This window comes from Heptranchias perlo, chromosome 5 (assembly GCF_035084215.1).
Source record: "Heptranchias perlo isolate sHepPer1 chromosome 5, sHepPer1.hap1, whole genome shotgun sequence".
In the NCBI taxonomy this organism is placed as follows: domain Eukaryota; kingdom Metazoa; phylum Chordata; class Chondrichthyes; order Hexanchiformes; family Hexanchidae; genus Heptranchias; species Heptranchias perlo.
This window is the reverse complement of record NC_090329.1, coordinates 56,719,104-57,007,461: the sequence shown is the minus strand read 5'-3', so window position 1 is coordinate 57,007,461 and position 288,358 is coordinate 56,719,104. Positions and strand designations below refer to the sequence as shown.

Sequence of the window (288,358 nt, the reverse complement as noted above, 5' to 3'; positions counted from 1 at the left end):
TATCTGACTTGGTAAAGATCTCTGAACTTACAGCACTGATGGCATCATTTGACCCACTTGCCTGTAACATTACCAGATTGTAAGAGCTTCTACAAGAATGTAAAAAGGAAGAGAGTAGCAAAAGTAAATGTGGGTCCATTAGAGGCAGAGACAGGAGAAATTATAATGGGGAATAAGGAAATGGCAGAGACATTAAACAGTGGAATACACAAAAACCATACCGGAAATAGTGGGGAACTAAGAGTCTAGTGGGAATGAGGAACTTAAAGTAATTAAGATTGGTAAAGAAAAAGTACTGGAGAAATTAATGGGACATAAAGCCGACAAATCCCCCGGACCTGATGGCCTACATCCTAGGGTTTTAAAAAGAGGTAGCTGCAGAGATAGTGGATGCATTGGTTTTGATCTTCCAGAATTCCCAAGATTCTAGAACGGTCCCCATGGATTGGAAGGAAGCAAATGTAACCCCGCTATTCAAGAAAGGAGGGAGAGAGAAAACAGAAAACTATTGGCCAGTTAGCTTTCCATCAGTCGTAGGGAAAAGAAGAACATAAGAAATACGAGTAGGAGTAGGCCATATGGCCCCTTGAGCCTGCTCCGCCATTCAACAAGATCATGGCTGATCTCTGACCTCGCCTTCACTTTCCCGCCTGAACCCCCTTGATTCCCTAACAGTCCCAAAATCTAGCGTTCTCAGCCTTGAATATATTCAATGACTGAGCATCCACAGCCCTCTGGGGTAGAGAATTCCAAAGATTCAAAACCCTCAGTGAAGAAATTCCTCCTCATCTCAGTCCCAATTGGCCGACCCCTTATCCTTAGACTATGCCCCCTAGTTCTAGATTCTCCAGTCAGGGGAAACAGCCTTTCAGCATCTACCCTGTCAAGCCCTCTCAGAATCTTACATGTTTCAATGAGAGCACCTCTCATTCTTCTAAACTCCAGAGAGTATAGGCCTGTTCTACTAAATCTCTCCTCATAGGACAACCCTCCCATCCCAGGAATCAATCTAGTGAAACTTCGTTGCACCGCCTCTGAGGCGAGTATGTCCTTCCTTAGATAAGGAGACCAAAACTGTACAGTACTCCAGGTGTGGTCTCACCAAAGCCCTGTACAATTGCAGCAAGACTTCCTTATTCTTGTACTTCAACCCTCTTGCAATAAAGGCCAACATTCCATTTGCCTTCCTTATTGCTTGCTGTACCTGCATGTTAACTTTGTGTTTCGTGTACGAAGACACCCAAATCTCTCTGACCATCAACATTTAATAGTTTCTCACCATTTAAAAAATATTCTGTTTTTCTATTCTTCCTACCAAAGTGAATAACCTTGCATTTCCCAACACTATACTCTATCTGCCACCTTCTTGCCCACTCACTTAATCTGTCCATATCCCTTTGCAGACTTTGTGTCCTCCTCACAGCTTACTTTCGCACCTATCTTTGTATCATCAGCAAACTTGGATACATTACACTCGGTCCCTTCATCTAAGTAATTAATATAGATTGTAAATAGCTGAGGCCCAAGCACTGATCCTTGCAGCACCCCACTAGTTACAGCTATAGCCAACCTTAAAATGACCCGTTTATTCCTATTCTCGGTTTTCTGTCCGTTAACCAATCCTCTATCCATGCTAATACATTACTCCCAACCCCATGAGTCCTTATCTTGTATAACAACCTTGTGTGGCACCTTATTGAATGCCTTTTGAAAATCCAAATATACGACATCCACTGGTTCCCCTTTATCTACCCTCCTAGTTACATCCTCAAAAAAATTCCAGTAGATTTGTCAAACACGATTTCCCTTGCTTAAAGCCATGTTGACTCTGCCTAATCATATTATGATTTTCTAAGTGCAGTTACCACTTCCTAAATAATGGATTCCAGCAATTTCCCGACGACTGATAGGCTAACTGGCCTATGGTTCCCTGTTTTCTCTCTCCCTTCTTGAATGGCGGTGTTACATTTGCTACCTTCGAATCCACTGGGACCGTTCTAGAATCTAGGGAATTTGGGAAGATCATAATCAATGCATCCACTATCTCTGCAGCCACCTCTTTTAGAACCCTAGGATGGAGGCCATCAAGTCCAGGGGATTTGTTGGCTTTTAGTCCCATTAATTTCTCCAGGTCTTTTTCTTTACTAATATTAATTACTTTAAGATCCTCACTCTTGTTAGACCCTTGGTTCCCCACTATTTCTGGTATGTTTTTTGTGTCCTCTACTGTGAGGACAGATACAAAATATTTGTTTAACGTCTCTGCCGTTTCCTTATTCCCCATTATAATTTCTCCTGTCTCAGCCTCTAAGGGGCCCATGTTTACTTTCGCTACTTTCTTCCTTTTTACATACTTGTAGAAGCTCTTACAATCTGTTCTTATATTTCTTGCTTGTTTACTCTCATTCTATTTCCTCCCTCTTTATAAATTTTTTGCTAATCCTTTGCAGGTTTCTGAAACTCTCCCAATCCTCAGGCTTACTACTTTTCTTGGCAACATTACATGCCTCTTCTTTTAATTTAATACTATCCTTAGTTTCTTTAGTTAGGCACGATGGATCACTTTTCCCATGGAGTTTTCATTCCTCAATGGAATGTACATTTCTTTGTTGAGAATTCTGAAATATCTCTTTAAATATTTGCCAAAATGCTAGAATCTATTATTAAGGACGTAGTAACAGGGCATTTAGAAAATCATAATATGATTAGGCAGAGTCAACATGATTTTATGAAAGGGAAATCATGTTTGACAAATCTATTAGAGTTTTTTTTTTGAGGGTGTAACTAACAGGGTAGATAAAAGGGAAATCAGTGGTTGATTTGGATTTTCAAAAGGCATTCGATAAGGTGCCACACAAGAGGATGATACACAAGATTCGGGCTCATGGGATTGGGGTAATATATTAGCATGGATTGAGGTTTGGTTAATGGACAGAAAACAGAGAGCAGGAATCAGTCATTTCGGATTGGCAGGTTGTAACTCGTGGGGTGCTGCAAGGATCAGTGCTTGAGCCTCAGCTGTTTACAATATATATCAATGACTTAGATGAAGAGACCGAGTGCATCCAAGTTTATTGACGATACAAAACGAGGTCAGAAAGTCAGCTGTAAGGAAGACGCATAGAGGCTGCAAAGTGATATAGACAGGTTAAGTGAGTGGGAGAGAAGGTGGCAGATGGAGTATAATATGGGGAAATGTGAAATTATCCACTTTGGTAGGAAGAACAGAAAAGCAGAATATTTTTTAAAAGGTGAGAGACTAAGAAATGTTAGCATTCAGAGGGATTTGGGTGTCCTTGTACACAAAAAGTTAACATGCAGGTACAGCAAGCAATTACGAAGGCAAATAGCCTTTATTGCAAGGGGGTTACAGTATAAGAGTAAGGAGGTCTTGGTGCAATTACATCAGGCTCTGGTAAGACCACACCTGGAGTACTGTGTACAGTTTTGGTCTCCTTACCTAAGGAAGGATATACTTGCCTTAGAAGGGGTGCAACAAAGGTTCAGTAGATTGATTCCTGGAATGAGAGGGTTGTCCTATGAGGAGAGTTTGTGTAGAATGGGCCTATATTCTCTGGAGTTTAGAAGAATGAGAGGTGATCTCATTGAAAGGTATAAAATTGTTAGGGGACTTGACAGGATAGACGCTGAGAGGCTGCTTCCCGTCGCTGGAGAATCTAGAACTCGGGGTCATAGTCTCAATATAGGGGGTTGGCCATTTAGGACAGAGATGAGGAAAATTTCTTCACTCGGTGTTGTGAATCTTTAGAATTGTCTACCCCAGAGGGCTGTGGATATTCAGTCGTTGAGTATATTGAAGAGTGAAATCGATAGATTTTTGGACACTAAAGGAATCAAGGAATATGGGGATAAGGCGGGAAAGTGGAGTTGAGATAGAAGATCAGCTATGATCTTAATGAATGGCGGAGCAGGGTCAGGGGACTGGATGGCCAGGTGGTGAAGGTTAGAATACTGGAGCCTTGTGTTCAATTGCTTCCAAGCCTTTATTCACAGAGCGCCACATTACCCCCACACCACACCCGAGCTCAGCTCCCTTCTAAATGGATACAAAAGAGTTCCCAATTGATATGCACCACTTGAATACAATTAACACTAATTGATATAAATTGCATGGACACAAGTAACAGATTCCCTTCTTTCTCTTTAAATAAAATTAAACTTTATATTGTACAATACAAACAAAAATTTCAAAAATCAAAAATTCCATACTCTGTACAACTTGTACTATTCAAAGCATATCATTGTGAGGTGACCCTTCTCCAGGACCCCTAATAATTTCTTCGTACATGTACTTCTTTTGGTAAAACAATCCGACAGTTGATGGCTTGGATCCACCCATTTAATTTGCTCTCTCTCCAGCATTTGTTTCAAGCCAGTAAGGTCAATCCGTAATCTTTTCTCACTCATATTTTTCGTAGAGTGTACATTATCTCTTAATGAAAGATTGTCTACATAACATTCAATGGGTATACTATCTTCAGTACTCCCATTATACAGGATGTCATTCAAAATATTTGCCAAATAGAATCCCACATCCACTGCGTCAACAAGAGTCAGTGTTTCAGCAGCCAGAGTACTTTTAACGACCCTTTTTATTTTCTTAGCTTCCCAAGCTAAAGGACAGCATTTCCCATTCTCACCCATAAGAAACACTATGAAACCAGCTGCACTAGAATACCGATCAGCAAGATTAGCATGTGAAGCATCACCAAAGATAACTAGCTTCATTTTCTTTGGCTCACCTAAGGATGAGAACTTAAGTATGCATTTATCTATATTTAATTTTTTTGTAATGTTTTATTTGCCCATAAAACATTCTCTACTATAGGGTGTTTCATTGAAGTACTTAACTCCAACACAACAAAACTGACCAGCATCTGGTCTAGTCTGAACGCACTACCAGTTTAACTGACCCATCAAGCTTCATAATTGCTTTGTCTCTTCTTTAACTTCCGTTCCTTCATCGTCGCTGGGTCAAAATCCTGGAACTCCCCACCTAACAGCACTGTGGGAAAACCTTCACCACACAGACTGCAGCGGTTCAAGGTGGCGGCTCACCACCACTTCTCAAGGGCAATTAGGGATGGGCAATTAATGCTGGTCTTGCCAGTGATGCCCACACCCGATGAACGAATTAAAAAAAACTGTAACATCACCTTTGAGATGACCTAGTACGATTCACCGGGACGGGAGTAACACTCTCATGAATATGTTGCCAAAACAGCCAAAAAGACTTTTAAGATTACCTTTCCAGCAGTGGGAGAATTCACTTGAACATCTGCATCGCCCAGTTTCTCTGCAAAACCCCGAGCTACCAACCTTGCCTTGTAAGACCCATCTGCAAGGACTTTTTCAGTACAAACCCATTTATGCGACAAAGCTGATTGACCCTTATCTGTTACTTCAGAATAAACTCCAAATTCTTTCCAACTATCTAACTCCCTTCGTTTTGCCTCTCTTACTCATTTATCCTCAAGTTTATTGGCAGCCACCAAAACTTCACGATCATAAGGACTTCTGCTTCTAGTTCTGTTACGTGACTGTTCTGTGGTCTTTGTTTCATTATCTAACCTAGTCAAGCTACGTCTTCTATTTCCACTTCTATGTCTGTAGGGACTACTACTGCGAGATCTCTCTTTCAGCTCTAGTTCGTGATCGTTTTCTGATATGAGATTCAGTTCCGGACTCCCTATCACTATTTATACTCTGCATTCATACTCTCCACACTTCTACCCCATTCTGCCAGTCCATGGACCTCGCTGCATAGCCATCATCCTGAACATTCAACCAAAATTTAAACCTACCAGTAGCTTTGCCTGCACATCCCAAAAATGTCACATCCCTCCATTCATTAATCCCCTCTGGAACATATGTCCCCCATGCACCCACTTTGGGCAATTGTTCTGAGGATGTGATAGCTGTCATGTGTTTCTTGATCACTGACATTACCACTGTCCGGCCCTTGATCTACCTCAGTCTGTACCTCACGAACCTCATCAAAAGAATCATGAACATCAGAGGCACAAGGTGCCTCGTTTACTTCTACCAACTGCTCAGAGTCCGAGATTTTATAATTAATTCCAATTAATCGTGAGGAATGAACCTTAACAGTTTGACTGCCATGTTGGACAATTACTTTCTTCCCATCATGACCTATTACCTTACCAGGGCCTTTCCATTTCCCATGACCCTCTCCTTTACAGTATACCAAATCTCCTGAATTGAAGCTGAGAGGAGCCGAGCCGAGCGGAGGGAGCGTCCGAAAAAGGCGGGATTTCAGAGCGCTGAGAACAGCCGAGAGGAGCTGAGCCGAGCGGAGGGAGCGTCCGATAAAAGGCGGGATTTCAGAGCGCTGAGAACAGCTGAGAGGAGCCGAGCCGAGCGGAGGGAGCGTCCGATAAAAGGCGGGATTTCAGAGCGCTGAGAACAGCTGAGAGGAGCCGAGCTGAGCGGAGGGAGCGTCCGATAAAAGGCGGGATTTCAGAGGGAGCTGCGACCGAGTTCGAAGTGACGTCAGGAATCAGATCGGGACGCGACACAGGGGAGGCACCTGATTGGTGAGTAGGTTCAGGTGAGTATTTCTACTTATCTACAGTAACTAAAGTAAAAAGAAAGGGAAGGTCTGCAGGTCTTATAGGAAGTAGCGTTTTTTTTTAGTAAATCAAGGTCCCTAGTGCAGTTAACATTCTCTAAATTAAGAACAATTTAAAGGAGTAAACTCCTTAAAGGGAGTGGTAAGTAGTTTTTCTTTCCTTTTTTTTCTCTTGACATTGTAGTTGTTGTTAAGCTAACTTAAGGGTTAAGTCATGGCAGGAGATCCCACAGCTGTGTCATGTTCCTCTTGTGGGATGTGGGAATTCAGGGATCCTTCCTGTATCCCTGATTCCTTCACCTGCAGGAAGTGTGTCCAGCTGCAGCTACTGTTTGACGGCTCTGGAGCTGCGGATGGACTCACTTTGGAGCATCCGCGATGCTGAGAAAGTCGTGGATAGCACGTTCAGTGAGTTGGTCACACCGCAGATAAAAATTACTGAGGGAGATAGTGAATGGGTGACCAGACAGAGGAAGAGTAGGAAGGCAGTGCAGGGGTCCCCTGCGGTCATCTCCCTCCAAAACAGGTATACCGTTTTGGATACTGTTGGGGGAGATGGCTCACCAGGGGAAGGTGGCAGTGGCCAGGTTCATGGCACCGTGGCTGGCTCTGCTGCACAGGAGGGCAGGAAAAAGAGTGGCAGAGCTATAGTGATAGGGGACTCGATTGTAAGGGGAATAGACAGGCGTTTCTGCGGACGCAACCGACACTCCAGGGTGGTATGTTGCCTCCCTGCTGCAAGGGTCAAGGATGTCTCGGAGCGGCTGCAGGACATTCTGGAGGGGGAGGGTGAACAGCCAGTTGTCGTGGTGCATATAGGCACCAACGATATAGGTAAAAAACAGGATGAGGTCCTACAAGCTGAATTTAGGGAGTTAGGAGTTAAACTAAAGAGTTGGACCTCAAAGGTAGTAATCTCAGGATTGCTACCAGTGCCACGGGCTAGTCAGAGTAGGAATGACAGGATAGCTAGGATGAATACGTGGCTTGAGAGATGGTGCAAGAGGGAGGGATTCAAATTCCTGGGCCATTGGAACCGGTTCTGGGGGAGGTGGGACCAGTACAAATTGGACGGTCTGCATCTGGGCAGGACTGGAACCAATGTCCTAGGGGGAGTGTTTGCTAGTGCTGTTGGGGAGGGTTTAAACTAATGTGGCAGGGGGATGGGAACCGATGCAGGAAGTCAGTGGGAAATAAAGTGGTGACAGAAACAAAAGGCAGTATGGGAGAGTGTACAGAACATGACCGGACAGATGGTCTGAGAAAGCAGGGCAAAGACCAAGGGAAGTCTAGATTAAACTGCATTTATTTCAATGCAAGAAGTCTGATGGGCAAGGCAGATGAACTCAGGGCATGGATGGGTACATGGGACTGGGATGTTATAGCTATTACTGAAACATGGCTAAGGGAGGGGCAGGACTGGCAGCTCAATGTTCCAGGGTACAGATGCTATAGGAAAGATAGAGCAGGAGGTAAGAGAGGAGGGGGAGTTGCGTTCTTGATTAGGGAGAACATCACGGCAGTAGTGAGAGGGGATATATCCGAGGGTTCGCCCACTGAGTTGATATGGGTAGAACTGAAAAATAAGAAGGGAGAGATCACTTTGATAGGATTGTACTACAGACCCCCAAATAGTCAACGGGAAATTGAGGAGCAAATATGTAAGGAGATTACAGACAGCTGCAAGAAAAATAGGGTGGTAATAGTAGGGTACTTTAACTTTCCCAACATTGACTGGGACAGCCATAGCATTAGGGGCTTGGATGGAGAGAAATTTGTTGAGTGTATTCAGGAGGAATTTCTCATTCAGTATGTGGATGGCCCGACTAGAGAGGGGGCAAAACTTGACCTCCTCTTGGGAAATAAGGAAGGGCAGGTGACAGAAATGTTAGTGAGGGATCACTTTGGGACCAGTGATCATAATTCCATTAGTTTTAAGATAGCTATGGAGAATGGTAGGTCTGGCCCAAAAGTTAAAATTCTAAATTGGGGAAAGGCCAATTTTGATGGTTTTAGACAGGAACTTTCAGAAGTTGATTGGGAGAGTCTGTTGGCAGGCAAAGGGACGTCTGGTAAGTGGGAGGCTTTCAAAAGTATGTTAACCAGGGTTCAGGGTAAGCACATTCCTTATAAAGTGAAGGGCAAGGCTGGTAGAAGTAGGGAACCTTGGATGACTCGGGAGATTGAGGCCCTAGTCAAAAATAAGAAGGAGGCATATGACATGCATAGGCAGCTGGGATCAAGTGGATCCCTTGAAGAGTATAGAGATTGCCGGAGTAGAGTTAAGAGAGAAATCAGGAGGGCAAAAAGGGGACATGAGATTGCTTTGGCAGATAAGGCAAAGGAGAATCCAAAGAGCTTCTACAAGTACATAAAGGGCAAAAGAGTAACTAGGGAGAGAGTAGGGCCTCTTAAGGATCAACAAGGTCATCTATGTGCGGAACCACAAGAGATGGGTGAGATCCTGAATGAATATTTCACTTCGGTATTTACGGTTGAGAAAGGCATGGATGTTAGGGAACTTGGGGAAATAAATAGTGATGTCTTGAGGAGTGTACATATTACAGAGAGGGAGGTGCTGGAAGTCTTAACGCGCATCAAGGTAGATAAATCTCCGGGACCTGATGAAATGTATCCCAGGACGTTATGGGAGGTTAGGGAGGAAATTGCGGGTCCCCTAGCAGAGATATTTGAATCATCCACCGCTACAGGTGAGGTGCCTGAAGATTGGAGGGTAGCAAATGTGCCTTTGTTTAAGAAGGGCGGCAGGGAAAAGCCTGGGAACTACAGACCGGTGAGCCTGACATCTGTAGTGGGTAAGTTGGTAGAGGGTATTCTGAGGGACAGGATCGACAGGCATTTGGAGAGGCAGGGACTAATTAGGAACAGTCAGCATGGTTTTGTGAGAGGAAAATCATGTCTCACGAATTTGATTGAGTTTTTTGAAGGGGTAACCAAGAAGATAGATGAGGGCTGTGCAGTAGACGTGGTCTACATGGACTTCAGCAAAGCCTTTGACAAGGTACCGCATGGTAGGTTGTTACATAAGGTGAGGTAGCCAATTGGATACAAAATTGGCTTGACGACAGAAGGTGGTTGTAGAGGGTTGTTTTTCAAACTGGAGGCCTGTGTCCAGCGGTGTGCCTCAGGGATCGGTGCTGGGTCCGCTGTTATTTGTTATTTATATTAATGATTTGGATGAGAATTTAGGAGGCATGGTTAGTAAGTTTGCAGATGACACCAAGATTGGTGGCATTGTGGACAGTGAAGAAGGTTATCTAGGATTGCAACGGGATCTTGATAAATTTGGCCAGTGGGCCGATGAATGGCAGATGGAGTTTAATTTAGATAAATGTGAGGTGATGCATTTTGGTAGATCGAATCGGGCCAGGACCTACTCCGTTAATGGTAGGGCGTTGGGGAGAGTTATAGAACAAAGAGATCTAGGAGTACAGGTTCATAGCTCCTTGAAAGTGGAGTCACAGGTGGATAGGGTGGTGAAGAAGGCATTCGGCATGCTTGGTTTCATTGGTCAGAACATTGAATGCAGGAGTTGGGATGTCTTGTTGAAGTTGTACAGGGCATTGGTGAGGCCACACTTGGAATACTATGTACAGTTCTGGTCACCCTATTATAGAAAGGATATTATTGAACTAGAAAGAGTGCAAAAAAGATTTACTAGGATGCTACCGGGACTTGATGGTTTGATTTATAGGGAGAGGTTAGACAGACTGGGACTTTTTTCCCTGGAGAGTAGGAGGTTAAGGGGTGATCTTATAGAAGTCTATAAAATAATGAGGGGCATAGATAAGGTCGATAGTCAAAATCTTTTCCCAAAGGTAGGGGAGTCTATAACGAGGGGGCATAGATTTAAGGTGAGAGGGGAGAGATACAAAAGGGTCCAGAGTGGCAATTTTTTCACTCAAAGGGTGGTGAGTGTCTGGAACGAGCTGCCAGAGGCAGTAGTAGAGGCGGGTACAATTTTGTCTTTTAAAAAGCATTTGGACAGTTACATGGGTAAGATGGGTATAGAGGGATATGGGCCAAGTGCAGGCAATTGGGACTAGCTTAGTGGTATAAACTGGGCGACATGGACATGTTGGGCCAAAGGGCCTGTTTCCATGTTGTAACTTCTATGATTCTATGAACTCGGTCTCAGATGGTCTAACATGATGCCTCAGTGCTCTACGAATTTTCTCCGATACCTCAGCCCTGATAAAAGCCTGTCTCCCTGCATACATAGCATTTAATTGCTCAGACAAAATGGCACTAATTGTAGTACCTTCGAGAGCACAAAGAACAGAAGGCAATTTGGGATTGCGCCCATAGATTAGTTGGTAAGGACTATATCCTCCAACCATCTGAAGAGAATTCTTTGTATGAACTGCCCATGCAAGAGCAGTTGACAATTTACACTCTGTGCGATCAGCCAAAATTTTATGTACCATGCTATCAATCACAGCGTGATTCCTTTCACAAAGACCACTGCGAAAAGGGCTCACAGCTGCTGTATTCATGACAATTATATTCATATTCTCATACCTATCTCTGAACTCCGTGTTAGCGAATTCACCTCCATTATCTGTCAAAAACTTTGCTGGTGTCCCAAGTCCAGTCCCGATCCATTTGTCCATAATTTTATCTAGAATTACCTCCTTCTCCTTACTATATATTAGTGTCAAAACACTAAATCTTGTAGTCAGGTCAATAAGATGTAAAATGAAAACATTTCTGTCTTTGTCCCATACCTTTAAATCCATGGCAACTACCTTGTTAAAGTCACGTGCTAATGGAACACTTACAATAGGACGTGGAGGCATCCGTCTATACTTCTTACAGATTTCACAGTTCTCACTAATCTCTATGAGCCTCCTATATTCCTCATCAACTACACCAGCACCTTTTAGCAGGATCTTTAAACGTTGATAAACAGGGTGGGCAAATTGTCTATGTAACTAAGACAATTTTTTTTTCTCTCTTATCCTTATCCCTGATGCCATTAATACTTGCCTAACACGCTGATAAGAAACATCAGGTTTTATTAAGGGGATACAATAATACCCTGACTGGGTAAACTGTAGATCAACCGATTTCCCAAAAATGATTGCCTCTTCGTGTTCCATGTCAACTTTCATTTTTACCTTTTTCATGGAAGGTTTACCCAAAAGCAAAGGTTTTTTTTATTTGTTCATGGGATGTGGGCGTCGCTGGCGAGGCCGGCATTTATTGCCCATCCCTAATTGCCCTTGAGAAGGTGGTGGTGAGCCGCCTTCTTGAACCGCTGCAGTCCGTGTGGTGACGGTTCTCCCACAGTGACTTTTCGTAGCGAGATTTTACAACTGAGTGGCTTGCTAGGCCATTTCAGAGAGCAATTAAGAATCAATCACATTGCTGTGGGTCTGGAGTCGCATATCGGCCAGACCAGGTAAGGACGGCAGGTTTCCTTCCCTAAAGGACATTAGTGAAACAGATGGGTTTTTACGACAATCCGGTAGTTTCATGGCCACCATTACTGATACTAGTATTTTAATTCCAGATTTTATTTTAATTAATTTAATTTAATTAATTAATTGAATTTTAAATTCGCCAGCTGCCGTGGCGGGATTTGAACTCATGACTCCAGATTTTCGTCCGGGCCTCTGGATTACTAGTCCAGTAGCATAACCACTATGCTACCGTATCTCACTAGAGACTACATCCTGACTTATAAAATGGCATACTCCAGCTATCTTACATGGAGTGACCTCAAGGTGTTGCCATCTCCAAACCTAAAATACGTGGAGCTTTTATATTCCTTAACCTTGCTTTGATCCTCACTACTTAGCGAATCAAGATAACATTTCAACCAATCTACCCTGCATGCAGTTGAAGTACATGCACTAACACCGCACAATTAAAGGAATCCGCGACGAACACATTCATCACAGGATTAAAATTCCTAGTGACCAGTATAATCTGTTCATATTCATCATTATCTTCAACCTCTTCCTCATTATCTTTATCCTCTTCCTAGAACTACTTTCTTCATGCGTCATTTCAAAGACCCTGCATCTTCGCTCTGGGCAATTCGCCTCATAATGATACTTACAGTCACGTCTAAAGCATCCTGATTTTTCCTTGGACATTCCTGGGATTCATTTGCCCATCATTACTGTCTCAATTTTGCCTACTGTTGATATAACTGGATTTGCTGTACCTGCTTCCATCACCAATCTGGCTGTCTTTAATCCTCCTGGTATATCGACACCTGGTCTCTTGAAAATTTTGAAACCTGGACTGGCGCCTGCGTTTAGTACCTGGAACATTTTGAAACTTGATAACCATTGAATCTTCCATTCTTTCTGTCACAGCGGAAGACCCCATTTGTTCCACAAAGGCTGAAGGCAATGATTGTTTCCCCAGGAATTTTTTTAAGGCAGCAGACATTTGATTTAACAGAGTTTCCTTTTCCGAGAACTGGATGCCAGTTAAGACAGTTGCCTGTCCATATGAGAAACCATAGCACAATCTAGTAATTTAAATGCTAGTACCGATCCAGTGATTCCCAAATGGAACTTTGTCAATCTTTTGTGCAATTTGTTAAAGTCCATGGTATATCTTCTGGAATGACCGTCCATTTTTCAAATCTATCAAATGCTGACCAGGCCTCATAGGCATTTAAAAGGTCATCTTTCTTGTGGATTTTATCCAGAAATTCTATTAAAAAGGTAAAACCTTCGTCATTATCCAAAAGATCTGCATCCATCTCCGAAAATACCTGACTTCTGATTTTACTTTGTTCAGGAAGCAACAAGGCCATGACCACGCCTTGTTTTCTCTTTGGCAGAGTAGTAACCCGTGTCCACATATCAACCTCATTCATCCACTGGTCATACGGTTCAAACTCCAAGAACATCGGAGGGAAATCGGACTGTGACAATTTAAACTTGCTTTCTGCCATTTTCCACAATGGCCACTAACCTTTCAAGTTTTGTTTTAAGTCCAAAAAAAACATGGTTTCCAACCTCCACCTTTAGGTGTGGAGGAAGTGAGGGACCTTGGAGTACATGTCCACAGATCCCTGAAGGTGGCAGGACATGTAGATAAGGTGGTTAAGAAGGCATATGGAATGCTTTCCTTTATTAGCCAAGGCATAGAATATAAAAGCAGGGATGTTATGCTGGAACTGTATAAAACACTAATTAGGCCACAGCTTGAGTACTGCGCACAGTTCTGTTCACCACATTACAGGAAGAATGTAATTGCACTAGAGAGGGTGCAGAGGAGATTTACGAGTATGTTGCCAGGACTGGAGAATTTTAGCTATGACGACAGATTGGACAGGCTGGGGTTGTTTTCCTGGGAACAGAGGGGTGATTTGATTGAGGTGCACAAAATTATGAGGGGGCTAGAAAGAGTGGATCGGAAGGACCTATTTCCCTTAGCGGAGGGGTCAATAATCAGGGGGCTTAGATTTAAAGCAATTGGTAGAAGGATTAGAGCAGAAATGAGGAAAAGATTTTTCACCCAGAGGGTGGTGGGGGTCTGGAACTCACTGCCTGAGAGGGCAGTAGAGGCAGAAACCCTCAACTCATTTAAAAAAAATACCTGGATGTGCACCTTCAGAGCTGTGACCTGCAGGGCTACGGATCAAACGCGGGAAAGTGGGATTAGGCTGGGTGGCTCGTTTCTCAGCCAGTGCAGACACGATGGGCTGAATGGCCTCCTTCTGTACCGTAAATTTTCTATGATTCTCTGCTCCTCTGTCATAAACTGGATAGCCAGGTGGTAAAGGATAGAATACTACAGCCTAGTCTTCAGTTATTTCCAAACCTTTATCCACATTACCCCCACACCACACCCTAGATCAGCTCTCTTATAATAAATGGAAACAAGAGTTCCCAATTGATATGCACCACCTGAATACAATTAACACTAATTGATATAAATCACATGGCCACAATTAACATGGCCTGTTCCTTTTTCTATTTCTTATGAAATTCAACTGGAGCTGTTTACTCTAATCTTATTTCCTTGTCTTTTCCTGTATCCCTTCATGTTCTTCCTTTTCAAATACTAATCTAATTCGTTTTTAAATAATATTATAGTCTCTGCATTCCATGTTCTACAAACCCTGTGAAAACATTTCTTCTAACTTACCCTTCAGTCTTTTCGTGATAATCCTAAATCTGTGTTCTCTCATTACCGATTCACCAACCAATGGAAACAAACTTTTACCATCTGCTCATCACAATTTTCAAAACCTCTACTAGATCCCCCGTAGCCTTCCTTGTTCTAATGAACAAAGTTCCAATTTTTCAAGCCATTCTTTGTAATTATAATCTCTCATTCTTGGTGTCATTCCAGTGAATCTTAGCTGTACCTTTTCCACAGGTCTCATATCCTTCCTTCCTGTAATAGATGGCCCAAAACTGCATGCACCAATTTCAGCCTAACCAATCAAAAGCAAAATACTGCACATGCTGGAAATCTGAAATAAAAACAGAAAATGTTGGAAATACTCAGCAAGTCAGGTAGCATCTGTGGAGAAAGGAACTGAGTTAACGTTTCAGGTCAATGACCTTTCGTCAGAACTGATGAATTCACATGCCCTGTTCTGATGAAAGGTCATCGACCTGAAATGTTAACTCTGTTTGTTTCTCCACAGATGTTGCCTGACTTGCTAAGTAATTCCAACATATTCTGTTTTTATTTCAGCCTAACCAGTGTCTTATAAAAGTGCAACACACCATTCTTGCTTTTATATTCAATAGCCCCATGTATAAAAACCCAGAACCCCTTCTTTTTTACGGCCTTTTCTATACCAGCACTTCCATCTTTAAAGATTTATGTATTTGCACCACAATCTTTCAGTTCCTCTATTCTTGTAGCTGTATGGTTCTTTTTTTCCCAAATTGTACCACTTCAAATTTTACTGTATTGAACTGCACTTGCTACTTATCACCCAACATCACTAACCCCTCTATATCCTCCTGCAGTCTCTTGTATTCTTCCTCACAGTTTTTTGTGCCCCTTTATTTGGTATCATCAGCACGCTTTGTTAGCACTCCTCTTGTGCCTATGTCCAAATCATATGCATAAACAGAAAACAATAAAAGCATTCAGGCACAAATCTCAGGGCACACCACTACCCACATCCCACCAATCTGAAAATCTTCAATTTATTATGACACTTTGCTTTCTGTTTCCCAGTCACCCTTCAACCATGCAACGATATTCTCTTTAATATAACATCTTAATTTTCATAACAAATCTCTTATGCAGCCTCTTATCAAATTTCTTCTGAAAATCCATTCATACAACATTTCATAATTTTCTTAAAATGTTCAATTAAATTAGTTAAGCCTTTATAAATTCACTGCTACTGTTCCTCCTTAGGCCAAGCCTTTTTAAGTGTTCAATAATTTCCATTCTATGGACTGTAGAATAATCATTTTCCAATTCTGTGCTGCTGGTGGAAAGTCTCACCAATTGAGAACATATATAGAAAATTCCAGCACATGCTGTGCACGACTTTCTGATCATTATTTTAGATAGTTGAAAAATCACACTCAGTCAGAATTTCTATTATGTGCTCTTTGTCGGCGAGGCTTCCCACTAGCAGCAACAAAAAATGTCCTTCGAAGTACACCCACAAAACAGGCAAGACTAATTAACCTATAATTTTCTGATTATCCTTATGCACAAAAATGGAAAAACACTCCATTCCCTAATACTTCCTCATCTTCAGCAGTGATTTCAGCGAAGTTTTCTTTTCTAATATTGGGGAAAATTGAAAGCTGCATAGCTGACCTGTTGAGGCTGACCAAGTGCTCAGCTCACTTGCAGAAATATAAAAAAAAGTGGCCACTGCTGCAGTTTACATTTGGCATCGGCAACATTGTTGCCTCGGGAGGAACAGATGAGCAACATTCCTGGCCTCACTGTTCAAAAACAGATTTTTGCCTGTGTTGAATTCTGCAACTTGTATCCTTGTAATGCTTAGAAAACAAAAAAAAGCATCGAGGCACAGATCCCAGCGCATACTATTACCCACATCCCACCAATCTGAAAAACATAAATTTATCACGACTCTTTGCTTTCTGTCTCCCAAATTTTTTGTTAAAAATCTAGGGGTTAACTCCCAAAACTACACACAGTATTCTTTTCAACAGAAAGCCATCAGTTTGAACTAAGATCTAAGTTTGTTTTGGCCTACTACCATTCATGACTACTCTTCATGCGGTAGTAGTCATCGATGTGTGAAATAAGGGTTCTCTGTCATGATCAGTGAGTCATGCTATCATTTAACTAGATATTGGGCAGAAAGAGGTACCCTCTGGATTGTTGGGGATGTGAGGTCCACTTACAGGAGTGACTGGTGACACTGAACCAGAGAAAATATCTAGCAGAAAAACTGTGATAGCAATCTTTGTACATTACAATGCTGTCAACAGCACAACTGTAGAAAGATATCCTGTACCATGAGCAAAGAAATAAAAACAAAATCAACAACAATCTTAAACTGTAGTATTCCCACATACCTCTCTAGCAACATTACTTGTTTTGACCTCCTGAATAACAGTACCATACACGATGTAGTCAACTTCTGCTTTTGGAATACTGGTCCTTATAAGTAGCCCCCTATATGAATAAAAATTTTGTCAGTCTCCATAATGAGATTTCAATATTCTGTATTATGTATATACAAGAATTGCAAAGTTTGATCTCACTTACTGTAGTGCTGCTCTGGCCAAATCATGCGGCATCAAATCTGCATATCTACAAGAGTACAGTCTCAATACATTATCAACACATAATTAGGTTTTTAAAACAGTCAGATAAAACATTTATTCAAGTATTAAGCAGAATTATACATGGCACAGAACCATTCATGACTTGAAAATTCCACTTGCCTACTAGCCAGAAGCAGACTTTTTTTTAAAGCTCTGGTGAGTTGAAAATGATACCAGTCCAACAATTTGTAGTTTTTCTGCACTACATTTAATACTTTTCTACTTCACTGGTTAACTAGTCATCTGTACTCAAGCACTGAAAACTGGAGAACTATTAAGACAGCAGGATCAGTACCTGCACTTTAGACTTAAAACAAAATTAAATGACTGGTTAAAAATGCTTGCTGCCTTCTCTAATACATGCTTGTTAGAGGCAGTATGTAAAACTTCCACAGAAGTCGTGGCTGTTTGCAAATGGAAGCATAATGCAGTGCGCATCTGCTTGCACTGGAAGCCATTTAATGGTCCATCAGAAGCAGTCACATCCCCACCATTTGCTACTAAATGCAATGATCTTGGTCTCACAGAATTGTGTTAAACTTCAGGACTTGCCGAAGATAAATCTCATTCCTTTTTCGGATTACTTTCTTTTTACTAACACTTCCTTGCCAGTATTCCCACTCTTCATTGCAGGTGCAGAATAAGGATATTGCTGGACTCAGCTGCATTGGTTACCATGGTTAAACACACATATACAAATACACGCAAACAACGGGCACTCAGGCTAGGCGTTGAAGAGTCACAGCTGCAAGTAGAATGTACACCAGCATAAATTACCATTTTCGGGAAAGAAGAGGCAAGGAGGGGAAAAAAAACAAAGAAAAATGTTGGAGATTCCACTAAAGATAAATTCCTTGTTTCAACAAAAGACATGACCTGATGACCCCACAAACAACCTTCAGATATCATGTGCAGTGTACTGATTCAAACCACATAACCATCAATACTTACGTGGTACCGGACAACAAGAATGGAGTTCGGACACCTTCAACCAGGACAACATTTCTCAACCCTGGTTTTGCTAGAGTTTTCTTACTGTTCGTTTGTACTGTTGGACAGAATTTTAAGACAGATGTAAACTTATATGACCCTAATAATCGTTTAATGAGTCAAAGTCAAGCATTATGCTAACCAGTAAGTAAATGCATGCTGGCACTATAAAGCGATTAGAAAAATGGATATAAAAGTACTGTACCTTGGGACTGAATGGGAGATACTGAGCTCAACAAACGTGCATCTAGTTTCAAAACAAAGATGTTTTCAGTAAACAGATACATCTCTTGTCTCATTACAGATATCAAAAACTTAAATTCTTTGTATAAAACATTTTTGCAGTTTTAAACTAGTGAAGAAATTGGTAATTCCACCAGGCACCTTAAGTTATATACTTTATGTACTTATAAATCTCTGGATTCTGATAATTTTCAGCTTCTCAGACCAAAAAAATTGAATATTAATTTCAAAGAAGCAGTATTAAGATTAGCAAGTTAGAAATGACCACACAATTTTGCAATGGTGTGGTAAGAGATAAACACAAATACATGAAAACTTTGTACGGAAAGTAAAATAAGGAGAAACAGAATACACAATATTTCATGGTATTACATGTCTCCATTTTCTCCCTAGACCACATGATTGCAACCATCATGAGCCGGTGGGAGGGTAAGGGTGTATCTGCTCTCATATCTCAATCACGTCACTCTGAACCATTTACTTATATGTTTACAAGATGACAAGTGGGATTGTTTTCCCTCTTCATGCTCTACCTCCAATAGCAAGGCACCTACTGCCTCCCCAAACCATACAGATAAAATTGGGAACTCAGCAGAGTGAAAGTGAACCTGCACTCTCCGACTCTATGACTTCATACATTCGTGCTCCGGCATATGCCACCAACAATGACATCAGATATTAAAACAGATTATTGAATGAGATGCAATACTGGTATTGAAGATACACCATAGGCCCAGGTAGAAAATGCTTCTACAATCCATGTGATACTGGTAGAGATCACAGGTCCAACTGTAATGTATTTAAACATAACAAACCAAATCGACTTAAGTAGCCTTTTTTCTCCCAAGATATGTGTCAATTATTTGCGCATTTTGATTAAGCATCCTTATTTTGGTGGAATAAGATTAGGTTGTGGTTTATATGCGTATTTTCCTTTCTCACTTAAAATGGGAGAGCAAACAAGCATGTCAAAACCCCTTCTGCCCCACCATAGCATGTAATTTTGGCAGCAGGTATGCCCACCTGGATGGGTCATAAAAAGTAACAGTGGGATCTCAATACCCCAAAAAATTCCTAGCAGGAAATCTCATAGTTCAAGTACCATTTTGTGGAAATGAAGAATATTCCAAAATAGTATTATACACATACTTACTTAACTTTGCAGCCCACGACAAATTGATTGGGGCATTTTTGAATGTGTGCACCAACATGGAAGCCATGTTTAAAAGGTTAATTTCTATAGAAAGAAAGCAAGTTTTAATTATAGGACAGCTGCTCACCAACAAACTATAGAATGTCTATTTTTTCCCCCCACCAGCAGTAATTTGAACAAACAACACACAAGCAAACTTCTGGATACACTATGACTGGCTAACATCACTGATAGTTAAAAAAAACTCACTAGTTTCATCTTCACTGGAACGCCATTACAAAGTATATATTTTTTTGTGATATACAGAATATGTCATGGTCACTTATGAGATTGGCCAAGTCATCCATTTAACTTTACTTGTGTAAATGCTTTTATCACACTGCCGACTATGATGTATTCCCTATATACAATACAATGAATGTTTTAAGAAAAGCTACATGTGGAATATACATCAACATAAATTAACATCTGTATTGAAAGGGTATTTCAGTTTATTGTTCATCTTGCCATTCTTACTTTGGCCAAGGCACAATCACACAAAATCCTAGAGATTTGAAAGGCCATCAACACCTATTATAAAGCTAGTTAACCACCAACACAGTTAAAATTACCTAGTGAATTTAAAGCCGTTCTATGCATTCAGCTCTTTACCCGGATAGAAAACAAAATATATAATGGCAAAATAGTCAATGAAAGACCTACCAAGCACCTTAAAAATTGTAATGTCACAACTGTGTTATGGTCACGTCATGAGTGAAAACATTTATATCACTATCAGTCATGATATAGCCTATTTTATTATATAGACAAAATATGCATCATTACACTCACATCAGATGAAAAACAGGAAGAAAAGGACCAGGAAGTTTTAGCTATTGTGGAGAAATTGTATGTGTGCTAGAGAGCTGCATCATGGGTTTTGAAGTTCTCACCTGCTCCAGTGGAACTACAATACCCAGAGAGTATTGTGACAGTCGGACAGAAAATTTACAATTTACAAACAACTATGAGGCAGGAAACCTCCACACCCACAAAATTCAAACAGCACAAACTAGGGAATAATAAATACAACCACAAATAGGACAGTTGCCTGGACTTTTAGATCAAGGTTGCAAGGTTACAGTTTGGACACCCTTGGTGACATCACTGTAACAAATTAAATTATGGAACAATGTAATTTACACAAACATACTTACCGTTGCCCTATTTATGATCAGATCATTTTAAATCAACGTTGGGGAAAATATTACAACATATAATCGATTAAAAAAAATCACTTTCAAAAGGCTTCCCTGCTGATCACAACACTATATTTAATAGACTATCAAAAGAAAAATACTGCGGATGCTGGAAATCTGAAATAAAAACAGAAAATTCTGGAAATACTCAGCAAGTCAGGCAGCATCTGCAGAGAAAGAAACAGAGCTAACGTTTCAGGTAATCTAAAACATTTGGCCAGAAATCGCTCGGAGTGGTGAGTCAACAGTCACCACTGCTCCTGCGAATTGATTTATCAAAATTACTTACTGCGGAATCTGTGGTATTGAATTGCTTGAATTTGAATCTTTAAAAAATTGTACGTTATCAACCCAGCCTCTGAGCAGCGTGAATTGCTGCGACTGGAAAACTCAGAGAGGAGAAGACACGCCCACAAACAACAACAACTTGCATTTATATAGGGTCTTTAACGTAGTAAAACGTCCCAAGGCGCTTCACAGAAGCATCATTGAACAAAATTTGACACCGAGCCACATTAGGAGGTATTAGGTCAGGTGACTAAAAGTTTGGTCAAAGAGATAGGTTTTAAGCAGCATCTTAAAGGAGGAGCGAGAGATAGAGAGGCAGAGAGGTTTAGGGAGGGAATTGCAGAGCTTAGGGCCTAGGCAGCTGAAGGCACAGCCGCCAATGGTAGAGTGATTAAAAATCGCAAGAATTGGAGGAGCACAGAGATCTCGGAGGGTTGTCGGGCTAGAGCAGGTTACAGAGATGGGGGGGGCGAGCCCATGAAGGGATTTGAAAACAAGGATGAGAATTTTAAAATCGAGGCGTTCCCGGTCCAAAAGCCAATGTAGGTCAGCGAGCACAGGGGTGATGGGAGAACGGGACTTGGTGCGAGTTAGGATACAGTCAGCAGAGTTTTGGATGAGCTCAGTTTATGGAGGGTGGAAGTTGGGAGGCCAGCCAGGAGAGCATTGGAATAGTCCAGTCTGGAAACAAAGAATGAGGGTTTCAGCAGCAAATGAGCTGAGGCAGGGGCGGAGATGAGCGATATTATGGAAGTGGAAATAGGCGGTCTTGGTGATGGAGCAGATATGTGGTCGGAAGCTCATCTCAGGGTCAAACAGGATGCCAAGATTGCGAAAGGTTTGGTTCAGCCTCAGACAGTGGCCAGGGCGAGGGATGGAGTCGGTGACTAGGACCAAAGGCAATGGCTTTGGTGATTCATTGCAGGTGATTCTCTGGCTACGACTGGATAAATAAGAATGGAACTAGGCGAGCGCAGTCCCATCCAGTTGGATGAAGGAGGAGAGGCGTTGGACGAGGATGGTGTGGTCAACCGCGTCAAAGGCTGCAGACAGGTCGAGAAGAATGAGGAGGGATAGTTTACCCTCATCACAGTCACATAGGATGTTATTTGTGACTTTGATCAGGGCCGTTTCAGTACTGTGGGAGGGGTGGAAACCTGATTGGAGAGATTCAAACATGGAGTTGAAGGAAAGATGGGCGCGGATTTGGGAGGCGACAACACGTTCATGGACTTTGGAGAGGAAAGGGAGGTTGGAGATTGGATGGTAGTTTGTAAGGACAGAGGGGTCAAGGGTGGTTTTTTTGAGGAGGGGTGTGATGACAGCAGATTTGAAGGGGGGGGCAGTATCTGAGAAGAGGGAACTGTTAACAATATCAGCTAACATGGGGGCCAGGAAGGGAAGTTGGGTGGTCCGCAGTTTAATGGGAATAGGGTCGAGGGAGCAGGAGGCGGGTCTCATGGTCAAGGTGAGCTCGGAGAGGGCATATGGGGTGATAGGAGAGAAACTAAAGAAAGATGCAAGTTCAGAGCTAGGGCAGAGGGGAACCGTAAGGAAAATTTGGCTAGGGGAACGGAGGGAAGCGGCAGAGGTAGCTGAACGGGTGGTCTCAATCTTAGTGACAAAGAAGTCCATGAGCTCCTCACACTTTTTGTTGGAGGTGAGGGTGGAGGGAGCAGAGGAAATCTGTCAGGAAGAGAAATCACGCCCACAGATTCAGCCTGCATTGCTCAAACAGGCAAGCAGACTTCATTCATTGGAAGTTAATATTCTGTATGTAATTGTAAATAAAAAATTATTTTTTTAAAATAAAAAGCCAAAGAAATAACGGAATTAAATAAAAAAGGGAAAAGTAAACCATTTTTTTTAAATGACCAAGAACTACTAAAAAAGGAGTAATATGAGACTCCACATTTTTAAAAATTAATTTTTAGTTGTTTGGTAGTCATTAAGTCATTAAAACTTAGTTTGGACATGTATTTTTAGGCATACCTGTTTGGTGGTGCAATTAGTTACTTTCCAGTTGGGCAGATAAGCAAGTTTGCACTTTTTCAACGATTTCCCTGATTGCAGCGTGCGATATCCCTTTAATTCGAAGCTGTCTTTTAACCGGAGAACCACTAGGAACAAGTTCCGGATTTCCACGTTTCACTGCGCGTGTGCAAACGCTGGAACTTGCTTCTCCATTTCGCCACTAACAACGGAGAGCGCTGTTGAGCTGCTCCATTATTTCCCGTGCGATTTCTGCCCTTTTAACTGCTACTTTCTCCACAAATGCTGCCATACTTGGAGTATTTGCAGCATTTTCTGTTTTCATTTAATAGAATAGTTTCTTCTAATGACAAAATGAGGACATATAAATAAAGAGAAACTGTTCCCATTGGTGTAAGGGTTGAAAACCAGAGGACACAGATTTAAGGTGATTGGCAAAAGAATCAAAGATGATATGAGCAAAAACTTTTTTACACAGCGAGTAGTTGTGATCTGGAATGTGCTGCCTGAAAGCGTGGTGGAAGCAGGTTCAATCGTGGTTTTCAAAAAGGAATTGGATAAATACTTGAAGGGAAACATTTGCAGGGCTACGGGGAAAAAGCGGGGGAATGGGACTAAGTGCATTGCTCACACAGAAGCCGGCACGGGCTCGACGGGCCGAATGGCCTCCTTCTGTGTTGTAACATGTATACCCGGGTCCAATACAGAAAAAAAAAATCAAGGGCTTCAACAGGTACAGAGCGCGTACGGTGAATCCATACCGTTCACTCACCGACTAAACCATCAGGCGATGTAAATAAACACTGCCGCCCACGGGCATCTCTGCAGCCAAGTGCGACACTGACACTGATAAACACTGACACTGATAAAAGACCGGGCCACGTCCACGACGCATCTTACTGACCCCAGACAATTGAGCGGGAGCTCAACATCTCCCGTGACATACCGCAAGGCCGGCCGGCCAGCCAGCGACCTCCAAACACACACCACACACCACACCACACACACCGCGACCCGGGGCACAGAGGGAGCAGAGCCGGGGCCATGGGCCCCCGACACCCAGCGCCTCTCATTCACCCAACTCCGCCGGCCCCGCCTTCGGCTCAGATCATACGGTCCCGAAACTCCGGTTCTATAACTATCATAACCCCCGCCGCCGCCGGGCCCGGGTTTTGCCCGGGTTTTACCTGGGTTTCCTCACAGCCGATGCTCGGTCCCACCGCCCGCCGTCTCCCCGACCCGACAAACGCTCACCCCTAACAACAAGCACCAGCACAATCGGAGGACCCCTCCCAGCCCAACCCAACCCAAACCCCGCCTGATGACAGCCTCGCTTACATTACGACCGTCCCCACCCACCCCAACCTACGCCGCATAATATCATCGTCTCCGGTAGCGGAGAAGATTAATATGATCTAAATATTGCGGAGTTACTCGTTATTAAAGTCAGTTGCGTTTTGTTCGATGCAACCGATATTTCGCACAGGCAATAAGTAAGGCTTCCCGAGCCCTGAGTAAGACCCTCGGGGTTGGTCGGTTTGACCCAGAAGATGGCGGCTGTGCGAGCGGTGGGGATCCTGTCCCGGCTCTCGGGCATCAGGCATCTGCGCTTCTCAGGTACGCGACATATAAGTGGGCGTGAGGTTTAAAATGTCCCTTAATTTTATTGAATGAAGAGTTTCGATGGCGGGACGTAAGTAATTTGTTTTGTCTCTTAGATCTCCGCCACCCCCCCCCTACGGTTCCGACCAAGTCTCTGATAACTTAGTTGCTTAAACTGAGTGGTTTATGGAAACGGGCCGTTTATCGCTGGCAACGACTTGTTAATATAGTCTGTGCGGCTGCGCTGTTGACGTGGATTTTGGAATAAAAGTGTTGCAACAGTTTTTCAGTTTAATAACTTGTGCAACTAACTTACTCTATCGGTGCAGGCCCTGAGATATAAAAATTATCACCAGGAGAACACAGACTACTCGCCGCCTTAAAACACTTATGGTTCCTTGCTCCCAAGGGATGAAATGTCAAGATCAAATGTCTGATATTTTGGCTTTTTCTGTTTTTATTTCTGATATTTTGGCTTTGATCGAGGCGTGCTTGGTGCGGAGCAGACCGACCTCAAGAAACAGAAGAGGAATATTTCCTTGTACTTTATATTCTCACTGGCCATGTCTGTGCAGAACGCAAATATATTCCAACGTTAGAATATAAGTATAATTTTCAATACTACCTAAATACTAGTTTAATTGGCTCAGTTGGTAACATTAATGTTTCAGTCAGCAAGTTGTGGGTTCAAACCTTACTCCTTAAATGACTGTACAGTAAGGACAGCATATTGGTTAACATGCAATGTCTATGAATGATTTGGGGAAGAGAAGACCTGTCTGCCTATTTCTATAGTTCATGTGGATGGTAAAGATCCCTTAGCATTATTTAAAAAAGAATAGTGGCCTCTCTCAGCCAACATCACTTTAAAAAAATGTAACTAGTCATTCATCTCATTGATGTTGAGATTTTAAAAAGTTGTATTTAATGCAATTACAGAGCAGCCAATAAAAAAATACTCAGACTACTTGTTGGAAGTAATATTGAAAGAGTTTCTGAAGTTAAGGTCAATTTGGCAATTTATACTACAGACGTGGTGGCATTTTGCAGGACAAAAGGCATTCACAGCAGGACTTGTAAGACCTTGCTAGTAACCTCTAACTCGAAATGTTGAATGTAACCTATAAATTCATCATATTTGGATATTTAAATGAAACTCGAGCATTTTGACACTGAAATCTAAATTGAGTCCAGAGAAAATTCTGTGATTGTAGTAGGAATGTTTGCAAATCTTGTTTTAAAAAAAAATGAAGAGTAGATTACTGAAATCTATAATTAGAACAGAAAATGCTGGAAATACTCAGCAAGTCAGGCAGCACCTGTGGAGAAAGAAACAGAGTTAACGTTCCAGGTCGATGATCGTTCGTCAGAACTGGAAGAAGTTAAAAATCTATCGTGGCCAAGCCTGTCCTTTTGAAATGACACTAAAGAGCTAGGTTTTGCCATCATATATTTAGCATAATACTACAGTAGATGTCATTTTTCCTGGTAATTTAAAAAAAAATTATGTTGTTAGAAAATGGTAAGTATTCCATTGATGATTTCAGTTTAAAAAGCCTCAGGTTCAAATCAAGCATGTGGCTGTTATAATATTTAGATTTAATGTAAGTGCACATAAGACCATAAGAGATAGGAGCAGGAGTAGGCCATTTGGCCCCTCGAGCCTGCTCTGCCATTCAATGAGATCATGGCTGATCTGATTTTTACCTCAACAGCACTTTCCTGCCTTTTCCCCATATCCTTTGACTCCCTTGCTGATTAAAAAATTGTCTAAATCAGCCTTGAACGTATTCAGTGACTCAGCCTCCACAGCTTTTTGGGGTGAAGAGTTCCAAAGATTCACGACCCTCTGGGAGAAGAAATTCCTCTTCATTTCCGTCTTAAACGGGTGACCCCTTATTCTGAGATTATGCCCCCTATTATTGAAATTAATGATCTGGTTCCCTTTATTGTAGGGCATATAAAGTTCTGAGAAATTGTGTATCAAAATGTTTTTGAAGAGGGAGAAACTCCTGAAAAGTTTCACCAGGAGCAAATGATTTACACATTTGAAAGTTTCCTCAGCCATCAGCAAAAACTGAGTAAAATGTTGCACAGATTACAATGAAAATTGTACGGGAGAAAAAGTATTCCAATATTTAATGGCTTTTGAATACTTGGCAAATCATTGCAAAATCTTAAATGTCTACAGCAAAGGCTATGGGCCCCGACAACATCCCAGCTGTAGTGCTGAAGACTTGTGCTCCAGAACTAGCTGCGCCTCTAGCCAAGCTGTTCCAGTACAGCTACAACACTGGCATCCACCCGACAATGAGGAAAATTGCCCAGGTACGTCCTGTCCACAAAAAGCAGGACAAATCCAATCCGGCCAATTACCGCCCCATCAGTCTACTCTCAATCATCAGCAAAGTGATGGAAGGTGTCGTCGACAGTGCTATCAAGCGGCACTTACTCACCAATAACCTGCTCACCGATGCTCAGTTTGGGTTCCGCCAGGACCACTTGGCTCCAGACCTCATTACAGCCTTGGTCCAAACATGGACAAAAGAGCTGAATTCCAGAGGTGAGGTGAGAGTGACTGCCCTTGACATCAAGGCAGCATTTGACCGAGTGTGGCACCAAGGAGCCCTAGTAAAATTGAAGTCAATGGGAATCAGGGGGAAAACTCTCCAGTGGCTGGAGTCATACCTGGCACAAAGGAAGATGGTAGTGGTTGTTGGAGGCCAATCATCTCAGCCCCAGGGCATTGCTGCAGGAGTTCCTCAGGGCCAACCATCTTCAGCTGCTTCATCAATGACCTTCCCTCCATCATAAGGTCAGAAATGGGGATGTTCGCTGATGACTGCACAGTGTTCAGTTCCATTCGCAACCCCTCAGATAATGAAGCAGTCCGAGCCTGCATGCAGCAAGACCTGGACAACATCCAGGCTTGGGCTCATAAGTGGCAAGTAATATTCGCGCCAGATAAGTGCCAGGCAATGACCATCTCCAACAAGAGAGAGTCTAACCACCTCCCCTTGACATTCAACGGCATTACCATCGCCGAATCCCCCACCATCAACATCCTGGGGGTCACCATTGACCAGAAACTTAACTGGACCAGCCACATAAATACTGTGGCTACAAGAGCAGGTCAGAGGCTGGGTATTCTGCGGCGAGTGACTCACCTCCTGACTCCCCAAAGCCTTTCCACCATCTACAAGGCACAAGTCAGGAGTGTGATGGAATACTCTCCACTTGCCTGGATGAGTGCAGCTCCAACAACACTCAAGAAGCTCGACACCATCCAAGATAAAGCAGCCCGCTTGATTGGCACCCCATCCACCACCCTAAACATTCACTCCCTTCACCACCGGCGCACTGTGGCTGCAGTGTGCACCATCCACAGGATGCACTGCAGCAACTCGCCAAGGCTTCTTCGACAGCACCTCCCAAACCCGCGACCTCTACCACCTGGAAGGACAAGGACGAGGGCAGCAGGCGCATGGGAACAACACCACCTGCACGTTCCCCTCCAAGTCACACACCATCCCGACTTGGAAATATATCGCCGTTCCTTCATTGTCGCTGGGTCAAAATCCTGGAACTCCCTTCCTAACAGCACTGTGGGAGAACAGTCACCACACGGACTGCAGCGGTTCAAGAAGGCGGCTCACCACCACCTTCTCGAGGGCAATTAGGGATGGGCAATAAATGCCGGCCTTGCCAGCGACGCCCACATCCCGTGAACGAATTTAAAAAAAACAAATGGGATTTGATAAATGGCAGGAGTGGCCAACTGAAGTCTGGTGATCTGCATGCTGTTCTTCTGTCATTGGAGTGCAGTTCTCCACACTTGCCCATGGATTGTCATGATGTGTGGGCTGCACCATGATATTGAAGCAGACAATACTTCAGTTCTCGCTCAGTTAATCAATGTGGTTGTGGGTTCAAAGCCCACTCCAGCATTTGAGCAGCTATTCTAGGCTGATACTTGAATGCAATATTGCAGAACTGCTGAATTGTCGGAGGTACCATCTTTCAGATGAGATGTTAAATGGAGGTCCTGTCTGCCTGTTTAGGTGAACGTGAACAATCCTATGGCACTATTTGAAGAGGAGCAGGGAGTTCTCCTGGTGTCCTTGCCAACATTAGTCCGTCTACCAGCACCACCAAAATAGATTAAAACATAGAAAATGGGAGCTGGAGTCGGTCATTTGGCCCTTAGAGCCTGCTTTGCCATTCAGTATGATCATGGCTGATCCTCTATCTCAATACCATATTCCTGCTCTCTCCCCATACCCCTTGATGCCTTCTGTGTCTAGAAATCTATCTAGCTCCTTCTTAAATATATTCAGTGACTTGGCCTCCACAGCCTTCTGTGGTAGAGAATTCCACAGGTTCACCACCCTCTGAGTGAAGAAATTTCTCCTCATCTCAGTCCTAAATGTTCTACCCTGTATCCTGAAACCGTGACCCCTCATTCTGGATCACAGTTAATTGTTTGTTTATTAATTTGCTGGTCAAGAAGGTACGAGCCCATGGAATCCAAGGTGCCTTGGCACTTTGGATACAAAACTGGCTTAGTGGCAGAAGGCAGAGGGTGATGGTCGAAGGTTGTTTTTGTGACTGGAAGCCTGTGGCCAGTGGGGTACCACAGGGATCGGTGCTGGGTCCCTTGCTGTTTGTGGTCTACATTAATGACTTGGATATGAATGTAAAAGGTATGATCAGTAAGTTCGCTGATGATACAAAGATTGGTAGGGTGGTAAATAGCGAGGAGGATAGCCTCAGTCTGCAGGACGATACAGATGGGTTGGTCAGATGGGCGGAACAGTGGCAAATGGAATTTAACCCAGAAAAGTGCGAGGTGATGCACTTTGGAGGGACTAACAAGGCAAGGGAATACACAATGAATGGGAGGACCCTAGGCAAGACAGAGGGTCAGAGGGATCTTGGTGTGCAAGTTCACAGATCCCTGAAGGCGGCGGAACAGGTAGATAAGGTGGTAAAGAAGGCATATGGGATACTTGCCTTTATTAGCCGAGGCATAGAATATAAGAGCAAGGAGGTTATGATGGAGCTGTATAAAACACTGGTTAGGCCACAGCTGGAGTACTGTATGCAGTTCTGGTCGCCACACTACAGGAAGGATGTGATCGCTTTGGAGAGGGTGCAGAGGAGATTCACCAGGATGTTACCAGGGCTGGAGCGCTTCAGCTATGAAGAGAGACTGGGAAGATTGGGTTTGTTTTCCTTGGAGCAGAGGAGGCTGAGGGGGGACATGATTGAGGTGTACAAAATTATGAGGGGCACAGATAGGATGGATACTAAGGAGCTTTTTCCCTTCGTTGAGGGTTCTATAACAAGGGGACATAGATTCAAGGTAGAAGGCGGGAGGTTTAGAGGGGATTTGAGAAAGAACTTTTTCACCCAGAGGGTGGTTGGAGTCTGGAACTCACTGCCTGAAAGGGTTGTGGAGGCAGGAACCCTCACAACATTCAAGAAGCATTTGGATGAGCACTTGAAATGCCATAGCATACAAGGCTACGGACCAAATGCTGGAATATGGGATTAGAGTAGACAGGGCTGATGGCCGGCGCGGACACGATGGGCCGAAGGGCCTCTATCCGTGCTGTATGACTCTATGACTTTAGTGTGTGCAAAGTGGCTGCTCTGTTTGCCTAAATAACAAAAGTGACTATACATTTTTTTAAAATGGCTGTGAAGTGCTTTGGGCATCTTGAGAACATGAAGGCACTGTTCTCTCTCTCCATTCCTTTCTTATCCAGCTCTTTGTTTCTATGGTTGGCAGTGGAGAATGGCCTGCCTCATCAGTTTGAGCACTGGATCAGCCTGGAGACAGCAGATACGTCGGCTGGGCAATTATGTGAAGGAGAATGTTGTCACCAAGGAATGGGTGGGAAAGGGGAAAAAATGGTTGTACCAATTTGCTGTAGCTAGTGGCATGTAAGAGATCTTCAACCAATATCTCATCAGACGTTGAGAAAAAGATGTGAGTAGCCAGGAAATAGAAAATTGCCTTAAAAATGAAAGAAATGTTTGTACAGAAAATAGTAGGAAAAAATCACAGCAAATTAAACCAAAGTATCAGTATTTGAAAGGAGTCTACATGAAGGGATTAAAAAAGAATGACATGAATAAATTAAGAAAACAATGGAATGGAAAAACAGTTAATGCAAATAAAACTTAGGGGGGCAAAAAGGAAAACTGGCATGGTTGGGAAAGGTGCAGTATGACCTCTGGTTACTGACCCACTTGCCAGAGGAAACAGTTTCTCCCTACTTGCTCTATCAAAACCCCATATAATTTTGAATACCTCGATTCGGTCTCCCTTTAACCTTCTCTGCTCGAAGGAGATCAATCCCAGCTTCTCCAATCTTTCCACATAACTGAAGTCCCTCATCCCTGGTAATATTCTGGTAAATCTCCTCTGTACCCTCTCCAAGGTCTTGACATCCTTCCTAAAGTATGTGCCCAGAATTGTACACAGTACTCCAGCTGAGGCCTAACCAGTGATTTGTAAAGGTTTAGCATGACTTCCTTGTTTTCGTATTCAATGCCCCTATTTACAAAGCCATGCATCCCATAAACTTTCTTAACTACCTTACCAACTTGCCCTGCCACCTTTAAAGATTTGTGAATATGCACCCTCTTCAAAATGGTACCATTTAGATTATATTGTCTCTCCATGTTGTCCCTCTCAAATTGCATCACTTCACACGTATCCGCATTAAATTGCATCTGCCACGTGTCTGCCCTTTTCACCAGTCTGTCGATGGTCTTCTTGATGTCTGCTACTATCCTGCGCATTTTTTACTATGTTGCCAAGTTTTGTATCATTTGCAGACTTCGAAGTTGTACTCCTGTGCCCAAGTCCAGGTCACTTTTATATATAACACTAGAAGCTTGGATGAGATATTTCACCAAGATCCTGTCTATCTGTTTCGATAGTTCAGCCAGTTGTTAAAGATCCTATGATACTATTTATAGAAGAACAGGGTAGGTGTTGATACCCTGGTCCACATTTCTCCGTCAACTGATACCTTCTAAAAACAGACCGTTGGTAGTGCACCTCTGTGCTGTTTGTGGGATGTAACTTGTGCAGAATGGCTGCTGCTATTGCCTACTTTAGATGCTACATTCCCAACGCAGTTTCACTGTTTGAAGCTCTTTATGAATTTTAATGTTATAAATACATTAATCCCTTCAAATACGAACCAGAATTCAAAAGGATTCATTGGAACAACAGAATTTCCCTGCCTCCCATTGCCAATAGGTAGCAACTCAAATGCATTATGAATTAAATAGCTCCAAATTTGAGGTAACTGTATCTTGCATATGATATTTCATAATATATATCCTATAACTTTTCTCCAGTTTAATGTTTCAAAACTTAAATGAAGTGTACAATTAATGTGGTTTTCTTTTTGAAACACACAGCCAGAAAGTAATGCAAGGATAGTCCAATGATTGTAGAACTAAACTTTTTTCTGAAGGAAAAAAAATCAAGACTAATTGGAAGATATAAGTTAGTTTACTATCAACGAGTACACACAGTCACTTATAAACAACCTGTAGTGGATCACCTTGTCTTGTTTATACTTAGTGCCTCCATATGTTCTTTGGAAGATGTATTTATACTACATATTTAGTGTCAGTATGAAGCCATTTTGGCTTTACGTCAATGCGACAGTATTAAGGCCTGAGCTGACTGCTTCACACTAATGCTATAAGTTGTAATTTAAATGCAGTCATAAAGAGCACTTTTCATTTTGAAAGTTTTGTGCATTATGCTGTTCTTGCCCAGTTCATCCTCCTGGACATTAACTCAACTACTGGATATTATTTACTGTAATTGCAAAATATTTTAATCAAGCTGAGCAATACAAGTTTTTTTTTTAGGAGTGTCAGGCTAACAAAATGGCTGATGACCTAATCTGCAAACAAGCATTCATGTTGGAAGTAGGATAAAGGTCATCCCTGCTCTGTTTTATAACCTTGTATAGGAAACGTGTAAAGAATCTGTGCCAAAGTTCAGTGATTAAATAGCAGGCAGGATCTAGCAGACTTGCATGATTCAGGGGGTGGGCGAGTTCAGTATTCCTTGCCGCCTATACTTCTCATTGTGTGTTAAGGCTACTTGATATATTTGGACCACCACCAAAGTTTAGAATCAAGATAAAATTTGAGGTTAATTTGTCAGGACAAAACTGTGGTTTTAAGCAGTTAAGTAACAGATCCAATATATAAATCCTGTTTTGCATTAATTAGAAGTAGTCATGCATGGAAGTGAGGTTATAAAAGATCTGCAGTAGGTTAGATTATAGACTGTACAATTATCAAAGGATGAAAATATAGAAGTCTTCTGAAAAATCAAAAGGAAGTTGAAACACTGGTCATTTTTATAGTGGTTTTTGGTGCAACATATGTTCTGGTACCAATTTTAAAAGCGCATTGAAAGAGCAGTAAATGTTGATTCTAGTCAAAAACACATGAGGTAAAGAATCTGTGATCTGGATAATGAATCATTACAATACTCTTGCCCATTGGGCCTGACTTCCAGTTAACCTGCTGTGGTTCTGGCTGTTTTATAGTCTGCAATGCTATAATTTTTATATTTTTTGAAAAAGAAGTGGCCCAAAATAAGTTTCCACCTGTAGCTTAATGTACTGTAATAATTGGTTGCAAGGCCAAATTCTATAATTGAACAGAACAAATGTGGTCCATTTCTAAAAATGCCATAGGTGATCTAAAACTTGTGTGGAGAAATTAAGTAAATCTTTTTCCTACAGATAGGACTACAAAATAGTTGCTTGCAATTGACCTTCCATTGAAAAGCTACTACAGGTTAAACTAGAATGCTAAGATTACCATAGAATATCTGATGTTTGTGTGGCCTGCTGTTTTCATGTCTCCTACCTTTTCTAGTTATTCTTCTCCATCAGTATACATGGCCTTCAGGCAAAAGGCCAAAGGGTGGCTTAATCTTTATTTTGCTTAGTATTGGCCCAAGATACTATTCTTGCACAATATATCCATGTGATTGATGCAATTTGCTTTGCTAACTGAACATAGCATGGTTGTTTAGTAAGATCATTAAATAGGGAAAAGGTTAATCAACACAAAAATTTGAATTGTGGCAGTATCCTTTTACTTTATCCTTCCCCAAATAAAGGAGAATATGACATTATGCCTTAGACTTCTAAAAGTAATTGGTTGTTTCAATAGCTTTATAGATTTTAACTGGCTTCCTTTTGAAAGTCAGCACAGTTGGAACAGTTCTGTATCAATTATAGGAGCAAATGAATTAAATTCAGATGTAATTTGTATTTTAAACAATGGTGTTCCAAAACGCTGTGATCAGATTTGATGAACCTAATGCTTACCAACAATTGGAGAAAGAACTTTACCACTGCAGACTGACTGTGGGGCCAGTAAAATCTGCAGTAACCGAAGGACATTGGTATGATCTAATTGCCATTACGGAGACCTGGCTACAGGGTGACCAAGGCTGGGAACTGAATATTGGAGGATATTCAACATTTAGGAAGGACAGGCGAAAAGGAAGTGGGGTAGTGCTGTTAATAAAGGATGAGATCAGTACAATAGTGAGAAAGGACCTTGGCTCAGAATGTCAAGATGTAGAACCAGTTTGGGTGAAGCTGAGAAACAACGAGGGGCAGAAAACATTGGTGGGAGTTATTTATAGGCCACCAAACAGTAGTGATATTGTAAGGCACGTTATAAAGCATGAAATTAGAAGTGCATGTAACAAGGGTAATACAGTAATCATGGGGGGCTTTAATCAACATATAGATTGGGCAAACCAAATTAGCACTAATACTGTGGAGGACGAATTCCTGGAATGTATATGAGATGGTTTTCCAGATCAGTATGTTGAGAAACCAACTAGGTAACAGGCTATTTTAGATCTAGTATTGTGCAATGAGAAAGGGTTAATTAATAATCTTGTTGTAAAGGAGCCCTTAGGGAAAAGTGACCATAATATGATAGAATTCTTCATTAAGTTTGAAAGTGATGTAGTTCAATCAGAAACTAGGGTCTTAAATCTAAACAAAGGAAATTACAAAGGTATGAGGCGCAAGTTGGCTGTGATTGATTGGGGAACTGCATTAAAAGGTATGACGGTAGACAGGTAATGGCTCGCATTAAAAAAATTAATACATAATTTGCAACATATATATTCCTTTTTAAGGCACAAAATCCCAACAGGAAAAGTGGTCCAACTGTGGCTAACAAGACAAATTAAAGACAGTATTAAATCAAAGGAAGAGGCATATAAAGTTGCCAGAAAAAGCTGTAAGCCTGAGGATTGGGAGCATTTTAGAATTCAGCAAAGGAGGACCAAGAAATTGATAAAGAAAGGGAAAATAGAATATGAAAGTAAACTAGCGAGAAACATAAAAACAGACTGTAAAATCTTCTACAGGTATGTAAAAAGGAAAAGACTGGCGAAGGGAAATGTGGGTCCCTTACAGACAGAGACGGGAGAATTTATAATGGAGAGTAAGGAAATGGCAGAGAAATTAAACAAATACGTTGTGTCAGTCTTCACAAAAGAAGACACAAAAAACCTCCCAGAAATGCTAGAGAACCAAGGGTCTGGCAAGAATGAGGAACTGAAAGAAATTAGTATTAGTAAAAAAAGTACTAGAGAAATTAATGGGACTGAAAGTCGATAAATCCCAAGGACCTGATGATTGACATCCCAGGGTTTTGAAAGAGGTGGCTATGGAGATGGTGGATTCATTGGATGTCATCTTCCAAAATTCTATAGATTCTGGAATGGTTCCTGCAGATTGGAGGGTAGCAAATGTAGCCCCACTATTTAAGAAAGGCGGGAGAGAGAAAACAGGGAACTACAGACCTGTTAGCCTGACATCAGTAGTAGGCAAAATGCTAGAATCTATTATAAAGGATGTGATAACAGGACAACTTAGAAAATAATAATAGGATTTGGCAAAGTCAACATGGATTTATGAAAGGGAAATCATGTTTGACAAACCTATTGGAGTTCTTTGAGGATGTAACTAGTAGAATAGATAAGGGGGAACCAGTGGGTGTGGTGTATTTGGATTTTCAGAAGGCTTTCGATAAGGTCCCACACACGAGGTTGGTGAACAAAGTTAGAGCGCATGGAATTGGGGGTAATATACTGGCATGGATTGAGGATTGGTTAACAGACAGAAAACAGAGAGTAGGAATAAACGGGTCTTTTTCAGGTTGACAGACTGTGACGAGTAGAGTACCACATGGGATCGGTGCTTGGGCCCCAGCTAGTCACAATACATATCAATGATTTGGATGAGGGGACCAAATGTAATATTTCCAAGTTTGCTGATGACACAAAACTAGATGGGAATGTGAGTTGTGAGGAGGATGCAAAGAGGCTTCAAGGGGATATAGACAGGCTAAGTGAGTGGGCAAGAACATGGCAGATGGAATATGATGTGGAAAAATGTGAAGTTATCCACTTTGGTAGTAGAAACAGAAATGCAGAGTATTTTTTTAAATGTTGAGAGATTGGGAAATATTGATGTTCAAAGGGACCTGGGTGTCCTTGTACATGAGTCACTAACATGCAGGTGCAGCAAGCAATTAGGAAGGCAAATGGTATGTTGGCCTTTATTACAAGAGGATTTGAGTACAGGAGTAAAGGTGCCTTACTGCAATTATATAGGGCCTTGGTGAGATCACACCTGGAGTATTGTGTACAATTTTGGTCTCCTTACCTAAAAAAGGATATATTTGCCATAGAGGGAGTGCAACGATGGTTCACCAGACTGATTCCTGAGATGGCGGGATTGTTGTATGAAGAGAGATTGAGTAGACTAGGCCTGTATTCTCTAGAGTTTTTAGAAGAATGAGAGGAGATATAATTGAAACATACAAAATTCTTACAGGGCTCGACAGGGAGGATGTTTCCCCTGGCTGGGGAGTCTAGAACAGGGGTCACAGTCTCAGAATAAGGGGTATGCCATTTAGGACTGAGATGAGGAGAAATGTCTTCACTCAGGGTGGTGAATCTTTGGAACTCTCTACCCCAGAAGGCTCAGTCATTGAGTGCATTGAAAACAGAGATCGATAGATTTCTCGATTATTAAAGGCGTCAAGGGATATGGGGATAGTGCAGGAAAATGGCGTTGAGGTGGAAGATCAGCCATGATCTTGTTGAATGGCGGAGCAGGCTCGAGGGACCGGATGGCCTACTTCTGCTCCTATTTCTTATGTTCAATCTTGATGGCAAGCCTATTATGAAGCACTTTATCAAACGCCTGTTTGAAAGTCCATATACACCACATCAACGGCATTGCTCTCATCTACTCTCTGTTACCTCATCAAAAAACTCTATCCGGTTAGTTAAACACGATCTGCCTTTAACAAATCTGTGCTGGCTTTCCCTAATTGCTCCACACTTGTCCAAGTGACTACTAATTATTTTTTGAACAAGGGTGTAACATTTGCAATTCTCCAGTCCTCTGGCACCACCCCTATATCTGAGGATGTTTGGAAGATTATGGGCAGTACCTCCGCAATTTCCACCCTTATTTCCCTCAGCAACCTAGGATGCATCCCATCCGGACCAGATGACTTATCTGCTTTAAATACAGCTAGCCTTTTCAGTACCTCTTTATTAATTCTTAGCCCATCCAATATCTCAACTACATATTCCTTTACTGAGACTCTAGCAGCATCTTCCTTGATAAAGACAGATGCAAATTACTCATTTAGTACCTCGGCCATGCCCTCTACCTCCATGAGTAGATCTTTTTGGTCCCTAATCGGCCCCACTCCTCCTCTTACTACCCGTTCACTGTTTACATGCCTATAGAAGATTTTTGGATTCCCTTTTATGTTGGTCACCGGTATATTCTCGTACTTTCTCTTTGCCTCTCTTATTTCCTTTTTCACTTCCCCTCTGAACTCCTTTTGAAGTCCTTTGGTTGAGAATTAACTTACTGCTTCTACATTTGAAGAGTTGGTTTTACAAAATTTTTGACTGACTTGTTCTGTTCTCTTGGACTCCCACTCCTTCCCCACCTCCAACCTATTGGGTGACTAAAAACTATATTTGTATACTCTCCAAAATATTGATTCATGAAATTAAGATTTTCACTGACTGACAAATGACTTCCTTTCATCAGACTGGATTGCAAGATAATTATTTTTGGATGTGGTCTTAAATTGCTGACATGGCACAAATGACCAAATGTAATTGTTTTAGTATCACAAATAATATGAATGCTACAGTTACACTTGTGTTTTTATTAAACTAGCAAATCTCTTGTGTTGCTCATGTTGAGTTTAAGTTGTTGCAAGTGGTTAACATGTCCACCAACAGATTTGTAAAGAAATTTGTAAGAGAGCAGCTCAAAATATTGCCTTTTGATTGGTTATTGTAAAATGGTGCGTTCTACTTTGCTCATCTAAGGTCCCAACATCCACACAAATCGTTGTGCAATCCGCAAACTTGCAGACTTTCCCCCCCCCCCCCCCCCAATCCCCCAACGCCTTTGTCCCAATCATTAATGAAGATTGTGAAGATCGACGAACCTAACATCAATCCCTGTGGAATTCCACGAGTAACTGGTCTCCATGCAGAACCACTGACATTAATATCAGCCTTGTGCCTACAAGAATGCAATCAATTCCTTGTCCAACCCAAAATCTACCTGCTAATCTCTCAGGACTCTAAGGTGTGAAACCTTGTCAAAATATTTTTGAAAATTCAGGTATACAAGCTACTCCCTCCATCAATCTAGTAACTTCCTCAAAAAATTTTAACCAGGTTGGTAAGGCATAACCTTTTCCAGAAGCCATGTTGAGATTCTGTAATAACCCTTTCTCTGTCCAGGTGGTCATAGAGAGTATCTTTAATGATCCCTTCTAGCAAATTGCCTGTAACCGAAGCCTGTAATGTCCCAATTCTGATTTGGTGCCCTTTTTGAATATTGGCACAACAGAGGCCTCCCTCCAGTGCATGGAAACAATCCCAGACCCGAATGAACTGTTAAGTACATGAGTACATTTCTGTGAACACCCTTGAGTGAATACTGCTGGGACCAGCAGCCCGATCTGTTTAGAAAGCCATGAAGTTAATAATTTCAGGGCTAAGTGACAAACTTTTATTCACACACAATTTACAAAATGAATTTGAACTTTTGGAGTTAATACTGAAATTTGTAGTGCAAACTTTTATTTTGTTTGGCCTTGGCTGCGATGGGGATGGATGGGGAAATCCCTGTATCTGTAATATGTCTATTATATAGGTTTTGAGTCAGAGTGCATAAATAGTATAGTGAATATCATTTTTTTTAAAATTGCCACTGCATAACATTTTAAAGTAGCCAGTAATGGGTTATCTCTGTTTAGCATAAATTTGAAGAGCGAGCAGAAATGCACTGTACTAAATTTGAAGGGGGAAATGGACTTTTTTAGGTAGACTTCAGTCGAATCTTTCACATCACTCTTCTAGTGATCACTTTATAGCGTAGTATCTTAATAGAATAGCATCTTCATCAGTTGGGTTTGTGAAAAGTGAATTCTTAACATACCGGGGAACCTACTCTAATATAATACATAAAGTTCAGTTTTGATAAATCATTGTGGGTTATCTTGTCAAGAATGAACTTGTAAAGAAAAATCTAGACTCCTGAAACATTGAATAAAGGCTGTGACTATTAAAAACTTTTTAGCTTATTTGGAATTAACTTTTTTGTCTTTTTTAAGAAAATGTATTTGGTTTAAAAGAAGCCTGATTCTGACATCCTCTGAGATTGGCTAATCTTTAATGTGCCATATCTAAATGCTATAATCTTTTTATTTTAGGTTATACCTGTCGTAGTTTCACAGTTTCTTCAATTATGATGGGTAAGTATTTTCAACAAGAGGATCAGAAGCAAGCTGTATGCAAACTGCCCTTTTCCTTTTTTTGATGTTCATATTGGGCACACTTGGGCTGTACATCCAGTGTAAAATACTGCATGCTACAAACAAAAATCACTCCAGGACAGTGTTTCATATAATGTGCATCAGGCTTTCGGGTCTATTTTTCAATGTAAAAATGTGTGAGGAAAATATATAAACTATGCTAAAATCTAAAAACCTGGATATTTTCTGTTCTGATAATGACAAATAAAATGCTGAAAAGGCCTGATTACTTTGTACTTAGAACATGTTTTTGACACTGGTGATAAATAAGTGTATCGATAGAAATGCAGTACAGATTTAAAGATAGGCAATTAGTATTTTGACATGGGCTTTTTAGACATTTTTTCTTATTGCTTGTACAAAACTTCTTCCCACAAAAGAAGCTTTGCCCCTCATCACATAGTGTACATCTTGGACTGCATAGTCCAGCGCTAAAAATTGCCTGCTTTAGCAGTAACATTCTGCAATGGAATTTCGCTAGTATTTTCATTACACCTCCTGTCTATTGGACCAATTTCACACAGACAATTAGATTGATGATTTATAGAAGCAAAAAAATCATGTAAATACTATGCAGCAGAATAATAAACAGAAGATCTAGAAACAGTCAATGAGCAGTTAATTCTACCCTTTTCAAGCTTCAGGTTTTCTCCAAGTAAAAATAAACAGGCCAGCAAACTTTTTTTTTCCAGATTTCTTCTTAGTTGCACAGAATGAAACAGTTTGTTAGTATGAAACAGGAGTATTTTCTTTTTATAAACAGAATGCAGTCTTATGGATGCTCCTGATAAAGGTGATACAAATGGGATAGGAATCATGGAGGTCCATGCATCCAAATGAATGAGCAGCTCACCCAGAATTGAAGAACTAGCAGACAGGCCCGAGACATTTATACATTTGGTTTCTTTCAATGTACCAGAAATCCTTTTGAAGTAAAGCAACCATCACATTAATAAATGTAAGGAATCTTACAACACCAGGTTATAGTCCAACAATTTTATTTTAAAATCACAAGCTTTCGGATATTATCTCCTTCGTCAGGTGAGTAGTGAATGAGAGGTTCTCAAATCGCATATCTTATATTAGGCTGGGACACCGTCACACCAATCAAAGGTGTCGTTGGTGTTCAGACAGGTTAGCCACGGAAAACAGTAGGTCCCAGTATGCTGAATACACATTGTGTCAAATTACACAGACAGAGAGAAAGAGACCCGAAAGGCAGAGAGAGAGAGAATTTCCAGTTGTATTAAAAACAGATAACTTTTTTTTTCCGCTGGTGGGGTTACGTGTAGCGTGACATGAACCCAAGATCCCGGTTGAGGCCGTCCTCATGGGTGCGGAACTTGGCTATCAATTTCTGCTCGACGATTTTGCGTTGTCGTGTGTCTCTCTCTCTGTGTAAGTCAGGTGCCCGTTGCCTCAACATCTGCAAGAGTACGATGTTTCTTCCGATTAGGAATTTATTACGATTTTTTCAATCTACGTGGGTATTAGATTGATGTATATATGGTGAGCTGAAGTTGTATCAGGTGTCGGAATAATTAGATTGCAGACAATGCAAGTTAGCTTTCTCATTAGCCTTCCATGTTGAGGCAACGGGCACCTTTCTGTTGTTTGGAAACCCAGGAAGGCATCCATTTTGACTGAGCCCATACAGAAATATATAGCCATGACTGGATCGAATTTTGTATTTGCCGCAATTGGCTGGAAGTTACAGTCCACAATTGTTTCTTCCAACCCCCTCCAAAAAAAATCTCTACTTACACCAGAGACAATGACTCTTGCTGGGATTGGCATGGTTCCAATTTTCATGCAATTTGTTCCTAAATATCTGCCAATGCTGCTCTTGATTTGGTTGTAAGAGAGTCTACGGTGAATTGCCTGCTTGTTATCTACCTGCATCCTGGCTGTGGGAAAACATTTGTACCCTCACCTCCCAAAACTTGGCACCATTCCTTTTAATATTCTGAGAGGTTGGGTACACACCATATACAGAATTATTATTGTTTTTTTAAAAAGTAACATTCCAGCGTTTTGTAAACTTTACTGTCTGTCTTATAGAGAGGACCCATGTTAACTGTGAAATTAAAGGCGATGTTGCAGTTGTGCGATTTAACACACCAGATTCTAAGGTAATATCTTGTATTTGCTGCTGCTAATATTGAATGAGTCTAATCATTTTGCCTTTTGTAACAAAGAATAACGGTAAGCTGTATTTCATTTAGCCACTAACAAATTGCTGACTTACACAGAGGGTAATTATCGTGTTCTTCGGTAGCCTTTGGGCCACATCTTCCTGGAAAAATAACAGCGAGTTTACGACGCACGCTGTTATTAATGTGCTAATCGGCCAGCAAGTTTAGGAGAAGAAGAGATACGCCGTGAATTGTGAATCTCCATAACTTGCTTGTTGATTTATGCCGCTTCACCGTTTGCCTCGCATGAACGGCATCTCATCCTTAGCCATCCCGTTATTTTTAAGAATTTGCTGGATTTGCACATTGCCCATTAAACTCGCCACAGAAAGTTAGGGCTCGTCATTAACAGCGTAAGTATCCTTTTAACAACATGATAATTGTTCATGCAATGCTAATCAGTCTCCGGCCCAGAAAGGAAACAATTTAAAACTGTTGAGTCTCATTCCTGCATGTAGTAAATTCTTCTTGGAGATTTAAAATTTAATTTTTTTTTAACTTCCTTTCTGTCCCTTTTTTTTTCTCTCTCAATGCAATCTTTATTTCTCTCTCTTTCTCTTTCTGTACCTTATTTGACTCTAATTCACCAACCTCCATTGTTCCTCTTTTTTTTCTTATTCCTCAAATCTCATTCCTTAAATCTCATTGATTAAGGAAATACACTCTTGGTTCCATCGTTCACTAAGGTCCCAGCTGCCCCATTGCCCTTATCAGCTCTCAATCCCAGCAAGTTATGGCGCAAATTATATTCGTAATGAAGGGTGCAGGAAAAAGTCTTAACTACATGTGCATGCAAGATTTAGCCCATTCTGTTGCATGTTTATTCTGATCAAAAAGGCAAGCCTCCAAATTGCAAGGATTTGACTGGGGCTTTTGAAGGGCAAGTGTCGTTTTTTCTTATGATCTGGCTGCTTTCATAAACTCTCCCTTTGTTAGAGGCTAAAGTGCCCTCTACCATTAGATGTTACCTATTTGCAGATGGATCTATCTTGAAAGTGAATAATGTGTACTAATTTTGAAGAAGAATGATGAGTTAGGGACTAGCTTTTCACTTCTAGGGCCAAGTTTCAAATCCAGCATAGACTGATGTGATGAAAATTTCCTCCATCTCCAGGATGTATGGATCCCAAGTGAAATGCATTTTGTAGTCTCAGTACAGTTCCCATTAGCCTCTCCCAAATTTGGCACTAACTGGCAATGTTAATCAGAAAGGCAATAGAAAGGATGGTGGGAAATGGAAAAAGTCACACTGGGGCACTGGTGGGTAGTCTTCTGAGTTGAGGCCAAGTAGAGGTAGCTTTGCTCTATATCTAATTGTGCTATCACCTGGGAATGTTTGCTGATTTGTGAGTTTCTGAAGTGGACATTGTTCCATTCTCCAGCATTAATCACTCTCACTTTGATGAGCACAACATTGACTTTTTTTAAAGCTGGGGAAAAGCATTTTAGTTTTGCCAGTTATATTTTCAAGAATTCTGTACATGAAAATATGGGTTTGTACACATTTAATAATTTAATACTAAAAATTAGTAAAGCATTTTAAATAATCTATTATCTGTTGAACCATCCATCCCCTGACCTGGTCCAAACACATCAAGCACTATTGGACTTTGCTGTCCTCTGCCATAACAGCTTACTGCTCCAGAAAGATCCTGGGACGCAAAGATAACCACCCTACCCACCACCACCCCCCCCTCCCCCCCCCCCCCCCCCCAAACTCCTTTTTGCCACTATCAGCCATCTCCTTAGACTCCTCTGGCCCCCCTCCACCTCCACCTCCAAGTGCAAGGAGCTCATGGACATCTTTTGTCACTAAGATTGAGACCATCCATTCAGCTGCCTCTGCTGCAATGCCTCCTCCTTGCCTACCAAGCCAAATCTCCTCCAAGGTTCCCCCTGCCCTAGCCCTGACCCATGTAATTTTCTAATTTCTCTCCTGTTTTCCCTCTTGTCCTCTCCAAGCTCTTTTTGTCCATGAGACCTGCCTCTGCTCTTTTGACCCTATTCCCACTAAACTGCTGACCACTCAACCTCCTTTCCTAGGCCCCATGCTAGCTGGTAAACAGTTCCTTCTCGAGGAACTGTCTCTTTCTGCCTTGCTTTCATCTTTTTAAAAAAAAAGTCCACTCAACCCTTCTGTCCTTGCAAGCTACCACCCCATCTCCAATCTCCCTTTCCTCTCAAGTCATTGAATATGTTATCACCTCCTGACTCCATGCTCATCTTTCCTGCAACTCCAGGTTTGAATCTCTCCAATCAGTTTTCTGTCCCTCCCACAGCACTGAAACAGCCCTAATCAAAGTCACAAATGACATCCTATGTGACCGTGACCATGGTGCATAGTCATCCTTCTCGACTTCTCTGTAGCCTTGATATGGTCCGATAGACCAGCTTCCTCTAACACCTCTTCTCTGTTGTTCACATTACTGCGACTGCCCTCGATTGGCTCCACTCTTACCTATCCAACAGTATCCACTCTCCCAGTCCCCTCACTGTTACCTCTGGAGTCCACCAATGATCTATCCTTGGCCGGATCTTCTTCGGCATCGACGCGCTGCCCTTTAATGGTATCAACTGAAGACCTGGTGTCAGGTTTCACATGTATTCTGGAACGCCCAGCTCGACATCTCCAGTACCTTTATCAATCCTTCCACTGCCTCTGTGTTTTCGGTTTGCTCGTCCAACATCTAGACCTGGATGAGCTGCAATTTTCTCCAGTTAAACATTGGGAAGACCGACGGAATCTTTGGATCCCACCACAAACTTCGTACCCATGCCCAGCCATTTTTAGGCTGAACTAGACTGATCACAACCTCGCCATCCTGTTTAATCCCAAGCTGAGATTCCAACCTGTATCCCCTCCATCACAAAGACTGGGTACTTCCACCTCTAACATGACTCATCTCCACCCCTGCCTCAGTCCATCTGATGATGAAACCCTCTCCTATTCCTTTATCATCTCCACACTTAACTATTTCAATGCTCTTTTGGCTGGCCTCCCATCCTCCACCCACTGGAAACTTCAGATCACCCAAAACACTCCATATCCTATCCCGTACCAAGCCCCACTCACCCATCACCCCGCTCACTAACAAACATTGGCTCCTAGTCCCTCGTGTTCAAGTCCCTTCATGGCCTCCCTCCTCCCCATCTCTGTAACCTTCTCCAGCCCTAGAACCTAGCGTTCCTCCAACTCTGGCCTCTTGTCCATCTGACATTTTCACTCCCCTTGTCCCACCATTGGCGGCCATGCCTTCAGCCATCTTGGCCCCAAGTTCTGGAATTGCCTCCCTACAGCTCTCCTCTCCCCCCTCTTAAGAACCCACTTAAAAACCCATCTCTTTGTATAAGCTTTTAGTTACCCCTCCTAATATCTCCATTGGCTTGGTGTTGATTTTTGTCTGATTACACTTCTGTGAAGCACCTTGGGAGATTTTTCTACGTTAAAGGTGCTATATAAATGCAAGTTGTTAGTGTACATCTGTTTCTGATAAGTTTTGTAAAGGAGAATTTTGGCATTCTAAAATTATTTTCAAAAATGCTGGTAAAAAACCTACTTGTGTGACAGTTGATGTTTCCACATTGTGTGACTCTGTATTGAAGCTCATGGGATAAATCTGCTAACTACATACGCCTTGGCTCTTTGGGATGCACTATTGGTAAAGGAACAACTGACATTGTTCACACCCATGGCAAATGTGCCTCCTTCAAGATGAATACAGGAAATAATGTTCGAGGAGATATGTGATTCCTTCACTGCCTTTGAACGAGAACTGGTGAAGTGCATATTGGAACTAAGGATTGAGATTTTCAGAAAAAACGGTATTTTGAAATTGGTTTCCTTTTGATCCTGTACAGGTTAACACCCTATCTCAACAGCTACAGTCAGAGTTTACTGAGGTGATGAATGAAGTCTGGGCAAATGATGCTGTTAAAAGTGCTGTCCTTATCTCATCGAAACCAGGCTGCTTCATTGCTGGTGCTGACATCAAGTAGGTTGCATTTTTAAATATAGTTCCAGACATCAGTTTCTGTATAAAATCTACTTCAGCGATTTTTTTTTTTAAGATGAGAATTAATTGTATCTGATTCTCTCATTTCAAAGGGGATGCAGGAACAGAGACACCTGGGGGTTCACATACATAAGTCTTTGAAGGTGACAGGACAAGCTCATAAGGCTGTTTTTTTTTTTAAAAAGCAAATGGGACCCTGGGCTTTATAAATAGAGGCATAACAGTACAAAAGCAAAGAAGTTATGCTAAACCTTTATAAATTTGGAATGCGCTGCCTGAAAGGGTGGTGGATGCAGATTCAGTCGTAGCTTTCAAAAAGGAATTGGATGAATATTTGGAGAGAAAGTTTGCAGAGCTACAGGGAAAGGGCGGGGGAGTGGGACTAACTGGATTACTCTCACAAAGAGCCGGCACAGGCTCGATGAGTCGAACGGCCTCCTTCTATGCTAGAATCATAGAATGGTTACATCACTGGTTAGGCTGCATCTGGAATATTGTGTCCAATTCTGGGCATCATACTATAGGAAGGATGTGAAGGCCTTGGCGAGGGTGCAGAGGAGATTTTCTAGAATGGTGCCAAGGATGAGGGGCGTCAGTTATGTGGAGAGATTGGAGAAGCTGTGATTGTTTTTTTTAGAGCAGAGAAGGTTACGTGGCGATTTAAAAGAAGTGTTTGAAATTATGAAGGGTTTTGATAGAGTAGATAGGGATAAATTGTTTTAACTGGCAGGCGTGTCGATAGCCAGAGGGGACAGATTTAAGATAATTGGCAAAAGAACCAAGGAGGAGATAAGGAGAAATGTATTTACATAGCTAGTTGTTAAGATCTGGAATGCACTGCCTGAAAGGGTGGTGGAAGCAGATTCAATAGTAACTTTCAAAAGGAATTGGATATATACTTGAAAAGGAAAAATTTGAAGGGCTATTGGGAAAGAGCAGTTGAGTGGGACTAACTGGATTGCTCTTAAAAAGAGCTGGATAGTGTTTTGCTCTTTTTAACCTACTGACAATTATTAACTCTATCCCCACTTTTCCATCAGTCATAACTTCAAAGAGTGTGTGTAACTCTGAGTTACACACTCAAGCTTAACCAGTAAGGCAATATTCAAGGGAAAGATAGCTTTGCTTGATGCTCAATTTTCAGAATTAGATTTCTGAGCAAAATCCAAGCAGTAGCACACATACTCCAAATCAGAGATTTCCCTATCTAATCAGGAGGGCAACATGAATCTAGATTAAACTGTTAAGTGCTCACACGTTGACAGAGACTGCATAGTTCCTTACTTGATCAGAATAAGAGTATTGTAATTTTGTAAATGTTTGTTCGGTTATCTTGCAGTCCTCTTTTTCCAATGAGAAGCTCAACTTATTTAGCGCCTTTTCCTTGTGCATCTGTATAACCCCTTGAGGTCTTTTTCTATGTAAAAGATGCTATATAAATACAAGTTATTGCTGATGACTCAGAATCTTGAGATCTGGTATCATCTTTGTTATCCAGATAGGCCAGCTTAGTGCAAGTTTAGTCTATGCTGTGCACTCTCAAGGACAATAGCATTCTTATGGTTTACTGACCAATATTAGGCACAATGTTCTAAATAGAGTGCAGTAGTACAACATGACTGTCTTCCTTACTGGCATTTTATCTCTTAGTTCCTTATTTGCATCTTTCGTTACAGCCATAGAGAAGGCTGATTTGTTTCTGCCATTGTTAGTTTAGGTCTCTTGAATATTTAGGTGCTTTAAACTCATTGTAATTTTTTTAAATTGGAAGGGGCAGTATAGAGAAAGGTGCACCCCCTGGTGCTAAACTGATGTCCCCAGTGCTATCCTATGTCATTTCATTGTAGGAGTACCATCCAGCAATGTGACCCATTCTGGACCTTGTGCTGTTGTGTAAATTCATTTGCGAGAACAAGTAGAATGTCACTACTGCATGTCATAAAGCAATATGAATGGGTGATGTGCACTTAGATTTCAAAGATATATACTTTCCTATATTCCAGATCCTTTCGTTATAACCACTTAAATAAGTTAAACATTGCTACTAGTACTATACCTAAATGGTGTGAGTGAAATGAAACACATGACATTTGTCTGGCTGATCAATGCAAGATCATCCACAGGAATGGATGGGTACAATAGTTACACATCAACCTCAGCATTTTTCCCAGTGATTGTGTTCATTCCAGTATTATACTTTGTAAATTCTGTACCTGCAGCTGCTTACTAATTACTTTTGATTTTGGATTTTGAATCAAATCAGTTTTAAAAGACAAACTGCCAACCCAATTTTGTGCATCAGCATTAAAGATATTAATTCTTGATGCTTTGTGTTTTGTATCAAATCTGCTTAAATGTGGAACAGTTTCTGTATTACTGAAATTACTGGAGCTGTTGTGTACAGGGGTAATGCACAAGTTTGAAGGTGCTCCATTGAAGGTGTTTGAGATTCTAATTGTTAAAGTAAATTGTGTTGAGTCCTTCAAACATACTCGATCTTGTTTCGTACACAACTGGAATTTATAAGGATGGTTTATTCTATTTTTTTGGGCAGAGGGCATTAAGCTGGACAATAATGAGTGCCATGCTCCCTTAGTCATACTGCGATTCAAACACAAGTGTTGTTGCACTACGTGATTTAAACCCAGTTATATTGGATTTAATCTCGCTAGTCTCCTGATGTTTGTGATGTGGAGATGCCGGTGATGGACTGGGGTGGACAAATGTAAGGAATCTTACAACACCAGGTTATAGTCCAACAAATTTATTTTAAAATCACAAGCTTTCGGAGATTATCCCCATCGTCAGATGAATGAGTGAAAAGGTTCTCAAATCGCATATCTTATACTAGGCTGGGACAGCATCACACCAATCAAAAGGTGTCGTTGTTATTCAAACAGGCCAGTCACGGAGAACAGCACGTCCCAGTACACTGGATATACATTGTGTCAATTACACAGACAGGCAGAAAGAAACCCAAAATGGCAGAGAGAGAGAGAGAGAGAGAGAGAGAGAATATTAAAAAACATAATTTTTTTCCCCCCTTTTTGCTGGTGGGGTTACGTGTAGCGTGACATGAACCCAAGATCCCGGTTGAGGCCGTCCTCATGCGTGCGGAACTTGGCTATCAACTTCTGCTCGACGATTTTGCGTTGTCGTGTGTCTCGAAGGCCGCCTTGGAGAACGCTTACCCGAAGATCGGTGGCTGAATGTCCTTGACTGCTAAAGTGTTCTTTAAACAGCCACCCAACCTCAAACAGACCATCGTTCGCAGCAAGTTACCCAGTTTTCAGGAGAACAGCGTCCACGACACCACACAACCCTGCCACGGCAACCTCTGCAAGACATGCCAGATCATCGACACGGATACCACCATCACACGAGAGGACACCACCCACCAGGCACATGGTTCATACTCCTGTGACTCGGCCAACGTTGTCTACCTCATACGTTGCAGGAAAGGATGCCCCGGAGCATGGTACATTGGCGAGACCATGCAGACACTGCGACAACGGATGAATGGACACCGCGCAACAATCGCCAGACAGGAGGGTTCCCTCCCAGTCGGGGAACACTTCAGCAGTCAAGGACATTCAGCCACCGATCTTCGGGTAAGCGTTCTCCAAGGCGGCCTTCGAGACACACGACAACGCAAAATCGTCGAGCAGAAGTTGATAGCCAAGTTCCGCACCCATGAGGACGGCCTCAACCGGGATCTTGGGTTCATGTCACGCTACACGTAACCCCACCAGCAAAAAGGGGGGAAAAAATTATGTTTTTTAATATTCTCTCTCTCTCTCTCTCTCTCTCTCTCTCTCTCTGCCATTTTGGGTTTCTTTCTGCCTGTCTGTGTAATTGACACAATGTATATCCAGTGTACTGGGACGTGCTGTTCTCCGTGACTGGCCTGTTTGAATAACAACGACACCTTTTGATTGGTGTGATGCTGTCCCAGCCTAGTATAAGATATGCGATTTGAGAACCTTTTCACTCATTCATCTGACGAAGGGGATAATCTCCGAAAGCTTGTGATTTTAAAATAAATTTGTTGGACTATAACCTGGTGTTGTAAGATTCCTTACACCTGATGTATATAGAATAGTAAGTTTTTTTGTTTATAAAGATCAGTCTACTTAGTGAATGTGTAATATCTAGATACCTTGATCTAGAAATGAACAGGAGAGTTAAATGCACAAGAAGTGGTGCGATAGTTGCCCTTGACATGATTTGAGGATCTCTAGCAAAACGGGGATCAATGGGAAAGCCCTCCAGGAAGATGGTCATGGCTGTTGAAGGCCAATCATCGCAGCCCTTAGGATATCATTGCCACAGTTCCTCAGGGCTGTGTCAGTGGCCAAACCTTTTTCAGCTGCTTCATCAATGACCATGCTTCTGTCATAAGGTCAGGAGTAGGTAGCAACTCTAGTGTTCAGCTCCATTCACGACTTCTCCAATAATCAAGCAGCCCATGGCAGCTAATGGCAAGATCTAGACAAATAGATAATATAAATGCCAGGCAATGACCATCTCCAACAAGAAAAAGCCCAACCATCTCCCAAACGTTGAACAGCACCATCATTGCTGAGTCCTCCATCATCAGCATCCTGGGGGTCACCATTGCCCAGAAGCTTAACTGAACCAGCCATATCAATACAAGAGTAGGGCAGAGGCTGGGTACTCCGTTTTACTCACCAATCACCTGGTTGCGCACTGCTGAAGCAACATTCGAGCTCAACACTGTACAGGACAGAGCAGTCTGCTTGATCATCATTCCTGCCACTGTACTTTTTATTCATCCCTCCAATACCAATATACAGTGGCTGCAGTATGTACTGCAGCAATTTGCCTAGTTTACTTCGACAGCATCTCCCAGACCCAAGATTACTGAGAAGGACAAATAGGAATGCCATCAACTCCAACTTCTGCTCCAAGTTGCATATCAACCTGTTCTTTCACCGCTGCTGAGTCAAAATTCTGGAATTCCCTAACATCATGGGAACACCATCAGCCCAAGGGTTGCAGTGGTTCAAGGAGTAGGCCCACCATCACTTTCTTGGGGCAACTAGGGTTGGGCAATAATTGCGGCCATGCCAGCATTGCCACATCCCGAGAACACAAAAAAAGGTGTTTGGGAAAGGAGCTATGTCAGCATTAAACATAGTCATGTATGAACTTTATTTTTATTTACAGTATGATAGAGGAATGTAAAACTGTTGAAGAAGTGACACGGTTATCTCAGGCGGGGCAGAAAATGTTTGAGAAGATTGAAGCATCCACCAAACCTGTTGTAGCTGCTATCAATGGTTCCTGCCTTGGAGGTGGTCTTGAGGTATGGAATGTGATTCAACTTTGTTACATGTAACCTAATCAATTGCAGAGAAACTTGCAGCAAGAGCTTGAAGCTGATAGCCAGCATATCTCAAATGCTGAACAACTTGTTTTTAATTCTCAGTTTGACCTAGTAGATGTCTCTTAGTCTTAAAAAAAAATCGATGTGATTCCCCTTCTTCCTTCCACATTTTTAATTTGTCTTACATGGTATTTTGAGCCCTTCAACATTGTGAATAATTTGTCTGGATCTACTCCTTTTCAGAATCTTGAAAATATCAGGTAAGTTGCTGTAAGGTCTCTTTTTTTTTTCTGAAGGGAACAAGACCAACTTCCTTGACATTTCCTCATGGATTCCTGCTAGTTGGAATTATCTTGCTTGTTTGCCACAGTGACCTCAAAAGGGCAATTATATCCTTATTAATTAAGTAACACACAGTTTCCAAATTGGAACTGACCAACACTGTAAACTGCAACAATATGTAATTCTCTTTAGAGGAGTTTTACATTGGTGCTTATTTAGTTCAGATCATGGGAGATTGGTGTATGTGATGACTTGATGCATTTACACTACTAAAACTGACTAGTAAATCTCAGCAACAAAATCGTGCTGCTGCTAATCTATCCTGCTGCTAATGCAACCATGTACCTTATATAGAATATCTTTCCTGCAGACAAACATGGAGCTGAGAGATTCATAGATGTACCCACAATAAACCCTTGATCTTCCCTGCTCACTACACTGTATGAGTCTCATTCAACACAGATTTCCTCTTGATTTTTTTTGCTCCCAAATTAATTAGTTCAGTTATTCACAAGGAAGCTGTGTCTTCCAATTCATCTAAGAGTCCCAAATCCTTCTGAATGTCATTGCATTGCTCCTATTTGCTCTGCATAGTACCCCAGATATACCTTGTACATAAGAGAGCAGCCCGTTTTAATTTGTAGTCTATCACTCTGCTAATGCCTTTTCAATACAGCACGCACCTTATTGATGGTTTTATAAATTTATCCAAAAAATTCTAATTCTACTTCCTGTTCATGCCATATACCACTGTTCCATATAAAACTTTCTTTCAATTTGTCCTTAGTGAAGAGCATGTGCCACCTAGGAGGCAGTTAGTAAAAGTTTTGAATCCCTCAGAAGTTAATTGCTTTATTTCTACTTTCCCCTTCCTCCTATTTTGGTATCCTCTGCAAACTTTTTTTAAAAATTGCTTATAACTTTGATCTAGATATTGTATAAAATGACAAAGATTTCACGACTGATCCCTGTTAATTGTAACATCTTTTCAACTTGAAAAATTTCCATTCATTGCTATCTTATATTTTCTGTGTTTAAGCCATAAATTTACAAGTCAGATTTCATTTTTAAAACATGGGATTTTTATTAGTGTTGTGGGGAATCAAATTCTGTGTTCCTGTTCTATTTTTCTATTTTTAAAAACCATCAGTTCAGTGGCATACTTTGCTTGCAATTTTGTGACTCTTTGCCTTGGCCATTAATTGCTGATATGGAATCTTGTTTGCATCTGTAAATCATTTTTTTTTGCTTAGTAATTTGATGGCTCAATAACTTGTGTTATGAAGCACTCTCTCAGAACTTGAGTAACTGAATGCCTTACTCTATACCTCACTATTTTGGAGCAAGACTGCTTCATTTCCAGTTTAGGTACTGAAGACCTACAATTCTTAATTGAAGTCATCTTCTACGCATTTAAAAAAAGAGACTCAAATGGCAGTGGCAGTTTGCATTAATTTTCTTGTGATTTTCTCATCAGAAAGAGAATATGATAAATGTAAGCAGGCTTGATGTGAATTATAGTTTGTGTGCCATCTGTACTGCTGTTTAAAATAGACACAATGGAGTGGACTTTGTTACTTTCACTACTTATCTGTATTCTAACAATTTGTGGAATAGAAAGTTGATTAGATTTACTATTTTATGTGCGATACCATATTAACTGCTAAATCTGAAGTGTTGATGGGTTAAAACCTCACCTTTCACCTTTTGGTACTTGGTTTGAATTAAGCCCAGACTGAAATTATTTAAGCCTGTCTGATGACTAAAGTGAAATGAAATTGGGGGCCTGAAGTCCATAATACAAAGTACCCATAATTTGGTACCTATTCAAAATTGTCAGTCTCACTGTAAGCCACAGGAATAGCTAGTGTGTTGGAAATATCAATGTCAGACTTTGGCACTGGTGGAGGGATTGGTTTCATGGTTAAAACACATAATTTATGGCAGAATACAAGATGCTTTAATTTAACCTGTACTCGACATGGGAAAGCTTGATGTCACCATTCATTTTGGAGGTGAGGAAAGGGATGAATTAGTCTTGGACGCTCATTCCCATGCCTCTAAAAGCTAAACAACTGAAGGTGAGTACTTACGTTCTCCGTTATATCACTGACAGAATTGTGATTGCTTTCAGCTATGTAATTGATTTGGGACAGTTAACTTTCACCGTAGGCAAAAGTTCCATTGTGTAACTTAATCGTAAAAGCTTAATTTTTGTACATCTGTCACAGAAGCTAAATTTTTGAACATGTTTGTAGGTCGCCATTGCCTGCCATTACAGGATAGCAACAAAGGACAGAAAGACAGTACTGGGCACTCCAGAGGTCATGCTTGGTTTACTGCCAGGAGCTGGTGGCACTCAGAGGCTGCCAAAAATGGTAATTCATTTTTAATATGTAAATTCAGTTGCAATATAAACTGAAATGACTTCATCGAGAAGTACTGTTCTTAGTTATCGAATTTATGCCAAAATTCATCCAAGAATTCCAGAGTATAGACAACGTAACTTTGAGAAAAATACTGGCACTGACGTGATGGGTCAAATGGCCTGTTGCTGTGTGGATATTCTCCTATCTATTAGACGCCATTGTGGAGATGCCCTAGAAAATGTGTCATTAACTAGGAGAAACTAATAACTTTTTAAAAAAAACTGCATCTCGTCTGATCAAGTTTCCAAAAACATTATTTACAAATAATGACAGAAGTTGATTTTAGAGATTGTCTAATTGTAAACCCTTTTTAAACGCATGTCCTCATTTTTAAAAACTGGTTTATTATCAGATTGGTCTTCCTAATGCTCTTGATATCATGTTGACTGGGAAAAACATTCGTGCAGATAAAGCCATCAAGATGGGTTTGGTTGACCAGTTAGTTTCTCCCCTTGGTAAGCATCTACTTTTAAAACATCCTAGCAATAGTTATTCATAGGTAGTTGCAGTAAATATGTTGACTTTCTCATTGATTATTTTGATTGCCCTGAATCAGGTTTGGCTCTTTGAAGCTTCCCAAAATACGTATTAGATTTATACGTATCCACAGCTCACAGTTGTCTATGTGCCCTCCTTGCTATTCTAACAATATCATTGTAATGTTTTTTTTTAAAAATCAGAAAAATCTTGCTGTACAATGTTGGCAAAATGTTTACATAGTGTATATTCTATCACTGCAAACATCAATTGATTTACTCATTTCTAGATTTTGTACAACAGTAATTTGACAATGTGATTACATATTACATAATGGTGTTTAAAAAGTCCTTGAAGTGCTTTGTATCTAAAACTAACTTTTTAAATGAAATATGGTCACGCTGTTGCTGCATGAGAAAACCAAACTGGCTTAAAATTGACCGAGTTAACAATGGTGCTTGAAAAAGTTTGAAAGAGAGTTTTTAAAAACAAATGTCATTGTCCCCAAAACATTGTCTTTGTGAGCAATTCATGAAGCTACACTTATTCTGGACATCTCTGGCCCCACATAGGTGGAGGGATCTTCTGCCATGTCCCAATGTTGAAGGAGCATTTGTTAAAATATTTTGGCAGAAAGAATGTCTATGTTCTATAGTAAGTTTAGCTTGTGGTTTCATGCATTGACTAACTAACTACAACATTTTGTAAATTTTTGTAGGGCCTGGCCTGAAGAGTCCGGAAGAGAGGACAATAGAATACTTGGAAGAAGTGGCAATTAATTGTGCCAGAAGAATAGCAAATAAGCAGATCTCCCTTAAAAGGGATAAGAAACTCACTGACAGTAAGTACTTGCAACTGAAGTAATAAAATTTGCATCTGTGTGCCTAATAGAGTTTTGTTAATTTGTGCTGAGATAACCGATATCTACATATCCTCCAATGCTAAGTTTAACAAGTTCCTGTAAACTTTTTCTGGCATGGAAAGTGGTGCTTCACTTCAAGTATACTGGCAATTGTAAGGTTTGTGGTTAGGCATTCAGGATTTTAATGTTGAATATTTGAAGACACTGTCTGTCCATTGGACTTGTCCATGAAAGCTGTTTTTTCTCAAACTAAAAATATGACTTTAAGTAAACTTTAAAAAAAAAAAATTCTTCAAGGCTTTAATCCTGTTTTACGCAAGCTCCCCTGAAGGCTGGCTTTGCGAGTCTTTCCAATGAGCGGCTGAGCTGTAAAGACCTGGAAGGTATGGGTTTTGATTCCTGTTCTGAGTTAGCAAATCTATCATGCTGGTGGTAGGGGTACTACAAATAGGTCTCCGTGCCACTGGGTTAAAAATGAGATGAAATTAGCCAGGGTCCCCATTACTGATTACGATTCAGTGACCATTGTTGGAAATGCTTGCGTGTGGATGTCCGGTCTGACAATTGAACTTTGTTGTCATTTCCTCCCCTTTTTCCTTTCCCTAGTCTAATCGCCTACCCAGGTTGGCAAAATCTCTAGTTAGCACTTAGATAATTTACTATTTGTCCAGTTTCAATTGTTAGTATGTGGTATTAATAGAATATATATTGAATTGAGGGATACTTCATTTTATTCGTTCTCTGGATGTGGGCGTCGCTGGCAAAGCCAGCATTTATTGCTTATCCCTAGGTGCCGTTGAGAAGTTGGTGGTGAGCCGCCGCCTTGAACCTCTGCAGTCCGTGTGGTGAAGGTGCTCCACAATGCTGTAAGGGAGTTCCAAGATTTTGACCCAGTGACAATGAAGGATTGGCGATATTTATCCAAGTCAGGATGGTGGAGATGGAGAATTTCTCTACAACCCCGTTAATCGAAACTAGTACAGGAGATCACATTGTCCCTGATTTACGTTACAGTTCACCTACCTCTTGTAGGAGGTGATCTCCGGTCCAGCTCTGAAGGAATACAGTGAATCAGTATTCACTGCACGAGCTGGCCACCTGTTCCACAGATCCACCGTTCTTCGGGAAAAGAAAAACACGGCCTAACATCCAACTTAGTTCTGCTCTTACATAACTTGTAAGGTTGACCCCTGCTTCTCCCTAACCTATTCAGTTGAAATAATTGGTCCACATGAATACAATCTTATCCCTTCATTATTTTATAAACCTCGATCAAATCATCCCTAAGTCTATGCTTCTATAAAGTATGCAGACCCAGCTCGTTGAGCCTATCTGGGTAACTAAGGTGTTTTAAACAGGGAATTAATCTTGTGGCCCTCCTCTGCACCATTTCCAATATCTGCTGTGCCTGCATGCAGTGTCAGGATTTAGCCACCAGGTGGTGCTGCAGAGCAGTTTTTAAAACCAAGTTCCTTGTTTGGTTTTGGATTGTGTGAGGTAAGCAGCCAAGTAAGTACTGTTTTTCCTTAAATGTGCTTATTTTAACATCTATAATTTGAACTTCTACACCTCGCACCACAACCCCCCCATCCCCGGCTCATATTTTGACACACTTTGGCATCCACCACAGTTATTTCAGGCCTCAAGCGCTCTCCAGCCTATTCAGGCATGAGAGATATATGGAGGTAGCGAGAGAAGGGACTCTATGGGAGAGCAAGGGGAGGGGGCATGGTGACACAGCGAAAAAAGATCGGGGACTGGGAGAGAGGGGCACATAGAGCAGTTATCTAGTTTCCAGTGCCACAGGAGATTCACTTTTTAAAAAATAAAATATCCATTTCAGAAAAAGATTATGCCTAGAGCCAATCGTATCACATTAGTAGCCCAGTAACTTTAAAATGTTTGTTGATTTTCCATTCAACTGATACCCAATACATCTTTCTATGCATTTGTAAATATCAACACTCCAAGTTGAAACACTGTTTACAGAATTTCTGTTTTCAACAATGAAGGCTTGTAATTGGTTAACACTAATCTAGCCACTGAAACAAAAAAAATGAATGCAGGATACTGTAATCAGAATAAATATTTATATATGGCATTACAGAAACTTAATTTGTAAAAGTAATCTTGTGTTGAGGGAGAGGTTTACAGCGGTTGAGCTTGACATTTTATTTTGTCGTTTATCCGTATCATATTTTTGTTTGCTTTCTGAATCATTTCAGATATTACCAGTTCTTCCACTTGTTGCTTCAAGCAACTTTTTCTCTCCCAGCTTTAGTTTTAGGCTCGTCTTTGCTTGGGTTTCCCCTCCCTTTCATAATCGCCATCACTGGTCTTCTCAAAAACCTGGACCTCTTTGTCTATTTCAGCTGTCCTTCCATACCTAAGTTCCCTTTCCTCACCAAGGTCCTTGAAAGTGTGGTGCCACTGAGCTTCAAGCTTTTTTTCTCCCAAAATTCCCTCTTAAATCCTGGCTTCTGCCCTGCCCACAACACTTAGAGTATCTTTGTCAAAGTCACTAATGACTTCTTCTGTTATTACAGCGCATTCTCTTTCCTTGTCTTTCTAAACCTTTACATGCCTTTGACATGCTATGGGGAAAAAGCAGGGGAGTGGGACTAATTGGATAGCTCTTTCAAAGAGTCGACATGGGCACGATGGGCTGAATGGCCTCCTTCTGTGCTGTAAGATTCTATGATTGACTCCATCTCCTCCACAGTCTTTTCTCTGTATGGTTATCTCCAGAGGACTACCCGTACCTGCTTTCACTCCTATTTGTCCCAAGAGTCAGCATACCTCTCCATGATTTTCTCCTCCCACCCCCGCAGGGTTGCTTCTGGAGTATCAAGGTTCCATCTTGTCTCCTAATAAGTCTCAATCATCCATCATAGTTAAACTTTGGTTCACTGCCTCCCAATATACCAAATTCAAAATCCTAGTACTTATCTACAGATCCCTCCAAAGCTTTGCTCCATCCTGCCTTTACAGCCTCCTTCAGCCCTATGCTGTAGCCTGTACCCTTCAGTCTCTGATTCTGGGCTCCTCTGCATTCACCTCCCTCCTTTTTCCCCCACCCCCCTACTCTCCCATCCCTTCCTAAGTATTGCTCATGTCGTGGCAGAGTTTTCAGCATCTTGGTCCAATCTCTCTAAATCTCTTTGCCTTACTACTTTGCTCCCCTTTTTTAAAAGCCTCCTCAAAACCTATCTCTTCAACCATGCTTTCAGTCCACTTTTCAAATTCTACTGCTGCTTGGTCCATTCTTTTGGTTCCTATGTTAAAGGCACTGCACAAATGCAGATTACCGAATGCCATTTAAGTTTATTTATATACTGGGTAGTAAAAGGGAAATTTTTATTTTCTAATATATTTTATAATTATTATTGCAGGGGTACAATCATGGGCTATGAAATTCCCTTTTATCAGGGAGCAGGTTTACAAAATGGTGGAAAAAAAGGTGATGGCCCAGACCAAGGGACTCTATCCTGCCCCACTGAAGATCATTGAGGTAATTATTGGAACCATATTTCTTAAGGTTAGTTACGCTTAGATAAGTAAAATGGTGTGAAATTCAAATTAATGATTTAACATTTGCTCCATTTAAGGTTGTGAAGACTGGATTAGAGAAGGGATCAGATGCTGGTTATCTGATTGAATCACAGGTAAGGTCAAAAATATTCAGTGTTTGTATAAAATCTTTAGATTCTGGGAAAAGTTAACGAAAGAGTAGAACCAAATTATGCCATGAAAGTAGCTGTGGGATACATTGGAAAGGTGCTGCATAAGTGTTATGAAAATTTAATCATAGAATTATTTTGAAAGGAGAAAAAAAATGAGTGCATGCTTACTGAGAGAGCCAATTATCTGTACCCTGGCCAAAACTTGGGTCTCCTGCTTAAGTCTCTAAGGCTTTGTACAGATTCTGGACATCACTGAGAGGGTGCAAAACATTTTGAGGAGGGAAGGGGAACAGCCAGAAGTTGTGGTCCAGTTGGACACCAATGCCATAGGAAGGAAAAGGGTTGAGGTCCTGCAATCAGAGTTTCAGAAGCTAGGGAGGAAGTTAAAAAGCAGGACCTCAAAGGTAGCAATCTTTGGATTACTCCCAGTGTTACATGTCATTGAGTATAGGAATAGTAGGATAAGACAGGTTAATGCGTGGCTGGAGGAATGGTGCAGGAGGGAGGACTTCAGATTCCTGGGGCATTGGGACCAGGTCTGAGGCAGGAGGGATCTGTTCAAGATGGACAGGTTGCACCTCAACAGAGCTGGGACCAATGTCCTCACGGGGAGGTTAACTAGTGCTGGGGGAGGGTTTAAACTAATTTGGCAGGGGGATGGGCACCAGGAGGAAACATTAGAGAAGAGAAACAAAGCGCACAGAGGGCTGGGAGAGACAAATAGCACTAGAGTAAAGAATAGATCAAAAATAAGAGGGATCTGACAGGGGGCAAATGCAAGGCAGTCTAAGATGAGTTTGGAGTGCATGTGCATAAATGCACGTGGTGTGGTAAATAAGGTTGGTGAGCAGCAGGCTCAATACACAACATGGGACTATGTTACAGTGGCAATAACAGACACCTGGCTCAAAGAAGGGGAGGATTGGGTACTTAATATTCCTGGCTACAAGGTAATCAGGAAAGATAGGGAATGAAAGAAAGAAAGGGGCGGTGGCAGTATTGAATCAAAGAAACTATTATAGCACTGGAAAAGGAAGATGTAGTTGAAGGGTTAAAGAATCTATTTGGTTAGAATTAAGAAACAATAGAGGAGCTGTTACGCTACTGGGTGTATACTATAGGCCACCAAATAGTGGGAAAGAGATAGAGGAGCAATTTTGCAGACAAATTGCAGAAAGATGCAAGAACTATAGAGTAGTGACAACGAGGGACTTCATTATCCCAATATAAACTGGGATGGTAATAGTGTAAAGGGCAAAGAGGGGGAGAACTTTCTGGAACAGTGTGTTTCCAGCCCAACGAGGTAGGAAGCAGTGCTGGATCTAGTTCTGGGGAATGAAGTGGGGCAAATGGAGCATGTTTCATTGGTGGAGCATTTGATGAACAGTGATCATAATATTATTAGGTTTAGAATAGTTATAGAAAAGGACAAGGAACAATCAAATGTGAAAATACTTAACCAGAGGAGGACTAATTTCAGTGAGTTAAAAAGGGATCTTGTCCAGGTGGATTGGAATCAAAAATTGGTAGGCAAAACAGTAATTGAACAATGGAAAGCCTTCAAGGAGATGATTCAGGCACAGAGGAGACACATTCCCACGAGGGGGAAAGGAAGGACATCCAAAGCTAGAGCTCCCTGGATGACTAAAGACATGGAGATTAAAATGAAACAGAAAAAGGAGGCTTAAGACCAATGAAAGGTTCATAATACAGTAGGAAGCTGAATACAGAAAGTACAGAGGAGATCTAAAAAAGGAAATAAGAAGGGCAAAGAGAGATCATGAGAATAGATTAGCGGCTAACATAAAGGGGAACCCAAAAGTCTTTTATAAACATAGTACAAATAGTAAAATGGTAGTCAAAGGAAGGGTGGGACCGATTAGGGACAAAAAAGGAGATCTTTTTGTGGAGGCAGAGGGCGTAGTTGAGGTACTAAATGAATACTTCACATCCGTCTTCACTAGAGAAGAGGATGCTGCCAATGTAGCAGTAAAGGATCAAGGTAGTAGCGCTATTGGATAGGATAAAAATAGATGAAGAGGAGGTACTTAAAAGGTTGGCAGTGACCAAAGTAGAAAAGTCACCCAGTCCAGGTGGGATGCATCCTAGGTCACTGAGGGAAGTAAGGGTGGAAATTGCAGAGGCTCTGGCCACAATCTTCCAATCCTCTTTAGATATGGGGACGGTACTAGAGGACTGGAAGTTTGGAAATGTTACACCCTTGTTTAAAAAAGGGGGGGGAGGGAAGAGTGATAAATCTGCCAATTACAGGCTAGTCAGCCTAACATCGGTGGTGGGCAAACTTTTAGAGATAATCAGGACAAAATTAATTGGCACTTGGAAAAGTATAAATGAAAGTCAGCATGGATTTGTTAAAGGACAATCGTGTTTGACTAACTTGATTGAGTTCTTTGATGAAGTAATGGAGAGGGCTGATAAGGGTAGTGCGGTTGATGTTGTGTATATGGACTTTCAAAAATACCACATAATAGACTTGTGAGCAAAATTAAAGCCCATGGGATTAAAAGGACAGTGGAATCATGGATATAAAGTTGGCTAAGGGACAGAAAGCGGAGGTAGTGGTGAACAGTTGTTTTTCAGACTGGAGGGAAGTATACAGTGGTGTTCTCCACGGGTCAGTATTAGGACCGCTGCTCTTTTTGATACATATTAATGACCTGGACTTGGGTATAGAGGGTATAATTTCAAAGTTTGCAGATGACACGGAACTAAGAAATGTAGTAAACAATGTGGAGGATAGTAACAGACTTCAGTAGGACGTAGACAGACTGGTGAAATGGGCAGACGCATGGCAGATGAACTCCAACGCAGAGAAGTGTGAAGTGATACATTTTGGTAGGAAGAATGAGGAGATACAATATAAACTAAATGGTACAATTTTAAAGGGAGCACAGGAACGGAGACCTGAGGGTGTATGCACACAAATCTTTGAAGGTGGTAAGACAAGTTGAGAAGGCTGTTGGAAAAAGCATTTGGGATCCTAAGTGCATTAGAAGTAGGTAATACGGCCCCTCGAGCCTGCTCTGCCTTTCATTAAGATCATGGCTGGTCTTCGACCTCAACTCCACATTCCCGCACGATCCCCATATCCCTTGATTCCCTTAGAGTCCCAAAATCTATTGATCTCAGTTGTGAATATACTCAACGACTGAGCATCAACAGCCCTCTGGGGTAGAGAATTCCAAAGACTTACAACCCTCTGAGTGAAGAAATTTCTTCTCATCTCAGTTTTAAATGGCCGACCCGTTATCCTGAGACTGTGCCCTCTAGTTCTAGACTCTCCAGCCAGGGGAAAAAGCCTCTCAGCATCTACCCTGTCAAGCCCTCTCAGAATCTTAAATGTTTCAATGAGATCACCTCTCATTCTTCTAAACTCCGGAGAGTATAGGCCCATTCTACTCAATCTCTTCTCGTAGGACAACCCTCTCATCCCAGGAATCAATCTAGTGAACCTTCGTTGCACTGTCTCTAAGGCAAATATATCCTTCCTTAAGTAAGGAGACCAAAACTGTACACAATACTCCAGAAATCCTGAGCATAAAGGCATAGCATACAAGAGCAAGGAAGTTATGCTAAACTTTGATAAAACACTGGTTAGACCACAGCTGGAGGATTGTGTTCAATTCTGGGCACCCCATTAAGGGCTTAGATAGGGTGGGGTGGAGATTTACTGGAATGGTGCCAAGGATGAGAGGCTTCAGTTATGTGGAGAGACTGGAGAAGCTGGAATTGTTCTCCTTAGAACAGAGAAGGTTAAGGGGAATTTTGATAGAGCTGTTCAAAATCATGAATGGTTTTATGGAGTAAATGAGGAGAAACTGTTTCCAGTGGCAGAAGGGTTGGTAACCAGAGGACACAGATTTAAGGTGGTCGGCAGAAGAGCCAGATGCGACAAGAGGAAACATTTTATTACACAGCGCGTTGTAATGATCTGGAATGCATTGCCTGAAAGGGTGGTGGAAGCAGATTCATTAGTAACTTTCAAAAGGTAATTGGATAAATACTTGAAGGGAAAAAATTTACTGGGCTATGGGGAAAGAGCAGGGAATAGGACTAATTGGATAGCTCTTTTAAAGAGCCAGCACAGTCACGATGGGCCGAATGACGACCTCCTGTGCTGTACCTACTATGATACCTGCATCTCATCTCATTCCTCCATTGTCATCCTCACTCACATTTTGCCTTGCAGCTCTAACTAGCCATATCCCAGAGTTAGGTCAGATATTACGACGTCAGCTTCAGTGGCAAGCTTTTCTATTAAGTACAATTTAAGGTTTAAATCCCCAAAACAAATTTATTACTTCATTTGTAAATGGTTTCATAGTATAAACAGAATATCTAGCTTTAACTTACTGACTGTAGCAAATGTGCTACAAGTGAACGAAACCTTATAATTGGTGACATGTAGCTATGTAGCTTGCTTGTAACAAAACGTTTTGATTCATCTTGACCCTCTTACTTGTAATGTTATAGAAGTTGGTACCTAGCCATTTGGTCACTTTTTATTCTCCAACTAATTATGCCGCCTTCATATATATTGCTGAAGTGATCAGCAACGTGCAACAGATAATATCGGTAAGAATTTCTGTTCTGGACCCTGGGAAATCTTTTTCATTTTCTTGACTAGAAATTTGGAGAATTGGCAATGACAAATGAATCAAAAGCTCTGACTGGACTTTATCATGGTCAAGTAACATGCAAGAAGAACAAGTTTGGAAAGCCACAGAAGGAAACTGAGTAAGTACACTCCCCAAAGCCTTTCCACCATCTACAAGGCACAAGTCAGGAGTGTGATGGAATACTTTCCACTTGCCTGGATGAGTACCGCTCCAATAACACTCAAGAAGCTCGACACCATCCAGGACAATGCAGCCCGCTTGATTGGCACCCCATCCACCACCCTGAACATTCACTCCCTTCACCACCGGCGCACCGTGGCTGCAGTGTGTACCATCCACAGGATGCACTGCAGCAACTCGCCAAGGCTTCTTCGAAAGCACCTCCCAAGCCCGCGACCTCTACCACCTAGAAGGACAAGGGCAGCAGGCACATGGGAACAACACCACCTGCACGTTCCCCTCCAAGTCACACACCATTCCCGACTTGGAAATATATCGCCGTTCCTTCATCGTCGCTGGGTCAAAATCCTGGTACTCCCTTCCTAACAGCACTGTGGGAGAACCTTCACCACACGGACTTCAGCGGTTCAAGAAGGCGGCTCACCACCACCTTCTCGAGGGCAATTAGGGATGGGCAATAAATGCTGGCCTTGTCACTGACGCCCACATCCCATGAACGAATTTTTAAAAACATTTCTTAAATAAAATGGGTTTCTGGTGCCTTCTCTCTAAATCTGGTCATGGATGTTCAAATGTTTCCTTTCCTATGTGATTTTTGTCTTGTAGTATCACTGTTGAAACACTGCAATGTTGATCAAACCTGAGATCTTGGTTTTTAATTTTAAAGATAGTTGATTTCAGTTGCTACTCCAATTATGGTCTGAAAAATGCAGCAAGGTAACACTGTTTTTGAAAACTTATAGAAGTATTTTTTTAAAAATGGGATTATTAGCTCGATCAAAGTAGTGCCAAATTACACTGCTCTATAAAGAAATATTAGATCATGTCAGCTGCTTGGTGTTCTAGTCAATTCCTATTTGCTTAACCAGGAATGAATCTGCTAGAGAATAGTTTCTTTAGTTGCTTGCTTTTAAAATGGTCCAAAAATTGCTCCGAGCGGCGAACCAACAGTACTTGCCGCTCCATAGATTTATACTAACCCACTAACTAACTTACCGCGGTCTTTAGTGCGGGCACTTCCTCTGATAGGAAGCGGAGAAGAGCCCGGTGTTAGCTTCAGGGAAGCGAGGACCCCTGGGAGAAGCGAGAGGATTACACTCTCCCCTCGAACAATCAGATCGCAGCATTTTTGACACACTGCGAACAGTTACTGCAAGCTGGAACGTGAAATCCAGGAAGTGAAAGGTAGAACATTAAAATCATTTTAAAAACAGTTATAGACAATGAGAAAAGAGGGTTAGAAATAATCGAATTAAATAAGAGATAGAAGGAAAAAGTTTTTTAGAAAGATTTTTTTAAAAAAAACATTTTTAATGACCAAAACCTATTAATACAAGGAGCAATGCGACTCCACATTTTTAGAAGTTAATTTTTAATTGTTTGGCAGTCATTAAGTCTTACTGTTAAAACATTTTTTAGACCTGGTATTTTTAAGCATACCTGTTTCGTGGTGATATTAATTACTTTCCAGCAGGGCAGAAGAGCAAGCTGGCGTTGTTCCGTTGATTCTGTTGATTGCAGCCGGCGATATCCCTTTTAATGTGGAGCTGTGATATCGTTGGCGAACCAGGAGGAGCAAGTTCCGGATTTCCACGTTTCACTGCGTATGTGTGAACGCCAGAACTTGCTCCTTGATTTTGCCACTAACAGTGAGCGCTGTTGAGCTCACAGTTCTTGTCTTTTTTTAAGCAATTTCCAGCCCAATCTTTTCTATATGTAGCTTTTGAAGTGGATTTAATGCAACAATACAATATTACCATACCCCCCCCCCACCCCACCCAACCAAGGTATGACTTAGTTCCAGTCTTACCAGCAATGGTTTACTTTCAGTTGTCTTTAGCAATTGACGGCCTGATGGTTTTATCCTAATTTGTCTGAAAAAATATATTTCTGTATCTCAAATCTCACTGGCCAATATTGGTTTGTACTTGAAGATTCCACTCCTCCTCTTTTGCATTTACACAGCTGAGTCACTAATGACCGAACTGGTCTTGGGGAAAGTACTTCTTCATAGACTGAGGGAGGGAAATACAGGAGATAAGTTGTTAGTAGGCTGTGCTTGCATACGTGCTAGATTTATTTTCCACATTGTGCTATGTCAGAGTTGGTGCATGGCCTGCAAAGATAAGGGAAAAGGGAGGATGAATAGCTTAAGCGATGGGGATTTATTTTTAACTCATTGTGTGGCATATTCTAATTGAGGCTAGGTGCTATTTCCACAGTTGCTATTCATTAGGGTCAAATACTTAACTGGTCTAATTCTCCATAAGTCACCATTCTCACAGCTCCTTACACTGACCAATATGAATTTCTTAATTTTCTATTCATGCTTAGTGCCTCTGTTTCATTGACAGTAAGTGACCTTGATTATCTATGGACCTGATTGTCTGTAAAAAAAAACATTGTAGAATTCAGAGCACTGGTGGTTAGGTTTTGTTTATCCTAAGTGACCCAGTGGCATTTTCTTACATAAGACATAAGAACATAAGAAATTGGAGCAGGAGTAGGCCAATCGGCCCCTCGAGCCTACTCCGCCATTCAATAAGATCATGGCTGATCTGATCCCAACCCCAAATCTAAAGAACACAAGAAGTAGGAGCAGGACCCGGCCACACAGCCCCTGGGCCCTCTCCGCCACCCACAGGGCATTGACCGATCCGAACTCAGCTTCATGTCCAATTTCCTGCCCGCTCCCCATAACCCCTAATTCCCTTTACTTCTAGAAAACTGTCTATTACATCTTTGATTTCTGAAGTGCCATCCAAATTTAAACAAAATATTTTGTCAATATAGGAAAGTTTAGGAAGAGCGTGGATCTTAGTTCTCAGCTGCAGTGTGCATTAAAATAGGCAAACAATTCAAATCGCCTGTGTTTTCAGGGTGTTCCATGTTGATTTATGGGTCACCACCTCGCATAGGAAATTTGAATCACTTTTAATGTTGCACTGATATGAATCGTCACCTGCGCTCCCAGTTTGATCAGAATACTGTTAATAAATAAATATATACTGTAAGTGTGTGTTGCACCCGTATTAGGTTACAGAGTTCATCTTTGTACTGCTGCAATCCATTGCAGTTGAATTCAGTGGAACTATCAATATTCTGCTGATTTCCACTACCCAGCGGAAGCTACCTTGTTTTATTGTAAACAATTTTACAACACCAAGTTATAGTCCAACGATTTTATTTTTAATCCCACAAGCTTTCGGGGGCTTTCCCCTTCCTCAGGCAGTGTGGAAAAGTGTCTTTTCCACACTGCCTGAGGAAGGGGAAAGCCCCCGAAAGCTTGTGGGATTAAAAATAAAATCGTTGGACTATAACTTGGTGTTGTAAAATTGTTTACAATTGTTAACCCCAGTCCATCACCGGCATCTCCACATCTTGTTTTATTGTAGATAATTTACTGAAGATAATGGCTGGTTTGTGATGCAGTCATCTGGTAGTGTTTTTTTTTGCTTGGGTTGGTCTGGAGCATTCGCCACCATTAAATTTGATGAAGTAGCTCCAGTTTACCTACATTAGAGCCATCTAGGAGTGAAAGTAGAGATCTAAACTGGCAACTCTCCACAAGGCCAAAAATATGCAACCAATCAAGGCTGTTTTCTAATGAGTGATGCATAATGCTTGTTTTTAAAAGAGATGAATGGTTACTTTTGTACAGAAAGTGCTCCATTAGTTTATTGTGCATTACACAGACTAGAGAAATATAAGATTATTTTTATACACAATCTCAATATCTTGTGTTGTTAGTACATTATTTGCTGTATTGCAATTTTACATTTTTCAGGAAAGTTGCTGTTTTGGGTGCTGGTCTAATGGGAGCTGGTATTGCACAGGTCACGATAGACAAAGGCATTTTAACTATCTTAAAGGACACTACATTGGAGGGCCTTGAAAAGGGTCAACAACAAATCTATAAAGGGTATGTAAACAATTGAGTATGACCTTTTATTTTGTGCTTTTACTGAATGTCTTCTATATGCAGTTCCTCAAGATAGTGCATGTTAATAAACTAGCTTAGCTATATTTGTGTTATACAGATTTAAATGATCAGTTTACTATAATGGAATGCTATATTGTTAGATGCTTCTCGTATTCTACTTATGCAATCTGCAAGAACTATTTTCTGTAATTCTGTTTGTAACACTGATTTGTTGAATTATTTGGAACCACAGAATATTTTTAACGTTATTTTGAATAACGAGTGTGTTCATGCATTTAGTGGTGCAGAAATGCGGCAATCCTCAAAAGACTGATGTAGCATGGTTTTTAATCATTGTACGCTCTGATGCTTATGGTTTTACTATAATAATGGCAGTCTCTTTGGAATTCTAACAGACTGAATGACAAGGTAAAGAAGAAGACTTTAACATCATTTGAGCGCGATAGAATCCAGTCAAACCTGATTGGTCAGTTAGACTACGAAGGATTTGAAAAGGCAGACATGGTGATTGAAGCAGTATTTGAAGATATGAAAATCAAACACAGTGTCCTGAAGGAAGTTGAAGCTGTAAGTTTAAAAAAATCATAGCATATTAAATCAAATCTTGTAAATTGCACAATTATATAGAGTGGTTAAGTAAGTATTTTCTAGAATTGGGCTCTGCCATTTAAATTTTGACCCAATTAGGGTGGAGTTTAAATCTCTCTGCTCTGCAAAAACCAGGCGGAACAGGAGTTAAAAGTGGTACTTTTTGCTGCTTAGATACCCCTCCACGGCTGTTTTAACTCTGACTCAGGCCGACACTTCATAAATATATGCAAATTGGGGACCTATCGCGCAGAAAGGACCCTGAGACAATTTTAATAGCCAATGCATCTGCCATGGATGCTGTGACCAGTAAAACTGCCAGAGCAGAAGCAGAGCCCCCAAAAAGTAATTATTAAACATATCTCTGTGTGGCCAGGAGGAGCAGGAGTGCTTCTCCAGCCCCAGAAGGAATGTTTAGGCCTCTGCTGGCCTGGGCTTACCCCTCCCTTCCCACCTGCAAAACCCTCTGTGGGGGAGCAGCTGCTTTTTTACACCTGTTTCGGCTGTTAAAATCGACTGGGCCTCCCACGGCAACCAAGTTTGACGCCTCTTCCCTGCTTTCCACTTGGGAGTTAAAATCCCTGCTTTTTTGTTGAGTGTGTAATCATCTTCTAGTAATTTAACTTTATTAAAACTCATGTTGAGAAGTAGACTTGTACAAATAGAGTTACGGAATCTCTTTTAAACTGCTGTCTACAATGCATCTTGCTCATCTGTTGAACATTGACTTGCTCTCTGAAGTTGCCTTGTATTCTCAATATGCTTGCCTATAAACACTTAATCAAATTTAGATGAACATGATTGTATATCATGTATTTTTTTTGAATACCAGTTTTTTGTAGATTATTGATGTCTTAAGTTTTTATAAAAATTATGCAGTACTGTAATATATATTTTTGTTCTGACAGGTTGTAGCTCCTCATTGTATATTTGCTAGTAACACATCAGCTCTTCCAATTTCTGAAATTGCTGCTGTCAGTAAGAGACCAGAGAAGGTAAGTTGTGAATCAGCAAATATTAGTAAACAACACAAACATTTAAATTCAAGACACCAAAAATTGCAAAATATAACTGTAAATTTGAAGATTATGGATTCCCTTTTCACATAAATGGGAATTTAGCAGTGTTTGAGACTAGCTTTATGATAAATTAGCCCATTAAACATTTGAAATCCTGTGGAGTGGTTTTTGAGCAATTGCCTTTGTCATTTTTTTTAAACTAAAAGTATAGTTTTTGGGAGAAAGTTAAACTGCAAATGAAGAGGAGCAAAGCTGTAAGTTCACGGTTTCTGAAAGTGAAACGTGCTGAATTAAAACTTAATTGTACACCTTTAAAGTGTTGGCAAAGCAGCATGTGCATTAGGATTGAATTGTCAATTATATTCTGACGAGATTTATAAGAACAGAATAAAATCCTGAACAAGAAAGCTTATCAAAACTGCTCCATCCGAAGCCCACGGTGATTATTCTATCACTGACTTCACACCTTTTGAGTTTTAGCGTTGACACCAAGTTCCTTTTGCAAACTCACCTTGAGGGGGAAGAACAGGCAGTTCTGGTATCTAGAATGATAGAATGGTTACAGCACAGAAGGAGGCCTTTTGGCCCATTGAGCCCATGCCAGCTCTTTGTAAGAACAATCCAGTTAGTCCCATTCCCCTGCTCTTTCCCCGTAGCCCTGCAAATTTTTTCCCTTTTAGGTATTTATCCAATTCCTTTTCGAAAGCCACAGTTGAATCCGCTTCCACCACCATTTCAGGCAGTGCATTCCAGATCATAACTACTCTCTGCGTTTTTAAAAAAAAAAGATTTTCCTCATGTCGCCTTTGGTTCTTTTGCCAATCACCTTAAATCTGTATCCTCTGGTTCTCGACCCTTCAGCCAATAGGAATAGTTTCTCTTTATTTACTTTATCTAAATCCTTCATGATTTTGAACACGTCTATCAAATTTCCTCTTAACCTTTTCTGCTCTAACGTCCTTCTATCTCTAACCATCATCTTCCTCAACAGAAATTGATCCAGCTCCTTTTAAAAGGTGGCTTGTGAATGTTGTACTTTTCGTTTGGTCCTCATCCATATCTTTTGTTATTTTGAACACCCGTATCATGACTGCCTTCAATATTTCTCCAGCCAAAATAAGTTTAATCACTTGAGCCTTTCTTCAAAGCTTAGTCCCCTACGGCAAACACAGCTTTTTCATTTTGGAAGTAGGGTGACCTAAAGTGCATAGCATACTCCAGAAATGGCCTCACTATCGATCTTTACAATCAGAGTTACTTATTCTGATTTGTAGTCCAGTGCCCTTCAGATACACCCAAGTACCTGATTTGACTTAGTTGCCTTTCACTGACCACATGCTTTCAGTGATAACTCCCAAATCCTTTTCCTTTTCAGCATCTACCAGTGGAGCTTTTCATATTATACTCATTTACTGTTGCCTACATTGAAGTTACAACACAGAAATTGCTCATTTGGCTCAATTAGTCTCCACCTCACAAAAAATCTGACAGATTTTAACTAATATACTATAAGTTCCCGTGGTCTCCTCGTCCTCCTACACAATCTTACCCTCAGTTACTTGACTTTGTATCCATTCTGTCGCCTTTTGACACGAGTCCCCTTCAGGACTAGTCAAAAACGACACTAAATCTGTTACACATAATTTCTCAAACTTCTTAACTTGGGCTCTCTCAACATCAATTGATACTTCTGATACTAAAGTGTTAATGAACCGTCACTATACTACTGGTAGTTCGCAATGTCCTACACTTCCCGAAGGTTCCCTCCCTTAACTGACTAGGTGATATCAGTCCACGTCAGTGCTAGTGCACTTACACCAATTATGCCAATGGCGATTGTGTCAGTCTCCTGGCTGGCTTGCCAATTTGTGTGAAAGCTACATTTCCTTATACTTACTCTTATTTTTGAATGTTGGAACTACATTTGCCAAACCTCTGATACTTCTCCAATATTTATGGACCTCTGGAAAAATATCAACCAATGGTACAATTATTGTATTTTAGGGTTAATGAGTCCTTCAGGTTTAATGTTAAGAGCTGCTGAATATTTCCCCTCTATATTCTGATGTCTAGGTAATTGGAATGCACTATTTCTCACCTGTGGACAGGATGCAGTTACTGGAAATCGTCACCACAGATAAAACCTCCAAAGACACAACTGCGGCTGCTGTAGCAGTTGGTCTTAAACAGGGAAAAGTCATCATTGTAGTAAAGGTAATTTACCCATAACCTTTTTATATTTCACCTGTGCTACATTTGTAACATCAGCTTTCATGACCTTAAACTGTACAGTAATCTTATTCTCAAATGTGTAGAGTATAAAATTATGCCATATATGTGAATAAATCTGTCAATTTGGACTTTATTAGGACAATTTAGTCCCAAAAGGCTCTTTCTATTTAAATGCATCACAAGTATTGGTAATTGTTACTTGGAATGTACCACCAATAGTCATCTTTCCTTACCCCAATGTACCACTGCTTTCCTGGTTTAATATTGCAACACTGTGTCTTGACCGATTTCATGTTTTTTTAAAAGTTATACTCCATTTTGAAAATAAGACAACCTATTATTCCTTAGTCTTGTTTCTTCCCTGTTCCATTATTATGGATAGAGAACTCATTTGGAGATTTACCTTTTCCCCATGGGTTTCATTTTCCTCACTCTGGTTTTGTTCTGCTCAACCATCAAACTATTGCACTTTTTTCTGGTATTCATCTACCATCACTCTTAATTTTAATAGGTGGGTAGCATTTTAAATGTTAGGCTTTAATAAGTTCTGTTCATGATAGTTAAGCAATCACTATGCTTCAGCTTTGTATACAGCTAAGTGAAGCAGTAGTTGTTAGGTAGGGGAGGGAGAGAAGCTGGATTTGTAAGGTTAGGTAAAAAATTATGTACCCTATCCTGTAAACTCCCATGGAGAAAGTAAATTTCACTTTTCTCCATGTTTGGTCTTTTGCTAATACCATGCAAATGTTTTGTGAATTGGCTAACTGCTAGTAAAGTAAAGATGTAAAACTCCACAATCTCAGTTTCATAGAAACATGGACAATAGGAGGAAGAGTAGGCCATTTGGTCCTTCGGGCCTGTTCCGCCATTCAAAATGATCATGGCTGATCATCTAACTCAGTACCCTGTTCCCGCTCTTTCCCCATATCCCTTGATCCCTTTAGCATTAAGAAATATATCTATCTCCTTCTTGAATACATCTAATGACTTGGCCTCCACTGCCTTCTGTGGTAGAGAATTCCACAAGTTCACCACCCTCTGAGTGAAGAAATTTCTCCTCATCTCGGTTCGAAATGGCATACCCCATATCCTGAGACTGTGACCCCTGGTTATGGATTCCCCAGCCATCGGGAACATCCTCCCTGCATCTCGTCTGTCTCATCCTGTTAGAATTTTATATGTTTCGATGAGATCACATCTCATTCTTCTAAACTCGAGTGAATATAGGCCTAGTTGACCCAATCTCTCCTCATTCGTCAGTCCTGCCATCCCAGGAATCAGTCTGGTAAATCTTTGTTGCACTCTCTCCATGGCAAGGACACAATTCCTCAGATAAGGAGACCAAAACTGCACATAATACTCCAGATGTGGTCCCACCAAGGCCCTGTATAACTGCAGTAAGACATCCCTGCTCCTGTACTCAAATCCTCTTGCAATGAAGGCCAACATACCATTCGCCTTCCTAACTGCTTGCTGCACCTGAATGCTCGCTTTCAGCGACTGGTGTACAAGGACACCCAGGCCTCGTTGCACCTCCCCTTTTCCCAATCTATCACCATTCAGACAATCTGCCTTTCTGTTTTTACAACCAAAGTGGATAACCTCACATTTATCCACGTTATACTGCATCTGCCATGTTCTTGCCCACTCACCCAACTTGTCTAAATCACATTGGAGCCTGTTTGCATCCTCCTTACAGCTCACATTCCACCCCAGCTTTGTTTCCATTGACATGATCCTTGCTGAAGGGTTAGGGTAACTTAGTAGTGATGGTTTTAGATCCAATAGGAATCTATAAAAATAACTACTGAATCTTAGAATATATTGAGTTGGAAACAGTTTAATCCATGTCCAAGATGTTGCAGTATTATGTTGTATTGCTAGTCATTCTTTAAGTACAAACAGAGCAGCATGAACCTTTAATGGCTTGTGCTTGTAGCTTGCAATATTAAACTATTTTCTGATGCGTAAATTTATAGTGATATTGAGCATAACTTTTGAGGAGTGCTATTATGGAGCTGATTTCTTTAAAAAAAATGTTACTAGGGCTTTGGATTAAAAAGATTTTTTTTGTAACTCAAAGTGTAGTTAGTACTGAACAGTTTTACTTTTACATTAATTATAAAATGCACTCCAAAAACCTAATGGAGAGGAGAAATTCCCTTAAATTACTAATCTGTAGTGAAGTTTGGTCTATTAATCTACTTTGGGGCTTGTCACTTAATCAATTCAAGCATGTCTAGAATCACAATCTGTGGTTCTGTCAACATATGGTTACCTGATAACTTTATGAAAAGCAAATGAGTATAATATAGTCAAAGGGAATTGGAAATTAAACTATTCTGAAACAATTCTCCAAGTAATCTGGGAAGGGGGTTGTAGTTTTGGTTACTTAAGGGTGAAATGTATGTATGTTTCACACCCTGACTCTTTCAACTTTGTAAAAACTGTGTAGTTTTTTGGACGAAATGAACTATATTATATTATTCTTTGTTGTGTAAACTTAAGGTAGCATTGTGTGAACTTAAAGTAGTTTGCAGAATGATCTGGATAATAGTTGCACTTTACTATATGTAGAAACATAGAAAGTAGGAGCAGGAGTAGGCCATTCAAGCCTGCTCTGCCATTCAATATGATGATGGTTGCTCCTCTATCTCAATACCATATTCCTGCTCTCTCCCCATACCCCTTAATGCCTTTTATGTCTAGAAATCTATCTAGCTCCTTCTTAAATATATTCAGTGACTTGGCCTCCACAGCCTTCTGTGGTAGAGAATTCCACAGGTTCACCACCCTCTGAGTGAAGAAATTTCTCCTCATCTCAGTCCTAAATGTCCTACCCCGTATCCTGAGACTGCGACCCCTCGTTCTGGACCCTTCAGCCAGGGGAAACATCCTCCCTGCATCCAGTCTGTCTAGCCCCGTCAGAATTTTATGTTTCAATGAGATCCCCTCTCATTCTTCTAAACTCGAGTGAATACAGGCCTAGTCAACCCAATCTCTCCCCATACGACAGTCCTGCCATCACAGGAATCAGTCTGGTGAACCTTTGCTGCACACCCTCTATGGCAAATATATCCTTTCTTAGGTAAGGGGTCCAAAACTGCATACAATACTCCAGGTGTAGTCTCACCAAGGCCCTGTATAACTGCAGTATGACATCCTTGCTCCTGTACTCGAATCCTCTTGCAATGAAGGCCAACATACCATTTGCATTCCTAACTGCTTGCTGCACCTGCATGTTTGCTTTCTGTGACTGGTGTACAAGGACACCCAGGTCCCTTTGTACATCAACATTCCCCAATCTATCACCATTTAAATAATACTCTGCCTTTCTGTTTTTCCTTCTGAAGTGGATAACTTCACATTTATCCACATTATACTGCATCTGCCATGTATTTGCCCGCTCACTCAACTTGTCTAAATTGCCTTGAAGCCTCTTTGCATCCTCCTCACAACTCACAATCCCACCTAGTTTTGAGTCGTTAGCAAACTTGGAAATACTACAATTGGTTCCCTCATCCAAATCATTGATATATATTGTGAATAGTTGGGGCCCCCAGCACTGATCCCTGCGGTACCCCACTAGTCACTGCCTGCCACCCTGAAAAAGACCCATTTATTCCTGCTCTCTGTTTCCTGTCTGTTAACCAATTTTCAATCCATGCCAGTATATTACCCCCAATCCCATGTGCTTTAATTTTGCACACCAACCTCTTATGTGGGACTTTATCAAAGGCCTTCTGAAAATCCAAATAAACCACATCCACTGGTTCTCCCTTATCTATTCTACCAGTTACATCCTCAAAAAACGCCAGTGGGTTTGTCAAAAATGATTTCCCTTTCATAAATCCATGTTGACTTTATCTAATCCCATTGATATTTTCTAAGTGTCCTGTTATCACATCCTTTATAATAGACACTAGCATTTTCCCGACTATTGACGTTAGGCTAACCGGTCCATAGTTTCCTGTTTTCTCTCTCCCTTTTTTAAATAGTGGGGTTACGTTTGCCACCCTCCAATCTGCAGGAACTGTTCCATAATCTATAGAATTTTGGAAGATGACAACTAATGCATCCACTATTTCCATGGCTACCTCTTTTAGTACTCTGGGATGCAGATTATCAGGTCCTGGGGATTTATCGGCTTTCTCTAGCACTTTTTTTTACTAATACTAATTTCCTTTAATTCCTCCTTCTCACTGGTCCCTTGGTTCCTTAGCATTTCTGGGAAGTTATTTGTGTCCTCTTCCATGAAGACAGAACCAAAGTATTTGTTTAATTGCTCTGCCATTTCCTTGTCTCCCATTATAAATTCTCCCATTTCTGACTGTAAAGGACCTACATTTGTCTTTACTAATCTTTTTCTTTACTAATATTTTTCTTTTTATATACTTGTAAAAGCTTTTATTGTCTACTTTCATGTTCCTTGCAAGTTTACTCTCATACTCTATTTTGCCCCTCTTAAACAATCTCTTGGTCCTTTTTTGCTGAATTCTAAACTGCTCCCAATCCTCAGGCTTGCTACTTTTTCTGGCAACTTTATATGTCTCCTCTTTGGGTCTAATACCAGCCTTAATTTCTTTTGTTAGCCATGGTTGGGCCGCATTTCCTTTTGTGTTATTGGAACAGAAAGGAATGTATAATTGTTGCAATTCATGCATTCGTTCCTTCAATGTTAGCCATTGCCTATCCACCGTCATGCCTTTTAATGAAGCTTCCCAATCTATCGTAGCCAACTCGCTCCTCATACCTTCATAGTTTCCTTTGTTTAGATTTAGGACCCTAGTTTCGGATTGGACTACTTCACTTTCCATCTTAATGAAGAATTCTATAATGTTATGGTCACTCTTCCCTAGAGGACCCCGCACAACAAGATTATTAATTAACCCCTTCTCATTGCACAATACCCAATCTAGGATAGCCTGTTCCCTGGTTGGCTCCTCAATGTACTGGTCTAAAAAACCATCTCGTACACACTCCAGGAATTCATCCTCCACAGTATTATTGCTAATTTGGTTTGGCCAGTCGATATGCAGATTAATGTCACCCATGATTACTGTAGTACTCTTGTTACGTGCTTCTATAATTTCCTGTTTGATCCCCCTACATTACCACTACTGTTTGGAGGCCTATCGACAACTCCCACCAGAGTTTTCTGCCCCTTGGTGCTTCTTAACTCCACTCAGACTGATTCTCCATCTTGATTTTCAGATCCTTTCTCACTATTGCTCTGATTTCATCCTTTACTAACAACGCCACCCCACCTCCTTTTCCTTTTTGCCTGTCCTTCCTAAATATCGATTACCCTTGGATATTCAGCTCCCAGCCTTGGTCACTCTGCGACCATGTCTCTATAATTGCTATTATATCATATCCGTTTACATCTATTTGCGCTGTTAATTCGTCTACCTTATTACGACTGCTTTGTGCATTCAGATACAGTGCCTTTTGATTTGTCTTTGTAACATTTTTAGACATCTTAACAATTTTTTATACAATGGGCCCTATTTGTCTTATTACCGTTTTTTCTTACCAGGATACTATTTGTTAAGAACATAAGAAATTGGAGCAGGAGTAGGCCAATCGGCCCCTCGAGCCTGCTCCGCCATTCAATAAGATCATGGCTGATCTGATCCCAACCACAAATCTAAAGAACACAAGAAGTCGGAGCAGGACCCGGCCACATAGCCCCTGGGCCCTCTCCGCCACCCACAGGGCATTGACCGATCCGAACTCAGCTTCATGTCCAATTTCCTGCCCGCTCCCCATAACCCCTAATTCCCTTTACTTCTAGGAAACTGTCTATTTCTGTTTTAAATTTATCTAATGATGTAGCTTCCACAGCTTCCTGGGGCAGCAAATTCCACAGACCTACCACCCTCTGAGTGAAGAAGTTTCTCCTCATCTCAGTTTTGAAAGAGCAGCCCCTTATTCTAAGATTATGCCCCCTAGTTCTAGTTTCACCCATCTTTGGGAACATCCTTACTGCATCCACCCGATCAAGACCCTTCACAATCTTATATGTTTCAATAAGATCGCCTCTCATTCTTCTGAACTCCAATGAGTAGAGTCCCAATCTACTCAACCTCTCCTCATATGTCCGCCCCCTCATCCCCGGGATTAACCGAGTGAACCTTCTTTGTACTGCCTCGAGAGCAAGTATGTCTTTTCTTAAGTATGGAGACCAAAACTGTATGCAGTATTCCAGGTGCGGTCTCACCAATACCTTATATAACTGCAGCAATACCTCCTTGTTTTTATATTCTATCCCCCTAGCAATAAAAGCCAACATTCCGTTGGCTTTCTTGATCACCTGCTGCACCTGCATACCAACTTTTTGATTTTCTTGCACTAGGACCCCCAGATCCCTTTGTACTGCAGTACTTTCCAGTCTCTCGCCATTAAGAAAATAACTTGCTCTCTGATTTTTCCTGCCAAAGTGCATAACCTCACATTTTCCAATATTATATTGCATCTGCCAAATCTCCGCCCACTCACCCAGCCTGTCTATATCCCCTTGCAGGTTTTTTATGTCCTCCTCACTCTCTACTTTCCCTCCCATCTTTGTATCATCTGCAAATTTTGATATGTTGCACTCGGTCCCCTCCTCCAAATCGTTAATATAGATTGTAAAGAGTTGGGGACCCAGCACCGACCCCTGTGGAACACCACTGGTTACTGGTTGCCAGTCCGAAAATGAACCATTTATCCCAACTCTCTGCTTCCTGTTCGATAACCAATCCTCCACCCATGCCAGAATATTACCCCCAATCCCGTGATTTTTTATCTTAAGTAATAATCTTTTATGTGGCACCTTGTCGAATGCCTTCTGGAAGTCTAAATACACTATGTCCACTAGTTCCCCTTTATCCACCCTATACGTTATATCCTCGAAGAACTCAAGCAAATTTGTCAGACATGACTTCCCCTTCATAAAGCCATGCTGACTTTGTCCTATTAAATTATGCTTATCTAAATGTTCCGTTACTGTCTCCTTAATAATAGACTCCAAAATTTTACCCACCACAGATGTTAAGCTAACTGGCCTATAATTTCCAGCCTTCTCCCTACTACCCTTTTTAAATAACGGTGTTACATTAGCAGTTTTCCAATCTGCCGGGACCTCTCCTGAGTCCAGGGAATTTGTTTGTACGCTCTCTCCCTTCCTGACACAATCTGGTTCTCCTTACCCCAATCACTTTCCTGCATTGCTTCTTTGTCTTTTCTCTTTAGCATTCTAGATTTCTCTCCACCAGGGCCCTCCCACCTCCCCACCCCCCAATTTAGTTTAAATCCCCATCTACCTCCCCAGTTATTTGATTCACTATAACTCTAGTCCCAGCATGGTTCAGGTGTAGTCCGTCCCAACGGAACAGCGCTCTCTTTCCCCAGTACTGGTGCCAGTGTCCCACGAATCGAAATCTGCTTCTCCCACACCAATCTTTGAGCCACACATTCATCTCCCTGATCCTATTGACCCTATGCCAATTTGCTCGTGGCTCAGTTAACTTAACTTTTGTTGTTCTGCTTTTTAATTTAGTCCCTAGCTGCTCAAACTCTCTCAGCAGAACCTTTTTCTTAGTCCTATCTATGTCAGTGGTACCTACGTGGACCACGACAACTGGATCCTCCCCCTCCCACTCCAAGTTCTTCTCGGAGGAGATGTCCTTAACCCTGGCACCGTGTAGGCAACATAGCCTTCTGGACTCATGCTCCTGGCTGTAAGTGGGCAATGTGTTGCATTCCATGTGTGTTTCTGTTGTAATGTTAATGGTCTTGGATGATTATACCCCTACATGTTTACATTACACAATGAACTACACTTGAACTGCTAATGTACTATGTGCAGTGGTGTGTCAACATGAATACCATGCCTTTTGGTCTGTCAATAAATGTAGCGGTTGTGTAGTCACCTTTGGCACATTAATAGTTTATGCGCTAGGGTGGAAGGTGCTTTTGTTTGCCTTCTAATTCAGTTCAGCAATACTTCATTTGTATTTTTGTCCCCTTACACTACATGGCTATTCTCTGTCAAAAATGGTAGTTGTGTGTGACGTTCCCAGGCTTCACTGAACAACAGTCTGTTTGAGGTGCAAATGTTGCTTGGATTGGCTAGTCAAGCTGCATGTTTTTTAAAAGAACACTATTCAGCTAGCCATGAATGCTATTATTAAAGACTGCTGTTTGCTTTAAGTTGACAACAACCTTTGGACCCAGCCATGACTGCATCAATAATGGCTCAAAATGTCAGATCACGTTATTTTATCTTTGGACATCTTGGGGACAGGCATTAGCTGTCTTTTTTTGCAGGTGTCCTTATTTTCAAAATGGTCATTGTATGTACTCTAAAAATTTTCAGTAGAATGAGGAGTTCTTTATCCAGCATCCATAGCGGCCGAGAAACCGCTCTATCCCTGGGATGGATCCGTGCAAGCATTCAATCCCAGAGGTAGAGTGATTCCTGTGCCGCTTTGGATGCTGGGTAAAGAGCTCCTGATTCCACAAAAGCCGTTTCTTTCACAAAACCTGCTGCCACCTTGCGCTGACCTGCGTGTCCTGTGTTTTAAGTTGTTAAAGGGCTTGGTGCATTGAAGGCTGGCCGTAGTTCGTAATTTGCAAAGCTCTTTATACACAAAGATTTACTTTGAAATGCAGTCATTGTTGTTATTTAGGTGAACATAATTTTTATGTGCCCAGTCAGGTTACTCAAACAGCAAGAAGATCAATGATCAATTAATTTTTTTTGGTAGTGGTGGTTGAGGGAACAATTAGACAGGACATGAGGAGAACTTCTTGCTCCTTTTGGTATAGTATGCTTGGATCTTCAACAAAATGCAGTGTCAACAGACAGATTGGCCTGAGTTTAATATCTCATCTGAAGAATCTGTTTTGGTTAGATGCTGGATAAAGAATTTAGTTCAAGAATATGTTCTTGTATGTGGGGGGAAAAAAGCTGTTTGATTCTGAAACACTTTGATTGAAAGGTTGACTTTTGTATTTTCTTTAGGATCGCCCTGGTTTCTATACCACAAGATGTCTTGCACCTACATTAGCAGAAGCACTCAGAGTCTTGCAGGTTTGTTTAGATTGTATTAAGTTGAATTAAATATGTTGTTCTCCATAAATAAAGCTTTTCCCAACATTTTCATTGAAAAACAGTTTAGTATTTATGTACCTCTGCTCTAGCTTTTCTAAACTCACATACGTTTTGTAGAAGTCTGCATTTCATTTGTGTATTGTAAATGTTACACCCTTGTTCAAAAAAGAGTGCAAGGATAAACCCAGCAACTACAAGCCAGTCGGTTTAACTTTGGTGGTGGGGAAACTTTTTTAGAAACAATAATCCGGGATGGAATTAGCAGTCACTTGGACAAGTGTGGATTGATTAGGGAAAGCAGCACGGATTTGTTGAAGGCAAATCGTGTTTAACTAACTTGATATCGTTTTTTGATGAGATAACAGAGAGGGTAGATGAGGGCAATGCAGTTGATGTGATGTATATGGACTTTCAAAAGGCGTTTGATAAAGTGCCGCGTAATAAGCTTGTCATCAAGATTGAAGCCCGTGGAATAAAAGGGGCAGTAGCAGCATGGATACTGAATTGCTAAGTAACAGGAAAGAGAGAGTAGTGGTGAACGGCTGTTTTTTGGACTGAAGGGAGGTGTACAGTAGTGTTCCCCAGGGGCCGGTACTAGGACCCCACTGCTTTTCTTGATATATATTAATGACTTGGACTTGGATGTACATGGCACAATTTGCAGATGACACAAAACTTGGTAGTGTAGTGAACAGTGAGGAGAATAGTGATAGACTTCAAGAGACTATTAGACAGGCTGGTGGCATGGGCGGACATGTGGCAGATGAAATTTAACACGCAAAAATGCAGAGTGATACATTTCGGTAGGAAGGATGAGGAGAGGCAATATAATCTAAAGGGCACAATTCTAAAAGGGGTACAGGAACAGAGAGATCTGGGGGTATATGTACACAAATCATTGAAGGTGGCAGGGCAAGTTGAGAAAACGGTTAAAAAAGCGGACGGGCTCCTGGGCTTTATAAACAGAGGCATAGAGTACAAAAGCAAGGAAGTTATGATGAACCTTTTTTAAAACACTGGTTTGGCCACAACTGGAGTATTGTGTCCAGTTCTGGGCACTGCACTTTAGGAAAGATATGAAGGCCTTCGAGAGGGTGCAGAAGAGATTTACTGGAATGATTCCAGGGATGAGGAACTAGTTACTAGTTTTTACCCAGGTTCATATTCCTTAGGATTAGTAGTATATGATCTACTACGAGTTGCACTGCTGCGCCATTAACTTCACGAAAACGGCATCTCACTGTCTTCCTCACCATTTGAAATGTATTGAATGGCATGACGTTCCTGTATTTGCGTAGTAAATACGAGCTAAGCTCGTCACAGAAAGTTAAGTCTTGTCATTTCAAGTCTTAACAATGTGACAAGTGTTACTTACTGCCAATCAACCTCTCTAGCTCTGAAAATTAACTATTACAAGTGTGGAGTCTCATGCCTTCAAGTTTTAATTGTTGGAGATTTTAAAAATGTAAAGTTTTACATTTAACATTTTTTATAACTATTCCTTTGTCTTTTTTTTCTCTCTCAATCCAATCTTTCTTTCCCTCTTTTTTATTTCTCTTTCTGTATCTGATTTGACATTGAATTCACCCAATCTAATTTACACTTCCTTCTCAGTCCTTGTGCTGTTTATTTCATAATACTTCAATCTGATTGGTTAAGGATGATACACAGTTGCTTTCCCCATTTTCCTTGCTGCACAGTTATCAGCTCGCCGGCATTGTTAGATGCCCTGCTACAGCAAAATCTGGGCCGTTGTATGCACTAAAATGATATTTCCACTTACAAAATCTTGCAAGGATTTTAGTGTTACGGTTGTGAGGGAAATAGGTTTTTGTTTATTGGAATGTGTATTTAAGGTACTAATGACTTGCATTTCCAGGAACATGGTGACCCAAAGAAACTGGATTCAGTTACAACTGGCTTTGGATTTCCTGTGGGCATTGCCACGCTGATTGATGAAGTTGGTGTTGATGTAGCAGCGCATGTCGCAGAGGATCTGGGGAAAGCCTTTGGCGCTCGAATGTCAGGTGGAAGTATTGATGTATTAAAAGCTATGGTTGCAAAGGGATTTTTGGGTAAGTAAAATCAGCTGTTATATGACATAACTGTGGACATAACATAGTAATATGATTCTTCATCCTCCATACTAATGAATAAGATGTTGTCAAAATGGGTGAAGTCCCTTTAAGAATCATTATCTCACACTAGCTATATGATTTCTGCTATCACCTATCTGTCGCAGTTCTAGAATTTCCATTCAATGTTCTCATTTTGAACTGTTCTGTTTCACACCAGGAATAAATTCAGCCTAATATTTATCAGCTGATTCCTTCATAATCCATTAGCTTGTTTTTTTCCAGTTTTCTTGACTGTTGCTTTTGTAGCTGTTTCAATATTGCTGGTCCTATTTTTAGAAAACAGCCTGTTATGTGTATTAAATTCCTCAGGCAAAACATGTCAATTTGTGTTATTTCAACCGAAGTCACACCCAGCCTCACACCTGAATTGGTTGATACCATCAAGTGAATTTAAGATTTGCACATTCAGCCCTGAGACTGTCTAGTACAACCCTTTGTAGTAGAGAAATTCCTGTGATCCTTAAATTGTCTTCATTGTTCAGTTTGCCACGGTGGTCTGCTCCAAGCTATCCAAGAAAATGTATTGCAGAGTGATACTGGAAGAAAGTGTAATGTTGCTCCATCCTCCACCTTTTTATAAAGGTTGGGTCACTGTAGTTGAATACCTTTTTTCTCGTGATTTACATGATGTTCTAGTGTCTCAATAGCTACTTGTGGTGAAGCATCCCATGATCCCATAGCCTTCCGTTCAAAAACTTTCCTTCTCCCTTCCCCCTAGGTTCTTCCAGTGAGAAGCCGTGGTCTCCATCACCTTGTTTCCCATTATCCCAACAGTGGAAACAATTTTTAACTGTTTATCCACGATAAAGTCCCCAGGCTTCATTCATCCCTTCACTGACTGCTCCTCTCTCGGCGCTGCTCCTGGCTCTGCAGGAAATTCTGGGCACCGCACCCACTCCGTTCCCCAGTCTCCCTCTCCATCCCCGATCCCCATTCCCCCGTGGACTTGTTCTCTTTTTGTGAAGAGTAGATTGTGAAGTGACCTACTGGAAGTTCTCAAGATTATGAAGGGATTGACAAAGTTGATTTAGGCAAATTATTCACCATGGCAAATGATTCAAATACCAAGGAACCCATTTTAAAAATTAATAAAATAGATGTGATAGACTTCTGAAATAAGGCTATTGAAACAATTAGATGCTACAGTAACGATAGTGAGTGTTAAAGGTCTCTAGAAACAAAGTAATCAAAAAGTAATCAAGTTTAGTTTTAATTCTTTCCATTTCAGGCCGTAAGACAGGAAAAGGATACTTCCTTTATCAGGCAGGTGTGAAAGGCAAAAATTTGAATCCAGGAGCCAAGGAAATTTTAGACCGCTTTAAGCTGCCTGTCAACCCTGGGGTGTAAGTAAAATTATAAAGTATTTTGTAAATCCTTCAAATGCAGTATGCTAACTGGAGGATCAATTTCATCTATGCTCACTCAATTCCATGGTTCACTTGGATACCCAACAAATGGTTGCCAGTAAATAGTCCAGTTTTAAAAAAATTGAAAGCTTGCAGTGGAAAAGCACCTTTCATGTCCTCAGAATGTCCCAACAACCTTTTATAGACAATGAATTACTTTTGAAGTGTTGTCACTTGGTCATAATTAGACCAGTACACTGGCCTGCTCTGCCACAGATTGGGAGATCAAAGTTTAAAGAAAGAAAGGGCTTGTATTTATATCGTGCCTTTTATGACCTCAGGACTTCCCAAAACTCTTCAGCCAATAAGAACATAAGAAATAGGAGCAGGAGTAGGCCATGTAGCCCCTCGAGCCTGCTCCGCCATTCAGTAAGATCACGGCTGATCTTCAACCTCAAATCCACTTTCCCCCATATCCCTTGATTCACTTAGCGTCCAAAAATCTATCGATCTCAGTCTTGAATATACTCAACAACTGAGCATCCACAACCCAACAGGGTAGAGAATTCCAAAGATCCACCACTCTCTGAGTGAAAAAATTTCTCCTCATCTCAGTCTTAAATCGCCCACCCCTTATCCTGAGACTATGCCCCCTAGTTCTAGACACTCCAGCTAGGGGAAACAGCCTGTCTGCATCTATCCTGTCAAGCCCTCTAAGAACTTTATATGTTTCAATGAGATCACCTCTCATTCTTCAAACTCGTGAGGCCCATTCTACTCAATCTCTCCTCATAGGACAACCCTCTCATCCCAGGAATCAATCTTTTTTTTATTCGTTCACGGGATGTGGGCGTCGCTGGCAAGGCCAGCATTTATTGCCCATCCCTAATTGCCCTTGAGAAGGTGGTGGTGAGCCGCCTTCTTGAACCGCTGCAGTCGGTGTGGTGACCGTTCTCCCACAGTGCTGTTAGGAAGGGAGTTCCAGGATTTTGACCCAGCGACAATGAAGGAACGGCGATATATTTCCAAGTCGGGATGGTGTGTGACTTGGAGGGGAACGTGCAGGTGGTGTTGTTCCCATGCGCCTGCTGCCCTTGTCCTTCTAGGTGGTAGAGGTCGTGGGTTTGGGAGGTGCTGTCGAAGAAGCCTTGGCGAGTTGCTGCAGTGCATCCTGTGGATGGTACACACTGCAGCCACAGTGCGCCGGTGGTGAAGGGAGTGAATGTTTAGGGTGGTGGATGGGGTGCCAATCAAGCGGGCTGCTTTATCTTGGATGGTGTCGAGCTTCTTGAGTGTTGTTGGAGCTGCACTCATCCAGGCAAGTGGAGAGTATTCCATCACACTCCTGACTTGTGCCTTGTAGATGGTGGAAAGGCTTTGGGGAGTCAGGAGGTGAGTCACTCGCCGCAGAATACCCAGCCTCTGACCTGCTCTCGTAGCCACAGTATTTATATGGCTGGTCCAGTTAAGTTTCTGGTCAATGGTGACCCCCAGGATGTTGATGGTGGGGGATTCGGCGATGGTAATGCCATTGAATGTCAAGGGGAGGTGGTTAGACTCTCTCTTGTTGGAGATGGTCATTGCCTGGCACTTATCTGGCGCGAATGTTACTTGCCACTTATCAGCCCAAGCCTGGATGTTGTCCAGGTCTTGCTGCATGCGGGCTCGGACTGCTTCATTATCTGAGGGGTTGCGAATGGAACTGAACACTGTGCAGTCATCAGCGAACATCCCCATTTCTGACCTTATGATGGAGGGAAGGTCATTGATGAAGCAGCTGAAGATGGTTGGGCCTAGGACACTGCCCTGAGGAACTCCTGCAGCAATGCCCTGGGGCTGAGATGCTTGGCCTCCAACAACCACTACCATCTTCCTTTGTGCCAGGTATGACTCCAGCCACTGGAGAGTTTTCCCCCTGATTCCCATTGACTTCAATTTTACTAGGGCTCCTTGGTGCCACACTCGGTCAAATGCTGCCTTGATGTCAAGGGCAGTCACTCTCACCTCACCTCTGGAATTCAGCTCTTTTGTCCATGTTTGGACCAAGGCTGTAATGAGGTCTGGAGCCGAGTGGTCTTGGCGGAACCCAAACTGAGCATCGGTGAGCAGGTTATTGGTGAGTAAGTGCCGCTTGATAGCACTGTCGACGACACCTTCCATCACTTTGCTGATGATTGAGAGTAGACTGATGGGGCGGTAATTGGACGGATTGGATTTGTCCTGCTTTTTGTGGACAGGACATACCTGGGCAATTTTCCACATTTTCGGGTGGATGCCAGTGTTGTAGCTGTACTGGAACAGCTTGGCTAGAGGCGCAGCTAGTTCTGGAGCACAAGTCTTCAGCACTACAGCTGGGATGTTGTCGGGGCCCATAGCCTTTGCTGTATCCAGTGCACTCAGCCGTTTCTTGATATCACGTGGAGTGAATCGAATTGGCCGAAGACTGGCTTCCGTGATGGTGGGGATATCGGGAGGAGGCTGAGATGGATTATCCACTCGGCACTTCTGGCTGAAGATGGTTGCAAACGCTTCAGCCTTGTCTTTTGCACTCACGTGCTGGACTCCGCCATCATTGAGAATGGGGATGTTTGCAGAGCCTCCTCTTCCCGTTAGTTGTTTAATTGTCCACCACCATTCACGACTGGATGTGGCAGGACTGCAGAGCTTTGATCTTGCGACCATTTGTTACACCGCCTCTAAGGCAAGTATAACTTTCCTTAGGTAAGGAGACCAAAACTGTGCACAGTACTCCAGGTGTAGTCTCACCTGGAGTACTGTACAGTTGCAGCAAGACTTCCTTATTCTTGTACTCCAACCCCCTTGCAATAAAGGCCAACATGCCATTTGTCTTCCTAATTGCTTGCTGTACCTGCAAGTTAACTTTGTGTTTCGTCGACAAGGACACCCAACTCCCTCTAAACGCCAATATTTAATAGTTTCTCACCATTTTAAAAAATATTTTGTTCCTCTATTCTTCCTACCAAAGTGAATAATCTCACTCTTCCTCACATTATACTCCATCTGCCACCTTCTTGCCTACTCACTTAACCCTTTGCAGACTCTCTGTCCTCCTCACGGCTTACTTTCCCACCTAGCTTTGTATTGTCAGCAAACTTGGTCCCTTCATCTAAGTCATTAATATAGATTGTAAACAGCTGCGGCCCAAGCACTGATCTTGCGGCACCCCACTAGTTACAGCCTACCAACCTGAAAATGACTCATTTATTCCTACTCTCTGTTTTCTGTCAGTTAACCAATCCTCAATCCATGCTAATATATTACCCCCAACCTATTTAATAGATTTATTACCCCCGACCTATTTAATAGGTTTATTTAAATGCAACTGGCTGTAAATGCTCATTGGTTTCATGTTCTTTGGATTTTTAAATCAGTTGTAACCAAATGCGTGCTGTACTAGGTTTCTACTGCTCTGGTCTTATTGCAAACTACTTGGAAGTGCTCATGCATGCTGGTTGAGTTTTTATATAGTTCATATGGTCTGTAGACTAGTGTCCTGTATTTCTTGTGTGCAGCAACTGCAATTTGTCAAAATATGCACCGCTGCCAAATGTGTCAAACATAGTTGTTGGACTTGTGATGGCATTTGCATCTAAGTGCTAACTTTGCGCTCACAGCATTTATCTATTAAAAAAAACTGAAGAAAAATGTAATCTCTGCAGTGCCTTATCTCAAATACAGTTAATTACTTTGAAGTGCAGTGAGTATTGTGTACTCAAACTTGGCAGTCATCGTGGGCACCTCAACATCTCACAAGCAACTAGATAAATAATTAGTTAATCTGTTTCTGGTGCTATTCTTGTTAAACCCCTTGTGGGTGGGTAAACAAGCAGGTAGCTGCCATACTGTTTTTCTATCTCTTGGTGAATTTGCCTATGTACAAATGGAGCAGTTTCACTTAACAATGCTTCTAAATGTGCAGGCACTGATGCTAAGCTTTATACTTTGTGTGTGTGTGTATTTATGGAGAATAGGTAAGAGTGGGGACATAGAAATATATTCATCATGATTTGTATATGTTCAGTTTATAAATACATATGAATCCCATATTCAAGTTTGTAAAGAATAAATAAAGTGCACTGATGATCTGCATTGGTCATGTAAAAAAAAATTATCTGGAATTTTTGGACAAATTATTTGAAGCACTCTATTCTGCGCTAACACTGTCCTGTTGCAGTTGAGAATTTACTGACTAGTTTTCTCCCTTTCCAGTTCATCAGATGAAGATATTCAGTTGCGGTTGGTGTCAAGATTTGTGAACGAGGCAGTAATGTGTCTTCAAGAAGGAATATTAAGCAGCCCAGTTGAGGGAGATATTGGTGCTGTTTTTGGCCTAGGGTTCCCACCATGCCTTGGAGGTAAAGCAATTGCTAAATTTGAAAAGACCCACTATTCTGTATGAACTACTAAGTATTTTGTATCTTTAGGATTTGTGTTTTTCTAGAACAGTGAAAGTTTACTTTTTTTTAAATGGCTGCTAAATATAGCCTATGTAGAGCATTTTATGTAAAGTGAGTTGTATATTTACTCTATTTTGCTAGAAATGTCCATGGAATTTTGTCTGAAGAATGCATTTTTTAAAAGCAAAATTTAATATTACTGGATTCCATTTCTACAGAATTGCCAATTCATATTGAACTTTTATAACAAAATTGAACTCAATTCTTTGGTGCTGTTTTTTCTGTTGCAAGCAAAGTTTTTTTTTGTTTGCTTTACTTGGGTAATGATCAAAAGGTTTTTAGGTAGAGCTGTTAAAGTACCAAATACAAGAGACAAAATGTTTCTATTTGTTAGTGCCTTCCAATTGAAATTCAATAGCTGAACAAATGGAAGAGCTTTGTCTACAATGTCCAGTGTTCTAGGAAAGCAGACGGTCTGGTGGTAATGCCAAATTACGTCAAGGTAAATGGAGGGTTGGAGTGAGGAGAGAATCACAATGGGCAAAAGGGAAAATCTACAAAAATGAAGCTTAATTGGGCAAAGTGCACTTACTTTTCTGAATGTGCACTGGCACTGGATCCTCAACTGCCACTAATGCAATGTGCCTAATATTTTCTATCCATCCATTGGGCAGAGACATGGCAGTTGAAATTTAATGCAGAGATGTGTGAAGTGATGCATTTTGGAAGGAACAATGAGGAGAGGCAATATAAACTAAATGGTACAATTTTAAAGGGGGTTGCAGGATTAGGGAGTCCTGGGGGTTTACGTACACAAATCTTTGAAGATGACAGGACAGGTTGATAAAGCTGCTAAAAATGCATATGGGATCCTTGGCTTTATATAGAAGTGAAGAGTACAAAAGCAAGGAAGTTATGCTAAACCCTTATAAAACACTGGTTACGCCTTGGCTGGAGTATTGTGTCCAATACTGGACACCACACTTTAGGAAGGATGTGAAGGTCTTGGAGAGGGTGTAGAGGAGATTTGCTAGGGATGAGGGACTTCAGTTATGTGGAGAGACTAGAAAAGCTGGGATTGAGCTCAAAAGCAGAAAAGGTTAAGGGGAGATTTAATAGAGGTGTTCAAAATTATGAGAGCTTTTGATAGAGTACATAGGGAGAATTTCCAGTGGCAGAAAGGTCGGTAACCAGATGACACAGATTTAAGATATTTGGCAAAAGAACCGAGGGGAGATGAAGAGAATTCTTTTTACGCAGCGAGTTGTTATGATCTAGAATGCACTGCTTGAAAGGGTGGTGGAAGCAGATTCAATTGTATCTTGCAAAAGGGAATTGGATAAATACTTGAAAAGGGAAAAATTTGCAGAGCTATGGGGAAAGAGCAGGGGAATGGGACTAATTGGATAGCTCTTGCAAAGAGCCGGCACAGGCACGATGGGCTGAATGACCTCCTTCTTTGCTGTATGTTTCGGGATGGAAAATGGCTGGTAGTACTCCTGAAAACCTCCAGTGCATATTTGGAAAATTACCCATTAGGTTTTTTTTAAAAAGCATTTCCATTATGTTGTTGACAAAGCAGTAAAGACTATGGCATTTCTAGGTTTGATCTCCAATCTATATTGAGTTACCTAAGGATTCCTGCTCCTGATGGCTATCCAGTAACCTTTGTTGAATGTGTTTGTATGTGGAATGGGTGAGGACAAGATTGAACGTGGCTGTGGTGGCCCTGTGGTTGAATAGGTTGCTGACACTGTGAACTCAAGTGAATCATAGTCACTTGGGTGAGGTACTGGATTAAACCTGGCACGTGTTGAACTGTACACTGCTAAGAGAAAATTGAATGTGAGGGTAGCAAAGGAAAAAAAATGCTTTTTGATTTGCTTTTGGGAAGAGGGGAAAGTATGTCCTCTAAACTGAAATTCTGTGGAAAGTTGTGTAACAGAACATAGGAAGAGGAGTAGGCCATTCAGCCCTTAGAGCCTGTTCTGCCATTCAACCAGATCATGTCTGATCTGTACCTCAAATCTATCAATCTCAATCTTGCAAGTTTCAATTAACCCAAAATCCACAGCCTTTTGGGGGGGAAAAGAGTTCCATTTTTCCACTACTATTTGTGTGAAAAAGTGCCTCCTGATTTCACTCCTGAATGACCTAGTTCTAATTTTAAGATTGTGTCCCTTTTGTTCTGGATCCCCCACCAGAGGAAATAGTTTCTCTGCATCTTCCCTATAGAATCATTTTGGCATTTTAAACATCTCCATTAGATCACCTTCTAAACTCAATAGAGTACATGATAAGTTTATGCAACCTGTCCTCATAATTTAACCTTTTAAGCTCTGGTATAATTCTGGTGAATCTGCACTGTACCCCATTAGATTGTTTGAATGTAGTGTAATAGAGTTGAATTAACATTAAAAATCTTCAATACTGGATGATAAATGTGTAGGTTTCCAATCCAGAGAGTACTCAACAAAATGCTGAAATTCTGAAGTGAGAGCAGGGCAAAATAACTGAATACTTGCTGTCCAAGTTAGTTTTGTGGATTTTTCTCCTGTGGGAAATTTTGTTTTCAACTGCTGGCATCAAATATTCTACTTTTATATGCAACAAGTATATTATAAAATTGATCCACTGGTGATTTTTATTTCAGGATTACTTAATGCATTTTGGTTCTTATGTTTATGTGCAGCAACTTAGACCTGTGCAAATTTTTTCATCTGTCTTCAAAATCACATTGGTAATTGAAGTTTAAAAAATTGTATGCAAGTACTGTTGGGACTGTATATTTTAGCTGATCGTGGTGTTTGTATTTAACTGGATGCTAAATTTTGAATGTACAGTCTGAATTATTGCTCTGTCCTAGTATTGCATTTGAATCGATCATGCAAACAAAATTGTCTACACTCCCACTTGAGTGGAATAAACGTAATCTCAGTGATATAAAAAAGTATTGTCACTACAAAATCCAAATATTTACAATGTATAAAATAGGAGTCAGTGTTGCAGTAATACACAAATAGTCAATAATTCATTTTTTTAAAATGTCATTATTCAGAATGAAATTAATTTTTAATGGATTTTCTTCCACTTTAGGGCCATTCAAATTTTTAGATTCCTATGGTGCAAGCACACTGGTTGACAAGATGAAGAAATATGAAAGTGTTTACAGCAGTGAGTTCACACCTTGCCAGATGTTAGTGGACTACGCTAAGGACACGAGCAAGAAATTCCATCACTAAGATGAAGCTTGTACCTAACTACGTAACAGAATTCAACTAATAAAAATGTACATAATTGCTGAATGTGACCATTTTCAAAAAGTTGAGATCACGTTTCTCTTGTATACATGAGGTAGTTTTTTTATCTGAAGTGTCTGAGTTCTTTAACATTAAATGATATACAGTTTGATTATACCCATTTGTAATGCTGGATATTTTAGTCAGTCAGCTTTGATTAGTGCCTTCAGCTGCAACTTAATTAGGCACCACTTCTGCATAATATACAATTTCAACACTGTTCAATTTTGCACTTATTATTTTTCTTGAAGATTTGTTTCCAGCATTTTTTTGTGGAGCCTGGTAAGTTCGTATCAAATGTGTCTACTCTCAAGGGTAGCAATAAGGCCATTCCAATGCAATGTTATGACACATTAAAAAATAAAATTATTGTGCTCTGTCCCTTATTTCATAACACTAGGCTGGCATGGTGTTTATCATGTTTTAAAGCAACTTTGTGGGTTGGCAACCTGGCACAGAAATCCGTTCCAAGGGGAGGAAAATCCTCTTAAGTTTTTTTACCAGACAATAAATGTTAAAATTTGGCAAATGAGTAAAATACCATTGAATTTAAAATCTAAACATTTGCTTTAAATGCAGCATTTTTATGACTCGATTAGGAAGAAACAGTTCTTGCAGCTCTGTTGTCCTGTGCGTTTCCAAAGCCATTGTGCAGCAGCTGGATTGTCAATCTTGAGATGACACATATATGGATCGAGCCTTATCCAACTCTGCTGATCAACTGAAGATACCCCAGACACCAGTTGGCTAGTATAACCACCATTTAATTGGCTTTTTATTGCTGTCTTAAAAATTAATACCAGCTGTAAAACTGAGTTTATGATTGGCCTAACAAGGAGCTTCCCTAACGGTTCAGTTATTAACACCACTACTTAGTGTGATACCAATCCATACGAACAAGGAGTGACCCCAGGCATGATCTTGTTTGGCACAGTTTAGCCTCTATGCCAGGAAAGGGGGAAAATAGCATTAGTCATGTTCCCACTCCTGTTTGCAATCCAGTGACCCTTGCTGGAAACTGTGTGTGGATATCAGGTCAGGTTGTGATGCTGCCATGTTTAAATAGCCTGTGGACACTGTCTAGGCTTACACATGAAGACTGGCCACTGAGAGGATTTTTTTTTGTAGGGTGGTCAATTGTATGCGATGTCCAAATAGGCATCAATTCCCTCAACTGAAACTTGAACAATAATGTAACACTGTTCTTTAATTGTAGTAGCATTGTGATTAAAAAGACTAGGTTAATTCCTGCCCTTTGGCTAGGTAGTCTAATAACACTGCATTTGAATCTTTTGGGGAATCATTTGCCCTCAATAGAATGCAACTGTGGTAATACCCCTGAACAGCCAAAATACATGTCAAAATGTCAAAAGTATGATGAATCATTTTATTGTAATTTTTCATCTAGTATTATGGAGAGGAATTATGGTTTTGATTAGTCAAACACATTGAAATTAGCATTGCAGCCATAGATTAAAGTATTGACATTTAACTCTTTTCAGATAGCTTAAACATCAAAAGAAAACAAGATGAGGATTCTGGCTAAAATAGATTTATTGCATTCAAAACAGTTTATCGTATTAACTAAGTAAATTAATTTGTTGCCACCAAAGATTTGTAACTGAACTACTATTACATTGAATACCTTTATTACAATGGCCAAAGTCCTGTTTAATAGTGTATAAATTGTGATACGTTCTTGAGATCTCTCAATTGAGTAAAAAGTTGGACCTTTACTTCTTGATAAATTATACATGTAATTGTTGCTAGTTGTAATTTTTCTGTTTGAATTGTTTTGTGTTAGTTGCACTTAACCTTTGACAGCAGCCTGAATCAAATTTTTCTTTACCATGTGCCAAAATTATATTCATTGCTTCAGACCATAATATCAAGCAGCCCAATATTGGCATTGTTTCATAGATGTGGTTTTGATAAAAGGTTTCCTGTAGCATTAACCCCAAAAAAGAAAAAAACTAATCTTAGAAATATTTGTCATGTCCGCTTACCAATGATATAAGTTCAATGTGTAACTTAAGTTAGCTAAAGTGCTAGTCAAAGATGGTCTAAACTCCTTCCAATGTTAAACTCAATCCCAGTGATTCTACCCATCTTGCAAATGGAGAAAGCTGTTATGAATCTGTAGCATTGTTGAGCATCATTTTGCTGAAAAGTCATCTGAAAACATTTGGGTACAAGAAATTCTATTAGAGTTCAGCAACACTACAGTCACCGTCAACGTCAGGTACAAGATAAACATCTTCCAAAACATGGTTTCTAGGTTCTCAGCTATTGGGACTCCATATCTGACTGGATATGTAAATCACAACTTGGTTCCTCTCCTTCAAGCATCTCTCCTTTAAAATCCTCATTGTCTATTGACCCCAAGCCTCATCCTCAGTGATTTCAATTTTCATCTATTTTCCCCTTACCCTTTATGAATTCACTAACCTCCTGCCCTTCCTTAACTACTCCTTCCAACAAAATCTTCTACCCGTATTCATGTCCACTCCCTTGATCCTCCCATCTCCAGTGGCCTCTACTCCCATGATCTCTATCACAAAAAGTCCATTTCTCACCACTTCCTTGTATCCCTCACTGCTCACATTCCCTTACCCTCTTCCAACCTCACTTCCTTCTGTGTACATCTGTTTTGCTATCTATCACTAGATCTGCCTGGCCCTCATCAAGCTGTATTGGGCTTTACTCTCCTCTGGCAAAAATGCCCACACTCTAGGATCATTGTGGATATCTGAGATAACCTCCATAATATTTTTTCTGCTACCAACCATCTCCTTAAACTGCCCTTTCAACAAGTCACAAAGATTGAGATGAACTGTTCAGCTGCCTCTGCTGCTTACCTACTTTTTCCCCCTTGCCCATTTAGGCCCTAGTCCTGAACCCTTGTCATTTTCTAGTTTCTTTCCTATCTGCCCTCATGCCCTCTCCGAACTTGACTTCACCATGAGACCCACCTCATTGATTCCATTGTCACTAAACTGCTGACAATTGTAGGAAAGGGGTTAAAACCCCTTGAACAAAACAATACTGCATAAGTGTATAACAGGCCGAGTAGCGTTGTACGTATTACTTGCTTTGCTTCATGCATGTTTGTATGAATTATTAAATCATTAAGTAATCACTTTTGATTAACAAAACTACCGCATTAAGGGTGACTTTCTTTGGCTGACTATTGTCCAGGTCCACGAACCACTGGAAAGGTCGGTTTGCCCTGCACCACCCAATTTACTGTCCTCAGCTCTTTCAAATGTGTCATCATTATCCCCTTCCTCAAAAAGCCACCTTCTGCCCTTGCAAGCTACCACAAAATCTCCAAACTTCCTTTCCTCTCAAGTGTTGTTGCCTCCCAAATCCAGCTTCACATTAGACAATACCACATGGATGAGTCCAAAAATTGTCAAGAAACCCTAAAATGTTCTTTTTTATTTGTTTAACTTCTGTCACCACTCTGAATATAGATGCTGTCATCCAAGCGTTGCTGTTTTCTCAATATATCACTTGCATTTGCTGCAAATTAACACCGCAAAAGCATATCGATTCTTGCTTTTGGCAGCAGTTTAAAAGGGCCATATTTTTCGGAGCCATCTAAGTTGGTGCACAACATTGTGCTTTTTTTTTTAAACTGACCATTAGGAATTGTGTTTTAAAGGACAAAGTTTGACCTGGAGCTGCTCTGAAAAAGAGACCCAACTCATCACAGTTGTAAACTTCAGGTGGGATATACCTTATATATAACAGTGTGTTTCCAATGCTCTGCTGTTGGCTGATCGGCATCCTTCATTTCTCCATGAGCTCTTTATAAAAACAATGTGTCTAAATTTTGATGCGAAACAACCAGCCATTGTTCGGATTAAAATCGAGCTTACCTGAAGCTTCTGGCGGTTTTTTAGCTTTCAGCTGCATCAGCGGTGCAGTCATTAGGATATCGACGGCACAGGCATTCTCAAAGCAGCACAGCAGAGCAGTTTCAACCGATGTGTCCATCCCTTCCCTCTTCTGTTTTAGGAACATAGGAAGAGGAGTAGGCTATTCAGCCCCTCGAACCTGTTCTGCCATTCCATTCAATTAGATCATGACTGATCTGTATCTTAACTCCATCTACCCACCTTGGTTCTGTAACTCGTAATACCCTTACCTAACAAAAATTGGTCAATCTCAGTTTTGAAATTTTCAATTGACCTAGCCTCAACAGCTTTTTGGGTGAAGAGAATTCCAGATTTCCACTACACTGCAGCTGCTCCTCCAGGCCACACAAGGAAACCTTGGGCCTCCCTTGGCTTGGGCTTCCTCACCGATTGCATCCAGAGCCTCCCTTCACCACTTCAAAAGCAAAATGCTACGGATGCTGGAAAAGCTCAGCAAGTCAGGCAGCATCTGTGGAGCAAGAAACAGAGTTAACATTTCAGATCGAAGACAGAGTTCTGATGAAAGATCTTTGACCTGAAACGTTAACTCTGTTTCTTGCTCGACAGATGCTGCCTGACTTGCTGAACTTTTCCAGCATTTTCTGTTTTTAACCCCTCATCACTTACCTGGCTACCGAGGACCAGGTCCTGGCAGCAACCTCCTCCCGCTCAAACTCCCAATCCCATCCTATGGCCAAGCAGTGATTTCTGCCAGGCTCAGTTGGGATATTAAAATGAGGGCTGGGAGTTAAAATCTGTCATCCAACTCGAGCACCAGCAGCATAAGCCACGTTTTGGTCCGACCACAGAATTGGCTTCAGAAAAGCCAGTGGGCTGGCAGTTGAGAAGAGGATTCAGTGGGATTGTTCAGGAAGATGGACAAATTCTATTCCATTATCAAAGAATCATACAGTACAGAAGGAAGCCAGTCAGCCCATCACGTCTGTGCCGCCTCATGAAAGAGCTATCCAATTAGTTCCACTCCCCTGTTCTGTCCCCATAGCCCTACAATTTTTTTCTTTTCAAGTATATATCCAATTCCCTTTAGTAAGTTATTATTGAATCTGCTTCCACCACCTTTTCAGGGAGTGCATTCCAGATCATAACAACTCGCTGAAATTTTTTTTTTTCTCATCTTCCCTCTGGTTCTTTTGCCAATTACCTTAAATCTGTGTACTCTGGTCACTGACCTTTCTGTCAGTGGAAACAGTTTCTCCCTATATATTCTATCAAAAGCCTTTGTAATTTTGAACACCTGTATTAAATCTCCCCTTAACATCCTCTGCTCTGAGGAGAACAATCACAACTTCTCTTGTCTCACCACATAACTGATGCCAATTCCATTCTGGTGAATCTCCTCTGCATCCTCTCTAAGGCCTTGACACCCTTCCGAAAGTGTGGTGCCCAGAATTGGACACAATACTCCAGCTGAGGCCTAACCAGTGATTAATAAAGATTTAGTAACTTCCTTGCCTTTGTACTCTGTGCCTCTTTTTATAAATCTCAGGATCCCGGCTGTTCCTGCACCCCCTTTAAAACTGTATCATTTAATTTATATTGCCTCTCCTCATTTTCCTTCCAAAATGCATCACTTCACACTTCATAGTATCATAGTTGGTACAGCACAGGAGGAGGCCATTCAGCCCATCGTGCCTATGCCAGCTCTTCGAAAGAGCTATCCAATTAGTCCCATTCCCATGCTCTTTCCCTACAGCCCTGAAACTTTTTTCCCTTCAAGTATTTATCCAATTCCCTTTTAAAAGTTACTGTTGAATCTGCTTCCACCACCCTTTCAGGCAGGGCATTTCAGATCATAACAACTCGCTGTGTAAACAAATGTTTCCTCATGTCGCCTCTGGCTCTTTTGCTGATCACCTTAAATCTGTGTCCTCTGGTTACCGACTCTTCTGCCAGTGGAAACAGTTACTCCTTATTTACTCTATCAAAACCATTCATGATTTTGAACACCTCTATCAAATAATTCCTTAACCTTCTCTATTCTAAGGAGAACAACCCCAGCTTCTCCAGTCTCTCCACATATCAGAAGTCCCTCAACCCTGGTACCATTCTAGTAAATCTCTTCTGCACCCTCAGTTGATGCCTAACCAGTGTTTTATAAAGGATTAGCATAATTTCCTTGCTTTTGTGCTCTATGCCTCTATTAAGAAAGCCCAGGATACCATTTGCTTTTTTAACAGCCTTCTCAACTTGTCCTGCCACTGTCAAAGATTTGTGTATGTGCACCCCCAGGTCTCTCTGTTCCTGCACCCCCTTTAAAATTGTACCATTTAGTTCATATTGCCTCTCCTCATTCTTCCTACCAAAATGCATCACTTCACACTTATCTGCGTTAAATTTCATCTGCCATGTGTCTGTCCATTTCACCAGTCTGTCTATGACCTCCTGGAGTCCGTTACTATCCCTCACATTGTTTACTACATTTCCAAGTTTCGAGTCATCTGCAAACTTTGAAATTATACCCTCTATAAGTCATTAATATATATCAAAAAGAGCAGTGGTCCTAATACTGACATCTGGGGAACATCACTGTATACTTCCCTGCAATCTGAAAAACAACCATTCATCACTATTCTCTGCCCCCAGTCATTTTTGTATCCATGCTGCCACTGTCCCTTTAATCCCATGGGCTTTAATTTTGCTAACATGTCTATTATGTAGTACTTTATCAAATGCCTTTTGAAAGTCCATATACACATCAACCTCACTACCTTCATTAACCCTCTCCGTTACTTCATTAAAGAAATCAACCAAGTTAGTCAAACACAATTTTCCTTTAACAAATCCGTGCTGACTTTCATTTATTAACCCATACTTTTCCAAGTGCCAATTAATTTTGTCCTGGATTTTTGTCTCTAAAAGTTGCCCCACCACCAAAGTTAGGCTGACTGGCCTGTAATTGCCGGGTTTATCCCTCTCCCCTTTTTTGAACAGGGGTGTAACATTTACAATCCTCCAGTCCTCCGGCATCATCCCCATATCAAAGGAGGATTGGAAGATTGTGACCAGAGACTCTGCAATTTCCACCCTTACTTCCCTCAGTGACCTAGGATGCATCCCATCTGGACTGGGTGACTTTTCTACTTTGAGTACTTCCAATTTTTTAAGTACCTCCTCTTCTATTTTTATTCTATCCAATATCGCTACTACCTCGATCCTTCACTGCTCCAATGGCAGCATCCTCTTCTCTAGTGAAAGCTGATGCGAAGTCTTCATTTATTACCTCAGCCATACCCTCTGTCTCCACAAGAAGATCTCCTTTTTTGTCCCTACTCGGTCCCAAGTTTCCTTTGACTACCCTTTTACTATTCATATGTTTATAAAAGACTTTTGGGTTCCCCTTTATGTTAGCCGCTAATCTATTCTCATGATCTCCCTTTGCCCTTCTTATTTCCTTTTTTAGATCTCCTCTGTACTTTCTGTATTCAGCTTCCTACTGTATTATGAACCTTTCATTTGTCATAAGCCTCCTTTTTCTGTTTCATTTTAATCTCTATATCTTTAGTCATCCAGGGAGCTCTAGCTTTGGATGCCCTTCCTTTCCCCCTTGTGGGAATGTGTCTACTCTGTGCTTGAACCAACTCCTCCTTGAAGGCCTCCCATTGTTCAATTACTGTTTTGTTTACCAATTTTTGATTCCAATCCACCTGGACAAGATCCCTTTTTAACTCACTGAAATCAGCCCTCCTCCACTTGAGCATTTTCACATTTGATTGTTCCTTGTCCTTTTCTATAACTATTCTAAACCTAATGATATTACGATCACTGTTCCCCAAGTCCTCCCCCACTAAAACATGCTTCACCTGCCCCACTTCATTCCCCAGAACTAGATCCAGCACTGTTTCCTTCCTCGTTGGGCTAGAAACATACTGTTCCAGAAAGTTCTCAAATATATTTTAGGAATTCCTCCCCTTCTTTGCCCTTTACACTGTTGCCATCCAAGTCTATATTGGGATAATTGAAGTCCCCCATTATCACTACTCTATAGTTCTTACATCTTTCTGTAATTTGCCTACAAATGTTCTCCTCTATCTCCTTCCCACTATTTGGTGTCCTATAGTATACACCCAGTAGCGTAATAGCTCCTCTCCTCTATTGTTTCTTAATTCTAATCAAGTAGATTCTGTCTTTGACCCCTCAACTACATCCACCCTTTCCACTGCTATAATGGTTTCTTTGATCAATTCTGCCACCCCCTTCCTTTCTTTCCTTCCCTATCTTTCCTGAATACCTTGTAGCCATATTAAGTACCCAATCCTCCCCTTCTTTGAGCCAGGTTTCTGTTACTGCCACTATATCATAGTCCCATATGGCACCCTGTGCCTGTAGCTCACCAACCTTATTTACCACACTATTTGCATTTACGCACATGCACTCCAATCTCATCTTAGACTGCCTCGCATTTACCCCCTGTCTAATCCATCCTATTTCTTCTCTGCATTAAATTTAATCTACCATGTATCTGCCCATTTCACCAGTCTATCTATGTCTTCCTGAAGTCTATTACTATCCTCACTGTTTACTACATTTCCGAGTTTTGTGCCATGCAAACTTTGAAACTATACCCTTGATACTCAAGTCCAGGTCATTAATATATATCAAAAAGAGCAGTGGTCCTAATACCGACCCCCGGGGGACACCACTGTATACTTCCCTCCAGTCTGAAAAACAGCCGTTCACCACTACTCTCTGCTTTAAATTAAATGGAAACTCACTTGTAAACTCTTATCAGGTACAAACATTGATCTGGTGACCATGTACGATTGTGCAGAAGTGATGAAGAGTCAAAGATAGATGAAAAAGTGTGTTGAACAGTGGGAGTTCTTGAGAAAACTCGACCCTGTTTGTTATTTTTGACAACTTCAACATTTTCTGGAATTTGAACTCTTTAGCATCAAAATAAACAACATTCAAATTAGTGATCATAAATAAATTCAATTCCTGCTCAGTGTTAAGACCCTTGCTAAAGTAAAGCTATGCTTTCACATAACTGGTCAAAAAACAAGCTATTTGGTGTTACCTTACATGAATAACGCCCATATCATGATGAAATCAGTTTAAACTTGTTAACTGGGAAACTCAAGTTGGAGAAGGGTGTGAATCTGACATTTTTTGAAAAACCTCAGTGTGTGTGAGTATCCAGCAGATGGTGCTAATTTCATGCATTATTCAACAATCCATCCATTCAGTGAAATCGATGTACACATCTGGTGATTTAAAACATTTGGGGATTTTATATGCTTTAGAAACTGTTCATTAATCCTTTGGAATATTGATTGATGGCGATCTTGGTGTAGCCCGATTTCTAAGTATCGTGGCCCCCATGTGAATTTTGTAACCAATCACTGAAACATAACTGTTGATTTTTGAATTTATGGTTGAACAGTAAAGCAATAATAATAAAAGATAATTAAATCAGTGACTTGGTTTTTGAGTCACACCCATTTCCCCTTTTTTATATAACACTCCATTAATCAATCTTACCTGTGGATATTTAAGAGTGGAATTCAATCTGAACATAGAAATGTATTTTCAAACTGTTGAGGATACCTCAATACAGTTAAAGGATACTCTTCTGACACAGGCTCTACTTTCTTCAACTTGACTTTATAGCACTACATTTTAAAAATTTGATGAGTTTATTATGCAACTTTTTGACTTCATAAGAACATAAGAAATAGGAGCAGGAGTGGGCCAATCGGCCCCTCGAGCCTGCTCCGCCATTCAATAAGATCATGGCTGATCTGATCCTAACCTCAAATCTAAATTCATGTCCAATTTCCTGCCCGCTCCCCGTAACCCCTAATTCCCTTTACTTCAAGGAACCTTTCTATTTCTGTTTTAAATTTATTTAATGATCTAGCTTCCACAGCTTCCTGGGGCAGCAAATTCCACAGACCTACCACCCTCTGAGTGAAGAAGTTTCTCCTCATCTCAGTTTTGAAAGAGCAGCCCCTTATTCTAAGATTATGCCCCCTAGTTCTAGTTTCACCCATCCTTGGGAACATCCTTACCGCATCCACGCGATCAAGCCCCTTCACAATCTTATATGTTTCAATAAGATCGCCTCTCATTCTTCTGAACTCCAATGAGTAGAGTCCCAATCTACTCAACCTCTCCTCATATGTCCGCCCCCTCATCCCCGGGATTAACCGAGTGAACCTTCTTTGTACTGCCTCGAGAGCAAGTATGTCTTTTCTTAAGTATGGAGACCAAAACTGTATGCAGTATTCCAGGTGCGGTCTCACCAATACCTTATATAACTGCAGCAATACCTCCCTGTTTTTATATTCTATCCCCCGAGTAATAAAAGCCAACATTCCGTTGGCCTTCATTGTTGCACCTTTTAGTGAATTTTCGTGCATATTAAGGTGCAAAATGTTAGTTATAGGAGATGAAGCATTTTTGCTGAGACAGCCCAAACTCATTTCATTTATGATCCTTGCAACCACCAGATGGAGATTTTCGTTCCAGTCTGGGCCTTCTTCTGTGATGTATCGTTCTATGATTTGAACTTGAGTCCCAGAGATAAAAGGACAGTTTTGCAGGATGTCTTTTTCAAGCAACAATTTGAAAGTATTTCTGCTGTCAATATTGTGCAGTAAGAGCCACGAGTTTTCTACTGACAACGATCCCAAACATTTCCTTTATTCGCGTGAATTTTAGAAAGCTATCCGTCCAAGTGTCTGCATCTACAGCTGCTTTCTTTTCCATATTTCACTTTTTTTTAAATCTGTAGATTTCTTTGGCCTATCCCTGTACAAGGAGCAAAGTATGGTGAAAACATTTCCACACCTACAGAACAGCTAAAGTTGGGGCGGAGGGTGGGGGGCGGAATGGAGGCAGGGATGGTAGTAGCAGCTGGGGATAAGTAGCTATTTTTTAAAGCTGAACAGCAAGCACCTCCTTCTGGCATTTCACCGACTGCACTCCTTTTTAGCTCACTCAGTTAAGTTACATGGAATGGATGTATATGAGCTGGTGCTGGGGAGAGAGAGAGCGACACTGTTTTCTGTGAAGAGGTGGCAAGGCTGGATGTACTGGACCCGGCACACCTAGAGAAAGAAAAATGAAAAAGCAGGCTACAATAGTATCCTAAGGAGCAGCTGTCACACTTTTAGAAGGAGTAAAGTGGTAAAAAGCTTCACTATATGCTTTGCTAACAATTAGTGAATGGATTTAAAGAAAGAACAACCTTGCATTTAAACAGAGTCTTTCACAACCTTAGGACGTCACAAAAAGCTTCACAGCCAATAAAGTACTTTGAAAGGTGGTCACTTGTAATTATTGGGAAACGCAGCAGCGCACGCAAAGTCCCACAAACAACAAGAGAAGTTGGTACCAAACCCTGTGCTGGCAGCTGGTCTCGTTCTTCCCAATCTCGGACACCCTGTATGATCTTTTCTCCAAGAATTATAAAGGTTCTTATATGGGAAATAGGAGTGAAGTTTGGGGGCCTTGCACCTCCCTGCAGTATTCCATTCTTTAATCAAGCTAAAGAACAAGAGACGGCACCATTACCTCTGGAGTCCCCCACGGATCTATCCATGCCCCCTCCTCTTCCTCATCTACTTGCTGCCCCTTGACAAAATCATCTGCAGACTTGGGGTCAACTTCCCCGCTCTACTTCTCCGCCACTTTCTCAATCCCTCCACTGCCTTTATGCTGTCAGACTGTTTGTCCAACAGCCAATCTTGGATGAGCTGCAGTTAAACATTGGGAATCGTCTTCAGCCCCCACCACAAATTCCATAACCTTGGCACTGATTTCATCCCCCTCCCTGGCAAATGTCTCAGGTTGACCCAGACTGTTTACAGCCTCAGCATTCTATTCGTCCCCAAGCTAAGCTTCCAACCCCATCTCTTCTCCATCACAAAGACCTTCATAACATCACCCACCTCCACCCCTGCCTTAGCCCATCTGCTGTTGAAACTCTTCTTCATGCATTTGTCACCTCGAGACTCAATTATTCCAATGCTATCCCGGCTGGCCTTCCTTCCTCCATTTTCTGTTCAGTTCAGCTCATCAAAAGCTCTGTTGCCCATATCCTATTCCACACCAAGTCCCATTCACCCATCACTCTTGTTCTTGTTGACCTGCATTGGGCTCCCGGTCCCCAATGCCTCCAATTTAAAATTCTTATCTTTATAGTTAAATCCATTCATCGCCTCACAACTCCCTATTTCTGTTTCCTACATTACAACAGTGACTACACTTCAAAAATACTTCATTGGCTGTAAAGGGCTTTGGGACGTCCTGAGGTCAAGAAAACACGATATAAATGCAAGTCTGTCTTTCTTTACTTTTTAACCTCCTCCAGCCCTACAGCCCCCACAGAACTCTCCATTCCTCTGACTCTGTCCTCTTATGCATTCCCCTCCCTTTGCCCAACATTGGCCACCATGCTTTCACGTGTTTAGGCCCCAAGCTCTGCAATCTCCCCCTCCCCCTCCCCCCCAAAATCCCTTCATCTCTCCACCTGCCTCTCTTCCTTTCAGAGCCTCCTTAAAACCCACCTCTTTGACCATCCCTCCTAATATCTCCTTCTTTGGCTCAGTATACATTTTGTCTGATTACAACTCTGTGAAGCCCCTTAGCATGTTTTTCTATGTAAAAGGTGTTATATAAATGCAAGTTGTTATTATGGTTGACACTGAAGTCTCCCACCCAGAATACATTCTGTGCCCTTGCTTCCCTCAATGCTTCCTCCAAATGGTGTTCAAATGGAGGTATACTGATTCATCAGTTGAGGGGGGCAGTAGGTGGTAATCAAAAGGAGGTTTACTTGGCCTTGTTTGACTTGAAGGCTAGATGCTGCATGGGGCAAGCAGGTGCCGGTGAAGTACCCGCAGTGGCCTCCTGTCCCATGTAAATTAGATGCCCTTCCACTAACCCCATCCCAAGGACTGTCTGTGCCCTTGTGGAGTCACAATGGACTGGTGTCAGATGTAGGCCAGACCAGTAGATGCGGCAGGCGCCCTTCCCTGAAGGGCATTAGTGAACCAGTTGGGTTTAATGACAATCCAGCTGTTTTTATGGTCACTTTCCAGATGATTGCCCACAAATTTCTAAATTTATTGAATTCAGTTTCGATGTGCGAAACGTTCTTCTAGCCTTATCTGCACCAGCTTTACTTCGAGAGCAGCAGAGAGCGTGACTTATGGTGAGTAAAATATCACCTGCCATCTTAACCTATGTACTCACTCCCTCAAGCTAGGACAATAGCTCCCTATTATTGGTAAACTCTCTGTCCCTTCCTGCCACACTCTGCTTATCATTACCCAAATCACTACACTGCTTTGTTGTCTTGACTTTTCGCATTAGATTTCTAATTTTCGTCTCACCTGACCCTCCCCCCACCTTTTTAGTTTAAAGCCCTATCGGCAGCCCTAGTTATTTGATTCACCAGGACACTGGTCCCAGCCCGCTTTAAGTGGAGCCCATCTCAACGGAACAGCTCCCTCTTTCCCCAGTACTGGTGCCAGTGCCCCATGAATTGAAACCCGTCTCCTTCACCACCCTTTGAGCCACGCATTTAACTCTCTGATCTGTTTGTCCCTATGTAAATTTGCAGGTGGCTCAGGTGGTAATCCAGAGATTATTACCTTTGAGGTTCTGCTTATTAATTTCGACCCTTGCTCCTCAAACTGTCTCAGCACAACCCCATTCTTAGTTCTGCCTATATTGTTGATTCCTGCATGGACCAGGACAATTGGACCCTCCCCCTCATGCTCCAAGTTCTTTTCCAGCCGCGAGGAGATGTCCTTAACCCTGGCATCGGACAGGCAACACAGCCTTCAGGACTCTCAGTCGCAACTGCAGAGAACACTGTCTATCCCCCTGACTATACTATCCCCTATCACTATCACATTCCTTTTTACTCCCCACACTTGAATGGCCCCCTGTGCCACAGTGCAGTGATCAGTTTGCCCATCCTCCCTGCAGTCTTTGCTCTCATCCATACAGGTAGCAAGTATTTCGTACCTGTTGGACAAGGTCAAGGGCTGAGGCTCCTCCATCACTAGATCCCAAGTCCCCATACCTGCCTAACTCACAGTCAAACCCTTCTGTCCCTGACCACTGAACAAATCTAAAATACTACCTGATCCAAGGGTGTGACTGCCTCCTGGATCGAAATGTCCAGGTAACTCTCCTCCTCCCAGATGCATCGTAACGTCTGCAGCTCGGACTCCAGCTCAACAACTCTGAGATGAAGTTCCTCGAGCTGCAGACACTTACAGCAGACGTAGTTACCGGGGAATCAAGCTGGTCTCCACCAACTCCCACATGCTGCAGTTACGACACATCATCTGCCCTGCCATCGCTTGTCGAACCAGAATTTATTTATTTCCTTTTATTAGAGTTTTTAATCTCTCGCAATTCTTAGTTTTAGAAACTAATTAATTTATGTAGTTTAAGTTATTGATTTAAGCTTTTAGTTAAACCTCTGCCCTAAAACAGTAATACTCACCAACCAATCACCCACCTGCTGTCCTGTGACGTCACTCTTTCAATTTTTGCCTGTGGTGAGTTGACTTCAACGGTGTAAAAACTGCGTGTCTCCCCCCGCCCCCCCCGTATTACCTCTCGCTCTCCCTCTACACTCGGGCCATCTCCCCCCCCCGCTGTATTACCTCCCGCTCTCGCTCCACACTCGGGCCATCTCCCCTCCGCTTTATTACCTCCCGCTCTCGCTCCACACTCGGGCCTTCTCCCACCGCTTTATTACCTCCCGCTCTCACTCCACACTCGGGCCATCTCCCCTCCGCTTTATTACCTCCCGCTCTCGCTCCACACTCGGGCCTTCTCCCACCGCTTTATTACCTCCCGCTCTCGCTCCACACTCGGGCCATCTCCCCCCCACTGTATTACCTCCCGCTCTCGCTCCACACTCGGGCCTTCTGCTAGCCAATCATCTACCTGCTGTCCTGTGACGTCACTTCTTGATTTTGTTTTGATTCCCGCCGAATTAATACTGAAAATTTACCCCCTCCGCTGCTCCAAGTGAGTTTAGGCCTTTGATCCTCGACTTTTATTTACCTGCCTCTGCTGTTTTGGTCTCCACTCCCGCCTGCGCTGCTCTCAGAGCTCTTCCTCTCTGTTCACTGTCCTTCCCCCTCTACACCTAATTTCCCTTCTCACCAAATTCTCAAGTACCCACTCTGTTCGCAATGCACTCCATTCGCTCTGTGCTATCTGAATGCACGGAGCATTCGTAACAAGACAGATGAATTAGTTGCACAAATAGACATAAATGGGTTTGATCTAATACTACAGAGACATGGTTGCAAAGTGACCAAGATTGGGAACTAAATATTCCAGGGTACATGACGTTTAGAAAAGACAGGCAGCATGGAAGAGGGGGTGTAGCCCTGATAATAAAGGATGACTTAAGGACAGTGGTTAGAAAGGATCTTGGCTTGGAAGATCAGGAAGTAGAATCAGTATGGGAGGAAATAAGAAATAACACGGGGCAGAAAACATTGGTGGGAGTAGTTTATTGGCCCCCTAATAGTAGCTATACCATTGAACAGAGTATTAATCATGAAATAATAGGAGCTTGTAACAAAGGTAATGCAGTAATCATGGGAGACTTTAATCTTCATATAGACTGGGAAAATCAAATTGGCAAAGGTAGTTTGGAGGACGAGTTCGTTGAATGCATTCGGGACGGTTTCCTAGAGCTATGGAACCAACCAGGGAACAGGCTATTTTAGATCTTGTATTGTGTAATGAGGCAGGGCTAATTAGTAATCTCACAGTAAAGGATCCTCTGGGGAAGAGCGATCATAATATGAAAGAATTTCACATTGAGTTTGAGAGTGATGTACTTAAGTCCAAAACTAGAGTCTTAAACTTAAATAAAGCCAAATATATGGATATGAGGGGCGAGTTGGCTAAGGTAGATTGGGAAATTAAATTAAAGGGTATGACAGTTGAAAAGCAATGGCTAACATTTAAAGAAATATTTCAATATTCTCAACAAATTGAGAAATAAAAACTCCACGGGAAAAGTTAAGGATAGTATTAGATTAAAAGAAGAGGCCTATAATGTCGTGAAGACGAGAAATGAGCCTGAGGATTGGGTGAGTTTTAGAAACCAGCAAAGACAACTAAAAAATTGATAAAAAGGGAGAAAATAGAATGAGAGTAAACTAGCAAGAAATATAAAAACAGATTATAAAAGCTTCTTTAAGTATGTAAAAAGGAAGAGAGTAGCAAAAGTAAATGTTGGTCCCCTAGAGGCTGAGACAGGAGAAATTATAATGGGGAATAAAGAAATGGCAGATGAGTTAAACAAATATTTTGTATCTGTCTTCACAGTAGAAGACACAAAAGGCATACCAGAAATAGTGGGGAACCAATGGGCTAATGAGAGTGAGGAATTGAAAGTAATCAGTAGAGAAAAAGTACTTGAGAAACTAATGGGACTAAAAGCCGATAAATCCCCTGGAACTGATAGCCTACATCTGAGGGTTCTAAAAGAGGTGGCTGCAAAGATTGTGGATGCATTGGTTATGATCTTCCAAAATTCCCTAGATTCTAGAATGGTCCCAGCGGATTGGAAAGTAGCAAATGTAACACCACTATTCAAGAAAGGAGGGAGAGAGAAAACAGTGAACTACAGGCCAGTTAGCCTGACATCAGTCATCGGGAAAATGTTGAAATCCATTCTTAAGAAAGTGGTGACAGGACACTTAGAACATCATAATATGATTGGGCAGAGTCAACATGGTTTTATGAAAGGGAAATCGTGTTTGACAAATTTATTAGGGTTTTTTGAGGATGTAACTAGCAGGATAGATAAAGGGGAACCAGTGGATGTAGTACATTTGGATTTTCAAACGGCATTCGATAAGGTGCCACATAAAAGGTTGTTATGCAAGATAAGGGCTCATGGGGTTGGGGGTAACATATTAGCATGGATAGAGGATGGGTTAATGGACAGAAAACAGAGAGTAGGGATAAACGGGTCATTTTCAGGTTGGCAGGCTGTAACTAGTGGGGTACCTCAAGGATCGGTGCTTGGGCCTCAGCTATTTACAATCTATATTAATGACTTGGATGAAGGGACCGAGTGTAGTGTATCCGAGTTTGCTGATGATACAAAGCCACGTGGGAAGGTAAGCTGTGAGGAGGACACAAAGAGTCGGCAAAGGGATATAGACCGGTTAAGTGAGTGGGCAAGAAGGTGGTAGATGGAGTATAATGTGGGGAAATGAGAGGTTATTCACTTTGCTAGGGAGAACAGAAAAACAGAATATTTTTTAAATGGTGAGAAACTTTTAAATGTTGGTGTCCAGAGAGACATGGGTGTCCTGGTACAAGAAACGCAAAAAGTTAGCATGCAGGTACAGCAAGCATTTAGGAAGACAAATGGCATGTTGGCCTTTGTTGCAAGGGGATTGGAGTACAAGAGTAAGGAAATCTTACTACATTTGTACAGGGCTTCGGTGAGACTGCACCTGGAGTACTGCGCACACTTTTGGTCTCCTTATCTAAGTAATCATGGGAGACTTTAATCTTCATATAGACTGGGAAAATCAAATTGGCAAAGGTAGTTTGGAGGACGAGTTCATGGAATGCATTCGAGACGGTTTCCTAGAGCTATGGAAGCATATACTTGCCTTAGAGGTGGTGCAATAAAGGTTCACTAGATTAATTCCTGGAATGAGAGGGTTGTGCTATGAGGAGAGGTTGAGTAGAATGGGCCAATACACTCTGGAGTTTAGAAGAATGAGAGTGATCTCATTGAAACATATAAGATTCTGAGGGAGCTTGACAGGGTAGAGGCTGAGAGGTTGTTTCCCCTGGCTGGAGAGTCTAGAATTAGAGGGCATAGTTGCAGGATAAGGGGTCGGCCATTTAAGACTGAGATGAGGAGAAATTTCTTCACTCAGAGGGTCGTGAATCTTTGGAATTCTCTATCCCAGAGGGTTGTGGATGCTGAGCCGTTCAGTATATTCAAAGCTGAGTTAGATAAACTTTTGCACTCTAGGGGAATCAAGGGATATAGGGATCGGGCAGGAAAGTGGAGTTGAGGTTGAAGATCAGCCATGATCTTCTTGAATGGCGGAGCAGACTCGAGGGGCCGTATGGCCTACTCCTGCTCCTATTTCTTTTGTCCCTAGCAAGAGTACTAGAATGAAATGGAAAATTGTAAGATAGCCAATATTGATTCACTGTTGGGAAAATAAAATTAGCACAGACACAACATGCATTTCCACTAGAAGAACCAAGGCTATTATGTGCAAGTGGAAAGTTTCACAAAGTAAAACACATAAATCATACATGGATGCTTTTTGTTTTTGTGTTCTATTCTCTGTATTGATTTGTATAGATTAAATTATGCATAAACTTGGGCATTTCAGTACAATTATAGTATTATCAACTTTCATTGTTAAAAAAGAAAATTATATCAACATGAACATCTACATTGAGAAAACTCACTTGTCCATAAATATACATACACAGAAATTTCCCAAAAATTAGTTGGAAAAACCATAGCCATTAAACTGTATAATTTAGAGTTGTCTTCCACAAATAACAGACTATACAGTTTTTAAGACAGTAGTGATTAGTACAGTACATTTTTAGATCAAATTACTGGCTTAAACAATGTGCTAAATTATAGGCATATGCAGCGTACTGTGGAAAAGGGCAACTGTGTATTCCCTTACAGATGTGTGCTTTATTTTTCCTTATAGCTGTCACAATAACTGCATGCTGCACAAGAAATACTTTACTACCTATAATCTTTTTCCTGGGCTTTCTATTTTCGTTTGGTGGGGGTGGGGGTCTGCAAGTACAAGAAAAATTATATGGGTAATACAAAAATGTTTTTAAATGGAGTTCCACAGTTTTATTAGTACTGTTAGTGTTAGAAGGGATTTATCCACCATTAATCTAATTTGTCCTCGGTAACACACAGTAGCAGTTAACTGATTGAAAATTGAAGCAATGGAAGTTGCATTTCAGCATTCCACTGTTGAAGCATTTTAAACATTCATGAAAACACATTGAGTTTGACTAAATACATCACCAGATGCTTACATAACCTGAAGACTATTCTACCTCCAGTAAGGCAGCATTGACTTCAAAAATAATTTAACTCTTTAACTCATATTTGTTCCTACAAAATTCAATGTATTGTGCAGTTAACATTTTCTATAACGGGAAAGAGGGAGGATAGCATTTTTAAAGTGTACAATGTCAGAAACAATCGCTATTACACTTTAATAACACCTATTCTTCACACTAACCTACATAAATTGTATTTTCTATGGCAAGACACTTTAAACATCAGGAGGTACTTTTCAAAGAAATGTTCTCAAATTATCATAAGGTTCTTCTATGAGTTAAAGAGTTAAACCTTAACCCACTTGGCTAAACAGGACTCAGGTTAAATTTTAGGCCTCCATCCTTTAATAAACTGCATGATCTTTTTCACTTGCAGTTTTGTGAGTTTAAAATCATCAGATAGAATTTCCTCAGTCAGCTGAACAAAAATGTTTCCATCAATTCGCTCACGGACAAAGAATGTCACCACATCTTCTGAAAGGCCTATGAACCGTAGGCATTTGGAGACTTCCTCCACAGAAAGAGTAGATAGGTCAGATGGTGGGTGCCAGTATGAACCACCACCATTTAATCTGGGCATACCTGGTGTATTAGATGAAGGGAGAGAGACAGGTATCTCTGTATTACTCCGAGATGACACTGGAGGGACCTCTATAACTCCTTGCGTGAGATAGACCCTTGTGACACCACCCTCGGCACCTCTCACAATGGTAGGAGAAAGAGAAGCTGTACTTCTGATGATAATGTTGTCTGAGTCGCAGACTTTTGGAGGTCGTGGTGGTGGGACTGGACAAGATATGCTCTCAGCCTGTTTATACAATGAATCCTGTGCACAGTTTCTAAACTCCTGATTGTACCTTACGTCTCCAGAATTGATGACAGAGCCTGGATCAGGAGAAGTGCTACGGCTGACCGCAAGATCAAAAGGATCAAAATGCTCTGATGTGGCAGATGGAGATTTGTGATGGTCAGAAGTTTCCAACCAATCTGCTGCTGATGGACTAGAGGAATAACTAGGATTGGCAAAAGGGTTCAATGCCCCAAAAGGGGCAAACCGTTTCTGAGAGCTGGGTGGTTTCAGTCGAGGACAACTGTAGTAACTTTTGAAGACAGTATCTCCAGATAATTGTGGTGTAGATCGCCCACTGATCACACTTTGAACATTATCTGAATATGCCCATGGATCCGACCAGGAGGTCTGCACGTTCTGGATATTAGATGAAATATTTCCTGACATTGGACGGTTGGAAGAATCTGTAGCCTTGCAGTCTCCCCATGTGCATGGGTAACAGTAGAGGGAGTACGAGTCTGGGGATGGCGAGCAGCTGCCACTGCGGGTTCCAGAACTGAAAACAAAAGGAAATATATGAAGAATGTTTTACAGCCATGCCTTGTTAACGTGGATTACTCCTCTAAAATAACATTATTACCACACTGCGAAAAGAAACCTATTCAATGGAACTACCACCACGAACCACAAAGAACGAACATGAGCACAATGCATATTGGGCAAAGTCAGCATGGAATTTACCACGTAAATTAAATTCAAAATGTGAAAGCATTTGTATTCTGGAAAGATCCTGGGACAGATCCCAATTTCTACAATTCCATTATACTATGCTGACAGATAATCTCACCCAATTATGAGCTGCTTAATTTAACTGGTAGTGTTGTATTCTAGTCCATGGTTTAAGTTCTATTTTTTCATTAAATTGAACAACCAAATTATGGACACATTCCTTGTAGAAATGATGATAGTCATTGTTATAAAATAGCACTTTGGGAGTGCAATACTATTTAAAGCATAAAACCGTAAAGTGAGAAATTCTGTACAATATTAATTGCATCAATCAGTGTCATTGACTGGTCTGAACCATTGAGATTGCGTTGACTTTTTTAGTCACAAGCTCTCACGCTTGTTAACACCATTGCATATTTGGAGGACCTCCTCCCCCATCAAAAGCATGCTCACTTTTCACTGTTACAATAGTTACCAGTACATTCAGGATCTGCCTGCAAATTGGGCTTTTGTCAGATTTTGTTGTGCCATTCCCAACAAATTTCATGCATTCCACAAATATATCAAGGAACCTTTTGACACTTAAAGCAGTTAACTTGCTTGTTAGCCACGTGGGAAGCATTAAAGGATCATTATTACAGATGCGTTATGGTTGGCTGCTATTTTTTTCATACTTGCTAACAATCACATTCACAAATAAAGACAAATTGCCATTTCTTCTTTTTTTCAATTGTAAACAATTTTACAACACCAAGTTATAGTCCAGCAATTTTATTTTAAATTCACAAGCTTTCGGAGGCTACCTCCTTCCTCAGGTGAACGATGTGGAAATTTTTTTTCAAACAGAGGAAATACAGCCCATAATGAAATGCAAAGAAGGTCTGTTAATTGGATTTACTCCCCAAATCACTGGCTATAGCAATGTGATTACTCCATCTGTGTAAACTAATTATTGGCATTCTAAATGTGTCAGAATTTGTGAAACAGATAAATGCCACCCAAATGTCCCTTCTACCTAAATTGCTACTTTCTATATGGTGGGAAGCAGGTATTAAAATTAGCATCGGCTGGGAACTATGTCCCTATGGTGAAAACTATGACAGTAATTGCCAAAGATTCAAAGGTCCATAGGCAGCCAGAGAAATTGCCTGTCGTACTAAAGCACTTACAAGAAATAATTAATGTACATAACAGGAAGCACAAATGCAGAAAAGACAAGTCATAAGCATTTCAAAATTGAATTTGCAATATTAAGGAAAGGCCATTTGTCATCAAATTGGCCATTCATGTGAGCATCATCTGACCTGAATGCACTTTGCATTACTGAGTGAATGTAACTTGTTATGGCCTTTAGCTGTTTTATCAATAGAAGATTTTATTTTCATCTGCTGGTAGCAGTATATTTGTTGTAGGTGCACCATGTACTTATAACAGAATAAAAATATGTTCTTCGGCAGGATTGAATTCCACAGAAATGGGGAGGCATTTCATTATTAAATCCCTTCAAACGCTTAAAGGGGCATGACATTGTATCAGACTTTTTGGATGGCCTCAGATGCTGCAACACACTTAAACAGCTGGGGTCTATCGTCACTGGGGGTGATGGGTTCCATACGTGGTAACATTGTCGATGGTGCTAGGGTCTGGAGCATTGGGGAGGGTACTTATGAAAGCTTTAATGGGCCTTTTAAAAGCACTTAAAGCACTTAACCAACTTAAAGCTGTTTCCTGGTCACCACTAAGAACTCGGCCATTCTTTATACATTGGCGGGATTTCCCCACACTTTTTGGAGAACCCACCTCTCACCCCCGTATTAACGGGACCATAAGTTGCCACCCTGGCTACAGGGATGGTTCGATGGGGACTCAGGTGACAGCAGGGGCTGGTGCTAAAAATGACGGGCTGAATAGCCCTCAGGTAGCGAATATAGTGCGACAGTGCCACCTACTTTGGAGACAGGAGCTGGATCAAATATACACTAAGTACATTTTAGACATAACTGGCAGGCATGACAGAAATAGAAGAAGCATGACAGGAAAATGTTACATGAAGCAAGTATGATGCATACAGTACAGAAGATGACGTGCTTTGTGAGAATAGTTTATTTAGATTGTAAGGATTTCGGAGGGGTGTGACAATCATTAAATGGTTTGTAGGTTTCATGGGTATTGGTAAGGAAGATATGTGCTGCGATAGATAGTAATTGGGGTTCAGTAACGAGGGAGAGGGCAGTGAGTTGTTGGGGATGGAGGAAGCAATGGGTTCTTGTACATTGACTGAGTTAGATCTTGGGTTGGTGGTGAAGGGAAATAAAGATAGTTGCAAACAGAAATTGAAAAAAAATGGGAGAGGCTTACAAAAAAGAACAGTGATGTACAAGGTTTTGGGGGGAAATAAGACAGTGGGGAAGAGAGTTTTAAAAAGTAATGGAGAGCACATGTAACGCACAATGGGCTGGAAATTGTTTTTAAAATAATGGTGAGCCTAACAGCGCTCATCGTTATTAAAGGCGAAATCGAAGAGCAAGTTCCAGCGACCGCACATGCGCAGTCAAACGTGGGAATCTAAAATAGACTAAAAAAGGTACACTCAAATATATCAAGTCTAACCTAAGTTTTAATAGTGTGGTAAGTGTTAATGACTGCCAAACAACCTCTCTGGCACTGAAAATTAAATTTTAAAAATGTGGAATATTATTCATTGCAATTTTAATAGTCGGTGGACAGTTTAAAAAACATTTTAAAATGTTTATTTTTCTACTTTCTCGTTGTGTCTTTATCTGTCTCTTAATTTGATATTTCTTAACCTCTCTTTATTTCACTGTCTCGAACTGTTTTTTTCAATGATTTTATGGTTGTAGCTTTCACTACATGGTTTTGACTCTTCGCAGCTTGTCAAGGATGCTGCATTCGAATGGTTGAGGGGAGAGATCGATTCTTTAGCCTCTCCCACAGGTCCTAGGTTCCCGGGAGTTAACACTGGGCTGTTCTCAGCTCACCATTCAAAGAAGTTGCCACGCTAAGTTTGTGCGTGAGTATAAATCTATGGAGCAGTGAGTGCCGTTCATTCACTGTTCGGAGCAATTTACAGGCCAATATGTTATCAAGGTCACATTTGACTGTTTCAGAACTCCTTTGAAGAAAATGAAGTTTAGTTTCCGAGACAGTCAAGTGCTGTTGAGTCAAATGCGGGGGTGGGGGGGCATGCGGGTTGGGTGTCCCAGGTCCGGCAGCACTGGTTTGTAAGTTTTTAAGATCTTTGCAAACATTGAATTCAGTGTTCTGTGTTTGGGTCCTGCATGAGACTCAGTGCATCTGTCTCTGTCCGTCTGCCTGTGACTCATTAATTAGAATGTTTACATTTTCTAACTAGCAACTGGTGATGCTAATCTGACTCTGTGCCTAAGAAGTTTCCCAATTCCTCACAGTAATGGAGGACACTTCCTTCTGCTTCAACTCAAACCCTCCAATACATGCTGGGGAATCCTGTGAACTGCACATGCTCAGAATGTGGTTTGAAACTTTCTCAACTGTTCTGGGAAAAATGATCCAGTTGAAACCCCAACTCTGAAATCGGCTGAGGCTTAGAAGTAAGAACATTAATGAAGGCATTAAAAGACACAAAGAACAGTATAATAGATACATTTAATGATTTTATTGTGAAATGTGTAACTTTTTGAATTATCTTTAAAACCTTAATTTGTACATTAGAAATTTCAGTTCTGGAGAAAAAATGGTGGTCAATTTTTTTTCAAGAAGCATTTTGAATGATTTTATAGGTTTATCAGTAAACATGGAGAAATGCCATTGAAAAATGTTTACATAGGTAACTTCAATATTAAATGTTGACAAAATAGCATTACCAAAAATGGTGACAACACAAAGTATGGTTTGTGGTCAGGAAGTGTGCATATGTGCAAAATTTTCAATAATATATGGATGGTTAGATAGATAATGTATGTGTATATATTTTATTAATGTTGAGGGAGGGAAGGGAGAATTCCTTTCCTGAATGATGATGGATCAAATTAAAGATTTTTTTTAAAATTAGGAGGAATCAATGACCCATAGAATCCTGCAAAGTTTGCATCCATTATTTATAGTCATTGCTATTAACTATAATTCAATTAAAAACCACTTACATCTCGTGAAGACCAGATGAGTAATAGGACAGGCTAGGGCTCGGCGAATGGGCTTGCTGGAGCTGGGCCTTTGCAAATCGAGGTGGAACAGGTGGGCTTGGGGTAGGAACGCCTTTAGTACCCCTTGGAGGAATGGGGGGAGCATTTAGAAGACGACATTCCTCTTTCACCTATCAAAAGAAAACAGCGAAACATGACACATGTCAAGATTCAAACACAATGCAGAAGGAGGTTACATTGATCTGCATTGGAGTAGTACTTTTTTGCCAATTCTATTACATAATAAGAATCAGAAGTCATCACATAATAAGGAAATCAGAACATTTCAGCTGACTCCCCACATTTTGCACGCCAATTCCATAACCATCGTATTTGAAGAACATTAGTTTGTTGGAGTGAGCTCTTCTGCTGCAGAATAGATCCTCACTGACAGATGGTTAGAAACCCACTGTTTCCACTTGATGTATAAAACAAATGACATTAATGATCGATCATTTCTAGAGCTAACTCATCAATTTATGTTTGAAAATATAAGACAGGCATGAAAGTGATAAATCTTGAAAAATTCATAACTAACTCATATCTAGTGGTATAAGAACATAAGAACATAAGAAATAGGAGCAGGAGTAGGCCAATCGGCCCCTCGAGCCTGCTCCGCCATTCAATAAGATCATGGCTGATCTGGTCCTAACCTCAAATCTAAAATCATGTCCAATTTCCTGCCTGCTCCCTGTAACCCCTAATTCCCTTTACTTCTAGGAAACTGTCTATTTCTGTTTTAAATTTATTTAATGATGTAGCTTCCACAGCTTCCTGGGGCAGCAAATTCCACAGACAAATACTGGTGGATATAAATGCTGCATGATGAATCGATAATCTGTTAATTGACACTGCATTCACAGTCCAAGCAGTTACTGTTACTGACAACACTATCCACTATTGAAGAATTTATTGTGATCCTCAAGTAGAACCTTTTTTTTTGCTGAATAGATGGTATGGTTCCATGAAACAGGTATTGCTAAAAAAATACTGCAGCAGAGTCCCAAGTCACCACCATGTTGGAGTTATTGACAGAAGCACATGCTGACTTATGAGTCACTATTGGCTGAGTATTGCTCCGTAGAGAGCTTTCCAAGATTGTGTGGCTTTGAATGTATTTAAGGGAAAGCTAGATAAGTATACGAGGGAGAAAGGAATGGACGGATATGTTGATAGGGTGAGATGAAGTAATGTGGGAGGAGGCTCGTGTGGAACATAAACACCAGCATAGACTTGTAGGGCCGAAAGGCCTGTTTCTGTGCTGTAAAATTCACTGTAATTCTATGAATTGGCTCTCATTATGGTCCAAAGTGACGGCTCCCTTGCAATGAGCTGTCCCTATAAAACATTTGCCTGAGGAAGGAGAAAATCTCCGAAAGCTTGTGAATTTAAAATAAAATTGCTGGACTATAACTTGGTGTTGTAAAATTGTTTACAACCTATAAAATACATCATGGAGCAGCTGAGAAAGGAAGAAGACCTGATAGGGTGAGTATCTGTGAGGTTGTTGCAAGGATGATAATTACTTATAGGTAACTATATTTATTATATTAAAATCGCTGTCTGTATTACAGTATTCCATTCAAAATGCCAATGTTATCAGTCCTGATAATGTTAGTTGCAAATCCCTTTCATGTAAATAATGGAATTTATCAGTAGTAAATTTGAGGAGTATTTGCACAATCATAACCTAGGAAACAATAGCTAACATGGATTTATGATGTGGAGATGCCGGTGATGGACTGGGGTTGACAATTGTAAACAATTTTACAACACCAAGTTATAGTCCAGCAATTTTATTTTAAATTCACAAGCTTTCGGAGGCTTCCCCCTTCGTTCACCTGACGAAGGGGGAAGCCTCCGAAAGCTTGTGAATTTAAAATAAAATTGCTGGACTATAACTTGGTGTTGTAAAATTGTTTACAATTAACATGGATTTAGAAGAGGAAGATCATGCCTGAACAACATGCTTGCAACTTTGAGGAAATAACATACCAAATGGATTGTGGAAAGCCCTACAAGGTTACATAGAATTACACAGAATGTACTGCACAGAAACAGGCCATTTGGCTCAACTGGTCCATGCTGGTGTTTATGCTCCACATGAGCCTCCTCCCTCCCTGCTTCATCTAACCCATCCTACTCTTTTTTGTCTCGTGTGTTTATCTAGGTTCCCCTTAAATGCATCTACTTTTGTCGCCTCAACTATTCCACTCTCTGAGTAAAGAAGTTTCTCCTGAATTCCCTATTGGATTTATTAGTGACGATCTTATATTTATGGCCCCTAGTTCTGGTCTCCCCTACAAGTGGAAACCTTTTCATAATCTTAAAGACCTCTATCAGGTCACCCCTCCATCTTCTCTTTTCCAGAGAAAAGAGCCGCTTGACATCCAAAAGGCATTTGACAACATTTCTCATGAAAGATTATTAACTAAACTCAAAGCTGCATGGATTCAAAAACTGACTGAAGGGTAGAAACCAATGACTACTGTTGGGGTGGGGGATGTACAGAGTGGGGTGCCTCAGGGCTTAGTGTTGGGACTACTGCTGTTTCGCATTTATGTAAACTCAAAATTTGCTGATGGTAAGAAACTGTGAGGGGCAATGGAATCAAAGGCAGCAGATCAGAAATTACAGACTGAATTGGATGAAATTAGTATGTGGGCAGATGAAATTTAATGCGGATAAGTGCAACACACGTACTCCATGAAGTTGAAAGAGACCAAGGAGTCTTAGTAAGCTCGATACTAAACATGTCCGATCAATGCAGAGCAACAATCAACAAAGCCAACAGAATACGAAACTACATAGAAGAAAGAAATTGCATTGAGACCACAACTTGAGTGTTGTGTCTTGGCAACCAGAACTGGACACAAGGGAGACAATTCATGTGCTGGAGGGAGTGCAGAGCAAAACCACAAGGTGATCATATAGAGGTGTACAAAATTGTTGTCTTCTGATCCCTTGCTACTGGCCCAGGATGTTATAGTTAGCTCTGTGCTTCGAGGGATTGACTGGCCTAAGGCTTGCAGGCCTATTAATGCACGCCAAGTTTTTTGATTGGCACCTGCACTGCCAGTGCACATCATTGCAGAATTGGCCCCAGCGTCTATAGTATATGAACTGCAATAATGGTGCAGATCTGTCTTTTTTGATGGGCTCAGGTCAGCGACTCTGCTCCTGATTGCCACCAGCAAGACAATAAACCTTATATGATACTTCCACCCACTGTAATCCTCTGCATTGCTGAAGTTTGTCTCTCATATTTCCTTTTTTCCTCTGAAACACTCCAGAAATGTTCTCATACAGAGTTAAATCAAATATTTGTATTGATTAAATTATAAACAGGATATAAAACTTATTGTAAGGTGCCTTCTCATCACTCAAGTTTGAGTAAACTTTTGTCTATTCTTCATTTATGTGGACAGGTACAATGATCACCAGAAGATACTTCACTTACATCTGTACATAGGTTTGTACAACTGATGTCAAGCATGGATCCCATGTAGCTCTAACCCACCTACTTTGAATAAGGAAGCAATAATCGGGCAAATAATAATAACTTGACACCTACTCTGGATATTGACTTTTTAAAATGTCCTGCAGAAAATGAATCTTCATCAATTTGTACCACAAATGTTTTCCTTCTGACTAAAAGAGGTCATAAAATGAATCAGGGTTACAATGCTTGGACAATATTTGTACACATTTTAAAATATTCATATCTTTAGCAATGAGTGAATGGACTGTCCTAACAGTTGGTGCTAGTAAGAAATGTAAGAAAGCCTAAAAGGAGATTAGATACATATGGCCTTCTGGAAAGAGGCTGAAATTACATTTCCGTTTCTTGTTACTGACATTAAAACATTTAAAGTGGCATAAATTATTTAACATGGCTAGAAACAGAAAGCAATTTGTCAGTGGGCAGAGATGCTCCTATCTTACAGGAAGAGACAGCTGCAAGCTAAGCACTTCCCACAGGAACAGTTTCTGCACCCAGAACTATTAACTGGCAGGCCAAAATATTGCACATTACCAAAACTCATAACTCTTGCATTACTCAAACAGCATTGTGCTGCGTCTCTGTCTGTCAGCCACTTTATGAAGGTCAATATTTCCTGACAAGTATCTGTCGGCTTTCCTTTAACCCTTTGTGGTGAGGATACAAACACACTCCAACCAATTTATTTACTCCAAATGTTGCACTGTTTAGCATTTCATTTAAGAACTCCAGTCTACCTCCTCCAGTTAGTCGAAAGGTTGGGAAAACTAGATGGAGTTGTGACCAGAAGTAGCACCTACATACGTTCTCAAATATATCTGTAAAAGAATGCCTGATTTCTTCTAAATAAAAACAGAATACGGGCTTAAAAACGCTAGAATATCTTAATACCAAAGATAAATGTATCACTTATTATTAAAATGTTCTAGTGTCAAACTATTAAACAGCATCTACCAAATGTGATTGGATGTGGAGTTTCTGGTAGCCGAGCAATGTGGCATCATAACAGTTCAATTCTCATCTCATCCCCTAACACTGCTATTTATGAGCAGAACCACCACCATTTTTATTTTGTAAATAAAACAATATTAACCAAAATTGTCTCAGCTCAAGATCCTAAAATGTTGAAATAAATGTTTCTTGTTCTGAAATATTTCAAATAATATTGAGGATAGGTGCATCTTCATATGAAAGGAGAGAAAAGTCAAAGGGCAAGACACCGTAGACTATTGTCCACCTTTAATATCATCATTAGTAAAGATGTGGAGATGCCGGTGATGGACTGGGGTTGACAATTGTAAACAATTTTACAACACCAAGTTATAGTCCAGCAATTTTATTTTAAATTCACAAGCTTTCGGAGGCTACCTCCTTCCTCAGGTGAACGATGTGGAAATGAAGTCCTCGAAATGAAGTCGCATTTATAATTCACAGAACAATGCTGGTGATAACAGACAGTTTTTTCAACTGCCCGTTGCCAAGGCAATCAGTGTGCAGACAGACAGGTGTTACCTGCCAGGTCTCAGAATATACAAATCACCAGAAAAAACAACAAACAAAAAAAAACAGAGATAGAGAGGTAGAAACATAGAAAAGACAGCAACTGACCCGTTATATTAAAAACAGATAACATTTGTTCGCTGGTGGGGTAACGTGTAGCGTGACATGAACCCAAGATCCCGGTTGAGGCCGTCCTCATGGGTGCGGAACTTGGCTATCAATTTCTGCTCTACGATTTTGCGTTGTCGTGTGTCTCGAAGGCCGCCTTGGAGTACGCTTACCCGAAGGTCAGTGGCTGAATGTCCTTGACTGCTGAAGTGTTCCCCGACTGGGAGGGAACCCTCCTGTTTGGCGATTGTTGCGCGGTGCATGGTTCATACTCCTGTGACTCGGCCAACGTTGTCTACCTCATACGTTGCAGGAAAGGATGCCCCGGAGCATGGTACATTGGCGAGACCATGCAGACACTGCGACAACGGATGAACGGACACCGCGCAACAATCGCCAAACAGGAGGGTTCCCTCCCAGTCGGGGAACACTTCAGCAGTCAAGGACATTCAGCCACCGACCTTCGGGTAAGCGTACTCCAAGGCGGCCTTCGAGACACACGACAACGCAAAATCGTAGAGCAGAAATTGATAGCCAAGTTCCGCACCCATGAGGACGGCCTCAACCGGGATCTTGGGTTCATGTCACGCTACACGTTACCCCACCAGCGAACAAATGTTATCTGTTTTTAATATAACGGGTCAGTTGCTGTCTTTTCTATGTTTCTACCTCTCTATCTCTGTTTTTTTTTGTTTGTTGTTTTTTCTGGTGATTTGTATATTCTGAGACCTTGCAGGTAACACCTGTCTGTCTGCACACTGATTGCCTTGGCAACGGGCAGTTGAAAAAACTGTCTGTTATCACCAGCATTGTTCTGTGAATTATAAATGCGACTTCATTTCGAGGACTTCATTTCCACATCGTTCACCTGAGGAAGGAGGTAGCCTCCGAAAGCTTGTGAATTTAAAATAAAATTGCTGGACTATAACTTGGTGTTGTAAAATTGTTTACAATCATTAGTAAAGGTTGAGAAGCAGGTATTCTGTTTGTATTCTTTATTTGTAGAACTGTGTGTAGCATGGAGCTCGAAAACCCCATAACAATTCTGGGTTCTATTTTGAGGACGGTTAAATCTATGACAGGTTTATCTATTTAACCTAACTCACTTTAATGGGCCAAAATTTGCTGTCAAAATAATGGTGAGGCTAATGGCGCCTGCTGTTATTTGTGGGTAAATGGTACAGGAACTTCAGGCGAGGAGCAGATGCGCAGTTAAACGCGATTATCCAAAAGTTGCTGTCTGAGTTGCGAAGCCGTTAGTTTCGCAAAAACAGCATCTCGCTGTCAGGCTCACCACTGAAATGCACTGAACGGCGGAAGTTGCTGTATTTGCGCAGTAGATACGAACTAAACTCACCACACAAAGTTAAGTCTTCTCCATTTCATGCTAAGTGCCCGTTTATAAGTGTTAATTATTGTCAGTCAACCTCTCTGGCACTGAAAATGAACTATTACAAGTGTGGAGTCTCATTCCCTCAGATTTTAATTGTTGTTGGAGATTTTAAAAATGTTAAATTTTTAATTTTTATTTTTCCTTTGTCTCTTTTTTCTTTCTCTCTTAATCCAATCTTTCTTCCCCTTTCTTTCTTTCTCTCTCTTTCTGTATGATTTGACATTGAATTCACCCAGTCTAATTTACACTTCCTTCTCAGTCCTTGTGCTGTTAATTTCACAATCCTTCAATCTGATTGGTTAAGAAGATACACAGTTGGTAGCCCAGTTCACTCAGGTCCCAGATGCCCTGTTTCCCTCCTCCCTAGATGCCGTTAGATGCCCTGCCACAGCTCAATGTCTTCTGAGGCTCCCTGTGAAGAACCCCCTGCAACATAACAGAGGTTGAATCATTAGTTTCTTTCTCTGTGCAGTACAAGAATGTATTCCACTCATATAGCACCAGGCAGTATTGCCAACATGATGTACCAGGATGCTAGCCCAATCTAAAGCACTATACATACGTGCATACTTCATCCACAATTTTTAAAATATTTGTTCTCAGCATGAGGGCAATGTTGGCATGGTCGCATTTATTGCATATCCCTAGTTGCCCTGAGAAGGAGTTAATGGGCCTTTTCTTTGGACTACTGCGGTCCTTGTGGTGATGGTGCTCCCATGATGGTGTTAAATAGGGAATTCCAGGATTTTGACCCAATGATGATGAATTAACAGTGGTATAGACTTGGATGGGAACATGCAGATGATTGTGTTCCTATGACATTGCTGCTGTTGTTCTTTTCAGTGGTAGAGTTTGCCGGGCTGGGAGGTGCTGTCAAAGGAAGGTTGGAAAGTTGCTTCAGTGCATCCTGTAGATAGTACAAGATGGAGCCACAGTGGTGGTAAGGGGTGAATACTGAGTTCAGTGGCAGAGGTGCCAATCAAGTAGATTGCTTTGTCATGAATTGTGTCGAGCTTCTTGAGTGTTGTTGTGGCAGCAGCCATCCAGGTGAGTGTGAGTATCACGTTCCTGACTTGAGTCTTGTAGATGGTGGAGAGGCACTGAAGGATCAGGAGACGAGCCACTCATTGCAGAGTACCCAACTTCTGCCCTGCTCTTGTAGTATTGATAATTGTTGGTCCAGCTAAATTTCTGGTCAATGGCAAACCCCAGAATTTTGACGGTGAGGGCCTCTGTGATGGTCATGCCATTGAAGGTCAAGAGGAGGTGGTTGGGCCTTTTCTTTTTGGAGATGATCATTGCCTGACACTTCTATAGTGTGAATATTACCAGCCACTTGTCAGCCCAAGGCTCAATGTTGCCCAGTCCTGCAGACTGATATAGGCTGTGCCATTATCAGAGGACTTGTAAATGCAGCTAAACATTGTACAATCATCAGTGAACAGCATCATTCCTGACCTGGTGACAGAGGGAAGGTCGTTACTGAAGCAGTTGAAGATGGTTGGGCCACGGACGCTGCTCTGAAGAACAATGATTGACCTCTAACAACCATGACTATCTTCTTGCGCATCAGGTACGTCTCAGCCATTGGAGGAATTTCCATGGATCTCACACTTGCCAGTACTTCTTGGTGCCATACTCGGTCGAATGTTGCCTTGATGTCAACTTCAGCTACTCTTGCCTCTCCTCTGGCATTCAGGTCTTGTATCTGTGTCCATGTCTGGATCAGGGCATTAATGAGAGGTCAGGAGCCTGAACTGTGTGTTGGTGAGGAGATTATTGATGAATAGGTATCACTTGATGGCACTGTTGATTATTACTTCCACCACTTTGGTGATGATTGGGAGGAGGCTGATAGGGCAGTAATTGCCCAGGTTAGATTTGTTCCGTTTTTTGTAGCTAGTATGTACCTAGACAATTTTCCACATTGCTCAGTTGATGCCAATATCATAGTTGCACTGGAATAACTTGGCTAGTTCTAGTGCACAAATCTTCAACACAATTGCCAAGATGTTATGAGGGCCCGTAGCCTTTGCTGCAACCAGTGTATTTAGCCGCTTCTTACTGTCACATGGAGTGAACCACATTGGCTGGATGTTGGCATTTAAGATGGTGAGGACCTTGGGATAAAGATGAGTATAATCATCCAATTGGCATTTCTGGCTGAAGTATTTGTATACATTTTAGTCTTGTCTCTTGCACTCGCTTGCTAGCCTCTGCCATGGTTGAGGTTGGGGATGTTCAAGGAGCCTCCTCCTCTCATTAGTTGCCTGACTGTCTACCACCATTCTTGACAATATGTAATAGGGCTGCAGAGCTTTGCTCTGATCCATTGGTTGGAAGACCGCTTAGCTCTGTCTATGGCCTGTTATTTTTTTGGTGTTTAGCATGCATGTTGTGTTGTAGCTTCACTGGGGTGGTGCCTCAGTCTAAGGTAAGCATGGTTGTGTCCCTGACATGTCCTTCTATATTCCCCATTGAAAAAAGGTAATCTTCTGGTTTGATGGTGATGGTGGAGCGAGGGAACAAACTGCGATGATATACAATTCTGCTGCTGATGATGGCCCACAGTACCTCATGAATGCTCAATTTTGGTTTGCTAGCTCTATCCCACTTAGTATGGTAGTAGTACCATACAACAAGATGGAGTGGGTCTTCACTGTGAAGACAAGTCTTTGTCTTCGCAAAGGATTGTGCGGTGATCAATCCTACCAATGCTATCATGGACAGACATGTCTGCAACAGGTAGGTTGGTGAGGACACAGGCAAACAGATTATTCCCTTGTGTTGGTTCCCTCACAACCTGATGCAGGCCTAGGCTCGCAGTTATATCCACCAGGCTTGGCAAGCTCAGTCAGTGGTGGTACTACCAAGCCTTTCCTGCATACTAAAGTTCCCCAACCAGAGTATATTTTGTGCCCTTGCTTCCTTCAGTGTTTCTTCCAAGGGATGTTCAAAATGAAGGAATACTGATTTGTCAGTTGAGTGGGGGCAGTAGCTGGTAGTCAATAGGAAGTTTCCTTGAACTTATTTGACCTGAAGTCATCGGACTTCATGGGGTCTGGAATCAATCTTGAGGACTCCCAAAGCCACGCCCTCAAGATTATATACCACTGTGCCCTTGCCTCTGTCTTTCCTACCTGTGGGATGGAGGAATCTGGGATGTTGGTTGAAAGATATAATTCTGAGAATATAGCTCTTCCAACAAGGGCACTAGTCCCCAGATGTTAACAAAGAGGACTTGGCAGGGTCAGCTGGGCTGGGATTGTCTGAATCTTGTCTCAATCTGATTCCTGGATTGTTGCCAATAAATCTTTTAAATATTTATCTTATTCTGTTTTGTAACAGTTGTTCCACAACTGAGTGGCTGCCTAGGCCACATATTGTGAAACAAAGAAAAAGAAAGAACTTGCATTTATATAGGACATTTCATAATCTCAGGATGTCCCAAAGCACTTCACAGCCAATGAATTACTTTTCTAGTATAGTCACTGTTATAATGTGAAACAAAGAGCCAATTTGTATACAGAAAGTTCCCACAAGCAGCAATGAGATAAAAGACCAGATAAGGGGCTGAATTTCTGCAGGGGTTTCCCACTCGTCTGGCATAACTTCACACTGACCTGCATCCCTGCCAATGGTACTCAAAGCAGTGTAGCTTTGACTTTTATACAATGACTTCTCCTTTCAAGCTGCCAGGGACTTCTGCAATATTACCTAGGGCCTTCATTCACCAGGTCATAAATACCATCTTCAGGATTAAGCTCTCCCCTTTGAAAATAACTATGGGGCTCTGATCCCCCGCCACAACTTTGGCAGAAACCTTGGAGAAATAAAAATTCCAAGCATATATCCCCCCAGCCTTCAGGCTAACTCCAATTGTTCTAGACTGAACCATCTGCCTTTGGGGTAGAAATCGGTATGCACTGAGCCCATTTTTTGGCCGTAAAACGCACGCACAACACTAACAGATTTAGCAGTGGGACGGCCCGCGCCCAATCTGCGCGTGCGTTCGGGCCACTGCTGAATTCGTTGGGCTCATCTTTTAGGCGTTCCAGGAGGCCGCCTAAAACAGGCACTAGGTCCTTTCCACATGTTAACTAGAGGCCCAATACCTGTTGAAGGACCCCTCTGGAAAATCTGTTTCCAATGAGCGGAGGAGGTATCGGTTTGCATAGGTAAAGGTTTTTTTGATGCCTATACCAATGTAGCGGGTAGCACACTTCCGGCTCAGAATGTGCACGTACACACGGCCCGCCGTATTGGAGGTTTATGCGTCCATTTTAAGCCTGTAAAACAGGCGCAGTGTCATCGAATTTCTAGGCCATTATTTCCCTCTTATAACCATTTCTGGTAAAAGAAATACTGTATAATATATTTGTTTTAATAATAATAACTAACATTTGTTTCAGGCAACAAAAGTCTGAAATGTTTTACAAAGGAGTGGTGGACCCTGAGCAAACAATCCTAGGGTCCAACGTTGTTATGGCGGCAATGGCAGGAAATAAATCATAAAATATCATTCTGTTGTTACTGCATCATTTGAATATGTCACCCATATTTGATCAGACATATTCAATGCTTACCATAATTTCTGGTGGAAAATACCTCATCCATGCCTTTATCACCTTCACGCTCAACTTGTCCAATGCTATTTTCATCAGCCTCCCGAGCTTTACTCTACATAATCTCCAAATTGTGTAAAACTCCACAGCATCCATCCCATTCCACATGCATCCTATTTCACTCTAAGTCATGCTCGCCCATCACCCCCTGTTCATCCCAGCCTCTATTGGCTCCTTTTTCCTCGCTGTATTGAATTCATATAGTAGTCTTCATTTTTAAATCCCTCCAGGCTTGTGCCCCACTATACTTATCATAGTAAGTACAGCTCAGGAGGAGGCCATTCGGCCCATCCTGCCTGTGCCAGCTCTTCGAAAGAGCTTTCCAATTAGTCGCATTACCCTGCTCTTTCCCCACAGCCCCGACATTCTTTCCCTTCGAGTAATTGTCCAATTCTTTTGAAAGTTACCATTGAATCTGCTTCCACCACCCTTTCAGGCAGTGTATTCCAGATCATTACAACTCCCTGCGTAAAAAAATGTTTCCTCATGTCGACTCCGGTTCTTCTGCCAATCACCTTAAATCATAGAAAGCTTACAGCATAGAAGGAGGCCATTCGGCCCATCGAGTCCGCACGGCTCTATGCAAGAGCAATCCAGATAGTCCCATTCCCCCGTTCTATCCCTGTAGCCCTGCAATTTTTTTCCTTTCAAGTACTTATCCAGTTCCTTTTTGAAAGTCATGATTGAATCTGCCTCCATCACCCTCTCAGGCAGTGCATTCCAGATCCTAACCACTCACTGTGTAAAAAAGTTTTTCCTCATGTCACCTTTGGTTCTTTTGCCAATCACCTTAAATCTATGTCCTCTGGTTCTTGACCCTTCTGCCAATGGGAACAGTTTCTCTCTATCTACTCTGTCTAGACCCTTCATGATTTTGAACACCTCTATCAAATCTCCTCGCAACCTTCTCTGTTCCAAGGAGAAAAGCCTCAGTTTCTCCTGTCTATCCACGTAACTGAAGTCCCTCATCCCTGGAATCATTCTAGTAAATCTCTTCTGCACCCTCTCCAAGACCTTCACATCTTTCCTAAAGTGTGGTGCCCAGAACTGGACACAATACTTCAGTTGGGGCCGAACCAGTGTTTTATAAAGGTTCATCATGACTTCCATACTTTTGTACTCTATGCCTCTATTTATAAAGCCCAGGATCCGTATGATTTTTTAACCACTTTCTCAACCTGCCCTGCCACCTTCAATGATTTGTGCACATATACCCCCAGATCTCTCTGTTCCTGTACCCCTTTTAGAATTGTGCCCTCTAGTTTATATTGCCTCTCCTCGTTCCTCCTACCGAAATGTATCACTTTGCATTTTTCTGGCTACCGACCCTTCTGCCACTGGAAACAGTTCCTCCTTATTTACTCTATCAAAACCATTCATGATTTTGAGCATTTCTATCAAATCTCCCCTTAACCTTCTCTGTTCTCCAGTCTCTCCACATAACTGAAGTCCCTCAACCCTAGTACCAATCTAATAAATCTCTTCTGCACCCTCTCTAAGGCCTTGACATCCTTCCTAAAGTGTTGTGCCCAGAATTGAACACGATACTCCAGCTGCGGCCTAACCAGTGTTTTATAAAGGTTTAGCATAACTTCCTTGCTTTTCTACTTTATGCCTCTATTAAGAAAGCCCAGGATCCCATATGATTTTTTAACAGTCTTCTCAACTTGTCCTGCCAGCTTCAAACATTTGTGGATGTGCACCCCCAGATCTCTCCGTTCCTCCACCCCCTTTAAAATTGTGCCCTCTAGTTTATATTGCCTCTCCCCGTTCTTCCTACGAAAATGTATCACTTCAAACTTTTCTGCGTTAAATTTCATCTGCCATGTGTCTACCCATTTCACCAATCCGTCTATATCCTCCCTAGACTTGTTACTATCCTCCACATTTCCGAGTTTCATTGTCATCTGAAAACTTAGTAATTATACCCTCTAAACTCAAGTCCAGGTCATTAATATATATCAAAAAGAGCAGTGGTCCTAATACTGACCCCTGGGGAACACCACTGTATAATTCCCTCCAGTCTGAAAAACAACCGTTCACCACTACTCTCTGCTTTCTGTCCCTTCGCAAATTTTGTTTCCACACTGCCAATATTCCTTTAATCCCATGGGCTTTAATTTTGCTAACAAGTCGCTTTCTGTCCCTTCGCAAATTTTGTTTCCACACTGCCAATATTCCTTTAATCCCATGGGCTTTAATTTTGCTAACAAGTCTATCATGTGGTACTTTATCAAATGCTTTTTGAAAGTCCATATACACAGCATCAACCGCATTACCCTCATCACACCCTTTCCATTACTTCATCAAAGACCTCAATCAAGTTAGTCAAACACGATTTTCCTTTAACAAATCCGTGCTGACTTTCATTTATTAGCCCATACTTTTCCGAGTGCCAATTTATTTTGTCCACCACCGATGTTAGGCTGACTGGCCTGTAATTGCCGGGCTTATCCCTCTTCCCTTTTTTGAACTTGGGTGTAACATTTGCAATCTTCCAGCACCATCCCCATATCTATGGAGGATTGGAAGATTGTGGCCCGAGCCTCTGCAATTTCCACCCTTACTTCCCTCAGTAAGCTAGGATGCATCCCATCTGGGCCGGGTGACTTTTCTACTTTAGTCACTGCCAATCTTTTAAGTACCTCCACTTCTTCTATTTTTTTCCTAGCCAATATCACTACTACCTCCTCCTTTACTGCTACACCTGCAGCATCCTCTTCTCTAGTGAAGACGGACGCAAAGTATTCATTTATTACCTCAGCCATACCCTCTGCCTCCACAAGAAGATCTTTTTTATCCCTACTCGGTCCCACCCTTCCTTTGACTACCCTTTTACTATTCATATGTTTATAAAAGACTTTTGGGTTCCCCTTTATGTTAGCCGTTAATCTATTCTCATACTCTCCCTTTGCCCCTCTTATTCCCTTTTTTAGATCTCCTCTGTACTTTCTGTATTCAGTTTGGTTCTCAACTGTATTATGAATCTTACATTTGTCATAAGCCTCCTTTTTCTGTTTCATTTTAATCTCTATATCTTTAGTCATCCAGGGAGCTCTAGCTTTGGATGCCCTTCCTTTCCCCCTCGTGGGAATGTGTCTACTCTGTGCTTGAACCAACTCCTCCTTGAAGGCCTCCCATTGTTCAATTATTGTTTTGTTTGCCAATTTTTGATTCCAATCCACCTGGACAAGATCCCTTTTTAACTCACTGAAATCAGCCCTCCTCCACTTGAGCATTTTCACATTTGATTGTTCCTTGTCCTTTTCCATAACTATTCTAAACCTAATGATATTACGATCACTGATCCCCAAAAACTCCGCCACTGAAACATGCTCCACCTGCCCCACTTCATTCCCCAGAACTAGATCCAGTACCATCTCCTTCCTTGTTGGTCTGGAAACACACTGTTCTAGAAAGTTCTCTTGTACACATTTTAGGAATTCCTCCCCCTCTTTGCCCTGTTACTGTCCCAGTCTATATTGGGATAACTGAAGTCCCCCATTATGACTACTCTATAGTTCTTGTATCTTTCTGTAATTTGGCTGAAAATTTGCTCCTCTTTCTCTTTCCCACTATTTTTGGCCTATAGTATACACTCAGTCGCATAATAGCTCCTCAATTGTTCCTTAATTCTAACCAAATAGATTCTGCATTTGACCCCTCAACTACATCATCCCTTTCTGTAACCTTCTCCAGCCCATGGCCCAGCTCATTTCCTTTGCTTTTCAAACTGTGACGTCTTCTGTATCTCTCCCCTTCCACCATCAATAGCAGAGTCTTCAGCTGTCTCAGCCCAATAACCTGGAATCTTCGCTCTAAAGCCTTCACTGCACTAATTCTGCCCCTCTTTCAAAAGCCTCCTCAAAACCTAGTTCTTCGACCATGTCTTGGTCACCTCCCCAACTCTTTTGTTATAACTTGGCATACAGTTCTCCTCTGTAAAGAACCTTGGGATGTTTACTAAATTAAAGGCACTATCTAAATGCAAGTTCTTGTTGTGGCAAGAACCAATTTAAAGAAAACAATCACCTGTAGAAATTATAGAATATCATTTAATATAAAGGTTAGGTGTCTATGTCAAGATTCAATACATTGTATGTAACTATTTGCCCTAACAGTTCTGGTTATTTTGACAGTAACATTGAACTGTTTAGCTGATTTTAGCCAAAGCAGATACTATGGCATGAAGAAAATTGCTAATGTCACTAAATCTCTGCTTTAAAAACGTCTGCTCACAGGCTGTCAAGGCCATTAGCTGCCTCTCTGTATTAATATTCAGCATGTCTGACTCATGACCCTTACCTATTATTCTTCCCTTCCCTCCTTATTTTGGCCAGTCCTATAAAAGGATTGCCTGCTGTTTTCCAATTATGATGAAGGATCTGAACCCAAATTGTTATCCTGTCTCTTCTCCTTTCAGATGCTGATCAACTTGTTGGGTATTTCTAGTATTTCCTAGTTTTATTTCACATTTCCAGCACTCAGTTTTTTCTTTTTATTTCTTGAGTTAAATCTAAGAGGTTGAGATGCAAAAAGTGGCTTAAAACAAGAATTTTAGATTGGAATATTGCCAGAACTGATTATGTCAGTGAACAGTTGGGGTTTGAATATTCGTGGGTGTTCAACTGATTGTCCAATGTATCTTTGGCGGGAAATCTGCAGAAACCCTGGAGAAATGGCGTAAGCATCGATAACGCTGTTTCTTTGGTGTTTCCCCGGATCTTTTGCTGAAGTTCCAGTGGATGATTGGCAGAATTCCTGCGGAAATTAGGTAGAAAGAACTAAACAGTAATGAATGATAAACAACAAAAAAGTACGTATGTATAAGGGATTATTTTGCAAAACTCTGCTCTCAGTGTGGAGCTTTACTCGATGGGAGTGTGATTCACAGAATCAGCCCTACAGCATTATAGCCCTATCTCTGAACATAATTCTGTCCAATGAGACTCCATGTCAGATGTGAATATTCAGAAAATTAACCCCAAAATGTTTCACAGAGGAGAAAGAGATGGCGAGGAGCAGCAGTAAAGTTAGGAAAAATAACTGAAAGGATGGTTGAAAACATAGGTTTAAGGACAGATAGGTTTTAAAGATGGATGGAGAAGTAGCAAGGCAGAGGGGTTTAGGGAGAACAATTCCAGAGAGCAGGCTGAGAAAGCTGAATGATCTGGCTCTAATAATGGAGTGGGGCAATGAGGGAATGCACAGGAGGGGGCCAGAGTTGGAGAACCAAAGAGCATGGTCATCACGGGCATTATAACTCTTCACAGTTTTGTCCCACTGTACCTCCTCCAGTCCAAAACCCCAGCTCATTCCCATTCTAGGCATTATGAGGACAAAAGGTGAATGAAACTGCTCCAAAATGGAAGTAGGCAAAGTGGAATGAGAAGGGCAGAAACTGGCAGGAAAAAAAGGAGAGACAGCTAAGGTCTAGGGAGTTGCTAAAGTTGATACTCAAACTAGTGGACTTCAAAGTGCGCAGGAGAAAGATAGGTTATTATGATATATTCACCAATCCCACAATCACAGTGAAGAGCCGTGATTGCAGGAGCATGGGTTGCAGATGGGACTACAACACTAATGCTGATTCTGCGACCCGTGCTGTCTGAGTGCAGTTCCCTAATGGAAGCACAGGATCAGTGAATTTATCCTATGTTCCTGAAGTTTGTGTAGCTTGACAAAAGCATTTAAATGGGAACTATCTGAAGTGCATTAAAAAAAACAAAGAAGCTTTCACAAAATCTGCATTTCATTCATAAGTTAAAATAAACTTAAGGAAGATTTAAATACTTCTGTATTGCCTTACGAAATCAGTAAATAACTTGTTTCCTGGAGACACAGGTCAGATGTCGGTCACTTAAAAGTTTTTTCTTCCCTTGGTTCCAGCACAACGTAAATTATCCAGAACAACCCATAAGAATGAGGGTATTTCAAGAGAATATAGTCTGTGGATGTAACCTTGAGTGCAACCCATAGATCTGTTTTTTAAAGGATGCCTTCGGACAGCATCTTTATATTCAAGCAGTGTATTCAGAGTTGTGATTTAGAAAGAAATAAACAAATGGGTTTCACATTGTAAGATGTGGGAGAGTTTTGCAGATCCATGCTGGGAGTGCTCCAAACTCTGACACTGATAAATTATAGAGCCAGTTCAAGGCTTTGTGTACAAGTCACTGAAGGATATAATTTTCACTGTTGGATCTATCGACAATCATGTCTAACAAAATGCTATTCTTTTGGGTTTCACAATCTTGAAATCAGATAAATATTTAGCATTTAATTATGTGAAAATGGCAAAGAATCTGTCCTGATTTTTTTCAAAAAACATAGTTTGTTACAGGAACAGTTCTTTGAGATGTTCTCTATTAAGTTGTCCTTTATACTCTCCCTGTGCTTTTGACAAATTTTCACACTTCACAGAGCCTGCTCAGCAAGCCTTGCCAAACAGACGTGACTGGAACCTCAAGCAAAATTATGCATATGCAGTGTGTTCTTTCACAATGTGGCCTTGGGCTTGTTCATTGTGAACAAGGCTAAACTTACTTTGGCATCCAACAGCCTCAACAATGTGGCCTGTTTATCGAAACACACAGATTAAATGGGCCACAAGGGCAAGGTTGAAGCTATGTTTTTCCTCTGGGCAACAAGAGAGCTTACTTTTTAAAATATATTTTTTAATAAGCATTAGATATAGATATAGATGTTTTGAAACCAAGAAATATTAGGGGTGATGCATAATCTGGCGTTCCCAATGAGGAGCAGATCTCGCAGTGTGAAATTCTGGGAGTGCAGCCTACGAATTTCACACAACACCCAGTAAGTGCTGCTCCTGGCTGGGATTGTCGGATTACTGGATTGCAGAGTCATCCATTGTGCTTAGATCAGGATATTTATTAATGAATTTTGACTGCCTAGAATAAAATGATCAATTCATACTTCTTGTCACTAATTCTGCAACTGAGATTGAAGGAAACAATTTAAACTAGAACAAACTTCTAAAATATTAGAAGCATTTGGAAATGGTTACTGATATGAGGTGAACTGACAGTACACTAGCCCTTACGATAAAATTCTCTAAAGGTGCTTTGACATCTTGTTGGTCTCCTGATCTGAGTAACAGGATGGAGACCTATATTCACTGCCCTCCTGTGTTTATACACTTCAGTGGAGCCATCTCTGTGTAGTTTGGTCCCAGAATCAGGAACCCACTCAATTGCGACAGGGACATCAGTAATTTTAAGAGGCGTTGGACATTGGTTTGGTGTGAAAATCAATTGAGGGATAGATAGTGAACAGGAAGAGGTTGAGATCTTCAAAAAATTGCAGACTGAATGAAGTATCACTGAAGCACTACTGACTCTGGGGTTTGTATGGCATATTCAGAAGTTATCCTTTTTAGTGAGCCAAATCCAGAATACCTCAATCAGATGAACAAAACAAACAAAGTTACAGCAAGTGAACATAGAAATAATTTTCCTTCTAGTCAATTGGCTATAAATGGACAGCTGCAAACAGGAAATGGCCCACAAAGTGTGCCTGTGCCAGGAGACCTATCCCATCAAGTAATAACCATCAGCAGTTTCCGATTTTGACATCATGGGCCGGCCAAATGGACTGAAGTGGTCTTTTTTGGTCCTCTACGTTACTATCTCCCTATGGTCATAGATTAGTAACTGGTTAAAGAGTTAGTAACTGGAAGAGTTTGTAACAGTAAAGAAAGCAGTAATTAGTCATAAGAAAGTTATGCTACAATGGGAGGAGAAACTGAGTGAGGTGGCCGTGGCTCTATTGCTGTGCCGTTTTAAAGACTGTGCACGTGCAACGTGTTGACATCATAATGTCCGTAAAGTTTGAAAACTTTAAGTCATTTAAGAACAGCCTAATTGCCTGATGCACAGCCACTTCCTGACACCCAGTGGGCATGCAGGTTGTGCATATGTCTGTAACTGCTCCTTCAACTTCCAATCTCTCAAATTGATTTTTCTGCTGGGCGAACCAAATTCCACCTTGAGGGTCAATCCCTTCCTGGAGAGTTTCTTCTCTCATCAAGTTTCCTGTGACATGCCCAGGAGGTCGAGACAAGAAGGTCTAGTGTGATCTGTGGACTACCCTAATCGGGTAATGGTGGGACTGTACCACCCATTTCAGGTACAGGCAGACATCAGGCATCCTTCTGATGAACCCTCTGGAAATCTCCTTTGTCCTCCAGCTTCAAGAACGCAAATGGAATTCCAAAGGAATGCCCATCCTACCAGTGGACACTGCTGCATATAACAGTGAAATATCCGTGACTGGTAGGTGGCGATCACCTAATCTGCGTTTGTAAAGTCTCTAATCGAAAGATGAGGGGCTGTTCCTCGAGCTTCCGTTGAACTCCATTGGAACAGCGTAAGAGGCCGAGGACAGTGGTGTCAGAGTGGGAGTGGCCATTTCCGCCACCTCCAGCACGATACCACAAACAAACACATCTTTCCCCTCCCCTCCCCTTTCAGCATGCCAAAGGGACTGCTCCCTCCGTGACACCCACTCTTCCATATCCTCGAACACACGCTCTCCTTCCCACTGCACCTGCCCATGCGAGCGCAGGAGATGCAACACCTCCCCTTTCACCTCCTCCCGTCTCACCATCCAGGGCCTCAAACACTCCTTCCAGGTGAAACAGCGATTTACTTGTACTTCCTTCAATTTAGTATACTGTATTCGCTGCACACGATGCAGTCTCCTCTACATCGGGGAGACCAAACGCAGATTGGGTGATCGTTTTGCTGAACACCTCCGCTCTGTCCGCAAGCGTGACCCTGACCTACTGGTAGCTTGCCATTTTAATTCCCTGTCCCACTCCCACTCTGACCTCTCTGTCCTTGGCCTCCTACAGTGTTGCAATGAAGATCGAGGAACAGCACCTCATCTTTCAATTAGGCACTTTGCAACCTTCCGGTCTCAACATTGATTTCAATAACTTCAGATCATAACCACTGCATTTTTTCAGACAGCAGGTGCTGGTAATGGTTCTGCTGTTGCCATTTACAGATCCTCTAGACCCATCTTTTGTTTCTTAACTTGTCCCATTACCTCCCTCCTTGCCTGCACCATCATCCCTTTTGTCATTTAATCACTCCTGCCCTCTGCCCTATCATAAGAACATAAGAACTAGGAGCAGGAGTTGGCCAATCGGCCCCTCGAGCCTGCTCCGCCATTCAATAAGATCATGGCTGATCTGATCCTAACCTCAAATCTAAATTCATGTCCAATTTCCTGCCCGCTCCCCGTAACCCCTAATTCCCTTTACTTCTAGGAAACTGTCGATTTCTGTTTTAAATTTATTTAATGATGTAGCTTCCAAAGCTTCCTGAGGCAGCAAATTCCACAGACCTACTACCCTCTGAGTGAAGAAGTTTCTCCTCATCTCAGTTTTGAAAGAGCAGCCCCTTATTCTAAGATTATGCCCCCTAGTTCTAGTTTCACCCATCCTTGGGAACATCCTTACCGCATCCACCCGATCAAGCCCCTTCACAATCTTATATGTTTCAATAAGATCGCCTCTCATTCTTCTGAACTCCAATGAGTAGAGTCCCAATCTACTCAACCTCTCCTCGTATGTCCACCCCCTCATCCCTGGGATTAATCAATTGAACCTTCTTTGTACTGCCTCGAGAGCAAGTATGTCTTTTCTTAAGTATGGACACCAAAACTGTATGCAGTATTCCAGGTGCGGTCTCACCAATACCTTATATAACTGCAGCAATACCTCCCTGTTTTTATATTCTATCCCCCGAGCAATAAAAGCCAACATTCCGTTGGCCTTCTTGATCACCCGCTGCACTTGCATACTAACTTTTTGATTTTCTTGCACTAGGACCCCCAGATCCCTTTGTACTGCAGTACTTTCCAGCTTCTCGCCATTAAGATAATAACTTGCTCTCTGATTTTTCCTGCCAAAGTGCATAACCTCACATTTTCCAATATTGTATTGCATCTGCCAAATCTCCGCCCACTCACCCAGCCTGTCTATATCCCCTTGTAGGTTTTTTATGTCCTCCTCACTCTCTACTTTCCCTCCCATCTTTGTATCATCTGCAAACTTTGATATGTTACACTCGGTCCCCTCCTCCAAATCGTTAATATAGATTGTGAAGAGTTGGGGACCCAGCAACGACCCCTGTGGAACACCACTGGTTACTGGTTGCCAGTCTGAGAATGAACCATTTATCCCAACTCTCTGCTTCCTGTTAGATAACCAATCCTCCACCCATGCCAGAATATTACCCCCAATCCAGTGATTCTTTATCTTGAGCAATAATCTTTTATGTGGCACCTTGTCGAATGCCTTCTGGAAGTCTAAATATACTACGTCCACTAGTTCCCCTTTATCCACCCTGTACGTTATGTCCTCAAAGAACTCAAGCAAATTTGTCAGGCATGACTTCCCCTTCGTAAAGCCATGCTGAATTTGTCCTATTAAATTATGTTTATCCTACTGTCTCCTTAATAATAGACTCCAAAATTTTACCCACCACAGATGTTAGGCTAACTGGTCTATAATTTCCAGCCTTCTGCCTACTACCCTTTAAAAATAAAGGTGTTACATTAGCAGTTTTCCAATCTGCCGGGACCTTTGCCGAGTCCAGAGAATTTTGGAAAATTATTACCAAAGCATCCACAATTCCTACTGCCACTTCCCTCAAGACCCTCGGATGTAAGCCATCAGGTCCAGGGGATTTATCCACCTTGAGTCCCATTAATTTACTGAGTACCAATTCCTTAGCGATTTTAATCGTATTTAGCTCCTCCCCCCCTAGAGCCCCCTGTTTGTCCAGTGTTGGGATATTCTTAGTGTCCTCTACCGTAAAGACTGAAACAAAATATTTGTTTAGCATTTTTGCCATCTCCATGTTTCCCACCATTAATTTCCTGGTCTCATCCTCTAAGGGACCTACGTTTGCCTTAGCCACCCTTTTTCTTTTTATATAACTATAGAAACTCTTGCTATCTGTTTTTATATTTTTTGCTAATTTATTTTCATAATCTATCTTCCCTTTCTTAATCAATCCTTTCGTTACTTTTTGCTGTCTTTTGAAGACTTCCCAATCTTCTATCCTCCCACTAAGTTTGGCTACCTTATATGTCCTTGTTTTTAGTCGGATACTGTCCTTAATTTCTTTACTTAGCCACGGATGGCTGTCATTTCTTTTACACCCTTTTTTCCTCAGTGGAATATATTTTTTTTGAAAGTTGTAAAATAACTCCTTAAATGAACACCACTGCTCATGTACCATCTTACCCTTTAATCTATTTTCCCAGTCCACTTTAATCAATTCCGCTCTCATACCATCATAGTCTCCTTTATTCAAGCTCAGTACGCTTGTTTGAGAACCAACCTTCTCACCCTTTAATTGGATATGGAATGTAACCATGTTATGGTCACTCATTCCAAGGGGATCCTTAACTAGGACATTATTAATTAATCCTGGCTCATTACACAGGACCAGGTCCAAGGTTGCTTTCCCCCTTGTAGGATCAGTTACATACTGCTCAAGAAATCCATCCCGAATACACTCAATAAACTCTTCCTCAAGGCTGCCCTTCCCAATTTGATTTGTCCAGTTAATATGATAGTTAAAATCCCCCATAATTATAGCTGTTCCCTTATTACATGCTCCGAATATTTCCTGATTAATACTTCTTCCAGCAGAGTTGCAACTATTAGGAGGCCTATATACTACGCCCACTAGTGTTTTTTTCCCCTTATTATTCCTTATCTCTACCCAAACTGTTTCATTATCCTGATCCTTTGTCCCAATATCATTTCTCTGTATTACAGTGATTCCTTCCTTTATTAACATAGCCACCCCACCTTCCCTTCCTTCCTGCCTGTCCTTCCTGATTGTTAAATACCCTGGCATATTTAATTCCCAGTCATTGTCACCCTGCAGCCATGTTTCTGTAATGGCCACAAGATCATACCCATACGTAGTTATTTGTGCCGTTAACTCATCCATTTTGTTACGAATGCTACGTGCATTCAGATAAAGAACTTTCAAATATGTTTTGTGACACTTAGTTTCTGCTTTTTCCTTTTTTAACACTTTATCTTTTACTCCATACCTTCTGTCCCTTCCTGACACGCTTTCCTCTGTCTCCCTGCTCAGGTTCCCAATCCCCTGCCACAGCTTTGATGCTGGGTTAATTGCCTTACGCCTTCTAGTTTTTATTTTATCTGTCGTGCCTAAAATACACTTTCTTTCCGCTGCTCTACGCTTTTCCCTTTCACTTGTTCTTGAACAACTGTTTGTACTATTTGTATTGTAGATTTCCCCTGGGTCTTCCCCTCTCTTGCTGCTCTCAACTTTATTCCCTTCTGACTCCCTGCTCAGGTTCCCATCCCCCTGCCACTCTAGTTTAAACCTTCCCCAACAGCACTAGCAAACACCCCCGCGAGGACATTGGTCCCGGTCCTGCTCGGGTGTAACCCGTCACGCTTGTACAGGTCCCACCTACCCCAGAACTGGTCCCAATGTCCCAGGAATCTAAATCCCTCCCTCCTACACCATCCCTGCAGCCACCATCCCTACACCATCCCTGATGATCAGAGACCTTCCCTTTTGTTCTTTCTTCCCCTCCCCACCCCCACCCTTTCCCTGGCTCTGTCCTTGCTTAAAAACTGTTTAATCTTCAACTTCTTCCAGTTCTGATGAAAGGTCATCGACCTGAAACATTAACTCTGTTTCTTTCTCCACAGATGCTGTCTCACTTGATGAGTATTTCCAGCATTTTCAGTTTTTATTTTACTCATTGATACATTGCTGGACTGAATAGGTGGCACTATTAACTGCTACTCTACAGCATGCAATCCTATTGAGCAATTTTAGAAAGTTAGCAGATTTTTCTGTATTCTGTTTCGTTATAAATTCACTCAACTCCGTCACAATAATGTAAACGTTAAATCTAGTCCTGTACTACTAACATTGGTGACTGGTAGCATCAAAATGCTAACAAACAAGCCGAGTTTGTACGAGAGAGTATGAAGAGAAACAGACTTGATAAAACCTGTTTCTGAGCTGCAATTGACTGACTGACAGAGCAAATGTGCATGTTTATATTTGGTATTGTGAAGGGGTAGCATGTAAGCGAGTCAGTTCAGTAGCATGTAAATATGGGCTTCACAATCTATTTTTATCTTCAGTTATAAATGATGGAAACAGGAAGCGATGCCCAGCCTTCTGTATGAGTGCCAAAGGAACAAATTATATTGAAAGGGGACAAAGATTTATGGTGATCGGCAAAAGAGCCAGAGGCTACATGAGGAAACATTTTTTTAAGCAGTGAGTTGTAATGATCTGGAATGCACTGCCTGAAAGGGTGCTGGAAGCAGATTCAATAGTAACTGTCAAAAGGGAATTGGATAAATACTTGAAGGGAAAAATTTACAGGGCTGTGGGGAAAGAATGGGACTAATTGGATTGCTCTTTCAAAGAGCCGGCACAAGCACGATGGACTGAATGGCCTCCTCCTGTGCTATACCTACTATGACTATGACTAAATCCTCACAGCACTTTAATAGTGGAGGGGTGGACAATGAGCAGGAAAAGGAGGAATGGAGGTAGGCGTGAATGAGACTGAAGGCACAGTTAAAGAGAATTTTTTTTGAAAGAAGGTTTTCGAAGGCAGGGAGATTCTCAGCAAAGTGGTTCATGGGGAGAATACCGGAGAGCTGGAGCATGTAGTGAAGTGGAGGGAATAGGGAATAAACATTAACCCAGGGAGGGTGCAGGCTAGGGCTTAGAGCCATAGAAGAATTAGGTGGAGTCTTGGAGGGATTTGAAAATAAAGTTGGAGGATCTTGAAGCTGATTTGCTGGGGCACAGGAAGCTGGTGGAGCTAGGGAAGGATGAGTGTGATGAGCATGCGGCACTTTGTGCAGAAAAGGTCTCAGATCACAGAGTTCTGAGATGTCTAAAGTTTGTGATGGGTGGAGATGAGGAGGGTGGTGAGAAGAAGATTTAAAAAGTCAGTCCTCAAGGTGATGGAGCCATGGATTAGGGTTTCAGCAGTTTCAGAAAGGGAATGATAGTGTGTAATTGGACAAATGTCCCTGAACTGGAGGAAGGTGGTCCTGATAGGCATAACGGTGGTAGGATAAAAAAAACTCAGTTCAGGATTGAACAGAACACCAAAGGTGGACAACAGGATTCGGTTTGAGTGAGTAGCCAGGAGACTGATGGAACTGGAATGAGAGGCATATAGGTGCTGGCAGGAACCAACAAAGGTGGCTTCAATGGTGTTGATGTTGAGCTGAAGGAAATTTTAACTAATTCAACTTTGACACCCAATTCAGAAGCGATCCCACTCTAAACTCTGCTCACTTACCATTGTCTCCATCCCTCTCCCACCTGCTCAGACTGTGAAACCTTGGTGTTCTCTTTGACCCAGTACTGAGCTTCAAATCCCATATCCTATCCATCATCAATGCATCATCATTGCAATATTGTAACGGAGTTGAGTGAATTTATAATGAAGCAGAATACAGAAAAATCTGTTAACTTTCTAACTGCTTACTTCCATCTCCATTCCAATTCCTCTGGTTCCAGTTCCATTCAGAAATATTGAAAAAAAATCAGTATTGCAAGCATTTCAACAAAAAAAATACAATGCCTATCACCCTTTAAAAGCTCTATCTCACGTGGAGCTTCCTACGCATCCATTCAAAATAGACTTTGAAGGCAAGAACTACAATCTTAGTACAAAAGCTGAGAAATTGCTCCAAGTATTTAAATAATTTTACATGCATTCTGGGCTCTTAATGAGGCCATAGCATAAAAATGCATCCAAGTACTGGAGCATACAAAATACAGCTAACTGGAAAATCACAGTAGAAGGATTCAGGTGCAAATCATCTGTAAGGCCTGCTTGCCCAATGTTTCTGACCTCCCCCCATCTGTGCATACACAGCTGATTGAAAAATCTATCCTAAAATCTCTATTTGGTTGAAAAGGTTGATTCAAGATTGTCAGTTTAAAGATAGCCTGTCATAATCCATGCAATCGTAAGTGTTGCTACCATTTTGGAACTGTCTTTGGTAAGTAAATTACTATAAACAGTTGCAATTTTGGAAATCCTTTCCTTATCTCTGTCAGTCAAAGTATTCCTGTAAAATACAGGAGTCTTCACCGACATGAAGTCACTGGACTGGATCTGGATCATATTCCTATTATCCATTCAACTCATCTTCCGATGGAAAAGTTCATAGAAAAAAGGGAGCCAACATAATTTTGACAACAACATTGAGGATGTGCACTCTGGATTTAACTTTCAATTTTAGGGAAGTGGAGTATTGCAATGGTTTTAATCTTAGTGTTGTTACAAAAAGGATGTTCGTCAAATACAGTTTGTTTACAATTTGCTTCCAAGTGGTTGGCCATGTAGCAGTTTAGTAGCAAGTCACAACAGCCCTCCCTTGTTTGCCAAGTATGACCTTGTTACCTCATACATCTTTTGTACTCAAATGCAAGCCAGAGTCTAGAGTCATCTTTTGCCAAGCCTAAAACAAGGCAGAGGTGAGATTGTGGCTCGAGTTCTGAAGTTTAATTAGCCGTTGATGAAAATTCATCAAAAATTGTATCCTCAAAATTAATGAAAGGTAAGTGGAAAATTGCACTATTATTTCAAAAAGTAGACTTTTAAGGGTACACCCTGAAATGCTAGTCTTGGCATGCAGCCTCGCTCGATGGGAACTCAAATTATATTTGATTTAAACTCCTGCAAATTATGGCATCATCAGAACTATTCGATGAGTTTTATAGATCACTGTCAGGTGTCAAATACTCAGTCTTGTATGAACAAAATGTTGTTGTTGCTCTCCAAAACCCTTCTCTTTACTGCACAGATTCTACTTTTATAATACAACTGGTTATAGCCACAAAAGCCGATCTAATGAAACCAGCTAGTGAGAGTTACGAAGATAAAACTAAATGTATATATGTCTGTGTGTGTGTATATATATATATATATATATATATATAGGAAGGGAGAGTAGAGAAGTTACAGACTACTTCATTTTATATTTTAATAAAGCCTCTTTCTATTGAAGAGTTATTTTTAAGTCCTAGTACCGAACAATATTTGTATTTTTGTGTAGAACTTTAAATGGACCAGCAGCTTTTTCATCTGTTGCCTTTTTCACAAAAGTACTCATTTATTATCCCTTCTCTTCATTGAAGTGTAAATGGAGTATTAACTGACCTCTCCCAAAAGAAATCAAGACAATTATGCAAATTATGGACAGCCCTAATTGTCATGGTTACTGATATCACGCTGAACATTTTACGAGACTCTGCCCGAAACAGTATTAAAATATTATAGTTGGTAAACACTGTAATGTCAAATTTCAGATACCATTCATAAACTATGTGTAGTTTATGGCAAATATGAATTCCTTCATTAAATTAGGGCCTTATCACCCACATGAAACCATTCACAACTCTGTATGTATTTTTTAGCTTGGTGCAAATGCAATGCTGTAATTGTCCAAGGATCTAAACATATGTACAGAGAATTATTATAAACCCCTGAAGAAGGAATGGGAAAAAATAGGCAGCGTTCCCACTGCAGATCATTACTGCTAGAAAGTGTGCGCGTGCGTGCGTGTGTGTGTGTGTGTGTGTGTGTGTTGGGGGGGGGGGGGTGGAGAACAGATCAGTCTTGGCTGTGATGCCCCCCATTCCCCTCCCTGGACAGGTAGCCTTCAACATTCACTGTTTAGTTTTAATTGTTTTGAATAACCACTTGAGTGAGGTACAGGAGAGCTACCAGTACCTGTGAGATCAATTCCTAGCCTAAGTCAGCAGCACCTTCAGACTAGAAGTCAATTCAAAGGTAAAGAATTATTTTGAAAATACAGTAAAATACACAGTGATATTCTTACATATTAATCATAGCTCCCATAAGTTATGGGCAGAATAGGTTTACACCAAAATGAATGAAGATTAAATTAACAGATTAATTTCTTGTAAAATTAGAAGTAGTCGTGCAGTGCCAATGTGATATTGTGATTGGCTGGTGATTACAAGATTTATAAAGTACTGTGAGCTTCTTCACAGACTGAAATCAAATATTTTCCATTGGGTAGTACACTAACAACTTGAAAAGCATGGCGGATTATAGCCCCAGGAAGACACTTTTATCATTTTTATAATATTGAAAGTGGGATATCTCAGACAACATGAACATAGGCAATAGTGAAATCATGAACGATAAAAGCATCTATGACTGACCCTGTTTACACAAAGTAAATACCTAACAGCACTGTGGGAGACCCTTCACCACACGGACTGCAGCGGTTCAAGAAGGCGGCTCACCACCACCTTCTCAAGGGCAATTAGGGATGGGCAATAAATACCGGCCTTGCTAGCGACGCCCACATCTCATGAACGAATAAAAAAAATAATGTTTATTCATTAAATTGATTAATTCTAATCAGCAGTTTTTAAAAACATCAATGGGTTGAAATTGCACTGCGATGTTAGCAATGAACGTTGAGACATTCATTCAAAATTTCTCTGCCCATTATTTTAAATGGGTTAATACCTTTCCTAAAATAACAGACAGAGGCACTTCATAAGAATGCATTAGTTACTCATAATCCATGGCACATCTTAATCTAAAAGATTATAATCCATTTACGTGCCTTAATCGATAGTTTGGTGTCAAAACTGTTGTTGGCGTTTGATAAAATAACTTAGATGTTGGATTAATTCTGAAAATTCTCCCATGTCTGACATACAAATGAAGTCAGAAATCCAAATGACTAACATCAGCCACAAATGAGGCCTGTTGCTCAGTTCAGTAACTAGTCTGTGATTTGTCGGCAGATTGTAAACACTAGCAACCAATTCTGCATTAACCAATTTTTAATTACTAGCTTCATTTTTCCAATTAGGTCAAATTCCCTGATCTTACAACAAACAGCACATGAACCATCCTCTGTCACTGTATTAGCCTATCCAGTTAATAGCTGTTAAAACACCAAGACCAATTAACAGCTTGTGTCAACATGTTTCACTTCACCTATATAGTATGTCACTGAAACTGTCTTTTTTTTAAATATAAAAAACACAAGAGCCTGGAATTTACTGTTGGTGATATTAGTGAATGGATGCTCAATGCAATTAGATGACATTCCTCTGTCCACTATTTTAGTGGAACTTTAGCCCATTTATTTTAAATGGGTTAATGCTTATGCTACAATAGCAGACAAAGGAATTTTATGTGAATGCATTAAGTTTTTATCCACAAATATCAGCAAAGCAAATTTCAAGGCTTAGGTTTTAATCATGGTCCATTAAAGGTCATAATTTAAAAAAGAGTATGCTGACAGATTAGGGATTTGCTTTCAAATATGGCCGACAATATTTATTTTGCCTTTTTTGCTATTATTCTCTTGCTTTGAATCTTCCAGTGTTACATATCCTTCCTTGATTGACCACGTTCCCAGTCAGCCAGTTTCAATTACACTAGGAGGTATGGCTTGGTTGACTCGCCATCCAATTTCCCCCTCCTTGCTCACTTCCTCCAAGACCACCTCATCTCTGCTCGCCACCTCCCCCAAATGTAGAGATAAGGCACTCTTTCTAAACCCCATTTATCCCATGTTGGTTCTTCATTGCTGTCAACATTTCAGGTACAAGCAGGGTTGAGGTGTCTTTGATGCTGTTTTCTTTTATGATGACCATTTAAAATGCCTTTCCGTAACAACTGAATAGAGTGTGTGTTGGGGCAGTGTTGAGCCAGCCTTGTTAGCAGTTCTTTACTTTGAGTTAGAAGGGTCAATATTCTGAAAGTGTGCTGCTGGCAGACAAGGCCCCATGCTGCCTCACATGTATGCATCAGCCTTAAATTGCTCTATTACACTTAGTGGACTTGAATGCAATCAACTAAAATCGGCATTTGAAGAAAATGGATTTGGAATGACAAGCTCCATCTGAGCTGGAGTTCTTCAACTGCTGCTAAATCTCACCTGAAACTTAAAAAGAATATTCTCCCCGTTAAAATCTCCCACGTGCAGGTATCTTTCTGCCAACCCGCTGCCAATGTCACTCAAATCTCCCATTTGGAAGTGAAGACGAGCAAGCTGAGGCCCTCTCTCTGTCCCTTGCTGCTTGATAATATATTAAGGTAGATTTTACAAATTTGTACTCCCCATGCAGAGTTTCATGTGCCAGTAGAGTTGCCAACCCTCCAGGATTGTCCTGGAGTCTACAGGAATTAAAGATTAATCTTCTGCAGCAAGCAACTTAGGAGAAAAATCATAGGAGCAATACAAAAATTGTTTTTTTTTCATTTGCTTTGAACACTTTTGTTTATTAGTTATAAAAATATTGGAGATGGGAATAAAGGCTGCATGACCTGAACTGAGAATTTGCTATTTGAGAATTGATGGTATGAACTCATCTTTTATTATCCCTTGGCACAGCGTGTTGGAGCATCAATGCACCACGCACCATCCCACAATTCCGCCCATTCCAGTTAAAACATTGAAAAAAAACTTACACTTGATCCGTTTGCTATGATACTCACAGCTTCTGATTTTGGAGGTACTGGGGGAGGGCTTGGCACTCTGGACTCTCCCATTTGTAACACAGCCAAATGTGACGAAATAACAGGATCCTCGTGTGAGGATGCCGAAGAATGAGAGTAGAAAGAGATGGAACTCTGTTGTGTTTTATTCTCACTTTCTGTCAATACGCCACAGGAATCCTTCGAATTATCTGGTATTTGATTGGTCCACAGCTCCTCATAGGGAATCTCAGGCTGCTCCTGAGTCCTAAAATAAGTTTCCGTCCAATCTGGTGTCACGTACTCTCTGTCCACGTCAACCATCTCCGGTGGAGTCAATAAATCATGCGGCATGAGCTGCTGCTCCCCAATAGAATCCCTACAACTCTGAAAGGTAACCTCCCCGTTGCTATGCAATACAGCGCCGCTGAAAGCACATGTGGACAGCCTTTGAAATGACTGAGTTAGTTCGTCTCGGGCGTAATTCAGTGAATTAGTTGTATATCCCTGCAAACAAACCCTGATTCTCCTTGGACTAGTGCAGTCATCAGTAAAGTCTGTTTTGACCTCTCGGACTGCCTTCGAGTACTCATCAGCGTTGAAGTGCTCCTGGCTAAACAAAGTTATTTCTTGCACTAACTTCTCATACAGAGGGTTACCCCGTATTAGTCCCTCAGGGAGCACGAACCTGGGCATGTCTGAGAGCAGCAAAAAGTGCAAAGGGATAATTTCATCCTTCCGAATGATGCAGCACAAGACTACAGTCTTTGATATAATACTGACAAGTTTATAGCGATGTCCTTCGCGGATGCAGTGAAGGTCATAGGAGTTGCGGGGTGGGCGAGAGGGAACGGTGACATTGACCGGCAACCGGACTTTTTCTATAATACTGCGGATGGTGTGTTCTCCTTCCTGCATTTGTAGCTCAAGGGGACTGCGAGTGCTGAACTTTCCCCGGCACTGGAAGGGAAGGCTAAGGCTCTCATTGGTCCTGTGGTTCATGCAGATAAGACATGGCATCTTGCCTTTGATCTGCTTGCTCAGAGTGCTCGTCTTGCCCAGTTTTCGCAATATTGTGTTGAAGCGGGATTTTTCTTTCACAGTCTTGGCACAGAGGATCTCAGCCTGACCCATCAGTGTCAGCTCATCACCAGCGTGCAGTGTGAAATTGTAAACCTCACTATCTTCACTGAATTCACCAGAGACCACCTGAAAGAAACGTGACAAATTTAGAACTGTTCAAATAGGCTGAATTAAACATTAATACATTTAATACAAAACACTAAATGTTGCAAAATAATTTAATACAAACAATAACCCATTATATATTTTTATTTTTTAATCATTGGGTGAATTTATTTTCCTGAAATTGAGGAATGCCAATATAGTAACACAGAGAATAAACCAGTTTTGCTTCATACACTGTCCCAACAATGGGCCTTAACCACTTCCAGGGGTGGTGTTTGCCTTGGAAGGGGCCTCATACAAAGGTTTAGTTTGGGGTCCCTACATTTTACTAGACAATGAGCAAAGGAGACTCTGATTCCATCAATCAACCATGCCATTGTGTAGGTTGGCACGGAGGCGTGTAACATATTGATATCAAATTCCTCTGCACAGCTTTTTAACCGAGTTAAAAGATATGAACTAATGCCCAGTTAAACTAGCAGAGAGAGAAATTTGACACTAACACATTAAGCGATGCATTCTGTACATTCCTCGATGGCTGTACAATATACTAGTCGATCTCCAATGGCGCTGCACACAGGACTCAAGACTAAGTGCTGTCTACAGGTCAAGCAGGGTTAGGGGGTGGGATATAATTGGACTGGGCCGAGGGAGGACTGCGATGTCAGAGGCCAGAAGAGAGCAAAAGGGGAAAAAGGGGAAAGGTAGAGTGGGGTTGGAGGGAAAGGTAGAGTGGGGGTTGGAGGTCGCTGAGAAAAGTAGAGGAAGGTTACAGTGAGGGCAAGGGGGAAGGTTTTTACTCATTCGTTCATGGGATGTGGGCGTTGCTGGCGAGGCCAGCATTTATTGCCCATCTCTAATTGCCCTCGAGAAGGTGGTGGTGAGCTGCCTTCTTGAACCGCTGCAGTCCGTGTGGTGAAGGTTCTCCCACAGTGCTGTTAGGAAGGGAGTTCCAGGAATTTGACCCAGTGACGATGAAGGAACTTCAATATATTTCCAAGGTAGAGAATGATTAGAGTTTTGGACAAGGGGAAAGGTAGAGCAGAGTTAGAGGCTGGGGGAGGGGGAAGGTACAGCAGAGTTAAGAGGTCTGTGGGAGAGAGAAGTTAAGGTAGAACATTATAAGACGACAGAGGAGAGTTAGAGGCCAAGGGAAGGTTGAAGGGAGTGAATCAAAGGATGTCGGAACGGGACTGATGTGTAAAGGAAGTGCTGCATTGCTGCAACCAGTGACACCAAGGAAACTGGGGGGGGGGGGGAGGGGGGCGCAGCGGGGGATCAGCCAGTGGTTCCGATTGAGAATAGGCCAGCGCATTCAGCAGGAAGTGGCAGGAAATGACAGGAAATGACAGCACAGCAGGAGCAACACTGGCTGGGCTCATGGCTGATCAGCCGACAGAGACAAGAACAATAATTTGGACGAGGAAAATGGGGAGAAGTGTTGGACTACAACGGGCTGGTATTTATACAGTTAAAGTATACATTAAAAAAAGTTCAATTTAAAAAAAAAATCTTATCTTGCAGACCAGAAATCCATCATGGCGGAGAGTCAGGGCAAGAAAAAGGAAGGTATCACCACCTGGTGGCCAGAGCATCCAGACTGAAACTAGCCTTTTTTTAGCCATACTCTCACGACAAAATTGCTCCCTTGTGTCACATACATCACTTGACAGACTTGTTCAACACTGAAAACACATAGTACAGTATCACTTATAGGAGTAACAGGTATTGTCAGTAGATAATATGGTTTTTCATAGGAAGAGGTAAGCACAGGAGTTTTAAATACATTTTGACATGGAATGCTGATTTTAACATAGTAGAGATACTTACGCACACCTTGGATTAAAATAATTTTCTTGTATCTATATTTTTCTTGGTGCAGCATGTCAGATTACTTAGGATTTTGCTTCCAGACAACAAAAAAAACAGGCCTTGTACTCAGCAAAAGAAGGTTCACGCCAAAGATAGGAAAAATATCCCAAGATTTCCATACATAAAAACAAAGCTGCAGAGCACCACTTGGGTCAACAGAAAGACGTTACATCTATATATTCAAGACAGGCGATGAAAGCAGCAGCTACCAGATCAGGTAACATAGACAAATCACCATGAGGAAATCACCAGCTGGCATCAGCTTCCAGGATTGCGACACAAGAGGAATCAGGCAGCCCACACAAGATTAGACCGTGTGCAAGCTTTCAATACTGCAGAATCTGAAGATACTCAAAGCTCAATTTGAAGACCCAGCTGTGGTAAGATTAGAGGCTATGGGGATACAGTAATTGTGTGAGCCTCTGTTCTTGCCATGGAGCCTTGCTAGAATTGAGTGCTGGTTGCAGAATGGATCCTTGAGTGTTATAAGGCTCCATACCGGACGCTGAGCCTTGCAAAAGAACCCCTCATGAGACTGACACAGGGACTCGATCCTGTGCGGGTTGCACAAGAACAATACCTGACAATAATGCAGTTTGTTTCCCCCTAGAAAAAGAAACACAAATTGCCAGCCTAGACATTACTGGGAACAGCATGATATCCAGAGAATATAAAATTGAATGGAATTTCGGTTCAGGTTCAGGCAATTAAATGCTGCTTGGAACATTTTCGCAATGTTCCTGCCAAGCCTCAGATGAGTCCACTTTCCACGCTCTACCCTATTACTGTTTAACAGTTCTACGATTTATAACCCCGTACAGTCTGAATCTGAAGTAGATTTTCCTATATGAAGGGCAGAAAAGGATTAAGATGAGCAGAGAGAATGGGAAAACATCAGCCGTAATGCTCCATTTTACAGTCTTAGTAAGTTTAATTTGATGAGTGAAATATCAGAGAGTTACCGTTTCACATTGTGCAAGGGATCAAGAGAATAGGGTTGCCAACCCTCCAGGATTGACCTGGAGTCTCCAGGAATTAAAGATTAATTTCCTGGACACTGCCATGAGCAAAAATCATGGGGGCATTAAAAAAAAATTGTATGTATTTTCCATTTTATTTGAACACTTTTGTTTCTTAGTCACAAAAATATTGCAGATGAGAAAAAAGGCTGTTTGATTGAGCAGGGCAGTTGGGTGTGAGAGGTAATGTGATGAAACCTCCAGGAATATGTCCAACCAATGCTGGCAACCCTACAAGGAAATGATATGACAAATTTTTCTGCAGCCCCTACAAGAGTAAATTTGGGGGTATCCCAAGATTTACTCATAAAGTCTGGTACACATTTTGTACCTTCATGCATTTTTATGTTCTCTAAATATAGGGGCAGAACTTAGGAAACATTTGATTTATTGCAAAGTGGGAAGAGACTCCTAAGTAACAGACCTCTGCCTCCCTAGTGATGTGGTATAGGATCTGGACTGAGTTAGTTATTTAAACTGTAAAATCCACAGTTTTATAGTAGAGGGTATATTCACAATTCTGCGTTCCCAGAGGAGAGCCGTGCTTGAAGAAAGAGCAGGTCAGAGAATCGGCGCAATGGTGTTATCTCCAAACTGCATTTTCTTTGGGCACAGCTTCCTGCCCTAAGCACGGGATCAGTGAATTTACCTTAGGTTTAAATCTGGATAGGGGAGAATCTACAGCCAGATAAGCTTCTGCTCTGAACAAAAATAGATCGTCTGGATTCATTTGCAGAATGAAAACTGTGTCTTTATTAAACAGTATAAGGCTGGATTCCTGTACAGCAACTGCATTCGAAAAACTAATGCCAACAAACTAAGTCATCTAGGTGCTACACAAGAGCTACAAACCTTCATAACAGTCTGGGAAAAGGGTAATTTACACTGGTTTGTCATTGTTTTAAAAAATGTACTCATCAGCACGAATTTTGTAAAGGTTGTCTATATTTTTTAATTTTAGAGCACTATTCATGCAATAATCCAAAGTTTTATTTTGCTTTACAATGTTCTGTTCCATTCTTTTGTTACTACAACAACTTGCATTTATATTGCGCCTTTAATGTAGTAAAATGTCCCAAGGCGCTTCACAGGAGTGTTATCAGACAAAATTTGATACCGAGCACATAAGGAGATGTTAGGACAGATGACCAAGAGCTTAGTCAAAGAGGTAGGTTTTAAGGAGCGTCTTAAAAGGGGAGAGAGAGAGCCGGAGAGGTTTAGGGAGGAAATTCCAGAGCTTGGGGCCGAGGCAGCTGAAGGCACAGCCATCAATGGTAGAGCAATGAAAATCGGGGACGTGCAAGAGGCCAGAATTGGAGGAGCGCAGAGATCTCGGAGGGTTGTAAGGTTGGAGGAGATTACAGAGGTAGGGAGGGGCGAGGCCACGCAGGAATTTGAAACAGGGATGAGAATTTTAAAATCGTGATGCTGCCGAACTGGGAGTAAATGTAAGTCGGTGAACGAGATTTGATGCGAGTTAGGATACGGGCCGCACAGTTTTGGATGAGCTCAAGTTTACGGAGGGTACAAGGTGGGAGGCCAACCAGGAGAGCACTGGAATAGTCGAATCTAGAGGTAACAAAGGCATGGACGAGGGTTTCAGCAGCAGATGAGCTGAAGCAGAGCCAGAGATGGGTGATGTTATGGAGGTGGAAGAAGGCGGTCTTGGTGATGGAGAGGATATGGGGTTGGAAGCTCAGCTCAGGGTCAAATAGGACTCCAAGGTTGCGAGCAGTCTGGTTCAGCCTCAGACAGCGGGATGGAGTTTGTGGTGGGGATTAAAGATAATGGCTTCGATCTTCCCAATATTTAATTGGAGGAAATTTATGCTCATCCAATACTGGAAGTCGGACAAGCAGCGTGACAAATCACAGGCGGTGGAGGGGTTGAGAGAGGTGATGGTGAGGGAGAGCTGAGTGTCGTCAGTGTACATGTGAAACCCAACATTCTGTTTTCCGATGGGGCCGAGGAGCAGCATGTAGATGAGAAATAGGAGGCGGCTGAGGACACATCCTTGAGGGACTCCAGAGGTAACAGTGCAAACAAATACACATACACAAGGGGGAATATATATATACGCACACAGAGCAGCACACACAGGAACATTAATATACACAGAGGAACATATATACACACACATACACACACACATAAGGATGCAAAGGGATCAGTGTGGTCCATCTGGCCAGGCCCAAAGTTTAAGGAATGCAGTTTGCAAATCTATTTCTCATATCCTTCAGTCACTTTGTCTACCAGATATTTATACAGGTCCCTTCTGAATTTGCCGAGACATACTTGCATACAGTATATAAAATGAAATATTAATGGTATCCTTCTGAACAACCATTAAATGCAGGTACAAGGTAAGATTGCAATAGGATTTTTTATAATGACTATGTGACCTAGGGACAATATTTCTGACCTTATAACCCTCTCCCCCTCCACACAACAGACTATGCTTGTATACTAATGTACTTAAGCAAATTCATACATTCCAACCTACAATATGGAAAAGCTGACAACTCAAAAAATAACATACAGCTGAAAACCAGACCCAACCATGGCCACTGCCTGAAAGTGACTGAATAAGTTAAATTCTTTTAAGAACATAAGAACATAAGAAATAGGAGCAGGAGTAGGCCAATCGGCCCCTCGAGCCTGCTCCGCCATTCAATAAGATCATGGCTGATCTGATCCTAACCTCAAATCTAAATTCATGTCCAATTTCCTGCCCGCTCCCCGTAACCCCTAATTCCCTTTACTTCAAGGAAACTGTCTATTTCTGTTTTAAATTTATTTAATGATCTAGCTTCCACAGCTTCCTGGGGCAGCAAATTCCACAGACCTACTACCCTCTGAGTGAAGAAGTTTCTCCTCATCTCAGTTTTGAAAGAGCAGCCCCTTATTCTAAGATTATGCCCCCTAGTTCTAGTTTCACCCATCCTTGGGAACATCCTTACCGCATCCACCCGATCAAGCCCCTTCACAATCTTATATGTTTCAATAAGATCGCCTCTCATTCTTCTGAACTCCAATGAGTAGAGTCCCAATCTACTCAACCTCTCCTCATATGTCCGCCCCCTCATCCCCGGGATTAACCGAGTGAACCTTCTTTGTACTGCCTCGAGAGCAAGTATGTCTTTTCTTAAGTATGGATATATTTCATGGACTGTCAGGATATTTATTAATGTTTGGGATCACATTCCACAATTCCATTTTATTTTACTATGAACATGAAAACTCAATGGCCTCACACATGACATGTGACGAGAAATGGTTACAACGGGAGGGCAAAAGAGACATGAACTTATTCTCACTAAAGCTGCAGCTACATACAGTGTTCTATCAGTTGTATTATATAGAGAAGAAAGCTGACAGTATTCAGATATGAAATTTTTGCAGTGCTTGATTTAGAAATTGTTGGCAGGAGAAGTGAGCTCTGATGGTGCAAAGCTTATTTCCCAGGGGGCTCTGGAGACATGTCCCTTATGTTGGAAATTTTGATTTCAGACTTTTTGTGGTGTTTTTTCCTGCATTATGAAGCATACTGTGATTCAACATTTGAAGGAGGGAAGTAGACGGTAGGCAAGAGGGGAAAGGAGGGGGAAGGGAAGGAGTAAGGGGGAGGGATGAGAAAGAAGGGGAGAGGGCGGAGTACACTTTTGATAGATATCAACAAAATGTCTTATACACTTACACTTTATTGATCCTCATATCCTATGCATGCATTAATAACCTCATTTATCGGCAGCGCACCATTATTAGGCTTGAATACTGCTTTAACTATTCCTGTTTCTTGCCACTGTTGGTCCACTTCAAGCAGATGCAGCCAACTTGGGAGTGCGGGGGGGGAAGTGATGGGTTCCAGATACTGACAGGTTGGGTACACTGGGGGTGGGGTCGTGGGGAGGCCTACGAATTATTGCGGGAGAGCAAACACTGAGGGTCGAACATGCTCAGAAGAGGCAAATTATTTCCTGCAGGGACTTATCCAGAGTGAAAAACATTATTTTAGGAGTCACTACATGAATAGAATGGACAGGGGTCAAAAAAGTAAGTTGTCCAGTCCGAACATGGATGGTTGACAAATGTCTCATTTTTAATCATTTGAGAACGCAATTGAAGGATGTAATAAAACCTACTACCAATCACCCTAAAACCTTTGGGATAATATCTAATTACAGTGCTGTGGTGAGTAGCTGTATAATAACTGCACTTTTATTCATACTCCTTGTCCAGCTATTTTACTCTCTCTCTGCAGATTAGAAAATAGAACGCGCATGGCATCTTCTATACAAACACGGGATGTGGCAGCTCTTTGAAGAAAAATATTTGTAAAATACATGAGGAAACATGTAGGAATCTGAACGGCTTCTTGCCAAATACATTACATACAGCACATTCATTAAATCAAAGCTGACTGTTCTGGGCAGACTGAAAAGATGCCTACTGCTCAGTCTATGCACTTATTGCAATGCACACGCACACAGCGCGGCCTTTTTCTAAAAACACTTACAGCTTTTTCAGTAAACAGTAACAAAGAGTTCTACACAGGGACTGGAATCTTAATGAGAAAATGCTGTGGAGCTTTGCTAACACGGCTTTTCATTCTGTACTCCAGAAATGAAAAGGTTCCTGTATTGTGATGAAGGGGTGGGATGTACTCAAAATGGTAACCCTAAACACATCATTCTCCAAACCGATTTACAAGAAATTATTCATCAGCAGGGACAGCATTTGTTATTCTTCCAAATGTTACCTCATCATCCGTAAAGTCTTTCAGTCGCTAAAAGAACTGGGGAAAACAGATTCCTGTTTTTGGCTGGCCCACTTTAAGTGAGAATAACTGTCAACAACCAAATCCAGTCAACATAGGTTTGAACATGGCGTAAATATTTTTTTTTGCCATTCCACATGCCAAATACTTTAAAGTATCCCATCGGTTATTCTGCTACTAAAGGCAAAACAAGAGAGTTAAAAACATTCAAACTGAATGCAGCCACAACTGGGTAAACATACACTAGTCTCACCTCCACTCTGTGTAAAATAGTCGTATCTGTACAATAGCAACCTAGTAAACAGTAACCAACATGGATTCAGAAGGGAGTGATCATGCCTGATCATCCTCCTTGATTTGTTTGAGGAAAACCTCAAAACGTATCTCAGGAACTGGTAAGAAAGGAAATTGATGCACTATAACTTGCACTTGATCCTGCGAAACATCTCAATGTGCTTCACAAGGGTGGTGGAGAGGCAACCAAAACATTCTGCAAAATGAACCTTTCCATTCCTTTTAATTAAAGCAAGAAAAATGACATAAAAATACGACAAAAAGATTGTCAGGTAGAACTATTCTGTTTGTTGGGCTATTTGCATTTCGTGCTGAGTGCTAAGTGATTTCTACACACCCCATGGAGTTGGGGCACCTTCTATGCCCTGTGGCTGATGTGCACCTCTTTGTTTTCCAGATATTTGTAAACAATTTTACAACACCAAGTTATAGTCCAGCAATTTTATTTTAAATTCACAAGCTTTCGGAGGCTTCCTCCTTCGTCAGGTGAACGATGTGACGAAGGAGGAAGCCTCCGAAAGCTTGTGAATTTAAAATAAAATTGCTGGACTATAACTTGGTGTTGTAAAATTGTTTACAATTGTCAACCCCAGTCCATCACCGGCATCTCCACATCATGTTTTCCAGATATAAACAAGGATGACCACATATTTTCTTCAACAAAGATTAAAAAAAGGAAAATAATGTGTAATTGGCAAATTAATTTCAATATAGATAAGTGTGAGGTATTACATTTTGGTGGGAAGAATAAGGGGGCCACATACTGCTCGGGTAATAAGAGTCCAAATGGGGTAGAGGAGCAGAGGGATCTGAGGGTACAGATACACCAATCACTAAAAGTAGCGACGCAGGTCAATAAGGCCATAAAAAAAGCAAACCAAGCACTGGGGTTCATTTTTAGAGGGATAGAATTGAAAAGCAGAGAAGTTATGTTAAACTTGTATAGAACCTTGGTAAGACCATACTTGGGAGTAATGTGAACAGATCTGGTCTCCATATTATAAAAAGGATGTAGAGGCACTGGAGAAGGTGCAAAAAAGATTTACTAGGTTGATACCAGAACTGAAAGGTTATACCTATCAGGAAAGATTGAGCAGGCTTGGGTTCTTTTCTCTAGAAAAGAAAAGATTGAGGGGTGACCCGATAGAGGTCTTTAAGATTATGAAAGGGTTTGATAGGGTAGATGTTTCCATTTGTAGGGGAGACCAGAACTAGGGGCCATAAATATAAGACAGTCACTAATAAATCCAATAGGGAATTCAGGAGAAACTTCTTTACCCAGAGAGTGGTCAGAATGTGGAACTCGCTACCAGAAGGAATAGTTCAGGCGACTAGCATAGATGCATTTAAGGGGAAGCTAGATAAACACATGAGTGAGAAAGGAATAGAAGGATATTCTGAGGGGGTTAGTTCAAATAGGGAGGGAGGAGGCTCATGTGCAGCATAAACACCGGCATGGACCTGTTGGGTCGAATGGCCTGTTTCTGTGCTGTACATTCGATGTAACATTTTTTTTAATCACTGCATCCAGAGCCCTTTTCATGGTTGCCAGAAAACATGTTATTATTTCAAAATAAAATAGAAACACATGAATATAATATTGCAAGGTGGCCCTCTGTTCCACATTTTTATTTTCTGGGTTTAATAGCAGACGTGGCAATCCTCTATCACCTGGGGCCTAATTTTCTTGCAGAAGGAAACCTTCAACAAAATTGGATTAGTATATCGCTAAAGAGAAGGAAGCAGAGGGGAGCCTGATTACAATGGGGAGAGATACTCAGCGGGGTACCCCATGGGTCGATGCTGGAGCCTTCTGTTCCTGGTATACATAAATGACCTGAAATTACAGTCTTAATATAAAGTAGTTAAATTGCAGGTGACAGCAAACCACAAGTACTGTGGACTCAAAGGAAGGCCCCCACGATCTTATAAAGATGGCTCAATGGGATTTCACACCTGGGTTGATCAGTGGCAAATGAAGTTCAGTACAAACAAATACAAGGGCTTACATATATTGAAAGTAAAAATAGGAGGCATATGGAGAAACTTGCTAAGGAGGAAGTTGAAATAGATCTAGGCCCGTTGCTCACCATGTCTAAACATTGCAAGATACCAATAAACAAAGTAAATATGATGCTAGATTAAAATACCAAATCAATTGATTTCAAATAACCTGAGGTCACGCTGAAGCTGAACATTGCCCTCTCAAGTCAGGCCATACCTGGTGGGGTACTGTGTACATAGAATTATAGAACCATAGATGTTTATGGCACAGAAAGAGACCATCTGGCCCATCCTGTCTGTGCCAGCTCTTTGCCAGAGCAACTCAAAACTAAACCCACTGCCCCACTCTCTTCCCAAAGCCTTGTATTTTCCCTTAGAGTATTTAGAGGTCTCTACTTCAACCACTCCCCTACTCCATTCTCCATGCTCCAACAACCTGCTGCATAAAGTAAGATCTCCTAACTTCTCTCCTCACTCTCTGTTTTAAATTGATGACCACTTATCACTGACTCCCCAACCAGAGGAAATAGAATTTTCCTGCAGTTCTGGTCAGCAGGATAAAAGGGAGCTAGGCAGGTCCTCGAGGTAGTGCAGGGGACAGCAACAAAGCTGATCCCCAGTGTCAGAGGGAAGAGCTATGAAGAGCAGTTTGATAAGCTTGTGCTTTTTGCCTCAAAATGAGCTATTAAATATTTAACAGGATAGCAAAAGTAAATCTCAAACAATATTTCTGATGTGCCAGGGCAGCAGAACAAGAAGGCTCAGGTTCAGGGTAGTGAACAACAAATTTAGGACAGATCTCAGGAAGTATCTCTCGACATGATGGTACGGTAGCATAGTGGTTATGTTACTAGACTAATAATCCAGAGGCCTGGACTAATAATCCGGAGTCATGAATTCAAATCCTGCCACAGCAGCTGGGGAATTTAAATTCAGTTAATTAAATAAAATCTGGAATAAAAAGCTAGTATCAGTAATGGTGACCATGAAACTACCGGATTGTTGTAAAAACCCATCTGGTTCACTAATGTCCTTTAGGGAAGGAAACCTGCCGTCCTTACCCAGTCTGGACTATATGTGACTCCAGACCCTCTGAAAAGGCCTTGCAAACCATTCAGTTGTACAATCCTGCTACATAGTCATAATAAGAATAAAACCGGACAGACCATCCGGCACCGGACAAAAGCAAAGGCAAACCAAGCCCAGTCAACCCTGCAAAGTCCTCCTCACTAACATCTGGGAACTTGTGCCAAAATTGGGAGAGCTGTCCCACAGACTAGTCAAGCAACAGCCCGACATAGCCAGACTCACAGAATCATACCTTTCAGTCAATGTCCCAGACTCTTCCATCACCATCCACTGGGTATGTCCTGTCCCACCTGCAGGACAGACCCACCAGAGGTGGCAGTACAGTGGTATACAGTCAGGAGGGAGCGGCTCTGGGAGTCCTCAACATTGACTCTGGACCCCATGAAATCTCATGGCATCAGGTCAAACATGGGCAACCTCCTGCTGATTACCACCTACCGCCCTCCCTCAGCTGATGAATCAGTCCTCCTCCATGTTGAGCACCACTTGGAGGAGTGAGGGTAGCAAGGGCACAGGATGTACTCTGGGTCGGGGACTTCAATGTCCATCACCAAGAGTGGCTCGGTAGCACAAAGTCCTGTCTTCACACTGAGGACACCATCCAACGTGTTGTATGGCACTACCACCGTGCTAAATGGGATAGATTCAGAACAGATCTAGCAGCTCAAAACCTGGCATCCATAAGGCGCTGTGGGCCATCAGCAGCAGCAGAATTGTATTCCAGCACAATCTGTAACCTCATGGTCCAGGATATTCCTCATTCTACCATTACCAACAAGCCAGGGGATCAACTCTGGTTCAATGAGGAGTGTAGAAGAGCATGCCGGGAGCAGCACCAGGTGTACCTAAAAATGAGGTGCCAACCTGCTGAAGCTACAACACAGGACTACATGCATGCTAAACAGCGGAAGTAGCATGCTATAGACAGAACTAAGCGATTCCACAACCAAAGGATCAGATCAAAGCTCTGCAGTCCTGTCACATCCAGTCGTGAATGGTGGTGGACAATTAAACAACTAACGGGAAGGGGAAGCTCCGTGAACATCCCCATCCTCAATGATGGCAGAGCCCAGCATGTGAGTACAAAAGACAAGGCTGAAGCGTTTGCAACCGTCTTCAGCCAGAAGTGCTGAGTGGATGATCCATCTCGGCCTCCTCCCGAGAGCCCCACCGTCACAGAAACCAGTCTTCAGCCAATTCGATTCACTCCATGTATTAGCAAGAAATGGCCGAGTGCACTGGATACAGCAAAGGCTATGAGCCCTGACAACAACACGGCAGTAGTGCTGAAGACTTGTGCTCCAGAACTAGCCGTACCTCTAGCCAAGCTGTTCCAGTACAGCTACAACACTGGCATCTACCCTACAAAGTGGAAAATTACCCAGGTATGTCCTGTCCACAAAAAGCAGGATAAATCCAATCCAGCCAATTATAGCCCCATCAGTCTTCCCTCAATCATCAGCAAAGTGATGGAAGGTGTCGTCGACAGTGCTAGCAAGCGGCACTTACTCACAAATAACCTGCTCACCAATGCTCAGTTTGGGTTCCGCCAGGACCACTCGGCTCCAGACCTCATTACAGGCTTGAACCAAATATGGACAAAATAGCTGAATTCCAGATGAGGTGAGAGTGACTGCCCTTGACATCAAGGCAGCATTTGACCGAATGTGGCATCAAGGAGCCCTAGTAAAATTGAAGTCACTGGGAATCGGGGGAAAAATCTCCAGTGGCTGGAGTCATACCTAGCACAAAGGAAGATGCTAGTGGTTGTTGGAGGCTAATCATCTCAGCCCCAGGACATTGCTGCAGGAGTTCCTCAGGGCAGTGTCCTAGGCCCAACCATCTTCAGCTGCTTCATCAATGACCTTCCCTCCATCATAAGGTCAGAAGTGGGGATGTTCACTGATGATTGCACAGGGTTCAGTTCCATTCACAACCCCTCAGATAATGAAGCAGTCTGTGCCCACATGCAGCAAGACCTGGACAGCATCCAGGCTTGGGCTGATAAGTGGCAAGTAACATTCGCGCCAGACATGTGCCAGGTAATGACCATCTCCAACAAGAGAGAGTAACCATCTCTCCTTGACATTCAACGGCATTACCATCACCGAATCCCCCACCATCAACATCCTGGGGTCACCATTGACCAGAAACTTAACTGGACCATACTGTGGCTACAACAGCAGGTCAGAGGTTGGGTATTCTGTGGCGAGTGACTCACCTCCTGACTCTCCAAAACCTTTCCACCATCTACCAGGCACAAATCAGGAGTGTGATAGAATACTCTCCACTTGCTTGGATGAGTGCAGCTCCAACAACACTCAAGAAGCTCGACACCATCCAGGAAAAAGCAGCCTGCTTAATTGGCACCCCATCCACCATCTTAAATATTTACTCCCTTCACCACCGGCGCACCGTGGCTGCAGCGTGTACCAACCACAAGATGCACTGCAGCAACTCGCCAAGACTGCTTCGACAGCACCTCCCAAACCCATGACCTCCACCACCTAGAAGGACAAAGGCAGCAGGCACATGGGAACAACACCATCTGCACGTTCCCCTCCAAGTCACACACCATCCCGGCTTAGAAATATATCGCCATTCCTTCATCGTCGCTGGGTCAAAATCCTGGAACTCCCTACCTAACAGCACTGGAACCTTCACTACATGGACTGCAGCGGATCAAGAAGGCGGCTCACCACCACCTTATCAAGGGCAATTAGGGATGGGCAATAAATTCTGGCCTTGCCAGCGACGCCCACATCACATGAATGAATTAAAGAAAAGTGATCGACAGCTGGAGCAGGTTGCCAGGGAGGATGGTTAAGGCCAGGACACTGGTCTCATTGAAGACACAGCTATTATTCCACAAAGGTGAGATCAATTGAGCTGAAAGACATAATCATCTGTACCTGTCCTGTGATCTTACAAATGCAATTTCCATCCACAGAATATCGGCATCTCTTTAATCAACATAGCCAGTGTGTAAAATTCAGAGGTTGCTTACACATTCTAAAAGTGTCCCATGAATGCAGAATAGTTATTGTTAAGGAATTGCAATACTTCTACAGATTACAGCACTTCCATATTTTGCAGATCTGTGACTGATTTGTGACAAATCATTTCTATCAGAGGGAGCAATTATTACTTCAAATGTGCTGTAATTCCAGTCATGTTTAATGCACAAAAAGTGATGCAAAATCATTACTTGGTTTATTTTAGCTCATTCCTTCTCCTAATTATTGGTTTAGTTAGTGACGATCTACTTGTACAGAAGTCTATAATTAATTCACACTGCAAAATGTGGCTTCGTTCTGATATAGTTTAAGGTATATTTAATAGGGAAGGTCCCCTGCCTGGGGGGTAGGGGGGAAATGGGCTGCCTTCTCCAAGCTGCTGCACACACCTGTGGGATTGGCTAATTTAAATAGTTTAAATATGGTCAGGGAATGTCCCCTGCCCAAAAAAAGAGATTGTTGAAATAACAACAGAAAGGACAATTCCCAAGTTGTTCAAACTCTTTTTCCTCTAATGCTCCTAGGTAGAGTAACTCCCCAGTGATTTTTAAAAAAGTAGAAGATGCTGGGAATATACAGCAACTCAATCAGCATCTGAAAGAGAAAAACTCATGAAGGGTTCCACACTAAATATTTACCTATCTTTCTCTTGCAGATCTGTCCAGCTTGGTGTGACTTTCCGGCATGTATTTCAGATTTCCAGCATTCATAGTATTTCTTTTTATCTCCCGAATGATTTACTTTCTTGTTAATTTGTATATGTCTTAAAGTCTCTAAGTGATGTGATATTGCTGCCAAAGCAAGTACCGAAACTGAAATGCCTTGAATTTCCGCGGGTGTTCCCTGACGGGAGATAAGAACATGAGAAATAGGAGCAGGAGTAGGCCATATGGCAGCCTCGAGCCTGCTCCGCCATTCAATAAGATCATGGCTGATCTTCACCTCAACTCCACTTTCCCACCCTATCTCCGTATCCATGGAATTCCCAGAGAACTGGCATAAATAGCTAAAATGTCCGTTTACACTGTTTCTCCAGAGTTTCTGCTGATCTTCCACTGAAGCTATGGCAGGAGATCCCTGTGGAAGTTCAGGGCCAAAATCTATAATCACCACACATATGCATATACACACACGCAAATTTTTAACCAAAATCAAAGTGTGGACATTTCCAAGCTAATTAGTTGGGTAACTGTTGGGTTTGTTCCCTAACTGGTGACTTGGCTTCAAAGTCAATGCCACAACAATGAAAACAGCAAACACACACTAAGGCATAATATTTCCGTTTCCATTTCTCCCCTCTATGAATCTATGCCACACATCAGCTATTAGCCAAGAGGATGGGTGGGCCATCAGCCAATATGTAACTGGCTGCTAATGGATGCATGACTGTGGGTTAGGCTGACTCTGCCTCCAGCCTTCTCTTCCTTTTTGTGCATGGGAGTAAACTGCACCCTGATCAGAAAATCTACCCTTATAGTATTTAGAGTACCAGCTTGTGTCAGTGCATTTTTTCAGCTTGCAGTCAAGGCAGAAGATTAGGGAAATGAAGTGGATGCTCCGTTCTGCATTTAATCCATGCTATTATCATTTGCGAGGAAAAGGTGCTTCAGAGTGGAAAGATGTTTCAGCGCTGTTTTCTCTCATATTCATGAGTAAACATACACAAACAAAAACTAATCATTCTTTCTGAAAAGATAAATCTCACTTTTCGCACCACTGACCTTTACGCTGAATGTTATTGCCTCCATAACGAAGACACGTTCGGGAAACACATTGGCCACTTCCTCAACACTGTTAAAATACTGCACAGGTTCCCTTACATCTCGATCCTGATCCAGCAATTTAAACTTTCCTAGGAATAGAACCACAAAGGTTGAGTGAAAATATGAAATTAAAATCGCTTTGATGATAAATCTCACTGATATGTTTCAATACCATAATGGAATTTGTGGGCAGTAGCTGGCGATTAGTTTTATAATAATAAACAAATCAGTTTGTTAAGATGCAACCATCATCCTGTTTTATGGAATGCATTTTTTTGCTATACACAATGCATGGGGGCAAACTTCCAATCCAGAACCACTCTTTATAGATTCGTTGTTTAATATTGCTGGGATTCATCACAACAATAATTCTACTCATATCAAAACCAAGCATCCCAAAATATGCGTGAAAAAGAGCAATATTAATCATTTTAAATAATTTTGTTAAAATCACTGCAAAAGTCATTGTTTACAGACATAAGAATTGATATTTGTGTACATAACAGGCAAATTGGAGGGCCAGCCAGCTCTATGTCCTGAGTACACAACAGTACAGGAGGAAGCTGCTGAAGGAAACAGAAGTTATCACTTTACTCCAAATTCATAAGTACCTTTTCAAATGGACAACATTGCAATTACATAGTTCATTAATCACAATGAGTTTCGCATTTTAGTGTCCACTTTACATTGACTGTCAATTTGAGATAGTTAAGTATTTATTCCTGCAGCCTGGCATCTCTCGGACTCATTTAGTAGAGCCTGAGTTTGAGTGAAAACCATTTAATGTCACTTGTAATCCTCCACGCCCTCACTCCCATTGGGCATCTCCTACCCATTTAGTTTCCCACTAATCCTTCCCCTTCCTACTCCCCTCTCACTCCCATTACTATCTCTACTTCTTCCCCATCAAATACCCACTCAACTTCTGTGTCATCCTCTTCTCCTAGCTCTGTCATCACTCACCACCCTTAACCCTGCATTTACTTCCCAATTTCAATCATGCCCCCGAAGCAATTTGGCAAGAAACTAGAGGCTCTCTCACTCTCCATCTGTTTCCATTCTCCTCTCCTTTTCCCACCCTCCCTTCCAATCTGTTGCCTTCAAAGGGGCTTAGTTTGCTTTCAAAATACAACAATCAAAAAATTTTAAAAATCAAATTAGTATGAGGAAAGAAATTATATACCTTTTTCGCTATTTGTCTTTCTCTCTTTATTTGTCTCTCTATTTCTATCTCTGTCTCATAAATGCTAAGAAATTAGAATATTTTTCTCATAGGTGTAAACAATTAGCATTGACCTTTTCTAGCTGTCAACATAACACAAGTGAGTTAATTAGTTGGCTTCAAAATTCAATTTTTAAATTCAAATTTAACTATTAAATGAAGATACTCTCTCCTCTCTCTCTCTTCACCTTAATCTATCTCCACCTCTCACCTCCTCTGTCTCTCTGCGACCCCAGTCTCTCTCTCATTCCCTCTGACCTACGTCACTCACTCAAACTTTGGACAAAAATATTAGGTCCAAGCCTAGGCTTTTGTAAAAGGTTAAGGTTTTTAAGTAAAAATTTTAATGAAGACATTAAAAGATGTAAAGGACAGTTCAATGGATACATTTAATCATGTTATTATGAAATATATAATTATATGAATCTTTAATTTTGTTTAAACAATTATTTTGGACATTAGAAATTTCAGTTACTAAGGACAAAATGGCACATGAAAATAAAGAAAACATTCTGAGTGATTTGTGGGAACCTGATCGCTAGATTGTGCAATTACAGGATAGCAAGTTTACATAGACAAAACCTATTATGAATGTGGACATACAAACTTATAATGTAAAAAATTGACACATAAAGTGTGACAAAAATATGACAACTGGAAGTTACTTTGTGCAGACCAAGAAGTGCAATCAGTCATAATATGTTTAATATATTTTAGATATAGCAACCTAAGCAAAAACACCTTGGAATGGCAGTAATTTTAACACTATTGGCACATGCCTTGTAAACAATAAATTTACTGAGCTGATAGTCATACATTAATAAGGATGTGGGATCCCAGAGCCATTTAACAAATTTAATCTAGAAGAGACAGTAAATCCCTGCAACTCCAGGTATCCAAATTGATATACGAGCTGCTTTTACAAAATAATCGCAGTGAGAAGCACATGCCCAAATTCCTGATATGTGTCCCCGGCAGGAAAGGCCCTCACCCTGAGCATGATTTCATAAAATCAGCCTTATAGGCCCAATTCAGTGCTCCTAGTGCAGTGGTGTGGTACGAGATTGTTTCATTAGCAAAATTATTCAGCACACCCTGTGCAAATTGGGCTGTATGCAGGGAGTATAAAAGTCACAGGGGTAGAATATTTGGTATAGCAGCAGCTGTAAGCAGTTGCTACTGTGCCTTAAAGGGCACTCACTGATTTTGATGTTTTGAAAGATTCTGCAAGAATTCCATTCGCTGAATTGCAAGAGATGGCTGAGGACAGTGCAAGCATCCAAGAATGAGGGATGATTGCCCTCTTTATTGAAAGAGCCTTGGAAATTCTGCTGAAGGGGGTACAGCAAAGAAGGGTTGTCCTCTCTGGGACAGAGAGACATCTGCCAAAAAAGCTCCATTGTCATGACTGCCTGGGTAGAGGTGGAGCAGCAGAAGAATGTAGTTTCACACTTACGGAGATCTGTGCCACAAATGAGGAAGAAGATTTTGACTTTGAGGAAGTTTTCTAGGGTCAGTCCATCCTGCATTTATCTACTTCAATTATCATGGCGTGATATGCCTGGGACAAAGACTTTCACCTTAATAAGCTGCAGCGTGCAAGAAATCAATTTGGAGCTCTTCAACCTCTGCAACAAAATAGATTTTTTTCTGTATTGAAGTTTTAACTTGTATTTTGTATTTTTGGAAAACTGCGTGTTCAGGGTTAACACTCAGGGTAACAGGATGTATTTCTCAAAGAAAATGCATCAGCTCAGTGAAATGATTTGAAAGGCTGGAGCCATTGCATTCAATGACAAACTTGTGTGCCATTGTCAAAGATTGCTCATCCATTCAATAAGCATACTGTTATACTGAAACAAAAGGCAACTCTTCTAAGAACATAAGAAATAGGAGCAGGAGTAGGCCACAAGGCCCCTCAAGTCTGTTCCGCCATTCAATCAGATCTTGGCTGATTTTCGACCTCAACTCCACTTTCCCGCCCGATCCCCATTTCCCTTGATTCCCCAAGAATCCAAAAATCTATCCATTTCAGCCTTGAATATTCTCAATGAGCATCCACAGCCCTCTGGGGTAGAGAATTCCAAATATTCACAACCCTCTGTGTGAAGAAATTCCTCCTCATCTCAGTCTTGAATGGCCGACCCCTTATCCTGTGACTATGCCCCGTAGTTCTAGACTCTCTAGCCAGGGGAAACAATCTCTCAGCATCTACCCTGTCAAGCCCCCTCATAATCTTATATGTTTCAGTGAGATTCAATGAGATATAACTACATTAACTCAACAGCAGCCACAGAAAGCTTAATTTCCCTTGTAAGGGAAATTAAGCTTTTTGTGGCTGGCTGCTGAGCAAATGTAATTATAGGAGTTGCATTCATCCATGGCCTTTTGTTTCAATATAACTTCAAAGGGATTTAGATCATATTTTCCTGAGTAAGATGGTCTGATAAAGCCATCTACAGTCAGCCTTCAGCAATACAGCTGGAGAAAAGTTCTGTGTTTTAGGTTTTGTGCTGACCAGTAGAGGAATTTGGTTATTTAGCAGTGGCAGTGTAAGAAGTGTACTTTTGTTTCAACATTTATGTTTAGGGAGCAATTGAGTAGCATCTTTATTATTTTGTGTATCAAGGAGAGAAGAAAAATGTATAATTCACTGTTTTATACTGTATACTGTCCATTCACCTGTTTCATTTCATTTAATAATATTTGTTTGCTTAGAGCCTAAGACTTGGTAAGAGTGAATATTCAGTCCATCATTTAGACACAAGAGAATCACACAGTGGCACACGATGCATTCCAGTAGCCAATGTACAGAGTAATAATTCTCTGTTATGATCTATGGATCTTGCTGTCATTTACCAAGATAATGGCAGCAATGGACTACTCTGGATCATCGGAGACAAAGGGTCCATTTACGGGAATGGTTGGTGACATTGAACCCAAGAAAATATCTAGCATAAAAACCCAAAAAGGTGACAGCCTCTTCATACAATTATGCATTGCACATCTTCCAGCCCTCAAGGAAACCTTTCATATCATATGACTTATTTATCAAAAAAATTAAACTCACTAGTGATGCTCAAACTAACAGACACTGGCATACTGTATGCTCATTGATTCATACATATTTTGAAAGGCAGAATGACCACTTGCATTGCGATATCTGTGGTCTTCAAACTACTCGCACTTTATCAATTTCTTTCTGCTAACCCAAAAAGGAACCATTTAATAGAAGGAAGACATGAAAAATAGGTAGTGGTCCCCCTCAACCTCCTAACCTACCGTGAGGAAATGACCCCCAGATAGTGGGGCCAAAATCAATTTAGGCGATTGGAGAGGATCACCTAGGAAGGTATCATTCAGCTGGAGGCTTTAGCCCATCACTGCTGCTTATCACTTGCCCCCTAATTATTCATGCACTCAGGTACTCTGTGAATCATACAGCACAAAAGGAGGCCATTCGGCCTGTCATGCCTGTGCCAGCTCTTTGAAAGAGCTATCCAATTAGTCCCACTCCTCTACTCTTTCCCCACAGCCCTGCAAATTTTTCCTTTTCAAATATATATATCTAATTTCCTTTTGAAAGTTACTATTGAATCTGCTTCAACCACCTTTTCAGGGAATACATTCCCGACCATAGCAAAAAAAAAAATTCTCCTCATCTCCTCTCTGGTTCTTTTTCCAATTGTCTTAAATCTGTGTCCTCTGGTTACTGACCCTCCTGCCAGTGTAAACAGATTCTCCTTATTTGCTCCATCAAAACCCTCCATTATATCTCCTCTTAACCTTCTCTGCTCTAAGGAGAACAATCCCAGCTTCTCCAGTCTCTCCACATAACTGAAGTCCCTCATCTCTGGTATCATTCTGGTAAATCTCCTCGACACCCTCTCTAAGGCCTTGACATCCTTCCTAAAGTGTGATGTCCAGAATTGGACACAATTCTCCAGCTGAGACTAGCCAGTGTTTTATACAGAGTACAAAGCCACTGCTTTGCTTTTGTACTCTGCATTTATTTATAAATCCAATGATCCTGTATGCTAAAATGCCCAAGATTCTCCATTCATTCCTCATAATTCAGGCTTCTAACACAACAGATCAGTCTTGTGGCTCTTCTCTGCACTGCCTCCAATCCTTGAACCCTTTTGCCTCCATGACCAGAAGTGGACAGGAGAGGCAATGTTAACTCCCTCCACATGGTGCAAAAAGGGCGGTGGCGGAGTTAAAATCAAGGTGGTTGACTTACCACCCCATTCATGCCCACTACAATCTTAACTTGGGCGTTCTACCGGGCAGCCTGAATCAGACGAAAGCTTCAGTAATCTATGCATATCGGGGCCATGACATTCGTAGGACCCCGATATAATTTTGAGAGCCACCATCCCCGTACGCCATCTCACCCCCCCGCCCTCTCTGTACGCCATCTCCCCCCCCCACCCTCCCCGTACGCCACCTCCCCCCCCACCCTCCCTGTACGCCATCTCCCCCCACCACCCTCCCCGTACGCCATCTCCCCCCCACCTTCCCCATACACCATCTCCCCCCCCACCCTCCCCGTACGCCATCTCCCCCTCCCACCTTCCCCGTATGCCATCTCTCCCCCCCCCAACCTCCATGTATGCCATCAGCCCCCCCACCCTCCACAACCTCTCCCCACCCTCCACATATGCCACCTCCCCCCACCCCACACCTTGGACTTACCGTCTTGCTGGTCAGGTCGACCTCCTGGCCAGCTGATTTTGCGCTGGCCCGAAGCTGGTGAGCTGCAGAGGACGTACTGGCGAGCTGATGCTTGGGTGCGCAGCTCGTCAGTGGGATGTTAATGAGGTCACATCTTCAAAATTGCCTCCTCCTGGAGTGATCAGGTGGCCTGCCCGTGTGCTCTGCCAGCTGGCTACCCAACAGTTAAAATCACCTCTAAGGTCGGAGTAGAGCACTATACTATTTGATCATGATTTCCTCTGATTTGTAGTCCACTGTTTTGGATTTACAATTCAACATTCTAAAGGCTTTGTTGATTGCTGCTCTGCATTGGTTGGGCAAACTGACCTGGACTTCGGGGCTGAGTTTCGGCAGGACAGTGCTTCTGCTGACCCTTCTGCATCCACCCCAGTCCCGACTCATTTTCCTGGATTGGGATTCATTAGAGATGCACAGCGGGCTTCCTGTGGGTTTCCTGCCATCAAGAGGGCAGCCCCTGGAGGGGAGAGCAGCTCCAGAAGCTCCGATGAGGGACCTTAAAAGGGCAGGTGAGGCAGTGATAGGACTCATTGCTTAAATATTCCGACATTCTCTGCCATGACACTGCCCAATTTCAGGCAGGATTGTAGACGAGAATTCCCTTCACTGAGTGTTGAGCCTGTTAAGAATCCTAGGTCTCTTTCAACTTCATCCGGAGCTATTTCAACACCAATCATGGAGCATATGTGTCACCCATTTTTCCATCCTATGTGCTGAACTTTACACTTGTTCACATTAAATTTCATCTGTTCTGCCTATTTGAATATTTTATCCAACTGATTTTTTAATTTTTTAGCTGCCTCCTCCAATGCTCCCTCCTAGTTTGGTATCTTCTGCAAGTTTGACCAATTTGCCCTTGGCTTCTGATTCTTTAAATCACTGATATAAATTAGACACAGTAGTGGTCCCAATAATGATGCCTGGGACATCCCACTTAGTACTTCCCCACCCCCCCCACCTCAATCTATCTTCTCTGTAGTTTTCCACCCGTCAGCCAGTTTCTGATCCATATCCAAGATATATCCTGAATTCCGAAAGCATTGAGCTTAGCTAATAACTTTTCGTGTGAAACTTTGTGGAAAACTCAATGGAAATGAATACGGTGCAGTTTAATGATCGGCAACACCAACAACAGGCGGCTAGTTCAAAATCTACTCTAGGGAGTCAAGACCAAGTGTAATCTTCATGTGAAGCAGGGTTAAAGGGCAGGAGATAATTGGATCCAAGTGCAGGGATACAATTCAGTTCCCATTTTAAAGTCACATATTCATTATTTTATGTCATATTTGATATTATCTATAATCTATAATATATTAAAAACCTTATAGCTGCGGGCACTTCCTGTCATTTTTCCATTATAAATTCCTATGTGCACATACATAATGGGAATTGCCTATGTAAACTTGTCACACTTCTAATTATACCCTCCCACCAATGGTGGTGTTGCAAAAGTTCAAAGACAACAATATGATCATAAAGAAACTTGAGAATAACTGTTTCTGGAATTATGAGTACAGTCAGAGGCAATATTAATTGGAAAGTCATACTTATAAATAGAACAACAGAAGAAAAATGGAATGTTTTTAAGGCTATTGTACAGGATGAAGGGAGAAAGTATACTTTTTTTAATACAGGCATATCAAGACTTGGACGAAAGTGATTTGATAAGGAAATTGAAGATAAAAATTTTTTAAAATACCTTAAAAGACACTCAAACAAAATATGGGAAGGATTGGGATTCCTACAAAAGGCAACTGAAGATAATTAAAGTATTAGAAAAAGTAAGGCAGAAATAGAGGGATATTGCAAGAGACTCAAAGAAGTTTTACAACTATGTCAACAGTAGAAGGAAGGTCAAATAACTTGTGGGCCTGTTAAAGGATAAACTGGGTAAAATGATTACAGATGATCAGGATATCACAGATACATTGCATGGACTCTTCACATCTGTGGACTGTGGACAAAATCCAGTCACAGTAACGGAGGCTGTGCATTCCACTCCACAGATAGAAGTTAATAAAGAACATGAAATGATTAAATATCCGCAAAGCTCCTGGGCCTGATGTGACACATCCTAAAATCATTGAGCAATGAAAGGAGAAAATTCGTGCTGCTTGTTTTGATACTTTTTTTTCGAGCTCCATAAATAGTGGAGAAGTATCTGAAGATTGGAGAATGCTAAACTTAGTTCCAATATTCAAAAAAGGAGGAAGGCATGAACCCTGGCAATTACAGACCAGTTATATTATATATGTGTAGTGGGGAAATGTTCAAGGGCATTTTATGAAATGCTAGAAATGAGAATTTAAAAAGCAAAGAAATCATAGGGAGCAGTCAGTATAGTAATGGGTCATGTCTTACAGGCCTACTGGAATGTTTTGAGAGGGTAAACAAGCTGGATCAAATAGATGTAGTTTACCTGGATTTTGAAAAGTAGTTTGAGAAATTTCCTTATGTGAGGCTAGTAAGGAAGCTCAAGGCTCATGTGGTGGTTGACAAATTGCCTTGATGGATTGAGAACTGGCTTGTCAACAGAAAGCAAGTGTGTTGATAAATGGAAAATGCTGTGCCTGAAGAAACAAGTAACTGGAGGAGCTCCACAGGGATCTGTTCTGGGGCCCCTGCCATTTACAATAATTGTGAATGTTATGGAATAGCGTGACTGTATTAATATTATTAAATTTGCTGATGACATAATGCTTTGTGGACAGGTAATTAGTAGAAAGGAGATTAATTGTTTTCAGAGTGATTTGAGCCAATTATGTAAATAAGATATGACAGATCAATTTTAATGTGGATAAATATGTAGTAGTGGAAGGCAGAAAAGGTAACAGTAAACTTATATGTAACATGAATGGTCTTAATTGGCAAAACCCAACAAGGAAAAAAAGGTTTAAGATGTGATTATTGAATCATGTTCTTAAAGCATCTGGTCATTTGTACTGGGATGCATTTGGAGTCACATTGGGCTACAAGTCAGAATAAGTTATACTGACATTGTACAGATCATTGGTGAGGCCAGTTGTGGAATACACATGCTATTTTGGTCATCCTATCTCAAAAAAAGATATAGAGACAATCGAATGAGACTAGGTTGATTCCAAACATTAGGGAGTTAAATTATGAAGCAAGGTTCAAGCAACCATACTTATTTTCACTGGATAAAACTGAGAGAAGGCATGATACAGGCTTTCAAAATACTGAAAGGTAGAGATGAATTAGAAGAAAACACACTACCTAATTTAGGTAATGAGCACAGGACGAAACGACATGAATCAAAAAATCACAAGCTTTGAGCAAGGTTAGAGATTAGAAAAAATAACCTTTTTCTCCAGGGGCTAGTGGCGATATGGAATATATTACCAGAAAAGGTAACTGATTCTGATTCAATTGGCACCTTTAAAGGAGGAGCTGGGTTAATGTCTGTTGAGAAGGGCGATTGAGGGTTTGGGAGATATTATCAAAACTGCTTTTTTTCCCCAGGTGAGTTTGGGAAAGCAAATTGGGGTTCCCTAAATTAGGCCATTAGAGCAGGTCAGAGGCTGGATATTCTGCGGCGAGTGACTCACTTCCTGACTCCCCAAAGCCTCTCCATCACCAACAAGGCATAAGTCAGTTTTATGTTGGAATTCTCTCCACTTGCCTAGATGGGTACAGCTGCAACAACTCAAGTAGCTTGGCACCATCCAGGACAAAGCAATCCGTACGATCGGCATCCCAGCCACCATCTCAAACATCCACTCCTTCACCACCAACACACCATGGTTGCAGTGTGTGCTACCTATAGGATGCAATGCAGCAACTCACCAAGGCTTCTTCAGCAGCACCTCCCAAACCCACGACCTCCACCACCTAGAAGGACAAGGGCAGCAGGTGCATGGGAACACCATCACCTCCAGGTTCCCCTCCACATCACACACCATCCAGACTTACATTGAGTTACATCGAAACTACAGCACAGAAACAGGCCATTCGGCCCAACTGGTCAATGCCAGGGGTTTTGCTCCATACGAGCCTCTTCCCTCCCAACTTCATCTAACCCTATCAGGATATCCTTCTATTCCTTTCTCCCTCATGTGCTTATCTAGCTTCCCCTTAAATGCATCTATGCTATTTGCCTCAACTACTCCTTGTGGTAGCACGTTCCACATTCTTACCATTCTTTGGATAATGAAGTTTCTCCTGAATTCTCTATTGGATTTATTAGCGACTATTTTATATTTATGACCTCTAGTTTTGGACTCCTCCACAAATGGAAACATTTTCTCTATGTCTACCCTATAAATCCCTATCAATATCTTAAAGACCTCTTTCAGGTCACCCCTCAGCCTTCTCTTTTCTAGAGAAAAGAGCCCCAGCCTGTTCAGCCTTTCCTGATAAGTATATCCTCTCAGTTCCGGTATCATCCTTGTGAATCTTTTTTGCACCCTCTCCAATGCCTCTATATCCTTTCTATAATATGGAGACCAGAACTGTGCACAATACTCCAAGTGTGGTCTAACCAAGGTTCGATACAAGTTTAACATAACTTAGACATATAACACTGTTCCTTCATCGTTAATGAGTCAAAATCCAGGAACTCCCTACCTAACAGCATGGTGGGAGTACCTTCATCACATGGACTGCAGCAGTTCAAGAAGGCGGATCACCACCACCTTCTCAAGGGCAACCAGGAATGCTGGCCTGGTCAGCGATGCCCACATCCGAATAATGAAGTTAAAAAATAATTTAGGGGTACACATAGAGGGTCCAACAAATCATAATGGTTTGGTTTCAAATCTAGTATCTTTGAAAAAAATATCCTTTTCCCCCCTAGTAATTCCAGGTACTATACTAAATTCAAACCCATTTGGATAAGCTTTGCAGAATTGTATGTGTACCCCTAACTGGAACTGAACAGCCCGTTTTCAATATCTCTCTGTATTCCATTGTTTCTCATTATGTTGTCTTTGGCAGGAATACAAAGTGACAGTATAAGGTCATGTATGTTACAGACACTGAGCACAGCTCCATTCAGGTTACTGTTTAGATTTGAAATGTTAACTGTCTTGACAGCTCATTATTAACATTAAAAACTTGAAGAGTAATGCAGTGGACCACCTCACATCTTTGAAAACTTTAGAGAGTAACTTTTGTGAGGTGAGGTTTCCACTCGCTGGGAGCAAAGATCAAAGAATCGGGTGCATCGGTCCGTGTGTCCGATTCATGGCACTCCTGATTTTACAGTTGCTCCTTTTTAATGATCAGAAATCGTGAGCACTATGAATCGGAGATGAGGGCCTACACCAGAGCTTTGCAAAATATACCCCTCATTTAAAGTTTGAAAAGATGGCTTCGCCTCAGTTCTTGCGATATTGCAGTCTGTAAAGCCCAAGCTTTGCAAAACTATCTCCTTGATGTGGTCTCACACTGCTTGCCAGAATTCGATGTAGCGTCAGATTGGCCATTTAACTCTCAAGTACACTACCCTTTTTGCAGGAGTACAACATGAAAACATTGTAGCATCAATACAAAAACTGCAGTGTAACAAACCACAAGAGGTCCATAAATATAATGGGCACAGTGAAGGAGTTAATCCTTTTAATCCTGTAAATTTCAGGAATTTAAATTACTTTGAATTGGAACCATCAGGTTTAATAATCCAAGAAATTTGTTGCTGCATCTACTTTCAGCACATCAAAATACGATTTTTGCATTTACTTTTACCCTTTTTTCCTCCTTGTTTTTATATTTCGATTTTCAAGGTTACTTTAAGCCTCTGCCAATCATTCTTAGCCAGGAGATTGGTGAACTGGTTGCAAATCACTCAAATGGTTGTGAGGTACACTTGCTGGCAGGAAAATGCTTTCTCTTGATATAGAAGGCCTGAGAACTGAAAATATTTACACAATAAATTTGCGGATCAGGCAACACTGAGCCTTCAAACTCTGTGTTTGGCATTGTGAAATGTCTATATACTGAAACACATGTAAATATATTTTAATTTTTTTGAATCATTCTTAGTGCTCTGAGATAATGATTTTGCATTTATCTTAGTCTTCTGTGGAACTATTAGAGTTTCTAAGCTTTCTTTTGTTTACCCAGTCAGCCACACAATGAACACTTCTGTTTGCACAATCGTCAACTATTTTTTTCATTAAAGCTGAAAAATTGCATTTGATGTTATCTCATCATCTCACAGCCCCCTTTCTCTCCACCTCAGCACTCTCTGGGTATTGTGTTGCCATGGAAACCAATAACTCAGAAAAAAAGCTTAGGCCCATTCAATAGTTTGTTATTCTCACACATTCCCTCTGTCCACATGCCCACAGGAAGACCAATCAGAATGCAGAGTGTCAGACTCCAGGCTCATTGCTGTGCAAAGCTGCTGAAACTTCAGGCGGAAAAGGATTTAATCACATCCATGAGACTACTGACTGCGCACTTATTGTTCCCAGCTTCCATTCACTCTGCTGCTGTTCCAATCATTTTTATGTTAATACTTTAATTCACAGTGGTTTCCCTCTGTAATGTAATTCTTGGTCTACAAAGGTCTCTGGTGTAATGGACTATTTAATCCAAGCTCAGGTTGGATTCTTGTTTTGTTGGCAATTCAGCAACAAATTGGAAAACATTTAGCGACCAGCGCTGTTTGTAACATTTCCACCATGTCTTTTACTGATTTATTATAGGAAACTTGTACCTTTCCCAAGTTTTGCGCAGTCTGCTCCAGGTTGTGATTGGTATAGCAACTTCAGAGAAATTTGGAGCTGAATCTTATAATTGCAGTTTGTATTGGCTATTGCAGAAGGCATTTATTTGCACCATGGCACAAAAAAATTACTATTATTTTGCAATGTGATGCAATGCATTGCTAACATTTTATTTAAGTCACTCTCATTGTGATAAGGCTTGAGCAACCAGTCTTACCAAAAAATATTTTTCAAAATATATTCTAAAAACTGATGTAAAGAATCCCAAAGGCTATTTCATCTCCATCCCATCAAGTTCCACTAGTGAATATCTACAGGTTCAGCTACTAGTAAGTATGAGAAAAACCAATGATTGCACTGCCCACTGAAGAGGCAGTTGATTTTTTTTCAGTTCCCCATAGTAACCTGTTGTCATGCTGAACAAGCTGCAACTCATTTAAAATCAATTTTTAAAGCCAATACAAATGTCAGTAACCCAGAAAATAAATTAAAAGACGAATAATAGATTTGTGTGTTTAGTTATTGAAAATACAGCAGCAATCTTCTGCAGAACAGAATCTTAACATTTGGATTCCATGAGTCCAGTTCTGCATCCTTTGTTAGCTTTGGCATTTAGGCCTACTGTTACATTTTTTGGGTCATTTTTAATCTTCTTACTCAGATTATTTCAGCTCTTGAATCTTAAATAACTCTCATTGATGAGCTCCAACTCCCCCATACCTTCGTGAATGCCTGTCCTTGCCTTGAGATGTAGGCAAGGCTCCAGGAGCATGGCCAGGAAACAAATAGCAAACCTTGTCTGGTAATAGTTACTGGACTTAGGTTATACTTTCTCAAGAACTCAGTCTTCAAATGCAGTACAGCAATACAGCAGATCTTGTTTAAAGTTTAAAATATAGAGCACATTTATTTTACAATAGATGAACAAACAGTTAACAGTCATATAATATATTCTGATAGTTACAGTCAACCTCCTGTTGGATTACCAAAATAATTGTGAACCCACACAGCAGTAAACAGGAAGATTGGTAATAAAAGGTATTCAAACAAGCAGGTTAAATTTATATAGGAAACATTGTTTCTGATTTTGATGCGAATAAATGGGAGGTGTTCTGTGTGAAAAGATCCAAAGGAGAAAATTGAGGGTAAAAGATATAAAAACTAGGCATTAAAGGAATATTTAATTGGTATTTGCTCATTCCAATGTGTAACTAACACATGTCCATCTGGCTGTAAATTTACTGCCAAAACACAGTGTGAAGATGGAATGGTTTCACCCACACAGCATCAATTAAACAAACAAATTGAAAATGATGGAGTCAGTGAGCTAAAGTTTAACTTCCCACTGATATAAGGACAGTCGTGGTATTTATTTTATTAAGATTCAGCAGCCTGATCAGCCCAGTGGACACAAATTCTCAATGCAGTCTCATGATATATGGGCATTTTCTAATCCATGTTCTGTACCTCATAACATGTCAAACAGATAGTTGGGGAATCTGCAGATAGATTTCAAAGGCTCCAATATTCCTAAATCTCAGGATTGTCCTGTATCCTGAAGGTTCTGTTTTAGCCGTGTAAAATTTCATAGTCCATTTTTTAATATTAATAATTACAATGTGCAAAGTGTCATATGATTGAAGTTAACCCAGGTAGAAATTGTACCAAGCATGTGCAAAAATGCCTTGTCTTTTGTAAAGCCCCATCTCTAGGTTCAATATTTAGAAATTACAAAGATGCCATTTTGCACAATTATAATAAATATTATGAAACAAGAACTGGGAAATTTTGATAAGCTAATACAATAGGTAATGTTTTTGTCAGCACTTAAATAGTTTGGAAATTGATTTAGTTTGACAGTGTAGTATATGTGTTTAGAAAAACGAACACTGAACTATCCAGGAGAGATTAAATAAATTAAAATATATACAGGCATGTAGCTAAACCAGGTCTGACTCTTTCAAAGAGGAATTCATCAAGGAAGATCATACCTGTATCAATATATTTCTCACAGTTATTTTAATTTGTTATATAAATTTATTCTAATACCTGTTAAAACAATTTAGAATGTTCAGAAAGTTTAACAAAGTATATTCAAAATAAACTAATAGAATTATAACTATATAAAGTTGCAATGTTAGACAGACACCAATAGTACACTTGTGGAAATCGAACTGCTTGAAGACCCAGTACAAATTCAAATGATGAAAAGGAGTTCTTCATGGTAGTGTTCTCTAGTTCTTTCTTTCTTTACACTAAATCTAACTCACATAAGATCATTTGATCAACGGGCCAAATTAAGGACATAAATTCGTGCGGCTGTAAACTTTTTTTTTATTCGTTCACGGGATGTGGGCGTCGCTGGCGAGGCCAGCATTTATTGCCCATCCCTAATTGCCCTCGAGAAGGTGGTGGTGAGCCGCCTTCTTGAACCGCTGCAGTCCGTGTGGTGACGGTTCTCCCACAGTGCTGTTAGGAAGGGAGTTCCAGGATTTTGACCCAGCGACAATGAAGGAACGGCGATATATTTCCAAGTCGGGATGGTGTGTGACTTGGAGGGGAACGTGCAGGTGGTGTTGTTCCCATGCGCCTGCTGCTCTTGTCCTTCCGGGTGGTAGAGGTCGCGGGTTTAGGAGGTGCTGTCGAAGAAGCCTTGGCGAGTTGCTGCAGTGCATCCTGTGGATGGTACACACTGCAGCCACAGTGCGCCGGTGGTGAAGGGAGTGAATGTTTAGGGTGGTGGATGGGGTGCCAATCAAGCGGGCTGCTTTATCTTGGATGGTGTCGAGCTTCTTGAGTGTTGTTGGAGCTGCACTCATCCAGGCAAGTGGAGAGTATTCCATCACACTCCTGACTTGTGCCTTGTAGATGGTGGAAAGGCTTTGGGGAGTCAGGAGGTGAGTCACTCGCCGCAGAATACCCAGCCTCCGACCTGCTCTCGTAGCCACAGTATTTATATGGCTGGGGGTGAGGGATTCGGCGATGGTAATGCCGTTGAATGTCAAGGGGAGGTGGTTAGACTCTCTCTTGTTGGAGATGGTCATTGCCTGGCACTTATCTGGCGCGAATGTTACTTGCCAGTTATGAGCCCAAGCCTGGATGTTGTCCAGGTCTTGCTGCATGCGGGCTCGGACTGCTTCATTATCTGAGGGGTTGCGAATGGAACTGAACACTGTGCAGTCATCAGCGAACATCCCCATTTCTGACCTTATGATGGAGGGAAGGTCATTGATGAAGCAGCTGAAGATGGTTGGGCCTAGGACACTGCCCTGAGGAACTCCTGCAGCAATGCCCTGGGGCTGAGATGATTGGCCTCCAACAACCACTACCATCTTCCTTTGTGCGAGGTATGACTCCAACCACTGGAGAGACTTCCCCCTGATTCCCATGGACTTCAATTTTATTAGGGCTCCTTGGTGCCACACTCGGTCAAATGTTGCCTTGATGTCAAGGGCAGTCACTCTCACCTCACCTCTGGAATTCAGCTCTTTTGTCCATGTTTGGACCAAGGCTGTAATGAGGTCTGGAGCCGAGTGGTCCTGGCGGAACTCAAACTGAGCATCGGTGAGCAGGTTATTGGTGAGTAAGTGCCGCTTGATAGCACTGTCGATGATACCTTCCATCACTTTGCTGATGATTGAGAGTAGACTGATGGGGCGGTAATTGGCCGGATTGGATTTGTCCTGCTTTTTGTGGACAGGACATACCTGGGCAATTTTCCACTTTGTCGGGTAGATGCCAGTGTTGTAGCTGTACTGGAACAGCTTGGCTAGAGGTGCAGCTAGTTCTGGAGCACAAGTCTTCAGCACTACAGCTGGGATGTTGTCGGGGCCCATAGCCTTTGCTGTATCCAGTGCACTCAGCCGTTTCTTGATATCACGTGGAGTGAATCGAATTGGCCGAAGACTGGCTTCTGTGATGGTGGGGATATTGGGAGGAGGCCGAGATGGATCATCCACTCGGCACTTCTGGCTGAAGATGGTTGCAAACGCTTCAGCCTTGTCTTTTGCACTCACGTGCTGGACTCCGCCATCATTGAGAATGGGGATGTTTGCAGAGCCTCCTCCTCCCGTTAGTTGTTTAATTGTCCACCACCATTCACGACTGGATGTGGCAGGACTGCAGAGCTTTGATCTGATCTGTTGGTTGTGAAATCGCTTAGCTCTGTCTACTGCATGTTGCTTCCGCTGTTTAGCATGCATGTAGTCCTGAGTTGTAGCTTCACCAGGTTGGTACCTCATTTTTCGGTACGCCTGGTGCTGCTCCTGGCATGCTCTTCTACACTCCTCATTGAACCAGGGTTGATCCCCTGGCTTGTTGGTAATGGTAGAGTGAGGAATATGCCGGGCCATGAAGTTACAGATTGTGCTGGAATACAATTCTGCTGCTGCTGATGGCCCACAGCGCCTCATGGATGCCCAATTTTGAGCTGCTAGATCCGTTCTGAATCTATCCCATTTAGCACGGTGGTAGTGCCACACAACACGTTGGATGGTGTCCTCAGTGCAAAGACGGGACTTCATCTCCACGAGGACTGTGCGGTGGTCACTCCTACCAATACTGTCATGGACAGATGCATTTGCGACAGGTAGATTGGTGAGGACGAGGTCAAGTAAGTTTTTCCCTCGTGTTGGTTCGCTCACCACCTGCCGCAGGCCCAGTCTAGCAGCTATGTCCTTCAGGACTCTGCCAGCTCGGTCAGTAGTGGTGCTACCGAGCCACTCTTGGTGATGGACATTGAAGTCCCCCACCCAGAGTACATTTTGTGCCCTTGCTACCCTCAGTGCTTCCTCCAAGTGGTGCTCAACATGGAGGAGGACTGATTCATCAGCTGAGGGAGGACGGTAGGTGGTAATCAGCAGGAGGTTTCCTTGCCCATGTTTGACCTGATGCCATGAGATCTCATGGGGTCCAGAGTCAATGTTGAGGACTCCCAGGGCCACTCCCTCCTGACTGTATATCACTGTACCGCCACCTCTGGTGGGTCTGTCCTGCCGGTGGGACGGGACATACCCAGGGATGGTGATGGAAGAGTCTGGGACGTTGGCTGAAAGATATGATTCTGTGAGTATGGCTATGTCAGGCTGTTGCTTGACTAGTCTGTGGGACAGCTCTCCCAATTTTGGCACAAGTCCCCAGATGTTAGTAAGGAGGACCTTGCAGGGTCGACTGGGCTTGGTGTTTTGCCGTTGTCGTGTCCGGTGCCTAGTGGTCCGATGCCGGGTGGTCCGTCCGGTTTTATTCTTGTTATGACTTTTTGTAGCGAGATTTTACAACTGTGTGGCTTGCTAGGCCATTTCAGAGGGCAATTAAGAATCAACCACATTGCTGTGGGTCTGGAGTCACATATAGGCCAGACCGGGTAAGGATGGCAGGTTTCCTTCCCTAAAGGACATTAGTGAACCTGATGGGTTTTTACGACAATGCGGTAGTTTCATGGCCATCATTACTGATACTAGTATTTTAATTCCAGATTTTTATTTAATTAATTGAATTTAATTAATTAATTGAATTTAAATTCGCCAGCTGCCGTGGCGGGATTTGAACTCATGACTCTGGATTTTAGTCCAGGCTTCTGGATTACTAGCCCAGTAACATAACCACTATGCTACCGTACCCGGAAAACCCATCATTAACAAAGTTTCGTGAAATCTTATGAAGCTGCAAGATAAAGATTACTCCTTGAGCTGCAATAGCATTTATTTTATTTGCTTCTTTGCTTAAGATGAACATACAGAAAGTGGTGACGTAATTCACATAGATTAACAGTATTTTTGTCAGCAATAAGTTTGTCATATAAATCATGTTAAATGAAGGTTGATGTGATGAGGATATCTCAATAACATCTTATCTGCATAAAACGAGTTCTTATCTGTAAAAAAGGCCCCACTGACTAAAAGTAATGATGGTCTCTAAAACAACTGTTAAATTATCCTATTTTATAGTATAAACCTACATACATCTTTGAACAACATTTCTGCAAACCTTTAAATAGATTCTGATTATCTTAATTTTTTTTAAGAATAAAATGCACACCCCACTCTTAGAAGGATAAAATGACCCATGTTTTAAGTTGCTTCTGGATGATATTGCTGTACCTGCTCACAGGATTAAATATAGAAAGGTTTTTGTAATCAGGGAGCAGGTAAAATTATTGCTACTGCTGGGCAAATATTCTCCTTCCCCAGTTTGTTTGGAGGGAACACCAATGCTAACTTTTATATCAAAGCTCTGTTTCTCTCTACCTCTCTCCTCCTTTAAGATGCTTCTTAAAACCTACCTCTTTGACCAAGCTTTTGGTACACCTGTCCTAATATCTCCTTATGTGGCTCAGTGTCAAATTTCGTTTGATAATGCTCCTATGAGGCGCCTTGGGACATTTTACTACATTAAAGGTGCAATATAAATGCAAGTTGTTGTTGTTGTTGTTGTTGTTCCATACAGTTGCAATGGATGAATTTTCTTTTCATCTGTATCTATTTACTTCTGCCCTTAACTTAATTTCTGTATCTCCAGTTACTTCAGTCTGTGACAAATGGTGTCCTGATAGTTCATTACTTAATGCTGAGTCAAGCTACAAAAAAAGACTATCAACAGAGAAAGTTTTGAAATCATTCGAAACAATAAAATCCCAATGTGAGATGCAGAATGGAAGACATAACCCAAACTGAAAATGACAATGGAAAGCTTTTGGTCTAGAAATTGATTCGTGCCTAATTTGGCCACAACCACTGCTCGTAAACTGCTGCACAAGAGGACCATGCAAAATTGGTCATCTTGCATCATCAGGATGTGACCGGCGTGCTGGGAGTCCCAGTCTTGTCCCAAGAGGCAGTGCATTGGTAACAAAGAGGAAGACAGTCGGCCGGGCCTACAATGAATCCGGGGGGAGAGAGGCGATCGGAAGTCGGGGGTGGGGGGGTGAAGAGCGGGGGCTGGCAGTAGCTCGCAGTTTCAATGCGGAGCCAGCAAGGGCACTGGTGAATTTCTGAGCTGACAAGTTAGTGTTTATTTTTAATCTAAGCCTTATTTCAAGTGTTAAAGGACATTGCAAGTAAATGTCTGCAACAGTGTGTATCACAATGATTGCCAAATATGTACCTAAATTGTGGGGTTGGTGCAGATCAAAAACTTGCCCTCGACTGAGCACTGGTGGTTACAGCTAGAGCACAGATAGCACTAGAACATGAGCCCCTTACCTTTTTGCGATGGGAATTACATATCTGTTCAGCTGCTGGGCTGAAGAGGTGGATGGAGTTGGGTAACAGCTGCAACAACATACACTCCTCACATACAGAGAGATACCTGAGTACCTGACAGGACATTGGACAACAAGTGGACACTGAGGAAAAGGGAGAAAGGGAAAAGTCTGATTGTTGAGATGAAGGCATGGTCAAAGAGAATGGCCTTCAGGAGTCTTCTGAAAGCAGGGAGGGAGGTGACAAGGAGCATGTGCTGAGGGAAGGAGTTCCAGAGAGCAGGGCATGCTGTTCTTAACTTTCAAAACCCAGACTAAAATACATCCAAGACTGATGAGATAAAAGGCTCTCTCCAGCTTTAAAAATTTCAAATGAAATGAATTTGCCAGTGTTAACGTGACTTGTCATAAGTCCACAGCACAAAAGTCTCATTGGGCACTATTACAGCACATTTTGGGTTGCTGAAAAGTGGTTTTAGCAGCTCAGCAATGTAAAATGAGCAGTATAACTGCAGTCCAAGTGATGTAGTTCGGGATTTAACATTGAGCGTGAGATCATCGAGCAGTAGTCCCACATCTCTTTGACCAATACAACCACAACCAGCCCAAAGCCATAGTTTCAAACATTAATTTTAAATGTCTAAAAAGCATTCAGGTTGTCAATGGACTGCTCTTAAATTTTCAATGTTTGTAACAAGACCATCGGATCTTTACTAACATTAAAAATTTCAGAGGTTCCAGAGCTCTCTGCAAGCATTTAAGAATAGGGCTGCTATAAACTTGGCTGATTCTGAAAATTTACACAACTGACCCCACCCCATTACCCCAACTGACTGTCTCTTTTCTGGATTTGAATCCCCGTAAAGTAGCTAAAGTGAAGGACAGAAAAATTACAATTTCTCCCTCACACGTAGGAAAGTTTTTTTATTGATTTCTTTCCTAATTGCAAGAAGAATGATTTACATTAACAACAGCTTCATCCCACCTCCTTCCAGCAGGAATATTCCTATTTAAGAAGAGCTTTGCTTTGCATCTGATCCATGGTATGCCTAACCCGGAAGTGCTTGATGGAGTCGCCACCTGCCTGGTTTTAGACTGGCCAGTCCACTTTTCAAGCTGCCCTGAAATTTCTGAATTGCACATTAGGCATAAGAGGGTAAATTCTCCAGCCTGTGACCGTGTTGCAGTATCAGGCCTGCTGCGAGCCAGCATTTTTCCGATCCCGCTGATGGCAGGCCAGGACTGCAGCGGTTCAAGAAGGCGGCTCACCACCACCTTCTCAAGGGCAATTAGGGACGGGCAATAAACGCTGGCCTCGCCAGCGACGCCCACATCCTGTGAACGAATAAAAAAAAAGGCGCCTTGCCACAGGCAAGGAATCAGAAAATTTACCTTAAAAGTCCATACAGGATTGAAATTGGTCTTCACCAGGAGCACAAAACGGGCGCGTAGTGCAACGGTGGCCCATTTTAAACCACATCTGGTTTACTTTTACATTGTCTTCAATGGAAAAGAAAATCGGGTGCAGTGTGTAACGGGCTGCAATTTGCCATGAGCCTGTTTCCCACGACTGGCGAAGACCAATTTCAATCCCACATGTTTTTAAAATTGACGTTGTTTTTTCTCCAGTTGATTCTGTATCTGATGATGTGGAATCACGAATTATTCAGGCGTTCAATTAATTTTCATCACCATTAAAGTAAACCACAGAACCCCACCAACGATCCCACCCCCGCCTCGCCCCAATGCCACCTTCTGCCCAGTTTTGGACTCGGATAAGATGGCAATGTTGCGCTGACACCCCAGTTGCCCAAAGTGGAACAATATCCACATTCCCAGCACTGAGAGCACTTGCCCTGATAAGCACAACATACACTTTCCAAAATATGAATAATGGCAAACAGTTATTTACAGTTATTGTTAATAACCTAAGGAAACCTAAACCTTACTTCAATAATTCTGGTTGAGGACAGTAATAATTCATTTCACACCTTTTAAGGAAATGTTTCCATGAGCACTGTTCCCTCTAAGCTAATCATTCCGTCCGCGCACCAAGCCAGTGCTCTCTGGTGGAGACGCTGCTGAGGTGACGTCAGCTACTAATCACTTTGCAGCAAGGGCAGGAGTAAAAGTTAGGTTGGATGGGAGCGTTTTACTGCGGATATCAGTGTCTAGTGCGGGTCAGTGGGACAGCTGGTCAGAAACTGGTGTCCACAGATAGTATACTGTCTGATGGATGGATATATATATTCATTGGACAAATAGTGTAAATGTACATATATATATTTAAAATATATTAAAGAAATAGTGTAACAGTTTATATATATAGAAGAAATAGTGTAAAAGTTTATATTATATAAAAGTATATACTAATTGAACAAAGAGTGTAAAAGTTTATATATATATATGTATTATACATATACATATTTTCCATCCTTTCATGATATAACTGATTTGAGTTTCCAATCAGAAAACTTCAGCACACGAGGATTCACTAAAGTGTGAGAAGATGCGTTCAATTAAATGAGAGTTTTTCACCTCCAGTGCGAATTGTGGAGAACTGTTACTTTAGTCTAAAGACAAACATATTTCAGGCATTGGTAGCAAATAACATTGGAGGGAGTCTACGATTAGTGCAATTAAGAGTTTTTGTCACCATCCTATTCGACCTTAGCTTCTGAAGAAAAATGCAAATGAACCCAAATTACATGACATATTGTAATAATCATTAATCAATTTCATATTTACAAATTAAGTAATTCTGACACAGATCATGTGTAATATTGTTATTAAAGATCCTTCTATATGTACTAAAATATACTATCCAATCACATTGATACATTGTAATTAAAACAATGAAGTTGATTTAAATTGTTTTATACAACTGCTATCCAGAAGCCCTAAGATGCCCCAAGGATTGTCTCCATATATCTTTGTCCATTGCCTCCCTCAGATCAGATTCTTCATGACCAAACTGCTCCCTGCCTTACATAGAGGCAGCCTAAATTAATGTGACCTGCAAAATGTACAATTGTAATGCAATAATTTGTTAAACCCTGCTGAGGAGTCAATGGAGGGGGAGAGGGGAGAGTTTTAATTAAAATGTTCCTATCCCCAAATTCACACTGACTGACTTGACAGCTGTTTTGCATTTCTGACTCAATTTAAAGATTCTTTTTTTTTATTCGTTAATGGGATGTGGGCGTCGCTGGCAAGGCCAGCATTTATTGCCCACCCCTAATTGCTCTTGAGAAGGTGGTGGTGAGCCGCCTTCTTGAACCACTGCAGTCCGTGTGGTGAAGGTTCTCCCACAGTGCTGTTAGGTAGGGAGTTCCAGGATTTTGACCCAGCGACGATGAACGAACGGCGATATATTTCCAAGTCAGGACGGTGTGTGACTTGGAGGGGAACGTGCAAGTGGTGTTGCTCCCATGTGCCTGCTACCCTTGTCCTTCCAGGTGGTAGAGGTCGCGGGTTTGGGAGTTGTAATGAAGAAGCCTTGGCAAGTTGCTGCAGTGCATTCTGTGGATGGTACACACTGCAGCCACAGTACGCCGGTGGTGAAGGGAGCGAATGCTTAGGGTGGTGGATGGGGTGCCAATCAAGTGGGCTGCTTTGTCCTGGATGGTGTCGAGCTTCTTGATTGTTGGTGGAGCTGCACTCATCCAGGCAAGTGGAGAGTATTCCATCACACTCCTGACTTGTGCCTTGTAGATGGTGGAAAGGCTTTGGGGAGTCAGGAGGTGAGTCACTCGCCACAGAATACCCAGCCTCTGACCTACCCTTGTAGCCACAGTATGTATGTGGCTGGTCCAGTTAAGTTTCTGGTCAATGGTGACCCCAGAATGTTGATGGGGGGTGATTGAGCGATGGGCATGCCATTGAATGTCAAGGAGAGGTGGTTAAACTCTCTCTTCTTGGAGATGGTCATTGCCTGGCACTTGCCACTTATCCGCCCAAGCCTGGATGTTGTCCAGGTCTTGCTCCATGCGGGCACGGACTGCTTCATTATCTGACGGGTTGCGAATGGAACTGAACACTGTGCAATTGTCAGTGAACACCCCCATCGAGGGGGGGTGTCGGACATTGGAGGGAGGATTTCGGTCATCGAGGAAGGGAGTCGGTCATCGAGGAGGCGGGGGGAGGGGTCGGACATCGGATGCATGGGGTTGGCCAATCGTGTGTGTTAGATCGTGGCAGGTAGGCTTGTTGGGCCTGGAGGAAACACTCCTGCTCCTCCTGTCCCACAAGCAGTGCAATAAAGGCACTTACCTGTTGATTCAGTGCTTCTCGCCTTTTATGTGGTGACAATCAGAAGGCTCAGGAATCCCGGCCTCCAGGAGTTAAAAATAAAAAAGCTAGTAAAATGGAGACTCGCGGCCTCCTTAAAAGATTTTACTGACCGACCCGCCTCCTGAGAACGGATTGATTGCCCGCCCCCGTTAAAACCGGAAGTGGGTGGGTTGGGGACGAGCTGGGATCGGGTTTTACATTTTTACAATTTCTACCTTCCCATCTGCCCCCAACCCACCTGTCCTAGGGGTTAAAATTACCCCCATACTCTTTTCCCACCACATGACACAAATCCGCCAAAATATCACTGCAGATTTTGGTTGCATATCCTGCAGTAGAACAGCTGTGAAAAACAGAAACACAATAATTAAACCACCATCAGACTGAAACCCAGAATGGAGGCAAGCCATCAACCCACTCAAAAATAAAAATTGTAATTTCATTAGCGACTTGAACACCTGCCATGGTGAGGGACTGCATTTAACCACAATAAATATTATACACGTTGAGAACAACATTTTGTTTCACCTACATACTCATTTTTTCTTAAGTAGTGCTCTCATATCATGAATAAAAGTCATCACCCCCCTCTCCCACGGCATCTTTTTGCCTGTTTTTCAGATCAGCAATAAATCCAAACTGATCCCATTTGCGAGCTGTTTCACATTTCATTGGAAAAAAGATCCTGCATTCCCTGAATGTTTTCCTTTGTACTTTCTCATGCACACAGTAGTATCAACACAACAAAAAAAATTATTCATGCAAGATGTGTTTTCAAGATATGTTTTAAAGATGTATTATAAAGATGTATTATAAAGATGTATTTTAAAGATGTATTATAAAGATGTATTTTAAAGATGTATTATAAAGATGTATTTTAAAGATGTATTTTAAAGATGCTTTTACCCCTTCCCATTTCTTTGCCAAGCAAGATCTCTGTTCAAGATGTATGACCTTTGCAGATTTTCTGAAAATAGCCACTACAAGTTGTGTGGTGATTCTCCTTCCAATTTACCCTTCCTTCCTGGCATCTGTCTCTGTTTGAAGGCTAAAATCAGACACTAAGCACGTTGGGACCGCAGACAAATTTGTATCCTGCCACCGGCCTAGCACATTGCTGCTCCACCACAAGGTGAGAGTGAACCACCTTTAAAAGGACAAGTGTATCCAATCCAAGATGGTCTATTTTGCGACAAATTTGAATTTCTTTTCCACAAATGAAATTATTAAACCGGCTGTCGACGATGATCTCCCTTCTATTTCTTGCTTCCCTCTTTTCCACCTCACTTTCATATAGTAACAAGTAGCGACATGTTCCAAAAGCCCCGAGTACAAGAATCTGCCTTCTTTAAATGCGAAGGCCAGAAGTGTGCTGCAAACTTTTGCTGGTGGTAACAGCAAACTGTCCCCCCCTTTTCTCTATGGCCAGTTTGCCTAAAAAGTAAGTGTACACAGCAGGGCCCCCCGCCTGATATGGTAGAACATGAAGGGTAAAATTAATTTGTTCAAAAATAATTTAGCCTAAAAAGAATGAAAGGAAGGTTACCTGTTTTATTGTGGTTAATCTGGATCTCTCAGATCACGATTGAATGGGTGAGTAGGTGCATGGAATTGTGCTTCAGTCACACAATAATTACATGCACCTCACAAGACGCAAGTTGGTCACCCCGGTTTAGTCTTACACTTATACTGAGTAATGTCCTTAATAATGAATCCTGTAACATACATAGATCAGACTGTTTCAACTGTTTTCATCGAAATGCATTAACTAGTCAATCACATATTATGTTATTGTGACAAAAATGACACAAGGCTCTTCTGGCTCCCCACCTTTCCCACAGATGTTTTTGAGACTTTTTTTAATATAGTCAGTGCCTTTTTAACTCAGAGCTTCTGAAATTCAATGAAATAAACAGATGTCATTCAGTGGTTTGAAAGTTAGCACCATATGTGATATATGCGTTATTACAATGCCTCTCAGTGACAGTGACTGACTGCAGAGATTTAACAGTCACTGCCTGAAGCAGAGGCAAGAACTTTGTGCTGAGCTGACATTCCCCACCCCCACCGTGACATCACATAGTTCCATGCTCATTTGCTTACACAGTAACCATACTATACAAAAACCTATTGGTGGCCAGAGCTCCAGCCATCACCCAATCATTGGCTATATTATCAGCTGACAGACGTTCAAATGCTGGGTCAGCACAAGGCAACAGATGGTTCAGAGTGCAGCATGGCAGGTGGTGAAAGCAACTAGGGACTTGTCTGCCAGCTCTGGATAATTCTCAAATTACGCCCATATCCTGGTGAGTTTTAATGACATAATTAAAGAAGCCATGAATCATCCTCTCTTCCTGTCTAAATACATCACTAAGCTCACCTCCACTCAATAGCAGAATACAGTACATGAAATAAGACGATGCTCCAACCTGCAATTCTGTCACTGATAATGCAATCCCACCCAATTTATCATTTTGTGAATGCTGAATATGTCTAAACTATGAGCTCCTAAATGTTCAGACACAATTTCATCATCTGAAACACTAATCCTAAAATAAAACTCACTGAAGCCCTAGGATTAAAGAGACATCATCCTCATGAAAAAAAAGTTTGACATTTTTTTATTCATTTATAAATCTTGCATTATGGGATACTGCATTGGAATGTATAATTTCACCACCTTCATAATGTCATCATGAAAATAATGTTTTTTTTAAACATCGCCCTCTCCAAATAAGGAGTTTCCAATGACAGTCCAGTCATTTTTTTCACAAAGACAACAGGGGTGAATTTTCGCGAGGGTTCTCCCGCTCCGTTGCTGCAGCTTTGGTGGAAACCCCACTTATGTACATTACAGTTGTGGAGCGGGAGAACTCCCCGAGGAAATTCACCATCATTGTCCTTTCAAGTATGACTTCCATGAAAAGAACTTACTCTGCGAAGATCAGCACACATAAAAACCCATTAAGTAAAACATTTATTTTAAGAATATAGTTCTCATAAAGAAACACTTGTTGGAGTGCTCACGATTCTGAGCTATATTTTCTTCTATTGGAAAAAATGAGAAATGCCTGTTTTTCCTCATAATTTATAACTCACTAACACAATCACAGGAACATGTGGCTTTCAAACATGCAATTCCTCAAAGTGTGACTTTGTTAGCAATGATGGAAAACTATCAATCACAATGCACCTGTAATAATGATACTTCACTGGTTCTCATGCAGCTAACAAGCCACTTAATGGGTACAAATGTCAAAAGGTTTGGTCATTCAGAAGTGAAGTGCACATGACTTGGGCAAAATAATTAAAGCCAATTTGGGAAAGTCAAACTTTCAGACCAAGCCCTATAGGTATTGGTTACTGTTACAATGGAGAAACATTAGCACATTTTTGGTGGGGGAGGACAGTCTCCAACTATGTAAAGGAGGCAACAAACCTGGCAATTTGTTACTCAAAAAGTTAACATGGTACTTGGTGTCCGAAACCTGATGGGAGAAGGAAGTAATAAGATTTTTAAAAGAGCAAGGGACTAAAGGTTAGCTATTACTTTAAGCAACAGCACTGGACAGCCATAGGTGTATATAGAAGGAAAGATTCAGTTGTTAAAGATATATGCAAAAACACTGTACTGACAGAGAGAATTATTAGTAAGGATCTGACAAGTAAGATGGTAGAAGTGAAAATAGCAGCATTATGCAAATAACATTACCCGTGCCTTGATGGGCAACAGATTACACTGGATTGAAGGAATTTCCACTGGCAAAATCACCCCTCCTTCCCCACTGCTCTTATACCAAAAGACAAAATTGGCATATACTTGGCAGTGGCAGCCTGGAATAGGTGGAGGACTTCCAGCCCGTTAATGTCGTATTAGAAAGCTACCACAGAGCTGTCCAGGAGGGTCAGCTTGAACGCATGGAGTCCATAGAGATTGGAGTAGAGGAAGGAATTGGTGTTAATACTATAACAGTCACATATTCTATGATTTTCACAATGGGCAGCAGAGTTTTGGATGAGCTCATATTTACAGAGGGTGAAGGATGGGAGGCAGGCCAGGTGAGTATTGGAATAGTCGAGTCTGGAGGTGAGAAAAGCATGGATGAGAGTTTCAGCATCAGATGAGCTGAGGCAAGGGTTGAGAAGGGCACTGCTGCGGATGCTGAACTCGGCGGTCTTTGTGATGGAGAGTATATGGGGTCAGAAGCTCAGCTCAGGGTCAAATACGATGCCAAGATTGCAAATAGTTTGGTTCAGCCTGAGACAATGGCCAAGGAGGCAAGGGTACGGAGTTTGTGGCAGGGGCTGAAGACAATGGTTTTGTTCTTCGCAATGTTTAACTGGATGTCAAACAAGCAACCTGATAACACAGAGGCACTGGAGGGGTCGAGAGAGGTGGAGGAGAGATAGAGCTGGGTGTCATTAGCATACAACAACAACTTGCATTTATATAATGCCTTTAACATAGTAAAACATCCTAAGGCACTTTACAGGAACGTTGTCAAATAAAATTTGACACCGAGCCACATAAGGAGATATTAGGAAAGGTGACCAGAGGTAGGTTTTAAAAATCGTCTTAAAGGAGGAGAGAGAGGTAGCAAGGCGGAGAGGTTTAGGGAGGGAATTCCAGAGCTTAGTGCCTAGGCAGTTGAAGGCATGGCTGCCAATGGTGGAGTGATTAAAATCCGGGATACACAAGAGGCAAGAATTGGAGGAGCGCAGAGATCTCGGAGGGTTGTAGGGCTGGAAGAGTTTAGAGATAGTTTGGGGCGTGGCCATGGAGGGATTTGAAAACAAGGAAGAGAATTTTAAAATCAAGGTGTTCCTGGACCGGAAGCCAATGTAGGTCACCGAGCACAGGGGTGATGGGTGAATGGGACTTGGTGTGAGTTAGGATATGGGCAGCAGAATTTTGGATGAGCTCAAGTTTATGGAGGGTGGAAAATGGGAGGCCAGCCAGGAGAGCATTGCAATAGTCTAGAGGTAACAAAGGCACGGATGAGGGTTTCAGCAGCAGATGAGCTGAGGCAGGGGGCAGAGACGGGCGATGTTATGGAGATGGAAGTAGGCGGAAGCTCATCTCAGGGTCAAATACGACACCAAGGTTGCGAACAGTCTGTTTCAGCCTCAGACAGTGGCCAGGGAGAGGAATGGAGTTGGTGGCTAGGGAATGGAGTTCGTGGCAGGGACCGAAGACAATGGTCTTCCCAATATTTAGTTGGAGGACATTTTTGCTCATCCAGTACTGGATGTTGGACAAGCAGTGTGACAAATCAGAGACAGTGGAGGAATCAAGGGAAGTGGTGGTGAGGTAGAGCTGGATGTCATCATGGAACCTGTGATGTGGAGATGCCGGTGATGGACTGGGGTTGAGCTCCTGAACATTTACCTGAGGAAGGAGGAAGCCTCCGAAAGCTTGTAGATTTCAAATAAAAATTGTTGGACTATAACTTGGTGTTGTAAAATTGTTTACAATCATGGAACCTGACATTGTGTTTTCATATGATATCGCCAAGGGGCAGCATGTAGACAGGAAATAGGAGGGGGCCAAGGATAGGTCCTTGGGGGACTCCAGAGGTAGCAGTAATACAACACACACACTTATATAAAACACACATGCACACAGTAAAGGTCCTTCTTTCTAGCTCCTCGAAAGGATATGAAGTTGCAATCTAAATGCTAAGCTATTGCTTCATAAATAACTTTTACTGTTACATACGCAGTATTTCTTTTCTTGTATTTCTTGCTACTGTGGGAGCAATGGCAATCTGAACCATATCACTTGGAAGTTCCAAACTAACTCTCAGCCCCGATTTTAACTCCCCATGTCTAGCAGAAATCAGGTGGAAGGAAAGTTAAAATAAGGGCAGTGAATCACCCCGTGATCCCGTTGCCATACCGCCGGGCCCCAATACTAACATGCGCTTTTGAGCAGGCGAACAGGGCATCCGCAGGAAAGCAGCAGGGTCCTTCTTTAAATATGCAAATTGGGTACTGATGGTGTCATCGGAACGCAACTACAGTTTCAGTCGGAGACCCAAGCCAAGGAGCAGTGATGGCTTCCCTATCAGGCCAAAACTGCCGAGAGGTCGATCGTGGGCCAGAAAAGGCCTAGGCAGGGAAGTTTTAAAATTTCTTTTTTCAGTTTCTTTTTTGGCCAGAAGGTGCAGGAGTGCTCCCTTGCCCCGGGGCTTCCCCCTCCCTCCCTCCTTCCCTCGACTGGCCCCCGCACTTACCTGACTGCTGTGTACTGTTCCCGCGGGCCTCTTGCTGCCCGCCGAACAGATGGTGGACACGGCCGGGTTCGGGCGGGAGTCCAAGGAAATTAAAATTAAAATCAGTTTTCTTATCGAAGGATGCTAAAAATAATTTTCTAAGCAAATATTTTTTTAAAATATTTTAAACTCAGTTTTTCAGAGGGTACAGAATTTTTTTTTCTTTGCATTTTCTTCCAACATCTATTAAACTACTTAACATTTATCTGTGGCCTAATTTTTTTTCCTTTTTTCCCTAAGGACTAGAAGCAAAAGCACAAAGAACAATCAATGTAACCATGGCATTCCTCACTAGAGTTGAGTGTAATGCAAGATCGATTGAGCCCAGCGCACAAGCTGAGACAGACAGTCCAACAAATCCCCAAAGTGAAAAATGGAAAAATGTGCAGCTTTTACAAACAGTTTTACCAAGAGGTAAAAACAATATTAGTTTGCTTCAATACTTACAAACAAAGAATGGCATGAAATTTTTTTTAAATGCTTTCCTTTTAACTCCATCCATACCGTTATCTATCAATTACCAAACTCAAATGTTTTTAAAAATTACATTTTTAGTTATTTAAGTGAAGATCACTTGTCAGTATTTGCTGTAACATTGTGGTGTGTTTTTCCCACTTTATTTCCTTTTCCTGCAACTCTTATCCTTTCTAAATATGTTGTTGTAATTTGTAGTCCTTCCATTCTGTCGATAGGGAATTATATTTTATGTGACCTCTTGGTTGTGTCATTCTGAACAGTTTCACTATGCCCATATGGAGCAGTACAAAACCAAGGCATCTCTGATATTAGGGGCTAATGCTGCACATGAGTAACATGAATATGTTACAGAACCAGGGAAGATGCTGATCATACAAAATTTAGGGGGAGGGAGAACTTAAAATAACAGTGCATATGGGAAATATGGATAGATTGGGAGTTTGGGCTAACAAGTGGCATATGTTGTTTAATTTTTTTTAATTATTCGTTCATGGGATGTGGGCATCGCTGGCAAGGCCAGCATTTGTTGCCCATCCCTAATTGCCCTTGAGAAGGTGGTGGTGAGCCGCCTTCTTGAACTGCTGTGGTCCGTGGGATGAAGGTTCTCCCACAGTGCTATTAAGCAGGGAGTTCCAGGATTTCAACCCAGCGACGATGAAGGAACGGCGATATATTTTCAAGTCGGGATGGTGTGTGACTTGGAGGGGAACGTGCAGGTGGTGTTGTTCCCATGTGCCTGCTGCCCTTGTCCTAGGTGGTAGAGGTCGCGGGTTTGGGAGGTGCTGTCGAAGAAGGCTTGGCGAGTTGCTACAGTGCATCCTGTGCATCACTGTGCGTCGGTGGTGGAGAGAGTGAATGTTTAGGGTGGTGGATGGGGTTGCAATCAAGCGGGCTGCTTTGTCCTGGATGGTGTCGAGCTTCTCTCTTGTTGGAGACGGTCATTGCCTGGCACTTGCCTGGCGCAAATATTATTTGCCACTTATCAGCCCAAGCCTTGATGTCGTCCAGGTCTTGCTGCATTCGGACACGGACTGCTTCATTATCTGAGGGGTGGCGAATTGAACTGAACACTGTGCAATCATCAGCGAACTTCCCCATTTCTGACCTTATGATGGAGGGAAGGTCATTGATGAAGCAGCTGAAATTGGTTGGGCCTAGGACACTGCCCTGAGAAACTCCTGCAGCAATGTCCTGGAGTTGAGATGATTGGCCTCCAACAACCACTACCATCTTCCTTTGTGATAGGTATGACTCCAGCCACTGGAGAGTTCTCCCCGATTCCCGTTGACTTCAATTTTACTAGGGCTCCTTGGTGCCACACTCGGGCAAATGCTGCCTTGATGTCAAGGGCAGTTACTCTCACCTCACCTTTGGAATTCAGCTCTTTTGTCCATGTTTGGACCAAGGCTGTAATGAGGTCTGGAGCCGAGTGGTCCTGGTCGAACCTGGTGACTGATAGTAGACTGATGGGGCGGTAATTGACCGGATTGGATTTGTCCTGCTTTTTGTGGACAGGACATACCTGGGCAATTTGCCACATTGTCGGGTAGATGCCAGTGTTGTAGCTGTATCCAGTGCACTCAGCCGTTTCTTGATATCACATGGAGTGAATCGAATTGGCTGAAGACTGGCTTCTGTGATGGTGGGGATATCGGGAGGAGGCCTAGATGGATCATCTACTCAGCACTTCTGGCTGAAGATGGTTGCAAATGCTTCAGCCTTGTCTTTTGCACTCACGTGCTGTACTCTGCCATCATTGAGGATGGGGATGTTTACAGAGCCTCCTCCTCCCGTTAGTTGTTTCACTGTCCACCACCATTCACGACTGGATGTGGCAGGACTGCAGAGCTTTGATCTGATCTGTTGGTTGTGGAATCGCTTAGCTCTGTCTATAGCATGTTGCTTCTGCTGTTTAGCATGCATGTAATCCTGTGTTGTAGCTTCACCAGGTTGGCACCTCATTTTTAGGTACACCCGTTGCTGCTCCTGGCATGCTCTTTTACATTCCTCATTGAACCAGGGTTGATCCCCTGGCTTGTTGTTAATGGTAGAGTGAGGAATATGCCAGGCCATGAAGTTACAGATTATGCTGGAATACAATTCTGCTGCTGCTGATGGCCCACAGCACCTCATGGATGCCCAATTTTGAGCTGCTAGATCTGTTCTGAATCTATCCCATTTAGCACAGTGGTAGTTCCACACAACACGTTGGATGGTGTCCTCAGCGCAAAGATGGGACTTCATCTCCACGAGGACCGTGCGGTGGTCACTCCTACCAATACTGTCATTGACAGATGCATCTGCGACAGGTAGATTGGTGAGGACGAGCTCAAGTAGGTTTTTCCCTCGTGTTGGTTCGCTCACCTCGTGCCGCAGGCCCAGTCTGGCAGTTATGTCCTTCAGGACTCGGCCAGCTTGGTCAGTAGTGGTGCTACCGAGCCACTCTTGGTGATGGATATTGAAGTCCCCCACCCAGAGTACATTCTGTGCCCTTGCTACCCTCAGTGCTTCCTCCAAGTGGTGTTCAACATGGAGGAGGACTGATTCATCAGCTGAGGGAGGGCGGTAAGTGGTAATCAGCAGGAGGTTTCCTTGCCCATGTTTGACCTGATGCCATGAGATTTCATGGGGTCCGGAGTCAATGTTGAGGACTCCCAGGGCCACTCCCTCCTGACTGTATACTTTAATGTGAATAGATATAAGGTGAAGAGATTAGAGAAAGCAAATAAGAAATGAGAATAGAAGGTGAATGGTAGGAGATTGCAGGTTACACATAGGAGAGGAATTGTGAGGTACTGTTGGATATCTCATTGAAACTATCGATGCAGTATGTAAACAAAATCTTGGGGCATACAGGGATAGAACACAATTTTCAGGGGGTACTAATGGAGGCATCCTGGCTTTGGGAGAGGATACAAAGGAGGGCAATTAAACTGAGACCAGAGATTAGGCACCTGAGCTACAAGGGCTAAGGAAGCTGGGAATGTTTAAACTGAAGAAAAAACCTGGCTTGGTAAGGTCATTAAACTTTTTCTGGCACTAATTGGTCATGCATTGAATGGTATAGTGGGTGAGCTGGGACTAATAACAGGAGGATTAGATGAGAAGTTCTCAGGTTCAGTTTCAACACTCGTGTTTCACAGCTTTCTTCGGAGACCATCCTGGAGAGTTCACACTGGAGTCAGGAGGATGCATAATGTCCTGGGAGGTGGTTGATTAGTTATACATGGGGATAGGCAAAGCATTTTGAGGAGCTATAACATCTACTTCCTTAGTATCAATTGTCAGCTCTTGTACTTACTTCATTAATTGTTGAAACATCCATAGTATGAGCTTGTTCAGGATGCTTCTCACTCTTCAGAATAATTTGTGTGTATTTGTGTATTTCAGGATCATCAGGAGCTCCTTCTCATTCACTTTGTGACTGCCTTCCACAATCTGCATAGGACGGTGTGAAGTCTGAGACCCTGAGCAGCAATGGTGAGGGGTCTGAAGGTCTTGTCATTAGTTTGGTCGAGTTAACCTTGTCAAATACAACATCACTGATTGCTGGAAAACCATCTGGTTTCTGGATACTGGCTGGTTTGAACTGGAAACCAAGAAGAAATTCTCAGTCGTATCACTTCTTGCCCTCTGGATTGTGCAACTTCTACTGCTCTTCTTTAGAGCCATACACCAGACTGTCATCAAGGAATTGTTTGGTGCTGGTCTTGGTGCTTTCACTTTCACAAATGGTCTCCGAACCATCCTGCTCAGGTTTTACCAAAGGCACAATCGGGCTTGCCCAGTCACTGTGGTCAATTTTCTCAAATAAGTCCTCACCCTCCGTGCAATCTAATTCCACTGATAGCCTTTCCTTAGAGCAGAGGGCACCGCTTTGGGCTTAAAAAATGTTGGCTTCACCCCTTCCTTCACATTACCCTTTGTTGTATCAAGTTTTGGACTGAATAAGGACCGGTATTCTTTCATACTTAAAAACATTAAGTATAGAAATTCAGCAACTAAATCTTACAATAATATGATAAAATAAATAACCATTGCACTCTCCTGGTATAGTGGTTTTCATTATGGATCTAGTGTTGGCATAACCCAACTTTCCTGCGTATAACCAGTCCACAACATCTACAAGTCCAAAAAATCTGGCACTTTCCTTGAACTTTGAAGATATCTTCGAGGAGATTTGACAATGGGTGAGCTGGGACTAATAACAGGAGAAGTAGATAGGAACTTCTCAGGTTCGGTTTTAACATGGTCGTATTCTTCAGGGACTGTCCTGGAGAGTTCACACTGGAGTCAGGAGGACACATATGTCCTGGGAGGTGGTTGGTTCATTACATGTGGGGATAGATCACCTGGTTTCTTTCTCAGGTTCCTCGTCGGAATTGACATAGTGGATAGTGGGTTTTTGACTTTTCTTCTGTTGATGCCAATGATATGGCTTGGGGCCTTCTTTTCTTCTCCCTGCCTCCAATCTAGCAGCACCTACTGGCTTCCGGTGACACTTAGATAAATGGCCTGATTCCGTACAATTATGGCATTTAACTTTCTTGAAAAAAAGCATCCGGTCTGGATAATGATTTTTTTTACCACATCTCCACATGGTTCAACCACTCCGTTCACTCCAGAGCCATTGGACCTTGTGGCCTGTAACTCACTAACATGCCTGGCAGCAGTCTCCATCCCAACTGCTATTTCAAGAGGTCTAGCAGACACGAGTCCGTCTTCTACCAACAGTTTCCTCTGTATCAACGTATCCTTCAAACTGCGGACAAAGTGATCTCTTACTGTGTTGTCGAGAAACCCATCAAAGTCACATGTTTCAAACAGTTTCCTCAGTTCTGCCATAAACTGAGAAACATTTTCATCAACCCCTTGCCTCCTCTGGTTAAACCTGAACCGTTCTGCATTAACGAGTGGTTTCAGGCTCGAATGTTTTTTGGCCACTTGTACTAACTGCTCCTACATTTTGGCTTTAGGCTCGGCAGGAGCGATCAGATTTTAATCAAGATTCTATTGCAAGTCTTTCTAAATACTCACTCCAGCTTGATCCCATTCAATACTCTGATTTTTCCAACGTGATTAAAAAAAAATCAGTGACAAGGTAGACCACTATATAAGTAACAAAGATGACACAAAGGAAGATGGTTGTGATTGTCGAAGGCTCGTCATCACAGCCCCAAGAACAGCAGTGCAGGACTTCCTCAGGGAAATGTCCTCGGCCCAACCATCTTCAGCTACATCATCAATGACCTTTCCCTTCATCATAAGGTCAGGAGTGGGGCTGTTCACTGATGATTCAAGTGTTCAGCTCCATTCACGACTCTGCCAATAATGAAGCCTGGATTCAGGACTTGGATAATACCTAGACTTGGGCTGACAAGTGCCAGGTAATATTTTCACCACACAAGTGTTAGGCAATGACCATCTCCAACAAGAGAGAGTCCAACCACCTAACCACCTCCCCATGACATTCAATGACATTACCATCGCCAAGTCCCCCACTATCAATAACTTGGTGGTCACCATTGACTAGAAGCTTAACTGGACCAGCCATATCAACACTGTGACTACAAGAGCAAGGTAGAAGCCTCTTTACCATCTATAAGGCTCATGTCAGGAGTGTGATGTAATACTCACCTCTCATCTGGATGAATGCAGCCACAACAACATTTAAGAAGCTCGACACCATCCAAGATAGAGCAGTTCACTTCATCAGTGCCCCTGCCATTGCACTCAATATCCATCCCTCCATCATCATTATACTGTAGCTGCAGTATGTGCAATCAACAGAATGCACTGCAGCAACTCACTAAAATTACTTTGACAGCACCACCCTCCCCTGTAACGTTTACCATGGATGTCAAGAGCTGTAATGTCATGGAAACACTTCTAAGTTTCCCTCCAAATTATACACCACCCTGACTTGGACATATAAGACCATAAGACCATAAGAGATCGGAGCAGGAGTTGGCCATTCAGCCCCTCAAGCCTGCTCCGCCATTCAATGAGGTCATGGCTGATCTGATTTTTACCTCAACTCCACTTTCCCGCCCTTTCCCCATATCCTTTGACTCCCTTGCTGATCAAAAATTTGTCTAACTCAGCCTTGAATATATTCAAGACTCAGTCCCCACAGCTTTTTGGGGTAAAGATTTCCAAAGATTCACGACCCTCTGGGAGAAGAAATTCCTCTTCATTTCCGTCTTAAACATGAGACCCCTTAATCTGAGACTATGCCCCCTAGTTTTTGATTTCCCCATGAGGGGTAACATTCTCTCAGCATCGACCCTATCGAGTCCCCTCAGAATCTCGTATGTTTCAATAAGATCTCCTCTCATTCTTCTAAACTCCAATGAGTATAGACCCAACCTGTTCAATCTTTCCTCATAAAACAACCCTTCCATACCCGGAATCAATCTAGTGAACCTTCTTTGAACTGCCTCCAATGCAAGTATGTCCTTCCTTAAATAACGGCACCAGAACTGTGCGCAGTACTCCAGGTGTGGTCTCACCAGCACCCTGTACACTTGTAGCTTGACTTCCCTGCTTTTATACTCGATCCCCCTAGAAATAAAGGCTAATATTCTGTTTGCCTTCCAGATTACCTGCTGCACCTGTATGTTGCTGTTCCTTCATCATTGCTGGGTCAAAATCCTGAAATTCCCTAATGCCATTGTGTGAACACCATCACCACAAGAACTGCAATGGTTCAGGGAGAAGGCCCACCACCACCACCTTCTCACAGCAACCTTGCCAGTATCGCCCACATCCCAGAAACAGTTATATAAAAGAGATAGAGGGTCCAAACTTGTGGGAGTCCTGATTCTCCACTGGAAGTACCATGGGCAGGATGCCAAATGCCGTCCGCCTCGGCCATAACCCTGTCCCAATACCTGGGGATGGGGCTATTTGCATAAAGGGGACAGATGTCCCTGCCATTTCCAGTATTTTCTGGGCATCGGCTCTGTAAGATGCCAGGAATTCTGGAGCAGCAATTTCCCACATAGCCTGGTGGGGGTGGGGGGGGGGGGGGTTGGAGGGGGAGAGCTGTTTTGGCCTAAGATCATTGTTTATTTATTTTTAGAAGAGCAATTTTACAGTTACATTTAGGAAACTAGCAGTTTGAGCCCCACTTCTGCCAGGATGTAAAGCTGGCATCATGCAGGCATACATTGCGCTGGGGCAAAGGAGGTGGGATTTCTGACAGGTGACGTAATTCCACCAGTTCAACCTCCTCTACTGACCTCAGCATCGGGGAGACAGACGCAAGAAATGCCTGCACCTCCCACATGTCGGAATGCCTCATTGTGAAAAAAGGGCTGGTGAGCCGGCAGACCCTTATCTGGCCGTACACTCCAGTCGTGCACTCCCGGGCCCAGGAGTTTAGGGTTATCACTGATCTATCTGGACAGCCCTCAGTTTACAAGAGTTTACAAGAAAACAAGCCTTTAAAGTTGACAGCTTGCTTACAATAAAATTCCGCCCAAGAGGGTCTTTATGTAAATTGACAAATTGGTCACCATAAAAGTTGGTTTATAGTAGAAAGAAACAATTCTTCTTCACCTTTCTTTTAAACAGTTTGGTACTTCAACACTGAGATGATGTCCAGGTTCTATGTAAATCCAGGCTTTCCCTTTCATTTATATCAGGTAATCCAGATGTGCTGAGGGGCCTAGGTGAAGCCTAACAATACAGCACTACGATATTTCAAAATCCTGATCTCATTGTTGGTAGTATGACTGGGATATAGTTTTAATGAAATCTTTCAGAAATGAAACTTCATTATGTGACATGCAGTCATTTACTGCCTAATATCCCTCTTGGTTTACAATACAGGTTCTTTTTTGTTGAAAAATGTAATTGATTCTTTATCCTGTTGCACTTTGCTCTGGAAGTCAATGTTTTCCCTCATCGTTCCCCTCCATAATTCATCACTTTCCCCACAGGTACTTTAGATCTAAGTTCTGATGTATAAACAGGAAAGAACTTGGACCTGAAGTGAAGTATATAACCTGAGTCAAGTAGGATGACAACCAGCTAGTGAGAAGTGATGATATCAATGAGATATAGAATTCTCCTGACCCGTCCCTGGTTATCTTTGTACATTCATTCTTCAAATGAGTAAATCCATTTTGTAGACTGTTGATTCATTTAAAAAGGAATATGAATCATGGAGGAGATTAAATCACTTGACATCACCTTTCAAAAATGGACAAAAAAATCTTCTAAGTCTGAGTGTCATTAGCAAGTCCCCCCCCCCCTTCCTGCTGCTTGTCTATTTCAAGTACAATGATTAAGAGGTACGGCTCTAAGTTTCACATTATTTATTTATTAGGAAGCATCACCGCCAAAGTAAGCAGCACTCAGACCATTAACAGTGCTATGGTGGTTAAATGATCTCATTCCCTCAAAATAAAACTAAAATCATACCATCACCATCTGCCGCTAATGAATGTGATGGAGCCATGTACTGCACGGATGTTACCTTTCACCAGTAAACTCTACACTATATTTTGACATAGTTACTATAGTCACAGGGGTTAGTTCAGACAATATATTAATATTCTATAAATATGTTGCTTGTAACTATTAAACGGTTCCATTCAACCCTTTTTTTTGTAACTTTAAGATTCAGTGTACACAAAAGTAGATGAATGGATGCCTACAATTTCTAAAATCAGTAAGATAGAAAATATTGACGTTTAAATGTAATAGATTTCTAGACTCAAAAGGCATCAAGGGGAGAGGGCGGGAATATGTTATTGAGATAGAGGATCAGCCATGATCATACTGAATGGCAGAGCAAGCTCAGAGGGCCGAATGGCCTACTCCTGCTCCTATTTTCTATGTTTCTGTTTCTGTGTAAATGTAGATAGAGAACCTGTGTTTAAATCTGGTGTTTTACAGTTTTAAACTTTGTGATAATATCCAAAGTGGAGTTATTTTTAATTTACGTTCAAATGGATTACACTGCTTTAAATAATTAGGATAGCATTGAGAATTCAACTGAGGCAATAAATAACATTTTCATGGCTTTTAGAATGTTGTCATATTGACAGATCACAAATATTTGTAGCCAATGTGCCTAAAACATACTGCGCAAACTGGCAGAGGAAAATGCTCACCAAATCAACATGATCCATTGACTCTCAATAAGCTGTGATACACCATAGTGCGTGGATTTAAGAACCCAGTATTCTGATTTTAAGATTAATGGGAGCCAGTCTATTAACATAATACTTTACATTGCAGCCTGTAAGAGATGGCTCACCTACATATTTTAAATGCTAAAATAGGGCTAAAATCACCTCGGTTGTATTACCTATGGTTACATTTTTACGTATTTCTTTTATATCATAATACCTTTCATTAATGTATGAATGGTCCACTGTCTGGGTACCCCATCAGTGGTGAGGCCTTGTATACAAGATGTTTGTTCTAAATTGGCTGGTAGTGGTTTCTACCGTCTCAGACAATCTTTAGAAAGAAGAGGCCATCCTTTCCCTTCCCTTCAAACCAATTCTCCTGCTCAATTCAACCAATTTAAAGCAAGTTTGATTATACACCAGTCTTTGCCATGAAACACAAATTGCTGAATTAGACTAATAGTAGACACCCTCAGGAGGCCTCTTTTTTAATGAGTCATATATGTTACAGCCAAGAGTTCGTTGCAACTATTTTTTTTTCATAGTTTGTACATTAGAGAAAACCTTAAATAATACAGATTCACATCAGAGGTTATGGTATATCAGATATTGTTCTAGTAAGGTTATATCTTAGAGCATCATTTTACACCAATCATCTATTAAAGTTAATTAATTCAATTACATCAATCATGTCTGAACTGAATTATGTTTTTCACCATAAAATATGCTTTGACAAAAATTAAATTCACATAATTTGCAGGACTTCTTTCTAAAATCCAGAACACTTAATAGCCAAACAACCAAGTTCCCATGTAATTACATTATTTAAAATATAGAAAGGAAAATCTAGTACGCCAAACCCTTCTCAAATTCAAAATCAAAAATTATTTAATGTGCAGAAATGTTCCCATTGTTGTTTGAGGCCTTCTGTATTGGTGCTGAACATCTAGTACATAAGTAATGAAGAAATCTATTGAAAATACAAATGGTGGGATTATTTAGGTTGCAGTCAGATAGTTGACTAATTTTCAGAAATTTTCCACATGTCATTCCATACCATATGGCCCAACAAGCCAACACCACAAAGTCCATCAGCAAGAATATGACATCAAATCAGAATTGACCTAAATTTCAAACGACCATTTTAACTCCTTGTAGCGAGACACAAGATGTACATTAATAGATTGGTTTTTCACTCCACATACACCAGAGAGCAGAAGATGGCATAGATTGTGGACACACAGTGGAAATCTAGGTTTTCAACTGAAACATGGTTTATGAGTTGATAAAATGTAAAGGTTATTTTAAACCACAACAGCTAAATGCCGAGTGGTGACAGCTGCTGATGTTATAACCAAAACACCAAGAACACTTCTCACACCACGACACCTGAAGACTGCAGGAAGCACATCAGCGACTTACATTGAATAGCCAGCCAACAGCAACCCAATGTGATTCTGAACCTGATCTTGAAGGAGAAGTTGTCTATTCAGTACTAACCTGTGATTTGGCTGAGGAAGGCATGGAAATAGCCGGCATTCCCAAAAAAGTATTTGTGGTGAACAGCCCTAGAGTGTAGTTGTGTGGTGGGAAGCAAATTCTTACATGGGGGTGTCCTCCACAGGACCAGCACAGGTCAAAGAGACATATCATGTGGTTTGAATTGTACAATTTCATGAACATGTATATTAATTATTTGTTGTAACCCAAATTTGCAACAGAGCAATTTGCAAAGATGCTCTATGTAATACAGGGCTAAAGTAGTACTGGTGCAGTTTATATATGTTGTTACTATTCATAAATAATAGTCAAATGTGTCTTATTCCCCTATGTTAGAGCCACAGTTCTCAATCTTTGGCTATTGATGATCTCAAACTTTACATTTGCTACTTACCAAACACAACGAGGGGAACCCCCAGGACTGGTGGGAGAGGGGTGGGAGTGGGTTAAAATTACAAAAATCAGAAACCTGACCCCAACTCGCCTAATTCAAGTTTTAACGGAGGCTGACGACTAACCTGCTCTCCAGCGGTGGGTCCATTATTCAAATATTTTAATGAGGCTCCCAGTGCACTATATTGTATACACCTATCAGAAACTACATTTTAAATGCATTCCACATCGAAGACATTTCCAGCTTTTTATCAAAAATTCATAACCAAACGCCAGTAAAGTCTTCATGGGGTCACTTGTTTTATAACAGCAGTACTCAATTCACTGAATGTTTGAAAAATGAAGGAATGGTGTAAAACTGAGGTCATCATCATCGACAGCTCTGGAAAGGATTTGCAAAAGCTAACTCTAAGTAACAATGATCTTTGATACAAGTATTGAAATATCTTGAAAACTAAATAAAAGAAAGAAAAGAAAGACTTGCATATAGCATCTTTCATGGCCTCGGGATGTCCCAAAGTGCTTTACAACCAATGAAATACTTTAAAAGTGTAGTCACTGTTGTAATATACTAGAGACACGATTCTGGGTAAGTAGCCAAATTGCAAGCAGGTTATTATAGGACACTCCAGCTGTGCCATTGACAGTAAACATTCAGATGATTAATCAGCATTTAGTCACAAAATAAAATCAACATTCAGTCCAGTTGTCCTTTGTGTCATATAGTTATTACCATCCACTGCTGCTTCAAAACATTTCAGTGATTCAGAGGTAATAAGTGGTTTTAGATTAAACTTCCTTGACAGTACTTCTCCCAAAAAAAGTCAAGCTGGGATGATTTATTAAGTCTGGACTGACCATTCTTGCCTGATAGGTTTTATATATTAAAAAGAATCCCAGTGGGCCCAACTAACAAACACAGCCTGTGCCAAGACATACAGGTATGTGGGCACCACATTGTCAACGGCAATGAACTGTATTGGATGTTCAGCGTTTGCTCAGTATTGAGGCCCATTTTGATTTTAGACCCTATTTGATGCCTGCACGATTATCTCTGGCACTAACTTTGCTTCCCATCATCATGCTGCAGATCTGTGCTAATATATGAAGCTTAATTTTCAATTCATTTCAATAAAAAGCACCATGCCCATAAAAGTGGTGGGTGGCTACCAGCTTTGCGTGATGTATCAGTGCAACCAGTCTTAAAAACTAAAGCCCCGATTTTAACCCAACCCGCCCGGCAGGATTGCCACCCGATTTTACATTGACTTTAATGGAGAGTAAAATCGGATGGGGTGTAAAATGGGCGTCTGACCCCAACCCGCCTCATTCCTGACGGACATGTTAGGTTAAAATCGGGGCTTATCACCCATTATTTGTGTAAATCACAATGGGGAAACAATTCGCATTAGGTCCGGCAGCAGGCTGTAATTTAGAGCCAGGGTTCTGCCACTTTATAAAAAACATTGAAATGATGCTGGAGAGGGGAGATGGATGCTTCTTCTGCCCATTCCCATTATGTCACTGTGGCAGTTGGCGGCATTTCCCAGGGCCCAGGGTGTTCCCCCGACTTCCCCGGGAATTTAGCCCATAATGCCCCTGATAGGTCCAACAGGACCTGTTTAAGACTGTTTAAATCACATGTAGGTCCCAATGTGGGACTACACTGGGGCTAGAGTGAAGAAGGCAAACAGCAATTGATCCCATTGGGAAAAGAGCCACACTGCACTCCAGAAAAAGACTTTAAAAATATATTCCTTTTTCTTCAGCCTGATCCGGGCCTCGGGCTAACCTTCTTGGAGCAGCAGGTGCTGATACGAGTTCTGCCTCCTCCTCCTCCGTGGGTCGGGTGTCACTGTTACACTACGACAGGCAGGGGTGCCCACCCTGAATATTTAAATCACCCCATGACTAGGATTTGGGATGGGGTCAATGACAGGTCAAAGCAGCAGGTGGAAGGTGCCTTCTGCCACACCTGCACCAGTGTGATCAGAATTTCTGACCCGATGTGAGGAGGCCACCTGTGTATATCGAGCAATTAATATCAGTCCCTGTTACAACTTATCGTGATAAATAAGGCTTAAGCCTGCACTATGACCACAACTGTCCATAAAAAATCTGATCAGTCCCAAAGGTGGTCACTCCAGGGGTTTCACTGAATAAACTTTGCAACAGCTGGCAATGGCCACATTTAAAATCTAATTGCTCCCTTCTCTCATTAAGGTCAATGGGGTACACAGTCTTGTGGTGTCAAGCCACATTGTGGGAGTACTGCTAGCTTGCCAGGAAAAGCTTATTCACATTCTTGCCAAAGGATTTGCTGTAAATGAAGGAGTACTTAGATCAGGCACAAAACAATGGTGTTCTATGTTATTATCTAAAGTGTTATCACTGAGCTCTGGCGAATTTGTCTTATTCAATGTCAACTGTATCAGTCTATTGTTGGATTGATCCTCCTCCAATTCATCTGAATCCAGTGTCTGAATTTACAAAAATGTTTAAAAGGACATCACTTAGTATCCAATGCAATATTTTCCCCCATTGATTATATTTGGAAGTAAAATTCACTTTTTTTATACAAATAAGCCAATCCAAAATGCAAATCAAGCAGTATCACTCAAAAGACATGTGTCATAAATGGAAACAGTTGCTGAAGAGATTTTCCGATTCCCAGTCTGTCAGGACGGGAACAGATTCTCAAAATAGCAGATTGAGAAACGATTAATGAATGGGGCTTGTGCTATGATAAAGTACGCTTTAATTAGTCTTTATTTTTTAGTCTAGCTCTCCATTCTAGATCTTTCATAGAGCACAGAGAATGGCAATATCAAACAGTGCTTAATACACTTTTAGCAGAGATAAAGAAAAGGCCCTTCAGGGGGGCATACCACAAAGAAGCATTTTTCTGAGTCCACACAGTTCATATTTAGTGGTGAGAAAAATGTTTCTATGATAGATTTAATCGGTACTCAAGTTTCCACTGCTAGTTGTCATCTTTATGAAATTAATCAGGCTTCATTTCCTTTTCCTGTTGACGATACTCTTTCTTCCGGCCCTTTGGATGTTTCCTCCTGTGTACTCACATGGCACCAAAAAGTATGGAAAGAATTAAACAAGAAAGTTTGACCTAAGGTGTTTGCATACAGAAAAGTTAGTTTTTGCCCCTGTATCTTTCTTGCCTGCTTTACTCTCTTTTTATTTTTTCTATTTGTTTTCATTTTCTTTCTCTCCATCCTTCCTGCTCCCACTTTTGCCTTGTTTCTCTTTGTCGCCTCGTAATTTTGCTGTTTCTTCCTTTTATCCTGTTGATACTGTACTGTTGTATTTTCCTTTTCTGCCTCTCTTTCTTCTTGCTCCTGCTTTGCCTTTTCCTCTCTTTGATTGCTTTCAGGACCTGCTGGGATGTTCTGCACTGTAGTACTTGGTGGCCATTTAAAAAACATTTTTTTTATTATTCGTTCATGGGATGTGGGCGTCGCTGGCGAGGCCGGCATTTATTGCCCATCCCTAATTGCCCTTGAGAAGGAGGTGGTGAGCATGGGCATGGAAAAATCAACAGAGCACAACAGCCGAGTAGCTGAGTTCTCTAACTGGATCTGGATGGGGCTCTCATCGATAATGGGAATCTCCATAGAAACGGGAATGAAAGGATACAAAACAGATGTGGTTTGATTTTCAATATTTAGTTCTAGTTCTCCAAAGTTATTGAAATTAGGAAGACCCAATTCTGAACTAAAGTTTCTCATCAGCCAGGACTTAATTCGACATCAAGAGCCTTTCACTGATCACGTATCAATCAGGAGATTAACACTGAACTACTTTTCCTTCTATGACATTCACAATTACTTGAAGCTTAGACTTTTGCTAAATTACCATAACCACAGCAACAGACAAAGCCAAGGGACCAATTTTCAGAAAATACCAATGCAGATACAGAGATATTTTCAATTATAGTGCATCCAGCAGAGGAGACAGAGGGGCATTCTGGGAGAAGTCGGCTCAGTCACCTCCACTGAACAGTGGGTAGCAGAAGAACTGGTGTGGAGGTGACAGCAGCCAGGTTCATGGCACCGTGGCTGGCTCTGCTGCACAGGAGGGCAGGAAAAAGAGTGGTAGAGCTTTGGTGATAGGGGACTCGATTGTAAGGGGAATAGACAGGCGTTTCTGCGGACGCAACCCAGACACCAGGATGGTATGTTGCCTCCCTGGTGCAAGGGTCAGGGATGTCTCGGAGCGGCTGCAGGACATTCTGGAGGGGGAGGGTGAACAGCCAGTTGTCGTGCTGCATATAGGTACCAACGATATAGGTAAAAAACGGGATGAGGTCCTACAAGCTGAATTTAGGGAGTTAGGAGTTAAACTAAAAAGTAGGACCTCAAAGGTAGTAATCTCAGGATTGCTACCAGTGCCACGGGCTAGTCAGAGTAGGAATGACAGGATAGCTTGGATGAATACGTGGCTTGAGAGATGGTGCAAGAGGGACGGATTCAAATTCCTGGGACATTGGAACCGGTTCTGGGGGAGGTGGGACCAGTACAAATTGGACGGTCTGCATCTGGGCAGGACTGAAACCAATGTCCTAGGGGGAGTGTTTGCCAGTGCTGTTGGGGAGGGTTTAAACTAATGTGGCAGGGGGATGGGAACCGATGCAGGAAGTCAGTGGGAAGTAAAGTGGTGACAGAAACAAAAGGCAGTAAGGGAGAGTGTACAAAACATGACTGGACAGATGGTCTGAGAAAGCAGGGCAAAGACCAAGGGAAGTCTAGATTAAACTGCATTTATTTCAATGCAAGAAGTCTGATGGGCAAGGCAGATGAACTCAGGGCATGGATGGGTACATGGGACTGGGATGTTATAGCTATTACTGAAACATGGCTAAGGGAGGGGCAGGACTGGCAGCTCAATGTTCCAGGGTACAGATGCTATAGGAAAGATAGAGCAGGAGGTAAGAGAGGAGGGGGAGTTGCGTTCTTGATTAGGGAGAACATCACGGCAGTAGTGAGAGAGGATATATCCGAGGGTTCGCCCACTGAGTCTATATGGGTAGAACTGAAAAATAAGAAGGGAGAGATCACTTTGATAGGATTGTACTACAGACCCCCAAATAGTCAACGGGAAATTGAGGAGCAAATATGTAAGGAGATTACAGACAGCTGCAAGAAAAATAGGGTGGTAATAGTGGGGGACTTTAACTTTCCCAACATTGACTGGGACAGCCATAGCATTAGGGGCTTGGATGGAGAGAAATTTGTTGAGTGTATTCAGGAGGAATTTCTCATTCAGTATGTGGATGGCCCGACTAGAGAGGGGGCAAAACTTGACCTCCTCTTGGGAAATAAGGAAGGGCAGGTGACAGAAGTGTTAGTGAGGGATCACTTTGGGACCAGTGATCATAATTCCATTAGTTTTAAGATAGCTATGGAGAAGGATAGGTCTGGCCCAAAAGTTAAAATTCTAAATTGGGGAAAGGCCAATTTTGATGGTATTAGACAGGAACTTTCAGAAGTTGATTGGGAGAGTCTGTTGGCAGGCAAAGGGACGTCTGGTAAGTGGGAGGCTTTCAAAAGTGTGTTAACCAGGGTTCAGGGTAAGCACATTCCTTATAAAGTGAAGGGCAAGGCTGGTAGAAGTAGGGAACCTTGGATGCCTCGGGAGATTGAGGCCCTAGTCAAAAAGAAGAAGGAGGCATATGACATGCATAGACAGCTGGGATCAAGTGGATCCCTTGAAGAGTATAGAGATTGCCGGAGTAGAGTTACGAGAGAAATCAGGAGGGCAAAAAGGGGACATGAGATTGCTTTGGCAGATAAGGCAAAGGAGAATCCAAAGAGCATCTACAAGTACATAAAGGGCAAAAGAGTAACTAGGGAGAGAGTAGGGCCTCTTAAGGATCAACAAGGTCATCTATGTGCGGAACCACAAGAGATGGGTGAGATCCTGAATGAATATTTCACATCGGTATTTACGGTTGAGAAAGGCATGGATGTTAGGGAGCTTGGGGAAATAAATAGTGATGTCTTGAGGAGTGTACATATTACAGAGAGGGAGGTGCTGGAAGTCTTAACGCGCATCAAGGTAGATAAATCTCCGGGACCTGATGAAATGTATCCCAGGACGTTATGGGAGGTTAGGGAGGAAATTGCGGGTCCGCCAGCAGAGATATTTGAATCATCGACAGCTACAGGTGAGGTGCCTGAAGATTGGAGGGTAGCAAATGTTGTGCCTTTGTTTAAGAAGGGCAGCAGGGAAAAGCCTGGGAACTACAGACCGGTGAGCCTGACATCTGTAGTGGGTAAGTTGTTAGAGGGTATTCTGAGAGACAGGATCTACAGGCATTTGGAGAGGCAGGGACTGATTAGGAACAGTCAGCATGGTTTTGTGAGAGGAAAATCATGTCTCACGAATTTGATTGAGTTTTTTGAAGGGGTAACCAAGAAGATAGATGAGGGCTGTGCAGTAGACGTGGTCTACATGGACTTTAGCAAAGCCTTTGACAAGGTACCGCATGGTAGGTTGTTACATAAGGTTAAATCTCACGGGATCCAAGGTGAGGTAGCCAATTGGATACAAAATTGGATTGACGACAGAAGAGAGGGTGGTTGTAGAGGGTTGTTTTTCAGACTGGAGGCCTGTGACCAGCGGTGTGCCTCAGGGATCGGTGCTGGGTCCGCTGTTATTTGTTATTTATATTAATGATTTGGATGAGAATTTAGGAGGCATGGTTAGTAAGTTTGCAGATGACACCAAGATTGGTGGCATTGTGGACAGTGAAGAAGGTTATCTAGGATTGCAACGGGATCTTGATAAATTGGGCCAGTGGGCCGATGAATGGCAGATGGAGTTTAATTTAGATCAATGTGAGGTGATGCATTTTGGTAGATCGAATCGGACCAGGACCTACTCCGTTAATGGTAGGGCGTTGGGGAGAGTTATAGAACAAAGAGATCTCGGAGTACAGGTTCATAGCTCCTTGAAAGTGGAGTCACAGGTGGATAGGGTGGTGAAGAAGGCATTCGGCATGCTTGGTTTCATTGGTCAGAACATTGAATACAGGAGTTGGGATGTCTTGTTGAAGTTGTACAAGACATTAGTAAGGCCACACTTGGAATACTATGTACAGTTCTGGTCACCCTACTATAGAAAGCATATTATTAAACTAGAAAGAGTGCAGAAAAGATTTACTAGGATGCTACCGGGACTTGATGGTTTGACTTATAGGGAGAGGTTAGATAAACTGGGACTTTTTTCCCTGGAGAGTAGGAGGTTAAGGGGTGATCTTATAGAAGTCTATAAAATAATGAGGGGCATAGATAAGGTAGATAGTCAAAATCTTTTCCCAAAGGTAGGGGAATCTATAACGAGGGGACATAGATTTAAGGTGAGAGGGGAGAGATACAAAAGGGTCCAGAGGGGCAATTTTTTCACTCAAAGGGTGGTGAGTGTCTGGAACGAGCTGCCAGAGGCAGTAGTAGAGGCGGGTACAATTTTGTCTTTTAAAAAGCATTTGGACAATTACATGGGTAAGATGGGTATAGAGGGATATGGGCCAAGTGCAGGCAATTGGGACTAGCTTAGTGGTATAAACTGGGCGACATGGACATGTTGGGCCGAAGGGCCTGTTTCCATGTTGTAAACTTCTATGATTCTATGATTCTATGATTCTGCAATTATGCTATTCAAGTTAATCTCAGGATAAATTTGTGCCACTCATAGCATTCCCACTGCCACTCAGGCAAGTGAAATTGGACAGAAATCTGCCAAAGCCTAAACTTGAAAAATGTACAAACTTTAGCGAGATGTGCAGTGGGGAGCAATAAGATCAGTAAAGGAATGCAGAAGCACCTTTAATAACACAGAAAAGAAAAAAAATACTTTGCAGAACGATAAGGCAGCAGAGCCAGACTGTTTAAAAGGATTATTTGTTCTGCATGTCTGCTGGCCCCTCCTCATGACCAGAAATTATCATAAGTGCAATGCAGAAGAACTGAGGTTCATCGCTTGGGTTTAACAGAAATTGTACCTTCTGAGTGAGACTGGTTCAATTAACAGCAATTTTAAGCTTTAGACTCCCGATCTTACTTCAGAGTCTGTCATGTTCCAGATCAACTGTCATAGGACTTGAAGCAGTTCATTTTTGGCAAATAGACTTTCCAGCTTTCGATACAATTTATTCTTATGAATAAATCAAATAGCTCTTAGACATTTCCTATACTTGTTTTTACTATCTCCATGATTACTGTACTGAAGACCTGAATTTGCCAAGAACCAGGCATTCACTATAAGCACATTACTCCCATGTGACTTTAGTGTAAAGCACATTAACATTCCATGTAGGCTTTTATACAAATCAACTCCGTTCAGTATGGAACTGAGCACAGAAAGAAGTTTTATTTCACATGTTTACCTCAGTGTCTTTAAAGCTGTTGCTCACCAATAATTGGTTGTCACGTTGCTATAACTAGCTGATATTCATTATAGTAGAATAGTATAGTACAGATAGTAGAATGGTGTTTATGAGGCTGTCAGCTGTACATCACTTTTTCTTTTTCTTTCAATACCTGTTCCTTATTTCACTCTGACAGCACATGTCTCGACCCTAGATCATTTCAAGTCATATCATGCTACACGGCTCCCGGTGTTTAGCGGTGAAGATTTTGCTGGTAATTGGTTGAGAGGCTACAAAATGTAGTTGCCTTGCTTTCTTTCTATGTACTGCCTTCTAACTGCAGACAACAAGGCATCAAATTATGTTGAGTTGTGTACAGAAGGTGAAACTGAGCTCCCACACCATGCTGTCCAAGTCGTGGATTAACCTATACACACCATCCAAACTTGGAAACGAGCAGCTCTCATTGTTTTCATGTTATTGTTTTTCTTACCTAGGTATTGTAGAGGGATGTCGATCTTCGGTCCAATCACATAGTGGCCCTCCTCTAAGCTATGTGCAGTCACTGTAGTCCACTGCCTACACGAATGGATTAGGAGTAGGTCCTGTTCAGTCAATCCCTCTATATACTCTCCTGCAAAACAGACCAAATAGATATATGTGGATTCCGACAAAACATCTGGAGACATGGATTACACAAATAATTTTTTTTTTGTAACTTCAGGTTATCCAAATTGGAGCTAAGCATTTAATCAAAGAATCAGTGCTATATTTATTAAGTTAGATTTTTGCCTTATTTCAAAGCGATGTATTATGACGTAAACAGAATGGAAGAGACAGAGACAGAGTGTGAGGCAAAGACAGATATCCAGTCATATGTCATAAGGCTGAAGCATACTCGAGAGAGTTTGGAAGATGCCACAAACCATGAGAATGCCATTAATCATGGTAATGAAGCTTGAGCAATTGGAATCAGTATTTTTGCTGTTTCCTGTAGCTCTGGAAAATCAACTGATGCCATTTTCAATGTCTCTGTATTTATGATATTATACTTGTTCAAACAGGTTTGTATTTCCTCTGTTATTTCTGCACACCAGTGTTGAAAATGTACAAATAAATATCAGCCTTTACATTGTAATCATTTAGGAGTACAGTAAATAACATAAAAATAATACATTGATCATCCAGATTCTGCACTGGAGACCGAAGTATGATTCTGGCATCATTCAATTTATGAGATAACGTGTCATTCAGGATTATTTGTTTTAGATCCATTACCTTTTTAGTAAAATGCGTATAGATTCTAAGGGCCAATGTTATGAATGTGGTGCTACCAGGGGAGACCCAGAATGATCCGTCCACAGAAAAATTCTGATTAACTTTACCCTCGCAGTTTGTATATTGCTTATCTTTTGTAAAACATACATTCCAGACTACTGCTGATGTCATGAGGTCATCTCAGTATAATAATGTTGGCCCCTAGCTGATGTCATTCTGTGCAGTGTGTGGTTCAATAGCTTACATGACACTTTATTAGCAGGACACCTAGAGGGTAAAGTTACTCTTGACTTTACCTCACCCCTCCCTATCTCTCTAACCTCCTCCAGCCCTACAACCCTCAGAGATCTCTGCGCTGCTCCAATTCTTGCCTCTTGTGCATCCCCGATTTTAATCGCTCCACCATTAGCAGCCATGCCTTGAGCTGCCTAGACCCTAAGCTCTGGAATTCCCTCCCTAAACCTCTCTACCCCCTCTCTCCTCCTTTAAGACGCTCCTTAAAGCCTACCTCTTTGACCAAGTCACCTGTCATAACAGCTCCTTATGTGGCTCGGTGTCAAATTTTGTTTGATAATCGCTCCTGTGAAGTGCCTTGTGACGTTTTACTACGCTAAAGACACTATCTAAATCCAAGTTGTTGTGTTGCTGTTGTTGACACAGAGAGAGCATTAACTGGGTGTTCATTTTTTTCTCCTTTTTTAAAGCAGTCTCTGGAATCTAGAAGTTGACTCTCAGGTGAGCTTGAACTAGTGTGCAAATGAGTGGCCAAGCAGAACGTACTTGCAGTAGTGGTGCTGAGCCACTTCTTAACCTACCAACCACAGCTTAAACCTGCTTAATGTTGCTGTGCAGCACTCACACCTCGAATATTTTTTTGTTCGCATTGGCTCAGGTACAACTGTGGGAAATTCAAGGTAACGGGAGACTCTGCATTAGCTCACGGCCATAATGGCAACCATTCTGCTTTTTACTTATAAAAATTGGATCCTGTGGTAAAATATATATTTGTGGGAGCATTCCTTCTTCTCATTTCTGTACAGCCTATCACCAGTTGCCTGTCTGACATCAAGTTACAGATGGCCCGGAATTTCCTCCAGGTAGAAATTAACAAGATTGAAGCTGCGTTATTCGGTTCTCACCAGAAACTCTGCATTTTAGCCCCATTCCATTCCCCTCACTGGCTGCTTGCTCATACACAACCCAATAGTGCACAATGTATGGGTCCTGTGCAGCCCCAAACTGGGGTTTAAACCTTAGATCGAATCCACCGCTAAGACTGCCTATTTCTGCCATTGCTTCCATTTCTATCCCGACCTCACTTCCGCTGTTGTTGAAACTCTCAACCACATCTTCATTACCTCCTGGCTGGATTTCTCCAAGACGCTTGCTGGCCTCTCATCTCCACCCTATATTAACTCCATCTGTGCCAGAACTCTGCCACCTACATCCTATCTCGTACCCATCACACTCCCCTATCTGCCCAGTCCTTGCTGACCTCCACTAGCTCCCCATCTCTCAGCATATTGATTTTAACATGTTCATTTTCATTTACCAATATCTCTGTGACCTCACTCCACCATATCTCTACAACCTCCTCCAGCCCTATGTCCTAGTTCACATCCTCTGCTCTTGTGAACCTGGACTTCTGTTCATCCCCTCCTCTCTCTACTCCACTCTCAGTGGCACAGCCTCCAGCCTCACGGCCCTACACTCTAGAATCCCTCCCCCCCAACCAACCCTTTCTACATCTTTCCCCACCTTCAAAACCCATCTTTTTAGTCACCTCCCTTAACTCTTCTCCCAATTTCTGCTCAGTACCTGATTTTCTTCCCTGGTGAAGCCAAATGAAAGATGTGACAAAAAAAGTGGACTGTACTACATACATATGCACCAATTCTTGGAACAGGTTAGTAATTTTCAAACTATGATGATAAAAGCACCTTCTGTGCCTTAACAGTTATTTCAATCCCTTCCCCATCCCCAGTAAGATTCAGGATTTCAATTTTGTTAAACATTAGTACTAACCACAAAGTACTGCTATTGCATCTCAGCTGCATCTTGGCTGCAGTTCACAACAGTATTCTAATTCAGTCTGTGGCTCAATGCCAGTCATGTGCAAATGGTCTGTTAATTGCTATCTGTCATCTTTTCTGCCGTGTCTGGAAGGAACGGATGTCTGATGAGTAAAACCTACAGTTGCCTTGAATTTACTTAAATGGGAAAATTTTTTAGTTAAAAAAAACATTTTTATTTACTACGAGGCCCCCCTTCCCTTATTTAACAAATAATAGAAAATTTAAAAAATGAATCGAACATAATGCCCTGACTACATTATCAAATATGGTTTACTATTCATTGGCAAATATAAGTTTTGGGTAATAATGAACTTGATGACAACACGCTGGGTTTTCCAGTGCTGTATTTTCCGAAATCTTGCCATTGCACTCTCCTAACCAGCACACTGCAGCTAACTGCACTGATACAAATAACAAGAAATATTTTCATGTTTACACATAATGAATCCCACAATTCGCTGAAACTTTCATTTCAGAAATTGATCTTCACAAATTCTCGCCTGTAATCAAATTAAAATGAGATAAAAGTGATGTAAATTTACAGTATGTTCTGCATCTCACTAAACACAGATTAACTGTCAGTTAACATAAACATCAAGCTTACGAGATAACTGGGTGCCATATAGTACTGCACAATGGGTAAACATTATCCTTGCACATCCCAAACAGGAGGTTGAACTCAGTTGACAAACAGGGTAACAATTTATTTTCTCGAGTGACTCTTTCAGGTCACAAAACGAGTTTAGGTGACCATGAATCCATAACAGAAAATTGTCCTCATCAACACATTAATCTCACAGAAAAAGGAGTGGGGACAGGAAGACATGGGGCCTGATATTAGGAGGGAGGTGGGATGGCAGCAGGGGGATGACTGGGCGCATGGGTAACGCACCCAGTGAATTCGGGGTGCTCCACACGCGATCGCAGCTTAATTGAAGGTACTTATCTTGGATTCCGGGTTTCGCGCTGGAAAGCTGCGCAGCGGGCGGACTGCGCAGGTATATCATAGGCTGTCAGGTGGAGGAGCCCTATTTAAAGGGGCAGTCCTCCACTGACTGATGCTGCAGAAAATATGCAAAATTACAGCATGGAGCAGCCCAGGGGAAAGGTCTTACTGGATGGGGTGAGGAGGAGGGGGAGGACAGAGATCTTCCCCCTGGCGGGCGGGAGGAAGTGGCCTGCCTCTGCCACCACGGAGACCTGGCTCGAGGTGGCAGAGGAGGTCACCAGCACCACCAACATATCGCACACCTGCATACAGTGCAGAAGGCACTTCAATGATCTAAGTAGGTCAGCCAAAGTGAGTACACTTACTCATTCCCCTACATTCCGTCTGCCACATCACCGCCCCCACCCCACATCTCCTTCTGCACTGCCAACACAACTCCAACACGTCACTCCTCACACCCACTCAAAGCTCATCCTCATCTTACCTGCACTTACTCACCTCGCCAGTACTCATCCCATCACTACCACTCAACCCAATCCTCATACAATCTCATGGCTCTATCTCATACTCACCCTCTCATGCATCTCTTTCACGGTCAGCCTCACTCAACCTGCCACTACTTGTGCTGCAGCCACAGGGCATGTATCACATGTGTGCAGTAGGAAGCGTAAGGCAAACGTGTTGTGAGCATGAAGGGGATGCACATGGGTGTTTGAGGGTTTGTCATGGTTTTTACTTATATTTGATTTCTGATCAACTCACATTACATATTACATTGGCACCACTACTGCCACGTCTTTGCAAATCTTGTCTGGTTTGTGCAATAATGCCCTTTCCTGAGGATCACTATGAAGACCCACAACTGATGCCACCCATTGTGTCACTGCGGAGTGGGTGTAGGTGTATTTGCAGGGCTCTTTTGTGCAGACGGCTGAGAGACGTCGGCGATGTCCCCGGTGGCACCCTGGAAGGATGCAAAGGAGAAGTTGTTGAGGGCAGTGGTGACTTTGACAGCGACAGGTAAGAAGATGGTGCCCAGGCCAGCCTGGAGCAGCTCGGCATGAAGGAGGCTGCAGATGTCCACGACTACATGTCGAGTGACTCGGAGCCTCCGTGTGCACTGCTGCTCAGAGAGGTCCAGGAAGCTGAGCCTCGGTCTGTGGACCCTGTGGCGAGGGTAGTGCCTTCTGCGACGCATCTCTCTCTGTGGTTGCCCTCCCTCCTGCTGTGCAGGTGGATGTGTCACAGCACTGTGTTGTGGAGCTCCATGTGTCAGAGGTGGACAGCGTGGCTGGCGAGGCTGGTGATGCTGTTCGTCCTCCGTGGAAGTCATGACTGCAGCTACGGCGGCCCCCATCCAGAAGATGTACGTTTGAGGGGGTCCGCAAGGTAGGTAAATGTGTCTGGACACCGGGGTAAGTGTGCAAGTTTGTGAATTTTATTGTTAGGAGGAGGGTGGTGAAGGCTAAACTTTGTCCAAAGTGACAGAGTGGCCTCCTGCAATGAGTGAGGGTATCCCCCCCTCACCTGTCAACTGGACATTTGCAGCTGCCACAGGCTGGTGGCTGCAACACATCCATTTCAACTGGGAGTGTTTCCCCCCAGTACGGGAAAGAGTCTCAGTTGAGTTGAAAATCCCATCCCTCCTAAAATATCATTTCAATCAGGTCTGCTAATGACCTGAAGTATCTACTTAATTAGTTTAAGTAGCATCCTGCCGGCTTTAATTGCCGGCGGGAGTCCCGCATGAGGGGGCTACGCACGCATGTAAGCGCGTCACTGTGAAACCCGGAAGTGGGCGTGTTGGAGCCGGGCTCCGGACCCGCCCTGGGAATCCCCGATTTTCGGAGCCCCCCCCACCACGAACCCGCCGGCTCGGGGGTCCGAAAATCGAGCCCATGGTGTATCAAAATGTACAAAGCCTTCAATCTTTGGGTTTAGAGAAGCTGTGAGGACGACTTTCAACCTGAAAAACGGAGGTCAGCAGTTGTGAACCGAGGAGTTCGGAGCATCTCAGCCACTTGATTATTGCCCACAGCTCGTTTGATGTAATTTTCAGGTGGGCCTGTAAATAGACAAGCAGTAGGTCTGCCTGTTTTGGGCGTAACACTATTTAAATATGCAAATCGGAGTTATAGGATCCCGTTTGCAATTTTCAGGCATAAATGGGCAGAATTCATGCCATGCAGGTTCCATCCATTTGCCTCAGGCAGTGACTGGCCTAACCAACAGTCCTTAAAGGCTGGCTTTGGGTGAGTGGCCTGGTCGCTCTGCTGATTTCACACCCATTTTAGGCACAAGTCAAATTTCCCCCTGCCTGTCCCCCATATTTTTCAGCTCCTCTGAACTTCCAATGATTCTAGTCTCACCTCGACACCCTTCCCCTTCCCCTGGAGGAGGATGTACAGTGGGAAGAAACCTCCAAACGGCAATAAATCAGGCAAAATGGGGAGAGAAAAAAAGTTTTAAGAAATTTAAAGCTTAAATCAGTATGAGGAAAACACTGGTGATAAATGTGGAATTGAAACTAAAACATCAGGATTGACATCCCTCAGGTTTGAGAACCATGGCATCAATTCAGCTGCTAGTCTTTGTGTAGTGAAGACCGGTCCCAAACCTTTTCCTTTCTAGTTATCCATGTGGACCCAATAATTTCCTAAACTTGATAAACCAGTTGGCTGTGCAGTTTATTGAATCCCAAAAGAAAATCATCTAAAATCTGGCTCTGCCTCCTCATTTGATATTGATCTGCTGCTGACAAATTTCCCAATGCACTAATGAGATTATTGAAAGAGAGCTATTTCCTACATCATTCTCTGAGTGAAATCAGCTTTGTTAATCACTCTTGTCATTAATTAAAAAGAAACATTCGTGTAGGGAGGTGTTTGTAATACAATTACCTGCTTACATCTCCTAGATATTGCTTTTCAAAACTCCTGTCTCTCTCACAGTTCAAATTCTTGCAGTGAGTCCTGGCTCTATGTTTGGTGGAACTGGAAGCTACTAGAATTGTTACTAAAGAAGAAAGAAATAGCTTGCATTTATATAGCGCCTTTCACGATCTCAGGTCGTCCCAAAGTGCTTTACAGACAATTAAATAATTTTGAAGCGTAGTCACCGTTGTAATATAGGAAACATTTTTATCCCTCAACCAACACCACGAAAGAAAAACGGATTATCTGGTCATTTTCTCATTGCTGTTTGTGGGATCTTGCTGTGCACAAATTGGCTGCTGCCTTTCCTACATTACAACAGTGACTACACTTCAAAAGTACTTCATTGGCTGTAAAGTGCTTTGGGACATACTGAGGTTGTGAAAGGCGCAATATAGATGCAAGTTATTTTCTTCTTTTTTAACACAACAATGGTTATTATATGGCCAGGAAAATGAGAACTTACTATTTACAACACTTGACCCAAATTGCAGAGTGAACTAGTTTCCAGAGAATCATTTGGCAACATATGCAGAAACAAAATCAATATTGAGTGTGTGCTGTGTGGGGGAAAAAAAGATCCACTCTGTTAGACTGCCAGAGGCAGTTAAAGCAGAACTTTTTAGCCTGGATTTTCTGTTCGGGTGAAATCCCGAGCAGTAGTAGGGAGGAGTGCGATTCAGAATTTATCCTTTGGGAAGCAGGAACTAGTATGTTGCTGCAGAATTTCAAAGCCTACATTAAATTAAAAGGCTGGGCATCCACCAAAACAAATTTGCAGCAGGAAAGAAAGTTCATGATCATAATAACATCTGGCAGAGGGCAGAGAGCCCGGGGGTTCTCAGATACAATTGTGGGAGTGCTGCTGGAGATAATGGGATTGAGGAGGGAGGCCCTGTTTGACACCGAGCAGCGCAGAGTTCCAAGCAGAGCAACACAGAGCCAATGGAAGGAGATAACCAGCACACTGGGTCCTAATACAACTATCCCACGCACTGGCCTTACCACAGGCAAGATAGGAGGACCCAGCAACACCATCCCAGAATACACTGAATTACGCATGTTTGACACCAACAATGACATTCCTCTCACGCTGTGTTAAAGTGCTTGAATTGCTTGCCATCAATGCCCAGGAGGCATTAAAGTGCCCTTGAAACCCCCAGCCTTCACCTGGAAGTGTTGCTTCACTCACAGCCATACGTTCATTCACCGCATGAAAGTCTCATACAATTGCAGATACCTGTCATCGCACCTATTGTGGGTTGCATGCTGACATCTGGATTTTACTGCATAGCATGGTAACCAAAGGTAATTCTCACTTTTTGCATTCTTTTTCAGGGACAAAACAACCCATGACACCCGGGAGACAGATGTGAGACTTCTGGCCTCACCACTGTGATGAAAAAGCTCTTTATATCATAGAATTATAGAAATTTACAGTAAAGGAGGCCATTCGGCCCATTGTGTAGGTGCAGGCCGAAAAAGAGCTATCGTGCCTAATCCCACTTTCCAACTCTTGGTTCGTAGCCTTGTAGGTTACGGAACTTCAAGTGCATATCCAAGTGCTTTTTAAATGCAATGAGGGTTTCTGCCTCTACCACCCTTTCAGTCAATGAGTACCAGACCCCAAACCCCTCTCGATGAAAAAGTTTCTCCTCAACTTCCCTCTAATCTGTCTACCAATTATTTTAAATCTACACTTCCTGTTTATTGACCTCTCTGCTAAGGGAAATAGGTCCTTCCTATCCATTCATAATTTTATACACCTCAACTAAATCTCCCCTCAGCTTCCTCTGTTCCAAAGAAAACAACCCCAGCCAAATCATTCCTCATAGCTAAAATTCTCCAAGCCTGGCAACATCCTCGTAAATCTCCTCTGTACCGTCTCTAGTGCAATCACATCTTTCCTGTAATGTGGTGACCAGAACTGTACGCTGTACTCAAGCTGTGGCCTAACTTGTGTTTTATACAGTTCCAGCATAACCTCCCTGCTCTTATATTCTATGCCTTGGCTAATAAAGGAAAGTATCTCGTATGCCTTCTTAACCACCTTATATACCTGTCCTGCTACCTTCAAGGATCCGTGGACATGCACTCCAAGGTCCCTCTGTTTCTCTACACCTCTCAGTATCCTACCATTTATTGTGTATTCGCTTGCCTTGTTTACCCTCCCCAAATGCATTATCTCACACTTCTCCAGACTGAATTCCATTTGCCACTTTTCTGCCCACCTGACTAGTCTTTTTTTTATTCGTTCATGGGATGTGGGCGTCGCTGGCGAGGCCAGCATTTATTGCCCATCCCTAATTGCCCTTGAGAAGGTGGTGGTGAGCCGCCTTCTTGAACCGCTGCAGTCCGTGTGGTGACGGTTCTCCCACAGTGCTGTTAGGAAGGGAGTTCCCGGATTTTGACCCAGCGACAATGAAGGAATGGCGATATATTTCCAAGTCGGGATGGTGTGTGACTTGGAGGGGAACATGCAGGTGGTGTTGTTCCCATGTGCCTGCTGCTCTTGTCCTTCTAGGTGGTAGAGGTCGCAGGTTTGGGAGGTGCTGTCGAAGAAGCCTTGGCGAGTTGCTGCAGTGCATCCTGTGGATGGTACACACTGCAGCCACTGTGCGCCGGTGGTGAATGGATAGGAAGGACCTATTTCCCTTAGCAGAGAGATCAATAAACAGGGAGCGTAGATTTAAAGTAATTGGTAGGCAGATTAGAGAGGAGTTGAGGAGAAACTTTTTCATCAAAAGGGGTTTGGGGGTCTGGAACTCATTGACTGAAAGGGTGGTAGAGGCAGAAACCCTCATTACATTTAAAAAGTACTTGGATATGCACTTGAAGTTCCGTAACCTACAAGTGAATGTTTAGGGTGGTGGATGGGGTGCCAATCAAGCGGGCTGCTTTATTTTAGATGGTGTCAAGCTTCTTGAGTGTTGTTGGAGCTGCACTCATCCAAGCAAGTGGAGAGTATTCCATCACACTCCTGACTTGTGCCTTGTCGATGATGGAAAGGCTTTGGGGAGTCAGGACGTGAGTCACTCGCCGCAGGATACCCAGCCTCTGACCTGCTCTCGTAGCCACAGTATTTATACGGCTGGTCCAGTTAAGTTTCTGGTCAATGGTGACCCCCAGGATGTTGATGGTGGGGGATTCGGCGATGGTAATGCCGTTGAATGTCAAGGGGAGGTGGTTAGATTCTCTCTTGTTGGAGATGGTCATTGCCTGGCACTTATCTGGCGCGAATGTTACTTGCCACTTATGAGCCCAAGCCTGGATGTTGTCCAGGTCTTGCTGCATGCGGGCTCGGACTGCTTCATTATTTGAGGGGTTGTGAATGGAACTGAACACTGTGCAATCATCAGCGAACATCCCCATTTCTGACCTTATGATGGAGGGAAGGTCATTGATGAAGCAGTTGAAGATGGTTGGGCCTAGGACACTGCCCTGAGGAACTCCTGCAGCAATGTCCTGGGGCTGAGATGATTGGCCTCCAACAACCACTACCATCTTCCTTTGTGCCAGGTATGACTCCAGCCACTGGAGAGTTTTCCCCCTGATTCCCATTGACTTCAATTTTATTGGGCTCCTTGGTGCCACACTCGGTCAAATGCTGCCTTGATGTCAAGGGCAGTCACTCTCACCTCACCTCTGGAATTCAGCTCTTTTGTCCATGTTTGGACCAAGGCTGTAATGAGGTCCGGAGCCGAGTGGTCCTGGCAGAACCCAAACTGAGCATCGGTGAGCAGGTTATTGGTGAGTAAGTGCCGTTTCATAGCACTGTCGACGACATCACTTTGCTGATGATTGAGAGTAGACTGATGGGGCGGTAATTGGCCGGATTGGATTTGCCCTGCTTTTTGTGGACAGGACATACCTGGGCAATTTTCCACATTGTTGGGTAGATGCCAGTGTTGTAGCTGTACTGGAACAGCCTGGCTAGAGGCGCAGCTAGTTCTGGAGCAAAAGTCTTCAGCACTACAGCTGGGATGTTGTCGGGGCCCATAACCTTTGCTGTATCCAGTGCACTCAGCCGTTTCTTGATATCACGTGGAGTGAATCAAATTGGCTGAAGACCAGCTTCTGTGATGGTGGGGATATCGGGAGGAGACCGAGATTCATCATCCACTCGGCACTTCTGGCTGAAGATGGTTACAAACGCTTCAGCCTTGTCTTTTGCACTCACGTACTGGACTCCGCCATCATTGAGGATGGGGATGCTTGCAGAGCCTCCTCCTCCCGTTAGTTGTTTAATTGTCCACCACCATTCACGACAGGATGTGGCAGGACTGCAGAGCTTTGATCTGATCCGTTGGTTGTGGAATCGCTTAGCTCTGTCTATAGCATGTTGCTTCCGCTGTTTAGCATGCATGTAGTCCTGAGTTGTAGCTTCACTAGGTTGGCACCTCATTTTTAGGTACGCCTGGTGCTGCTCCTGGCATGCTCTTCTACACTCCTCATTGAACCAGGGTTGATCCCCTGGCTTGTTGGTAATGGTAGAGTGAGGAATATGCCGGGCCATGAGGTTACAGATTGTGCTGGAATACAATTCTGCTGCTGCTGATGGCCCACAGCGCCTCATGGATGCCCAGTTTTGAGCTGCTAGATCTGTTCATTGATAACTTCCTGCAGTTTACAGCTTTGTTCCTCACTATCAACCTCGCGGCCAATTTGTGTATCATCTGCAAACTTCTTAATCATGCCCCCTACATTTAAATCTAAATCATTGATGTATACCACAAAAAGCAAGGGACCTAGTACTGAGCCCTGCGGAACCCCACTGGAAACAGCCTTCCAGTCACAAAAACACCCATCGACCATTACCCTTTGCTTCCTGCCACTGACCAATTTTGGATCCAATTAGCCACTTTCCCTTGGATCCCATGGGCTTTTACTTTCCTGACCAGTCTGCCATGTGGGACCTTGTCAAAAACCTTGCTAAAATCCATGTAGACTGCATCAAATGCACTGCCCTCATAGACCCTCCTTGTTACCACCTCAAAAAATTCAATCAAGTTAGTCAGACACGACCTTCCCTTAACAAATCCATGCTGACTGTCCTTGATTATTCCATACTTTTCTAAATGACAATTAATACTGTCCCTCAGAATTGTTTCCAATAATTTGCCCATCACCGAGGTTAGACTGACTGGCCTGTAATTACTCGGTCTATCCCTTTCTCCCTTTTTAAACAACGGTACAACGTTACCCGTCCTCCAGTCCTCCAGCATCACGCCTGTAGTCAGAGAGAATTGGAAAATGATGGTCAGAGCCTCAGCTATTTCCTCCCTTGTTTCTCTTAACAGCCTGGGATACATTTCATCCAGGCCTGACGATTTATCTACTTTCAAAGATGATAATCCCCTCAATACTTCCTCCCACACTATGTTTATCCCAACCAATATTTCACACTCCTCCTCAACGACAATGTCTGCATCTTCCCCCTCTTTTAAAGACAGAGGGCAATTAGGGATGGGCAATAAATGCCGGCCTCGCCAGCGACGCCCACATCCCATGAACGAATTTTTAAAAAGACGCAAAGTATTCATGGACAACCATACCCACGTCTTCCTCCTCCACACACAAGTTATCTTTTCTAATAGGCCCTACTCTTTCCTTCGTTATCCTCTTGCTCTTTATGTATTTATAAAACATCTTTGGGTTTTCCTTGATTTTACTTGCCAATATTTTTTCATGCCCTCTCTTTGCTTTCCTAATTTCCTTTTTAATTTCACTTCTGCACTTTCTATATTCCTCTAGGCTTTCTGTAGAATTGAGCTCTCGGTGTCTGACATAAGCTTTCCTTTTTAGCCTTGTCTTACCCTGTATGCTCCTTGACATTCAGGGGCTGTAGATTTGAGAGTCCCAACCTTTTTCTTTGTGGGAACATATTTGCTCTGAACCGTCACTATCTCCTCCAGTCCACTTTTGCCAAATCACATCTTGGCTTAGTAAAATTGGCCTTTCCCCAATTGAGAAATTTTACTGCTGTTCTATCTTTGTCCTTTTCCATAGCAACGTTAAATCTAACTGAATTATGGTCACTACCAGCAAAATGCTCTCCCACTGATACTCCTTCCACCTGCCCAGCTTCATTCCCTAAAACTAAGTCCAGAACTGTCCCCCCTCTTGTTGGGCTTGCTATGTACTGGCTAAAAAAGTTCTCCTGAATGCATTTGAAGAATTCTGCACCCTCTATACCTTTTACACTGATTCTATCCCAGTTAATATTAGGGGAGTTGAAATCCCCTACTATTACTGCCCTATTGTTTTTGCACTTCTCAGAAATTTGCCAACATATTTGTTCTATATCCCAGGGAACAAAGCCATAGAGGGAGTCAGAAGCCCCGATTCTAACTTAACCCGCCGTCGGGAATGGGGAAGGTTCGAGTTGGCTGCCCAATTTTACTGTAAAATGAAACAGGTTGTAAAACGATCGTCCGACCCTAACCCGCCCCATTCCCACCAGGCGGGCTCGGTTAAAATCGAGGCTAGAAATGCGGAAGTAGGAGGGAAGGTGCCAGCTGCAGGATCTTGATGACATTCTGTTTTTCTTCCTGCTGTACCCTGCATTAATATAAACATGTCCCATATCCAAGACTATGATCATAGAACTCGAGGGCTTGCGCACAAAATTGAGAAATTGAAAGAAATTCCCCTCCCCACAAGAATAGTAGGTACAGGGAACAAACTCACAGCAAAAGCAGTATGTGTTTTTTTTGTGAACTTCCTTGCTCAAAGTGGGAGATATCAATGCTGAGAAATAAATGGTTCATACTCCTGTGACTCGGCCAACGTTGTCTACCTCATACGTTGCAGGAAAGGATGCCCCGGAGCATGGTACATTGGCGAGACCATGCAGACACTGCGACAACGGATGAACGGACACCGCGCAACAATCGCCAAACAGGAGGGTTCCCTCCCAGTCGGGGAACACTTCAGCAGTCAAGGACATTCAGCCACCGACCTTCGGGTAAGCGTACTCCAAGGCGGCCTTCGAGACACACGACAACGCAAAATCGTCGAGCAGAAATTGATAGCCAAGTTCCGCACCCATGAGGACGGCCTCAACCGGGATCTTGGGTTCATGTCACGCTACACGTTACCCCACCAGCGAACAAATGTTATCTGTTTTTAATATAACGGGTCAGTTACTGTCTTTTCTATGTTTCTACCTCTCTATCTCTGTTTTTTTTTGTTTGTTGTTTTTTTTGGTGATTTGTATATTCTGAGACCTGGCAGGTAACACCTGTCTGTCTGCACACTGATTGCCTTGGCAACGGGCAGTTGAAAAAACTGTCTGTTATCACCAGCATTGTTCTGTGAATTATAAATGCGACTTCATTTCGAGGACTTCATTTCCACATCGTTCACCTGAGGAAGGAGGTAGCCTCCGAAAGCTTGTGAATTTAAAATAAAATTGCTGGACTATAACTTGGTGTTGTAAAATTGTTTACAATTGAGAAATAAAACGCCATGCTATGCTGATTAACATATTTTTTAAAAGAGCTGAATAAGCCTAAGATTTTTTGAGCCTAGGATTAAACAATATGAGTAACAACAGACCTAAATAATTAAATGTTCTACAGAACACAAATGGGCTCGATTTTACAACGGTGACAGTTTGGCAGCAGGGGGGGTGGGGGTGAAGGTGTGCATGGCAAACCCGCATAAACAAAACTTACCGTGTCTGACGCGATCGCACGTTGATTGATGATGATTAATGTCCTCTCCAGGTTTCGCACCTGGCCCTGACTGACAGGCTGGCTGCCGTCAGGAAATGCAACGCGAGGAGGGGGAGTGAGAAAGAGAGACAGCAAGATGTCATCCGGCACTGAACTGGATGACCGGGGAGGGGGAGAGGGAAAGATCGGGGGAAGATCAAGGGGTGAAGAGGGAGACATCGGAGAGGGAGACATCGGAGCAGGGTGCAAAGGTGGGTTCATTTAATGTTTTCACTTCCTTCCATGGTTTTTTATTTAATTTATTTAGTTTCTTTTTTCCTGATCCGGCCCTTCAGAATCAGAAGCAGTGGGCAAGCCGCCCACGTAAGTTAAAAATCTTTCTAAATATTTAATCTGTCACAGGTAAAATGCCTTAAGTACATTTGGCTCTTTCACTGTCATCCCGCCGGCTTTAATTGCAGGCAGGACTTCCGTTTCCAGGTCGCCCGCGCGCACACAGGCGGGTCCCTGGGAAACTCAGAAGTCGGCGGGTTGGAGCCAGCTTACGAACCTGAACGGGATTTCCGTGATTTTCAGAGCCCCCCCCCACGCACCTGCATTTGCCTCCTAAAATTGCCCCAAATGGTTTCAATGCTGCTGGGATCCTGGATAAAAGAGATTGATAGCCTGCAGTTTCATTTGATCACCCTTTGAGGAAGTGAAGCATTCTGTGGAAATTTTTATAGCGCTTTATCTAATTGGAGATTTACTCTGTGAACCCTTAAGAGAGGGAGTCGATTGGATGGAGTCTACAGTAACATAAATTGCATTTGGTCTATGGAAACAAGGGGATGGATGGGCCAAATTGTGGTTCATCTTTCCGCACTTACCCTCTCATATTCTTGATGCTATAAGTAGAAGTGTCCTTGTTGTGAAGTGCTGATCCTTAGCAATGCCTTATTATTTAAAACCTTTGGCAGGAACAAGAGATGACTTTTAAAAAAAATGATAGATATTTAACATTCATGAAAATCCATCAACATATTTAACTTTCCAAACCAAGCTACTGTAAAATTCTCACAAGTAGTGTTTTAGTTTGCCTGATGTGGAGTACACACCCAAATCTAAGGCTTAGGGACCCCCAGCTTTATGTAGGGGCACTCCTAGAGTTTAACCAACTAAAATTGCACAGCCTACTAGCACATAGCACTGGTAAGCTTTCTGTTACTTGTCCAGCCAGAACCATTCGACCCATCAGGTCATCGGTTTGCAGGATAATTAGGATGATTCCCAAATAGCAGTGACAGGTCCACCCCTCCATTAGTGTGCCAGGTTGGCTAGTCGGTCTCCAACTGTATCCTGAAGTGCCGCGGACCTGTCTGCCTCGGTTATCAGGTTACTAAGTCTGTCATAAAAGTTGACTTGGTTCCTAACTTTTTTTTGCCGGACACCATCTTGGAGCCACTTCAAATTCACATAGAACATGCCAACCTCCCTTCCCCTCAAGCAGGATAGTTACTAATTGGTCTTTAGATGATGATGACTAAGACGATAACAAAGGTTTGTACTTATATAACGCCTTTAACGTGGAAAAACATCCCAAGAACGAGGGGGCACAATCTTAAAATTAGAGTTGGGCCACTTCAGAGTGAAATCAGAATGCACTTTTTCACACAAAGGGTAGTGGAAATCTGGAACTCCCTCCCCAAAAGACTGTGGATTCTGGGTCAATTGAAATTTTCAAGAGTGAGACAGACAGATTTTTGTTAGGTAAGGGTAAATGGAGCTCAGGCACAGATCAGCCATGATCTAACTGAATGGCGGAACGGGCTCGAGGGACTGAATGGCCTACTCCTGTCCTGTGTTCCCATGTTTCCTATATTCTAAGGTGCTTCAAAGACCTAAGGAAAAAAAAGTTAATGCCAAGCCACGAGGACGGCCTCAACCGGGATCTTGGGTTCATGTCACGCTACACGTTACCCCACCAGCGAACAAATGTTATCTGTTTTTAATATAACGGGTCAGTTGCTGTCTTTTCTCTGTTTCTACCTCTCTATCTCTGTTTTTTTTTGTTTGTTGTTTTTTTTTTGGTGATTTGTATATTCTGTGAGACCTGGCAGGTAACACCTGTCTGTCTGCACACTGATTGCCTTGGCAACGGGCAGTTGAAAAAACTGTCTGTACTCACCAAGCATTGTTCTGTGAATTATAAATGCGATTTCATTTCGAGGATTTCATTTCACATCGTTCACCTGACGAAGGGGGAAGCCTCCGAAAGCTTGTGAATTTAAAATAAAATTGCTGGACTATAACTTGGTGTTGTAAAATTGTTTACAATTGTCAACCCCAGTCCATCACCGGCATCTCCACATCAAGCCAAAGGAGAGCTGAGGAGGAGTCAAACAATGTTTATTACCAAGATAATGTGGCTTGAAAAATAAAAGAAACTCAATGGGTGTGCAAAAATACCAACTGTTAAGGCAATCAGTGGCAACTGGTGGTCATAATCTGCAAAGCAGCCAGTCCACTTTGATGAAATGTTTGTCTTCCAGGCTCTACCAAAGAGCTCCTTAATGATTATTGTGTCTGTGAGACACAAAAGCAGGCCAGTACTTCACAACAGCAGTACTTCCTGTTACATTGCTGTTCGCACCCTACGTTCACAATTAAGCTATTAATGAATAGTCATTGGTGCAATTGTCCAAATTAATTCAATAACTTTGCTGTGAGTTCAGGCAAACCAGGGTGAGCTGAATACATCCCTCTTTTTCAATGTCTTATAAAAGGAGCAGAAATACATCTATGCCTCATTGTGGAAGACAAAATAAGATATTTCCATGATGTGGAGATGCCGGTGATGGACTGGGGTTGACAATTGTAAACAATTTTACAACACCAAGTTATAGTCCAGCAATTTTATTTTAAATTCACAAGCTTTCAAAATCTCCGAAAGCTTGTGAATTTAAAATAAAATTGCTGGACTATAACTTGGTGTTGTAAAATTGTTTACAAAAGATATTTCCAGGATGCATTTTTTTATCATTTAAATCCTGAGGAGAAAATTCCTCCCCTGGTATCAGTGTGAGTTTTGTGTGTGACAGAGAGAGGGAATTAAATCTGTAATATCTATATGGGTCTGAAGTACAGTCCCCACCACTAATAGCAGACACAGCGATCTGCCCGATTTAACGGGCACCACATGCTAAACCAAATTTCTCTCACTGGGGCTATTTATCTCTCAGTTGCCCTCACTGGGGATATTTATCTCAGCCAATTGCCCAGGAGAATCTCTGAATGTGGTGCCTTCTTGATAGTGTTTCCAAGGAGTCGCACTAAGTTTCAGCCCGAGACGGGAGAGAGTGTCTGCGGCTCCAGCTCCCGCACTAACTTCAGACAAATTGGGCAGGTCAGTGACAGGTGAAAAAATCCCTTACACAGAGAGAGAGACACACAAAACCCGCCAACTCCCAGCAACCTCCCAGGCACAGGAATCTGCAGTGCTGACATCAAACATTGGCTTACTTTCCAACAAAACACTTGTCTCCAGTTGTTTCTGCCCAAAATAAACAGAACACTAAAGAGGCTATAACCTGCAACTCTGACAGTGACGACAACGCAAATGGTTAATGGTTTTCGCTTTTTGGCCCACGTAAGTGACTGCCCATTTTAAACACGGACGTTTTAAGTGGTGGGGACTGCATGGCTGTTAAAAAAAGTTTAATTTTCAGACTCTGTGCAACTTAAAATTGACTCATTTTGGAATTTCATCACTAACATTATTTTGCTGGCAAGTATTCCAAGACCTTCTACTTCAACCTCCGTAACACCTGCCTCAGCTCATCTGCTACTGAAACCCTCATCCATGCCTTTGTTACCTCTAGACTTGACCGTTCCAATGCTGTCATGGCTGGCCTCCCATCGTCCACCCTCCATAAACTTGAGCTCATCCAAACTCGCACCAAGTCTCATTCACCCATTACCCCTGTGGTCGCTGACCTACATTGGTTCCCGGTACGCGAACATCTTGATTTTAAAATTTTTATCCTTGTTTTCAAATCCCTTCATGGGTTCGCCCCTCCCTATCTCTGTAACCTCCTCCAGCCTTACAACCCTCCGAGATCTCAGCGCTCTTCCAATTCTGGCCTCTTGGGCATCCTCGATTTTAATCGTTCCACCACTGGTGGCCATGCCCTCAGCTGCCTTGGCTCTAAGCTCTGGAATTCTTTCCCTCAACATCTTCATTTCTCTACCCCTCTCTCCTCCTTTAAGACGCTCCTTAAAACCTACCTCTTTGACCAAGCTTTTGGGCACCTGTCCTAATATCTCCTCATGTGGCTCGGTGTCAAATTTTGTTTGAAAATCGCTCCTGTTAAAGGCGCTATATAAATGCAAGTTGTTGTAATTATTATTAGAGGCCACTTGTCAGAAAAACTAATTCTGCAACAGTTTAGGACTTTTGCATCATTTTATCAGATGCTCTGGAGTGTGCAGCGGTGAGGGCATTAGTGCTCCAAAGTGAGATGATTCTAAGTTGCAGGATGTGGGTACAAACACATGATTCCCCATGATACGAGAAGCCAGCATGTGAAATCCTAACTTATTTTAATATTTGTATTCTTTGCCATGCTACACAGAAGGTATTAAGTAGGGACTGCTGTTTCCCCACTAGGAGGAGAAGCTTCATGGCAAGTTATCATGGCAAGCTCATGAATCTGCTATCAACCAATTCTGGCAGCATGGTATTGGCAGATGCCTCCAAGCAGGTTACTTGGCCACGCTCTCAGTTTGGAATGTTGCATGACATTAAGATCAACTAAAAGGAATCAATTTTCTTTCACTTCAATCTAAAGTCATCGAGAGTCAGAAGATTATGGTTTCAAGCCCGTTACAGATTTTCAGGTTTTGCATTAGATAGTCTCTTGGGTTCAGCATCATCATCAGCCACTCCTGTAAACAGACTTCACGCCATCCCCCTCCCCGCCTCCACACTCCAGAGTGCACCTGCTACAGCCCAACATCTAGTCAAACAATAGAAACACCTGGAAATCTTAACATAGACCCTTGGTTGCATATACTGTAATCTCAAACATGCTGATGTATGCATTCTCCTGTTTTTATGGAAAGTGGACTGAAAAGCACCCCGAGCAAGACAAGGCACTATTGCAAACCAACTGGTTTATTTTACATGAACATGAAGCATAGGGCATCACGGCTGTCTGGAATAGGCTAGATGGGCAGCTGGTCTTTTCCTGGCCAACATTTTTGAATATTCGCATGTTTGTAATAAGGTAGCATTAAGACCGTACTCGTTCCACATGCTTTCTCTCAGAATATAACTCCCAATACATACGATACTACGTATATTAGAAAGTATGTTTTGTAGTATGTTTTGTAACTCACTTATGTAAAATCAGCTAGTCAATGATATCAAAAGATTAAATGAGATAACCAGGCAAAAGAATAAAGATCAGCATTCCAAAAATTGGAGTCAGGATTAAGTGGTATATATGTGAATGCATAAAGTGTTCAAACAAACTTAAGCATTAATAACGGAGGAATATGATACAATGATGTGGCTTAAGTTTGGAAAGGGCTGGGAACTTAATATTCCTGGTTATAACATTTTCAAGAGTGAAAGCAGTTTACGCTGTTTCTCCCACGGAAGTTACGGTGGGAGACCAGGAGAACTCCCGCAGAATTTCAGGGCCTATGAACCACTGCACTTTCCAGAACATTTTTAAATGTTTTTATGCTGACTCCACTATTGGACAAATGCTGGAATCACTTCAACTAAGAGCAAGAGCTCCAAGTGTTAAACAGATTTTTCACATCTGAAGACCTGCATTAGCTGCCCAAATAATGTGTGAGCACCAGTGTCTATTTTTAATGTTTCCCAAAGAATTACAGGCCAGTGATCAAACACAGCCTTCTGTTGCATCACCATCCAAATGTTGTATTACTTAAAACTACATAGAATTTACAGCACAGAAGCAGGCAATTCGGCCCAATTGGTCTTTGCCAGTCTTAATGCTTCAAACAAGCCTTCTCCCACCCTATTCTTCTAACCCTATCAGCATAACCTTCTATTCCTTTCTCCCTCATGTACTTATCTAGCTTCCCCTTAAAGGTGTCTATGCTATGTAGTGTGCAGATGCCAGACTTTGAATTCTGGAATTTCATTCACTGGGACTGACTCATAACTGTTTCTCTCTGCCAGCTATTCTATTTCTTGAATCGTTCTCCTTTATATACTTGTCAATTTGATTTCACTCTATTCTGCTTCCCCTCAGTATCACAGATTTCTTCCCTCATATTCCGGGTCCTCCCTCTCAGCCTCTCTAAGTGGCTCCAAGTCCCCTTCCTCCTCAGTTTATCTCAGTTTTCTCTCCTAAAAGTGTTAAGTGTTTCTTAGTATTCCCTACTACCTTTTCAAGGGCCCTGAGAGAGAGAGAGAGAGAGAGCGAGAGAGAGAGATTGAATGATTGATCCATTGTTTATGTCAGGGAAAGGCTCGGAGGAGACAGTGGTATTCCAGCCTCCCTTGCATACTGAAACCAATCTATTCTCTCTCTAGGGAATGGACCAGCTTCAAAACACAGGGACCCTTACTGCATTCTCTGGATTGAAGAACAAGAGGGAGCTGAACTACTAGATTGTGGGCCATGTTGCACTTGAGGGAGGAATTTCAGAGCCATAATTAGAGAGACTTGGAGTCATATTAGGATTAGCAAAGTCAGATTTGTTTACGTATATGTAGCATCAACTGAATCTAGAGAGAAGGTGACTGATGATATATGAAGGAACAATCACTCACTGAGAACAGTATTGTGTAATGGGCCAGCATTGGGGAACTGCAGACTTACTGATGTCCACAAATAGTATTACCATTCTTCAATTGTGATTTCTTGAGAGAAAAAATACATCCAGGTGTAATTTTCTAAACAGGTTTTAGTCAGGCAGGAATTAGCATCTTCCCACCCATTAGTGTGCTGACCCCGTGTAATTTTGAGCCTCTGGCCTGGTGTTGAGGTTTTGCCATATGTGGATGGGAAGTAGCTATTAAAAAGCAGCTTACTATGAGAGATAGGAACATTTAAATGGATGGAGCCACCTAACTTTAAAAAAAAATTCATTCTCGAGATGTGAGCATCACTGGCAAAGCCAGCATTTATTGCCCTTCCCTAGTTGCCCTGAGAAGGTGGTGGTGAGCCTACTGCTTGAACCGCTGCAGTCTATTTGGTGAAGGTGCTCCCACAATGCTATTAGGTAGGGAGTTTCAGGATTTTGACCCAGCAACAGTGAAGGAACAGCGATATATGTCCTAGTCAGGATGGTGTGTGTGTTGGAGGTGATCTTAGAGGTGATGGTATTCCCATGCCCCCGCTGCCCTTGACCTTCCCGGTGATGGATGTTGCGGGTTTGGAAATGCTGTGGAAGAAGCCTTGATGAGTTGCTGCAGTGCTTCCTATAAGTAGTACACACTGCAGCCATGGTGCACCGGTGGTGCAGGGGTTGGATGATTAGGCTAGTGGATGAGGTGCTGATCAAACATACTGCTTTGTCCTAGATGGCGTCGAGCTGCTTGAGTGTTGTGGTAGCTGCGCCGATCCAGGCAAGAGAAGAGTATTTCATCACATTCCTAATTTGTGCCATTTAGGTGGTGGTGATCAGAGCGTGAGCCACTAGCTGCAGAATACCCATCTCTGATCTGTTCTAGTAGTCATGGCAATTATGTGGCTGGTCCAGTTGAGTTTCTGGTCAATGGTGACCCCCAGGATGTTGATAGTGGGGGATTCGGCAATGGTAATGCCACTGAATGACAAGGGAAGATGGTTAAGCTCTCTTTTGTTGGAGATGGTCATTGCAGCTGAAGATAGTTGGGGCTAGAATACTGCCTTGAAGAATCCTTCTTTGTGCTAGGTATGACTCCAGCCACTGGAGAGTTTTCTGCTTGATCCCCTCTGACTTCAATTTTACTGGTGCTCCTTGGTGCCACACCCAGTTGAATGCTGCCTTGATGTCAAGAACAGACTCTCTCACCTCACCTATGGAATTCAGCTCTTGTGTCCACGTTTGGACCGAGTGTGTAATGTGGTCTGGAGCCGAGTGGCCCTGCAAAACCCAAACTGAGCATTGGTGACCAGGTTATTGGTGAGTAAATGCCCCTTGAAAGCACTGTTGACAACTCCTTCCATGATAATTGGGAGTAGGGTGATAGGGCAGTAATTGGTCGGGTTAGATTTGTCCTGCTTTTTGTGGAGAGGACATACCTAGGCAATTTTGCACATTGCCGGGTAGATGCCAGTGTTGTAGCTGTACTGGAACAGCTTGACCTTTATGGGATAAAAATATTGGTTGCAATTACATAGGGTGCTAATGTTTTTCAGATATATTTCACCCTTAGAAAATGTTTTTTTGGGTAATAGTAGTGCTGGTAAAACCAATGTGGAGGTAAGTAACCAAGTCTGTGGCCAGGTGATGGAGTAGCTCAAAAATACAATCCGTTTGATAGCTGATGAAGTGGAGGTGGTCTAGTATGAGGTGGTAGCAAGAAGGGCAGCCCTGCTTCCCGTGGAAGGATACCCTCTTCAAAGGACAGCAATGCCTGAAAGGAGGCAGGGGAAGAGGACTTGAAGGAACAGCTGACCATTACAGCCATTGGTAGTGCGAGCCCTTTGGTGTATTTGGCTGCAGGTGCCCTTGCACTGCTCTACATCTACCTGATCCAGAGCTTCTATAATTAATTCCACATGGTCACGGCCAGGTAGCTGTGCCTCCGTCTGTAAATGTGGGTGGGAGGGTATCAACAAATGGGTGCAGCCTGCTTTGTATGCAACCTGACCTGGTTGGCCTCACTCCATTGCATCTTTCCATTGCTCCTTCCCTTCATCTTCCAAAAACATGTGGATTTCCATTAGGAAGCCCATTGTCCCAATAATGTGGACACATCAATAAACTGGCAGCACCAAAACACTTCGCGCAAAGCCTCTAGACCAACTAAGTGGAAATAGGATAAAAACAAAAGAAAAAGTCATGAAAAATGGTTTAGAAATAGCCTCAAAATGCTGCATTCACATCTTACTATAGGGCTCCTTAAATGCATTTCCATTACCAGCACACCTTAGCAGCCTAGATGTCCATTTTACACAGGAAGGTAGATGACTGAGTGCTATACTGACTTACCACTTGGAAACTGCATGGACATGAAATAGCATTAGTGTGGCTAATTTTAATATAATTAACAGCAAACTGGGAGGCACTTCTGGCACTAGTACAGAACCCAACTGGAAAATTGGATGGGGCACTAAGTGAGCAGACATGTGGCAATTAGATCTCTGCCCATTTGTCCGTTGCATATCCAATCAGAAAATCTACCCTCTCATGTCAAACTCTTAATATATATTGCAAACACCTGTTTTCTTCAAGAACCCTGATATGCTGTAATGCCATTAATAATCCCACAGACCCTCATAGTCAGAACTAGTGAATTATGAGAGCATGTTGCAGTCAAGCTTATCTATCATCAGTTATTTGTAAGGAAGTTGCGCTAAAACACTTTTGATCTTAAATGCCAAATGTCAATACACCAAACACATGGCAAAACCAATTCTGAGAAATATGAGCCAAAGGCAAGCAAGCCAAGCAGATGTTCTCACACAATAAATCAGTTAGCCGTTGCAATGTCTCTGATCACAGCCCACTTATTTACAGCCAAGATGTAAGTGGCAGCCTATGTGGATCTGTATTCTGTTTCAAGTAGAAAGAAAAAGGAAAGTAAAATATGAGTTTTGAGTAACCGTTTCCAACAGAAGTCAGCCAATTATTCTAGATTTCCAAACAAATAATTTAACCTTTTGCACTTAAATTAAGAAAATTTCCATCTAAATACAGAACAATGTCTGCCTCCTCAGATACCAGTAACCCAAGAGTCTCCTTCAACGGCCATTACTTAGCAGTCATGAATTACTGCTGATACATTTCAAATTATTATGGACGAGGTTTTTGGTTCGACATCGTATCGAGGTGAAGTGCAAAGAAATGATGAGTGGCATGGAGAGATTTAAAAAGGAGAAAAAATAACCTGAGAGGAAATGGTCTGCAATGACTCCAAGTTTTCTTCTTTCCCCCTGCCCCTCCACATCTAACTGGAGAAATCCATATAAAAATGCACTAAAGTATCTGTTTGTCTCCACAGTGCACATCACCAATACAGCCTAAAAATTCAAACTGCAATAATGAAATTCTATCTCTGAACTGTTTGAGTCCAACGAGTAATAGAAATGTACACACACACACTGCTACAGGATCAGCTACGTCTCCAGTGTAAAGACTCTAAATCTCTGTTTCCTTGTTTGACAATATAAAAGGACCATAAATTTTGTTAACAGTCTGTCACAACAGTCGTTACAAGGTTCGAATAGTGTTTTGGAAGTACTTTAAGCCATCTGTATATTTAACAAGGATGTGCAAAGGGCTCGGATTTCCCATGCTGATCCCTCAGAGTTTAAATTCAATTAGCGATGAGGCCATCCACAACTGTCTTTTGTCTACAACACCAGTTTTCATAGGCTATAATTGTGTTAGATACAGGCTAATTAGTGCTGGAAAGTAATGGTGAGCTAGATACATGAAGGAGTTTGTTAAATGCCTCCAGTTCAAAGTTCGGTTTTTAAGAGTAACATATTGATAGTTGTTTAATACATATGCAGATGTTACACGCTGCATGTCTTGCAGCCTAAAAGGATTCTCCCTGTTCTATGTAACAGATCTCACAAGTACTCCATGGAGTGCAATGCCCTAAATAACTCAGATTTTTTTGCTGTTAGGAATTTTAGTAAATACAGTGCAAAAAGAAAACTCAACGACTAAAATTAAACCATAATTTACTGCAATCAAATAAAAATAATCACCTGCACTACTAAAATAAATTAGGGTTTCGTGACCTGACAACTTTGGATTTTTTAATATTTCAGCAAAAACATCTAGAAACCAAAAATGTAGTAGCACAGATTTCAAAAGGGAAGGTCATGCTTGACCAACCTTACTGAATTCTTTGAAGAAGTAACAGAAAGGGTAGTCAAGGATCGGTACTGGGACCACTGTTGTTCATCATTTACATAAAGGATTTGGACTTGGGAATCAGAAGTACAATTTCAAAATTTGCAGATGACACCGAACTGGGGGGTATAGTTAATACTGAGGAGGACTACGGCAAAATACAGGAAGACATTAATGGGCTTGTAATTAGCAAATGAATTTCAATATAGATAAGTGTGAGGTGGTACATTTTGGTGGGGAGAATAAGGAGGCCACATACTGCTTGGAAAATAAGAGTCTAAATGGGGTAGAGGAGCAGAGGCATCTGGGGTTACAGATACACAAATCACTAAAAGTAGCGATGCAGGTTAATAAGGCCATTAAAAAAGGCAAACCAAGCACTGGTGTTCATTTCTAGAGGGATAGAATTGAAAAGCATGGACGTTATGTTAAACTTGTATAGAATCTTGGTTAGACCGCACTTGGAGTCCTGTGCACAGTTCTTGTCTCCATATTATAAAAAGGATATAGAGGCACTGGAGAAGGTGCAAATAAGATTTACTAGGATGCTACCAGAACTGAGAGGTTATACCTATCAGGAAAGATTAAACAGGCTGGGGCTTTTTTCACTAGAAAAGAGAAGACTAAAGGGTGACCTGATCAAGTTCTTTAAGATTATGAAAGGATTTGATAGGGTAGACATAGAGAAGATGTTTCCACTTGTGGGGGAGACCAGAACTTGGAGCCATAAATATAACATAGTCCAATAGGGACTAATCCTAGGGAATTCAGGAGTTTCATAAAGGTTTATCATAACTTCCCTGCTTTTGTACTCTATGCCTCTATTTATAAAGCTAAGAATCCTGAATGCCCTTTTAGCTGCCTTCTCAACTTGTCCTGCCACCTTCAAAGACATGTATACGTACACCCCCAGGTCTCTCTGTTCCTGCACCACCTTTAAAACTGTACCATTTAGTCTATATTGCCTCGTCTCATTCTCCCTACCAAAATGAATCACTTCACAGTTCTCTGGGTTAAATTTCATCTGCCATGTGGTCTGCCCATTTCACCAGTCTGTTTATGTCTTCCTGAAGTTTGTTGCTATCCTCCCTGTTTACTACATTTTTGAGTTTTGTGTCATCTGCAAGCTTTGAAATTATGCCCTGTATACCCAAGTTTAGGTCATCAATGTATATCAAAAAGTTCAGTGGTCCCAACACAGACTCCTGGGGGACACCACTGTGCACTTTCCTCCAGTCTGAAAAACAACCATTCACCACTTCTCTTTGCCTTCTGTCCCTTAGCCAATTTTGTATCCACACAGCCACTGCCCCTTTAATCCCACGGGCTTCAAATTTGCTAACAAGTCTACTATGTGGTACTTTATCAAACACCATTTAGAAGTCCATATACACAACATCAACCGCATTACCTTCATCAACCCTTTCCGTTACTTCATCGAAGAATTCAAAGAACTGAATCTGAGGTTTCTGCCGATATTATGCCGAAGTAATGACTGCCGATCGGGAGAAACCCCAAGGAAATTCCTCGTGCCAGTGCTTATTTATTTAAGGAGAGACCGACCCTTCAAGACAGACTTGTAAGTCCCAACATTGTCCAATGTATCAGTAGTGTTACTAGCCTCGATATGGTGAGCCATGTACTAAAATACACCCACATGACTCATGTCTCCTATATCAGCATGTTACGTTAATCCGGGGTATGTCACTACAACTTGCTCCCAATGCTCTACCTTTTTTTAAAAAAATGACAGTGATGTGGTTGGAGGGCATTCTATGTACTGCATTAGTCAGTAAAAATTGTTTCAGAAAAAATAGATGGTACCCCTCAATATGGTTTGAGCTGGAGTATCGAGCTTACTCTCTTTGTGGATATGTAGCATGGAGCCTTGGGGCCACACTCTACCACTACTACTATCACTATCACTACCACTGCCACAACAACAACTTGCATTTATATAGCGCTTTTTATGTAGAAAACTGTACCAAGGTGCTTCACAGAGGTGTAAGCAAAAAAAAAAAATTGACGCCAAGACAAAGGAGGAGACTTTAGGATGGGTGACCAAAAGCTTGATCCAAAAGGTGGATTTTAAGGAAGGTCTTAAAGGATAAGAGGGAGGTAGAGGGATTTAGGAAGGAAATTCCAGAGTGTGGGACCTAGACTCTCACCTCCAACGGTGGAACAAAGGGAGAGGGGATGCACAAAAGACCAGTGTTAGAAGAACAAAGAGCTTGGGGGTTGGACGGGTTGCAGTGCTGGATGAGGTTTCAGAGGTCTGGAGGGGCAAACGGCATGAATTGATTTAAACACGAGTTTAGATATTCCTACTAACTGCATATATATCAAGTTGCTGATACGATCAGATCATGACGTTCTGATTTACCATTTATTCCAAACCTCCAGGTCCATGAAATTCAAACAGGAAATAAGGAATATAAACGCAAATAGGATTGAGATGTCTGGGCTTCAAGGACCAGAGCTCAGGGCTCCTGGGCTAGAGTCTGGTCCTCAACAGCATTGGACTACAGACAAATGTTTGCTCAATATTTAGCTAGGTGTACAAAGAACTTTTCAGAAACTTTCCCCAAAACTCCTCTGATGGCTCAGCTGAGACCAGGAAGCAGGTTAACGCATTGAACCATACAGATTAGGATTACCCCAAGTTCAAACTCCAGTCAACACTGTTAGCTGATCTCAGCCGGGGTGAAGTCAGGGTGTAATAATTGGCTTCAGTGGCCCCAGATTAAGGAGGGGAAAACTGGCCAGGGATAGACTCCTGATCATTCTCCAGTGACTACTGCCACGAATGAGCAAATGTGCACATCAGAGGAGGTCAGGATCAAGTTTGCTGTTGTGCTCCAAGTGATCAAGTAGTCTCCATCCATCTTATCCTTCACAATGGTCTGGAATTCCCTTCGTACTCCGTGGAAATGCTTGAAAGCTACTTGCAAGAAAATTAAATATTTAAATCGCCACTTTACTGACAGGCTTGCAAACTAGCAGTGATAATTCCTTTCACCTTTATCTGACAAAATTTCCCTTTAGTACCTGGAGAGATTTGTTTGTACATTGCCAGGGCAACATCAACTGATATACAGGCAAAAAATGGGACAACTGTATATTATTTAAATTTGAACAAAACCATCACATTTTTCTCTTTTATTTTTCTGCTAACATTTAACATGAATGAATGTTCCTTTTCTTTTTAACTGTGAAACCATGTAGGTTTAAATTTGGGAGCTACACAACTTTAAAGCTGCAATATTTCCTGGTAAAACATTAGGGGAATTAAACTGGTCAACCCCCGAAAACAGGCACGGACATCGCATTGTGCGATTAACCTGCGCCTGGTTGACCCGTCGCTGGGATGAGACATTTGTGCTACCACAGAACTTACCTCGTGCGTGCAAAAAATCCAGACCTTGTCACTACGATTCCACGGCATTCGCTCTTTCCACCAGCAGGGGGAGCCTGAATCTCTCAAAGGCAGGCTGTCTGACAGCCTGCCAAATCTCTTAAAGGTAGCCGGTACCTGTTATTTGCTAAGAATAACAATCTGCTGGAGATCAGACATCGCACACGTAAAACACAGATGCAGGTCCCGTCCCTATGTTTACAAACGAATGAGTTACATTAAAACATTGAATAAAGGTTGCGCAGTACTAAATCCCACATCCTCCAATCTGCATGCCAGACCTCACCAATCTGCCAGTCCGAGGTACCAGGCCTGCGTGAGAACATGCGCCAAGGTTCTCTGATGAGGCACTGGAAGCCTTGGTGCAAGAGGTGGACAGAAGGAGGGGCATCCTATATCCACACATATGCTCAAAAGGCAGTGGGAGGCAGTAGGGGACGCAGTCAATGTCAGGCGCATAGCACCACGAACATGGATGCAGTGCAGGAAGAAGTTCAATGCTTTGACTCCAGTGGTCAAGGTGAGTGAGATCAACTGTCAAGTGGCATCTCCTACCAACTGCACCACTAGCCCCATCCACTGCTCCAAGCACTGCACCCCCCATCACCCACATACCAACAAACTCTTTCAATCAGTACTCAACTCTTCCAATCAGATGCTTCCTCTCACCCTTACACATTACCACTGTTGCAAGCCACACACCCACAACTCACAGGCCACACACACTGGCAGCTATTCAACCATGACAGGCACATCACACAGACACACGTCCCGCTTTCTGCAGGAGAAGGTGACGCATAACTGCAGGCAGCAAATGGCTGTGGCATTTAGCCCCTCGAGCCTGTTCCACCATTCAATGAGATCATGGTTGATCTGTGACCTAACTCCATATACCCTCCTTAGCCCCGTATCCCTTAACATCCTTGGTTCACAGAAATCTATCAATCTCAGATTTAAAATTCACAAGTGAGCTAGCATGAACTGCTGTCTGCAGAAGAGCGTTCCAAATGTCTCCCACCCTTTGCATATTGAAGCGTTTCCTAACTTCACTCCTGCACTTCCTGGCTCTAAATGTTAGGCTATGTCCCCTCGTCCTAGTATTCATGTATAAGAGACCTCCAAAAACAGTTACAAATGCATCAGCAGCCAGAAGCAATAATCCAGCAACTAACCTGTAAATTCTGCATGGTCCCTTTAAATAGCACTGGTGGGGGGGTCCTCCAGGCACTCTAAGACATTTTCAGATGGTCATGGTTAAGACAATGCGTTGAGTGGAGCATTAAGTCACAAAATGGTGTCTATCACTTTAAATCAGCGTTACACACTGATTGAATGCATTTTCTCCTTACTTTACACGATGCCGGTGTTTATTTGCGCATGCGCTAAACCCTTTACCAAGATGGCATCCGGCGCACGACGTGCATGCACATCCAAAACGCCTTCTTGGATGTACAGGAGGCTGTGTAGCACCGAAACAACGAGCGCTAGACAGCCCAATTTCTAGCCCTAGTTTTTTTGTTTGAAGTATGAAGTAACAATAAAAGTATTTGGGCCTGAAATTCTGATGGTACTGTTGTGCGCTCTGAACTAAGGTGGAGTGGGATTTCCGCTGCCTTCGGGTCGTACTACTGACTCTGCCACAAATGGCTGGTTCAGCCAATTCACAAAGGCAGAGGTATGCAGGCAGTTAAAGGACAGCTGGGAGTACAGCTCAGATACGCTGGATCAATGGGATTGCGGGGTGGGGGGGGAAGAGGGGGTAGATGGAAGTGGCGTGGGATTAAGTTCCAAATGGGTCACAAGAGGGAGCCGGAGAATCCCTGGAAGGAGGAGTGGAGTGACGGTGGAGGATGAGGAGAGAGTGGGGGGCACAGAATACCGACAGAAGAGACAGAAATCTGGATATAAAATCTACTGTTGCTTAAAGGGGCAATGACTTTAACAAGGTGATACACACTTTGTGAAAGGTGGTGCCCATGGCAATGAGCACAACCTCCTTGATCCCCAGGACTAAATCGCAGTGTGGTAAGAAGTTTAACAATCTCACCACAACAGCCAAGGTAAGCTACCTGCTCCCTTGACCTTTCTTTGTCGTCTCCTTTTACATGTGACACTCCTTCATTATGGTGCCAGAGGAGTCAGATGAAAAAGTGGGATTTTGCCTTCTAGCCTTTTCCCAAACAACTTTGAAAAACAACTCAGCATAAACTGCTAGAGTTTTGAAAAGTATTCCTGCAGTGAACTATTGAATAGTACTCACGCATCATGGAAAATTAGATACATTGCACAAGCTCAGACTACACAATCTGAATTCCGCTGGCAATTCCACAGCTCTAGGCAAAAATAGCAAATCAAAGCCTAGGCTTTTGAGCGAAGCTGTAGTTTTCAAGTAAAAACTTTGAAACCATTAAAAGACACAAAAGACAATTCAATGGGCACATCTAATCAGGTTATTATGAGATACATAATTTTTTTTAAAATTCTTTATTTTGTTTAAAGTCTTATTTTGGACAATAGAAATTTTAGTTGCTAAGAAAAAAGTAACAATGTAATTTTTTTCAGAAAGCATCTTGAGCGATTTCTAGGGAAATATAGATATGAGCATCCTGCAGAGCATTGAGTGCGATGTGATAGGCAAGAGGTGACATCTCTAAAATTCAAACTCCTATCATGGCACTGATCTTGCAGTAGACCTCCAGCCCATTTAAAAACACAGCATCTGACTACCAAGTGAGTGAAAAATTTAGTGACTTGAATTATGTTACCTAAGTTCCTGCAACAAAAACAAGACTTAACTATTCATACACAGTGGGAACAAAGGCTAACGGAAGCATCTTACATTCTGTGTAGTCTATTGCAATTCTGTTGATTCTAGAATAAAAGCTGTCTTGAAACATAAAAATTTGAACATAAAGATACGAAAACTCCAGTTCTCGTTGCTGAATTTTAGTAGGTTGATGTAGTGGCAAAGCATGTTAGAGCACTGGCATTCTATGCTGTGGAGTGGTGGGATGTGGGCTTACAGTCACATTTCCCATATGCTGAGCTCCAGATCTTGGTTGTGTCACAGTGGAGAGTTGGGGTGGGGAGCGTCACTTCTGATTGCTGTTGTGCACTTCCTGGAAGCCAGTTTTAGAGAAGCAATGACAGTCCTGTGAGCAGGTTGTCTGCCTGTTCTGTTGGTCATAATGTGGAGATGCCGGTGATGGACTGGGGTTGACAATTGTAAACAATTTTACAACACCAAGTTATAGTCCAACAAATTTATTTTAAATTAAATTCCACAAGCTTTCGGAGGCTTCCTCCTTCGTCGGGCGAATGGTGGAAATGAAGCCTCCCCACCCCAACTCTCCACTGTGACACAACCAAGATCTGGAGCTCAGCATATGGGAAATGTGACTGTAAGCCCACATCCCACCACTCCACAGCATAGAATGCCAGTGCTCTAACATGCTTTGCCACTACATCAACCTACTAAAATTCAGCAACGAGAACTGGAGTTTTCGTATCTTTATGTTCAAATTTTTATGTTTCAAGACAGCTTTTATTCTAGAATCAACAGAATTGCAATAGACTACACAGAATGTAAGATGCTTCCGTTAGCCTTTGTTCCCACTGTGTATGAATAGTTAAGTCTTGTTTTTGTTGCAGGAACTTAGGTAACATAATTCAAGTCACTAAATTTTTCACTCACTTGGTAGTCAGATGCTGTGTTTTTAAATGGGCTGGAGGTCTACTGCAAGATCTTCATCAATGCTGGTCTACAGCTGCCCATTAGGAGATGTGCAAGAGTAGCATGGGTAACTGTCTATCCACTTTCCCTCCATCCCTATGGTGATAATCTTGGTCTCCACTCACTGCCTCCCCATAGCAGCGCAGATGAGCTGAGGGACATGACGTGGGGAATTGGAAGCATGAATCCTATGGTCATGGTGCAGCTTTCTGGGCACAAGCACTACACTGCAGTTTATTGTAACACTCATAGGCTGTATTAAAAAAAACTTACAGGACTTCTTCTAATTAATTCTAGGAAATAACTGATTTTTGTTGACCTGATCTCCACCCACAAATGCCAGAAGTTCCTGTTTAGAATCAGAACTCCAAACAGCTAGACTATCACATTTTCCACTCTGTAAGCTATATTTAATTTAAAATCATGAATTATAAAAAGGTATGCAAAAATGGTTCATACTACAGGAAATGCTGGTCAGGCATTCTAGTGATGAACTTATTTCAAAAGGCCTTAAGTCAACTGTGTACATAACATACAGCTCCTTTGAACATGATTACAAACAGCTATGCCATCTTCGAGGTGTCTGCCTCAACAGCAGATTCGAGACCAATACTCAACCATAACACCAAATGTTGATATTGGTGCTTCCTGTGCCACATGAGGAGATATTTATGGAGCTCCATCGTAATGGACCAATGCCACATTCCAATGCTGCTCCAAATAAGGGAGAAATAAAATATGCCACATGGTTTGTGCACCAATAAATCTCATGAGGACTGCTGATCACTCCACTAACAATACTCAGCAACGTCTGGGCAATAAAAATTAATAAGATTTTGTGAATTCAATAATCAGCACAGACAAGCTGATTGCAGACAGCATCCCAACAGAGTGTGCCTAACTTTATTTACAAGGAAAACAAATTGATCACAGAAATCAGTAAAGTAAATTAATTATAGAGAATACAGATTCATGCAGATAGATCCACTGCATTGCTCTCCTTCACTTAAATTTGAATTGTGATTTCATCCAATCTCATTTGCTGCATTTCCTGCAGGTATTCTGATTTAGTACTGTCCTCTTAAATATATAACTTGTTGAGCATGAATTGTAAACAAATACAGATACAGCATGAAAATTTCATAAGCTATTTCAATACACCCATAATCGTCTCAAGTTCTGCCTTTGTTTTTGAGGGATTTATATTTTGGACAACTTCAACCTTCTTAGGATCTGGTTCAAGACCGTGAGCAGTAATTGTTATCTTTGGAAGAGCAACTTATGTCTTGTCCTTACTCAACCTCAGATTTTTATCCCAGCATCTCTGAAGCAGTGTTCTGAGATTTCTGTCATGTGAATTTTGTATAGTTTCAAATAACAAATATCATTGACTCTCATCATCACTCCCTCAAGTCCAGCTGGTACGTCGTGGATACTTTTCTCTCAGATATTTCCTGATGTTATTCCAAATGACATGCATGTAAATCCTCATCATCCAAATAAGGTATTAAACATCAGCTTACTAATTTCCCAATCAAGAGTTACTTGCCAATATCACTACTTGGCATCAAGCACAGAGAAGACTCATGCATTGACAGGTTCAGTGTAGCATCCTCAATTGTTGGCAGTGCGTAGTGTTCCCTCATAATTACCTTGTTTAAGACTTTGGACTCAATGCAATTCAAAATCTGATTGGAGTTTTTCTTATTGACCACTAATACCGAGCTAACTCATGTCATTGGCTCTGTTACTTTTTGATCGCACCCCTGTTCTCTAAACACTCCATTTTTTTTCCCTAAGCGTCGCTAGGGGTACTCTCCTAGGTAACAAGGACTAGTATCATTCACCAAACACAAAGGAAGGCCAGATTGACTAAAGAAACTGGTCAGCACCCAGTGGAGTTTAATTTAATTTAAAATGCACCTTAAATTAAATGTTTCCTTTTGTTCTCAGTAGGTATCCAACTTCTGACAACATGTAAGGTTTTCTCGTTTCAACGATCCATACAGACAAACTGATTGCACATAGCACCTCAACAGGAAGCACCTAACTTTATTTACAGGGGAAACTGATTGATCACAGAGACAGGTAAAAGCAATGAATTTTAGAGAATACAGATTCGTAGATAGATCCATTGCACAAAGTGTATAAGTTGTACCATTTTAATTCCAAAATACTGTTACATCATTCTGCAAATATTTCAGCTTTAGTGCTTATTCTCTACTTTTGAATGTTTAACTTAATTCACACATCAGGTAACTTGATGTTTTCATGGCATATTTGTTTACATGATGTGTGCAGATTGTCAATGTGGATATGAAAAGTGGAAAAGGATATAAAAATATCTTGCAAGTTATGTTAGTGCCACAATACCTCTTCATACGGTGACTAATTTCAGTTCATCAATTAGCAGACTCCCACCGAGAAAATTTTGATTACTTTGAATGGAAATATTCAATAGAAAGCCAGTATCGTCACCAGTGAGTGTGCTATATTATCAAATGCAAGTTCTATTACTCCTGAAAAACACTCAGCTATTATAATCTCAGCTGTTACACAGTCTACTCCTGATAGTTGTATTTTGAATGGAAAAAAATTAAGTTATCCAACAATTTGAATTAAGCAACATAACTGACACAGCAAAGTGTTAGTGCTAAAAAAGAACGCCCAGATAATTTGAATTAAGCAACATTGAACAAAGAGAAGTAGATTGTAATTGAACATTGTATAATAGTCAATACAATAATGTAAAGTGTAGGAAGCCAATTATCTGAGTACTCTTTCTCCAAACTAGTTATTCAATCTGGTTGATCCTCACAGCACACCTTGTGTGTATAATTATTGCATCACAATTTTAGTGTTACATCAAGTCTACAGCACAGATACAGGCCATTCGGCCCAAATAGTCAATGCCTGCATTTATGCTCCACACGAGCCTCCTCACACCCCTCTTCAACTAACCCTATCAGCAAACCCTTCTATTCCTTTCTCCCTCATGTGCTTATCTAGCTTCCCCTTAAATGCATCTATGCTATTTGCCTCAACTATCCCTTCTGGTAGCATGTTCCACATTCTCATCACTCTTTGGTAAACAAGTTTCTCCTGAATTCCCTATTGGATTTATTAGTGACTGTCTTATATTGATGACCTCTAGTTGTGGACTCCCCAACAAGTGGAAACATTTTCTCAACGTCTACCCTATCAAACCCTTTCATTATCTTAAAGGCCGCGATCAGGTCACCCCTCAGCCTTCTCTTTCTAGAGAAAAGAGCCCCAGCCTGTTCAGCCTTTCCTGATAAGTATATCCTCTCAGTTCTGGTATCATCCTTGTGAATCTTTTTTGAACCTTCTCCAATGCTTCTTTTATAATATGGAGATCAAAACTATGCACAGTACTCCAAGTGTGGGTTAACCAAGGTTCTTTACAAGTTTGACATAACTTTTCTGCTTTTCAATTCTATCCTCTAGAAATGAATCCCAGTGCTTGGTTTAATATTGGATTTGGTATAGTGTTGAATTAGTATAATACAACATTGGAATTAATAATGGATTATATAAACTTTTTACTTATCCAAACATGGGCATTCCCTGAAGCATTCTCATAAATGACATCCAACTATATATGCAATTCTGCACAATAAATGCAAATTCAGGAATTTTGAACTTTAAAGATTAGGACTGAGCATTTGGTTATCCCAAGAACAAAGTCTTTTTTTCTGCTTATTTTCTCCCCTCTGATCCTGTAAAGTTGCTGGCTCCTTGCTGGTGTATGGTACCTCAGTTAAATTGCTGCTTTTAATGTGTAAAACCAGTGAATCTCATCAGATGTTCTATCATGGGAGCATTACATTTGAGCCCAATCTGGTCATCACTTAACGCCCATACACGTTCAGTTACAGCAAGGTTTGCTAGTTGATGAAGTACCTCTAGTGCATCCTGGCTGAGATCAGCTAAATCAAAACAGGCCTGCATTGACCTGGTTTGAATGGCTAAGTTATTCACAGCATCAACCAACTGAGCCATGTTAAAAACCATTTTAATAAAATCCCTTTAGTTTATGCAGAATTCTACATGAATAAACTAAATCTTTTGCCTTTATCTTTACAAATGATTCACAGTGTTACTGTGATCTCAGAAGAGAAGCAAGTGCCATCTGCATGTTGCTCCATGGCTGCAAGTCTGGTTCCAGGAGCGAACAGAGCTCTGCGGATGATTTGTATTGAGATACGACCTCCTTACAAATTATTCGTTGCTGGTGGCCAAATGGATAACATGTATTCACACTGCAACAGGTGTGGGTTCTACAAGACTGCTTCCTACGGCCTTAAACCTCCCAGACTGTAGTCTCCTGCAGTTGCCTCTCTTCATCCTCTAAAGTACCTAACATTTCCAGTGGGGCTTGATGCGATAATCATCCTGCAGCGTTCACCAAAAGACTCTTCCTCCAGGCAATGTCTCCTCAGTTCACCACTGAAACTCTGCTGCCTTCCTTTAGGACTTAGATGCCAACATTAAATAGAAATTAATTCAATTAAGATGAAGTGAATCTTGGTTAATTTGCACGTTTCAGTCTCCATTAACTTCTGCTTATTTAGCAGATAAAAAGCAAAATAAAAGTGTTAATGCCAGATTTGTGTATTAATGTGCACCAGAAATAAGTAGTCTTTGAAGTTTAGGTGTGAGCAAAAGTTAACACCCACTCAATTAATGCCAAATCACCTCTGTACTAGCTGCAACCCACACAGCAAACTAAACCTCTAGGTCGTCAAAGTGTTCAGTTCTCCAGCACCGACATCTCTCAGCCAGATAAGCACATATTAAATAAAAACAAAAGTTGAAAAGCAATAATTTAAAAATTACTCCTGTGGTGAGATTCTGGAGGTCTGAGTGGTCATAAACTATTTTCTAAGGATATCAACCCTCCAATGTTATCTTAAAGACTTATTCATTCACAGCAATCAAACAGAGCAGACAAGTATAATGACACATGTGCTAATGATGTTAGAAGTACATCTATCTTTATACAAATGAAAGCTGATGGGTTGGGATAGATTTTCAACTTGCCGCCTGGGCATAAATCTGGCATTATGGATTGACCGCCCATTATAGAAACCGCACCTTCTTTATTTCCATTTTGAAGTCAGGTGTAAAAGTAACAAATAAAGGCAAACAGCCAAGTCCTTACTTTAAAAATTCTAATTTTGGCGCAAATTGAAGAATATAATTTGTTTAACAATATTCACTGATGTCAGAATTATAAATGATCAATTCTTACAGTATCTCAATCTTTGTCAATAAGTTTCAAAATTTATCATCGTCTCACGTACATAAATGAAACACTGCCGTCTGATGACTATTCTTTCAGATGCTGAAGGAAACAAAACAACTGAAATTGCCGAACGGCATCAAATGCAATAAGGTCTAACAAATAAATATTTAATGATGTGAGCAGTCAGCTCAGGCTCTTCCCGATAATAATCAATATTAAACACTTCACAATAGATTTGGAAATTACCTTCTTGTCACATTTATAAATCAGTAAGGACTTTCTTTGCTCCCTGGGTTACATCTTGTGAATTTGTAGTGTGACATTAGCATTGTTAATGTTAACCCACAAACTGTTTAAAGCCAAATGAAAGTCTGTCTGGCGACAGACACTGAATGAACTCTAACCCTAAACCACAGAGAATAATCAATGCTGGGCCACTTTGGGAAGAATACCGGAAGGCTGACATTGGTTTCCCATCGTTAAAGATATTGCATTAAAAAGTGAACATGAAGCAGGATAACTATAGTATATTAAATTTGTTAGGTATGATGCACACTTCATATTTGGTCATTCAGTGAAGCTGTCACATGCTACAGCTGCAGGCCTCTGCCACTAGACAGAGTTTCATAAAATTCAAGGGGGAGAAATTCATTTAGGCCCATAGCAAGATCCCCCAGATTCTCAGAAGTCATATAGGAGGTCAGTAAGAGGAGGACGGTGCTCTTCTCGAGGGGAGAAGAAGGGTCTCCAAACAAGTAGCCTAGCACTAGTGGCAAGAGGTGGCCAAACAGGTCATTGCGAGGAACATTGCACCGAGAACCTGGCTGCAATGTAGGAAGAAATTTAATGACCTTACCAGGGCTGCTAAGGTAAGACTCCTAAGTCTCATATTTGTTACTGTCTGCTGAGCCATGCATCACCTGTACTCCAATACTCACAAGCCTTCCCGATCCTGCTTCCCATCACTCTTCTCCAATCACATTTAAGGAATGAATGCATGAATTGCAACAATTATACATTCCTTTCTGACGCAAAAACACAAAAGGAAATGCGGCCCAACCATGGCTAACAAAAGAAATTAAGGATAGTATTAGATCCAAAGAGGAGTCATATAAAGTTGCCAGAAAAAGTAGCAAGCCTGAGGATTGGGAGCAGTTTAGAATTCAGCAAAAAAGGACCAAGAGATTGATTAAGAGGGGAAAAATAGAGTATGAGAGTAAACTTGCAAGGAACATAAAAGTGGACTGTAAAAGCTTCTACAAGTATGTAAAAAGAAAAAGATTAGTGAAGAGAAATGTAGGTCCCTTACAGTCAGAAATGGGAGGATTTATAATGGGGAACAAGGAAATGGCAGAGCAATTAAACAAATACTTTGGTTCTGTCTTCACGGAAGAGGACACAAATAACTTCCAGGAAATGATAGGGAACCAAGGGACGAGTGAGGAGGAGGAATTAAAGGAAATTAGTATTAGTAAAAAATAATAGTGCTGGAGAAATTAATAGGACTGAAAGCCGATAAATCCCAGAGTACTAAAAGAGGTAGCCATGGAAATAGTGGATGCATTAGTTGTCAACTTCCAAAATTCTATAGATTATGGAACAGTTCCTGCAGATTGGAGGGTGGCAAATGTAACCCCACTATTTAAAAAAGGAGGGAGAGAGAAAACAGGGAACTACAGACCAGTTAGCCTAACATCAGTAGTAGGGAAAATGCTAGAGTCTATTATAAAGGATGTGATAACAGGACACTTAGAAAATATCAATGGATTAGACAAAGTCAACATGGATTTATGAAAGGGAAATCATGTTTGACAAACCTACTGGAGTTTTTTGAGGATGTAACTGGTAGAATAGATAAGGGAGAACTAGTGGATGTGGTTTATTTGGATTTTCAGAAGGCCTATGATAAAGTCCCACATAAGAGGTTAGTGTGCAAAATTAAAGCACATGGGATTGGGGGTAATAAACTGGCATGGATTGAAAATTGGTTAACAGACAGGAAACAGAGAGTAGGAATAAATGGGTCTTTTTCAGGGTGGCAGGCAGTGACTAGTGGGGTACCGCAGGGATCAGTGCTTGGGCCCCAGCTATTCACAATATATATCAATGATTTGGATGAGGGAACCAAATGTAATATTTCCAAGTTTGCTGATGACACAAAACTGGGTGGGATCGTGAGTTGTGAGGAGGATGCAAAGAGGCTTCAAGGTGATTTAGACAAGTTGAGTGAGTGGGCAAATGCATGGCAGATGCAGTATAACGTGGATAAATGTGAAGTTATCCACTTCGGAAGGAAAAACAGAAAGGTCGAGTATTATTTAAATGGTGATAGATTGGGAAATGTTGATATACAAAGGGACCTGGGTGTCCTTGTACACCAGTCACTGAAAGCAAACATGCAGGTGCAACAAGCAGTTAGGAAGGCAAATGGTATGTTGGCCTTCATTGCAAGAGGATTTGTGTACAGGAGCAGGGATGTCTTACTGCAGTTATACAGGGCCTCGGTGAGACCACACCTGGAGTATTGTGTGCAGTTTTGGTCTCCTTACATAAGAAAGGATATACTTGCCATAGAGGGAGTGCAGCGAAGGTTCACCAGACTGATCCCTGGGATGGCAGGACTGTCGTATGAGGAGAGATTGGGTTGACTCGGCCTGCATTTGCTCAAGTTTAGAAGAATGAGAGGGGATCTCATTGAAACACATAAAATTCTGACAGGGCTAGACAGACTGGATGCAGGGAGGATGTTTCCCCTGGCTGGGGGGGTCCAGAACAAGGGGTCACAGTCTCAGGATACGGGGTAGGACATTTAGGACTGAGATGAGGAGAAATTTCTTCACTCAGAGGATGGTGAACCTGTGGAATTCTCTACCACAGAAGGCTGTGGAGGCCAAGTCACTGAATATATTTAAGATGGAGCTAGATAGATTTCTAAACACAAAAGGCATCAAGGGGTATGGGGAGAGAGCGGGAATATGGTATTGAGGTAGAGGATCAGCCATGATCATATTGAATGGCAGAGCAGGCTCGAAGGGCCGAATAGCCTACTCCTGCTCCTATTTTCTTTGCTTCTATATTTCTATCACAGCAGCATAATTCATTGAATCTCCTTCTGCTGCTACTAGCACATTCTGCACCTGCTACTGTCCTCACAATTACTTCCCTCACTTCCCCACACTTCTGCCATCTTTCACCCGACATCCACGCTATTCTACCCTGACGTACACATCCTCAAAACATCACTCGAGGCTATCACTAACGCACTCTCTTCTTTCTTGCAGGAGAAGCTGGTGCACAACACTCGGGAGCAGGCATGGTCTAGATTAGGGCAAACATACATCCTTGTCCTGTCCCCAGGAGGAGATGCTCAACGTTATGGGCACCAGGCCCATGGCAACTGGCAAGGCTGGAGAACACGTCCAGCAAGGTTTCTGCACAGCGTACCCTCTTTTTCCCTTCTCACTGCAATCTCATCCTATACATTCTGCATCATGAAGTGCAGCTGCTTTGAGCAGTCATTCATCTCTCTCTGCTAACCCTTGTCCACCTCTTCTATTTTGGGTCCAGAAGCTAAACAGGGCCCTGAAAGAGCAGAGGAAGAGGAGGGTAGCACATTTGAAGAAGAGGCGTCACTTATCCTTACCCTTGCAGGCAACCAGCTGAGAACCTGACAACCCATGCAGTTCAGAGGGTAGGCGAAAGGGATCCGCACTGGGAGATACACCCAGCGCTAGCACACAGGAGCAAGGGCGACCTGGGAAGCAGCTTGCCTGAGGGAGAGCTCGCATCCTGTAGAGTCCACAGATGAAGACCTCCAGGCCTAGACTATAAAAGAAGACTGATGGGAATATATAGAACTTTCTAAGTGCACTGAGCTGCCTGCCAGCAAACTTGTACACAATTGCAGAGAGCATGAATGAGTCCAGCTCCAAATTGTCTGGGGTCTTCGCGCAGGGCATTGAAACTATGCAGTCAATCATGGAGCAAGTGGTCAGCTCTGGGCACACTCCGCAGCGATGGCGCCTCTAGTGACAGCTCTGAGAGCTCAGATTCGAGCTCAAGCTACTGCCATCTTGGCTCTGGGTTCGAGCATCTCCTCTGGCTTTCAAAGCATGAAAGAGTGCATGGATGGGGGCTTCAAAGCATCACATCACTTCTGTGCTCTGTTCTCACGCAGAGCAGTGGGAGTGCTGAGGCTCAGCCCCATGAGAATGGCCGTGATGCCATGGGAGAGGCACATGCTGTCCTCTCTCAGGATGACAGCACGCCTGCTCCCTCACCAGCCTCTCAACCAACCCTTGTTAGTTCCAGACAGCCAGCTGGCCAAGACTGCACGGCAGACACTTTGCAGTCTGCAACCGGACCGTCTACAGCCAGAGGACCTTGAACTTGCCCGCCACAGCCATTTCAAGTGCCCTCAGTGGAAGTTGAGCAATCTTCCAAGTTATAGCCATTGGGGAACCATCTCATGGGGGGACTCTGGAATAGGCAAAAGAGCACAGAAGTCAGGCACCAGGGCCTTGAACAAGGGTGACTTTTAGTTCTCAATTGTTAATATTTGGAATTATGCAATTAAGACTGATGAAGCACCTTGTTTTTTTTGGCTTTTTCTTAACTTGGCTGTTGGTCTTAACATTCATAGTGATGTGAGTGCAACACCCAAGAAGACGAACACTGACAGCATTCATGTGGTGAGTGTAAGGGCCTCGGTGAGAAGGTAGGAGGGACTGGGTGCATTGGAGAGGGAAGGGACTTTTCAACTGAACCTCTCCTCGATTATTTGCTGCCTCACAGGATTGATGGCTCTTGCCCTTTGTCAACATCTTCCTGCTGATCATCCCGCTCCAGCTCGTCCACTTCTTCCTCCCCAGGTGTCTGAAGGGTTGCTATCTTTGCAGCTCAAAGTTATGGACCATGCAGCAGACACGACAAATCTAGAGACTTTGTCAGGGCTGTACTGCAGATCACCTCCAGCCCTGTCTGGGCAGCAGAGCCTCTGCTTCAGAAGGTCAATGGTTTGATTCATCAGAGCTCTGGTGGATGTATGGCTCTGACTGTAGCACTGAGCGTCCTGAGCTCGGGTTCCTGACAGGAATCATGATCAAGGGCTGAACGTTTATTTCAGGCAAGCGCCCGGGACAATTAAGGGACGCTCAAACTAAAATGGTGGTCAACACACTTCCGGTAAATATCAGATACGTGCAATTGCCATCTGATATTTTATGTTTTACACCCGTTTGGTGGCCGGATTAATCGGCACTATCTTTGCAAGCACTCTCAGAAAGGACACAATAATTTGGCTGGCATAGGAAATGAAAATGGCACACAGAAATAGCTACTAAAAATACCCTCGGTACAACTCCTTCCATCACACCACCCTCTTAATTGTAAACAATTTTACAACACCAAGTTATAGTCCAGCAATTTTATTTTAAATTCACAAGCTTTCGGAGACTTCCTCCTTCCTCAGGTAAATGTTCAGGAGCTCCTTGAAGCCTACGCATTTATACATATAGAACAATACATGGTGTTTACAGACTGCCCCTGCAAGTAAACTGTTCGGTTTGGAAATGTTGGAACCATAAGCAATCACTGTACAAAGCAACTTTTCAAAACAATATCCATCATTTCTGGACAAATGTTGAATAAAAGTCAAACAGGGGAGATTGCAGAAAACCATTTCAAACGATTAGGAATAATATTTTTTCATTTATTTTATTAAATAACAGAATTTAATAAAACATGTTGTAAATACACTGATCTGACAGCATCTAAACAACAGTTCTACATCTTTCATTTGCTCTTTTTAGAAGCTGATGAACGTCTGTTTTTCCAAGTCTCATATTTCCAGCATTTGTAGTTTTTTTCCCCCTTTTTTATTATCTGTACTGTTATTTTCTATTTGGGGCCTATCACTCAATACACTGCCAAATCCTCTGTGTTAAATATACCCTACCCAGGGACAGGTTATTAGTATATGGGATGGAAATTCCCTTAAGCCTGTTTTCGGGCCTGAAAAGGGCACTGCGCATGGACCGCGGCCCAAACCGGGAGGCCCGAGGCAGGCCTGAAATTATTGGTCGTTTAGGTCATTAACATTCTTTCAGCTAGCTGTTGGCGCCTCTTGTGTCTCCACAGGCAGCTTGCCCATTTTATAAAGATCAATGTTGGGCTGTTTGACACACCAGCAACAGTCCGAAGACAAGTCCCAAGAGGGAAGAGAACGGGAAGGGGTGGGGGGGATGATTGTAGGCTGGCAGTGGCTCTCAGGAGTGCTGTGGAACTGGGAGGAGCACTGCTGCTCCTCTTGGCTCCACATCAAACCTAAAAACCTTTTTGGTGGTGGCGGCTTGCTAGGCTGCTTCCATGCCTGGAAAACCTGAGTAGAGTAGGCCCAAAGCCTGCACCGCTCGGAGCAGCCCAGTTTCCATGAGGGGTTCCTAAAACAGGTATTGGGCCCCTTATTAGCATATGCAAGGGACCTAACACCTGTTTTAGATGGTTCGATCCAATATCGTGTCGGACGTCTTTCAAGCATCCTTAGGACACAGGATATTGGTCTCTAAAATTGGCCCTTGTCGCACCCACTTTATGCCTGTAAAACGAGGGTATAGAGGTCCAATTTATACCCCTATTTACGTTGCAGAACAACTTTAGGAAGCAAACATCAAAAACTGTAGCTGTTGGAAATCTGAAGCAAAAACAGAAAATGTTGAAAACACTCATCAGGTCAGTCGGTGTCTATGGAGAGAACAGAGCATTTAACCTTTCAGGTGTGGGCCTGAGTTCTGCTGCAGGGTCATCTGTTCTCTCCACAGATTCTGACTGACTCGCTGAGTGTTTCCAGCAATTTTCTGTTTTTACTTTAGGAAGCATTTAGGATCCGGTGTGTTGTAAACACCACCCCATCGACAATGTGAGATGCTTTCTACAGTATTCAGAAAACCAACTGAACATAAGCAAGCTTGCACATTCACAGTTATTTTTTAGTTGCAACTTGTGGATAAATATCTAGCTGCTGTATCTTCCCAGTGACAGGAGACGTTTACGCAAAACCGAGCCGAAAAATAAACATAGTTGTATGAATCATTTCTGGACATAGATAGTGGGTGTATAAGTTTCTAATGACCAATTCTCTAGCAAGGAAGGTGGGTCGAATTCCACAAATTTAACTCAAAGTTAAGAAAATAAATTCTGACCATAACTATTCCTAATTTTAAGTAGAACATCACTTTTAGACTGTGGTGTTGTCACAGTCCTGAACTGTTTGCTGCACTGCTGGTGGTAGGGTATAAATAGATTTGTAAATATAAACATGTCAAATTCAAAAAGTGAATTCAACTTTGGTAGGACTTATAATTTGCTGTTCCATAATGAAGGACAAGTACAACTGATTAATGAAGTATAGATTGACCGTGATTTGCCACGTGGGGGTAGGGGAGATTTCCTCTGTACCAATATTATAGACCCACTCTTCATAAACACATTTACGATTTCACTGTATGCAGCACACAGTGGAAATCTTCCCCCGCAGTGAGTTACCAGCGTCAAGCATGCTGTCATGGGGAACTATGGAGAGGAAGCCAGATGCTTCCCCGGAGGGAAGAATGAAAAGAAAACTGAAGAAAAAGTCACTCCATCTTGCTGTTGCACATTTTCCAGTAGCCTTGTATAAAGTAGCATTGGCAGAAGTCCAAGCCACTTCCTGCCCTCTCTTCCCTTTCTGGGACTTCTTGTGGGCTAAGAAGAAACTTAAACGTATTACAAATAAAAATACAAACACAACTGACTTCAGAAGCAGGTGAAATGTTTTTTTGTTTTTTACCTATGGGGACCATTTTTGCAGGTGCCCTGCGTGCAGGCCAAGCATATTGGGAAATCACAGGCAGCACATTCACAATTTCCCAATATACACAGCTGACATGCCCGGCCTGTCACTGATAGCGCACATTCATAAAATTAGTTCTATAGTGTCTTGGCTTAGTAGAAATCAAATTATATTTGCAATTTCAGCTCCTGCCGTTCAAAAATTCAGAATCTCATTTGAGCTCTCAGAGTGAGTGTGACTACTATGCGTAGTGAGGGCGATTTGTTGAATATTAATATTTGTTTTCCTTTGAGGTAATGCTAAATCTATACAAATCACTGATTATATGGCAATTAGAATATTACAATAAATTTTGTGAGACCCTGCCAAAGGTGCAGGACATTGCAAAACGTACTCTGATGTCTCCAGCTTTGGACACTCCACCTAAGGAAGGAAATAAGGCTTTGGAGAGGGTACAGAAGAGATTTACAAAGATAATACAGGGGAAGAGAAGCTAGAGAAACTGGGGCTCTTCTCACTAGAACAGAGAAGGTTAAGAGATCTGATAGAAATGTTAAAAATTATAAGGAGATTTGATAAAGTAAATAGGGAAACATTATTTGTAATGGTCAGTGAGTCGGTAACTAGGGGGCAAAAATTTAAGATCATTACCAAAAGAATGAAAGGACGGAAGGTTGTTAGGACATGAAATACCCTCCCAGAAACAGTAGTGGAAGCAAAATCATAATAGCTTTTAGAAGTGAAATGGATAAATACTTGTACAAGAAAAAATTTTAAAAGGTATGGTGAAAGGCCAGTGGAATGAGACTAAGTGAATAACTCTTTCGGAGAGCCAGCACAAGCATGATGGGCCGATTGTCCTCCTTCTAAGCTGCAAAATTCTATGAAATACATGCACTTGTAACAAACCTCACATCAAAACTGTGTGAATTGACAATCAGAAGAGGGGAAAGAGTAGGGAAATGGGATTAGAGTGGGTAGCTCTAGTTGAAGTGCTAGCACCGGCATAGGCATGACAGGCCTAAGGGCCTCCAACTGTGCTGCAATTTCTATAATTCTACAAGAAGAAGCAGTGCATCAATTCCTGGACCTTGGCCAGTAAGACACAGCACTAAAATACTGGACACAGAGGAGAATTCCAACAAGTTGAGTTTCAGTTATTGACAGATGAATCATTTATGAACACCTTGCTTTCTTTGCTAGGTTTATTGGGCATTCTAAGCTTATTGCTGAATCCCGTTACACCACACCATTATGATTCTCACCGAGAAACAATATTACAATCATAGGGATAGAGCTCATTCAACCAATCGCAAACTGCAGTAACATTTCTGCAACAACCCAATTCAATGTACAGTACTGGTAGCACTGCCCAGAGCCACAGGACAAATGTTGCTGAATAATTAGACAGATCATGAGATAAGCACTTGAATCATGCTTTTGTATTAGGTCTCTTTATTGCTAAAATATGGTAAACACCCATTTTAAAAATTGTACAGGTGTTGATGAATTACTATTTCACCTGAGTTTTCAAAGTGGCTTTTAAGAGTTTACAATCAATATGTGACTCTTTAGGACGTCTAAATCAAGAATGTGTGCTCCATAGAATGACAAAGATTATTTGTGAATATTTTGAAAGTTATAGGAGACCATTAGTGACTGTGCAGTTCACTGTTAAAAGACTTATTTATTACAAGGGAAACCCAGGAATGAAAAGGAAAAACTTACATTTATATAGCACCTTAGCACACTCCCAGGATGGCCCAAAGTGTTTCACAACCAATGAATTACTTTTTTGAAGTGTTTGTTGAATAGGCAAGCATCTTTAACTGTTTAACTGGTCATCTGTCTAATTTGCACACAGCAAAATCCTACAACACATCAATGAGATAAGTGACCAATTGAAATATTTGTGGTGTTCTTTGAGGGATCAATGTTGGCCAGGGCACTGGGAGAACTCCCTGCTCATCTTCAAATTGTGCCATGGGATTTTTACATCCACCTGAAGAGGCAGACAGTTTAATACCTCATCCAAAAGACGGGCACCCCCAAGAATGCAGCACTTGGTCAGTAATACACCGAAGTGTCAGCCAGATTATATGCTCAAGGTTTGGAGTGAGGCTGCAATCCACAACCTCAGAGTGTTACCAACTAAGCCAAGCTGATAGCAGGTACTAAAAGTAACCAGGCCATAGAATAAAACTCCAAAGCATGAACAAATACTTAATAAGGCTGTAGTTACTTTAGTTTTTCTTTCAGAGACAAACATAAATTTTAAATGGTTCTTATTTTGCTCTGCTTTATAAAAATCAACATCAAGGCCAACCAAAGTGTGTTTCTATTATAGGTTGTATAGTATAAAATGCATTTAGATTTTTAAAATTGCAAAGGACACGCAGCACTCCCATAGTTAATATTCTGTAGCAATAATTTCTCTTTGGTTTGAATATGACGCAGGCCTTTACGTTTCTGTGCGGAGACAAGTTATCCAACCAGTGAAAAGTGGTCACCCTCCCCGGGAGTCAGACCACTTCAGTTTAATGAACTGTTTGTTTGATCCCAAAGATGGTAAACCATGGCACAAAGTTTCAATGCTCCAATGTAAATATCGATTTAATGTACTTCTTCCCCGTTATTAGTACTTGCGGGAGAGATTCTAAACTTCTGATGTATCTGATCCATTCCAATTACTGCAGTGATAACCTTATTCGGTGGCTGCTGTCCATGCCCCGCGTTTGGATAAATGTCACAACCCGTCGCAATCTGGAGGGAATGTATTTAAAATATAAGATTTTCCTCAGTGATACCGAACTGCATGAAAACATGCAACTTGAAGATTTCTAGACTGCGAATTCAGTCTCTAAGCTAAACTAAGACACTGCACAGAGCTGCCTTTTCACTGCAGATTCCCAGCACTCGTTGTTTATTGGCACATTTTTATCTGTTCAATTAATTATTTCACTGAACTCAAAACGTTCCTCAGTCTCGCTCTGCGATAAACTGCACGTCTAATGAAAGAAAAAACCCCCCGAATATGTGATGATTCTCGGTGTCCGGGGTTCAGTATTGGGGGATCCCCAGGCCCGGGGTGAAGTTGTGGAGCAGTCGGACGGACTGTGCATCTGCCGCGAACCCGAGAGCCGGGCGATGGGTGTCCGGGGGCTGTTGTCTCCTTGCGGTCACGAACATGCGGTGGACCGAGCCCGCTCCCTCCGACAAACGCCACAGATAAACCTGGAGCAGCCGCGAGTGATTCCCAAAGTCGGCGGCACAGACTTTCAATCAATCTCCTCCGTGAATTCCCAAACAGAAGGAAACACACACCGACACCTGAAATAAAGAGCAGCGAGCAAGCCCGGGGTCACAGAGCGCTGGGCGATGGAAAACACCCAAACTTTCAGCTCCAACTGGACCGCAGGATTTCAGCACGTCCCCAAGTTCGGGACAACTATCAGCAGATCGGAGGAGTGTCTGTTGTGGTACTTTACACGGTTATATCTCAATAATGGGCATCTAACAACTGGCTCATCCTCCTGAAAATCTCTGCAGCTTCCCTTACCTTGACTCAGCCGGGCCAGTGTTGGTAAGCGAAATTTGCCGACGATAAGATCCAGAGGTAAAGATACCGAGCTCCATTTGATTTCAGAGCTGCCCGAAGACTTATCCATTTTCCGGCATCATAACTTGTGCCGTCGACTGACAACATGCGAGAGGCGGCTGGAAAAGCGAACTCTCACCGAGAGGGCAGGGATTCCTCCAAACGCCATATTGCAAAGAGGCAGAGAGTCCAACAAACCCCCACCGAGGATATCCGCAGCACCTCCTCTCCCAGAGCCGAGAGCAGCTCAACACTGCACCTCTCCTCTCTAATCCCAACACTGCACCTCTCCTCTCTAATCCCAACACTGCACCTCTCCTCTCTAATCCCAACACTGCACCTCTCCTCTCTAATCCCAACACTGCACCTCTCCTCTCTAATCCCAACACTGCACCTCTCCTCTCTAATCCCAACACTGCACCTCTCCTCTCCAATCCCAACACTGCACCTCTCCTCTCTAATCCCAACACTGCACCTCTCCTCTCTAATCCCAACACTGCACCTCTCCTCTCTAATCCCAACACTGCACCTCTCCTCTCTAATCCCAACACTGCACCTCTCCTCTCCAATCCCAACACTGCACCTCTCCTCTCCAATCCCAACACTGCACCTCTCCTCTCTAATCCCAACACTGCACCTCTCCTCTCTAATCCCAACACTGCACCTCTCCTCTCTAATCCCAACACTGCACCTCTCCTCTCTAATCCCAACACTGCACCTCTCCTCTCTAATCCCAACACTGCACCTCTCCTCTCTAATCCCAACACTGCACCTCTCCTCTCTAATCCCAACACTGCACCTCTCCTCTCTAATCCCAACACTGCACCTCTCCTCTCTAATCCCAACACTGCACCTCTCCTCTCTAATTCCAACACTGCACCTCTCCTCTCTAATCCCAACACTGCACCTCTCCTCTCCAATCCCAACACTGCACCTCTCCTCTCTAATCCCAACACTGCACCTCTCCTCTCTAATCCCAACACTGCACCTCTCCTCTCTAATCCCAACACTGCACCTCTCCTCTCTAATCCCAACACTGCACCTCTCCTCTCCAATCCCAACACTGCACCTCTCCTCTCCAATCCCAACACTGCACCTCTCCTCTCTAATCCCAACACTGCACCTCTCCTCTCTAATCCCAACACTGCACCTCTCCTCTCTAATCCCAACACTGCACCTCTCCTCTCTAATCCCAACACTGCACCTCTCCTCTCTAATCCCAACACTGCACCTCTCCTCTCTAATCCCAACACTGCACCTCTCCTCTCTAATCTCAACACTGCACCTCTCCTCTCCAATCCCAACACTGCACCTCTCCTCTCCAATCCCAACACTGCACCTCTCCTCTCTAATCCCAACACTGCACCTCTCCTCTCTAATCCCAACACTGCACCTCTCCTCTCTAATCCCAACACTGCACCTCTCCCCTCTAATCCCAACACTGCACCTCTCCTCTCTAATCTCAACACTGCACCTCTCCTCTCTAATCCCAACACTGCACCTCTCCTCTCCAATCCCAACACTGCACCTCTCCTCTCCAATCCCAACACTGCACCTCTCCTCTCCAATCCCAACACTGCACCTCTCCTCTCCAATCCCAACACTGCACCTCTCCTCTCTAATCCCAACACTGCACCTCTCCTCTCTAATCCCAACACTGCACCTCTCCTCTCTAATCCCAACACTGCACCTCTCCTCTCTAATCCCAACACTGCACCTCTCCTCTCTAATCCCAACACTGCACCTCTCCTCTCTAATCCCAACACTGCACCTCTCCTCTCTAATCCCAACACTGCACCTCTCCTCTCTAATCCCAACACTGCACCTCTCCTCTCTAATCCCAACACTGCACCTCTCCTCTCTAATCCCAACACTGCACCTCTCCTCTCTAATCCCAACACTGCACCTCTCCTCTCCAATCCCAACACTGCACCTCTCCTCTCCAATCCCAACACTGCACCTCTCCTCTCTAATCCCAACACTGCACCTCTCCTCTCTAATCCCAACACTGCACCTCTCCTCTCTAATCACAACACTGCACCTCTCCTCTCTAATCCCAACACTGCACCTCTCCTCTCTAATCCCAACACTGCACCTCTCCTCTCTAATCCCAACACTGCACCTCTCCTCTCAACACTGCACCTCTCCTCTCTAATCCCAACACTGCACCTCTCCTCTCTAATCCCAACACTGCACCTCTCCTCTCTAATCCCAACACTGCACCTCTCCTCTCAAATCCCAACACTGCACCTCTCCTCTCTAATCCCAACACTGCACCTCTCCTCTCTAATCTCAACACTGCACCTCTCCTCTCTAATCACAACACTGCACCTCTCCTCTCTAATCACAACACTGCACCTCTCCTCTCTAATCCCAACACTGCACCTCTCCTCTCTAATCCCAACACTGCACCTCTCCTCTCTAATCACAACACTGCACCTCTCCTCTCTAATCCCAACACTGCACCTCTCCTCTCTAATCCCAACACTGCACCTCTCCTCTCTAATCCCAACACTGCACCTCTCCTCTCTAATCCCAACACTGCACCTCTCCTCTCTAATCCCAACACTGCACCTCTCCTCTCTAATCCCAACACTGCGCCTCTCCTCTCAACACTGCACCTCTCCTCTCTAATCCCAACACTGCACCTCTCCTCTCTAATCCCAACACTGCACCTCTCCTCTCTAATCCCAACACTGCACCTCTCCTCTCTAATCCCAACACTGCACCTCTCCTCTCTAATCCCAACACTGCACCTCTCCTCTCTAATCCCAACACTGCACCTCTCCTCTCTAATCTCAACACTGCACCTCTCCTCTCTAATCACAACACTGCACCTCTCCTCTCTGATCACAACACTGCACCTCTCCTCTCTAATCCCAACACTGCACCTCTCCTCTCTAATCACAACACTGCACCTCTCCTCTCTAATCCCAACACTGCACCTCTCCTCTCTAATCCCAACACTGCACCTCTCCTCTCTAATCCCAACACTGCACCTCTCCTCTCTAATCTCAACACTGCACCTCTCCTCTCTAATCTCAACACTGCACCTCTCCTCTCTAATCTCAACACTGCACCTCTCCTCTCTAATCTCAACACTGCACCTCTCCTCTCTAATCTCAACACTGCACCTCTCCTCGCTCAACTCGACACTTCATCTCGCCTCTCTAATCTCAACACTGCACCTCTCCTCTCTCAACACTGCACCTCTCCTCTCTAATCCCAACACTGCACCTCTCCTCTCTAATCCCAACACTGCACCTCTCCTCTCTAATCCCAACACTGCACCTCTCCTCTCTAATCCCAACACTGCACCTCTCCTCTCTAATCCCAACACTGCACCTCTCCTCTCTAATCCCAACACTGCACCTCTCCTCTCTTATCTCAACACTGCACCTCTCCTCTCTAATCCCAACACTGCACCTCTCCTCTCTAATCCCAACACTGCACCTCTCCTCTCTAATCCCAACACTGCACCTCTCCTCTCTAATCCCAACACTGCACCTCTCCTCTCTAATCACAACACTGCACCTCTCCTCTCTAATCCCAACACTGCACCTCTCCTCTCTAATCTCAACACTGCACCTCTCCTCTCTAATCCCAACACTGCACCTCTCCTCTCTCCTCTCAACACTGCACCTCTCCTCTCTAATCCCAACACTGCACCTCTCCTCTCTAATCCCAACACTGCACCTCTCCTCTCTAATCACAACACTGCACCTCTCCTCTCTAATCCCAACACTGCACCTCTCCTCTCTAATCCCAACACTGCACCTCTCCTCTCTAATCCCAACACTGCACCTCTCCTCTCTAATCCCAACACTGCACCTCTCCTCTCTAATCACAACACTGCACCTCTCCTCTCTAATCCCAACACTGCACCTCTCCTCTCTAATCTCAACACTGCACCTCTCCTCTCTAATCCCAACACTGTACCTCTCCTCTCTAATCCCAACACTGCACCTCTCCTCTCTCCTCTCAACACTGCACCTCTCCTCTCTAATCACAACACTGCACCTCTCCTCTCTAATCTCAACACTGCACCTCTCCTCTCTAATCCCAACACTGCACCTCTCCTCTCTAATCCCAACACTGCACCTCTCCTCTCTAATCCCAACACTGCACCTCTCCTCTCTAATCTCAACACTGCACCTCTCCTCTCCAATCCCAACACTGCACCTCTCCTCTCTAATCCCAACACTGCACCTCTCCTCTCTAATCCCAACACTGCACCTCTCCTCTCTAATCCCAACACTGCACCTCTCCTCTCTAATCCCAACACTGCACCTCTCCTCTCTAATCCCAACACTGCACCTCTCCTCTCTAATCCCAACACTGCACCTCTCCTCTCTAATCCCAACACTGCACCTCTCCTCTCTAATCCCAACACTGCACCTCTCCTCTCAACACTGCACCTCTCCTCTCTAATCCCAACACTGCACCTCTCCTCTCTAATCCCAACACTGCACCTCTCCTCTCTAATCCCAACACTGCACCTCTCCTCTCTAATCCCAACACTGCACCTCTCCTCTCTAATCCCAACACTGCACCTCTCCTCTCTAATCCCAACACTGCACCTCTCCTCTCTAATCTCAACACTGCACCTCTCCTCTCTAATCACAACACTGCACCTCTCCTCTCTGATCACAACACTGCACCTCTCCTCTCTAATCCCAACACTGCACCTCTCCTCTCTAATCACAACACTGCACCTCTCCTCTCTAATCCCAACACTGCACCTCTCCTCTCTAATCCCAACACTGCACCTCTCCTCTCTAATCCCAACACTGCACCTCTCCTCTCTAATCTCAACACTGCACCTCTCCTCTCTAATCTCAACACTGCACCTCTCCTCTCCAATCCCAACACTGCACCTCTCCTCTCCAATCTCAACACTGCACCTCTCCTCTCTAATCTCAACACTGCACCTCTCCTCTCTAATCTCAACACTGCACCTCTCCTCTCTAATCTCAACACTGCACCTCTCCTCTCTCATCTCAACACTGCACCTCTCCTCTCTAATCTCAACACTGCACCTCTCCTCTCTAATCTCAACACTGCACCTCTCCTCTCCAATCCCAACACTGCACCTCTCCTCTCTAATCTCAACACTGCACCTCTCCTCTCTAATCCCAACACTGCACCTCTCCTCTCTAATCCCAACACTGCACCTCTCCTCTCTAATCCCAACACTGCACCTCTCCTCTCTAATCCCAACACTGCACCTCTCCTCTCTAATCCCAACACTGCACCTCTCCTCTCTAATCCCAACACTGCACCTCTCCTCTCTAATCTCAACACTGCACCTCTCCTCTCTAATCCCAACACTGCACCTCTCCTCTCTAATCCCAACACTGCACCTCTCCTCTCTAATCCCAACACTGCACCTCTCCTCTCTAATCCCAACACTGCACCTCTCCTCTCTAATCCCAACACTGCACCTCTCCTCTCTAATCTCAACACTGCACCTCTCCTCTCTAATCTCAACACTGCACCTCTCCTCTTTAAACTCAACACTGCACCTCTCCTCTCTAATCCCAACACTGCACCTCTCCTCTCTAATCCCAACACTGCACCTCTCCTCTCAACACTGCACCTCTCCTCTCTAATCCCAACACTGCACCTCTCCTCTCTAATCCCAACACTGCACCTCTCCTCTCTAATCCCAACACTGCACCTCTCCTCTCCAATCCCAACACTGCACCTCTCCTCTCTAATCTCAACACTGCACCTCTCCTCTCTAATCTCAACACTGCACCTCTCCTCTCTAATCTCAACACTGCACCTCTCCTCGCTCAACTCGACACTTCATCTCGCCTCTCTAATCTCAACACTGCACCTCTCCTCTCTCAACACTGCACCTCTCCTCTCTAATCCCAACACTGCACCTCTCCTCTCTAATCCCAACACTGCACCTCTCCTCTCTAATCCCAACACTGCACCTCTCCTCTCTAATCCCAACACTGCACCTCTCCTCTCTAATCCCAACACTGCACCTCTCCTCTCTAATCCCAACACTGCACCTCTCCTCTCTTATCTCAACACTGCACCTCTCCTCTCTAATCCCAACACTGCACCTCTCCTCTCTAATCCCAACACTGCACCTCTCCTCTCTAATCCCAACACTGCACCTCTCCTCTCTAATCCCAACACTGCACCTCTCCTCTCTAATCACAACACTGCACCTCTCCTCTCTAATCCCAACACTGCACCTCTCCTCTCTAATCTCAACACTGCACCTCTCCTCTCTAATCCCAACACTGCACCTCTCCTCTCTCCTCTCAACACTGCACCTCTCCTCTCTAATCCCAACACTGCACCTCTCCTCTCTAATCCCAACACTGCACCTCTCCTCTCTAATCACAACACTGCACCTCTCCTCTCTAATCCCAACACTGCACCTCTCCTCTCTAATCCCAACACTGCACCTCTCCTCTCTAATCCCAACACTGCACCTCTCCTCTCTAATCCCAACACTGCACCTCTCCTCTCTAATCACAACACTGCACCTCTCCTCTCTAATCCCAACACTGCACCTCTCCTCTCTAATCTCAACACTGCACCTCTCCTCTCTAATCCCAACACTGTACCTCTCCTCTCTAATCCCAACACTGCACCTCTCCTCTCTCCTCTCAACACTGCACCTCTCCTCTCTAATCACAACACTGCACCTCTCCTCTCTAATCTCAACACTGCACCTCTCCTCTCTAATCCCAACACTGCACCTCTCCTCTCTAATCCCAACACTGCACCTCTCCTCTCTAATCCCAACACTGCACCTCTCCTCTCTAATCTCAACACTGCACCTCTCCTCTTTAAACTCAACACTGCACCTCTCCTCTCTAATCCCAACACTGCACCTCTCCTCTCTAATCTCAACACTGCACCTCTCCTCTTTAAACTCAACACTGCACCTCTCCTCTCTAATCCCAACACTGCACCTCTCCTCTCTAATCCCAACACTGCACCTCTCCTCTCTAATCCCAACACTGCACCTCTCCTCTTTAAACTCAACACTGCACCTCTCCTCTCTAATCCCAACACTGCACCTCTCCTCTTTAAACTCAACACTGCACCTCTCCTCTCTAATCCCAACACTGCACCTCTCCTCTCTAATCCCAACACTGCACCTCTCCTCTCTAATCTCAACACTGCACCTCTCCTCTCTAATCTCAAAACTGCACCTCTCCTCTCCAATCCCAACACTGCACCTCTCCTCTCTAATCCCAACACTGCACCTCTCCTCTCTAATCCCAACACTGCACCTCTCCTCTCTAATCTCAACACTGCACCTCTCCTCTCTAATCCCAACACTGCACCTCTCCTCTCTAATCTCAACACTGCACCTCTCCTCTCTAATCCCAACACTGCACCTCTCCTCTCTAATCCCAACACTGCACCTCTCCTCTCTAATCTCAACACTGCACCTCTCCTCTCTAATCCCAACACTGCACCTCTCCTCTCTAATCTCAACACTGCACCTCTCCTCTTTAAACTCAACACTGCACCTCTCCTCTCTAATCTCAACACTGCACCTCTCCTCTCTAATCACAACACTGCACCTCTCCTCTCTAATCCCAACACTGCACCTCTCCTCTCTAATCTCAACACTGCACCTCTCCTCTTTAAACTCAACACTGCACCTCTCCTCTCTAATCCCAACACTGCACCTCTCCTCTCTAATCTCAACACTGCACCTCTCCTCTTTAAACTCAACACTGCACCTCTCCTCTCTAATCCCAACACTGCACCTCTCCTCTCTAATCTCAACACTGCACCTCTCCTCTTTAAACTCAACACTGCACCTCTCCTCTCTAATCTCGACACTGCACATCTCCTCTCAACACTGCACTTCTCCTCTCTAACTTTGACACTGCACCTCTCCTCTCTAATCTCGACACTGCACCTCTCCATTCTAAACACAACACTGCACCTCTCCTCTCTAACTTCGACACTGCACCTCTGTTCTCTAAATTCAACATTGCTCCTCTCCTCTCTCTAAACTCAACACTGCACCTCTCGTTACTAAGCTCAACACTGTACCTCTCCTTTCTCTAAACTCAACACTGCACTTCTCCTCTCTAACTTCGACACTGCACCTCTCCACTCTAAACACAACACTGTACCTCTCCTTTCTCTAAACTCAACACTGCACCTCTCCTGTCCCTTAATCTTTTGATGCATTTTTTGTTCCAGGGTTGAGAAGTCTAACACTGCATCTCTATTATTGGAAGCTAAACAGTAGCTAGATCTGATTACTACATATTATCCTGGAGATAGGACTCCTAGACAGTCACTAATATTAAAAAGATACTGTACATCAGAATGGTTTAATGGGTTACAAACTTTAATGCAAAAAAAAGTAACCAGTTACTTAACAGCCTGCACCTGTCCTCCCCAAGTGTAAATCGAAGAAACAAAATCTTGTGCTTCGTACTACAGTTTTTGTGAGGTGTTTTGGTCTTAGTGTTATCTATTTGATCCAAAAATTAACACACGAGGTTAATTTGCTCTAATAGAAATTAATTGTGTCATATGCTTTTTGAGTAGAGTAACTTGTTCTATACATCAATTCCTGAGATGACTGGAATCATTGTTCAGTTCAAGCAGTTATTTAATCTTGGAGAAAAGTCACACCACACAGCATCAGCCTATAGTTATAAGATCATAAAAGTGAAGAATATGTGGATATGGTTTAATGAATCACAGTTAAGAGGAATCTCTGCACATTGGTAATTAGAATGCTGTAATGTTCTCGTGTAAATCCTCTTCTCCAGCAATCAGTCTTATCTGATCTTCTGAGATGTCACAGGATGCAGTTCTCGGTCTGGTTCTGGGTAATGAAGCAGGACAAATAAATGACCTGAAGGTGGGAGAACATGTGAGAAATTATACCTTTTTAATTCGCTTCAAATGGAAAACAAATGGCAGATCAAACAGTGGATCAATAATGGGAAACAATTAAACAGGCAATGAGTAAGGTTCTGACTGGGAGTAAAGAGGGTAAATCGAGGTTGGGATTCCATGGATAAATAGAGCGATAAAAGTACAAAACTAAGGTTTAAAAAACAGGCACATGATAAATAAAGGGAGGATAGAGTACAGAAGAAAACAATGAGAGATATAAAAACTAAGTAAGGGGTGCAAAATGACATTAGGAAGGCTAAGGAGGAATATGAAATGTAAGGGGAAGTTGCAAGGGAGGGTGCCACTGAGGGATGAAGAGTGAAGGAATATCAGAGATGCTTAATAAGCATATCATATCAGTTTTAACAGAGGAATGTGAAAGTGGTACTGTAGGAATATCTGAGGAGGATGTGGACGAGTCACCACTGGAGATAAATATTGAAAAGAAAACTTATAATGGGGCTAAAAAGGCAAAATGTCAACAGGCCCTGATGGCACTCATCCCAGAATATAGAAGGAAGGAGGCTTCATGCATTATAATAGGGCCCAGAAATTGCTGGAGCAGCGTATCTCACAACAAGCACTGTCAATTGGATTCTTTCCTAACCCTACAGATTTTATTATTTCTGTGCCGCGAATTGCTGGAAATGCGAATTGATAATGGTGCAGCGAAGGCAACAGGGCATCTTAGACCTCCTGAACATCGGGTCCAAGGGCCTATCCCCTTAACCAATTAAATTGAAGAATAGAAAAGGAAACAGAGCGAATGATGGAGAAGGAAGTAGGGTGAATTAGAGTCAAATTAAATACAGAAAGAGAAATAAAGAGAGGGAAAGAAAGATTGGATTAAGAGAAAGAAAAAAAGAGACAGAAAGGAAATGTAAGAAAATTTTTAAAAATCTCTAGGAACAACTTACCATTCCACAGTTTCAACTGTTCCCTTTCTGGGCCTTGAGGTTGAGTGGCATTGCAGGAACATAAATCACGTCATTAACAGGGTCCTTATGATGTGAGATTCATTCATATTTACAGCATAAATCCAGCAATTTCTTGTCACTCTTGGAGAGGTTGACGGTGAGCTCCCGTTTGTGCGATGCTAACAGCTATTCTCAACTCGTAGCGTATCTCTTCCTCAGCACAAATTGCTGGTTTTTTTACGCACTAATAATGACGAGCATCATGAACTCGCCATTATTTTCCCAGCAAATGCTGGGCCAATATATATAACTGAAGTGTGGTAACTGTTACAATTCTGTTCAAAAAGGGGAATATGACATAATATATATTATAATGTATTTATCATACACCTTTTTTAAACTTAATTTTGGTTCTAACCTCCCTTTTTCTTAATTTATCCATGGAATCCCCTTCTGTGACATACCCCTTTTGCTTCTAGTCAGAAGAGATAGAGGGGCCAATTGTCATATAGCTACCACCCCATTTATGTCTATAAATGGCAATAGTGGGACGAAAATTGGGGGGATAAAATCCTACTGATTTACTGCTGGAGGATGACCCATTCCGGTTTTCAGACGGACTTCAATTTAGGCAGCCACGCTCCTGTCAGAAACAGGCAAGGACTTCATTAATGTATCCTAAATGATGGTCAAATAACACTGTCAAGACCCCGACACCATTTTCGACTCTACCTCCTTTGCTATCGTCAGTTCCTGAACTCACCCACAAATCATGAATGGTACACGTTGCGAGGCAACCATTTCCAACGGTATTTAAAGGGATGCTTAGCTGCAGTCAGGGAAAGCTGGAAGCAGATCTGGCACTCGTTTTTGGGCAGTCTCTTGTGTGTTTTGAGCCTTAAAGGCTTCCAATTCTTCATCTCCTTGTTGCTGTGGGTGCTACAAAAATTCCCCTGCTGCTGAAAACTGCTGCTCCATTTCACCCCTGACACTTTCGTCCTTCCTCTTTAAGGTCCTGATGCAGGCCTATGATCATTGGCTGCCCTGCTGGATTTCCTGCCCTCCCAAATGGTCAGCTGCCTATAAGCAACATGATTATCGCTGGAAGCTTGCCTGTTGCATGTGAATGAGGCCCAACCACGAACACTGATGGAGCCTCCCGCTGAGTGCATCGGACGAGCGAAGCACACAGCCCTCTGCCCTCCCGATCTACGCCATTATCCAAAATGACCCTCAGTGAAGACACAAACTTTAAATCTCCAAAGATCTTTGGAAATGGGAATTGTATCAAAGGACTGATGGGTGGCAAATATTAACGTCCCATACAAAGAAAGGGAAAGGGTTAAGACACAAAATTATAGAGCAATTAGTTGTGAGTAAACTTCTACAATCCATAATCCAGGCTGAAATTTAATGAACACTGAAAGGGCTAATTAGGGATCGTCAGCATGGTTTCATTAAAGGATAGGTCATGCTTGACTAATTTAATTTTTTGAGGAAATCACAGAGTGTTTGGATAAAGAGAATGTGGTGGATGTTGTACATAGGGATTTTCAGAAGGTGTTTGATAAGGTGCCACATAAGAGACTGGTAAAAAAAAATTAAGCCATGTGGCAATAAAAGGAACCTAGCTGCATGGATAGAGAGATGGCTGGGGGATAGAAAGCAAAGGCTGGGCGTAAATTAATATTTTTTGGATTGGTGGGATGTTGGCAGTGGTATGCCCTGTAGGATCTGTGCTGGACCTCATTTATATAAATTATATAGAATTACTTAGAATATTCTGCACAGAAACAGGCCATTCGGCCCAACAGACCCATGCTTATGCTCCACACGAGCCTCCTCCCTCCCTACTTCATCTAACCCCATCAACATATCCTTCTATTCCTTTCTCTGTTTATCTAGCTTCCACTTAAATGCATCTATGCTAGTCACCTCAACTACTTCTTGTGGTAGCGAGTTCCACATTCAGCCACTTTCTGGGTAAAGAAGTTTCTCCTGAATTATTAGTGACTATCTTATATTTATGGCCCCTAGGTCTCCCCGGTAAGTGGAAACATTTCTACATCTACCGATTCAACCCCTTTCAGAATAAAGATTTGCATTTGTATAGCGCCTTTCACGACCTCAGGATCTCCCAAAGCGCTTTACAATCCAATGAAGTACTTTCTGAAGTGTAGTCACTGTTGTAATGTAGGAAACGTGGCAGCCAATTTGTGCTCAGCAAGATCCCACAAACAGGTCCCATCAATGTGTTAATGACCAGATAATCTGTTTTAATGATGTTGGTTGAGGGATAAATTTGGCCAGGACACCGGGGAGAACTCCACTATTATTCTTCAAAATAGTGCCATGGGATTTTTTTATATCCACCTGAGAGGGCAGACGGGGCCTCGGTTTAACATCTCCGAAAGACAGCACCTCCAACAGCACAGTACTCCCTCAGTCCTGCACTCGAGTGTCAGCCTAGATTTTGTGCTCAAGTCCCTGGAGTGGAACTTGAACCCTCAACGTTCTGACTCAGAAGCGAGAGTGCTTCCCACTGAGCCACAGCTGACACCTTAAAGATCTTCAATTAATCTTAAAGACCTCTACCAGGTCACCCCTCAGTCTTCTCTTTTCTGGAGAAAAGAGTCCCAGCCTGTTCAATCTTTCCTGATAGGTATAACATCTCAGTTCTGCTATCATCCTCGTAAATCTTTTTTGCACCTTCTCTAGTGCCTCAATATCCTTTTTAAAATATGGAGACCAGAACTGTTCAAAGTACTCGAGGTGTGGTCTAACCAAGGTTCGATACAAGTTTAACATAACTTCTCTGCTTTTCAATTCTATCCCTCTAGAAATGAACCCCAGTGCTTGCTTTGCCTTTTTTAATGGCCTTATTAACCTGCGTCACTACTTTTCGTGATTTGTGTATCTGTACCCCCAGATCCCTCTGCTCCTCTACTCCATTTTGACACTTATTTTCCAAGGAATATGTGTCCTCCTGATTCTTCCTACCAAAATGTACCATCTCACTATTATCTATATTGAAATTCATTTGCCAATTACACATCCATTCTGCAAGTTTATTAATGTCTTTCTGTATTTTGTTGCAGTCCTCCTCAGTATTAACTATACCCCCCAATTTGGTGTCATCCACAAATTTTGAAATTGTACTTCTGATTCCTGAGTCCAAATCGTTTATGTAAACAGTGAACTACAGTAGTCACAGTACCGATCCTTGTGGAACACTATTTCCCACTTTTTGCCAGTCTGAGTAACTACTTTTAACCCCAGCTCTCTGTTTTCTGTTTTGTAGTCAGTTTGCTATCCATTCTGCTGCTTGTCCCCTGACTTCACATGCTCTGCTCTTAGTCTTAAGTCTATTATGCGGTACCTTATTGAAGGCCTTTGGCAAATCCAAATATATTACATCTACTGCATTACCTTTGTCTACCCTTTCTGTTACTTCTTCAAAGAATTCAATAAGGTTGGTCAAGCATGGCCTTCCCTTTTGAAATCCGTGCTGACTATTACTTGTCATATTTTCGGTTTCTAGATGTTTTTCGATTACATCTTTGAGTAAGGATTACATTATCTTTTCTATTATTTGGATATAGGCATATGAGGAATTATGTTGAAGTTTGCTGATGATAACAAATTATGGGGCAAGGCAAACAGCACAGAGGGATGCTGGAGATTGCAGGAGGACATAGACAGGCTAATGGAGTAGCAGATGCAGTTTAATGCAAAAAAACAACGAAAGTATGCTCTAAATGGTAAGATTCTTAATAGAATGATAGAACAGAGAAATCTAAGAGTGCAGATGCAGGTCTTGAAAGGTGGGAGTGCAGGTAGGAAAAGCTATAAAAAAGTAACTTGGATTCTGGGTTTTATACAAAAGGACATTGAATTTAAACGCAAAGAAGTGATGTTGAATTTGTATGAAAAATTGGTTAGACCATAGTCGGAACATTGTGTGCAGTTCTGGGTACCCCATATGGGAAGAGTTTAAAGCCATAGAAAGGATGGAGTGAAGATTCACTACAATAATATAAGGAATGAGAAGTTATGAAGGAAGGCTGAAAAAATGGAGCTCTTTTCATTGAAACAGAGAAGATTAATGGAACATTTAATAGTTAAAAGATAGTTTCCACTAGTTGGCAAATCTAGGGGGCCTAGACTGAAGATATAGAAGGAGGAAGTTAGATTTTTTTTCACGCAGCAGTTTATTACAACATGGAATGCTTTAAAACAAGTCATTATTGAGGCAGAAACTATACATCATTTAAAATAGAATTGGATAAATTTGAAAAGGAACAATATAAAAGGATATGGGGGAAGAGCAGGGAAATGGGATTAGAATATATAGTTCCAGTTGAACAATTAGCATCAACATAGATCCAATGTGCTGAATGGCCTCCATCAATGCTTTAATTTCTATAATTCTATGTTGGGATCGCCACTTTGGAATCAAGACAGTGTTTAGCAACTGCCCAAAGTAACTCAGTCACAAGACTTTGGGTTCCTAGCTCTAAAAAGAGTGGCATTCGCAACATCTAGTAATCTAATGACTGCTACTCTGCCTTTTTTAAAGTAATCTATATGTATGCAACTATTAATGACATTTAAATTAAAGCATTTTTAACCTAATAGCAAGGGCCATTCTAGTGCACAACAGCAGTTGTTTGTTGCCACAATAACAAGCTATTTGTGTTCTGTTCTGACACGAGTATTGATAGTTTGAGTTCAATTTTAAGTTAATTTATTCTAAAGTAAGTTATTTTTAATTTAAACAGAAATACGGTATAATTTTAATACTGTTTTTCTGGGAGTAAATCTGCCATTTTAGCAATCTAGCAATTGATTATGGTCTTGGCAATAGGAAGCTGTCAGATAAATATGTTTATGTCCTCAAACATGTGTGTTGCAATCTGATTTTACACTACTTGGTCCCTGTCAAATGCAGATCATTATTTTTCACTCAGAAGTTATTTAACTGAGTCACTTGGCATCAAGTCACCCAGTCATAAATATCACAACCGCAAATGTACTCTCCGCCCCCCCCCCCCCCACCATGAAAACCACACTAACTTTACACATACCAAACAAATGGCCTTTGAGCAGGGGCTTTACCAACAATTAAACCCCTTTGATGACATTAACCCATTGGCCTTTAAGCTCAAGAGGTTATATAATCACAATGTCAATTCTCAGTAATTGGAAATTGGCTGTGCTCTGCTCGGATTGTGGGAGTATTGGCATTTGATTATAGGCTTCATGTTTAGATGTGTAACCAAGCCACCACTCCTAGCATGCAAAATCAAAACAGATAATATGAAAATTGAGATAGAAATTCCTTTACTATTTAACAAAAATACTAAGCTCACTATTAATTATTTTATTACTTGAGCAGTACAGTGAAATTGGATTGCCAGCATGGAACGGAGGAACTTGGGTTCATTACACCTACAATTGTCCACACAACTGATTTCTCAATCTCAGCTGCAGACGTACAGAAAAATACCAAGGGAGGACATTTGTTTTCCCAGAGAGGAGAAACTGTAGGACATAGGAAGTTGTCCAGAGACTTGAGCACATAATCTAGGCCGACACTCCAGTGCAGTACCGAGGGAGCGCTGCACTGTCAGAGGTGCCGTCATTCAGATGAGACGTTAAACCAAGGCCATATCTGCCCTCTCAGGTGGACGTAAAAGATCCCATGGTACTATTTCGAAGAAGGGCATGGGAGTTCTCCCAGGTGTCCTGGCCAATGTTCATCCCTCAACCAACATCACTAAAACAGATTATCTGGTCATTATCACATTGTTGTTTGTGGGACCTTGCTGTGTGCAATTTGATTGCCGTGTTTCCTACATTACAACAGTGATTACACTTCATTGGCTGTAAAGAGCTTTGGGATGTCCTGAGGTCGTGAACGGCGTTATATAAATGCGAGTTCTTCTTTCTTTAAAACAGGTGAAAATCAGTGTCTACAATCGAGGTCCAAGGAAAGCACGGACTTACACCATAATCCTCTTCAACTCCTTTTTTATGCATGAAAATTAAAGTTTGAAGCCATTAAATCAATATGCAGGCATATTAGGCACAGCGGCCTAGAGTTTCTAGCGTAATCCACACAGGATCCAGCAAGCACCCATAGTCATGTGATTCCAGCCTTCCTGCAGTCACCAGCAAGAATTTAACAAGGTACAAGCCTGCAGCAGTTTACTCTAATTAAAATAGTCAAATCATACATCAACATAATTGAGAGAAATAGTTAAAAATAGTTAAGAAGTTAAATGTAGTTAAATATTGTAATGTTTCTTTTAGTTTTTTTTGAGCTTCGTTTAGTTTTAAATGTGTTTAAAATTTTTTGCTATGCCTCTCGCCTTTATATTGCTGAAGGAGGAGGAGGAGAAGAAGAAGAAAAGGGAGAAGGAGAGGAGAGAGAAATGTGGAGGCTCGAAGCCCGTAGACTCGAGGCCCAATGAGTGAGGTTGCACAGGCGGAGAGTACACCCCATCTGCAGTTACTCCACTTGTGTGTACAGGCCTCGCTTGAGTTAGGAGGAGATGTCAGAGGAGCTGGTCGTGCGCTGTCTACGTTTCATCAAGGTGGCAATCGGCCAGCTCTGCGAGTTATTGAGGGAGGACCTGAAGTCTCGATCGTCAACCAGCACGGTGATCACGGTGGGGATGAAAATCACAACAGCGTTGAACTTCAATGGGAGTGGTTCCTTCCAGGCTTCGACGAGGGACCTGTGCTGGATTAGCCAAGGGGCAGAGAAAGCCAGCATCCAGCAGATGCTGGAACAAGACGCCTTGTTCCGCAGGGTGAATGCCTTGATTAAATTTGATGTAACACTCGCGGAGCAACGGCAGAGGTCAATGGAATTCGAGCAGATAGCTGGCTTCCCAAAGGTGCTTGGAGCAAACTACGGCACGCACGAGGTATTCAAGCTCACCCGTGAGGACGCACAGAGCTACCTCAATAGGAAGGGGTTCCATTCCCTCAATGTCCAGATGGTTTGCGATGCCCGTTTGCAGATCCTGCACATTAATGCAGTGCACACTGGTTCAACGCACGATGCATTCGTCATCCGCAACTCGGACATCACCCTCATATTCGGGGAAGGTGATCACCTGATGGTTGATTGATGGGGGACAAGGCCTACCCCCTGCTGCCATGGCTGATGACACCATTTTGGGCAGCAAACAAAAGGCAGAGGCCAAATACAATGAGGCCCATGTCTTCATCAGGCAGGTCGTGGAGAGAGCTATTGGGGTGCTGATGAGCCTGCGTCCTGCAGTATTCCCCAGAAAGAATGGCCAGGATTATCTTGGTGTGCTGCGCCCTGTACAATTTCGCTCTCCAGCAAGGTCTGGACTTGGACTTCCTGGGAGAGGAGCCAGTGGAGCTAAATGTTGTGCCCCGGGAACTGGAGCCAAGGGGTGCAGAGCCTGCACCGGAGGCAACCGCTCGACGGGGCAGGGTTGTCAGCGCTCGGCCCGTACAGCATATCTTGACGTAATGAGCCCAACCTCAAGCCCCTCTCCCCCATACTGAGAGCAGAAGAAGACTTGGACAATGTTATTTTAAACATCAAAAGAGATTTATTACAATCTTCAATTAACTGTTAATGTTAAATGAATAGAATTTTGCAGTTCAAATGCAGCTAGAGTTGTTTCTTGTTTAAATTTGTTTATTGTTTAAATGTTCATTTGTTACAGTATTTTTGTTTTAAAAATTTTAACAACACGCGTGGGAATATTTATTCAGAAATGTACATGAGAAGTACAACTGTAAAAAAGTGCAAACATAAAGCTTCAGCAATTTAACAATGATTCAAAAAATGTTATAAAAGTGCAAACAGACAAGTAACTATTCAAAAATGTTATAAAAGTGCAAACAACTCTCTGTCAACTGACCCTTGGATGACAAGGAGTGAACGTGGAGGTAGGTCGTGCCTGACAAACCTGATTGAATTTTTTGAAGAGGTGACTAAAGTAGTGGACAAGGGAATGTCAATGGATGTTATTTATATGGACTTCCAGAAGGCATTTGATAAGGTCCCACATAAGAGACTGTTAGCTAAGATAGAAGCCCATGGAATCGAGGGAAAAGTACGGACTTGGTTAGGAAGTTGGCTGAGCGAAAGGCGACAGAGAGTAGGGATAATGGGTAGCTACTCACATTGGCAGGATGTGACTAGTGGAGTCCCGCAGGGATCTGCCTTGGGGCCTCAATTATTCACAATATTTATTAACGACTTAGATGAAGGCATCGAAAGTCTCATATCTAAGTTTGCCGATGACACAAAGATTGGTGGCATTGTAAGCAGTGTAGATGAAAACATAAAATTAAAAAGCGATATTGATAGATTAGGTGAATGGGCAAAACTGTGGCAAATGGAATTGAATGTAGACAAATGTGAGGTCATCCACTTTGGATCAAAAAAGGATAGAACAGGGTACTTTCTAAATGGTAAAAAGTTAAAATCAGTGGATGTCCAAAGGGACTTAGGGGTTCAGGTACAGAGATCATTGAAGTGTCATGAACAGGTGCAGAAAATAATCAATAAGGCTAATGGAATGCTGGCCTTTATATCTCGAGGACTGGAGTACAAGGGGGCAGAAGTTATGCTGCAGCTATACAAAACCCTGGTTAGACCGCACCTGGAGTACTGTGAGCAGTTCTGGGCACCGCACCTTCGGAAGGACATATTGTCCTTGGAGGGAGTGCAGCGTAGGTTTACTAGAATGATACCCGGACTTCAAGGGTTAAGTTACGAGGAGAGATTACACAAATTGGGGTTGTATTCTCTAGAGTTTAGAAGGTTAAGGGGTGATCTGTTCGAAGTTTATAAGATATTAAGGGGAACAGATAGGGTGGATAGAGAGAAACTATTTCCGCTGGTTGGGGGTTTTAGGAGTAGGGGGCACAGTCTAAAAATTAGAGCCAGACCTTTCAGGAGCGAGATTAGAAAACATTTCTACACACAAAGGGTTGTAGAAGTTTGGAACTCTCTTCCGCAAATGGCAATTGATACTAGCTCAATTACTAAATTTAAATCTGAGGTAGATAGCTTTTTGGCAACCAAAGATATTAAGGGATATGGGCCAAAGGCAGGTGTATGGAGTTAGATCACAGATCAGCCATGATCTTATCAAATGGCGGAGCAGGTATGAGGGGCTGAATGGCCTACTCCTGTTCCTATGTTCCTAGTAGAGACAGGAATTAAATTCCCTCTACTCTCTCAAGGCAACTCACTTGGCCCCTGTGCCCAGACAAGCTCTTCTACCTGCTGCCCCCCTGCATTGTCTACCAGCCACTGTGGATGGCGCGTCTACCTGCGGTTTAGTGAAGGAATGCAGGTCTGATGAGCCACGGACTTGTGACATGCCGACGCTTATGGCCGTCTTCTCCTGGAGCAGAGATGCTGCTGCCTGATCCCAAGATTGAGATCCTGAGCTTCTGCGTGCGGCCTGCCGTGTGCAGCTGGCAACGTGCCTGCTGCTGTAAGGCTGGAGTCCAGGGTGATACTGCCTCCCATGGAGGTGGAAGCATCAGTCACATGAACCTCCGAGCCAACCCACTAGTGCGGAGTTCACCGACAAGCTCACCAACCATGGTGGATGGAATGATGGCAGTTGCGATACCCTGCAAGGTCTCGTCGTTGGACTGTAAGCCTTCTCTTATCTCCAAGTTGTCTCCTAAGGCCTGAACTGCAGAAGCCTGAACCTCCATCGAGTTGGGGGCCCTGGCTTCTACTTCATTGTCTACTTGCAGGGGCCCTGCCGGTTGGCCCGAGGCAGCAGTCAACTGGTGAGTCAACTGCTGGATGGGCTCCTGGACTACAGCCACTGTCCAATGTTATCGCAGGTCTGCGCAATCTGGTGCTCCGTCATCACGAGCCTCCTCAATTTGGCAGTCGACATGTCGGGCTCCGCTGACTCACCGCTCCGTGTTTGCCTTCTGGCCAGCCTCACTGGAGAGGCAGATACATCCTCCACCGCCACAGTGCTGCTGGAGCTATCTCGGGACAGAATCACTTTCCGAGCACAGGTCGTGTGTTTCCGCGCTGGTGCCAGGCTGACGTGAATCAGATGACTCTGCGTGAGGGTGGGGTTGAGGGTTCACTCTCAGGAAGGAGCTTGGTGAGGAGCTCAGGCTTTCTGTCAGTCCCTCAGCATAGGGCAAGGACTGCCTTCTAAAGCCAGGGCCTTCTCCCTCCATCTGGCGCTGCACTGCCTCACTTTCCATGCACTCGCTCCCTCCTCCTCCTCCTCCTCCTCCTCCTCCACCTCCTCATCCGAGTCATCCCCTTCTGCTTCCTCCAGCGGAATCATCTTTGTTCACCTCTTCTTGGCTGCGGGAAGAAAACCAGATGATTAGAATGTTTATATTGCTGGGAGGGAGGGAGGAGAATGGATGGCAACCCTCTGCCGCTATCCTGCATGGACACATTGAGTGGCCCTAGGGTATGTACTCACCGGTTGTTGGACTCTCCCAACCCACCTCGGCCTGCACCACAGCCACAGTGGTGCACCTCCCCAGCAGCTCCTTTGCCCTTTGCAACACTCTGAGGCTTTGGATGAGCACCGCCCCCACCCCCCACCCCTCTTTCTCTCTCCCGAGCATTGTGTGCTAGCTTGGCCGGCAAAGACAAAAAGAAACGATCAAAATGTGTGACAAGTAATTCCACTGAGCTACTGCTGTGCATACATGGGGAGAGGAGGAGGTTTAGTTCTCTCCGACAGTTTGGTGGTCCGGTGGTTTGCCTGTGTCATACAGATTGGCTATTCTCGTAGGATTTGAAATTAATCTCTGACCTTTCCTAACCTTGTCAGGTCATTAAATTTCTTGCGGCACTGGTCCGCTGTCCTGGAGTTGAGGGTAGATCCATTCAGCACAGCCGCCACCTCCCTCCAGGCATGCCTCCTCACTGCCTGAGAATGCTGGGTCCCAGACAAGGCAACCAGACTCACTCGCCATGCCTCAATCTCGTCGAGGAGGGCCTGCAGGTCATCATGGGCGAAGTTGTCGGCCCTCTTGCGACCATCAAGCAGGGAGGGATGAATCACACAATACTGTCAGACTGCTTGGCACACTGCTCAGATTGCAAACTCTCTCACTGCTCTTCAAACTTTGCATTATTAAATTATTACTTTAAATCATTCGATTAGTGAATGCAGTTTTTAATATCAATTTGCACACTGTTCAGATTGCAAACTCACTGCTCTTCAAACTTTGCATTATTAAATTTACATCAATCAATCAGACCAATGCAGTTCCTTAAATCAATGTGCACGATGCTCAGATTGAAGTCTCTCACTACTGCTATGCATTAAATCAATCAATCAAAAATTAAGATAAGTCAGGTCACATGCATTTTTGCAGAAAGAGAGGAGTGTCATCTTACCTTTTCGTCTTTAGCCTCGCTCTTAAGGAAACATTTTCAAAGTGACTTTTATATGGCCCCAAATACTCAAAGCCCGATTGGCTCTGTTCCCAGTCACTTGTCATTTGTCGGTCACGCGGAAACTCTACTTCAGCATGTTTAAGAAAATGCAAAGAATTTGCATTTATTTAATACTTTATCACAACCATGTCAGAAATGGTTACATCACAGAAACAGCCATGCAGCCTTTCAAGTGTATGCTGGTGTATTTCTTCACATGAGCCATATAGTATGATCCCACTCTCCAGCTTGGTCTCCATTTCCTTTAAGATTTCCCTTCTTCAAGCAACTATTTAATTCCCTAATAAAAGAATTTATGGACTCTGTTTTAACAATGATTTCTGTCAGAAAATTTCACATTCTACCCAACCTTTTTTTCTAACCTCCCCTTTAATTCTTAGGTGTATTTCCTTTCCACGGAGTTCTCCCAATCACCCAATGTAACTTCGGTGGAAACTCTGCAGAAACATTTCTCTGGGGTTTCCACCAAAGTGACAGTGGCAAATCGGGAGATTTAGAAACCTGTGCTGACTGGCCTTGATTGATTCTCCAAGTGCTCAGCAATGTCATCCCATATTATGGACTCTATGGTGTTGATTTTGACTTTCGGGTGACTGACCAGCAGAGCTCGCTGGCCGACCGCCCATTCTGGCAGGGGGGCGACCCCCGCCTCATTTAAATTTGGCAGGCAGGCTGCAGGGCACCAAACAGGTGATCCATTGCTGCTCAAGACCTCTTGAGGCCTATAGATCAGGCCGGGAATGGCCACCAGCAAGGTAAGTTGCAGGGGGCGGGTCACGGAGGGTCAGGGTCTGGGGTGGTAGTAACCTGGATCATTTTTGTGGGTCTCAGAGGAGCACACCTGCTCTACCGGGGCCCACAAATATTATGACCCTTATCTTTGGTTCCATCGCCCATGGATCTGATTGGAGCCTGCAGAGCGTACGCTCCGACCAGTTCCGACCAAAAATGGCAAGCCAAATATTTGTGTCATAGACCCCCAATTTTCATCTTAAAAAGGGGCCCATCGCCTGAAACAGGCAGTCGTTCTGGACACCTGGAAGTAGGCCCCTTTCAAACTGGAGCCGGCTGCATAATTATGGCTAACTTGGTAGCAAGGCTTCGAACCCCAATTTGAGGCCTTTACCACCCCATTAACACCAGCAGAAGGCAGTGAAAATTGACCCCTATTAGTTTACGAACAACTAAATATAAGACTAACTGGCTTGTAATTTTATGACTTCATGCTGTTTTCTTTTTTTGAAGAAAGGAGTCATAGTTGCCCTCCAGTCCTCTGGCATAATTTTACTTTCCACAAAATCTTGGAAAATTATAGTCAGAACCTTCTGATTCTTCCCTTGGGATCTTCAAATGTGACTATCAGGTCCCAATGATTTGTCTAACTTAAGTTTGTGTAACTTCTTTAGTACATTTCATTCTGAATAATAACCTTAAACTGACAGTTCTGCAAGCCCAATCTCCACCTCTTCTGTGAAAACTGAGGCAAAGTACTTACTATCAATGCCATTCCCTCAGACTCCACTGGAAGCATGCTTCCTTCATCTCTTGGTGATGTTACACCTACCTTAATTTTCTTCTTACTACAGTGTCTTTAAAAAGCATTTTTCTTGCCTATTTATATTTTTTGCTAATTTTCTCCCATACTTTCTCTTAGCCTTTCCAATCTCCATTTTTCTGTAAAGAAGGAACTTACATTGATATAGTGCCTTTCATGTCCTCAGAGTGTCCCAAAACACTTCATAGTCAATGAAGTACTTTTTAAATACAGTCACTATTGTAATATAGGCAAACTTGTCAGCCAATTTGTGCACAGCAAGGTCCCACAAACAACGAGATAATGTGTTTTGGTGGTGTTGGTAAAGGGATACATATCGGCTGCTGTTTTTCAAATAGAGCCATGGGATCATTTACATGCACCTGAGATGGCAGACAAGGTCTTATAATTTACAACCTATCCATTTAATGTAGTACAAAGTTTTTAATGTCTTGGTTTCAGTGTATCTTCAAAGGATTTTGAATGGTTTATGAGCCTGACTTTCTTCCAGTCAGCAGTTAAGCTGAAGCGATTAGGGAAATGGAGCTAGCAGAGGCTCTGTAGTGGCATTTTGCCATCTAAGAAGTGAGTGCCTATGTTTTAAAGATCAATTTTATGATGATGGCCAAGGCAGCGGTGTCTTTGTTGTTTTGATATTTCAAAAATAATAAAGTTAGCAACTACTGTAAATATATTATTTATACTGAACACTGTTCATCAATCTGTTTAATGTTAAACTAATTTGTCTGCTAGTTTGTTGCTTGAGCCATGGTCTGAAGGCGGTGTCTATTCTTCCATCTTCTGAAGTCAAGGAGCTTACATGGTAACACACAATATATTCAAGAGGCGTACAGGGGCATGGGCTCTTTGTTCAACCACTGGCTCTCACTGCATTTCCCTAAATATTAGCAAGGTAAAGACACATGCTAGTTTGTAGGAGACAC

The 288,358-nt window shown here is 42.2% G+C and overlaps 3 protein-coding genes and 1 long non-coding RNA gene across 7 annotated transcripts in view; 2 read left to right on the top strand and 2 right to left on the bottom strand.

Annotated features, from left to right (window-relative positions):
* hadhb (hydroxyacyl-CoA dehydrogenase trifunctional multienzyme complex subunit beta) overlaps positions 1-24,586 on the bottom strand; it is a 42,632-nt gene extending 18,046 nt beyond the window's left edge. Inside the window, exons 1-6 of one of the 2 annotated variants that reach the window (XM_067984434.1) lie at positions 24,480-24,586; positions 19,775-19,858; positions 18,584-18,625; positions 18,340-18,436; positions 17,330-17,374; positions 17,137-17,236 (exon numbers count right to left, since the gene is read on the bottom strand). In XM_067984434.1, coding sequence (XP_067840535.1) covers positions 17,137-17,236; positions 17,330-17,374; positions 18,340-18,436; positions 18,584-18,625; positions 19,775-19,841 — 351 coding nt within the window. In that variant the 5' untranslated portion in view covers positions 19,842-19,858; positions 24,480-24,586. Of the gene's footprint in view, positions 1-17,136; positions 17,237-17,329; positions 17,375-18,339; positions 18,437-18,583; positions 18,626-19,774; positions 19,859-24,064; positions 24,087-24,479 lie in introns of those variants that run through there. The other variant, XM_067984435.1, reaches the window with a different exon arrangement.
* A 159-nt stretch (positions 24,587-24,745) lies between these two features.
* LOC137321773 (trifunctional enzyme subunit alpha, mitochondrial-like) lies at positions 24,746-92,413 on the top strand. The gene is made up of 20 exons (XM_067984433.1): positions 24,746-24,909; positions 39,748-39,789; positions 41,911-41,981; positions 45,903-46,036; positions 51,248-51,386; positions 53,948-54,067; positions 54,471-54,573; positions 55,314-55,436; positions 58,850-58,968; positions 59,066-59,122; positions 63,789-63,898; positions 67,748-67,882; positions 68,299-68,470; positions 69,400-69,486; positions 71,584-71,724; positions 80,753-80,821; positions 82,722-82,917; positions 84,209-84,323; positions 88,557-88,702; positions 91,841-92,413. The coding sequence occupies exons 1-20, from the start codon at positions 24,843-24,845 to the stop codon at positions 91,984-91,986; spliced, it is 2,292 nt and encodes a 763-aa protein (XP_067840534.1). The 5' UTR covers positions 24,746-24,842; the 3' UTR covers positions 91,987-92,413.
* Positions 92,414-110,303: 17,890 nt separating this feature from the next.
* gareml (GRB2 associated, regulator of MAPK1-like) lies at positions 110,304-264,745 on the bottom strand. 3 transcript variants are annotated; one of them, XM_067984432.1, is made up of 6 exons: positions 264,548-264,745; positions 215,286-215,426; positions 164,429-164,559; positions 147,469-148,656; positions 116,727-116,896; positions 110,304-112,411 (listed from the first exon to the last, which is right to left on the bottom strand). In XM_067984432.1, exons 1-6 carry the CDS (start codon positions 264,654-264,656, stop codon positions 111,388-111,390), a joined length of 2,763 nt encoding a protein of 920 aa, XP_067840533.1. In that variant the 5' UTR covers positions 264,657-264,745; the 3' UTR covers positions 110,304-111,387. The 3 variants fall into 3 exon arrangements, with proteins under 3 accessions (XP_067840533.1, XP_067840531.1, XP_067840532.1); XM_067984430.1 differs by lacking the exons at positions 164,429-164,559; positions 264,548-264,745 and having other exon boundaries at positions 147,442-148,656; positions 215,286-215,374; XM_067984431.1 differs by lacking the exons at positions 164,429-164,559; positions 264,548-264,745 and having other exon boundaries at positions 215,286-215,374.
* Positions 157,142-164,721, top strand: LOC137321772 (uncharacterized). Its single transcript, XR_010962900.1, has 2 exons — positions 157,142-162,564; positions 163,363-164,721. It is a non-coding gene; the product is annotated as an uncharacterized lncRNA (long non-coding RNA).
* Positions 264,746-288,358: the final 23,613 nt, after the last annotated feature.

Coding starts and splice junctions, on each gene's coding strand:
- LOC137321773 (XM_067984433.1), top strand. CDS start 24,843: ATGGCGGCTGTGCGAGCGGTGGGGATCCTGTCCCGGCTCTCGGGCATC. Junction 82,918..84,208: donor GGTTGCAAAGGGATTTTTGG/GTAAGTAAAATC, acceptor TTTCCATTTCAG/GCCGTAAGACAGGAAAAGGA. Junction 84,324..88,556: donor CTGCCTGTCAACCCTGGGGT/GTAAGTAAAATT, acceptor CTCCCTTTCCAG/TTCATCAGATGAAGATATTC.
- gareml (XM_067984432.1), bottom strand. CDS start 264,656: ATGGATAAGTCTTCGGGCAGCTCTGAAATCAAATGGAGCTCGGTATCT. Junction 164,560..215,285: donor CATCCCTCTACAATACCTAG/GTAAGAAAAACA, acceptor TTCTATTCCTAG/GAAAGTTTAAATTGCTGGAT. Junction 148,657..164,428: donor CAATAACATTCAGCGTAAAG/GTCAGTGGTGCG, acceptor CGTTTCTTTCAG/GTGGTCTCTGGTGAATTCAG.